Genomic DNA, 288,358 nt, shown 5'->3' on the forward strand with positions numbered 1-288,358 from the left:
ATTGGCCCGGGCTATATTAAGTGGGTAAAACTTTTATATATGAACCCTGTAGCAAGGGTGTCGGTAAACGGCTTCACCTCTACGGAATTCCCATTGTATAGGGGAACAAGACAGGGTTACCCTCTGTCACCAATCTTGTTTGCTATGGCTATTGAGCCTTTGGCATGTATGATTAGAGGTCACTCAAACATTTCCGGGTTTCAGCTGGGTCCTAGGGTAGATAAAATTGCATTGTATGCTGATGACATATTACTATTCATTTCGCGCTATGAGATCTCTATGCCCACGGTCCTTGAAATTATTGACTTATACGGGAAATACTCAGGTTTACAAATTAATTGGGACAAATCTTCTATCCTTCCATTCAGGGGAACCTGCCCCAAAAACCCTACTATAGTTCTTCCCCTGAAGTGGGTGGACTCGTTTAAATACTTAGGTATTTGGATATCCAATACACCGCAAAAATACTTATCTTTGAATGTACAACCGCAGATTGAATACCTTAGGTCCAGTGTCCCGGTATGGGGTAAATTGCCATTAACTCTAACGGGTAGAGTAAATATAGTCAAAATGGTCCTCCAACCTAAAATTCTGTATATTTTGAATCACTCTCCAGTATACATTCCCCAGAAATTTTTCAAACAGATTGATGGTCTATTGTCCTCACTACTTTGCGTCAGTAAGAGAGTTAGAATTAAATTAGACACTCTGACCAGATCCCGTGACAGTGGTGGCCTGGCATTACCCCTTTTTAAATTATACTACTATGCTGCACAACTTTCTCATATATGGGAATGGTTAAATGATAAAAAGTTCTGAATCCCTGCCTGCCCTTGTAATGGCACAGTCCAAAACAGGTTTAATGCCATTAAACCTACTACTGAGTGATAATATACATATAGTGGATATCCCTTTAGTTAGGCAGGCTATCACTATATGGAGACTTGTTTCACGTATAATGCAGGCAGAAGGCATAGATCCAGAAACCCCGCTGGCTCATGCTAAGTGCCTCAAGGAACTTCATGCTATCCAGGTTGGAGAGGCTTGGGGTCAGTGGAAGGTAGTATCTCTGGGACAGCTATTCCAGGCGGGGGTCTTAAAATCTTTTTACCAAATGCAGCTAGAGTTCGGGGTTCCTAACCATTTTTTCTATCGTTATCTACAGCTTCGGCATGCTATTAATGCCCAATTCTCTGAGGTTCCTTTATCCATGCAGGAATCTCCTATTAAAACTCTATTATTATCGGTCAGTTCTGGTCGCTTGATATCTGTGATTTATAATAACTTATTGAGCAAGCATCACAAGTCTGATTTGGTATCCATAAAACAACAATGGGAAAATTACATTGGGGTACTGTCGGAAGATGAATGGAGCATAGCCCCTGCCAGTCCTCGCCTTGCCACTATGTCTGTGAGGTATCAGCAGATACAATATTTTATATTGCATAGGGTATATATGACACCTGCCCGGTTATTGAGAATTGGGGGTAGAACGGACTCAAGGTGTCCCAAATGCAATTCCTCTGAGGGTACCTTCTGGCATATGTTATGGCTATGTCCTATAGTGAATTCGTTTTGGCAGAGTGTGATCAGAATTATTGTCTCTACAGGTGTGCCTCAGGACATTTTTACCCCTACGGCATGCGTTCTGGCCGTTTTAGATGTAGACATTATTGACAAGCCTGTTGTGAGATACACTAATAACCTTTGCATGCTTGCTAAAGTGTGTATAGCAAGAGAATGGATGGCATCCTCTGGACCTAGCCTTGAATCCTGGGTATCTTTGGTTGGAACTGTTGCCGCACATGAAAAATTTGTTTACACTGCTAGGGGTATAATACTGAAATATTATAAAGTATGGGATAGATGGTTGGACTCTCCATTTGGTCGGCCGGGTGTGGGTTCTCTTTGCTCACGATTTGGTTAGCTCCAAGAATTATATTAGTCGGTCAATACTTCAAATGCAGTGATGTATGTGTTGACATTATTATATGTGTTAGAGTCAGCTAAATTTGTGTCTTCCAAAGTTCATATGCGGAGAAATGTGTTGTATGTAATGCTATTGATACAGACAGAAGAGAAACCACACATGTATGTTAAGTATTTTAATTGTTTAAAAGCAATTCTGTAATGTTTACAATTGCTTCAATGTTGTAACTTTTCATGTACATAAAGAAAAAATAACAATAAAAATGTATTGGATTTAAAAAAAAGAAAGAAATAAATATTAGGAAAAAACCCACTAGCAGGTAATTACAACATACACGAATGTACATACAATATCTACATATTAACACGGTCATATTCACAATGTGATAAGTGACAACAGATATTCAGGACATTGGTGACACTCGTGATAGCACCTTACATGTCAAAACGCAGTGAGTTATTAGCCTCCTCTCCATTTATCTAGAAAAGTATCACTTACACGCCTCCATGTTAGTTGGTTATCAGAAACAATACATTAATGGCAGACTGTAACCAATGAGAAGACTTCTTCATAGCGATTGTTTCTGCTAGTTCTGGCAGGAGAAACACCTCAAGGGGATCGGACATATGAAACTACATAGAAGCCGGTAATGAGATACAGAGCCATAGAACCATCTGGTTGATTAACTGAACTGAGCTTTTTAGGAGACTGCTATAAGTTATGGCTGTTTGCTGCCTGCAATGAAAATTATACCATGCTCAAAATCAGGTATTTCACCCACCAAACCATCATCTTCCTCTACAAATTCATCGCTGAGTTTCTTCCACCAGGGCCAACGACTGCGTTTAAGCATCGTGCTGTGACACTGCTTGGATCTAAGGGAAACAGGAACCGATCTGCTGGTATATAAGTCAATGTCCTTCTCTGTGACATCTCTAAGACTCGGGGCACCTGCAAAACAAATCACTGCCCTGGTTAGAGTGAATGGATGGGTATAGTTAAGAGCCCTGCTGGTCAGAATGAATGAATGAATGAATGACTGTGTCAGAACACTCGCCAGAATTAATGGATGAGTATAGTTAAGAGCCCTGCTGGTCAGAATGAATGAATGAATGACTGTGTCAGAACACTCGCCAGAATTAATGGATGAGTATAGATCAGCACCCTAGTCAGAGTGGGTGGATATGGGTCAGCACTCTGGTCAGAGCGAATGGGTGGGTATGGGTCTGGGTCAGCGCCCTGTGTATGTATGGGTCAGCACCCTGCTAGCCAGACTGAATGACTGTCATCCATTAACTCTGGTGAGTATTCTGACAGTCATTCATTCAGTCTGGCCAGCAGAGTGCTGACCCATACCCATCCATACACAAAGACCAGGGTGCTGACCCAGACCCATACCCACTCATTCACTCTGACCAGTGTGATGACCCACACCCACTAATTAACTCTGACCAAAGTGGTGACCCATACCTAACCAATCATGCACTCACTCTTACCAGGGTACAGACCTGTATTCATCCATTCCCTGTGACTAGGGTGCTGATCCATACTCATCTATTAACTCTGGCGAGTGTTCTGAGTATGGATAAGCACCCTAGTCACATGGAATGAATGAATACAGGTCTGCACCCTGGTCAGAGTGAGTGCATGAATGGATGGGTATGGGTCAGCACTCTGGTCAGAGTAAATGGGTGGTTATGGGTCTGGGTCAGCACCCTGGTCAGTGTGCATGGATCAATGCATTGGACAGAATGAATGGATGGGTATGGGTCAGCACCCTGGTTAGGGTGAATGGGTTGGCACTGGTGCGACCCACTGGTCAGAGTAAATGGGTAGGTATAGGTCAGTACTTTGTTGGTCAGAACACTCGCCAGGTTTAATGGCAGAGTATGGAATAGCACCCTAATCAGAGGGAATGGGTGAATATGGGAAAGACCCTAGTCAGCATGAATGGATGAATGCTGGTCTACACCCAGCATTCAAGTCAGAGTGAATGGGTCATTATGGGTCAGCACCCTGGTCAGTGTGTATGGGTCAGTGCACTGGACAGAATGAATGCATAGTATGGGTCAGCACCCTGGTCAGAGTGAATGGGTTGGTATGGGTCAACACCCTGTAAAGAGTGAATGGATGGGTATGGGTCAGCAACATTTTCAGAACTAATTGGTTGGTTGAACTCTCAGTAGAGAGCAGGAATACCAAGGCCAGAAAATCCATAAGGCGGTACATGTGGCCACATAGGGCCTCCATGACAAGATGTTTTCCTTTTTGTTTTTGTCCAGGTCTAGGAGTAACAACGAGTTCTCCCTATCCCCAGAGCCGGATTATCGACAAAGCGCCGCCAGGACCTGAGATTCCAAGGGGCCCCGGCCACCCAGTCCCCCCCATACCAGTAGGTACTCCACAGTGGTGCAAGTATGGCGGCTTTCCGTATTCACCTACCACTTTATTTCCGGAAGGACACCGTTTCACCCGTTTCCATGTCTGACATGAAAATGGGACAATCTGCAGGGTACAAGCACTGGGAGGAGGCAGAGCCAGGACAGCTGCCGATGGGCGGCACGATAAAGTTTTTTTTGTGCAGATGCAGCGGCTGCTGGACACTGAAGAGAAGCTCAGATGCCTGTAAAGATCGAGCAGCAATCAGCATCCTCATCATGTACAGTAGCTGGAGGTAAGTGTGAACTGGGCAGACACAGGCCAGGGTTGGGGGCTGAAGATGAAGACAGGGGCTGCTGAGATAGAGGATGATGGGACCTGCCTGAGAGACACAGGGGAGACTGAGAGACACAGAATGAGGTGAAGACAGAGACACAGAGTGGGGTGAGGTTGTCTGTATACGTGTATGTCTCTCTATATGTAACCCTGTCTACAGTGCCTCCGGAAAATATTCACAAAGCTTCACTTTTTCCACATTTTGTTATGTTACAGCCTTATCCCAAAATGGAATAAATTCATTTTTGTCCTCAAAATTCTACACACAATACCCCATAATGACGTGTAAAGTTTTTTTGCGATTTTTGCAAATTCAATAAAGAAAAACAAACAAACTAAGAAATCAAACGTACATAAATATTCACAACCTTTGCTCAATACTTTGTTGATGCACCTTTGGCAGAAATTACAGCCTCAAGTCTTTTTGAATATGATTCCACTTTTGAATATGATGCCATTCCTCTTTGCGGAACCTCTCAAGCTCCATCAGGTTGAGTCCAGAGATGTTCAAATCGGATTCAAGTCTGGGCTCTGGCTGGGCCACTCAAGGACATTCACAGAGTTGTCCTGAAGCCACTCCTGTGATATCTTGGCTGTGTGCTTAGGGTCATTGTCCTGATGAAAGATGAACCGTCGCCCCAGTCTCAGGTCAACAGCGCTCTGGAGCAGGTTTTCATCCAGGATGTCTCTGTACATTGCTGCATTCATCTTTCCCTCTATCCTGACTAGACTCCCAGTTCCTGCCGCTGAAAACCATTCCCACAGCATGATGCTGCCACTACCATGCTTCACTGTAGGGATGGTATTGGCCTGGTGATGAGTGGTGCCTGGTTTGCTCTCAACATAAAGCCTGCCATTCACGCCAAAGAGTTCAATCTTTGTCTCATCAGACCAGAGAGTCCTTCAGGTGCATTTTGGCAAACTCCAGGTGGGCTGCCATGTGCTTTTTACTAAGGAGTGGCTTCCGTCTGGCCACTCTACCATACAGATCTGATTGGCGGATTGCTGCAGAGATGGTTGTCCTTCTGGAAGGTTCTCTCTCCACAGAGGAATGCTGTAGCTCTGACAGAGTGACCATCGGATTCTTGCTCACCTCGCTGACTAGAGCCCTTCTCCATCATCGTTCAGTTTCGATGGCCGGCCAACTCTAGGACGAGTCCTGGTGGTTCCGAACTTCTTCCATTTATGGATGATGGAGGCCACTGTGCTCATTGGGACCTTCAAAGCAGCAGATATTTTTTTGTACCCTTCCCCAGATTTGTGCCTCGAGACAATCCTGTCTCGGAGGTCTACAGACAATTCCTTGGACTTCATGCTTGGTTTGTGCTCTGACATGCACTGTCAAGTGTGGGACCTTATATAGAATATAGATAGGTGTATGCCTTTCAAAATCATGTCCAATCAACTTAATTTACCACAGATGGACTCCAATTAAGGCCCGTATTCAATTTGAGCCGAGCCGCAATAATTTAACGCGGCCCGGACTTAACGCTGCCTTCGCCTGTTTTGTAGGAGTTAAAGTATCGCGCGCGTGCCCGCGTATCCCCGAATTAAATTTCAAAGTACGCGTAAACGGCACCCGGCGATACTCTAACTAGCGGAAAGTACTGTCATTTTTGGAGAAATCAGCCTGTCACCCCCCAAATGATGCTCTGACATGGGGGTTCACTATGGTACCCCCCATTTGGCTTGCTGAAGGTATTTGGTGTTTTTAAATGGGTTCAATAGCTGCTAAATAGCGTTTTTATATACCTGATGCAGAATAGTATTTAGGGGTTTTTTTTCCAGGGAAAAAGTTATCCCAGCAAATTTGGGGTACTTGAAAATGGGGGTCAGCATATTTTAAAGTTGAAAAAGTGAACTTGAAAAAATCATAAAAAAATCTACCTGCTGCAAACATCTGCAATGAAATAAACACCTGGGGCATACTTGGGGACCCCCCCCCCCAGAGTCAAGTTCACTAGTTTTTAACTTTGTAGCCCAACATTTTTTTTTCGCCCCCTTTTTCAAAGTCAATTTTTGGGGTGTCCTTAAGTTTTTTAAATAAAATTTTTTGACACAGATTACCTTTGGGGGACTGTCTGAAGGCTGCACGGGGGTTCCAGAAACGTTGCACCCCAAAACCCCAATTCTGCACTTTTTTCCGCCTGCCACTCATAGGCGATACTTTACCGCCTATTACATTGCATTGATTTTTCCGCCTAGGCGGAAAGTCTTTCAAATTGAATACGGGGTAAAACCAAAACAGGCGATAATGACGTCATCGGCGGTAACTTAACGCGGATCCGGACTTCAAATTGAATACCTCCTTCATTGAGTGTGATTTGAGCCAGTGCTGCTTGTCTGTTACACTGGACAATTCTGGCCATACGCTGTAGGTCACGATCATAAAGCTTTCATGGTTGATCAGTGTGCTGTCCAGGGTGAGTGGTACCTTCTATGAGTTATTTCTGGTACACAAGTGACAACGTAGGATCGAGGAATGCTGAATGTCCGCACAACATCTGAAACGGAATGTCCCATTCATCAGGCACCCAATACCATGCCCCGTTCGAACTCCGATAATTCACGTAGCCTTGCCATGAGCAGCCTAGCCAGTGTTCAAGTGACTAACAAAATGTCCAGTCTTGCATCAGTTGTAATCTGACAATTCCAATATGTCACAGTACCATCATGTTTACATACTGCTATCCCATGACTTTTGGCACTTCAGTGTATGTATGTATGTATGTATGTATGTATGTATGTATGTATGATGACCCTGCATGTAAGTATGTATCCATGCATTCATCTACGCGTGACCCTACCTGTTTGGATTGAAAGATCTACAGTAAAAAGGTAGAAAATGTCTACATAGACAGCAGATGTTAGACAGTCAAAAGGTCGACGGGAACAAAAGGTCGACAGGGACAAAAGGTCGACACGTTAAAGGACGACATGTAAGAAGGTCGACATGTACAAATGGTCAAAAGGTTGACATTTTTTCTTTCTAACCCTAATCTTCACCCGAACCCTCCCCTTGGTGCCTAACCCTCCCTCCTGATGCCTAACCCTAACCATCGGGGTAGGTGCCTGACCTTAACCGTCCCATCTAGTGCCTAACCCTAACAGTCCGGTAAATGCCTAACCTTTTCCCAAAAGTTCCCAAACTTTATTGAATCATGGCGCCCTAGTGTATCAGAATTGTTTTCACGGCACCCCTAAGCCAAAAGTTTGTTATTGAGAAATTCCGAAAAAAAATATAGTAAATTGTGCTTACTTGTCATCCTTAGGTTAATTTATGTGGTGGGTGACAGGTTTACGCTTCTGTTTGTCAACATATTTACATTACATTGACCATAAATAATTTAATTTGGTGCTGGCCCACCAACCTGAGGCACTCCTGCAAATGTCCCGGATGCACCCCAGGGTGCCGCGGCACACAGTTTGGGAACCACTGGCCTAACCCTAACCCTCCCCCCTGGTGCTGAACTCTATCTGTAAGGGTAAGTGCCTAACCCTAACAAAACAAATCATGTGTCGACCATTTTCATGTGGACCTTTTGACCCTGTCGACCATTAGTACCTGTAGACCAGTGGTTCTCAAACTCGGTACTCAGGACCCCACACAGTTCATATTTTCCAGGTCACCTAGCAGGTGCACAGGTGTATTCATTACTCACTGACATATTTTAAAAGATCCACAGGTAGAGCTAATTATTACACTTGTGATCCTGTGAGGAGACCTGGAACACATGCACCGTTTTGGGTCCTGAGGACAGAGTTTGAGAACCTGTGCTGTAGACCTTCTTACACGTCCACCTTTAGTGTGTCGACCTTTTGTCCCTGTCGACCTATTAACTGTCTAACATCTGGTGTCTACCTTTTTACTGTAGATCTTTAGACCGGATCCCACCCTGCATGTATGACTCTGCTTGTATGTATGCCTCAATATGTATCCCTGCCTGTATGTGTGCCTCTATAAGTCACCCTGCCTGTATAAGTGTCTCTACATGTCACCGCGTGTCTATATATTACCCTGCCTGTATGTGTGGGTGTCCCTATATGTAAACCTGACTGTATATGTGTGGCTCCATATGTAACCTGGCCCATATATATATATCACATCTCTATATCCAACCCTGTAAAAGTGTGCCTATCTGTGTGACCATGCCTGCATATGTGCGATTCCTGGGGGTGCCACCAAGTGCCCTTCTAACCTCCCTCTGTCATTCCGAGCTGCAAGATCATGCCGCTGGGATAGGACAGCAAATGATCTGAATCAAGGTCTTTTCTGCCACATGCTTTGTCTATGGTTCATCTGCATTGACAAAATGCTGGCAGTTTCTATGCAGCAATGGTGGAAAATCGGGTAAGTAGAAGGGGCATTGAGGAGAAAATTGGGCAACATGAGGGAAAAACGGATACAGATGTGTCCACATACATCTATCCTCCATGCGCTACAAGTCGTGCTACACATAAGGCGGAAGCTCCTTGTGACTCAGTAGCGCAGAGCATCTTTTCGTGAGACTTTTTACCTTGAAATGAGTCTTATTCGCATAGTGCTGCACATGGTTAGCATTAAAATGATATGCAGCATGTCTATATTCTGGACTGCGGGTGTATCTGCATACGAAACGCTACGTTAGTGTTACAGCCGTTGAAACTGTAACATAGCGTTTCACATGTAGATACACCAGCAGTCGCTCACAGAATATAGGCATGCTGAATATCATTTTAATCAGCAGAAGCTGCTGGTGCTCACTGTGCGAATAAGACGCATTTCAAGGTAAAAAGTCGCCTGAAAAGACGCTCTGCACTACAGTCACACCACAGCATGGCGCGACTAGAAGGGCTGTTTAGAGCGTAAGGAGGCTAGATGTAGGAGGACACATCTGTAGGTAGGTAGAATGTCACATGTGAGGAAAAACGTGGTAGGCAGGGGGGCATGTAAGGAAAAACCAGTGAGCAAAAAGGCATTGGCGTGTAGGGGGTATGTGAGAAAGCAGGTGGGCACTGAGGCACATCAGGGAACAGCTGGTGGGCAGATGTGCATGTGAGCGATGAGCTAGTGGGGAGAGGGGCATGAGAGAAAAATTACTGTGGGCAGGGGCATATGAAGGATTAACTGGTGGGAAGAGAAGTATACAATAAAATCAAATCTAGTAAGCACATATAATAGGCTATGTACTGTGAACAGATTAGTATAATGGTAAAGGTCTGTTGGTTGCCATAGGAAATACATTTTGACATGGATGGATTGGAAGCAGAGGGGGCCCCAAAAAAGTACCTTGCCTGGGGCCCCTAAAAAGTCTTAATCTGGCTCTAGGTAATTGTAGCTGGTAAATTCAGACGACCAATTGGAGACTGAGATGATGCAAACAGGTTAGCTTTTTATTCCAGCCTTGAAAAGGCAGAGCCAGTGTAATGGCTTCTTACATAAGGCAAACAGAGTTTAGGAACAATAATACATCTTACAGGAGACAACAGTTCAAACAAGCAGAGTATTCCTAGCACAGTCATGGTTCAGATTGTCCAGCATAGGGAGAGCTGCTAAAGGTGCAATCTCTCCCTCACATTTCCACAGACTAACTAAACTTACCATGTTTTTATACCTTAGCTCAGTGGTTCCCAAACTGTGCGCCGTGGCACCCTGGGGTGCTTTGGGACACTTGCAGGGGGGCCTCAGGCTGGTTGTCCAGCACCAAATCAAATTATTTATGGTCAATGTAATGTAAATATGGGGACAAGAAGAAGCACAAACCTGTCCACCACTGTATAAACAAACCTAAGGATGACAGGTAAGCACGATTTACTTCTACTACTACTATATTACATTCTTTCAGAATTTCTCAATAACAAACTTTTGGCCTAGGGCGCCATGATTCAAAAAAGTTTGGGAATCACTGCCTTAGCTGGTCTTAATTGAGGTAAGGGTGTGCTTCCTCCCTAGCTACAGGGAGGTTAATCCTTTCCTCAGAGTGTGGAAGAGACCCACTCTGTCACAGTAATACATAGAGACTAAGATGTTCTACCCTAATCCCTATTATAATGAGACCACAGTCTGCCACAGAGAGATTCTGGTTCATATCCCAGTGCTTGAGCAATTAATTATAGAAGTATCCTGTACAGTGTGTGGTGCGTAATTTTAAGTATTCTAACAGGAACTATTATATGTACAAAAAACAAATGATGGTGGCCCAGTGCGCACTGCGCGTGCGTGAGCCCCAGAGTGAGCACAAAAAGCACTCGCTCCGGCACTAGCATCCAAAAGGGGCAGCTGTCGATGTTGATTGACAGCTTCCCCATTTGGGAGGCGGGGCGGGGGGGTGGCTGAGCAAACGGAGGAGTTCCTGCAGTAACGCCTCAGTTTGTGGGCGGCCCTAATGACATCACTAGTGATGTCAGTAGGTGGACTTCCTGCTCTAATAGTGCAGGAAGTCCACTGGGGCTTGCGGCAACGAGACCCTACCGCAAGGGTCTCGTCGCAAGCCCGATGGTCTTGACCATCGCGACCATCATCATGGCCGCTCGCATAAGCAGTGAGTGGTAACCCACAGCTATGCGAGCGGCCTAGAGGCCACAAAAAAAAAAAAAAAAAAACATGCCCTGATTCAGAGCAAGCGCTCGCTTTTTGCGAGCGGCTCTGAATCAGGCCCTTAGTCCCGTTCTGCTCTTAAATACTACCTACAACACCCAATATTCCCTGGTGGTCTCCCACCCAAGTACTAAACAAGTCCAATACTGTATAGCTTCCAAGATCAGATGAGATTGGGCATATTCAGTAAGGTATGGTTGTAGGACTATGGGCCTGATTCAGAGCCGGAAACAATTAGCGCTCGCTCGTCCAGAAAGTAGGGGTGGCTATTCAAATGAACCGTTCGCTGTTTGCGATCTGTTCACGCCTCTAGGTCTGAACGAGCGAACAAAACTTGCGGTCGTTTTTTGGGAAACTACGCCCCCTGGCCGCTCGCATCCTACGTCATGTCCGCTATTTATTAGATTAATCGAGTACATCGACCAGGGTATGAACAGCTCGCTATTCTTGTGGTTGGTTTTTGCTACCACAATTTTGCGAGCAGTTCTGGCTATTAAATAATCCAGTGACGTGGTCAATGACGCTGCTGTATTAATTATGCACACCCATAAAACGCCCGTTTTGACCTTTAAGCACGCCTGCGTTCGGTTCTCCACTGCCCGTTTTCAAGCACCTTCCCCTGTTACCACCCACATATGCCTCATTCTGTCACTCAAATTATCAGGCATTCGCTATTTTGCGAGCACATGAATTTCGGCCGCACTGACTGGTTCGCGCATGCGTATTACGATCCGTATGCACGCGCAGTTGGGCAAACATCGCACGGTGCGAACGAGCGGCCACTTACGAGTGGCTCTGAATCAGGCCCTATATAAACAGGAGATTGGGGGTCCTGGTGTAATATAGTTAAGGGCATTATGTAGGACTAACTCAGTATGAGAAGTCCGCTTTGATTAAACAATGGACATAAATTCCAAACAAAGTATTGCACCAGCATACTTTGACTAATGACTAAATTGGTTATGTTACCTAAAGTATGTATATCATATTCATATAGCCATATAAACAGATGATCTAAATGCAGGTATAAGTAATGTCAGTCTAATAGTGCCTGGGGATAATCATATCACATGTAAACGGCATTTATATAGTATTCATATGATTGTACATGGGTATGCAAATCCCATATGTTTCGGTAGGGATGGTGCTAATTTATATTCCCCTAGAGCACTTAGCAGACGCCATACATTTTAACCAAACAATACATAGCATAATTTGTATTATTAACATGAAATACGGTCACAACACACAGAGTGGTAATAAAAAAGAAAAAAAAGAGAGCGAAATGTATTGCTAGTGTCCGTTCCCCTAAATCACCGGGGCAGAGACTGGGCGCCAATCAAGTCCTCATATGGGGATTGTACTAATCTGTATTACCCTGGAACGTTTAATAGATAGCATACATTGTTGCCAAGTAATATAGTTGTACATAGTGTGTTTTGCTATATTTACAATGGATACAAGTGTGTCTCAAAATCATCACACAGTGATAGTAAAAAAAGAGCCAAATAAGTTATTCAAATCTATTCCCCTGAATAACGGGGGAAAGAAAGCTGGACATAAATCACGTCCTCATGTGTGCAATGAAAAAATAACCATGTGAAATAACATCAAATCTACCCCAACTAAAAACTGGGGAGTTTACAGCAGTACATCCACTGTGCTGCCACAATGGTCAGATCATAAATGATCCTGTGTAATCAGATGCCTGCAAGAAAGCATGAGCCATAGGACAGACAGGTCTCCAAATTATACTAGAAGAGATCAGAGTGCTGTATCTCTGTTCAAAGTAATGGGACTATCAACTCAAAAGCTATTTCATGGACAGGTGTGGGCTATTCCCTCGTTATTTCATTATCAATTAAGCAGGTAAAAGGTCTGGAGTTGATTCTAGGTGTGACATTTACATTTGGAATCAGTTGCTGTCGACTCTCAATATGAGATCCAAAGAGCTGTCACTATCAGTGAAGCAAGCCATCATTAGGCTGAAAAATCAAAACAAACCCATCAGAGAGATATCAAAAACATTAGGTGTGGCCAAATCAGGTGTTTGGTGCGTTCTCTCTTTTTAAGAATGTTCCAGAGACCCTGACAACAACGGAAAACTGCTGTGGTGGATGACAGAAGAATTATTTCCCTGGTGAAGAAAAACCCCTTCACAACAGTTGGACAAATCAAGAACACTCTCCAGGAGGGAGGTGTATATGTGTCAAAGTCAACAATCAAGAGAAGACTTCACAAGAGTGAATATAGAGGGTTCACCACAAGATGTAAACCATTGGTGAGCCACAAAAACAGGAAGACCAGATTAGAGTTTGCCAAACAACATCTAAAAAAGCCATTACAGTTCTGGAACAACATCCTATGGACAGATGAGACAAAGATCAACTTGTACCAGAGTGATGGGAAGAGAAGAGTATGGAGAAGGAAAGGAACTGCTCATGATCCAAAACATACCACCTCATCAGTGAAGCATGGTAGTGTCATGGCGTGGGCATGTATGGCTGCCAAAGGAACTGGTTCCCTTGTATTTATTGATGATGTGACTGCTGACAAAAGCAGCAGAATGAATTCTGAAGTGTTTTGGGCAATATTATATGCTCATATTCAGTCAAATGCATCAGAACTCATTGGACGGCGCTTCACAGTGCAGATGGACAATGACCCGAAGCATACTGCAAAAGCAACCAAAGCGTTTTTTAAGGCTAAAAAGTGGAATGTTATGCAATGGCTAAGTCAATCCCCTGACCTGAATCTGATTGAGCATGCATTTCACTTGCTGAAGACAAAACTGAAGGGAAAATGCCCCAAGAACAAGCAGGAACTGAAGACATTTGAAGTAGAGGCCTGGCAGAGCATCACCAGGGATGAAACCCAGCGTCTGGTGAGGTCTATGCGTTCCAGACTTCAGGCTGTAATTGCCTGCAAAGGATTTGCAACAAAGCATTAAAAAGTGAAAGTTAGATTTAGGATTGTTTAGTTTGTCCCATTACTTTTGACCCCTTAAAAAGTGGGAGGCACATATAGAAACCGTTGTAATTCCTACACCGTTTACCTGATTTGGATGTAATTAGCCTCAAATTAAATCTGAAAGTCTGCAGTTAAAGCACATCTTGTTTGTTTCATTTCAAAGCCATTGTGGTGGTAAATAGAGGCCAAAATATGAAAATTCTGTCAATGTCCCAATATTTATGCACCTGACTGTATAATATATCGGAGTTATGGTAGACTTACCATTGATAACTCTTTATCTTCAAAGTCCATAGGGTCCACAGGGATAATGTGGTTGGAGTGATCCAGGCACCAAACAGTCAAGCTTTCAGCTCCCAGGATGCCTCACAGTCCTCCTCCACATATACCCCGCCCTCAGCAACAAGCATTCAGTTCTGTAACAAGCACAGGCAGGAGAAGGAAAGAGGAGAAGGAAGAACAATCATACACCAGAAACACTTTCAGAAATGAAGGAATCCGTGACCGAAAGAAAAATTACCCAATGGTGCGTTAGGGTGGGTGCCATGTGGACCCTATGGAATTCAAAGAAAAATAATTATCAATGGTAAGTCTACCATAACTCTTATTTTCTTCTTCAGGGTCCATAGGGATCCACATGGATACCATGGGGATGTCCTAAAGCAGTTCCGCTAAGGGCGGAGGGGCGCTCCTTAGAAGAAAGGAGAACTCGTCGCCCAAAGGAAGCATCCTGAGAGGCAAAAGTATCGAAGGCATAAAACCTAAGAGAAGTGTGGACAGAAGGCCACGTGGCTGCCTTGCACGATTGTTCAGCAGAGGCACCGCAACTAAACGCCCACGATGGTCCCACAGACCGGGTAGAATGTGCTGTCGCTGTGTTTGGGACAGGGAGATCAGCCTATGTGTACACCTGAGAGATAGTCATATGTAACCATCGAGCCAGAGTCTGTTTGTTAGCTGGCCATCCTCATTTGTGAAAACCATATAGCAAAGCTGGAACCACAATGAAAACGGGACACTACCTTAAAAAAGGTAACCCTCCCCTTTGTACGGAGAAAAATCAAAAATGGGGAGCGACAAGAAAGCACTGCCAAATCAGAGACTCTGCGTGCAGAAGAGATATGGAGGAGAGAAAGTGTCTTCGCTGTCAATTATTTCAAATCAACAGAGTCCAGCGGTTCAAATGAAGGAGCTTGGAGCCCCTTGAGAGCCAAAGACAAATCCCACGGTGCTCTTTGGTGGGACAAAGGGTATCTGAACTCTGAGAACCCCCTGAAATAAAATTCTAACATCCGGCAAAGAAGCATTCTTTCTCTGGAACCAGGCTGACAGTGCAGAAACCTGCACTCTCAAGGTGGCCAGGCGGAGACCAAGGTCTAACTCAGCCTGGAGAAAAGAAAGTACCTGGGAAATCCTAAAAACCTTAGAGTCATACTTTCTGTGGGAACACCATTTACCAAAAAGGACTGAAAAACTCTGTAATAGATGCGGGCAGAAGAAGGTTTTTGAATCACAGAGCTGGAGAAACCTTTGGCTCTTAAGATGGAAGACTCAAGAGCTACGCCGTGAAAGACAGACTGAGTACGCCCGGATGTAGGCAGGGATCCTGCGCTAACAGTTCTGGCCATAGAGGAAGAGGAAACGGAATGTCTATGGATAGATTCCGTATGTCGGTGACCCAATGACGTCTTGGCCACGCAGGAGCCACTAGTATTACAGTACCGCCTTCCTGCTTGAATTTCCTGAGGACTCTTGGGAGAAGGGAAATCTGAGGAAAGAGATACGCCAGTTTGAAGTTCCATCTTACTGCCAGTGTGTCAACTAAGGCGGCTGATGGGTCTCTGCTTCTGGGCCCATACCTGGGGACCTTGTGGTTGTGACGTGATGCCGTGAGGTCTATGGGCCTGGTTCAGACCCGCTCGTAAGCGGGTTGATGGTGGCCCAGTGCGCGTGCACGAGCCCTGGAGCAAGCGCATAAAGCACTCGCATCCAAAATGGGCAGCTGTTGATGTTGATTGACAGCTGCCCCGTTTGGAAGGCGGGGAAGGGGGGTGGCTGAGCAAACGGAGGCGTTCCTGCAGGAACGCCTCCGTTTGTGGGCGGCTCTACTGACATCACTAGTGAGGTCAGTAGGTGGACTTCCTGCTCTAATAGTGCAGGAAGTCCACTGGGGCTTGCGGCAACGAGACTCTACCGCGACCATCATCATGGCCGCTCGCATAAGTTGTGGGTGGTAACCAACAGCTATGCAAGCGGCCAAGAGGCCGCAAAAAAAAAAAAAAAACGCCTTGATTCAGAGCGAGCGTTCGTTTTTGCGAGTAGCTCTGAATCATGCCCACTGTCCGGTAGGCCCCATCTGTTCACTAGGAGTTGAAAAACCCCCGGGTCAGGAGCCCACTCTCCGGTATGTATGTCCTGATGACTTAGGAAGTCCGCTTCCCAGTTGAAGACTCCCAGGATGAATATTGCAGATCAGAATGTTTTTCACTTCACTCATGGCTGCGTGACTTCGTGTGCCTCCCTGATGATTGAGATAGACTACTGTGGTCGTGTTGTAGGACTCAATCTGGACCGGCCTGCCTTGAAGCAGGTCCTGTGCCATGATGAGTGCTTTGTATACTGCTCGAAGCTGCAGAATGTTTATGGGAGATGACTTTCCTGATTTGTCAACGTTCCCTGAATGGTGTGATGACCTGTTACTGTCCCCCACCCATGAAGGCTGGCGTCCGTGGTGAGAAGCACCCAAATTGGAATCCAGAATGGGTGCCCTTCGTCTAGGGGGGGGGGGGGGGGGGAAGAGAGAGAGACACAGAGAGAGAGAGAGACAGACAACCTCCGGAGTGAGAAGGTTCCTCTAGGACTTTATCAGATGATACTGTCCGTTCCTCCGGGAGAGAATCAATTTTTGCAGAGGCCTGGAGAGGAACTGCGCATATTCCACCATGTTGAAAGGTGGATACCATTGACTCCAGAACCTGCATTGCTGATAGAGTGGATACCTTTCGATAGCGTAGCATTTTGCAAATTCGCAATGATAGGGCCGCAATCTTATCCTCTGGCAGAAATACCCTTTGTGCCAGAGAATCCAAAAATGCCCCAGAATTACTATCTGCTGTGTTGGAGAAAGAGGATTTCTTCTAATTGATGATCCAGCCGTGTGTCTGTAGACAGGCCAAGGTCAGTTGGAGATGGTGTTGTAGAACAGATGGAGACTGTGCCAATATCAGAAGGTCATCCAGATATGGTAGTATTTGGATTCCCTGACGTCTGAGGTAGGTCGTCATAACCGCCATTATTTTGGTGAAGACCTGAGGGGCTGTTGATAGACCAAAGGGCAGTGCCTGAAATTGGAAATGTTGTTGCAGGACAGCAAATCGTAAAAATTGTTGGTGGGATGGCTTAATAGGCTCATGTAGAAATGCATCCTGAATGTCCAGGGAAGCCATAAAATCCCCAGGTTCCATCGCCAAAATAAATGATCGAAGAGTCTCCATACGGAACGTGGGTACACGGATGAACTTGAGGGTTTTCAGATTTAGAATAGGATAAGACCCATTCGGTTTCTGAACCAAAAATAGATTGGAGTAATAACCCCTTCTTCGTTGACCCACAGGAACTGGGATCATCACCCCGGCCCGCAGCAGGGCCAAGGCCTTGGTAGAATCTGATGGGAGAGTTGTGCACTTCTGGGGAGGATGCCTCTGGAAAGTGAGGGCATACCCCTGAGAGACCACTTCTTGTTTGATGCCAGCAGTCCGCAAATTGAAGAAGTCGACCTCCCACCCTGGGATCTCCCAGGAGGAGGCCCGCCTCATCAGGCAGAGGGTTTGTTGCCCGGCTTAGAAGCTAGATGGCTAGCCGGCCAGGACTTTTTAGTTTGCTGCTTGGTTGTCCTGCGAGAACTAGACAGCCTGGAGGAGGACTGTTGTTTTGCTCGTCCCTGAGGACGAAAGGACCGAAAGGAAGACTGCCTGGACTTCAGTTGATGGCAGACCTGCAGATTTTGAAGCTGCCAAATCTTATCTAAATCTTCTCCAAAAGTATATTCCCCCAAAAAAAGGTAAGGATTCCAGAGCATTCTTTGACCCTGTATCTGCTTTCCAGGACCTAACCAAAGGGCCCTACGAGCAACAACTGAAGCTGCCGATGCTTTAAAAGCCAGGAGCCCAGCATCTATTGCAGCTTCTCCCAAATAGGAGGCCGCTTCCCGTATGTGGGATATAACAAGAGATATGGTAAGAACTTACCTTTGTTATCTCTGTTTCTACGAAGTCCATAGGGTCCACAGGGTGACCTTGGGGGTATAGCTGGATCCTGGATCCTCAGGCACCACGGAGTTAAAGCTTTTAGCTGCTCCCAGGATGCACTTGGGTCCAACCTCCCCTATACCCCGCCCCCGAGCCACAGGCACCTCAGTTGGTAAGCAGCCCAGGCCGGAGGAGGAGACGAAACAGAGAGAAGGAAGACTGGAACACACAAGAACCATACTCACAGAAAAGGGAGACGGAAAACCGGTGACCAGTCACAGAGCCCATATGAAGCCAGGTGCGTCAGGGCGGGTGCCCTGTGGACCCTATGGACTTCGTAGAAACAGAGATAACAAAGGTAAGTTCTTACCATATCTTTTGTTTTCTACTTCAGGGTCCATAGGGGTCCACAGGGTGACCTTGGGGATGTCCCAAAGCAGTCCAACTAAGGGCGGGGACGCTCCTGTGCTGATAGGAGAACCCGGCGCCCAAAGGATGCAACCTGAGAGGCAAAGGTGTCAAATGCATAGAACCTCAAAAGGTCTGAATGGAAGACCAGGTGGCCGCCTTACAGAGCTGAACAGCAGAGGCGCCACGGCTAGCAGCCCAAGAAGGGCCCACAGACCGAGTAGAATGAGCCTTAACAGAGGCTGGAACAGATAAACCCTCCTGCATATAAGCCTCAATAATAACAGAACAAAGCCAACGGGCTAGAGTCTGTTTGTTGGCAGGCCAACCCCTCTTGTGAAAACCAAAGAGGATAAACAAAGAATCCGACTTCCTCACAGAACTAGTCCGGTCCACATAAACCTGGAGTGCACGGACAACGTCTAAGGAAGCCTCCCCAGCCGAAAGATCAGGCGACTGAAAGGCTGGTACAACAATTTCCTGATTTATGTGGAACCTGGAAACCACCTTAGGCAGGAAATCAGGACGAGTGCGAAGCACCGCTCTGTCCTGATGAAAAATCAGAAAAGGAGGACGACAAGAAAGCGCCCCCAAATCTGAAACCCTCCTGGCAGAAGCAATTGCCAAGAGGAAAACAGTTTTAAAAGTTAGCCACTTGAGCTCCACTGACTCCAAGGGCTCAAAAGGCGGACCCTGTAAGGCCCGAAGAACCACCGCCAAATCCCACGGGGCCACAGGTGGCACAAAGGGAGGCTGGATTCTCAAAACTCCCTGGAAAAAGGTGTGTACGTCCGGCATAGCAGCGATCCTGCGCTGGAACCACACCGACAGAGCAGACACGTGCACCTTCAGCGAAGAAAGACGTAATCCTAAGTCAAAACCCGACTGAAGGAAAGCCAGAATACGCGAAACCCGGAACACCTGGGGATCATAGTTTCTGGCCTCGCACCACTGAAAGTAAGTGTGCCACACTCTGTGATAGATCGTCGCGGAAGCAGGCTTGCGCGCCCTCAGCATGGTGGTAATAACGGAGCTAGAAAAGCCCCGAGACCTCAGGACGGCTGTCTCAAGAGCCACGCCGTCAAAGATAGTCGACCCAGATCCGGGTGAAGACAGGGCCCCTGAGACAACAGGTCCCGCCGTTGAGGTAGGAGGTACGGAGCATCGATGGACAGGCTCCGCAGATCGGAGTACCACGGCCTTCTGGGCCACGCTGGGGCCACCAGGATCAGTGTGCCTCCGTCCTGTTTGAACTTGCGCAGGACCCGAGGCAGCAGAGATATCGGAGGGAACAAGTAAGCCAGTTGAAACAGCCATTTCACCGACAGCGCGTCCATCAGACTTGCGCCTGCTTCCCTTGTCCTTGACCCGTACACAGGCAGCTTGTGATTGTGACGTGACACCATCAGGTCCAGCTCTGGCAGCCCCCACTTGTCCACGAGTAGTTGGAATACCTCTGGATGAAGCGACCATTCCCCGGGATGCACGTCGTAACGGCTGAGGAAGTCTGTCTCCCAATTGAGGACGCCTGGGATGAAAACTGCCGAGAGAGCTGGAAGATAGCGCTCCGCCCAAGCCAGGACGTGGTACACCTCCTACATCGCAGCTCGACTGCGAGTCCCTCCCTGGTGATTGATGTACGCCACCGTGGTGGCGTTGTCTGACTGCACCTGAACGGCCCTTCCGTGAAGAGCGGTGCCGGACAACTGCAGGGCTCTGTATACTGCCCACAGTTCCAGGATGTTGATGGGAAGAATCGCTTCCTCCGCCGACCAACGACCCTGAAGTGACAAGGAGCCTGTCACCGCCCCCCAACCCCGGAGACTGGCATCTGTCGTGAGCAGAACCCATTCCGGGATCCAAAAGGGGCGCCCCTCTAGGAGATGAGCCGTCTGCAGCCACCAGGCTAGGGACAAACGCACCTCCGAGGACAACACCAGCATCTGAGAGCGGATCCTGTGTGGCAATCCGTTCCATTCCGAAAGAATCAGCCCCTGCAGGGGCCTGGAATGGAACTGGGCAAACTCCACCATGTCGAATGCTGACACCATGGACCCCAAAACTCTCATCGCTGAGTGCACCGACACTCTGCCACTGCTCAGACAACTGTGAATCCGCAGCTGTAATGAGGATACCTTCTCTGGAGTCAGAAAAATCCGTTGCTGACGAGAGTCCAGCAGGGCCCCCAAATGAACCATCCGCTGTGATGGGATGAGGGAGGACTTCTTCCAGTTGATCAACCAGCCGTGCGCCTGTAGACAAGCGACCGTCAGGTGGAGATGCTGGATCAGTACCTCCGGGGAGCTTGCCAGCAAGAGGAGGTCGTCTAGATACGGTAGCAACCGTATTCTCTGGCTCCGAAGATGAGCCGCCATGACCGCCATCACCTTGGTAAATACGTTTGGTGCCGTGGAGAGACCAAAGGGTAGAGCCCTGAATTGGTAGTGGTTGTGGAGAATAGCAAACCGCAGAAACCGTTGGTGCGATGTTGCTATAGGCACATGGAGGTAGGCGTCCTGGATATCCAGGGAGACCATATAGTCCACTGGTTCCATCGCCAGAATGATGGAACGCAAAGTTTCCATCCTGAATTTGGGAACCCTGAGAAACCTGTTCAGGGACTTCAAATTGAGGATGGGGCGATGAGAGCCATTGGGTTTCTGCACCAGAAACAGCGTAGAGTAATACCCCATCCCACGTTGAGACTGTGGTACGGGTATAATGACCCCCGCCGTCAGCAAGGCCTCTATGGCTTCCTGAACCTGCAAGGCCTTGGTTTTGTCCTGAGAAGGACTTGTGCAAAAAAACTGGCCAGGCGGCCTGTGCCGAAAAGACATGGCGTACCCCTGGGAGACCACTTCTCGCACCCAGGCATCCGTGGTGGTATTGTGCCAGCACTGGGCGAATTGAAGAAGTCGGCCTCCCACTCTGGGGTCCCCCAGGGGGAGGCCCGCCCCATCACGCAGAAGGCTTATCTTCTTGCTTGGAAGAAGGGCGCCTAGCACTCCAGGCTTGCTTCTTTTGCTTTGAGGCGGTCTTGGGTGCGGACTGCCTCGGGAAGGACTGACCCTTTGCCTTGCCCTGAACCCGAAAGGAACGAAAAGCCGAGCTCCGGACCTTAGCAGGTGTAGTAGCTGAAGGGAGGAAGGCTGACTTGGATTTTGCCAGGGTATCTACTATTTTGTCCAGGTCCGGACCAAATAGTAATTCTCCATTAAAAGGTAAGGCCTCCAAGCCTTTCTTTGAATCCGCGTCTGCTCTTCAAGACCGCAACCACAAGGATCTACGAGCAGACACTGCTGCCGCCGAAACCCTAGAGGTCAACAGGCTAGCATCCAACGATGCTTCTCCAATGTAGGAGGCGGCATCTCTCATCTGTCCTAACAATGCCCTCTGGACGTCCGGAGCTTCATCCGTAAACGTGTCCTCCAAGGCGTTGGCCCACCCCTCAATGGCCTTGGCCACCCAGGAGATGGCCATGGACGGCCGGGCTACAGCCCCTGAGAGAGAATAAATAGACTTTAGACAAGTTTCCACCTTCCTGTCCGTAGGATCCTTCAGCGAGGATATAGACGGCAATTGCAAAGTAGCACTCCTGATGAGGTGTGTTACATGGGAATCGACTGCAGGCGGAGTTTCCCATTTCTTACAATGCGCTTCCGGGAATGGATAATTGGACGCCAAGCGTTTCTGTGGCAGGAAACGCTTACTGGGTGTCTGCCAGGCCACCGCCATGTGATCAGTCAACTGATCAGACAAGGGGAATGCTGCAGAAGTAACCTTAGCTTTTTTAAAACTAGGATACCTCGACTTGGGAGCGGGTGCCTCATCCTCAATCAGAAGAATGGCCCGCACCGCCTTAACCAGAGCCCGCACATTGATGGAAGACTTAGCCTCAGATGCCTCAGTCCAGGAGGTAGATACTGAGTCATCCTGCACCTCACCATCATCCGAGGACCCCTCAGAATCCGAAAGATGCGCAGCCTGCGCCATGACTGAGCGTTTAGACGCCCTGGAGGGCACGTCACTGCGCAACATTGACTGAAAAGCCGAAGATGCTGCCGCCAAATCTTGGACAGTGTGGGAAAGCGCATCCACCCAGGGTGGAGGAGCTGCCACAGGAGCCTGAAACGGCACCACAGCCTGCTGTGCCACAGGGGTGGACTGAATATACATTGGCAACCCCGCATAGGGACCAACAGGCTGAGACCCCGGGGGAGTCTGCAATAATTGTGGGACACCCGGGGAATGGGGGATGGCAGGCTGGGGCAACGCCCTAGTAGGGGCGGCAGTCGGGACCGACAGACAGTCCGCAATGGACACCAGCACCTGGGAAAACATCGCCCATGGTGGCTCCTGCGACATGGGAGGTTTACACATACCAGGGAGCGCCTGGCACCGTCCGCACCGGCCGTCCTGTGACAAATCCTCCCTATCCACTCCTGCAGAACAGCGCCTGCAGGAGAACAATACCGGAGCCCTGGAGTGCTCAATCTCCTCCTCAGACATGACTTAGGAAGAAAACGTGCACACTCACCAGTGTGCTGAACAACAGCCCACAATATGGTACTGTGTAGCACACAACTGTATGTGACGGACCTCACAAATACGTGATTTATATAGGTGAGGTCTGTAGAAACACCCTTCCCCCGCACACCTGTAGGGCTTGTAGGAGAAGGAAAGGGATAGGTATAGACTGACAGTAAGTAGAAAAAAGACACAGACAGGCAGCACTAGCAAAAGTCACATACCATGCAGGAAGATATACTCACTGCACCTTTCCACTACAATCAACCTCCCAGATTCAGTGTCTGGGAGGGCTATAGTGCTGTGTACACTGTCCTTGTCGGGGTAGAGGTACACAGGGGGACCGGTCCGCCTGCTCCCTGAGAGTATCCACGCTGCCACTTGAAGAAAATGGCCGCTGGAGACCTCAGAGGAGGAGTGGCCGAGTAGCTGCAGCTCAGCGACGCCAGACTACGTGCTGAAAGGCGCGCTGAGCTGAGGGGAGGAGCCGCTAGACAGGGAAGGCTTCCTCCCCTGGCTAGCATATTTAACCCCCGGGTTGCTGGTATCCCGCTTGCCGCATAATTTACCCTGGTGGTCTAGTGGTCTGGCGGGGTATGCCTCAGCTGGAGGGGGGCCCGCCGCCACTGCTAGCGCCCCCGGTCTGTCCCCTAGACCGGGGGCATGGGACTGCATTTACAAGGAACCCGCGCACCGCCGCTAATCAGTGGTGTGCGGCTTACCTTAATCTCTCCGGCGTCTTCCGACAGCAGTCCCGGGGGAAACCAGAGTCCGGGTAGTACAGACTCTGGCTTCCCCCGCCGCGATCCCCAGTTCAGTGCTGGCGTCGCGGCGCAAGCAGGGAGAAGGAGCGGCAGCGTGGGAGTCTGTACAGACAGCCCATCGCTGCCGCTCTGGAGAAAAAAACTATAGTAAAAAAAATTAAACTAAGTTAAAATAAAAAGCTTTAGGGGGCTGCTCCTGCAGCCCCCCCCCCGCAGGGTGACCAGACTCCGGCCGGGCACCATCTTAAACTGAGGTGCCTGTGGCTCGGGGGCGGGGTATAGGGGAGGTTGGACCCAAGTGCATCCTGGGAGCAGCTAAAAGCTTTAACTCCATGGTGCCCGAGGATCCAGGATCCAGCTATACCTCCAAGGTCACCCTGTGGACCCTGAAGTAGAAATAGGTCAGCTGCTCTTTGGTCGCATATCTTCCAATGCCCCCATCCATTCTTCAACAACCTTGGCTACCCAAGCCCCAGCCATAGCTGGTTAAGTAACAACTCCAGATGATGAAAATACTACTTTAAGACATGTTTCAATTGTCCAATCTGTAGGATCTTTAATAGAAGATGAATAGGCAACGTAGCGTTCCTGACTAAATGTGTCACATGAGCTTCCATAGTAGGAGGGATTTACCACTTTGTACATTCAGTAGCTGGGAAAGGATACAAAGATGCTAATGTAACATGCAACCATTTATCCGGGTTACTCCATGTCTCTTCCATAAGTTCAGTGAGCTGTTCAGATTTAGGAAAGCTTTTATCACCTTCTGGTGTTAAACACTGGAGCCTTCTTTCAAGGAGCCGGTTCATCACCCTTGAATATTTAGGATTGATCTAACTGCCTTCAACATCAACTGTAGAAGAACGGTCCTCCTCTCCCGTGCTAGACCCTAGAGAAGAACCCGGCATATCATTTGATTTCTCATGATGCTTGGTAGGATATAGAGCACTATATACCTGACCCATGGGATACAGGGATACTGACCCAAAACCTCCGAGACCAACAGCTACAACAGCGCACCGATAGTGGACTGTGAGCTTCTCATATACACGAGGCGGGTAGGAGGAGCGACCCAGATGCGCAAAAACCTTTGAAGGAACTGCATCTTGATCGGGGGAGGAGCTGCCGGGAGAGTCTACCTCTGCTTCAACCACAAAGAAAAAAAACTGAAGAAAATAGCGATTACTTCGAAAGCTAATAAAAGAAATTGGCTGCGCTCAATTGAACACACTAGGATCTATTTGTTATGAAACACACTATAGTGTGAAGTAAAAAGTATTTAATATAACAATATTATACATGAGTATAAAAAATATTCAAGACCTATGTGGAACACATATATGTTCCTACCAGGAAATACATACATACATACATACACACACACAACATATAATTAATATCAGGAAAAAGAAAAAAACGAATGAACTAAGTAAAAACAATATTCCTAGTCATACATGCATACGTGCATACGTATGCACAACATATAATTAGTGTAGAAAAAACAAGTTAAATGAATATAGTCAGTGTTTCTGGTTAAATTGTTGCCAGAAAGAAAAAATATATAAAATAGAAAATGTGTCTTTGAAATATATGCGCTGTATCTGTGGCAAGTTATGAACTATTGCAGCAATTGGATATAATGTTGCTGTTAATGGCAACACGGAATAAGCTCACCCGATGCTGGTGGAAATGACAGTCTCTGATCTGCAGATCAGGAATCTCTGTAGCGCTGTATATATCCCAATGGTTGTCTGTCACTGGATATCGGAATATCTCCCTTTCACCACGGGAGCTCTCCGTGATAAGTGCTCCGTTCCAAGTGGTATATAGCTGCTGATAAAGCCGCCGGCCGGCCGGCTCGGCGTGTGATCACTTGGGAGCAGGTGCTTGTAGTTTCATAGCAAGGACATAACTTTCAATGGAGACTTCCTACCAGTTGGGAATGGAATCGGACTCTCCCCGTTGGAAGGAGTATCAGGTGTGAGTGTCCGCAGCAACAGTGGGGAAATGTGGCTCCCGATGCAAACCCCTTCACTGTTTGTGGATTGTTGGAGTCTCCCTGTTTGGAGAGGACATCGGACTGTGAGGTGATCTAGGTGCTGGGTCCTCTTGAAGAAAAAAAGGTAGCTGCTTGTAAAATCAGATGCCACAGAATCAGCTGTATGGGCTCAACGCGTTTCCGTGTGTCTACACACCTTCGTCAGGAGCAGCCGGGTACGCTGGCCTCATGGCAGCAGAAGTGTCTGCTGCCGATCCCCGGCATCAGACGATAAGGCCCCAATGGACTAGTGAGGGAGCGGACACCCTGGGCTGCAGCGGCTTCAGGTGCGTCTACGGAGGTAAGGACTGCTGCACGCGATTACCCGTAAGCGAGGAATAGTCTTACCTGACATCTCCGTGCGTCCGGTTGCAGTCCAAGCTGCAGTATTGCTGCTAGGAAGCTCTGCTGTAACCCGCCGTAATCACCAGAGAAGTTACTGGTGTTGCAGCCCGGTGGAGGTAGATGGAGTCGCAGTGCATGAGTCTTAATTCAGATGCACCGCGCTGCTAACTCAAAAATATAGAAATAAAATAAAACACAAAATAAAAGCTTGGGACTGCAAGTCCCCTGTTACAAAGGTGTGTCTGAATCCTGCCGCACCAAACAACTGAACGCCTGTGGCCAGGGTATATGTGGAGGAGGACTGAGGCATCCTGGAAGCTGAAAGCTTGACTGTTTGGTGCCTGGATCACTCCAACCACACTATCCCTATGGACCCTGAAGAAGAAAATATAATACACACACACAAAATATTATAATTATATATATATATATATATATATATATATATATATATATATATATATATATATATATATATACACACACATATATACACACACACATATATATATATATATCTCTATCTATCTATATAAAAATATATAAAACGGCCGATATGTCGGCCAGTGTGTACCCAGCCTTACGCTGCACTTCCTTTAGGTTTGCAATCACAAGATAATACCTCAATCCCTACCTTATCATCTTGTGTTCACAGACAGGTTCCACACTATAAGTATGGTTGGAAATCTGCGTAGGCATCGGACCTCACTGCGCATGTGCAGTACGGGTCCGGGTCCTACGTGATCGCACGCAGAGCTGCAGCAGACTGTCAATGTCTGTTGTTGTTTGAGGTTGGGGAGGGGGCGGCGGCGACGGCCTCAGTTTCCCAAAACGGAAGCGTGTTGCGTGCTGTTGGCAGGGGGTGGGGGGGGGGCGTTGGGGGGGGGGGGGGGGGAGTAACTCAGGCGGTCGATGGGATTATTATTCGGTGCTGCGTACTTGGACATAGCTCGGATAAGAAATACATGCAGGGGACGTGACGACTCCTGCTGCACTACCATAATGGTGCTATCGCAGCTGCTAACATGAATATTGTGCTGCTTCTTGCCAGTTCACCCATTTAAGATCAGATGCTAGAATGTGAACTGTCCCAACACTTGCTGCTGCTGAATGGCTTCTTCCTGCTGAGGAGAATTGATGTGTGCTTATATGCCTGTATGTATGTGTGAGTGGGGTGTTAATGGGTGAATAGGTTGATGGGTGCCCTGTAGGAAGATCTTTATGGGAGCTAATATGGTGGATGGAAGTGTTAATGGGTGCTGGGAGGGTGAAAATTCAACCAATGAAACTGAAACACAATTTGGTAACTTCTGCTATGAAACAGGGACTGGATGTGGTACTTATTGCTATAAAATGCTATTTCCAAAGTCATGTACCAAAGGGATTTGGAACAAATTGGCTGTTTGGATCTGGAAGTACTGTTTTACACCTAGCCAACAATCTGCAGCCTTCACTTTTTACATTGTCCTGGCCTATAACCCCATCCCATTGATCCTGAAAAGAACCCCACTGTTTGCTAACATGGTGTGGTATACTAAAGGGGGAGAAGTCATTTACACCTAGATAACAATGCAATTTAGGAGTAAATCCAAACAGTCAGAGAATACGCCTACCTGCAGTGTCAGAGGGGTATATCAGAAACAGAGTGACTTACAGGACAGAAATCAGTATAGTTTCCTAAATCACTGTGATTTCAGAAATCACTGCAGAACAGAAATCATTGCAGAGCAGAAATCTCTACCGACCAACATTAGAGACCATGGCATATGTGCTTGGAGGAAATTCATAACTGTCAGAGCAGTGCGATAGTTGATCCTCAGACTCACTACTCTTCCGTTGGAGCTCTGCTTACCCCCACTGGTACGGCCTGCGCCTTCAGATCTGTGCAGTTTTAGGTACTGGAAGACATTCTGCGCAAGCTTGCTTAAACCAAAATTTTAAATCAGAGACTCCACAGCCTACTTGGTGGGCACCATATAGACCTCTATGGCCCTGACAAACTTCGAACATAATGAAATAGGGGGGGAGCTAGATTGCACACTCTAATTTTAAACATAAGAGGTGCTACCATGCTGAGACTTTCAGTACTATGTAGCAAAAAGGAAAATGCAGGTGCACACTCAGCAGTATTCAATAAGAATACTGATAATCAAAAGAGTTATAATAAACTCAACAATTTTCATGGAGCAAATCTCCATGGCCCTGATTAACTTCAAACATAGCCAGAAACCTAATCACCATGCTAAATTTGGTGGAGCTAGGTACAAAACTCTGGCTGTGCATAAACACACACACACACACTTCTCATTTATTATATAGATATACCCGGAGTTGCTACCACAATTGACTAGACTTGCATTAATGAGATATAGATAACAATCCACCTTTTTTAGGTATTTATTCAAATTTCTATGGATTCATCCAAAAAATAATCTAGAGTATTCTGATGTTGAACACCAATCAGCTACAGCAAACATTGTCACTGCTAACTTTGTTGTTCATATGCAAAATTTCGGGGTTGGCAGATATCCCATCCCCTCCCTACCCCCTTTTGTAGCTGCTTATTTCTGTTCATTTTTGGTGTAGCGTCAATTGGAAAAATGTATATGCTTGTGTCATACTGAACGTGCAGAATGTCTCAAAATGAGTGACTGGTGTTGGTAATGTAATAGGATAGATTGATAAGGAAAACATACCCATCAGCATATTAATATCAGTGTTGATCTGGGCTAGCAATGCTTCTCTGCGTTGATCTCCTCTCTGTTCCTGCTTTCTCCTCAGCAGAAACTGTCCCAAATTTTCCTGTACTTTCACATACAGCTCCTGGCTTTCCTCTAGTGACATCTGCTGGACCTGAGAGGAATAAACAGTACTAAATCCCCAATGATATGCCATTGTCAAGTCAGTTCTGGCTCACAGAGGTGAAACATCTATATAGATCTTATAAAGTATCTATGATACACTTGTAACCGTGGAATATTTTTCATAGACTGCAATCTAATGTGCCAATTACAGACCCGCATTTGTTTGAGATTATGTTAATTAGTGGAATGAACATAGCAAATTACATAGAACATAAAGCAATACTCTTTGTGGGAATGGCACTATAATATGCATAGCAAACTACATTTCATTAAATGTTAATTTCCTCAGCAATGGAAAACAATTAAATTGCTGTCATTTTCCATCTATAAGAACCTGACCGGGTGTAGGTGGAGGAGAGTGTCCACTTTCTGCTGAAGCTGCAATCGTTGTCCATCGGTCAGATCTGAGTGTTTTTTCCATGGAGATAACGATTCCCGCATCTTTCTGCGTTTGTTTAAAAACCTCAACACCTGTATAAATGAGAATACAAACTCAGAAATACAGTTCTAAAGCACTCAATTTAAACCACAAATGCAAAGGAGTAAAAAAACAGAATGTAACTGGCTGCTGTGTCTAAAGGAAGCTTGGTATAAACAGTTTATTCTACTATATACAGCACACGCCATGTACATGATATGTAACAGAGAAAGGTCTGCTTCTCTATATGTTTGATACTGTAAGTTATATCCCTGTATAGAAAGGGATACTTGGTTATAGAATGCAACAGACAAATGAAAAGGGATTGGGCACCATTCATTTCTACATACAGGAAAATGTATAAAAAGTCTGTATTTTCCAGGGAGATTTGCTGCTGTCCCCTTTAGTCTAATATAGTGAGAGGTCACCACATTTACCTAAAGGCTTCCCATAAATAAACATACCTCCCAACATTACAGAATTACAATTCAGATCCAAAATTGTCACATTCTTCTATGTAACAGCGCATGTCCAGACCCATCTAAGCCATACTCCTATTTACAGAAACCACATCCCATAATCACTAAGCTCAACTATTTGCATGCCAAATATCAGTAATGTTAGGGGACAGGCATACAGTATAGCTTCAGCAACTGCGGCTGTGTAATGGATCCAGGAACCAAGCTTTAGAAGCTACGCAGAATACTTCCAGACAATATAAGAAATTACACTTGGGTACGAATACTGCCCTTGGTAATGACAGGCAACATATCATTTACTACCTAGACAAACAGAGAAAGACAGGAGCAGCACTGAGGAGCTTGGCGGGATGGTGTCTTGGTAAAAAGAAAATGGAAAGAAAATTATTTACACTGGTTTTCTCTGCAGTATTGACAAAAAAATCCTGTAAAAACAAAAATGTAATATTTAAAATTAGTTGGGTAACAGTGGTAACCACTGCGAGGTGTAAACACCAGAATAATCAAAATACTCGTAGGGGTCCTATAATAAATGACTAAATCCAATGATATGTATGCATTGGAAGACAGTGCGATTTTTAAGAAGAACCACAGAGCATTAAAAATAAAACAGAACACTGAACTGTGGTGATGGTGCAAATTACAAAAAATCATATACAGCTCTATATACAGGAACTGAATGGCACACAACACTCTTTACTAATGCTACATGAATGACTTTATACAGAGCCAGATTAAGGGGGGGGCAAAATAACCCCGGGCCCCCCTCTCACAAGGGGCCCCCCTGGACCTGTAGAAAACTTTGTGGTCAGGTCCAGCACTGCTGCTGCTGTGCGTTGAGCAGTACTCTATGCACTGTATGCAGTGTGCACTGCGGGGGCTGCGCTGCAGTAAAGAAGCCTCAGAGCCCTCCCGGCTGAGAAACCACCCCTTTGCCTCAGTATATTACTGCCATCTGGGTGGTGGGGTGGGGGTGCAGTAATATTATGGGGGTATATTACTGCCATCTGGTTGGTGGGGTGCAGTAATATTATGGGGGGTATATTACTGCCATCTGGGTGGTGCTGTAGTAATACTGGGCCTAATAGTGATTCAGAGGTGGATGGATCTGCAGCAGCAGCTGCGACAAAGTAATATTATGGGGGTATATTACTGCCATCTGGGTGGTGGGATGGGGGGGTGCAGTAATATTATGGGTGTATATTACTGCCATCTGGGTGGTGGGATGGGGGGGTGCAGTAATATTATGGGTGTATATTACTGCCATCTGGGTGGTGGGATGGGGGGGTGCAGTAATATTATGGGTGTATATTACTGCCATCTGGGTGGTGGGATGGGGGGGTGCAGTAATATTATGGGTGTATATTACTGCCATCTGGGTGGTGCTGTAGTAATACTGGGCCTAATAGTGATTCAGAGGTGGATGGATCTGCAGCAGCAGCTGCGACAAAGTAATATTATGGGGCTATATTACTGCCATCTGGGTGGTGGGATGGGGGGGTGCAGTAATATTATGGGTGTATATTACTGCCATCTGGGTGGTGGGGGTGCTGTAATATTATGGGCGGTATATTACTGCCATCTGGGTGGTGGGATGGGGGGGTGCAGTAATATTATGGGTGTATTTCACTGCCATCTGTGTGGTGGGATGGGGGTGCAGTAATATTATGGGGGTATATTACTGCCATCTGGGTGGTGGGATGGGGGGGTGCAGTAATATTATGGGTGTATATCACTGCCATCTGTGTGGTGGGATGGGGGTGCAGTAATATTATGGGGGTATATTACTGCCATCTGGGTGGTGGGGTGGGGGTGCAGTAATATTATGGGGGTATAAGTATAAGAGTTAGTTTTCATCTGCCCACCTCTGTAATAGGGCCCACCTGTATGAAGTGCCTCAGGCCCCCCTCATAGCATTAATCCAGCCTTGACTTTAAACTAAGATACTTCAGAACCCTGGCACCTGAATTGTAAGCATTTTTTCTTCTACAATAAATTCACTGCAAATATACATTAAAATCAATAAAAAAAAATTGAGGCTGTTCAGTAATGAAGGATGTGCTCAACACACATGAATCCATGCCATTTAACTGCTGAATGTTTGATGCTACTCTAAGAATGCAATTGTAAGAATTACTTTATATTGGGTATTTAAATGGGCTGTTAAACCATGGTTAAACCATGACTGCAGTTTACGAACTCTGGGCCTGATTCAGAGCCGGATGTTCTTTCAGAGCGCTCGCTCCGAATCAGGGCTGCATTTTTTTTTTTTGAACCGGCCTCCTGGCCGCTCGCTAAGCAAGCGGCCAAGTGATGGTCATGATGGTTGTCCATCGCAAGCCCCACTCTAATAGAGCCGGATGCTCACTACTGAGGCCGCCCCCAAACGGCAGGCGTTCCTTCGGGAAAGCCTCCGTTTGGCCAGCCACCCCCCCTACCCGCCTCCAAAACGGGGCGAGCTGTCAATCACAATCGACAGCCACCCCGTTTGGTGCGAGACCGTATAGCGACGGAGCGACTGTCGCTGGCTGGGCCTAGCGCATGCACAGTGGGGGACCATCGACCAGCTTGCGAGCGCTGTGCGCTCGCGAGCGGGTCTGAATCAGGCCCTCTATTTTACTAGAGCCTTGGAACATTGGAGTCCAGTGAGGTTCCACACATTATTCTTAGAGGTATATTGAATTACCACCAATGGATGTAAGGTGCCAGACCCTGGTGACCACCAACCTCGTACCTTATAGAGGTGCATAGAAAATCTGATATATTACGTACCATAAAGTGATGTGCACAACCGAACACCGCTGATAAATGAATAACACCATAACTATGCTAGAGGAATTATTGCTATTGTTATTGTGCTAGTTGGTCTATGTTACCTTATTTAGACATTTTTAAAATTGTTGTAACTATAAACACTGTGGCAATAAAGAGATCCAAATTATCCACTGTTCTACTACTATATATCAATTTTCTAAGTCTTTCTTTTTCCTTTTTAGCCCTTAGCAGCAAGAGTGGACCAAGGGTCCTGTAAGCATCTACATAATTTATCATTGAGGTGAATCTGGTATATTTTATGCTGTGTGCTGGCATTAGATGTATATTAAATTCTGTAAAACCATACACCTCACTTTTGCTCTTTATGGGACAAATCACGACCTATCCAAAGCTCTGTCAATTTGCAGCTTAAAGTGTTTATTAACAAAGTAACATATTGTTTTTAATAAATCAAGGATTTGAGAATGCAACATAAATTTTATCTTTATTGCAGCAGTTTATTTCTTTAATGGTATTCTGGGTAAGGTTACATGTGGGCAGTGGTGTAACTAGGGCATTTGGAACCCAGGGCAAGATGAAATACGGAGTCCTAGAAACCTCCCCCCTGCGCCATTGGTGCGCACCCGAAAAAGTGGGTATGGCTTCATGACACAAGGGGAGTGGCCACTGAAAAATGGAGTGTGTCAACATAAGACCACCATTTCTCGTCACTCTGGGAACATTGCTTTCCATTTCATATGCACCTTAATGCCCCCCCACTAGTAGTGCCCCTTATGCAATGCCCCCAGTAGCAGTGCCCCTTATGCAATGCCCCCTGTAGTAGCACTCCTTCGTCCCCGAGGCCATCCGTTCCTCCGGTCCTGCTCAGCACTATGGGAGAACTGGCGGTGTGTTTTAGTTTGCAGTGCCGCAGACTGCACTGCCCTGGACGGCGGACGGCTGCACCTCCCGTACCGCTGGGTCCTACAGCGCCCAGGGCACTTGCCCCGCACGACTCCCCCCCTAGATACGCCACTACATGTGGGAAAATCTTGCCTTTTGTCTTACAGTCCATCTTTGTGTTGGAAACCGGCATTTGCCACCACACTAATGTAGCAGCTATATTTACAATTTGTCCCTTCCTCCTCAGTCCCTGTCCCCTTCAAGCTGGGCCTTCTTTTGGAAGCTAGATAAAGCAACACTGTTACAATATTATGGGGGGAATCTAATTAGCAGCTGGGTTTGGCACGTGGGGAAAAGCTCTGGGTTTCATACGCAGATCTATTCAATAAATCTGCAGGTTACTTACGCACACCCATTGATTCTGTGGAAAAATGTTGAACCATTGTATTTCCCCATGTGTTATACCCCACCTGGTTCCTTTTATTACAGAATTTTCCTTGCAGCTCCACAGGGTAAACCCTGCCAATTGAATTGGCCGGCGTGGGTAATTAGCCGCAAGGCCGCTGGTCACAATCCCAACAACGGAATGCCGGCTAGGGATTTATAATAGACGTTGAAATAGAGATGCCTAACATAATCCAGACGCCGGAACGCCGAGGACGCCACCCCTGAACGAAGGTAAGTCTGGGGCGCATTTAGCATTAGCCGCTCTTTAGGATTAGGGAGTCTGAGTTAGGTTTGGGGGAATCGGTATGATATCCCGGCTGCCGCATGGCCGGGAGTTTGAATCACGGCAGCCCGACAAAACAGCAGAGCCCGGCAGTGCTGGAAATCCCGATCGTGGCAAGGCAAGTATCAACTAATCTAACCTAACCCCCCTAACCCTCCTTAGGGGTGCCTAACCCTAACCTCCCCCCTGTGCCTAACCCTAATCCCCCCTCTAAGTGTCTAACCCTAACCCCCCTTCCCCGCTGCCTAAACCTAAGTCCCCCGGGGGGGTGCCTAACCCTCAGTCCCCCCGGGGGTGCCCTAAACCTAACCCCCCCCGTGGCTGTCCGCTCGCGGCGCCCGGCGTTGGGGAAATGACAGGCGTCTAGATATAGATGCCGGTCATTTATCCCACGCCGGGATAAAGCAGTCAGGAAGCCAGCTGTCGGGAATCCGGCAGCCGGCTTCACGATTATATACCGGTTTTGGGGGGGGGAGGGATTAGGGTCAGACACCCCTAGGGGTGAGGGTTAGGCACCCTCAGGTAGAGGTTTGGCACCCCCCAGTAGGGTTAGGTATAGGGAGCGGTAAGGGGGGGGGGGGGGGGGGTTAGGCACTAAGAGGGGAGGGTTAGGGTACTTACCAGCCCCTGTCAGGATCTCGATCCTGTCGGGCATCCGCTGTCGGGTTTTGAACTGGCGGCTAAACACCTGCCGGCATCTCAATCCTATTCCCGATAGACATATGCACAACGATTTATGCCTACACTAGTTTTTGATAAGAAGGAGGAGAAAATGGAGTGTTTCAGCATTCACAGAGAGTTTCTCATCGCAAAGATAAAAGACACATAGAAATTTAAAATGTTTGAGAAGCTGTGTTTTGTGGCTAAAATGAACCACAACAGAAACCTTGCAATTGAAAAAGGAATAATACAAACAGTGGGTTACAGTGGCAAAATTGAAAGATATTGATGTAGACTCACCGCCCTCTGAACGATAACTGCAGCCTTGTACTGTTTAAGTGCTTGTTTCTGATGATGAAACTGCCTTCTAGCTTTGTATCCCTTCCAGTGTTTCTGTACTAATAGCGCAGCCTTCTCCTGTGACTCCTGGATGTGTTTGTCCATTTGTCCTGCAGAATACAGCTTATTTGTACATATGCATTATGTAAAAGAGTGCGTGCTGGAATTTGTAGTTCACCAACAGCAGTAGAGCCCAAGGTTGTTCATCTAATTTATACACTGTTACAAGGCATTTCTAAATGAAATACAAATTTCCTCTGTGTGTTTCCACTATCCCCAACATTTGGTAAACTGATCACAATACACAAATTTAGAAAACGTTAAGAAACGGATGCAGATTAAGACCCACTGGCAGACTCCCCCCTGTGTTTGTCGCTCTGCATTTTCAGCAAGTGTATTGCATTGGCTAAGGTGGATATACCATGGAAATTAGAAAGTTGTATCCAGATATCTGCCGTGACGAACACATTTTGCAGACGCATTTTGCGTATTTTTACCAGTGTGCACACCCCTCTGCCGAGTCCATGCATCTATGAGTGATTTGAGTTATAAGCATCTCTGTTATAAAAGAGTGGAATGGGCGATAAAATCACAGGGGATATATCCACCATAAAATTCACAACTTCATGTTCTAAACCTCTTTCCCAAAATTAATGGGATAAAATAAACAGGTGGAACGGGTAATCGTTATTAAATTTATTAAACATGTAAATTACGGGATATGAACAACAACAAATCCGAAACGCATCATACGAAGTTTAAGCTTGAAGGGATGATGGTCCTTAACCAGCACGTTTGGTTAAGGACCATCATCATATGCCTAATGTGGTGGTGCTGAGTTTTCCAGCATGGGACCCATTTGCTCTTTAACATAAGCCCACTGCAACTCCTGAATGGTGAAAAGCCGGGGGATCTCCCAATCCATTGCATTTCAGGAGCACTATTAAGTCATCTGAATTGTGTTCACTATTTAATTGCCAATTTTTGTTGTTCATGTCCTGTAAATTTTAGTAATTTACATGTGTTTAATGAATTTCATAACGGTTACCCGTTCCACCTGTTTATTTTATCACATTCATTTTAAGAAAGAGGTTTAGAACATGAAGTTGTGAATTTTATGGTGGATATTTTCCCTGTGATTTTAGCGCCTAAGCCACTCACACTTTTTCCCTTAGATCGGTATTTTATTGAAGTTGGTGTGTCTTCTAGTGAGGCGGTGGCAGCATATTTTCTCAGGTTTATTGCACATGTTGGGGTACCTTTCGCTCTTTTAAAGGGTATAATCAGCTCAGTTTTATTTTCACTTGTGGCTAAATGGATGCAGTTGGGCATCTGCAAGTAGGTTAAGTTTAGTGGGTCCCTATACACAGAATTGTTGGCTAGGATGAGATGTGCTGGTTCCTTTGCACTAAGGATAGGACTGGTGTAAGTATGCACAGATAATGATAACGGCTATGAAACAAATCATGTGGATAGGGGTATTGCCATCACGTAGATGCGTACAACTCAACATACGGGCCAATATCCGCATTTAGTGCCACGCACACAATGTGAGTAATTGTGGCTGGCTTGCGTGAAACTCTGAATTGACCCATAGGGCATTGTTTTTACCTGCATGGACAATTTCCAGGAGAGTGAGCTGCTTTTCCCGAAACTCCCTCATTGCTCGGAGTCTCTGCAGCTGCAGCTGTTCTCGCAGTTGTTCTTCCTCTCTCTGTCTCTTCTGCTGATTCACTTCTAGCTCTCGCTTAGCTCTAAATTTGATAGAAAGGTATCAATTTCAGAAACCATGGAAGGCGATATTTGATTACACATTTAATGAGTAGAGTGTGCTGGCACCTTTAAAAATCATTCTCAATTACCCTGCATTTGTTACCCGGATTTGCAGCATTATGGGTGGACTTCGTTCCCAAGCATTGAGAGCTGGCTCTCCAGTAATGTGGGGGAGCCAGGGGACACGCTTATCTACTGTTTGTTGAACACATATTAAATTATCGAAAACTCCATTAAAGTACTTGCATAAAATGATTCTATTCAATATTTAGTTTTTTCTTCTGTACAGGGTGAATAAAATGTTGGCAAAAGTGTTACTCTACAATCAAACTAAAGCAAGAAATGAATATTATTGATTATTTATAGTATCTGCTATTGAGACATCCCTTACTAGGGAAAATAATACATTCTATAGAGTTCTTTCTTATGAGCACTTTCAAGTCTGTATATTGGTTTGTTTATAATATAATGATTATACAATTTTGTGTGAAATATTTGCTATAAAAGGACATTCTGATATATAGTCAATATTTCATTTGACCTCAGCTGTATTGTAGATAATTAATCGCACATCCCAGCTAGTGTCTGCTGTTACTCACTAAATACATTTGGGTGTGATCTATATATGACCAGCAGGTGCACATGCTTTTCTATGCATGAAACTAGCTCTTCTACATATGAGAAGTTAGGAAGTTGCTGGTAATGTACTTATAATAACAATACTACATAGTTTCCAATTTTTTCCACAAAAAGTGAATTTACCTGCACTACTGAATTATATATTAGACCAGTGGTTCTCAAACCGTGCGCCGTGGCACCCCGGGGTGCCTCGGGACACTTGCAGGGGTGCCTCAGGTTAGTGGTCTAGCACCAAATCAAATTATTTATGGTCAATGTAATGTAAATATGTGGACAAAGAGAAGCAGAAACCCGTTTACCATCACATAACTGAACCTAAGTATGACAGGTAAGCACAGTTTACTTCACTTTACTACATTTATTTCTGAATTTCTCAATAACAAACTTTTGGCTTAGGGGTGCTGTGAAAACAATGCTGATACTCTAGGGTGCCGTGGTCCAAAAAAGTTTGGGAACCACTGGATTATACATTTGCAGATATTGAAAGGCAATAAACAACCATGATACAACTAGAAAACAGGAACATTGGGTATGGTCATAGTACTTTACATTAAAAAGCAAAAATTGTAAGCAACAATAGAACAAAGGGCCTGATTCAGAGCTGAACGCTCTGACCAGAGCGCTCGCTCTGAATCAGGGCCGTCCCAGCTAAATTTGGAGCGGCCTCCTGGCCGCTCGCATAGCTGTGGGTGACCACCCACAGCTTATGCGAGCGGCCAAAAAGATGGTCGCGATGGTCAAACACCATCGCGACCATCGGGCTTGCGACGAGACCCTGCGGTAGGGTCTCGCTTCCGCAAGCCCAGGAGTGATTTTGGCTCTATCAGAGCCAAAATCACTCCCACTGACATCATTACTGATGTCAGTGGAGCCGGACTCAGACGGTAGGCGTTCCCATGGGAATGCCTCCGTCTGGCAGTCACGCCCCCGGCACGCCCACCAAAGGGGGCGTGCTGTCAATCAACATCGACAGCACGTCCCCTTTGGTGCAAGACCCGGAGCGACGGAGAGCCCGTCGCTATCCGAGTCTCGCACATGCGCACGACGGAGCTCCCTCCGTCGTGCGTATGCGCAGTGGGGCAACATCGACCCGTTTGCGAGCGTCCTTTGCTCGCGAGCAGGTCTGAATGACACCCAAAATCCACTATCTACTTGTATTAAACCCTCTCCTCTTTGATTAAATAGATGGGGATGGCAAAGTAGTCAGCATTACTGCCTCACATCATGTGTTCAATTTTGAACAGGGTCCTGTCTGTATGGAGTTTAATTTAAAACAAGATTTTTGTACTTACCAGTAAAATACCTTTCTCCGATTCTATAGGGGACACGGGGTATAGATGGTAATGATTGGCACTTTAAATCTTCAATGATTTTAAATGGTCTCCTCCCCCTCTATACCCCACCTGACCCAGTTAAGTTTAATCAAGCCCAGAGGAGACAAAGGACAGAAGAAAAGTAACCCCTAACTATCAATCCAACAAAACAAGCATCCCAACAGGCACAACAGAAGGTGTGACAACATGCAACACACAACAGGCAACAACAAAACAGACAGCATAGGGATGAAGCAATGTATCAGGCAAAAATCCCATGGAATGGACATCAACTGAGAAGATCCAGGATCCAGAGTCCTGGTACAATACAGCAGAACTTTGTGGTTCAGCTGAGATGCCATCAGATCTACCAGGGCACAAAAGACATCCAAATACAGAGACCATTAGCCCTGGTGAAGATATTGACAGCTGAGGTACAGTAGCCTACTTCCCAAAGGTCGACCCCTGGAATGAACATGGACAATACAGTTGGCACTGCCGTTCGGCCCACCGCAGGATGGCGGCAGTCTCCCTCATCAACAGAGGAACTCTTTGTGCCCCCCTAGTGATTAAGATACGCCACCAATGTGGTTTTGTCCGACTGGACCTTTACTGGACACACCGGCAGATGGTCCTGAGCCGCCGTCAAGGCTCAGAACATAGCCCTGAGCTCCAGGACATTCATGGGCAAGAACCTCTCCCAGAAGGAAAAAACCCACTGGAACTGAAGAACTACAGCCCCGGAGACTGGCATGTGTGGTCACCAAAATCGATCCCAAACGACGAAGGGGAAACCTGCACTGAGAGGTCTGTAATCCCGCCACCAGAGGAGGGACAGATAGATGATCTGAGACCTGTGGATATGCGAGTCAACTCATTTGGACAACAGATCCAACTGAAGCTCCCTGGAATGGAATCATTCAAATTGAACCACTTCGGAGGAGGATACAAGTTTTCGCCAGATTCACATGCAAAGATGGATGGAAACTTCCCTCTTCTGTAGGATGGCCACAATCTTGTCCTGGGGCGGAAGGACCCGTTCTAGAGAGGTGTCTAACAGCATGCCTAGGAAAACCATCCTTTGTGATGGTACAAGGTTGGATTTTTTAAAATTGATAATCCATCCCTGTGAGATCATGAACTGATGTGCCAGCAGAATATGGGACTGAAGAATTTCTGAGAAAGGGGCCTTGAGGATAAGTGCCTCCAGATATGGAACAATGGTGACATATAGCGATCAGAAAAGACCTTCGGAAAGACCAGAAGAGCTGTTGAGAGGCCTGAAGGGTACAGCCCTAAACTGGTAATGAGGGTTTTGGAGATAAGCATCCCTGATATCCATGGACCGAGCGGAGAGACTCCATCTTGAAGTTTCGTATATGCAAATGAGCATTAAGGCACTTGAGAATGGGTCACACAGAGCTGTCAGGGTTTGGGACCACAAAGAGATTTGAATAAAAACCCGGTTGCTGTCGGTCTGCGGGTACCGGGATCACAACACCTGTGGAGAGAAGATTCTGCACAGCACCCCGTAAAGCAAGATGCTTTTGACGAAGCGCCGGCAACCCTGTGGTGAAAAATATCTGAGGAGTAAGGCTCAATAGACATATCCTGTAACCCACAGAGAGGACGCCTCTCACCCAGGAATCTGAAGATGTCCGAAACCAGGCATCCCAAAAACGAAGGGCATCCCCCCATAGGATTCCCCATGAGTGGGGGCTACCAGTCATGCGGAAGGTTTGTCTGAAGAACGGCCCTTAATTCTGCATCCAGACCATGTCGGCCCCGAGACGAGGAGAATTTTCCCCAGGAACTGCAAAAACGCGACTTACCATAGTGAAAAAAAGGACAAAAATAAATGTCCTGACAGACTCTTTGCCTGGGAAGCTGAAGAAGGAAAAAAATAGATATTGCCCCACGTGGCCAGGGCGATGATCTTGTCCATTTCTGGAGTAGAGAGGTTCTAGCACGGCGTGCCAGGACCTTAACCAGAAAGCCCGGCGAGTCGCAACTGCCGAAGCAGAGACTGTGGAACAGAACAAACCTGCATCTATCGCCGGCTCACCAAATAGGCAGATTCGCAGATGTACTTGACCAAAAGGAATCAGGTCAGAACACACAGAACAGGCTGGACTCTCTTGCCCAGTAGTTACACCCATTTTCCTTCTGCCTTGTGTACCAAAGCAGAGACCTAGATAGGGCGAAAAGAAGGCCCAGCTGCAATATAAAATGTTATTCAAAGCGTATTCCCAATTGCGATCAGATGTACCCCAAAGAGAAGAGGACTGCATAACTGAAATAGCCCTCTTTTTGGACAGTCTGGTAAGAAAGGTGCCTACCAGCAACTGGAATCTCTGCATCAGAGATCTGCAAAACATCTTGCACAGCCTTGACAAAAGCCTTTACACCCTGCATGTCTAAAGAATAAATCTCATTCTCCAAGGAAAGATCCACATCTGATTCTTCCAAAGGGTCGTCCTCCGCCTGAGAGGAAGCCTCAAAATCAGATCCCGCCCATATCTGAAGTATGCCTGGGATGCTACCCTTCTGCCAGTGGAGTGCGGCCCGAATATACCAGAAAGAAGGGTCCAGAAGTTTTTCTAAGAAGGATAAAAAAATTAAACCAAACCTTGGACCAAGCAAGCTAGGCCCTGTGCCCAAGGCGGTTCCACGGAGTGAGCATCCGTAGGTGGAGCACAAACCACCAAAGTCTGCATGAAGGAGGCACTACCAGAAACACTTGCAACAGACGCAGAAATGGTTAAGTCTGTCAGCGGCAAGCTGTTGTGACAATTCTGACCGCCCCCCTCTTTTTGGCGTGCATCTGCTTGCAATTTGACCGTGAAGCCGAACAGAGGGGGGAGGTCTAAAACTGAAACACCCCCTGAGCCGGCCAAACAATGAGGACAAGATGTGCCCGCGTCAGCCAATAGCAGGGACTATTATATTGACAGACATCACTAGCCCCGCTCCTTCCTAGTCGCCCTGTGAAATGGCAGTAAACTACAGGGACGGGGGCCAGCATGGCTTGACTGTAGGCACTGCTGGACAGACCCTACTTAGCTGCCACATTAAACCTGGAGGTGCCTACATTGCAGGCAGATTCCTGTATCCCGTCAGCAGCAGCAGGAAGAAAAAAAAAAAAAAAAAAGTGAAAAAACGTGGCAGGCACATCAGTACCTTGAAAAAATTTGCCTGGCTCCACCAGACGCTTAAACTAAACCGGGTCAGGTGTGGTATAGAGGGGGAGGAGTCCAGTCAAAATTAATGAAGACTTAAGGTGCCCGGCTCCACTCACCACCATCTATACCCCTGAGTTCCCAGTGTCTACCAGGAGCTGCAAGGAAAAGTCTGCAAGAAAAGGCACCCACGGGGGCTACCGCACAGGGAAAATGCTATTTAATTGAATAGCATTTGCCCGCGTGGTGCAGGTAACTAGCCGCAGGGTTTATTCCCCCCTTAGTGTGTAGGAGCACTATAAAAGGGGGCTTCTGACAAATCATTTCAAGGTGTACTTTTTTCTATTTCTAAGCATGCTATTTGTGACATTTGGGTCTAAGAAACCATTTGCACTATTTATATAAATAATTATGTGGTGCCATTATTCATCAAACCAAACAATATTACCCTATAATGTCTTACATTTTTTTTAAATATGATCTTCGTACGTTTCATCATGGCGGATGAGGAAGACGTGTCTGAGATTACGTCAGAGATGTGTGATTGAATTTTGTGTTAAACTTGGAAAAAGCGGAAATGAAACGCATGAAATGTTAGGGCAAGCATACGGTGGAGAAACAATTAGTTGTGCTGCAGTATTTCCGTGCTGGAAGCACTTCAAAGAGGGTAATACGCGAGTGACTGATGAAACGCGTTCTGGGAAACCATCCACCGCGGTTACAGATTTCAACACTGCCAAAGCTGCAGAAATGTTGCAAAATGACAGGTTAACTTTATGCGAACCTTCGGCTTCATTTGGCATCTCATTCTAACAGGTTCAGCAGATTGTGACAAATGAACGGAAAATGCATTGTGTGCGCGCCAGATGGCTACCCGGAAATCTCACAGAAGAGCAGATGCAACACAGAGTTGATTCGTGCAAGAACACCGTTCAAATGCCACTGCGATCGTGATGCGATCGCAGAGACTAAGCAGAGTGATTGACAGGAAGTGAGCGTTTGGGGGGTGGTGGTCGCGAAACGCAGGCGTTCCAGTGCGTTTGAACGCCGTTACAGGGCGTGCATAAATTAGCCACTGCTATGGCATACACAGCTTGTGCTATCACTGCGTGCAACGAAGTTATCAACTTCTGAGTAAGGTCAGGGCTGTAGTAATTCTGCATGAGGGACCGATAGTACACGATGTTACCGATGTTTGTGAAGGATTGCAAAGTATTACGGATGTGAGATAGCGGTAGTGGGAGGCAGTGGGCGTCTCTAGGCTGGCAGTGCAACGGCATTGAGATTGTATTAATTAGCATATTTTCCCAGCAGACCTGCGTGCAATTACGGAGAAATAGCGATCCTTACTGAACCAGGCCCATAGTCCATAGAAGCGGCACTCAAGATCCAAATAAAAACAGACAACAGCAGGTATAAGTTTCCGACGTTTCAATGCTTTATTGCAGGGATATTAACAAATAATGAACACTACTCACCTTATATCCCCAAACACCTCGTGCAATGGCACCATCTTCTGCTTGAAACCGGAAACTGGGTTGTTTGCACAAGGTGTTTGGAGATATAAGGTGAGTAGTGTTCATTATTTGTTTATATCCCTGAGGAAAATGCAGTACAGTATTGAAACGTCAGAAATTTATACCTGCTGTTGACTATTTTTATTTGTCCCTGAGTGCCACTTCTATGGACTAATATATTATATATAATTTTGTTGTTGGTGTCAATTGGTAATACTAGAATATTGTTGGGTAGTGACCTGTATATAGCAATGGGCAGAGAATGGTTACCCTCAGGCTCCCTTGCTATGCATCTATAAATCCTCAGAAGACCAGACACATTTTTCAGGACTGTTCTATGCAAGTGAATTACAGATATAATAATTATTAATGAAATGTTGATACTGTAATTATTTGTACCTAAAACTCCTCTGTAAAGATGTTATGGCCCTGGGCAGCTTCTTCAACCTTTTTCTTATCTGGAATCCCCTCCACACGGCCTGGATGACGCAGGCAGAATGGTGCAGCCTCTGCTCACAGAAAAAGAACATGTTACAGTTCAAACTAAATAACTCAAACAACAGTCCTAGTTCTGGTACAAGGTTTGGTCTCTGTACATCGCAGTTATTCCTCCAGAAACATACAAACCATACTATCATGTGGATGAGAAAATGGAAAAAATATTGTTTCTAATAAATGTTTTAAAGTATTTAATTTAATAAAGAAAAAGAACACCAAATACATTGGGACAGTATACCTTGGGTTTCACTGCATATGTAAAAAAAAGTGGAGGAAATGCTAATATTGCAAGGAGTAGAGCCCCCAAAAAGAGCAGAAGACCCAAGAATGATCAGATTAACATCAATGGAAACATTATTGGGCATGTTGGGAAATGCTGTCAGCAGATGGTCCCTATGGTCTTATGTTCGCGGTCTTTTTCCAACCACACTGGATATGTGCAATCTAGCAGTTCATGTGTATATATTTTTTTCAGACCCATCAATTCCTTTCATAGTTACCAAGAAATCTACAGTAAAGATCCTTAGCCATCAGAACAGTTGGCTAATATAAACAAAATATAATAACAGAGCATTCTATTCACTGCACAGTACTGTCCAGCCTAATTCTGTATACATTTTTTATGAAATTAGAGATTTTAAGAAGAGCGTTTCATCAGTCTCACAGCAAAATAACTCTGCTCAGGCAAAATTTGGTGCTGAAAATGCCAAAGTAGTGAGTGGCGCTCCCAAAGACGGACGCAAAGATAAATTCTTCAAACTCACTTAATAAAACCTTTATAGACGCTACAAAAAGGAGGTGCAGAGACTTAAACCCACAGCAAAGAGAGACAGAGGGGTATATTTACTAAAGGTCGATTCCAATCAATTTATAATTTAATCGATCAACAATGATGTTGTGTTTCTGGGGCTAAATCACACATTTACTAATATTTAAGAAAAAAAATTGTCTGTTAGTCAATGTGGGATTTAGCCTCAGAAACACAACATCAATGTTTAGGTCGATTTTAATCAATTTAAAAATCAATATAGTAAATATACCACAAATGCTCCCATTCAAAGCACAGAGGAAATGTAGCACAGACCACCTTGTGTGCATATTACCTGCAATTCCTCTTGCTGGAAAGAACTGGAGTACAACACCTCTAGAAGTCGACTGAGCTCTCGGCCGAAGCCTTTTCCAGTCCACTGCTTGCTTAACAGAGATCTGAGCCCTGCAGAGACATAACAGACTGAATGTTCACTAACCTGTGTCAGCGTCTTTAGGACACATAATAATAGCAATAAATATTCCATGAACAAAGCCAACAGTGGTATGTAATGAATTACAGCTTATTAATATCAGTTTTACTTTGAAGATTATCACTACTGCCCTAACTGTGTGGAGTTTGTATGTTCTCCCTGTTCTTGTGTGGGTTTCCTGTGGGTGCTCCGGTTTCCTCCTACATTACAAAAAATATACTGGTAGGTTAATTGGCTACTAACAAAAATTAACCCTAGTGTGTATGTGTGTGCGTGTACATGTGGTAGGGAATATAGACTAAGTTCAAGGGACCGGGGCAGGGACTGATGTGAATAGAGTAAGGCTCTGCCGTCGGCCAGTGTGTACAGACGATATGTCTTAACCGTGTCGTTCACAGACATATCGCATTGGCTGTGCTGCACAGCCGATGGACAGATATGTCCGCAGACATATCTGTCCATCGGGAAATGTGTACGGTGTCTGCAGACCACCCGTACACACACAGCGGCAGCCGTGGGGAGGGGGGCGGCTCCGCCCCACCTCCCTACCAGTGGGACCTGCGGCTGCCGGATAGATGATGGCCGTTCAGTGTGTATGAACGACCATCATCTAAAGATATATCTGCAGATCACTTTATTTGCAGATAGATCTTTCAGGTGTGTACCTACCTTTAGTCAGGGAATTTAGACCCTTCACATTCAAAGATAACAACACAAAAGGAGAATAAACTTGAAGTAGAGAACATCATAATGTGAAACATGGTATATAGAATTGCATAGCGTGTACCCGGGATCGGCTTCCCTAGTTGGCAGGACTGAAGCGCAGTTCGAAATTCCATAGTAATGTCCACCTTGAAGAATGCCAGAAGCGGTTTCATAGCCTAAACTGTGAGGGGCTACTCATCATCAATAGGAACCATCTTTGAGAGAGAGTGTAGGAGGTAGACGAGGACGCAACCACAGCTGAAACAGCATTCTTAGCACGATTACTGTGTGACAAGGAACCTGAAGCGCCCTGTGCCAGTGAGGTTTGTTTAAATGAGCTCATGCGGGTACAGAGTTGGAAGCTTTCCTAGGAGCCATTAGCAGAACTTGTTAAAGACAGGATATAAATCACAAGGCATTCCAAAGTCTTGACTTGATATCAAGGAATCCATGTGCAGAACTTAGCATCAGAACATACAGGAGTGGTGGGATAAAGTCATGAGAGCTTAATCATACGCCATATGCAGGGGTGCTGCAGGTAGCCAGGACTCCTATACCCTGTCCAAGATGAAAGTAGGAAACAGAGTGCAACCAAGCATCAGTCTCCAGACAGCAGCAGGCAGGTTCTCAGTATCACAGCAGGTAAGTCCTTCAATATGCCCTGGACAGTATATGTTGCCAACAGGTATAATACAGGCACAGACAAATAGCTAAATCAGTGTTCTGGGCAGCCACAGGGCAAATGAGGAGCAGCAGAGAAGGCAAACCAAATCTTCCCAGCAAAAGGCTGATGATGGTAGCGGGCTCCCAGCATCCCATATCCAAGGTGGGGCTCATCCATGGCAGCCTCACCAGGAGACCGTGGCTTGACCTGCCAAAGGTAGAGGGTGACCCGCAGGCACTGAGGCAAATGTAGTGGGGGTGGATGAAAACATTTAAAATGTACCTGGGAACGGCTGGATTGCTTGAGCTGCACCACCACATGTCCTTCTCGCTCAGCAGCTAGGTCAGGCCCTGGTTAACTTTATACTTTGAGCGCTAATGCTCCTCCCTACATCAACCCCTCTTCTGTTTCCAAGTTATATAGCCAAAAAGGACAGGGTAAGGAAAGAATACACTGAAATACTATCATCATTCGAACAATAAACAAATCTCTTCCAGAGGGAAAGGGTGGGAGCACCGTGCCATTTAGATGATTTGGAGATATGGATTTAAACAGCAAATAACCAGAAACCTCTTTTCTCCTTCATCATATCTGGGGGATACTGCTAACATGGGGACATTCCGAAGTCGCCCCAGGGGAGGGTACTTTGACTTTAACTGAATGTAAAGATAGCTAGCATCTCTGAATGTGAAAACATGAAAGGTTAAACCATGTGGGGACAGAGGGCCCAATTCAGAGATGTGCATAATGCCAATATTTCTGCAGTTGACTGATTATCAGTAACCTGCGCATGTGTCAAGGTACCGTAGTTGCTCGCAGCGACTTTTTACTTGCAGTGTGATTGAAAGTTAGGGATCGTTTAGCGAAGGTAACAGGGAGTAACAGCATAAAGTGCAGGCATGCCGTGACCATTTTCAGGATGGTTCGCAGCCTGCGACTGTGATCCAGTACACAGATAACATGGCGCTGGCATCTCAGTACACACAGCCATTCTGTGCGACCATAGGGCTACTCAGAAGTCCAATTTTAAAATGATCTGCAACCACGGCTATGTCCAATCGTTTAGATTTGTGAAGTCGCAGGTGGAAGTCCCAATATATATCCCGGCATCTGCGACATTTAAATATTTTCATACAGAAGCTGAGTACAAAGGCGCAACAGCGAGGGCATTAGTGTACATCTCTCAATCAGGTCCAGAGTACCAGGTGGCAGCCATTTAGAAAGGATGAATGTCTTTCTGAAACCAGGTGTCCCAAACCAGAATAAGCATATTGAAAAGGTTGACCTGATCCTCTACTTTGTTCCTGGCCAACATCTGTTTTGCGCATCACAGAGAATCAGCAAACTCCCTAAGTAGATCTTCTGAGCTTTAACAACATAGAAGGGCGAGATGTCCCTGTTTAACTTCAAGTCCTGTGAAAGACAGTATGATCATTTACTGATTATGGGGAGATTTGTTCCATTTATGATTAGTAGGACACTAGTGGGGTTTACGGTTGCTATGGCCAGGACACAGTACAAAGTCTGTCACTAGCACTGGCTGCTACAGCAGCGAGACAAGCTGCCGTTTCCACCACCACCTGCCAGTGTGTTACTCTGGCAAGGTTATTATTCTTAAGCTGTGGAAACCTGCATACCCAAAGACATAGCATTGGCTGCACAGAGCTGGAATCAGAACTCTCATCTACCCGTCAAGAAGCCAAAAACAGTACTGAATGGAAGTAGAAATAATCTCTCTATGGGAGATTGTGCAAGAATGGAATGACCACAACTTTCCCCTTCCTTTCTTAACAGTGCCGCCAGAACTGCAATAACCGTCATATTAGCCCAAGGTGACAGAAAGTCCTAAGGAAGAAGTCTGGAAAGCAAAACTGGAAGTCCTAGATTGTGCACCTCTGGATGCTTTGACATGTTAAAAGATGCGATGCTACAGACATCGGACTATATGTGACCTGCCACTTCTATGCATTAGACCTGCAGAACTCTCATTTGCTGCAGGTCTAGGATCTACACCTGATGAACAGAAGGGGGAAAGATATCCAATGGTCATGAAACATGGTTATTCATCACCGACAACTGGTGGAAAAACCACCTCTTACCATATGCTCCGTGGAACGAAGGCTAGCATTCTTAATAGCTAAACACCTCTAAAGATGTCCTAGGACAGGCAGAAAAGTAAGGAGAAAATCTCCAACTTTGTTCAGTTTGCATGCACTAAAAGAAAAGAGCCTGCCAGGATCTTGCAGCTTGCACTTACCTCAACTACTGTCAAGAGCAAAATTAAAAATGAATTTGTCTGTTAATACTTTTCTGGCCTAATGATGTAAGGCATAAGTCAAGGAGGAATCTCAGAAACAACCTCCCTGGTCACAAAATACCTGGGAAATGCATATCTCTGGTGTTTGGTGTTTTCACTCTGAGGAGGAGGCGCTAAAGGGAACTGAATAGAAATCTCTCTAGAGTGGAATTTCTATCTGATGATTCGTACACTCCACCTGGACTAGAAAAAAAACTTGGTAGAGTATGTAAATGTTAGTCTTACTTTTACAGACCTTACATTAGAATGAAACCAGACTTGGATAGAATATTAAGAACCTGACCACCTGCAAAGCAGATTGTCAGCGCTTAAGACAACATCTCGAACAGGGACTCACCTACTTCATGGGCTTAACTAAAAAACAAGGTGGGCCCCCAAATTATACTTACCTCTCCAATGTCATGCAAATCAGTGAGAAAATGGTGCAGCCACCATTTTCCCAAAGATCTGTCCATTTTCAGTAGAGTAATCATGGGAAACTTGGCGAGGATACCATGTTTCTGGTGACTTGCATATGTGCCAGAGTCTACTCAGCAACTGTGTCAGGGGAGCGGGGCACATAGAATGCACATGGGCCTCCTCCTCTCTAAAGTCATCGCAGGCCTACTCCAATAGTATATACGGGATCAAGCCTGCACTAAAGAGGTCTTTAGTTGCAGAAGATACTAAAGAGGTCTTTAGTTGCAGAAGATACCAATAATCTCATACTAGCATTGAATCTCCAACAGTCTCTCAAAACAGACTGCTGAAATACCGTACATTGTAGCGGAAAGCCCCAGGTGGTAAGCTTACAGCATATCCTATACATTGGAGAACATCTCCCATTCAATTAGTAGTTAGGTCACATCTTGCTTAGCTCACAAGATTAGTCAAGAACAGACTTGCTGAGGGTGGTTGAGCCATAGGCTATAATCTGGGTTCTGAAAGGTAGCAGAACAGAGAGGATTTAAACCTATACAATTACTGAGTAATGCTAGCGAGAACTCAGACTTATCCTAAGTCACAGCAGCAACTGCCCACTTACAGTCTGTGGAAGCTCTAACAAACAGAGTAAGCACAGTCATGGGTTAAAACCACAGATATGGCCCACTCTGTAAAGCCCTTTCAGCTGTATCTCACTCTACTAGACATGTGCCACCACAGACTATACGAAGCATACAGAACAATGGCATTCGGTTCCAGATGTCCACTGGTACTCTTTTGTATGCCAACTGGGACTGGCAAAAACACAAATTTCATAATTATTACTTTTTTTTACTGCAGATTAAGGTCTAAATGTAATACAGTGCGAGAGAGTAGAATACATGCGAGAATGCCCATTTTTTTTAAAACAGCAAGCATGATAAGGGCAAAACTAGCTTGATATTGTCTTTAACATGCTTGCCGTTTTAAAAAAATAAGATTTTTACTCACCGTAAAATCTCTTCCTTCGGAGTCCATCTGAGGGATGCCATTACCTCTGGGTTATGTATAGTGAGCTGTGGAGTCGGGCACTAATTAAGACTGGCTCCCACCCACTGTATAACCCCTCCCCTAAAAAAAACAAAAAACAAAACAGAAAACCAACAGGTAACTAGGGGTAAATTTACTAAAGTGAGAGTTTTCAGAAGTGAGTTTTAAAAGTGATGTTGCCCATAGCAACCAATCAGATTCTACTTAACATTTAACTAGCACTTTATAGAAGATAATAGCTAGAATCTGATTAGTTGCTATGGGCAACATCACTTTTAAAACTCACTTCTAAAAACTCTCACTTTAGTAAATTTACCCCTAGTATGAAACCAAACAAGCGAGAGATCCCAACATCCCCCAGGAAGAGATTTTAAGAGAGTAAAAATCAGATTTCCTTTATCATCCATCTGGGGATGCCATTGCCTCTGGGATCTACCAAAGCAAGCCAATTAAAGGGGGGGGGGGGGGCGTCGGAATCGGCCGCTCGAAGAATTTTTCGCCCAACATTAGCCACCCTCGCTCCAAATGTATGGAAGCTGTGAAATTTTATGAAGGTGTGTACGGATGGCCAGGTACCTGCTTTGCACAACTACTCTACCAAGGCACCATGCTGCACAGCACAAGAAGCCCCGACAGAATGAGTCAAGTCTGCCCGAATCGAAGCTGGAACAGTCACATGTGAAGACAAATATGCCTACCGGATGGCAGAAGTGACCCATCTAGCGATGGATCCTTTCGAGACTGGCCAGCCTCTTTTTGGTGCATCAAACAACAACAAAGAATCCATAAGCCTCAAAGACGCAGTGCGCTCAAAAGGAAGTGCATAACGCATGTAAAACATCCAACAGTGCTAAGGAAGAAGATTCAATAGTCACTGAAGCCTGGCTAAGGGCTGGAGGGACGATATCCTGGTTAATGTGAAAAGACGATACCACTTACGGGAGAAAGGAAGGTTTAGTGCGTAACATCACCCTATTCTCATGAAAAATAAGAAGCGGAGATTTACAAGAAAGAGATGCTAACTCAGAGTTTCTTTTGGCCATTGCCTTGGCCAGAAGAGTAACAACCTTCAAAGTGCTGTATCGCAAATCTACAGATTCCAATGGCTCAAAAAGGTGCCTTTTGAAGTATCTCTAAAACTAAGTTCAAGTCCCAAGGAGGAACCGACGGGACATAAGGAGGCTGTATGCGAAGAACCCTCTGCAAGAAGGTTTGAACTTCAGGAATGGTGGCCAATTTCTTTTGATACAGGATCGACAGGGACGCAATTTGTCCCTTAAGAGAGGACAATCGAAGACCCTTAACTAACCCATCTTGCAGAAAAGACAAAAGACGAGACACGTGGAACCTTCCAGGTTTAAACTTGTGTCGATCACACCAAGAAATATATATCTTCCATAGCCGATGATAATTCTTGGAAGTGACTGGTTTGCGAGCCTCTATCATGGTTTTTACAACAGATTCTGAAAACTCTTTGGCCCTCAAGATGTTGGACTAAAGAACCATACCGTCAAAATCAAGCGAGGCAAATTGAGGTGGCGGCATGGACCCTGAAAAAACAGATCTGGACGCAGGGGCAGACGATACAGGACTTCTGCCAACATGTTCTGAAGAATTGCGTACCAATGACAGCATGGCCAGTCTGGAGCCACCAGAATGACCGGCCATGCCACTGATCGAATCCACTGAAGTACTCTTGGTAACATTACTAGAGGTGGAAAGATGTATCCCAGCCGGAACACCAAGGGGGGTGTCATGGCATCCACCAGGGCTGCCTGAGATCCTGGGACCAAAATCCGTACCTTGGAAGTTTCCTGTTGAGACGGAAAGCCATTAGATCTATGTCTGGAGACCCCCATCTGGAAACTATTTCCGTAAACACTTCCTGGTGCCATTCCCATTCCCTTGGATGCACACTTTGGCGGATTAAGAAGTACGCCTCCCAGTTGTCCACCCCTGGAATTTAAACTGCTGAAATAGCTGGAACCCAACTTTCTGCCCAATGAAGGATGTGAAAACCTCCCTTATTGCTCGTCAGCTGCGTGTGCCACCCTGCTTGTTTATATAAGCAACTGCCGTGGCATTGTCTGATTGGATTCGCACTGGTAGGCTCCTTAGATGGGATTGAGCCTGAACCAATGCATACCGAAATCGCCCTTAATTCCAGTATATTGACGAAAAGAGAAACTTCCTGGACGGACCAAAGACCCTGTAGGTGCATGTCTAGAACCACCGCCCCCCCCCCAGCCTGTTAGGCCGACATCTGTGGTGACAATGATCCAGTTCATTACTGGCAACCCCTGTTAAGATTTGCATCCCGCAGCCACCATAGGATTGCAGACGGGTCTGCAGAGATAATCTAAACATCTGCCTGCTTAATCGAAGGTCTGACTTTACCCATCGATTAATCAATTGGTTTTGAAGTGGTTGGGCATGGAATCTGATGAAAGGAACGTCTTCGAAACAGGCCATCATATTTCCCAGTAACTGCATAGCCCTGAGGACTGAGATATGAGGCATCTGTAAAATGTTCCTTATTATGGATTGAAGATCTTGAATCTTTGCCTGCAGAAGAGAATTAGAGTTATGGTAGACTTACCTAGATAACTCCTTTTCTTCAAGGTCCATAAGGTCCACAGGGATGGGGATATTATGGTTGGAAGACCAGGCACCAAACTGTTAAAGCTTCTGCTCCCAGAATGTTCTGGGTCCTTCCCCTAGTCATAGGACTTCAGTTTAGTTAACAAGCCTTAAGGCAGAAGAAGGAAAAGAGAAGGAACAACAATCATACACCAGAAACTCTTACATTAGATGAGGGAATCTGTGACCGAAAGAATATAACCCAATGAAGCCAGGTGCATCAGGGTGGGTGCCCTGTGGACCTCGAAGAAAAAGGAGTTATCTAGGTAAATCTACCATAGCTCTAATTTTCTTCTTCAGGGTCCATAGGGATCCACAGGGATACCATGTGGACGTCCTAAAGCAGTTCCCCTAGGGTGGAAGACACTCCTAAGCAGAAATGAGAACTTGTCGCCCAAAGGAAGTATCCTGGGAAGCAAAAGTATCAAAGGCATAAAACCTAAGAAAAAAGTGTGGACAGAAGATCACATGGCAGCCTTGCACAATTGGTCAGCAGAGGCACCACGATTGAATGCCCACGATGGTCCTACAGACCTAGTAGAATGTGCTGTCATCGTGCTTAGGACAGGAAGATCAGCCTGTGTGTACACCTGAGAGATAGTCATGCGTAGCCATCTTGCCAGAGTCTGCTTATTAGCTGGCCATCCTCATTTGGAAAACCATATAATACAAAAAGAGCATCTGATTTTCTAACAGAGTTTGTACGCTCCACATAGATACAGAGAGTACGAACTACATCCAGTGAGGCTTCACCGACAGAAAGGTCTGGAGCCTGAAAAGCTGGAACAACAATTTCTTCATTCACATGAAAACGGGTCACTACCTTAGGAAGGTAACCCTCCCTTGTACGAAGAACAGCTTTATCCTGTTGAAAAATCAAAAATGGGGAGCAACAAGAGAGCGCTGCCAAACAAAAGACTCTGCGAGCAGAAGAAATAGCAAAAATTGTCTTTGCTGTTAACCACTTCAAATCCACATAGACCAAAGGTTCAAATGGGGAAGTTTGTAGTCCCTTAAGAACCAAAGACAAATCCCACGGTGCTACCGGTGGAACAAAAGGAGGCTGAACTCACAAAACTCCTTGGAAAAAAAAAAATTCTAACATCTGGTGATGAAGCAATCTTCTTCTGGAACCAGGCTGACAGTTTAGAAACCTGCACTCTCAAAGTGGCCAGGCATAGACCTTTGTCTAATCCTGTCTGAAGAAAAGCCAGTACCCTGGAAATCCTGACTATCTTAGGATCATAATTCCTACGGGACCACCACTGACCAAAAGAATACAAAACTCTGTAATACATGAGGGCAGAGGCAGGCTTCTGTGCCCTAATCATCTTTTGAATAACAGAACTGGAAAAACCTTTCGCTTTTAGGATGGAAGATTGAAAAGCCACACCGTCACAGCCAGACAAGGTAAGTCCGGATGTCGGGACCCTGAGTTACCAGATCCTGCCAGAGGAAGAGGGTATGGACGGTCTACGGACAAATTCTGATTGTCGTTGAACCAATGATGTCTGGGCCAAGCCAGAGCCATCAGTATTACGTTCCGCCTTACTGCTTGAATTTTCTGAGAACTCTTGGAAGTAGAGAAATCGGAGGAAAGAGATACGCCAGCTTGAAGTCCCATCTTACTGCCAGTGCGTCCATGAAGGCTGCTGATGGGTCTCTGGACCTGGGTGTCACGGTTGGAGTCTGAGAATTACCTGATTCAGGTGTTGAAGTGGATTCAGCGGAGACAGGCTTAACTGGAACCATGGTTGACGTAAATAGCTCTATTTGCAAAAGAATTGTATAGCAGTGAGAACTGCCTTTGGTGATAAATGACAGGAACATTAAACTTGTAACGTTGGAGTGGAACCAGTAGCAGACTTGGGAGGAACTGGACCGGGACCGGCAGGAAGATTTGCTGAACTGGACAGGATTTCAGTAGGTGACGGAGGAACCGGCAGGAAGATTAGCTGAATAGACTGAAGGAAAGAGTCTACCAATAATCGCTGAACCTGGAAAAGAAACTGTGGACTTGAAACTTAAGTGAACTGGTACTGGATCTCCAGACAGGAGTTTTGAACTTGAAGGATTTGGAACTTGACTCTGGACTGGAATAATGTGAATTGAACTGATGAACTTGGAATATCACTCCAGACTGGAGTATCGTGGAATAGACTTGGAATATCACTCCGGACTGGAGTATCGTGGAATGGACTTGGAATATCACTCCGGACTGGAGTATCATGGAATGGACTTGGAATATCACTCCAGACTGGAGTATTGTTCGCTATGCTGGGAAGGATTACTGATAGAACTAGTCTGGGAACCAGCAGGATCTCTGGACACGCCAGGTATAGCAATCAGCAGTAGCCTGGAATACACTAGTACATAGACGAAGCACAAACAATACACCACGAGAAGTAACGAGATTTTCAGACCCAGAATGCTATCAGAGGAGGATGTATATACCCTGGGTCTGGCAGGAATTGGTGGATATGGTCAGGTGGTCTGGTAGTAGCACTCTGAGTGGTGGAGGGCACAACATGCAGAGGGAGTAATCATCTCTGCAGTGCTGGGAGTCAGACCTACACTTGTGATTCCAATCAAGGCTAGCAGTGTTCACAGACAGTCGAGAGCTCAGGTGAACAATCACTATGGAAAGGAGAGCACAGTCCAACTGCATACACAGAAGTGCTGCAGCCAGCATGATCAGGACAGATCTCCCAGGCGGATTACACATACAGGGACAGCTGACAGGGGTAAGTCTCAAGGCAAAAGATGAAAAACTAGCCAGGGTCGTGACACTGGGGATCTTATGGTTCTGTTTACCAGGAGCTGAAACACTCCCGGATGGAGAGACCACTCTCCGGCGTATGTCCTGGCGACTTAGAAAGTCTGCTTTCCAATTGAGTACTCCCGGTATGAATATTGCCGAGATGGCTGGAAGAGGACGTTCTGCCCAACTCAGGACCTTTGTTACTTCCTTCATGGCTGCATAACTTCTTGTGCCTCATTGATGATTGAGGTAGGCCACTGTAGTCGCATTGTCAGACTGGATCTGGACCGGCCTGCCCTGGAGCAGGTCCTGTGCCATGACCAGAGCTCTTTATACTGCTCGCAGTTCCAGAATGTATGACTTTCTTGATTCGTCCATCTTCCCTGAAATGTGTGATGACCGGTCACTACCCTCCCATCCATGAAGGCTGGCTTCTGTGGTGAGAAGCGCCCTATGTTTAGATGATGCTTTCTCAGCCACCACAGGAGGAAGTGACAAACCTCTGGAGTGAGAAGGATCCTCTGAGACCTTATCAGATGATGCTGTCCGTTCCACCTGGAGAAAATCAATATTTGTAGAGGCCTGGAATGTAACCGAGCATACCCCACCATGTCGAAGGTGGATACCGTTGATCCCAGGACCTGAATTGCTAACAGAATGGATACCCTTTGCTTTCATATCAGCTTGCGTATTCGCAATACTAGATCTGCAATCTTGTCCTCTGGCAGAAATGGTCCCAGATGTACCATCTGCTGTGTTAGAGAAAGTGACGATTCTTCCAATTGATTATCCAGCTGTGTCTTTGTAGGAAGGCTATGGTCAAACGAAGATGGTTTTGTAAAATAACCGGAGTCTGTGCCACAATAAGAAGGTCGTCCAGATACGGCTGATGCCTGAGATAGGCCGTCATGACTGCCATTATTTGGGGAGTCGTAGATAGGCCAAAGGGTAGAGCCCGAAATTGGTAATGTTGCTGAAGGACAGCAAACCGTAAGAATTGCTGGTGGGATGGTATAATAAGAAAACGCAGTTATGCATCCTGAATGTCCAGGGAAGCCATGTAATCCCCTGGCTCCATTGCCAAAATATTTGACTGGAGAGTTTCCATATGAATCTTGGGTACATGGATAAACCTGTTGAGGCGCGATAAGCCTCATTCGGTTTCTGAACCAGAAACAGATTGGAATAATAACCCCTTCCTTGTTGAGACATAGGAACTGGGACTAGTACCCCTGCCTGTAGCAGGGAGTGAATGGCTCCCTGAAAAGCTAAGGCCTTGTGGGATGGGAGATCTGTGCAAAAAAAACTTCTGGGGAGGATCCCTCCTGAAAGTGAGGGCATACACCTGAGAGATCACTTCTCGGAGCCAGGCATCTGTAGTTGTTTGATGCCAATAATCCGCAGACTGAAGGAGTCTGCCTCCCACCCTGGGATCCCCTAGGACAGGGCTTGACACATTTTTCTAAAGTCTAGGAGCCAGGATGAAAGTGTAGGAGCCAGACCACCGTCCCCTCAAAAAAAATTACAGGAATGAGTGAGGAGCACAGCTCTGTGTGTTATGCAACTGTTATACGCACTATACTAGTCCACAAAATGGTCACAGTTGAATGGATACAGTAAAATGGAGGCCCCCTCACTGCTCTGCACAGCTCCCCTGCTCCACCCCCCACCCTCCAGTAATAACGGACCACATTTCACATAAAATAATGGTGCCAGAAAGTACAAAAAAAAAACCCTCCCCTCGTGGTCACACCACTATCCCTCTGAAGCCGCTCTGCAATCCCTGGCCACGCATAGACCCTACTACCGGAGAGATCTATGCAGCCGGAGATAGGAGACAGCCGAGACGTACAGGAGGATCAGCGTAGACTGGGACAGACAGCAGGGATCAGAGCAGGCCAGGATGGAGAGGAGTTGTCAGTGCAGGCCAGGATGGACAGAGGCACAGCAGTCACCGCAGGCGACACTACTGTGCATGATATGAACACAGCAATACTATAGGCACGAATCTCCGCCGGAGCTGATGAGGATCTGCTTCCTCCCTCACTGCAAAATCTAGTAGCCAGGAAGCAAAATCTGGTAGCCATGGCGACCTGGCCCCCGGGATTTGTCGAGCCCTGCCCTAGGAGGAGGCCCGCTTCATCAGGCTGAGGGCTTGTTGTCCGGCTTATAAGCTACACATCTTGCCGGGCCAGACCTCTTAGTTTGTCACTTAGTTGGCCTAAAGGAAGACAGTTCCTTTACGTCCTCAGGGACGTGCAAAGACTGAAAGGAAACCTACCTAAATTGAGTATTTAACTTAGATGGCAGACCTGCAGATTTTGAAGCCGCCATAGTGCTTATATTATCCAACTGTGCTCCAAAAAGTACCTTTCCATAGAAAGGTAAGACTTCCAGCACCCTCTTTGATCCTGTATCAGCTTTCCAAGATGTTAACCAAAGGTCCCTGCGTGCCACTATTGATGCTGCTGATGCCCTAGAACAGGGGTCAGGGAACTTTTTTACCTTTTACCCCAAAATATATTTAGATACGCCGACGTTACCCCCTTGATTTGAAAGGAAGGAAATCATATAGTAGTGCTCCCATAGTTATGCCCCTGTAGTAGTGCCCCCATAGTAATGCCCCTGTAGTAGTGCCCCCATAGTTATGCCCTGTAGTAGTGCCCCCATAGTTATGCCCTGTAGTAGTGCCCCCATAGTTATGCCCCTGTAGTAGTGCCGCTTGTACCAAAAAAAAAAAAAAAATACACTTCCCTTAATCCCCGCTCCTGCATCCGCCGCCGTCCTGTCCGCCTGGCTGCTCCTCCGAGCTATGGGAGAGACGTCATGTGAGAGCCAGAAGCTGGAGTTCAGAAGAGAACCAGCTAACGCGGCGCTGCAGGGAAGGAGCTGGGCGCCCACTGGTAATAACATCTCAGCGGGTGTCCGGCTTAGAGCCTCCCTGAGGCACAGCCGGGCATGCATATGAATCATTCTATATTATAGAATGATTCATATACATGCCCGGCTGTCCATCCATTACCCCCAGGAATTAAATTTTTACCCCATGTGGGGTAATTTACCCCTGTTCCTTGAACACTGCCCTAGAAGGTAAAATTCCAGCATCCACTGCAGCCCCTCCCAGATAGGAAGCTGCTTCCCGTATGTGGGAGATATTCATCATCTGTTCTCTGGTAGCATTTGGTAGTGAATCTTCCAGTGCCCCTATCCATTCTTCAACAAAACTTTGGCTACCCAAGCTCCAGCCATAGCGGGACGAGCTACCGCTCCAGATGATGAAAATATTGCTTTAAGACAGGCTTCAATCTTTTTATCTGTGGAATCCTTCAGCGAAGATGCTGATGGAATAGACAATGTAGCATTTCTGATTAAATGTGTTACATGAGCATCCACAGTAGGAGGTACCTCCCACTAAGTACATACAGAAAGAGGGAACGAATACAATGATGTCATTCTTTTATTCACATAAAATCGTATATATCAGGGTTACCCCATGCCTCCTCGGTAAGCTCTGTAAGCTGTTCAGATACAGGGAACTCTGTTTTGACCACCTTATGGTGGTGATAAAACATTGGAGCCTTCTTACTATGAGCTGGTTCATCATCCTGAATATCTAGGACTGATCTTTCCGCCCTCACCAAAGAAGGAACATCCACCATGGACGGATGATCCTCCTCCTCAGAACTAGATCCTGGAGAGGAACCCTGTGCATCATCTGATTCCCCTGATGAGGCTTCTGAAACCATATGTTGGGCAGACTGAGAGAAACATAACTTGCGCTTAGGTCATTACCGGTCTGTTATCAACATTAGATGGTGCCATAAACATCCTTCCATAAAAGGTGCAAACCTAGCATACTGTGGACACCCCATCCAAGGAGGCATCATGGGAGCAGCCATACACCGCATAACCTTCATCATAACCCGGGAAAAAAAAGAGGCAACCCAAGATATTGAGACAGGTAAACTGGACTGGTGAGATGGCTCTTTATAACAGACAACACACAAACCATCCTTTACCTCCTGAGAGGACACAAGTCGTACATGATTTACATGAAACCAGCATAGGCTGCTCCCCCTCCTGTTTCCCATGTTCAAAGTAAAGGAAATAATTGCAATGTTTTGTGACAGCCTTTACAAAATCTTAATGAATGTGAAGTACTCAGAAAGTAACCTCCACCCCAAGAGGATGAAGAGATCAACAGTGGTAGTTACAATTGACAGACTTAGAAATAAAAGACTGTGTCAAACAGTCCCATGCAATGCATATGTAATATAATTACAATCAGCTCTAAATCAACTACAGCAACGCAAAGGAATGATAGGACATAGAGCACCATATACCTTAACCATGGGAGAGGATACAGGAAGACTGACCCAGACCCTCCTGAGACCAACCGCTACAGGGTGCACTGAGCCTGAACCGTGAGCATCTCATACACGTGGAGGGTAGGCGGAGCAACTCAGATGTGCAAAACCCTTCGTAGGGACGTAGTCTGGATTGGGGGAGGAGCTGCCGGGGGTGCGCCTACCTCCCCTAAGCTGCTTTAACCAGCCGGGTAAGCTGACCTCGAGGCAACAGATAACGTCTGCTGGCGATCCCCGGCATCAGATAAGGCCCCGGCTGGTGTAGGGAGGACGCGGACAATCCCGGGCCCTGACAGCAGCGGCTTCTGGTGCATCTCTGACACCAAAAGCAAGGACTGCCGTGTGCGATTGCTCGTAAGCGAGGAATCACCTTATCTGACATTTCCATACATCCGGTGCAGTCCAGGTCGCAGCATTGCTGCTAGCTAAGCTCAGCCGCGACCCGCCAAAATCACCAGCACGACTACTGATGTTGCGGCCCGGCGGAGGTAGATGGAGCCGCAGTACATGTGTCTTAATTCAGACGCTTGGTACTGCCAACTGAGAGAAACATAAAATAAATGCTTAGGACTCGTCTAAGCAGTCCTCCGGTTACAAAAGTGCATCTTGATCCTGCTGCACTAAACAAACAACTGAAGTCCTATGGCTAGGGTCGAGGTATATATGGGGAAGGACCCGGAGCATTCAGGGAGCAGAAGCTTTAACTGTTTGGTGCCTGGTCTTCCACCCATAAGATCCCCCATGGCATCCCTGTGGATCCCTATGGACCCCAAAGAAGAAATACTCTGACACTGGGTGTCGAAGAGAATACCCAAAAATACCATCCTCTGAGATGGAATTAAATTTGACGATCCAGCCGAATCTCTGGAGCATGCCTAAGGTAATCAGAAGATGTTGTTGCAATAGGACTATTGAAGGTGCCCTTAGCAACAAATAGTCCAAACACATTGATGACCCCCCACCCCACTTCTAAGTAGTGATATCATGGTGCCCTAACCTTTGCAAATACTCTGGGAGCGGTGGCCAAACCGAATGGCAGAGCCTGGAACTGAAAATGCTGGTACCCCACTGCAAACTGCAGAAGATGTTGATGACCCCTCCATATGGAGGTAGACATCCTTGATATCTATGGAGGCCAGGAATTCCCCTTCCTCCATGGAACAAATGACTAACCTTACCGACTCCATCTTGAATTGTTCCAAGTGGAGATATAGATTTAACCCCTTGAGGTTGAGAATGGGACAAAACGACCAGTCTGGTTTATCTACTAAGTAAAGACTGGAGTAAAACCCCAGGCCTAGCTGTAGTACCGGAACAGGAATAATTACTTTGGAATCGGAGAGCGCAGAAATTGCTTGTATGAGAGCCGCCCTTCTGCAAGCATCCAGCAGGGAGAAGAGTGGGGAAAAAAAAAAAAAAATCTCTTTCTGGAACAGGACCCTCCAAATCTAAAGTGTAACCCCTGGTTACTATTCCACTTATCCAAAAATCCAGCCTAGATTGAATCCAAGTTTGCCGAGTAAGCGGCCTCCCACCAGAAGTCGGGTCCCAGTCCCGTAACGGTCATGTTGATTGACCTGCTGGCTTAGAAGCAGGGCGACTGGTGCCATGGACTCCACGCCCCCTGGAGGAACCTCTACTGGGACCCCAAGGCATACCCCGGAAGGCCTGAATGCTTCCCCTTCCTTGGGTCCAAAAAATAAGAGATTTTGGTTTTTGTGTTGATACAGGAAGGTAAGGACATTTACCTCCCATGACCTGCGAAAACAAGAGATATGGTAAGAACTTACCTTTGTTATCTCTGTTTATACAAAGTCATTAGGGTCCACAGGGATACCTTGGGGTATAGGCATGGGCACCACACAGTTAAAGCTGTCATCCCAGGATGCACAGGGCCTCGTCCTATACCCCGCCCCAGGCCAAGGCACCTCAGTTTTAGTAGCAAGCCATAGGCCGGAGGAGAAAAAGGAAGAAGAAAGTCTGGAATACAGAAGAATCACATTCTCACAGAAAAGGAGACAGAAACTGACGACCTACAGAAGTACAGGGGGGGCACCCTGTGGACCCTAAGGACTTCATAGAACAGTGTTGGCTAACCTTGACACTCCAGCTGTTATGGAACTACGTAACCCAGCATGCACTGCTACAGTTTTGCTATTAGGGCATGCCAAAACTGTGGCAGGGCATGCTGGGATATATAGTTCCACAACAGCTGGAGTGTCAAGGTTAGCCAACACGGTCATAGAAACAGAGATAACAAAAAGGTAAGTGCTTACCATATCTCTTGTTTTCTACTCCAGGGTCCTTAGGGATCCACAGGGATACTTTGGGGATTTCCGAAAGCAGTATCCTTCAAGGGTGGGGATGCTCCTGTGCAGAAAGGAGAACCCACCGCTCAGGAAGCATCCTGAGAAGCAAATGTGTCAAAGGCGTAATGCCTGACAAAAGTATGGACAGATGACCACGTAGCCACCTTGCAAAGCTGAACAGCAAGGCGCCACTGTGAGCTGCACACGAAGGACCCACAGACCTCGTAGAATGTGCCTTCACAGAGGATGGCACTGAAAGACCCTCATGAGCGTGAAAGCCATACAGGACAAAAAAAGTCCGTAAATAAGTGGTACGGTCCACATAAATCCGCAGCACCCGTACCACATCCAGTGAGGCCTCGCCAGCCAAGAGATCCGAGGAATTACAGGCCGGGACCACAATTTCCAAATTAATATGGAAACTAGAAAGTGTGTGTGTGTGTGTGTGTGTGTGTGTGGGGGGGGGCGACAGGAGAGAGCCCCCAAATCCGACACTCTTCTGGCCGGAGCAATGGCCAGAATGAAAGCCATTTCAAATCCACGGAGCCCAAAAGGTTTGAATGGAGGACCTTGGAGCACCCTCAGAACCACAGCCAAGCCACAAGAACCCACCGGAGGGACAAAGGGAGGCTGGATGCGAAGGACACCCTGCATAAAGGTGTGGATATCAGGCAGCGTAGCAATCCTACGCTGAAACCAAACCGACAGGGCAGAGACATGCACCTTCAGTGAGGCGAGGCGCAGACCTAGATCCGAGCCCGCCTGTAGGAAAGCCAGCACTCTGGATATCCAAAACACCTGAGGATCGTACCCTCTAGGGCGACACCACTCAAAATAAGTATGCCACACCCTGTGATAAATTCCAGCCAAAGCAGGTTTCCGAGCTCGGAGCATGGTATTCACCACAGATCTGGAGAAACCCTTAGACCTTGAAGATCTGAGTACAAATGCCATCTGGCCCACGCAGGAGCCACCAGCAGGATCTTGCCTCCTTCTTGCTTGACCTTTCAAAGTACTCGAGGCAGAAGGGAGAATGGAGGAAAACAGGTACACGAACTGGAAGGTCCACTGTACCGACAGAGCGTACACCAGGAGTGCCCCTGCGTCTCTTGTTCGGGATCCGTACGCCCACAGGTTGCGGTTGTGTCTGGAAGCCATGAGGTCGATTTCGGGAAGGCCCCACTTGTCCACTAGGAGTTGAAATACCTCCTGGTGAAGAGACCATTCCCCCGGATGTACATTGTGACGGCTGAGGAAGTCCGCTTCCCAGTTGAGCACTCCTGGAACGAACATCGTGAAATAGCTGGGAGATTGCCTTCCGCCCAAGTCAGAATGCAGGATACCTCCCTTAGAGCAGATTGACTTCGAGTTCCTCCATGACGGTTTATGTAAGCCACCGTGGTGGCATTGTCTGACTGAACTTGTACAGGTTTCCCACGTAGGAAGAGTCTTGCTTGTTGCACCGCTCTGAACACTGCCTGAAGTTCCAATATATTGATCGGCAAGACAGATTCCTCTGACGTCCGCCGGTCCTGGAAGATGTGTGGGCCAGTCACAGTGCCCCAGCCCTGAAGGCAGGCATCCGTTGTTAGAAGGACCCAATCCGAAATCCAAAACGGACATCCCCTGCTGAGATGGGACTTCTGTAACCACCAAGTCAGGGACAGGCGCACCTTGGGAGGGCGCATGATCATCTGTGTCTTTGTCCGACGGGGAATTCCGTCCCATCTGGAGAGGATCAACATCTGCAGAGGTCTGGAAGGGAACTGAGCATACTTCACCATGTCGAACGTTGACACCATGGAACCCAGTAACCTCACTGCCAAGTGAAGAGACACTCGGCGACTCTGTAGACAATTGCGCATCCTGGACTGCAAAGGGGCTATCTTTTCTTCAATCAAGAAGATCCTCTGCTGCTGAGAGTCCAACAATGCTCTGAGTGGACCATCCTCTGAAGGAATTAGAGAGGATTTCTTCCAGTTCACTTGCCATCCGTGAGCCTGCAACATTGATATTGTCAGTTGCAGATGGTTGCAAAAGGACCCGCGGCGACCCCACCAACAGAAAGTCGTCCAAATAAGGTAACAGGCGAACCCCCTGCAACCGCTGGAGTGCCGCCATGACCGCCATTACCTTTGTGAACACCCGAGGGGCCATGGAAATGCCAAACGGTAGAGCCTGAAACTGGTAATGGTGATCCGACACCGCAAATCTGAGGTAACGCTGATGAGCCCTGGCAATGGGGATATGCAGGTAGGCATCCTGAATATCCAGGGACACCATAAAATCCCCAAGCTGCATAGCTAAAACAATAGAACGCAGAGTCTCCATTCGGAACTGAGGGACCTTTAAAAACTTGTTCAGGGACTTGAGGTTGAGGATAGGTCGGTATGATCTATTTGGTTTTTGAACCAGAAAGAGGTTGGAGTAATATCCCATCCCCCTTAGGGGTAACGGAACAGGCATTATGACTCTCATATGGAGCAAAGAGCACACCATCTCCTGAATCGGTAGAGCCTTTGTTGGATCTGAAGGAAGGCCTGCTGCAAAGAACTGATGAGGAAGCTGTCTGCGGAAGGAGAGGGCATATCCCTGAGATGCCACTTCCCTTACCCAAGTGTCTGTGGTGGCCTGAAACCAGCACTGGGCGTATTGCAGAAGGCGGCCTCCCACCTTGGGGTCCCTCAAGGGGAAGCCCAGCCCGTCAGGCTGAGTGTTTGTCGTCCGGCTTGGCTGCCGGACGTCTTGTACTCGGTAGTCTTTTTCAGACCTGAAGGCCTCAGAAAGGACTGCACCTTAGATTTGCCCTGTGGGCGATGGGGTTGAAAGGACAGGTTCTTGCACTCCGACGGAGTCGGGGCCGAAGGCAGATTTGGCTGCCGCAAGCGTGTCCACAATTTTGTCCAAAACGGGCCCGAACAGAACCTGACCATTATAAGGTAAGCATTCCAAACCCTTTTTGGATTCAGCATCCGCCCTCCAAGAGCATAACCACAAGGAGCGGCGAGCGGACACAGACGCCGTGGAAATCCTAGAAGTCAGAAGACTAAAATCCAAGGCCGCTTCGTTAATGTACGTAGCAGAATCCCGTTATTACCCACTAACACAACCTGTTCACTGGTAACCTCCGAAACAAATGATGCTTCCAATGCTTCTGCCCATCTTTCAAAAGCCTGGGCCACCCAGCAGACTGCCATAGCTGGCCTGGATGCTCCTCCAGCGAAGGAATAGATAGATTTAAGGCACACTTCCACCTTACGGTCTGTAGCGTCCGTCAGAGAAGACGTTGATGGCACAGGTAGAATCGCACTCTGTACTAAGCGCATCACATGAGAATCCACCTGAGGGGGAAATTCCCATTTAGTGAAATAGTCCTCCGCAAAGGGGTATGCACGTGCCAGACGTTTTTTGAGGCTGAAACCTCTTACCCTGAGATTTCCACACCTCCTCCAAGTGATCCACTAGCTGACCAGATAGAGGAAAAACTGCTGCAGCACCTCTAACGTCTTTAATATAAGCATGTGTAAGTTTTGCAGGTAGGTTGTCGTCAGTAATCACCATGGCCGTACGGACCGCCTGTATATGGGCCTGGAATATATATTTTGAACTTAACCTCCACCCCTAATTAAGGAGTGTCAGTGTCAGACAAATACAGAATCTCGCCAATCATCAGAGGACCCGTCATCATCATCACACTGTGTAGATGGAAATGACAGTAGCAGTCTTTTAGCAGGTCTTGGATCCTGCTCTGTAATATTCTGCGCCGTAGCAGACACAGAATGTGCCCAAACAAGTTCTACCGGAGGAAGAACCTGCTGAGGGGGACACTGTGCCACCACCATCTGTCACGGAACCCCTAATACAGGGGAAGGGACAACCACCTGCTGTGCGAACCCTAATTGTGGAAACGCGGGGGGCTGTTAACCTATTCACAAGGATATTCAAGGCTTGTGCAAAGTAAGCCCATGGGGGTTCCTGTGAGGTACTGGATACAGCAGAGGTACCAGGAAGGGTCAAACATGTAGTACATATACCATCCTGAAGTACCACCCCCTCCCCCACACCTGCTTTACACCTAGAGCAGGAAAACAGGAGAGGTGCACCCATAGACACAGAGGGTCTCATTCAGACCCGGTCGCAAGCGCCGATGTGCTCGCAATCGGGTCGATGGTCCCCACAGAGCATGAGCTCCGTCGGAGCGAGACCAGGCTAGCGAAGGGTGCTCCGTCGCTAGGGGTCTCGTAGCAGACGGGGCTAGCTGTCGATGTTGAGTGACAGCTCGCCCCGTTTTCCGTTCCAGTCGGAGCGCTTGCCGTTTGGGGGCGGCCCCACTGACATCATTGATGATGTCAGTGGGTAACTTCCTGCTCAAACAGAGCAGGATGTTCCCTGGGGCTTACGAGTGCCCAGACCCAACCTTAGGGTCTGGTCGTAAGCCCCGATGGTCGCGATGGTGATGATCGCAAGCTAAGTTGTGGGTGGTAACCCACAGCTTAGCTTGCGACCTGGAGGCAGCACTTGAGTTAATTGCAGTTAAAGTCACTGCTGGTATGCCAAACATATACCAGTGGAGAAGGGAAAAGGCGTTTCAGTGAAGCACACCAGCAGGGACTTTAACCACAATTAATTCAGTTTGGGACTTTCCAAGAACACACGGCCTAAAGTTTTTACTAACCAGTACTTCTAAGCAGTTATTGAATATTACAATTTTTAAGAACTCTCACCCCACAAAACTACAAGGTGGATCACACCAGGACTTATACAAAAACCACACAACATACTATATACTTGTACATGATCAGGTACAAAACATGTTACAGCAAGTAGTTTAGACTTCCTTAAACTAGACCTCAAAGCGCTTACACTAACCCTTGTTGTATAACATATAATTTGCCTGAGCGTAACTTAATTCACCTATGGCCTCAGCCCTAGACGTGGCCCAATCAGGCATCAGACTGTTCTGCCGAACTTTCAGGTAATGAATCTCCCTATGGACAACCAGCACAGAGTGACCCTGGGTCCGTACAAAAAAAAAAAAACACCACTGACTCCTGAAGTCTAGTCACTTGCAAAAAAAACCCAAAGGCAAACAAAGAATCTTCAGTACAAAACAATGTATGTTACTGCCTAAATTCCGAAAGAAAGAGTGCAGTAAAGTTGCTTATATATAAATAACAATGTTATGAGACCACCATATATCACCAGGTTAATACCAAAAGTGATAATCCTAGTTTAACTTCTTATCTAATAAGACAGCCAACCCCCTGTAATTTGCAGTGAGTCTTAGCATAGCAGGGCTCCAGCAGCACTCAAACACCCACCAAAATAGTGTTTGGGGCATGTCTATGAAGCCCTGTGAGCCTGCTGTCACTCAAATGCATGGGGGAGTGACTGGCAGACGTCATCATAGGCGTTCCCTAGCCGCCGGTGCCTCCCTCCGGAGATCCACAGGGTTTGCCTGATGTACAGCGGCTCTTAGGGATGATGTCATAGACGGCACGCCTGAACATCTCATGGGAGCGTTGGCAACAGCCGCCCTCTCCAAAAAGCCAGCAGCATGCTATGTTCTGTAACACCTACAGCTGCTGCCACATGAGTAGTAACATGCCCAGATGCTCTGCTAAAGCAGCATACCAGGAAGCAGTAATAAGGTTTTTGAATGTAAAAATGTATCAAGCTTACCTTTTTGCCAGCGGCCCCCTCCGATGTGTGTCTAGTATGGAGAGAGTTCCAGGGACTACAGTATGTAGTTTGGTGACTCTCCCAGAGGCAGTCTTTACAGTGGGATACATGGTTCACACAAACCTCTATTTCTACCAAACTCCTACTCTGCTTGTGCTTGTTGCCTGTTGCCAGGAACTAAGCACCCAAACTAAAACCGGAAAAGAAATAAAATAAACCTAACTAAGAAAGCTAGGACCTATCTAGTGCCTTACTCCAAGGCACTAAAAACAAGACTGAGGTTCTAGTGGAAGGGGAGAAGCTATATAGGGGGTTGGGAGCCAGTCTTAGTGCCGGACTCCACAGTTCACTATACATAACCCAGAGGTAATGGCATCCCCCAGATGGATGATAAAGGAAACAGGAATACACGTATGTATTCCCGCAGCAGCGCCGGCTCACACTCTATTACATTTAGCCCTAAGGGGTCTATTTACTAATCAGTGTTAGGAGACAAGAGTGAAAAGTGATAAGAAAGTGATAAGGTGCCAGCCAATCAGCTCCCAACTGTCATTTTTCAAACAAAGCCTTGGAGAGGACAGTTGGGAGCTGATTGGCTGGCACCTTATCACTTTTCACTCTGTCGCCTAACACTGCTTAGTAAATAGACCCGTAAGGCCCGTATTCAATTTGAGCCGAGCCGCGTTAAGTTAATGTGGCCCGGACTTAACGCCGACTTCGCCTGTTCTGTAGACGTTAAAGTATCGCGCGCTTGCCCGTGTATCCCCGTATTCAATTTCAAAGTACGCGTAAACGACACCCGGCGATACTCTAACTAGCGGAAAGTACTGTCATTTTTGGGGAAATCAGCCTGTAACCCCCCAAATGATGCTCTGACATGGGGGTTCACTATGGTACCCCCCGATTTGGCTTGCTGAAGGTATTTGGTGTTTTTAAATGGGCTCAATAGCTGCTAAATAGCGTTTTTCTATACCTGATGCAGAATAGTATTCAGGAGTATTTTTCAAGAAAAAAAAGTTATCCCAGCAAATTTGGGATACTTGAAAATGGGGGGTCAGCATATTTTAAAGTTGAAAAAGTGAACTTGAAAAAATTGTGAAAAATCCACCTGCCGCAAACACCTGCAATCAAAAAAACACCTGGGGCATACTTGGGGAACCCCCCAGAGTCAAGTTCACTAGTTTTTAACTTTGTACCCCAACATTTTTTTTTTTTTTGCCCCCTTTTTCAAAGTAAATTTTTGGGGTGTCCTTAAGTTTATTTTTACTTTTTTTTTGACACATATTACCTTTGGGGGGCTGTCTGAAGGCTGCAGGGGGGTTCCCAAAACGTTGCACCCCAAAACCCCAATTCTGCACTTTTCTCCGCCTGCCATTCATAGGCGAAACTTTACCGCCTATTACATTGCATCGACTTTCCGCCTAGGCGGAAAATCTTTCAAATTGAACACGGAGGAAAACCAAAACAGGCGATAATGACGTCATCGGCGGTAACTTAACGCGGATTTGGACTTAACGCTTCAAATTGAATACGGGCCTAAAGCTGGCCACACACTAGACCAAATTACATCCAACCAGCCAACTTGTTGATTGGTTGGAATGAAAATCTGGTAAGGAATGAAAGCAAATGACAATCAGCAATTTGCTCCCAAACGCCGGAAAATGGACAAAAACTGTTGTTTGAACAAATTGTTTAGATCAAACATTTAACAAACTTGTCTGACGACCATTTTCATCTGTTTTCTGGCATTTAGGAGCAAATTGCTGATTGTCATTTACTCCCATACGTTACCAGATTTTCATTCCAACCAATCAACAAGTTGGCTGGTTGGATGTAAGTTGGTCTAGTGTGTGGCCAGCGTTACTCTTAGAACTGGTCCAATATACTGTGTGTGTGTGTATATATATATATATATATATATATATATATATATATATATATATTTCCTGACAGCGGTGATAGAAAAATAATAAGGCTATAAAATTTGTAGAATACCACTGTGAAGTGCAATCTGACCGAAATTGAGTGATTGTAGTGAAATTTATAAACATTTCTAGTCCACCCCTATAAACACAATCTTATAGAATAACCCAATAGTAGAGCACTGCTGTTAAGTACAATATTGACAAAACATTATAGACAGCTTAAACATTTATATTGCTAATGCTGGGCATACACTACCAGATAAAATGTCTGTCAGACCGACAGACATTTTATCTGGCCGGCTGCCAGCCGCAGATGTCGCCAGCATACACTGTGAGATTTCTCTCACAGTGTATTCGGCAGACATCTGCGCTACGCCCCCGGGGGAGGAGACATTTCCCTGTTCCTTCTGTAGGAAGGAACACAGGAAATGTCTGTCTGTCGGCTGCGCTGGGCATACACTGCCCGATGCGCCCGACAGTTTACCGGGAAATATCGCATCGGACGGGCATGCTGGACAATCCAGCATGCCCGACCGAGCAATATTTAACCCTCGGTCGCCCCCCCACACGCTACAATTATCGCAGCGATCCGCCGATATCGGGCGGATCGTCCCGATAATTGTAGCATGTATGGCCAGCATAGCAAACATCCATACAATCTGAAACCTTCTTTTTCACAGGAGACACCACATGACCTGCCCCTTCTTTATTATTAATAATGGGCTCACCCAAGACCCAGGGAAGATGCAAGGGTGGAGATCCTGCAAGCTGCACTGCTGCAATCTCTAATGCTCCAATGTAGGAGACCTAGTGGACATTGCTTGTAGACAGCAAAAAAAACACAACAAAAAAATAAAATAAAACAAAAAAACTAAATTAAGTCAAATTAAAAAGGAACAGTAAATTGAGGAAAATTACATGGCTGCCATAAGCATCCCTGTACAGAAGCACCCACTACTGTTTAAAGGAGAAAGCATTGAGAAAGGGCTGTAGACAAGAACAGTTTCAGTTTCTGTAGTAGATAATGAGAGATATGGTAAGAACTTATCCTTGTTATCTCTCTTTCTTTGAAGTCCATAGAGTCCACAGGATTGACCTTGGGGTATAGGTTGGGAACCAAATTCGGGCACCACGCAGTTAAAGCTTTTAGCTCCCAGGATGCACTGGGTCCACTCTCCCTATAACCCGCCCCCAAGCCAGAGGCACCTCAGTTTGTAAGTAGCCAAAGGCCGGAGGTGGAAAGAAAGAGAAGACTGGAACACTCAAGAACCATATTCACAGAGAAGGAGACGGGAAACCACTGACCAGTAACACAGCCCATATGAAGCCAGGTGCATCAGGGCGGGTGCCCTGTGGACCCTATGGACTTCGAAGAAAGAGAGATAACAAGGGTAAGTTCTTATCATCTCTCTTATTTTCTTCTTCAGGGTCCATAGGGGGTCCACAGGGTTGATCTTGGGGATGTCCCAAAGCAGTCCTTATCAGGGTGGCGATGCTCCTGTGATGAGGAGAGGAGAATCCGTCGCCCAATGAAAGCATCCTGAGAGGCAAAGGAATCCAATGCATAGATCCTTAGAAAGGTGTGGACAGAAGACCACGTGGCCACCTTGCAAGACAGAACAGCCGAGGCACCACAGCGAGCCGCCCACAGCCAGAGTAGAAGAAGCATCAACAAAAACAGAAAGGCCTTCCTATGTGTAGGCCCCTGAGATAGACATACAAAGCCATCTAGCCAATGTCTGTTTATCGGCCGGCCCTCCTTTCCTGTGAAATCCAGAGACTACAAATAAGGAGTCTGATTTCCTGAAGAAACTTGAACAGACCACGAAAATCCGGAGAGGCCGGACCATAGTCAATGAGGCCACCCCAGCCGAGTGGACTGGAGACTGAAATGTAGGTACAATAAGTTCCTGAATAAGATGGAACTTAAAAAACACTTTAGGAAGAAACACAGGGCAAGTGCGACTCACAACCCTGTCTTGGTGGAAAATCCAGAAGAGGGAGCCAGATGAGAATGCTCCCAATTTCGTCACTCTCCTGGCAGATGTAAACGCCATAAAACAGAGAGAGTCTAAGCCATAAACTACGTAAGGGCTATCAAAACTAGTAGTTCAAATGGAAGCCACAGGACGACACGAAGAACCACTGCCAAATCCCAAGGAGCCCCTAGGGGGGGATAAAGGGAGGTAGAATTTAGAAAACACCTTGAAGGAGGGTATGGATACCCGAGAGTGGCGCAATTCCACATCCGAACCATACTGACAGTGCAGAGACCTGCACTTTCAGGAAGGCCAGGCGGAGGGCGAGACCCAAACCAGCTGGAAGGAATGCTAGAACTTCTGGAAATCCTAAACACCTGAGAATCGTAGCTACAGGTACGATACCATAAGAATTATATATGCCACATTCTGTGGTAGAGCCCAGCAAAAGCTGGCCATCATGCTCTAAACATCCCGATGAAGACAGAGCCAGAGAAGCCTTAGGACCACAGTAGGGACGCAGTCAAAGACAAACGATCCAGGTCCAGGGAAAGGCAAGGACCCGTAGACAATAGGTCCGTATATTGAAGCAGCAGGAGCGGAGTGTCGATGGGAAGACTCCGAAAATCTAAGTACCAGTGACATCTGGGGCAATCTGGAGCCACCATCAGGAAAGCACATCCATCTCAATTGAAATTTCTGAAGACCTCGAGAAAGAAGAGAGACCAGAGGAAACAGGTACACAAAGTGGAAGGTCCCCTTTACTGACAACGTGTCACCGAAGGTTGCTTCAGTACCTCTAGTTCTGGACCCTAACACCGGCAGTGTGCGACAGAGTCAGAAGGCCATGAGGACCACCTCTGGGAGGCCCCCTCTGGTCACTAGGAGTTGAAACCTCTATTGGAGAAGAGACCAGTTCCCGGGATGCACGTCGTGACGGCTGAGGAAGTCCGCTTCCCAATGGAGAACTCACGGAATGAACACTGCAGAGAAGGCCGGGAGGAGACCCTTGGACTATGTCAGAATGTGTGACATTCCTGTCATTGCTGCCCAACTACGAGTGTCTACTAGATGTAAGCCACCGTTGTGACATTATCGGACTTAACCTTTACAGGTTTACCGTGAAGTAGGTGTTAGGCCAGAACAAGGGCCCAAGACAGCTTAACGTTCCAATAAGTTCATTGGCAGGGTGGAATCGCCAGACATCCAACTGCCCCGAAAGGAGTGCGAACCGGTCACTGCACCCCAGATACTGACGTCCGTTGTAAGGATTAGCCTAGATGAGATGGCCATAGCCACCCAGATAGAGACAGACACATCTCCGGAGAGAGCATCATCGTTTGAACCGTGATCCAATGGAGAAACTCGTTCCATCTGGAGAGGATTAGTTTGTGCAAAGGCCTGGAATGGAACTGAGTATATTCCACTCTTCCGAAGAGAAGACACCTTGGATTCCAGAACCCGCATTACAGAGTGTAATGACACTTGTCGATTGTGGAGACAACTGCGCACTCGTAGATGAAGAGTGGAGATCTCGTCTGACGTCAGTAGCATTCTCCGATTCTGAGAATCCAGCAGGGCTCCGAGATGAATCATACCCTGTGAGGGATTCAGGGAGGACTTTTTCCCAGTTGATTAACCATTTGTGCTTGTGAAGGAAAGCAATGGTTAACTTGAAATGGCTTCAAAGTACCTTGGTGATCCTGCTAAGAGCAGGAGGCAGTCTAGATACTGGAGCAGTCGGATCCACTGAACAGTGGGCTGTCATAAAATCCATAAATCTGGTAAACCCCCGGTGGGGCTGTGGACAGTTCAAAGGGCAGTGCCCGAAAATTGTAAGTGTTGCTGTGGCACAGCAAACCTGAGCTAACGCTGATGAGAGGGCTCTATAGGTACGTGTCCTGAATATTCAGTGATACAAGGTTCCAAATCTCGGATGATGGAGCGTAGGGGTTTCCTCCTGAGCCCAGGCACCTTTAGGAACTGGTTCAGGGATTTGAGACAGAGAATAGGCCAAAGAGGACCATTCGGCCACTGCACCAGAAAGAAAGTAGAATAACCAGTCCCTCGCTGAGATAGTGGCGCTGGCATAAATAGCTCTGCTTACCGCAAGGACTGTATAACTTTCTGGATTTGTAAGGCCCTGTTCGAGTCTGAAGAAGGGCCTGTGTAACAAAACATTTGAGGAGGCCGTCTGAGCAATGAGAGGGCGTACCCGTGAGAGACTATAACTCCTACCCAAGCATCCGTGGTGACTTGACACCAGCACTAGGCGAACTGAAAAAGTCTGTATCTCTCTCTGGAATTCCCCAGATGAAGACCTGTCCCGTCAGGCTGAAGATATATCCTTAGGTTTAGAAGCAGGGCGTCTGGATGCATAGGTCTGTTCGGTACCGGGTATGGCGGCCCTTGTGGAGGCCGACAGCCTAGGAAAAAAACAGGCCTTTAGGCTGACCCAGAGGACAAATAGACTTAACAGATTTAGTCCGAGGCCTTGTAAAGCTGAAGGTGGAAATCTTGCCGTTCGTGATGCTGCCAATGTTGCTACAATCTTGTCAAGGTCAGTACCAAACAAGATGTTCCCAATATATGGTATCTGCACCTCTGCTTTCCAAGAGCGCAGCCATAGGGTATGGCGGCTGATACAGTCGCAGCCGGAACCCTGAAGGGTAGGAGACTGGCATCCAACGTAGTTACTCCCACATATGTAAACTGCATATTTTATGTGAGCGACAAAAGACATTTGATCCCTAGAAGTGTTTGAGGGAAAAAGCTTTAGAAATGCATCAGCCCAGTATGCAACAGCATTAGCCAACCATGCGATAGCCATGGTAGGACGGGCAACAGCCCCTGAAAGCGAGTATGTTGATTTCAGGCAAAATGACCACCTACGGATCCGTAGAATCCGTCCGGGCAGGAATTGGAGGCGTAGTAACGCTCGTAATCAAACGAGTGACAAGAAAATCTACCCCAGGAGGTGATTCCCATTACTTATGTTTCCCATTCCCTGAGGGTCATCACGAGGCCAAACGCTTTTGTGATACCTCTTATCTGGCAATAGCCAGACTCCCGCCATGAGATCCACCCACTGGTCAGAGACGGGGAACACAGCCGAAGACACGTTAATGCTTTAACTGAGGGTGTTTGATTTAGGTGCAGGTTCGACATCCAATATAACTAGGATGGACCTGACTGGCAACACCAAAGCAGGGATAACAACAATACTTGATTTAGGCTCCCCCTCGTGTGAGAGGGAAGGAGCCCGATACATCATCCAGTTCACCCTATGTTAGACAGAGGAAACTGGGAAGTAACCACAGGGCGTTTATTACGCCATTTCGTAGAAACGACATCCCCCCAGGGAGGTAATCCCTGTAAGGGGAATGACAAACTGTTGTGGTACCAGAGGGAATTTCATGTACTGTGAAGTACCCCGGTAGGGAGGGATAGTCTGTGTCACAGGAGTAAACTAAGAAACTGCGAGATACTCTGAGACGAAAAGGCAGTATGTTGAAGTAACCCCAAGTGAGTTACAACAATCGGGGCCGCCAGGCGATCCGCAATGGAGGCCAGGATCCTAAGAAACAAACCGCCCAAGGGGGTCGTGTAAGGAGCCCGGCACTAGATGGCGTCACATACATAACCCTTTCCGAGTCAAATCCTCCGCACTAATACCTGTAGTGCATGACTTGCAGGATAGCATAAATGGGTGCAGTATCGTGCTCTATCTCCTGGTCAGACCTATCTGACTAACCATCTTCACGGAAATATTACGCAGCGCTATACTGGTCCTGACTGATGTTAAGATTAGCTGCAGGGACCCATTGTCAGCGTATGCAACAAACAGTTCCACCTAAAATATGGCAACGTGCAGGCCGCAACAGTATGTGACAAACCTCACAAATTTATTATATATATATATATATATATATATATATATATATATATATATATATATATATATGTGTGTGTGTGTGTGTGGTCTCAGAACCACCCTAAGTACACCTGCATTAGGGCAGATTGTAAAGAAAAGGGATAGATATACACTGACAGGTGAGAGAAAAAGCACAAGCAGTCAGCACTAGCATAAGTAACATACAATGCATAAATATATATACATAAACATTACATAAAATATACTGCAAATGGCACTACAATCAACTGCCCAGATTCAGTGTCTGGGAAGGCTATAGCGCTGTGTACACATACCCAAACAGTGAGGTATGCAGAGGGACTGGACCAACTGCTGTCCTAGGAGTTCGTTGCTGCACCATAGAAATAAAATGGCCGTCTGGAGACCTCAGAGGAAGCGTGTCACGTGGAGGAAGCAGCTCAGTGACGCCAGACTATAGCACTGAAAGGCGCGCTGAGCTGAGGGGCCGCTACAATAGGGCCCTGGCCGGCTATTAACCCCCGGGCGGCGATCTTCAAGTCCCTGGTGAACCAGTGGACACGCGGGGTATGGGGGGGCCGCCGCCACTGCCTGCACCTCCGGTCTGTCCCCAGAGACATCGGACTGCATTTTAAATGCGCAGATCACCGCAAGCAGTGACCCGCGACCTTATCTGTCCCCGTCGATCCAGCAGCAGTCCTGGGCGCCCGCAGAGTCCGGCTAGTTCAGACTCTGGGGTCCCACCGAGATCCCCAGATCTATACTGGCGTCTCATCGCCGGCAGGGTGATGGAGCGGCAGCTTGGAGGTCCTATGGACATCCAATGCTGCCGCTCTGAAGAGTCGAAAAGTAAATAAAAAAAAATAAAAAAAAACTTTAACTAAATAAAGCTATGTGGCTGCTAATCAGCCCCCCTGCGATAACGGTGACCCGACTCCAGCCAGGCACCAACTTAAAACTGAGGTGCCTCTGGCTTGGGGGCAGGGTTATAGGGAGAGTGGACCCAGTGCATCCTGGGAGCTAAAAGCTTTAACTGCGTGGTGCCCGGATTTGGTTCCCAACCTATACCCCAAGGTCAACCCTGTGGACTCCCTATGGACCCTGAAGAAGAAAAATCCTATGCACCCAACTCCTGAGAAGCCTCTACAACCCCATGGTAGCATTGTCCCCCATATTGAATGAAGGAAAAACATAGCCAGGCATCAGTATGTAAATCGGTGATATATGCACACAGTCTCTTCCACCCTTTGAAGAATGAGCGGATTATGAGACAAACAAAAAACTATACAGGAATAAAACTTCCCAACAGCTTTTACTGCTTTCAACATAAATTCATGACGGAATTCTAGCTACTTCTATGCAAGAACAAAAACATTTTTCCTTCATCCTATGGTGGACTCTGTGACCCTGGGTATAGTGGGAGCTACAGGAGTGTCCAGGTACCAAAGAGTTAACTTCTTTATCAGCAGTACACCCTCCTCCGCCTCTATACCCTGCCTGTATCCCCGGAGCCCAGTTTTTTTTTTTGGTGCCTCAAGGAAATGGCACGTGTTCTTTAAAGCTGCTGATGCTGCCCTGATTAAACTTCTTTATTTTATTTATTTTTTTCTTTCCTGAGCGGTCAGCGTTGAGTGTTGTAGCGCTATTGCTGACAGCTCCATCACCCCCTTCTGGCGGCTGGCTCACTGGCTGCCTGGTCAGTGTCACCAGCCAACTCCTGGGCACAAGGGAGCAGCCACGGCTGGACAGGGGGACAGGAAAGTGGCTCCATACTTGTGGGGAGCCGGGACTACTAGCGGATATTGGGGTGGCTGCTGCAGGCGGTGCATAGTCATCTCTGTGCTACAGCTAGACCACCAAGGACACTGACTGCAAACCTCACTGGTGGTGCCAGGTTTTTAGTAATCCCCTTCCAATCTATTGGTGCTGGTTGCTGGAAATATTGTGCCTGTTCTCTCTACAAGTATATATCTTTACAAAATTATATATGTATATAAATGTGAGCACTTGAACAGTATACTGGGTCTGTCTGTTGATACTTAACCTCCCAACAATGTATTATTTTTGTAACCTATCCACATACTTGCCGTTTTGCTAGTGCTGTGAGTGTGTATCTGTTTGATAGTCACTTAGCCAGCCTAAAAGCAGCATTATTTTTCTTACCTTTCAATATACTTGCAGTGTGCTAGTAAATTAATCTAGCCAGAGTTATTACTGTTTTTAGAATTAGTGTTGAATATTTTTAACAACACATTCTGGTATACATTTCACCTATAGGTACACATGCTATGCCATTGGTCTACATAATTTAGCTGAAAGTTAGTTATTGTTCTTGTGCCTACTTGTTTGTAATCAGTAGTCACTTTACTGTTTATGGGGCTTACAGGATTACTTAAATCCAGACCACTTATTCATTTATTTGTGGTCTCTCGGTTCAGTGCTCCTGCCCCCACACAAAACACTTATTTTCTTTACTGTGTGTTTTTATGCCTTTCCAGTTAAGCCATGTCTTCCAAGGGAACCTCTGCCAGGACCTCTCAGGAGAGGGATGCTCCTGTGCTGCCCGCCTATACTTGCAGAGCATGTAAAGAAAATTGATCCTGTTTAGCCCAAGATCACACTGGCTTTTGTGACCGTGGCTCCATGGAGGCACAGGACGAGTCCTTCTCTGAGGTAATCCCCCCCCACAGGAACCGACATGGGCAACTTCGCTGTTGCATGCCATGCGGGAAATAGCGTCTCAACTAGCAGCTTCCAGGCCCCCTCAGCCTTCTGCAGCGGTCAATGGGGGACCTTAACTTATCAATACTCAACCCACTCTCGGGAACTCACAGCACCCCCTTTTGGAGAGGGCTTGGGTTCAAGGGTTGTCCCAATCAGTCCAGGGCCTGGTACACATCTACTTTCTTACAACATGTGCTAGACCCTTCAGCTAAAAGCAAGGTTCCCAGAAAGGGGAATTCTATGCCTCTACATGCAGACTACGAGTCTCAGTCAGACGACTTCTCAGACCTTGACTAAGAACTGTCCCAGACTTCGGATGTCGACTCTTCCTCTGTTCAGGAGGACCATATGGCACAGATCGACGTTGACGCTTTGGTAAAGGCGGCGAGGTCTGTTTTACTTATCAAGGAATGCGGAGGCTCCCCTCTTCTAACGTAAAAAAAAAGGACCCATCAGTTTTTCCTCCTTCTGCTCAATTGGAGGATCTTTTGGCAGAGACTTGGTCACACCCTAACAAGAAGTTCTTGGTGTCAGATCTCAAAGACCGCCAAAACTTGGCAACGAATTGCACACCTCGGTCTGACACGATATCTTCTGAACACCTATGAAGACGGAAGATCTCTTTGACAAACAATCGAGATAGAACAGGAGCAGAAGGAAGACCACGAAGAGGAATAAAAATTTGCCATTTTAGAAAATCTGTCTACGATTACCCAAATAGTAGTGTATCCATCAGAACTGGGTAAGTCTGTAACAAAATCCACAAATATGTGGTTCCAAGGTCAAAGAGGAATTGGCAATGGTAGTAGTACGCCCGCAGAACCCAGTCGAGAGCTTTTATGTTGGGCACAGATGGATATAAATTGCTGGACATCTTGACGAAGTGAGGGCCACCAATAACTTCTGGAAATGAAGGTATACGTTTCACGTACCCCAGCATGTCCTGCATATTTAGTGCAAAGAGCCCATTGCTGGTCGAAGATCTTCTGCAACAAAAGTTTTACCAAGAGGTGGAGAATCTGCTGACTGCTATGCTGAGAGGATTAATGATGTGTTGTGGTTCAAGGGACACGGAAGTCTCTTCTTCCATCATAGAACGGGACAGAGCATCAGCTTTACAATTCTTGGTACCAGGCCGAAAAGTGACTCTTAAATCAAGACATGGTTTTAGACACGGTGTGTGTGTGTGGTTCCTTGTGCCTGTTAAATTAAACTGGTCTCCGGGGATACAGGCGGGGTATAGGGGAGGAGGAGCCTGTGCTGCCGACAAAGAAGTTAACTATTTGGTGCCTGGACTCCTGCAGCTACCACTATACACTATAAGGCGAGCTCAGGGAGGACAGAAACCTCCCGTGGAGCAGAAGGGCACAATGGATTCAGAAAAAAAGATTTTACAGGTAAGACAAAAATCCCTTTTCTAGAGAGTCATACAAGGGCCCCGAGTGTTTCTCTACATTTAGATATTCAGAATATACACAAAAACATTTTTCTCTAGAAAACAAGTTTGTACATCTCCATCAGTTTCATGTGTATCAGGCAATAATCACCAGATTACTACTAAAGGCAGCAAGTCAAACCATTTTGGTAACACATGTTATATGCGGTAACATAAAGGGTCCAATGTCTAAATAGATGAAAGATTTATTTCTAAATTCTTTCTTTCAGATATTGAATGAAGCGATTCTCAGGAAAGAAGCCTCCGCTATACTTTCTACCTCAATATACTGTATGTGGTGCAGAATTGCTTCGGATTGTATGTCTAAGGCTAAAACAAAGAGAGAAGCCTGCATTAGGACTTTACTGTCATTCTGATGTTTCCCAGTCACTGCTTGGTATCCCTGCCAGAGATGCATAACCCCCCACTTTTCTGGCTGGGAAACCTGTGTGTGACAAAACTAAATGTTCTCTGTCATTGGAAAGGAGACAAAATTGCAGTATATACATAAAACAATTTCCTTTACAAAGTTTCTCATTATGTAGCACCAGACTTTATCCACGAGCAATTACAGAAAAGTCAGGTCTCATTTATTATCCATCATATGGCATATAACCCGGAATGATTTTAATTACCTTTATATTGAGTGACCACTGTTTTTGCAACACTTGGGTTGGATTCCACCATTAAAAGTAACGATCGAGTAGCAGCATTCCCAGTGACGGGATTGGATGAAGCAGAAAGACTGTAAACAAGTTCATGCAATATTGGGTGCAGGGTCTCCTCTGGAACAGTGCTCAGAATCGCACTGCAGAATATAAGGACAACGTGTTATGTCAACTATGAAATGTGCATATTGGGCTTCATTTTCTGAATATAATTCACTTAAATATATTATTGAAAAAGGAACATGATCTATTTTTTTCATTAGTCATTAAAAAAATATAAATACTAAGTAGAATTTAACTAAATCACTCTGTAATAATAGCCAACGCATTAAAAAAATTTAAGTAATAAAAATACATCCCTAAATGGCCTATCTTATATAATGTCTGTTTCAATGGTTTATATAGTATGTTTGATATAACATGCTTATTATCTGGAAGTTTTCTACTTGTTGTGTCGTTATAGGTTTCTATTATTGGGTCCCTGGTGTGAAATACCCAGAATAAAAGGTGGTCAGGGGATCTAGTCTCCTATTCTGGTTTTCCTTTTGTGGGAGCGGCTGATTCCAGTTACTGAGTAATGGTTTGGTTTTAGCACAGAGACAGACCCAATTAAAAACACTGTACAAACAAACTTTGCCCAAAGTAGAAAAATGTTTTTATTAATAAACTCAGCCATCTCCTCTGAAATTCCCCATCATCAAAAACAGCCCCTGATGTAAAGAAACTTGTTAACTTTTATTCATCATCCATACACTTGCTGTTTAGCTTATTATTACTTGTTTTATTATAGAATGCTTGGTAATGTGCATTTTGTACACCTGAAGATGACAGCACTATAAAGTGTTATTCACTGTGTGACATGAATGAATCCTGTTACCTGTTGGCTCTCAGGATATTTTGCAGCACAGACATTACTACAGTGCCTGTCTCCACATCGTCAGTCACCAATAACTGCAAGAAATGCTTCTGCTTGAAAACTACAAATGATATAAAAGGTCATAATGAGCCTATTACAACCGCAGTTAGAAAATGCACAGTATTTACATTACCATTTTCTGCTAGCTGTACGTGACCACTAAATAACCGACATATGGAATCCATCACCAGTCTGAAATTGCGGAATAGTTCCCCTTTCTCTTCATCCTTTCATAGAAAGAGTTTTAGAGGGACATTATGCAGAGACAGCATTTTATAACCCAAGTCATACAGACCTATCAATATTACATCACATTCAAGATGCACTTTGTATGATTAAACCCTGAACTATACAGCAATAACTACCTTGACTGAGCGAACATATCGCGCTTGAATGCGTCTTCCCAGCACCAGCATATTCAGGACAGCATCAGGAAGTAGTTTTGTGTAAAACTCTTCTGCATCATTCTTAGGATCCAGTCCCAGACAGCAGATACTAATAGAAGATACAGTTTAAGCAAAAATGACAATCAACATCAAATATGTAATGAAATAGTTGTAATGTGTCTGCGCTTAACATGAGTGTTAACCCCTTGTTGACACTATGGTAATACTTCAACCACTAAGATGGTGTACCATATAATGATCTCACACGCGTAATAAGTAAGAAATGTTTATTTATTAATTTTAAAATTTAATGGAGTCACAGTGCTCCTGTAGGCGAGTGGTAATACTCAATTTATGTGATTGTATCCCTCTTATTACTGTCATTACGTGCAAGGGTACCTGATCAGTATTATCTGTCCCATATAAAAGGGAAAAAAAAATAATCCAGAAAAAAAATATTAAGTAGAGGGTGTATTAAGTAGATATTAATTAATATTAAGTAGACTCGCGACTACTGGAGATTAACAACAGGGACACGAGGAATGTGTAACAAGGGACACACTCTCCTACAGAGAAAGGAAACCGGCTACCAAAAAGTTACTGAGCAGCGCACAAAGACCGTGACACAAACACCTGAGGACATACCAGGGTAAGTTAACGGACTGGAGGGCATGGGACAGAGCGTTACACCCTCTAATTAATATTATTTTCTGGATTATCATTGTATACATATTTTCTATTTTTTTCCTTTTATAATGGGACAGATAATACTGATCAGGTACCCTTGCACGTACTGACAGTAATAAGGATACAATCACATAGACTGAGTATTACCACTCACCTACAGGAGCACTGTGACTCCATTAAATAAAAAATAAAAAAAATCTAATTTCTTACTTATTACGTGTGTGAGATTATTATATGGTAAACCACCTTAGTGATTGAGGTATTACCATAGTGTCAACAAGGGGTTAACACATGCTAAGCGCAGACACATTATAACTATTACATTGATATTATAAGAGTGTTGGATAAATCTCTTGGTGTCAGCAGCTAGCCAGTACATACACAAGAGGAAGCAGGGGTTCCCACACAGAAATTAAAGCATTAAATATTTGATAGTAGTAATCTAAGCAAATATGTGCCCGGCATGTTGAGCTTAATCGTGGTCTATAATTAGAATAACTAGAAAATGTACAAGCATGGCTTGAACAAACAATGGTTTTAATGAATGAGTCTTGTTTTGCAAAGTCCAATGATTGTTAATCAATTCTTGACCTTTGACTCAATATGTCAGATGTGTTATGGTGATCTTACTTTGTGGGGGGAGAGATTTCAGTGCCTCTATAACAATAAAAGTGTTGGTAATAACCAAATAAAAAAAAATGCTGACAAAACAAAAATATGGCAGATGACAGGAAAACAAGTTTGTGATAAATCATACATAGGCATGAGAAAGCTACTGGCTGAGTACATGAGTAAACGGTTTCCTCAGTTCCAGCTATATATCATTCGCAAACTTCACAACCAGGGCTTTCGCTGCCAGCATAGCTCAAATAAAACAGAAGATAATGTTGTGCTGGAGAAGACGGCATAGGACTAATCAACTATAACTGGAGAGCAAACAAACTTAACATGATACGTAACATACAGATGCGTCCTTGCTCAACTAGCCTCAATACGTCATGTAGCGCTATATGCCAGGCGTGAGTGAGATGCCAGGTCCCGTGCAACTTTTCTTTGCCGAAAATGCGTTTAAGTCGCAATGCGAGGCCACTAGGATGCATCAGGAGACTGTGTTGATTAATTTGAAATGTGACACTTGTATATTTTAGTGTTCACGCTAGGTCCGGTGCCTGGCAGGGGTGTCAGACCTAGAAAGGGGCACTCCTGCGCGCACGCCCGAAAAGCCCCACAAGCTCTACTGTCTCTGTGAATAGTTGCCATGCGCATGCGCCTGGCATCTATTCACCGGTGGTGATCACTGCACCATAATTTTTACCACCTGCGGCCCGCAGGTGGGGACGGTACCTGCCATGTTGTTTTAGTGGTCGAAACGCTATATTTGTGTGCAATGGAGTCTGTAGCACTTCACATGCCGACTGAGAGACTCAGTCACACACAGATATACAAGTGTCGCATATCAAATTAATCACCAGTCTCCTGTGCATCCTAGTTGCATTGCATCTGACGGATTTTTGGACAAAAAGACGACCAGCACTAGCAGAGTCTTACGGGACCAGGGGCGTCGAGCCAGGCTATTTGGTGCGTCTGCAGCTAAGACGAGGGAGGACACATCCGTATTACCAAACCGGAGTTTAAAAAATAAATAAATATATATATATAAATTTGTCAGCATGCTTTTGAATTGGGGAGTCTCCTTTAAGTGTTCTTTATTTGCACAACATATTACCTCAGAACATCAGTTAGATTAGCAGCTGTTACCCAGCCTCCTTCCACACGGCTGTAGTCTTGTTTCAGAACCAAAACACAATACTGGATAAGGCCATAATAATATAAATCCTCTTTAAGTTTCTGCAACTCTTTGCTTCTAACAGCCACACCTTTTAAAATCTCTGTGGACAAAGCAAATAATTATTAAGCAAACAGCACCCTAAGAAAGCCAAAGCAATATCTGTGAGAATTAATGAGCTTACCCTTTATGTTCAGTAACAAAACTGGCACAGATCCATTGCTGCTCTCAGTTAGTTTAGAGGCCAGTTCCAATATCCTGCGATCCACAGTTTCTGATGGTTTCTCACTCATATTTCTGCTGTGAAGCAACGAACATATGAATAGTGTTGTCCTAAGCTATATTCATTTCACATACTAACAGTTTTCTGCAGCTCTAATGTATGACATGATCACTTAATTCAGAATTTTCATAAAAATGCTCCTATAACTACATTGTGTTATTTTATTATAGGCTTAAAACAAAAGGTTTGCAAAGTGAAATACCACCGTCATTCTATACAGATATAAATTAGAATGGCCAAATAAAAGTTAACAATTTCTACAAATTACCCAAGAGTCATAAAAAAACTTGTAAATTGTCACGTTTAATTTACAATAGAACTTATCTATAAGCAGTCTTCTTGTTTTAAAACAGTAAAGCTGGATACACACTACACAATGCAGAAGACGTCAGCACAATGCTTTGTTCCAATCAGCATTTAGCAGTACGAAAGGCACGAAACGCGTTGGAGGCAGGAGGTGATTCAGATCCGGCATTGGAACACTCTGGCTGCATAGCCGCTCGCATTGTTTGCTACATCCCGCTGAAGTCATCACCCGCGGCCGCAATCGGCCAGACGCCAGTGGCACACGTGGAACAGGAGCCAAGGCCAGGCTCAGTTCCACCAACTACCATCTCAGCCCGGACTTGACCCGCAAGGAGTACCCTTCGGAGGGACAAGGTAGGGACAGTCAGGGCGATCAGTACTATAGCAAAAGCGATTTTAACCGGACTTCAGCTCATAAAACTTCTCCTAAAAGGAGCTATAAACATTTGTTTTACTAATTTAATAACATTTTCTTTACAGGTGCCACTAACCTATTATATATAAGCACTCATAACCCTCTTTAGTTTATGCTATTTATTCTAATGAGCAGCTAAAAAACATAGCGCAGTGATATACAATACTTTATAGCAACCAATTTAGCAGTATAGTGCTGATCATCGCATCTTCCCATCTGCTGTGCCCCTGGGACGATGCGATGAATGACCCACAGGCACACGGGATCGGGAGTACACACTATGTGATCCACACAATATATCGTGCAATGGATCGCATAGTGTGTACCCAGCTTTAGAATACACCTCTGTGAAAAGCTCATCATTGACACAAGCATTTTGAAAACTTTTTAAGAAATGTATTCATGTACAGGATCAAATGGTTATCAGGAGCTCTTATTATTTCCACTCATAAATTTACACTGTCTGAGACACTGATTCAATACTACAATGCATTCACTGACGTGCTTGACAATGCACCTTCATACACTCATTCCGCCAACAATACACTTTTACACACTCATCCACACCCCAAAAATACACCTTCACACACTCATCCACACCCAAGGAATGAATGTGCCTTCACACACTCATCCATAACCCAAGAATACATCTTCACACAAAGGCCCTGATTCAGACCCACTCGCGAGCGGCTGTCCGCTCGCAAGTGGGTCGATGTTCTGCACTGAGCATGCGCACGACGGAGGGAGCTCCGTCGTGCGCATGCGCCAGACGCGACGAGCGAAGGAAAGTCCTTCGCTCGTTGTGTCTGATCAAAGGGGGCGTGCTGTCGATGTTGATTGACAGCACGCCCCCTTTGGTGGGCGTGCCTCCCTGACGGGGGCGTTCCCACGGGAACGCCTCCCGTCAGAAGCCGGCCCACTGACATCACTAGTGATGTCAGTGGGAGTGATTTTGGCTCTGATAGAGCCAAAATCACTCCAGAGCTTGCGGTTGAAAACCTCAACCGCAGGCTCCGGCTCGCAGTTTCGATGGTCGCGATGGTCACGACCATCGCGGCCATCAAAATGCACGCTCGTATAGGCTGTGGGTGGTGACCCACAGCTATACGAGCGTCCAGGAGGACGCTCCATTTTTATGGAGGGCGGCCCTCATTCAGAGCGTACGGCTCTGGTGAGGGCCAAAGTCCTGATCTCACTACTGATAAATCTGTTATTAAGCTATCCACATTAAGACTCAATCTTGTCACAAGATGGTGTGTGCCTTTAAATATTCATAGCTTTAAATGTGAAATATTACTAAGACTTATTTCTGCTAAGCTATGAGCCAAAGAACCTTGGAATGTATAAACATGCAGATAACGTTATGAATAAGACTGTGTATCCTTACCCCCCTAATGCTGGCCATCCACTAGACGATTAAGTTGAGTGATTGAACGATAACGATCGTCAAATGTCTAAAACGACCAGCGATGTGCGTGCCCGCTGGTCGTTTAGACATCTATCATCGTGCAAACATGCTGCTCAACCTGACGATAACGTCAGGTTCAGCATGTTGCCAGATGATTGATGAGCCTGCACTGAACGACTGCTAGAGGATTGTAGAACCCACACAGAGCGGAGTTTGGTGAAACCCGCAAAACTGGGTTTAGGAAACCCACAGAAATGGGTAATGCGGACAGTAAACATCTGTCCAGCTGTCAAACCCCCATGGATATTATACGTACAGTGTCAGGTCCTGGGTCGACAGAAGGAATGGAAATGACATACTTGATCCGATTAAATTAAAACATATACGTAAGTTACATGGCTCCTGCCATGTAAAAGGCAAACTTTAAATTAGATAAAAGTGATAAACCAAATCTTGTTAAACAAAGATTCACAAAACAGGGAATAAGAAATTAATTGTATGTGCTTTAAAATAATCCTTAAAGTAACATCTGTAAGGACAGTAGGTCTAAATTGTTCAGTAAAGAATATTGCTAAAAATAAATAGCTATGCCCTGATATAGACTGTAAAGCATGTGATGATTTGGAATTGTGGTGCTATAAATTGTAGAGTTTGTAAACTGAAGGTATCAAATACTGATTCCAGAAATTAGAATAAGAAAAAAATACATAGAAATGTGAACATCCTCAATTAAATTGTGAAGAGTGCTAAATTGTTTAAATATAAAGATAAGTGCATGTAAAAATTGCAAAAGGTAGATTTCAATAATGTGTTAAAATATTTCAGTTTAATCCTACGTGTGTGGGGACGCCCATACAATGTAATGGTTACATTTTAAAAGAAATTGATTTTGAATCAGATGCTGATGTTTTGCTATTGTATGTCTGAGATCTGACAATCTCCCTTTAAGACATTCTGAAGGGAGGGGGAGTGAGTGTTCAGAAGTTTGTGCAGAAAATAGTAAGCTTGCAAAGGACCTTCAGAACGAAAATGTCTGATGATTTGCCAAAAAGTAAACAAAATGTTAAAGTCTATAAATGAAAATTAATGAGCTTAAGAAGTAGTGAACGTAGAAGATACATAAATTACGGTGTATATTCAATGACATTTAAATGTGATGTTAGTGAGATATTCAAAGATTTGAAAGTATGACATCATTGTTCACAAAAATCTCTGTGTATGCTGAGGTTTGTCATGCCACAGGCCAGCGAGCAAAATCACAATTGTTTTTATTTTATTATGTAGCCTTTGTTTTGTTGCAAAAAGTGTTTTTATTTTTTGCTATTGACATTTGTTTTAGTGATACTACATAAAAATGTATGAGTGTTGTATGGTCATGGTATTACGGGGACAATGTAAGTAATGCTGTCCAGTTTTACCTTAATCCTGTAAAAGGATTTATAAGGTTGTTATTTACATATATGTTACCCACAGTGAATAAGTTGGATTGAAGTTTTTACAACAAGTATTGAAATGTAACAATTATTGAGAAGGCAACATTAATAACATAAGGATTGTCCTCATCTTAGTAAACCTATGTGTATGTGTATTAGAATAGAACACACATAGCCAAACAATCATAGGAAGATACTGTAGCCCTCAGAATCATCTACCTCTCAATATGACCACTCATAGAGTCCTGCAATATATTGTATCTATCTGGGGCTGCTAAAAATGTTATTCAGTTCAAATTAATCTCACCAGAACATTTGACCTCCTCTGTAGTCCCGGCCACTGGCCTGGATGGTCAAATAGTGTATTTACAAAAAATAAATCCATTGCAGATTACTGTAAATAATGGTGTAATAGTCTCAGATGACTGCCTACCCTAATCTTTTACAGGCAGATCTATTGTCAGCATTAAATGCTACAATAACATACAAAGATGGGGAAGCGATTTTAGCTTCCAAGCTAAGACTTCTTAGAAGAATAGCCTTTGTTACACAAGTAACACGCATCAAGAGATCTCATTAATGTTGTTAACATTGAAAAGTCTATACTGAGATGAGAGGTTTGCTAGAGTCACTGATATGTTATAGGCACAGGGTAAAATAGATATAAGGCTACTGCACATTTAAATTAAACTTAAAGCTAAACAAGTGCGGCCAATTAAACAATACCCTTTCAGATCAGATCAAGTAACCAAATTGGTAGAAGGTTACAGGTTTAATACACTAATACCCCTTTTACAACGGAGCTAAAACCCGGGTTTTTGAAGGGTTAACCCAGGCAGCTCCCTGGTGTAAAAGGGGAGAGGGTTGGATCGCCGGGTCGAGTGACCTGGCAATCCAACCCAGGTAACTAGCAGGGTTTAACACGGGCACAGCCCATGAAACCCTGCTGTGAAAACAGTGCACTCCGGGTCACGATGACCTGGAGTGCACTGCTAGCCGGCCGATTGGTCCGGTTTCAGTGGCGCTTGGAGATGACATCATCTCCAAGCGACCACTTTCACTCCGCAAAAGCCGGGTCTATGCAGACCCGACTGCGGTGTGAGCGGCGCTGACTCGGGAATATCCCGAGTCGGCGCCAGCAAAATTCCGGGTCTGATCCGGATAGGAGCTTTATTCCAACTCAGAGTCAGACCCGGAATTTAGGCGGAAAAGGGGTATAACAGTACCTAATCTGCACACCTTGTTGAATGGCATACCACCCACTTCATAGCGTTTTACTGCCTTTGGTCTCTAACAAAAGCAGTATGTTTAGTGTAAACTGCCACAAGGGTGTGCTGCAAGTCTTAATGTTGAAGGGATTGGCTGTTTGCCAGTGCAATCATAATAGTTATGCGATATGTGGACGATTTAGTGTTAATTCAGAGCAAAATTGTTTGCATGAAATTAGGGATGTGCAGGCTCGGATTTACTTGGATCTCAAAACGGCATTTTAGTGGCTATCGCCTATCATGTGTTTTGGATAGCCAATATAATAAATCCGAACTTGCGGTAAAGTGGCGATAGGAACAGAGTAAATCCGAGTAAAACCGAGCCTGCACATCCCTACATGAAATAATAGTATTATTGAGTAATCTGCACAAGCAAACAAAATTCTAAAGTATTTAAAGATAAATTTCAATCCATGCAGACAAAAAAGTTGATATTTTTTTAAGCCATCGTATATCAGTGTAATTTAGAAAGCATATGTCCAAACAGCTTAAAGCCTTTTTGGGCTTATTTACATATTGTAGGGAATGAATACTTTATGTAAATAAATTGTAACTTTTGTATAATGCAAACAAGGGATTGATACAATAGGATCCCCTTGCATTAACATATAAATTAATTTAAATGTATTATGTTGTAAAACAAGTTATTATAAATGCATCAGCATTGGTTTTACCTGATTATAGTAAGCCGTTTATACAGTTTAGTCATGAGTCTAACTCACATGCTTAGGGGGTCATTGAACAATCACATGGAAACTCTTGTCACCTAGACACTGTTAAGTGCTGACATAGTGTTAGGACACCCCTTAACTCTTATAGTTCCATACACAAGATATGTTGGCTACGTCAGAGCACTGTCTACTGCATTCCAGTTATCCCAAAGGCTTGTAGTGATAAAAATGAAGGTACACTTGAGAGACTACACCTGAAGCTGAAGACAATAGACTGGTAGACCAGGCCGCACATGTTGGTGCCATAAGTCACTGCTCCCAAGGGCAACCCACTTATGTGGTAGATCCCACCCCCAAGATTCATCACAAGTGATGTCAGTGGGAATGCTTTCGGCTCTTATAGAACCAAAAGCACTCCAGAGCTTGCGGCAACGAGACCCTACCACAAGGGTCTCGTCGCAAGCCCGATGGTCGCGATGGTTTTGACCATCGCAACCATCTTCCTGGCCGCTCGCTATAGCTGTGGGTGGTCACCGACAGCTATACAAGCGGCCAGGAGGCCGCTCTAAAAATTCAGAAGGACAGCCCTGATTCAGAGCGAGCGCTCTGTCAGAGCATCCGGCTCTGAATCAGGGCCTCTGTCTCCTGAGGTCTCAGTAATGCAGGGGTCTGACATACTACATACATTAATGAACTTGGGCAGGTGATTCATTCAATAGATTGGTCCGGATTTATCACTACGAACACACACACACACACACACACACACTTTCATAAAGATTCACAGCTAACACTAGTCATGAACACATTTATTCATAGCCAGACTCACTCGTTGGGGACCGGTATGGTCTTACACATGGCTGTAGGGGATCACACTTTGCTAACAGAAATACGAATACCAGATGACCCTGAACACAACTTTACACATTTTAAGTCTGTCTAGCTTATGAAGTTAGTATTGTGGCTATTGACATTTTATACAGAACTGGGCAACATACAATGTTTCACCTCCTTTACCAGCACACCATAACAGTAGACCAGAGGTTCTCAAACTCGGTCCTCAGGACCCCACAGAGTTCATGTTTTCCATAGTTTTCCTAGTAGGTGCACAGGTATATTCATTGCTCACTGACACATTTTAAAAGTTACACTGGTGGAGCTAAATAATATACCGGTACTTGTGATTCTGTGAGACCTGGAAACCATGCACTGTTTGGGGTCCTGAGGAGAGCGTTTGGGAACCTGTGCAATAGACCATCATACAGGATATATAAACAGCCTTCACAACATCACCTATTTCAGTCAAGAGTGCCATGTTTATCTTCTGTTAATTAACTCTGAAATCAAAGTAATGCAAAGCCAATAAATTCTTCCCAATGCATTTCTGCCAACCAGTGTAGCAGTAATCTGGGTATCACTTAAGCTACATACACACACAACGATTTAGTAAATGAACAATTTTAGTAAACAATTTTCGTCAATTTTTTCAAGGGAAAAATGAACGAAAATCGTTTACTAAAATCGTTCAATTACTAAATGTAACAAACGATTTTTTTTTAACTACAAACGATTTTTGCATATTCCCTTACTGAAAATTGTTGACTTGGTCAGTCTGACTGAACTACAAACGTGAACGCACATGAATGATAATCATTCATTGTTTTAACTCAGAAAGTGAACGATTTTTTCCAACAATTAAATGATAAAAGATATCGTTGACGATAATCGTTCAAAAATATCGTTGTGTGTGTATGCACCTTTAGACTGGGTAAACACGTAAAGATTTTCTGTCCAACTAGTTCAGTGGTTCTCAAACTCGGTCCTCAGGACCCCACACCGGTCACATTTTCCAGGTCACCCAACAGGTGCACAGGTGTACTCACTACTCACTGACACATTTTAAAAGGTCAACTGGTGGAGCTAATTATTTCACTTGTGATTATGTGAGGAGACCTGCAAAACATGCACTGTTTGGGGTCCCGAGGACCAAGTTTGAGAACCTATGAACTAGTTGGTTGATTGCAATGAAAATCTGGTAACGTATGGGAGTAAATGATGATCAGCAATTTGCTCCTAAATGCCAGAAAACAGATAAAAATGGTCGTTCAGACAAGTTTATTTAATTGTTTGATCGAAACAATTTGTTCAAACAACAGTTTTTGTCCATTTTCCAGCATTTGGGAGCAAATTGCTGATTGTCACTTGCCTTCATACCTTACCAGATTTTCATTCCAACCAATCAACTAGTTGGATGGTTGAACAGCAAATCTTTACGTGCGTACCCAGCCTTACTTTATATCACCGTTACCTTTGGGTCTATTTTTTTAAAATTTGCTAGAATTTTAACATTTTTCACCATTATTATCATTCTGATATATCTGTTATTTACCAATTTCCACCTGATTGTGGCAGTTCTAGTGAAAAAAAAAAACATCTGTCCCAGCTAAGATTTACTGTGCTCTGTGCCACATCAAGCGAAAGATGTCGTCATGATGCCACAGGCATCATGGGCTGATGTATGAGGGGAGGAGGAAGCAGGAAGACTTCACTCTTTGCTGCCATTTCTTCTCATGGGTGACATGCAAGTTCACATAAAACCATCCACAGATTGGTTTTGTTTTTACCTTAATAAGTTGATTTACCCTGCCACGCTAATTGCGTGCTAAGAAGCGGTGCTATAAATGCATAAAAAGAAATCAGGGATTTCTTTGTGGTTTGGCAAATGGGAGATAGGCATTTAGTTTCACCAGACAAAAGGCGAAAGGAATGGGTTAGGAATACTTGTTAAACAGATCCCTTAACAGTTACTGAAACTACCACTGTTCACACATTGCTTCGGGAATGGACAAGGCTGCATCTACAGTGTTCTCCCCAGGCTGTTTTCTGCGGGCGCATTGCCAGGCAGAAACAGCCTGCCGCCCGGCACTTTTCCCCTCTGTGGAACACTGGCCTCTGAAGTGACCGGAGGCTAAAGAAGCCTCCGATCACTTCAGAGGCCAGCGTTCCCAGTGATGCAGTGCGCGGGTGATGGATGACGTCACCCGCGAACGTGAGGAGCCTGACCCGCGCGCCTGCTGGATCTAGTTAGATCCAGTCAGCGCGCAGCAGCAGCAGCGGCGAGCGGCCAGCAAGTAAAGGTAAGTGCTGGGGCCGGGACCAGGACCAGTCTGGTTGCACTATTTAAGTCTGGGGGCACTGCATAAAGGGGCCAGCCTGGGGGCACTATTTAGGCCTGGGGGCACTACATAAGGGACCAGTCTGCGGCACTACTTCAGCGAGGGGGCACTGCATAAGGGCAAAGCTAAACTACAGGGGGCAATGCATAAAGGGGAAAACTACAGGGGGCACTGTATAAAGGGCACAAATACAGGGGGCACTGCATAATTGGCACTTTTGACTGAGCGCCAGTGGGTGAGCAGCCTGAGACATGTCGGGCTGGATTGGTAACGGAGATACCCCTTTTCCCAGCGCGCATAATTGCGAAGGCCCCCACCCGGCTACTTTTGGATGCCACCCAGTGGGAAAAAATTTCTGGGGAGAACACTGAGCTACCCAATTATACTGTATGTCACATGAGGTGCTGCAGTCACAGTGCTTAACTGTCATATAATAATATAGCTGGGAAACAGCAGTGATCTCCTGGTGAGCAGAACCTGGGTCAAGGTTTCCCAAACAAACTCGGACATCAAGGCACAGGTTTTAAGGTTATCCATGATGAGCACGGGTGCATACCTCCCAACATGACCCTCTCCAGGAGGGACACAATGCTATGGTCCTGGACTTCCCTGGTAATTTAGGATTGGTGGCGGCTCCAGAGGTGAAGCTGTAGCGCAGTCCAAAATTCAAATAGGGGAGTCACACCAACTGCCAGTGAGTCCCAGCCAGTGATATTTGGCAGCGTGTGAGATGACAGTTGGTGTGGCTCCCCTATGAATTTTGAACTACGTTGCAGCCCCACCTCTTACCAGGGAAGTCCAGGACCAGAGAAATGTGTCCGTATGCGGCTGACAATTAGTACCTTGGTAATTTTGATTTACCTACCTGTGCTAAAGCATGGATATCCTGAAAACTTGGGGCTTTGGGGTGTAATGAGGACAGAGTTTGGGAAACAATGGGTACTGGGGACCATCGCCTGCTTCCAATCACCACGGGACATGAGGCAGATATTAATTCTGTCCGGGTAACCTCAACTGGAAAGTCAAGTGGGATAAGTAGGAGCAGAACACCGTGCCCTCCCTCTCAGCGTATACCTACCGCAGGACGCCCGAACCCTCGCTCTCTGTATGGCTGGGTGGCACAGGTCGCCGAGTCAGATTCGCGACGTCGCCTAGCAACCAATAACACAACTCTAGCCGGGACTGAGCATTTAGTACAGGCCTCAGCCGCTGTGCACGCCGGGACCCGGAGATTGGTGTCACTGCTATGTTAAGGATCATTGCAGGCACACAGACACTAGAGGTTGATATATTGCATCTTCCTGTCTCAAAAGTGAGAACCATTATAGCGAGGTCTTTACGGCCGATCTCAGTGTTCTGATAACTGTAATAATGGCCGCCGTGCTACTGTCACACGCCCAGCGCTGGAGACACACTTGGTATCGGGTTCTGCAGAAAACTTACCTCTGGAAACATAACTGACATACAGCTTCTTAGCCCAGTAACAGGCGGAGTGGGCGTATCAGCCACTGGCAAATCAGCGCGCCCATCTCCGTATAGCTGCCAATGAGCGAGTGATCGGCCGGCCCCGGGCACCTCCCCGCAGTAGGTGGCTTGTGGTGCTGACTGCTGGCGGAAGGCAGAGGTTCGGTGCTGGCGGTGGTTACAGGATGAATGGTGCAGCCTGTCCCCTGTTTGACACTAAGGAGCGGGTTCTGAAACTCGGGGAGAGCTTCGAGAGGCAGCCCCGGAGCGGGTTCCACACCATCCGATGTGAGGAGGGGTATAGGACGTGGTTATGGGGTTACAGCCAGAGTCTGTCCTGCACCGAGGATACTGTAAACTGAGGTGGAATAGTCTGGGTCTCTGATCTTTATTATTACCACCCAGGGGTGTTATGGAAGCTGTAGGGACATTGGCACAGTAGTGTTTGGGGGTGTTGTGGCTGGTTTGGGGGTGTTGTGGCTGTTGGAGCATTGGTTGTGGAGGGGACCCTGGGGAATTGTTTGGGGGAGGGGGGCACTGGGGCATTGGTTGAGGAAGTGGATAGATCACCTTCAGTTTTTGTACCCTGATGTCATTGGTCTGGGGGAGGGGGGCCCTGGGGTATTGATTGGTTGAGGCTGTCTGGGTGAGGGGGGGCCATGGGGCTGTCCGGGTGAGGGGGACGGGGGCACTGGTTGGTGGTAATCCGGCTGAGGGGGGTTGGGCCTCTGGGAAATTGGTTGAGGCTGTCTGGGGGATGGGGTGCCTGGGGCATTGGTTGGCGCTGTCTGGGGGATGGGGGTGTCTGGGCATTGGTTGGGCAAGAGTATAAAACCCCTTCAGTAGCTGTACCTGGAAGTGACGCGAGTGAGGGCGGGACTGGATGTTTTTGCCCCCACTTTCTAGGGAAATAAGAAATTCGGCCCCTTGTGGGCTCGCTTCGCTAGCCACGCTGCGGGCACGGTGGCTCGCTTTGGTCGCAACAGGAATATATTCCCTCTCTATGCTCACTTGGATGGTAGGGAATGACGTTGGACACTGGCTGATGATGTCATCGTACACAAACAGAAGGGGATCTATCTCATTCCCATTGGTTGGGGCTGTCCAGGGGCAGGGGCCCTGGGGCATTGGTTGGGGCTGTCTGGGGGAGGGGTCCCCTTTGGAACATAGAATTTGACGGCATATAAGAACCACTTGGCCCATCTAGTCTGCCCCATTTTTAGACATATTGTTACCTCAACCTTTATTGATCCTTACTTCTTTTGAAGGATATCCTTATATCTTTCCCATGCATGTTTAATTGCTCTGCTGTCTTAGCCTCTACTACCTCTGATGGGAGGCTATTCCACTTGTCCACTACCCTTTCTGTGAAGTAATTTTTCCTCAAATTTCCCCTGAACCTACTACCCTCCAATTTCAGAACATGTCCTCCTGTTTTAATACTTCTTTCTTTTGAAGAATCTCTCCTTCCGTTACCTTGTTAAAACCCTTTATATATTTGAACGTTTCTATCCTGTCCCCCCTTTCCCTTCTCTGCTCCAAACTATACGTATTAAGATCTTTTAGTCTTTCCTGGTATGTTTTGTGGTGTAGACCTTGCACCATTTTAGTTGTCCTTCTTTGTACAGTCTCTAATCTATTAATATCCTTCTGGAGATGAGGGGGACGGGGGTCCCCGGGATATTGGTTGGGGCTGTCCGGGGGATGGGGGTGCCAGGGGCATTGGTTGAGGCTGTCTGGGGGCCCTGTGGCATTAGTTGGGGCTGTCTAGCGGGGAGGTGGGGCCCTGGTGCATTGGTTGGGGCTGTCTGGGGCAGGGGTCCCTGTGGCATTGGTTGGGGCTGTCCGGTGGAGGGGTGACCTGGAGAATGAAGGAAGCACTGGTCACAGCTCTTCTGTTTCTCACAATAGACCCTTGATCATTTTCAATCCAAGTCCCATGCCTTAATCTGGCCCTGGCTGACATTGGTGTTTCTGGCCAAGGGGTATTTATGAATGCCAATAGTGCAGTTGAGAGAGGTGTGATGGGAGGGTGCATTTGTCTTGTGGACTTTCTTAAAAACCTCAATAATTATTTTTGCAGCACCGTAACCATTCGTATGTGGTTAACATACAAGCACAGTGGAACAGGAGACTGCTGTTTTCCAAGTGTATGTAAATGGTGCTAAATAAGTCACAGCCTTAAAAAAATGTCCACTGCTTTTTATTGAGCTGTTCTGTGAGATTACTTGTAATATAAGTAAGCATTTGTAATACAGGACTGTCTGGTCTCCAGCTAAACAATGTGCTGTTACTGTCAGCAGTCTGGTTGCAGGTGGCTGTCCTATATTACATTTCTGTTGTGATTGGTGACTTTTGTGGGATCTTAATGAAGAATTTGACTGTGAGAAGTTGGCCCGTGTTGGTTGAAGCTATAAGATGAGGTGTCAGTGTTTTCAGAACCGCACATGTTACTGCCAGGAAACAGCTGTGTGGCCTTAGTTTCTGGAGTGCTAAATTAGAAGTGCACACACTGCTGAATGTCCCCAAAATACCCTCATTGTAGAGAGTGCTTCAATCCAGGTTGATGCCAAAACAGTTCAGGGTAACACGCTATAGGCAGGCACATATTAATGCACTTTTATTGAAACACATGTTAAGTAATAAGAGCATGCTTTATATACTATAGTTTAGGTTTTTCTACTTCAGGGTCCATAGGGGGTCCACAGGGTTGACCTTGGGGTATAGCTGGATCTGGATCCACGGGCACCACGCAGTTAAAGCTTTGCTGCTCCCAGGATGCACTTGGGTCCGTCCTCCTCTATACCCCGCCCCGGCCACAGGCACCTCAGTTTTAGTTGGTGCCCGGCCGGAGTCGGGTCACCCTGTCGCAGTGGGGCTGCAGGAGCAGCCCCTAAGCTTTATTTTAAAGGAGAAATTTTTTATTTTTTTCTACTTTTTTTACACTGTTAGAGCGGCAGCATCAGACTGTCCTTTAGGACGTCCACGCTGCCGCTCCTTCTTCCCGCTGGCGCCGCGACGCCAGTACAGCTCTGGGGATCGCGGCGGGACCCCAGAGCCTGTACTAGCCGGGCTCTGGGGACTCCCTTGACTGCTGCCGGACGCGACGGGGATCAGGTAAGCCGCGGGTCGCCGCGTGCGGCGGGCCGCGGATACTTCAATGCAGTCAGGAGCCTCCGGTCTCTGGGGACAGACCGGAGGCGCTAGCGGCGGCGGCGGGCTCCCCCTCAATTGAGGAATACCCCGCGTGTACGCTAGACCACCAGGGTATCAGGCTGGTAGCGGGACCGGCAACCCGGGGGTTAATTGCTAGCCAGGGGAGGCAGCCTTCCCTGTCTAGTGGCTCCTCAGCTCAGCGCGCCTTTCAACTAGGAGTCTGGCGTCGCTGAGCTGCTCTTATCTCTCGGCCACTCCTCCTCTGAGGTCTCCGGCGGCCATCTTTACTGGCACATCGCAGACTCCCAGGCGGTATCAAGTGGACCGGTCCCCCTGTGTACCTCTCCCCTGCAAAAGGACAGTGTACACAGCGCTATAGCCCTCCCAGACACTGAATCTGGGTGGTTGATTGTAGCGGAAGGTGCAGTGAGTATAACTTTTCTGCATTGTATGTGACTATTGCTAGTGCTGCCTGTCTGTGACTTATTCTCCTTACTGTCAACTTATAACTATCCCTTTCCTTCTCCTACGGCCCGGCAGGTGTGTGGGGGAAGGGCGTTTTTCTGAGACCCTCACTTATATAAAACACGTATTTGTGGGGTCAGTCACATACTGTTGTGTGCTACACAGTACCATATCTGGGCTGTTGTGTCGCATACTGGTGAGTGCGCGGGTGTTAAAACCGTAATTCCTCTGGTGATACCTATTTCTTGTGATTTACGGTATCATGTCTGATGAGGAGACTGAGCGCTCTGTGGCTCCTGTGCTATTTTCCTGCAGACGCTGTGCTGCTGGAGTTGATGGGGAGGACTTATCTCAGGATGGTCTGTGCGGGCGGTGCCAGCTGGTACCGGGCCCCTCCAACCCCCCTGTATGACAGGACCCTCCTTGGGCGATGTTTTCACAGGTGCTGGCATCTATTGCGGACCGGTTATCGGTCCCATCAGCGGTCCCTTCTAGGGCGTTACCGCAGCCCACCATCCCCCATTCCCCGAGGGTTCCACAAATGTTGCGGTCTTCCCCCGGGGCCCAGACTGTGGGTCCTTACTCGGGACTGCCTGTGTATGTGCAGTCTTCCCCAGGGACGCGTCAGTCTGTAGTGCCTTTGCAGAGTTTTGCTCCGACGACTCCTCCGCCTTGGGTGGATGTTCTATCCAGCTCCGTACAGAGTCTGGCGGCTTCATCCTCGGCGTTTCAGTCCATGTTGCAAGGTGATGTGCCACCAAGGGTGTCTAAACGTCCGGTTGTGAGTTCACTAGCTGCGCAGTTGTCGGACTCGGAAGTGTCCTCAGATGATGGAGAAATCCATGAGGACTCTGACTCTGATGTCATGGGGCAGGAGGTGGAAGCTAAGTCCTCCATTATTGTTCCAGCCTTAGTTAGGGCGGTGCGGGCTATCCTACATGTTGAGGATGATGCGCCGGCTCCTAGGTCGAAGTTTCCTAATTTTAAAAAGGCCAAGGTGACCTCAACTGTGTTCCCCCTGTCTGATCAATTATCGGATCATATGGCGGCGGCCTGGCAATTACCTAGTAAGAGGTTCCATCCACAGAAGAGGTTGGCGGCGAACTATCCTTTTCCTGAAGCTCATTGCAGGAAATGGGAAACTCCGCCGGCGGTGGATTCCCACGTTACCCCCTTGATCAAAAGCGCGACGCTGCCATTGCCGTCTATCTCCTCTTTGAAGGATCCCACGGACAGGAAGGTGGAGACTTGTTTAAAGTCCATTTATTCTCTTTCCGGGGCGGTGGCTCGCCCGTCCATGGCTATCTCCTGGGTGGCTAAAGCCATTGAGGCATGGGTCAATGCCTTGGAGGATACCTTTCCTGATGAGGCTCCGGATATCCAGAGAGCGTTAGTGGGACAGATGCGGGATGCAGCTTCCTATATTGGGGAAGCGTCTTTGGATGCCAGCCTGCTCACTTCTAGGGTGTCGGCTGCAGCGGTGTCTGCTCGGCGCTCCCTGTGGCTGAGGTCCTGGAGGGCTGATGCAGATTCAAAAAAGGGTCTGGAGGCCTTGCCTTTTAATGGTGATTTACTATTTTGTCCGGATTTGGACAGAATAGTGGATACTTTGGCTAAGTCCAAGTCGGCTTTTCTCCCTTCGGCCTCTGCGCCGGCTAAAGTGGGGAGCTCTGCCTTTCGGTCCTTTCGGGTTCAGGGTAAGGCCAAGGGCCAGTCCTTCCCGAGACATTCGGCGACCAAGGCCGCACCCAAGCCCAAGAAGCAGGCATGGAGTGCTCGGCGCCCTTCTTCCAAGCAGGAGGATAAGCCTGCTGCCTGATGGGACGGGCCTCTCTCTGGGGGACCCCAGAGTGGGAGTCCGACTTCTCCAATTCGCCCAGTATTGGCACAATACCACCACGGATGCCTGGGTTCGAGAAGTAGTCTCTCAGGGGTACGCCCTGTCTTTTCGGTTCAGGCCGCCCCACCAGTTTTTCTGTACGAGTCCTTCTCTGGACAAGACCAAAGCTGGTCAGATTCAGGTAGCTATAGAATCCTTGCTACAAGCAGGGGTCATTGTTCCCGTTCCGCAGTCTCAGCGCGGGACGGGGTACTATTCTACTCTGTTTCTGGTACAGAAACCCAATGGTTCTCATCGCCCTATCCTGAATTTGAAGTCTCTGAACAGATACCTCAGAGTTCCCAGGTTCAGGATGGAAACGTTACGTTCCATCATTCTGGCGATGGAACCCGGGGATTATATGGTCTCCCTCGATATCCAGGACGCCTATCTCCATGTGCCCATAGCACCGGCACATCAGCGGTATCTGAGGTTTGCTATCCTGAACCATCACTACCAATTTCGGGCGTTGCCTTTTGACCTTTCCACGGCTCCGAGGGTGTTCACCAAGGTGATGGCGGTTATGGCTGCCCACCTTCGGGGTCAGGATCTACGTCTGTTGCCGTACCTGGACGATCTTCTGCTGCTGGCGAACTCCCCGGAGGTGCTTCTTCGACATCTCCACCTGACCATTGCTTGTCTTCAAGCACACGGGTGGTTGATAAACTGGAAGAAGTCCTCCCTGATTCCATCACAGTGGATGGCTCATTTGGGAGCCCTGCTGGATTCTCGTCAGCAGCGGATTTTCCTGACTCCAGAGAAGGTCTCCTCCCTGCAGCTGCGGATACACAGTTGCCTGAGCAGTTGCCGCCTGTCGGTCCATTCAGCTATGAGAGTTCTGGGGTCCATGGTGTCGACATTCGACATGGTGGAATTTGCCCAGTTCCATTCCCGGCCCCTGCAGGGGCTGATTCTATCGGAATGGAACGGGTTACCTCACCGGATCCGCTCTCAGATGCTGGTGTTGTCCGCGGAGGTTCGGCAGTCTTTGGCTTGGTGGCTTCAGACGGCGCATCTGGTCGAGGGGCGCCCCTTTTGGATCCCGGACTGGGTCCTGCTCACGACGGATGCCAGTCTTCGGGGTTGGGGGGCAGTGACCGGCTCATTATCGCTTCAGGGTCGTTGGTCCGCGGAAGAAGCACTTCTCCCCATCAACATCCTGGAACTGCGGGCTGTGTACAGGGCCCTGCAGTCGTCCGGCCCCGCTCTTCACGGAAGGGCGGTTCAGGTGCAGTCCGACAACGCCACCACGGTGGCGTACATCAACCACCAAGGGGGAACTCGCAGTCGGGCAGCAATGTCGGAGGTGTCTCGCATTCTTGCTTGGGCGGAGTGTCACGTTCCAGCCATCTCGGCAGTCTTCATTCCCGGAGTCCTCAATTGGGAGGCGGACTTCCTCAGCCGTCACGATGTGCATCCCGGGGAATGGTCGCTTCACCCAGAGGTGTTTCAGCTACTCGTGGACAGGTGGGGGCTGCCGGAGCTGGACTTGATGGCCTCCCGTCACAATCACAAGTTGCCCGTTTACGGGTCAAGGACAAGAGACGCAGGCACCTGTCTGGTAGACGCTCTGTCGGTGAAATGGACGTTTCACCTGGCGTATCTGTTTCCTCCGATATCCTTACTTCCTCGGGTTCTGCGGAAATTCAAGCAGGACGGCGGCACGCTCGTGCTGGTGGCTCCGGCGTGGCCCAGACGTCCTTGGTACTCCGATCTGAGGTGCCTCTCCATCGACGCTCCGTACCTTCTTCCTCAGCGTCGGGACCTGTTGTCTCAGGGGCCCTGTCTTTACCTGGATCTGGGTCGGCTGTCTTTGACGGCGTGGCTCTTGAGACAGCCGTCTTGAGGTCTAGGGGTTTCTCCAGTTCAGTGATTGGTACCATGCTTAGGGCACGCAAGCCTGCTTCCGCGCGGATTTACCACAGGGTGTGGCGCACTTATTTTCAGTGGTGTGAATCCAGAAACTATGATCCGCAGGTGTTCCGGGTTTCCAGAATCTTGGAATTTCTTCAATCGGGTTTGGACCTCGGCTTACGCCTGGCCTCTCTGAAGGTTCATGTGTCTGCTTTGTCCGTGTGGTTTCAGCGACGGATTGCTACACTGCCAGATGTTTACACCTTTTTCCAAGGTGTTCTCAGGATCCAGCCTCCCTTCGTGCCTCCGGTGGCTCCGTGGGACTTGACGGTGGTACTGAGGGTCTTGCAGGGTCCTCCTTTTGAGCCGCTTGAGTCGGTGGAGCTCAAGTGGCTGACGTTTAAGACCATTTTTCTCCTGGCAATTGCTTCGGCCAGGAGGGTTTCAGAATTGGGGGCGCTTTCCTGTCGCCCTCCTTTTCTGATTTTTCACCAGGACAGGGCAGTGCTCCGCACGCGTCCTGAGTTTTTGCCCAAAGTGGTTTCAAAGTTCCACATTAATCAGGAACTTGTTGTGCCAGCTTTTCAGTCACCTGATCTTTCTGCTGGTGAGGCTTCCTTGGATGTGGTCCGGGCACTTAGAATCTATGTGGACCGGACTGCTTCGGTTAGGAAGTCGGATTCTTTGTTTGTCCTCTTCGGTTTTCACAAGAGGGGTTGGCCTGCCAACAAGCAAACGTTAGCCCGTTGGCTTCGTTCAGTTATTTGTGAGGCTTATGCGCAGGAGGGTTTACCTGTGCCAGCCTCTGTTAAGGCTCATTCCACTCGTTCTGTGGGTCCCTCTTGGGCAGCTAGACGTGGCGCCTCCGCTGTTCAGCTGTGTAAGGCGGCTACTTGGTCTTCAATTCAGACGTTTTTGAGGTTTTATGCGTTTGACACCTTCGCCTCTCAGGATGCATCCTTTGGGCGCCGGGTACTCCTTTCAGCACAGGAGCGTCCCCGCCCTTAGTTGAACTGCTTTGGGACATCCCCAAGGTCAACCCTGTGGACCCCCTATGGACCCTGAAGTAGAAAACAAGAGATATGGTAAGAACTTACCTTTGTTATCTCTGTTTCTACGAAGTCCATAGGGTCCACAGGGCGCCCGCCCTGACGCACCTGGCTTCAAATGGGCTGTGTGGCTGGTCACCGGTTTTCCGTCTCCCATTTCTGTGAGTATGGTTTCTTGTGTGTTCCAGTCTTCCTTCTCTCTGTTTAGTCTCCTCCTCCGGCCTTAGCTGCTTACCAACTGAGGTGCCTGTGGCCGGGGCGGGGTATAGAGGAGGACGGACCCAAGTGCATCCTGGGAGCAGCAAAGCTTTAACTGCGTGGTGCCCGTGGATCCAGATCCAGCTATACCCCAAGGTCAACCCTGTGGACCCTATGGACTTCGTAGAAACAGAGATAACAAAGGTAAGTTCTTACCATATCTCTTGTTTTTTGTAGACGGATGAGTGAATTGTTCTGTTGCATGGATACTGCACTTTTAAAAAAAAAAAATTTGAGTACATTGGCCTGTAATTTACAGACTGAGAAAACAGCCATCTTGTGTGTACACATAAAATTCAGTTTACCCATTCAATAGGAACCAGTGACCTCATTGAGGTATAAATAATGATTCAGCCCATGAAATGTTAGTCTATGCCACAGGTTGTCAAACTCTGTCATCAGGACCTCATACAGTGCATGCTTTCCAGGTCTCCTCAGTCACAAATAAATGGCTCCACCTGTGGATCTTTTAAAATGTGTCAGTGAGTAATGAATACACCTGTGCACCTACTAGGTGACCTGGAAAACGTGAACTGTTTGGAGTCCTGATGACTGAGTTTGAGAACCACTGATCTACAGTGTACATGAAAGGTCCACTTTAATTGTACCTTGATGGACCAGGCAGCGACCTTCTAAAATAGGCTAACTATAGTCATGTTATATTTGTGCAATTGTAAACCTATGTAGACTGGTTAAAAACTCCCTTAGAAAGCTATGTTCTTTTCAGGTGGTCAGTGGCAGGTGCAAGTGGGATGCGGTGATATTACCGGCGGCTGGGATGCCAGCTGCCAGAATCCCGACCCGGGACTAAAGATAGGCGTTGAAATCCCGAAGCCTATCTTTAGCCCCACCAGAAATCCCGACAGCCGGCATCCTGAATGAAGGTAAGCAGGGAATGGGTCAGCGTTAGCTGTGGGAGGGAAGGTTAGGTTTAGCCATCCCCAGGGAGACTTCGGGTTAGGCACCCTCCGGGAGTGTTAGGGTTAGGATACACTGAAGAGTGGTTAGGGTTAGGCACCACCCCGGGAGTTTTAGGATTAGGCACCACCAAGTGAGGGTTGGGGTGGGGGGGAGGGAGAGGTTCCTTACTTACCACCTCCTGTCAGGATCTTGAGCTTCCAGCTTCAGTGAAAGAACAGACGACTATTCAGCCGTCTGTATTTCATACCTATTCCGTGCAAGTAGCGGATGATGATGGTTTCCAGCATTAGCGAATTGCTTGTAATTGGTGTTTGCAGATGCTACTACTATCAAGTGGTTTACGACATTAGCACAATCGTCTGTGACATGTGCCTGGTGTAAACTAGATGCGTACTGTGTAAACTAGTTTATCAAAGTAAACAACCCTATACCAACATACTATTGCAGACCGGGACACACAGCTTTTATTATTTTTTTTATATAGCATAATACATTTATAATTAAAACATAGATTAATTCTTAATATTTGATTGCATATTAATTTTTTCTGCAATTCTAGGGAAGCACCATTATTTCAGTTGATCAACAACTGTATCATATTAAACAATTTCTAATCATAATTATTTTATTCGTACAGTGATTATGAAGGATTATGCCATAGAACTAACACTTAGGGGTATATTTACTAAAGAGAGAGTTTTTAGAAATGGAGATGTTGCCCATAGCAACTAATCAGATTCTACTTAACATACAACTAGTGGCAAAACCAGTATACAGTACTGTTTTGGGTGCTCAATGTAAGGACTTAACGCACATTTCTGCTCGCCACCTTGGGGGGGGGGGGGGGGGGCTGTGAGCCAACTTGTGTGTAGCCGCGACTATTGAATTGCTCCGTCGGATAACCAATTGAAATAGCTTCATTAAAAACAATTTAATTGCCCACTAAGTCTGAGTTATTGTATATTTTGCCAATGCACCAACTTATATAAATGTAAAACTGTTAATTTTTTATATATTATATTTAATATTTTCTTTATAAATTGATGATAAAAAAAATGGTCAGATTGGTTGTTACTTTAAAATCCACTAAATGTAAGCATTCAATCTTCAAGCCTGACATCATTTTGAATTGCTGCTAGATATTAAAAGGGATGTAGTTAATATACCTACACCCGGCATCCCGGCTGACGAATTCCCGGTTCGGGAATGCCACTACTCAGCTAGAAGACCAGCACCGGAATACAGACAGTAGGTGACATACCGACGGCGGAATACCGACAGCTGGGATGCCGAACGTAAGTATAGTAGGGCTGGTCAGGACTTAGCCGCAAGGGGGTTAGGTTTAGCCGTTAGGGTTATGTACCCCCGGGGGTGGGTTAGGTTTAGGTATTAAATGGGCAGGGTTAGGTTTAGGGACTAACAGGGAGGGTTAGGGTGGGGTGAGGGTTAATGCCCTCACACACAGAGCGATATAGCGGCCGATCCGTCAGTTTTGGAAGATATGACCGCTATATTGTTCCGTGTGTGGGCATGATATCGTTTGCTGCGCGCTCCTGTGGGGTTGTCCGTCGCTCCTCCAGATCTTTCTGCATGTTCAATTGATCTGGCGGATCGACGAATGATCCCATGCAGCGCTGAGGGGGGTGCCGGCATATTGGGCGGTCGGCCACCGGATCGCTCCGTGTGTGGGGTCCGCCCAATATGTCGGCCATCCGATCGGCCATTGCATGGTGCATATCGGACTGTGTATGGGGCCCTTATGTGTTAGGGTGTAGAAACAGAGGGTTAGGGGTAGAAGGGTGGGAGGTTTACTATAATTACCCGACCTTTATCGGGATCCTGAGCATCAGGATGCTGCTGTCAGTATATTGACAGCAGGCATCCCGACTGCCGGGATTTCGAACCCATTCCGTATAAAAAACCACTCGCGAGTCACGATGCCTGCTCCAGAGAAATGCACAATTCAATTAGAAATGGTGATTTGCGGGCATCATAGATTTTTTTTTTTTTTTTACAGATAAAGCGACCTGGGTAAAGTGCATAAAAAACTGTTAAATCATCCTGAACCCCAAAAAAGTGTCAACTAAGATAGCAGGACACTGATTAGGATACTAACAACCTTCTATAAAGCATTGAATAATGGTATCATATAGTTAATTTTCACATTTTGTTTTAATTAATGGTGGGAAAATGATAGCCAGCAATTGTTTTTCAGCAAATTAAAGTTTATACTGTATGTTGGAGTACATTAAAATGTGTTTAAAGTGTTTTCATACAAGTTTGTAAAATATCAGAAAATCAAATTTGCAAGTTCATGAACTAATTTCCCAACAGTACAACACCTCAACATACATGTCCCACATAATTTAACTTTTTTTTTTTTTTTTTATTAGAAAATCGCGTAAAAAAATGGCATGTGAAATTATATTTTTTAAATCGCTCCAAGTGCATTAACATTATTTGGGGAAGGGGAGTATCAGAGGACTACATGGTGTCCCAACATTTCCATTAACTTTAAAAAACAATAAGAAGGATATTTTTGACTTTTTCACCTGCTCAGGGAGGTGCATACTGACAGTTTGTTCTTGAGATCTTAATCCTGGTTCTATGTAATCTATAGATTTGGCCTATGCTGTATTCAGATGCTTACTTTAAAAATGAGAACACACAAAAGAGAAAACATACAAGAGGTGGAGGTTGATTAACTTTACATCACAATGTTAGTTACAAGATATAGCACTTAAAATGTGTATATCTAAAGGGTGGAATTGTGAAAGCTTAGTTTATAAGAAACATTATATTTTACATAATTCCATATATACATATGCTTTATAGTGAATACAGCTCATGCAATTCAATATGGCTTTTGTACAGCCATTTTGCTTAGTAAAACTTAGCAATACTAAGTAAGAAGAGTTGAGATGTCTTTAAAGACCGCTCCCTATGAATGTGTTTATCTGAGGAATTGTAAAAGAACTTGTCCATTTACGTATAATTCTGGGCTAGAGGAAGATACGGACCAAATATAGTGATTGCCAAGCACAAAGGAGGCAACAAGAATAAACTGTTTAATCTGATGAATGTTATATTTGAATATGCCAGATGTCATTATATGCTTGCATAATGTGGAAAGATGTAGAATTTTCTAGGCGAATTATGTCAGTGGGTGTACGGGGGGGGTAGGGAGATGGTGTTAACTGAAGATTGTAATAGCAGGTATAAAAACTCTGTAATGAAGTCAATCATTGTTGTTCTTGCATTATAACCCTGGGGGATATGGGCTCCCAGTTAAGGGCTAGATCTATTTATTGACTTAATTAATAAAGGACAACTTCTATTATCTATTACTTTATGCAACAATGAAATACCTGGTAAAAGTTAGTTTTAAACAACAAAAAAACAAGTTTGCTGCGACAATGGATCCCAATTTTTGATTTTCAAATGAAAAATTCTGGTGCGATTTTTGAGGCAAAAACATTGCGGACCCACTTCGCTCCTAATTGGATGAGGCCCTTATATTGTTAATCATTGCAGACAATGATAATTGATCATTAAAGGTAAACTAATCATATTTTTCCCTTCCTATATGTCTAATCTACATATTGGGTAATGAAAGCGTATTAAAATATGGAACAGACTTTTATATTATATGAACCGTCCTTGATTGCAATTGTTTGTGTGTTTTGTCTCATAACCTAATTAGTTCCCATAACACTGACAGTATTCATGTGCAAGAATCTGCTTACAAAACAATAGTTTACATGTATCCACACTTTACCATTTTATTTCTGGTAGATTCATAACTAAACTTTTCACTTGTCCAAAGTCACCTATTCCATATAAATTATATAGTTTATTTATTCAATAGATGATTTCAAGCCAGCCTCCATTGATACGTCTTGTGAAGGGGACCTGGAAGTTGGTAAAGGAGAACAGGTGACAATCACACTACCTAATCTTGAGGTGAGTATTATGCCTCTAGTAGTCTTATCACTTTATGCCGTAATACATCACTTTATGCCGTAATACTTTTTCATTTAGTTCAGCAATCGGTCATATAGAATAGTGATCCTTTATTGCTCAGCAAAATTCCCCTGCCGCCTGACACTGTGATGTGGCCAAAAAGTTGCACTGCACTAACCTGTCGCATACAAATGTCAGTGCAGCATGTCCGTGTCGGGTAATGTCACAGTGTTGGGTGGCATTAGAGTGAAGTGCAGAGCAGATCCCTCCCCAGTATAAAAGGAAGGTTGAAAGTTGTTATTCAGTTTCTGTTGCAGTGAGTAGCTGTACCAGTGTGTTGTACTGCAAACGCATGTTCTACGACCCCACCTCCTGCAGCATCTGGAGGTCCACAAGGTATAGCATTTCCCATCACTGACTACAGTATCCCTCACTACCCGGTTGTTGTCTCTTTGAGATCCTCTGGTTTAGACCTATTGGTGAGAGTGTTCTCAAGCTGTATATGTGTCTGCTTTATGCCTTGTCTATTTTTACCAAGAAATCCCCCTTCCCTCCAATTTGGTTAAATTTCCTTTTGCATCCATGCTGGGGGACACTGGCAATTACTTTGGGTAGAGGGGCTGGTGCAAGAATGTTGGCACTAAAAAGTTAATATGAACTCTTTTCCCCCCTTTATCCCCTATAACCAGTCCCACCTCCACTAGACCTCAGTTTTTCTTTGGTGCCATAGGAATAAGGTACACTTTCTCTCTCTGCTTTTAGCTTTGTTTTATTTCTATATTTTCTGTTTTTACATTGTGAGCTCTTCAGTCCCTGTTCACAGGCGACTCAGTACTCTGGCAGAGCTGGAGTTAGTTAGTTTTAGAAGGCTAATGTGAGCCGTAGTCCTGCTCTGCTTACTGAATCAGCTGTGCTGATCTAGGGTCTCTACCCTGTCGGGACACTTTACCAAGAAGGCTCAGGTAAAAGCAGCCACAGGCTACCCTGGTAGCGCTGGACTGTGACCCTTTCATTGCTGGACCTGGTACATGGCACTGAATAAGTCTGTGATCACTCTGAGGTCCGGTAAGAAGCCACAGCTTACCACCGAGGTAGTGCTTGGCTGTGATCACTAATTTCTAGTTTGGTCACTGTATTACAGTGGGGCTGAAAGTTTTTTTTTTTTTTTTTCTAAGTGCAGTCAGCGTGAACAGTCCAGTGTGGTGTCTCAGCTGGTGCTGAGACACTGGTACTGATCCATGCCTCTCGGCGGGACTCAGGGGTCTTGACTAGCAGGGACCCCGGAGGATTCCTAGACTGCGGCTGGACGCTATGGGGTGCAGGTAAGTGTCAGGTGGTGCGTGCCAAGACGCAGTCTTTTTCCTCCAGGGTTGGGGGACACTCTGGGGATGACAGCAAGTGTGGCCAGGCATCCGCCCTAAGCCACTTGGGACTGGAGTTCTGCGGGACACTCCAGCGTCCCAGGGGTTAAACGCTGGCCCAGGGAGGCAGCCTTCCCTGTCTAACAGCCGGCTCCTCCCCGCTGCTGAACTCCTTTCCACTGTGGTCTGGCTTGATCTGTGACAGCTTCCTGTTTCCAGCTCCGCCTCCTCATGAGTTCTTTGGTCATTCTCCTGGCTGTGTGTCGCTGATCTCCACAGGCAGTGCATAGTATGGGTCCCCCTACATGCCTCGCCTCTGGTTGGTGGTCAGTATATGTAGCACTTCTGTCCTACTAGACGCCAAGGGGTAAATTTACTACAGTGAGAGTTTTTAGAAGTGAGTTTTAAAAGTAATGTTGCCCATAGCAACCAATAGAAGGTGCTAGTTAAATGTTAAGTAGAATCTGATTGGTTGCTATGGGCAACATCACTTTTAAAACTCACTTCAGAAAACTCTCACTTTAGTAAATTTACCCCCAAGTCTCTGTAGTTAACTTAAGGAAGTGCCATTAAGTGCAGGTATTATTGTTTTCTGCATTTGTTTGCGACTGTATGCTAGTACTGTCTGTCTGTTTTCTTTGCTAAAAACTATCATTCTTTTGTTGCTATACCTGTACCTATTCTGGGCTCCGTTCTTGGAGAGCTGATGCGAAATCCAAGAGGGGTTGGAATGTTTGCCTTATGACGGTAAAGTCTTGTTTGGCCCTGTTCTGGACAAGATTGTGAATACCTTAGCAGCAGGTAGGTCGGCTTGTCTGCCTTCTGCTCCGGCCTCTTTGGGGGTTCGAACTCCGTCCTCTTGGACCTATCTGGCCCCAGGTAAGGCTAGAACTCAGTCCTTTCCCAGACCATCCACCACCAAGAAATCTGCCAGGCCTAAGAAGCGGCCCTGCAGTACCAGACGTCCGGCTGCCAAGCCTGATGACAAGCCCTCCACTTGACGGGACGAGCTTCCTCCTGGGGGACCCCAGGGTGGGAGGCCGACTTCTTCAGTTCGCCCAGTACAGGTGTCAAACTACCATGGATTCCTGGGTGAAGGAAGTGGTCTCTCTGGGGTACGCCCTCTCCTTCCGCAGAAGGCCTCCCCCATCAATTCTTTTGTACAGGACTTCCGAAAAACGCAGACAAGGCTTTGGCTATTCAAGAGGTGGTACAATCCATGCTACAGACAGGAGTCATTGTACCGGTCCCGATGTCCCAAAGAGGGACAGGGTATTCCAGCCTTTTTCTAGTCCAGAAGCCAAACTGTTCTTACCGTCCTATTCTCAATCTCGGGTCCCTGAACAAATTCCTCAGGGTACCCAGGTTCAGAATGGAGACCCTACGCTCAGTTATACTGGCTATGGAACCTGGGGATTTTATGGTATCCCTGGATATTTAGGATGTATACCTGCATATTCCGATTGTTCAGCTCACCAATGTTTTTTCTCAGGTTCTCTATGTCACAACAACATTTCCAGTTTCAGGTTCTGCCGTTTGGCCTTGCAACTGCACCTCAGGTGTTTACAAAGGTCATGACGGTAATGGCAGCCCATCTGTGGCTGCATGGGAGACGCCTGTTACCATACCTGGACGACCTCTTGCTACTAGCAGGGTCCTCAGAGGTACTTCACCACCACCACCTGCAGCTAATTTGTGCTCCAGGTACCCGGGTGTTTGATAAATTGGAAAAAGTCCTCACTGAATCCATCTCAAAGGATGCTACATCTGGGAGCCCTGTTGGATTCCCAACAGCAAAGGATTTTTCTGACAGCAGAAAAGATCTCCACTTTGCAGACGCGTGTACACAGATGCCTTCACAATCGCCCAGTGTCAGTCCACTCAGCAATACAGTTACTTGGATCCATGGTGTCAACATTCGACATGGTGTAGTATGCCCAGTTTCATTCCCGGCCTCTGCAGCTATTGATACTCTCCAAGTGGGATATATTTCCCCATCATATTCAGACTCAAATGATAGTGCTCTCTCTGGAGGTACACCTGTCGCTAACCTGGTGGCTACAGACGGCTCACCTAACCAAGGGGCGTCCCTTTTGGATCTTGGACTGGGTCCTTCTGATGACTGATGCCAGTCTTCGGGGCTGGGGTGCAATAACTGGTCCACACTCCTTTCAGGAAAGGTGGACCGCAGAGGAATCTGCGCTTCCAATCAATATATTGGAACTACAGGCAGTCTTCAGGGCTCTGCAGCAAGCCAGGCTGTTTCTTCACAGAAAACCCGTGCAAGTACAGTCAGACAATGCCACGACAGTGGCTTATCTAAACCGTCAAGGAGGAACTCTAAGTCAGGCCGCAATGACAGAGGTGTCACACATTCTGACATGGGCGGAAGGCCATCTACCAGCCATATCGGCGGTGTTCGTTCCAGGAGTGCTGAATTGGAAAGCTGACATCCTCAACCGTCACGACTTGCACCCAGGGGAATGGTCTCTTCACCAAGAAGTGTTTCAACTCCTAGTGGACAGGTGGGGCCTTCCAGACGTGGACCTCATGGCCTCTCGACTAAATCACAAGCTGCTTCAGGACAAGAGACGCCAGTGCTGTCTTGGTGGACGCTCTGTCAGTCAAGTGGACTTTCCAGTTTGTGTACCTGTTTCCTCCAATCTCCCTCCTTCATCAAGTGATTTGGAAGTTTAAACAAGATGGAGGCATGGTCCTGCTGGTGGCTCCAGTGTGGCCCCGACGTCCATGTTGCCTCAACTTCCGGACCTGTTGTCTCAGGGTCCTTGCCTTTACCCAGATCTGGGTCGTCTGTCTTTGATGGCTTGGCTCTTGAGACATCCCTCCTAAGGTCCAAAGGTTTTTCCGGGTCTGTGGTTAACACCACGCTCAGAGCACGGAGACCTGCCTCTGCCAGGATCTACCACAAGGTCTGGCATACCTACTTTGAATGGTGTCGTCCCAGAGGTTATGACCCCAAGTATTTAGGATACCCAGAGTGTTGGCTTTCCTGCAAGCAGGTTTAGACCTTGGTTTCTGCCTTGCTACACTGAAGGTCCATATTTCGGCCCTTTCAGTGTGGTTCCAGCACTGGATATCAAATGGTTTACGGCAAGACTGTTTGTTTTTCTTCTGCCCATTGCTTCTGCCAGAAGAGTTTCTGATTTAGGGGCTCTCCTATTGGTTCCCATTTCTAGTTTTTCATAGGGACAGGGCAGTGCTTCAAACTCGCCCTGGGTTCCTTCCTAAAGTGGTCTCTCGTTTCCACATTAATGAAGAAATTATTGTGCCGGCCTTTAATTCCTCAGGCCTCTCGGCAGGGGAGGCCTCATTGGAGGTGTTACGTACCTTCAGGATTTATGTGGATCGTACCAGTTCTCTTTGGAAATCGGACTCCTTGTTTGTTCTTTATGGTTTCCACAAGAGAGGATGGAAAAACATGCACATTTTAAACAACAAAAAGTAGTTTTACCAGAGTTTCCTCACTCTGACCAGCTATCACATGATTGAAGCTTGGAATATGCCGGTAAAGGATTCAAATTCCAAAACTGTTCAGTACCTTTTTACCCTCTTCCCGCTACTGATTGTACTAAATGGGAAGTTCCCCCAGCAGTGGATGCTCATGTAACACGACTGGTTAAAAATGCCACATTGCCCATTCATATTGCAACCTCCTTGAAGGAGACTACAGATAGACGTATAGAAGCTTGTCATAGATCCATATCCTCTATTACAGGAGCTATTACTCGTCCTGCTAGGGCTACGGCCTGGGTAGCAAAAGCCATCGCGAGTTGGCCATTTCCCCCTGATGCTTCGAGGGCACAACTGTCCTACATATCTCACATTAGAGATGCAGCCTCCTACTTAGGTGAAACAGCTATGGATACGGCTCTCCTGGCCTCCAGGATATCTGCCACTTCAGTAGTTGTCCGCCGTATTGTTTGCCTATGTTCCTGGAAAGCAGATTCAGACTGAAAACGGGCTCTGGAGTCTCTGCCTTATTTTGGTGACATCCTATTTGATCCAGAATTGGATAAAATTGTGACTACCTTGGCAGCTTCCAAGACTACGTTCCTGCCCTCTGCATATAATATAAAGCTGCGGACGTCATCCGTTCGGACCTTTTGCCCTCAAAGAAAAGCCAAGGGCCAGTCCTTTCCACGACAGCAGACATCAGCCAAGGCCTCCAAGTCTAGGGCCAAACAGGCCTGGGCTACTAGACATCCACCTGCCAAGTTTGTGGACAAGCTTACAGTCTGGGTGAGAGGCCAACTTCAATTCGCCCCCAGGTTTGTTATCAAACCATGTCTGATGCCTGGGTAAGGAAAGTGGTCTCCCACGGATACGCCCTCTCATTCCTGCGGCGATTTCCCCCCCCCCCCAAGCAGTTCTTTTGCACAGGACCTGGGCCCTGCTACTCCAAAAAGCCATTCAGTCTTTACTGAATTCAGGAGTAGTTCAGGTCCCCTCCTCACAATTGGGTAAGGGCTGTTATTGTACCCTTTTCTTAGTTCAGAAGCCCAATGGGTCTCATCGGCCTATCCTCAAATCTCTGAACAAGTTTATCAGAGTGCCGAGGTTTTGTATGGAAACCCTCCGTTCCATTATCCTAGCTATGGAGCCTGGGGATTTTATGGTATCTCTAGACATTGTGGACGCTTACCTACATGCACCTATAGCGCCGTCTCATCAACATTGTCTCCGGTTTGCTATACTACAGCAACATTACTAATTTCAGACTCTGCCATTCGGCCTTACAACGGCCTCCAGGGTCTTTACCAAGATCATGGCAGTTATGGCGGCCTCTCTTCATTGTCATGGGATCAGACTGCTCCCATACTTGGACGAAATCTTGCTGTTGGCCAGGACCCAGAGACTCTTCACCTCCATCTGCAGGTAACCATTGCCTTTCTTCAAATGCACGGTTGGCTGATCAGCTGGGAAAAAAATCTTCCCTAACACCCTCTCAAAGGATGGTACATTTGGGAGCCCTCCTGGACTCTTGAGTTCAGAGAATCATCCAAACGGTGGACAAGATTTCAATAATCCAGCTCAAACTATGCAGACTGCTCCACAATCGCAGAGTGTCAATTCACTCAATGGTCAATGGTGTCCACCTTCGACATGGTGGAGTTTGCCCAGTTTCACTCCAGGCCCCTACAACACCTGATCCTTTCCAGGTGGAACGGGCTGCCCCATCTGCTCAAATCCCAGATGATGGGCCTCCCCCAAGAGGTTCGCCTGTCCCTAGCCTGTTGGCTACAGACTTCCCTTTTGAACAAGGGTCGTCCCTTTTGGATTCCGGACTGGGCTCTCCTCACCATGGACGCAAACCTTCGAGGGTGGGGCGCAGTAACCGGCCAGCACTTCTTCCAGGGCCGATGGTCCCCAGTCGAGGCAGGATTACCAATCAACATCCTGCAACTTTGAACCATCTACAAAGCTCTCACTCTGGCTCAGAATATTCAGAAAAACAGGCCAGTACAATTAGTCCGACAACGCCACGGCTGTGGCCTACCTCAATCACCAAGGGGGCACTCGAAGTCAGTCAGCAATGATAGAAGTGTCCCGCATTCTCACATGGGCCGAACGCAATCTTTCAGCCATCTCCGCAGTGTTCCTCCTGGGAATTCTCAATTGGGAAGTGGATTTCCTCAGCCGTCATGACGTGCATGCAGAAAAATGGTCTCTACATCCAGTAGTCTTTCAGCTTCTAGTGGACAAATGGGGTCTTCCGGAAGTCGATCTCGTGGCCTCAAGACACAACAACAAGCTTCCAATTTATGAAGCCAGAACAATGGACCCCGATGCGGCATTCTCGGTGAAATGAAACTTCCATTTGGCATATCTCTTCCCTCCAATATCCCTTCTTCCTCGAGTGTTTCGATAGTTCTGATAGGAGGGGAGCACAGTCTTGTTCATAGCTACGGCTTGGCCCAGACGTCATTGATACTCCGATCTTCAAAGGCTCTCCATAGACTTTCCTCTTCAACTTCCTCTGCGAGTAGACCTGTTATCTCAGGGTCCATGTCTACATCCGGATCTAGCCTGTCTGTCTTTAACACCTTGGCTCTTGAGACATCCCTCCTAACTGCTATGGGATTGTCCAGCTCTGTGGTCAAGATCATGCTCAGAGTACGTAAACCGGACTCAGCTAGGATTTACCAAAGAATTTGGCATACATATTTCCAATGGTGTGCTCCAAGAAACTATGACCCGCAAGTCTTTTAAGGTTTCTCAAATTCTTGCCTTCAGGCTGGATGGATCTAGGCCTCCAACTAGCATCTCTGAAAGTGCAGGTCTCCGCATTGTCTGTCTGGTTTCAGCGCAGAATTACTACTATACCGGATGTTCACACCTTCATGCAAGGTGTTCTATGGATACAACCTCCCATTGTCCCTCCTGTGGCTCCATGGGATTTGTCAGTGGTGCTTGAAGCACTTCAGGAACCTCCATTCGAACCGCTGGAATTAGTGGATGTCAAGTGGCTCACTGTGAATTCTGTTTCTTCTGGCAATGGCATCTGCCGGTAGGGTATCGGATTTAGGGGCGCTTTCATGTCTCCACCTTTTTAATATTTCATCAGGACAGGGCTGTTCTTTGAACATGCCTAGGCTTTTTTCCCAAGGTGGTTTCTCACTTCCACCTGAATGAGGAAATCGTAGTTCCGGCCTTGGTGAGGCCTCATTGGATGTGGTCCGTGCTCTGAAATTCTACGTGGACTTTTTCCATCAGAAAATTGGACTCCCTCTTTGTCCTATATGAATTCCGCAAGAAGGGATGGCCACCTGGTCTTCTGTCCACACACAGACTCTGGCCAGATGGATATGCATGACTATCTCACAGGCTTACACGCAGACTGGCCTTCCTGTGCCGGCTACAGTATCTGCTCATTCTACTCGCTCGGTGGGTCCCTCGTGGGCAGCCTGGCGTGGCGCCTCAGCTGAACTGCTATGCAAGGCGGCCACCTGGTCTTCTGTCCACACCTTTCTTAGGTTTTATGCCTTTTGATACATTTGCCTCTCAGGAGAACCCTACACCCGAAGGAAGCATCCTATCAGCTCAGGAGCGTTCCCGCCCTTGAACAACTGCTTTGGGACATCCCCAATGTCTCCCTGTGCAGCCCTATTGACCCTGAAGAAGAAATGGAGAGTTATGGTAAAACTTACCTTTAACTCTTTCTTCGAAGTCCATAGGCACCCGCCCTGACGCTCCTAACTTCTGCAGGTTGTTCACTTGTTTCCTTCTCTGTGAGAGTGTGATTTCCTCAGTGTACCAGTCTTCGTTCTTTCCTATCCTGCTCCTGCCTTAGGCTTGTTAACAAAACTCAAGTGCCCTGTGGACAGGGTATAGGGGGAAGTACCAGAGCATCCTGCGATTGAAAAAGCTTTGCTGTTGGTGTCCGGTCCTCCAGGTCCCACTTACACCCCAATGTCGCCCTATGGACTTTGAAGAAAGAGAGTTAACACAGGTAAGTTTTACCATAACTCTTATTGCACTCTCTTGTACACAGCACTGCTGAAGGGTGACTCGGGGACGCTGCCACTCTGCAGGAGACTACAGTTGTATTTGGTCACCGCAGGAAAGGAGTTTTAAGTGTTTCTGGTTCAATAATCTCCCTTCTCTCAGTGAGACATGGTGGTTGGCTCCGGCGCCATCTTCTAAGGCTGCAAGTATACAGCAGTAACTCGAGGACCTGTTTAGCTAGGGATACTGTCTCCTAGACACAGGTTACACGTGGTTGTAGAGGGAAGGGTTTGGTAAATAGTAAGACCTGCATGTTGGATATCTAGGTCCGGTGTCCTCACAAAAATAATACACTCCAGCAGACCAGGTGTGGCACTCAGGACATACAAAAAGACACTACAAACCGGCAGTTGCACTGATCAACGTTTCAGTGTTTAACCGATCCTGACGAAAGCAAAATTCTCAAGTCCTGCACTTAGAAAACCTGTTTGGGGGTTTGGCTAATTAGACTCAGATAGCATAGTATCTGTCATTTCAGAGCAGAAATGGGATGGTGTGTTATTTGTTAAGGTCTAGTCTTGTTTACCCTACTGCTAAATGTATAGAAATGTTAACCAACTGTGGCATATATGTGTAGTTATTCACCTGCTGAATATATGTGGGTTAATCCTACTGTTGATTGTTTGTGGGGATTACAAACTGATTAGTTTGTTAACCCAACTGCTGCACATATGAGTAAGCGTTACTGCTTAATGTTGTGGGGATTTTCAGCTGTCTATGTTAGTTGTAGCTCTAGTTTTTCTAAGCATTGCTACACCATTTCCTTGTGTTATTCCTGCACAATTCTTCTATAGATTAGGCAGGTTTATTTTTCTAAGCTTATGACTGTATATTCTCCTGCACTATTTCCGTTTAAATTTAGGCAGAATCTAGTTGTTTGGTCAGTTTCAGCCTAGCCGCCTGTGTTTCTATAATCATTGAGGTGGTATACTATATCAAATGTATAGTGTATTATACAGAATCTGTATGATATACCGGCGGACGGGATGCCAGTGGTCAGAAGACCGACAGCAGCATCCCGATGGTGAAGATCCTGACAGGGGCCGATAAGTAACCTAACCCTCAGCCTCTTCCCCCCCCCCCCCCCCCCTAACCTCCTCCTGGTGGTGCCTAACCCTAACCTCCCATTGGTGGTGCCTAACTAACCTCTGCAGTTCCCTAAACCTAACCCTCCACCAGCACCCCCATCCCCATTCTCCGGCTTAACCCGCATACTTACCTTCAGGATGCCAACGTCTGTATCTTGATCACTTCAGGATGCCGGCGTCTGCATACTGACGGGCGTTGGGATTCTGGTGTCGGTATCCTGACGTCCGTCATTTTCAGTGGATCCCTATTATACAACGTTTGAGTGACTAGACATCTGGTATAAGTTTCCTGCAGCCGCAGTCCTTCTGTCAGAAGGTACAGCCAGAAATAGAAGGCAGCCAAGTATATTAGCTGTTTATAAGACTGGCTGATGTACAGTATACGACTTAATTAAAATATGTTCAAAACGTTATCTATATAACGTTGATGATGCCCATTCACTCTGGAAGTAGAGATTGAGCATCTGGCCAGAATCTACTGTAGGATACAGGGTTGCATAAGACTGACAAGCTATGGTATACATCATATGTAAAACGCTGTTTATGTACGATCCCTCACCCTGAGTGGTTAGACATTTATCCTAAGTTTAGGCTCCATTGGTTACTATAGGTTTCTGACACCATGGAGTATCTTATACTGTAAGGGCCTGTCTCTGTTTAATGAGTATACATGCCTGAGTGTAGATTGTCCTGTGGTTTTGTAGAACCAGATGACCAGAGTGCAGCTTGCGTTGGAGATCCCAATTACCGGACTTCTGGAGCTTGTATAACTAGGGCAGAATCTGCCCTAGTTCTATAAGCTTACTTAAGTGACAGCAAGTTGGACGTCTGTGAGGTTGTCTTCCAGGTTTCCTCGCACCTTTTATAATCAACGTTTTACACTTGAGGGTGGTCAGGAATTTCCTGAAATAGCTCATCACATACTACAGAAAAAGCTTGCGTACAATTGGACTATGCCATTGCTATGGAATACACAAGCAGGGCGGAACAAGGTGTCGTCAGGAAATTACAGAGGTGTCTCACTCCCTTGTTTGGGCGGAACCTTGGGTTTCTTCCATCTTGGCCGTTCACTTTCCTGGGGTGGACTTCCACAGTCGCCACGCCGTTCACCTTGGGGGGATGGAAACCACACCAGGCAGTCTTCATATGAACCATGCCTTGAGGATTGTGGGGTGGGGGGGGGTGCCCGACATAGATTTCATGGTTTCCAGGTCGAACATGAGGCTTCCCTTATACGGTATCTTTGCACGGTCTTTGTGACCGCAACTATGGCGCCTTGGTCCTTCCACTTGGGGTAACGATTTCCACCTTTGTCCATTTTGGCCAAGTTACCTCACTGCATTCAACATGCGGGTCTCCCAGTCATACTCTTAGCTACAGACAGGCTTTGTCTGCCATGGTACACTCTCTTTCACGGAACGCAGACCGAGATTCTTTGCTGCTTTCTTCTTCAGCAGGACCTACTGAGTCAAGGCCCCTGTTTACACCCAGATTGGTGTAGACTGGCTTGACTGTTGGGTTCTTGAGACACAGATCTTAAGGGTTTGTGGCTTTTCCAGAATGGTCGTCCAGACCATCCTTTGGGCTTGTAAACTAGTCTCTTCAAGTATATATCAATTTATCTGGAGACTTTCCATTTGTATGGTGAGAATATTGGGGGTCACTCAACAGGTGTTTTAGACTACCGCGTATTTGTCCCTCTATGGCCAGGCCTTTGCCTTCTCTCAATGAGTCCTTTTTCAGAGATGTTTGGCCACCATTTCGGAGGCCTTCAAGGTGTACTTTGAATTAGGCTTCCGTACATATATCCACCTGGCTTACCGGTCTTCTGACAGGCCGGTTCAGGCTTTGCTCCAGGTTCAATCTGCTTGTGCTGTCGGTTCTCGGGTGGTTCGCCACTTGTCCTCTATACATACCTCTACCAAATTTTACTGGTTCCATACATTTGGTTCCAGTGACGCTAGTTTGGAAATCACTTTCTAAGCATGGATTTCCCAGAAAATACCGTCTTACCCCCCCCGGTGGGAAATGTTGTTATAGGGAATACGGAAAGGAGGGGGGAGCTGGCCTTGTATTAACCTTTTAGTGCCTATATTTCTGCAACAGCACCTCTACCCAATGCAATTGCCCAGTTTCCCCTTGATGGATTATAAGGAAGGGATTTTATGGGGGAGTACAAAAATCAATTTTTCAGTCCCAGTAAATTTCTTACCTCCTGGATTGCAGTCATGTGATGTTTTCAAATGTTCAGACGTGGTGTGATTGTCAAAGCCCTTCTTAGTATTTCCTATGTTTCCTATCCTGATTGTGAAACTTGTTGTGCATCTTCCACAGTTGAAGAACCATGTTGGTATATGGTTCTCTTTCATTGTGATTTGTGTGATGCCTCTGATTTTTTACAACTTGTCACAGGTCAGATATTTTCCTGAACACCACTAGGGGAATTCAATATGGAGCGAAAACTCAGTTTTTGCGTTAATATCGCACCTATGACATCATTATCGCAGGTTTTAGTTTTACACTGTATTCAATTTCAAACACTTTTCGCAGGTTCGAAAAGTCTTTGAAAAAAAATGGGGATAACTTTTCACCACTGAATAGGTGGGGAAAAAAAGTGCAGAATTGGGGTTTAGGGGTGCAGGCTTAAAAAAAAAATAGCCTACACCCCTGGGAATTACATTTTAAAAAGAACTGTGTCAAAAAAAAATAAAAAAAATAGGGACACCCCAAAAAATGTATTTAAAAATTGGGGTGAAAAAAAAAAATAGGAAAAAAGTGTTTAAAAAATAGGGAAATGGGTTCAGGGCTATTCTGCAAGTATGCGGCAGGTGTATTCTAGAATAGGCTATTAGCGGCAGGTGCATAGTTGCAGAATTTTTAAAAACTTATTTTAGGGACATAAAAATATGCTAGTACCCATTTTCATGTACCCCAAATTTGATGGGACCACTTAAAAAAACAAAAAAAATAACCTAAGTGCGTCTGCAACACTTCTTCAATGTCGGGAAAAAAAACACCTGCTGCGGCTATTTAAATACCCGACTTTCATTTGCAGGCTAAAACGGGGGTACCCATAGTGATCCCCCATGTTTTTACAACTTTAGGGGGGTCCTACAATTTTTTCAAGGAAAATTTCATAGTGTATCGCAAATCCCACTTCGCCAGGTCCCGTTTTCGTAGATTTTATTTTGAATACGGGGATAAAGCGGGCGCGCGCCCGATACTTTATCCCTGAAAAATCTCCGATGTGGAGCGAAAAGTCCAGCACGGACTTTTCGCTCCCATATTGAATACCCCTCCATGTCTGCTTTCTCTGGTAGGATTTTGTTCAGACTACTGTCCATATACAGAAGTGACCAATTTTTCATGAGAATGTTTGTTTGCTTTTTAGCTGATTTGGTGTAGTCTGTAATTAAGTACTTTCTCTTGCGCTCTCGCTCTTTCTCATGTTGTTTGACTTTGTATTCATGGAGATTGTCCCTGTGTTTTCATTATATGTTCTACTAGCTGATGTGCCTGCTTTCACCTGGGTAGACCTTACATATTTCCATTTCCTTCATCCCATTTTAACTTTTATGCTTAGTTAATTTTGTGCCTCAGTGGTAAAGGAGTGTGGTAGTAACCATTTAAATTGAGTTTTCAACCTTCTTTTTTTTTTTTTTTTTTTTTAACACTATGAATTGAAGGTGGGTTATAAGATGTATGTAAACCTTTTAGTTCCTTTGCGAGCGATGGGTGTTAGGTCCTTTTCATATCCTTTTCCCTTTGAGAGGTCCTGCGTGACGTGTAGCCTCACGGGGAAATGTTCAACTCCAAAATGCTCGTAGAGCTCACCATTGTGGTAACCTCCAAGACCAACTCGAACAGTTGCCCAGCTGCTACCATTTCGCATTAAGCACCATAAGCAAAAGGTTAGGTCGTGTTAAGGAGGTACTCAGCGGAGCTGATGTAGTTGTTCCCCTTGCTGTTGTGGGGCGTGATAAAGTCCTCCCAGTTGTCCACCACGTGCCTCCCAATTGGCTCACGCACCTCTCTAGCCATTAGCTGAGTGCCATACATGAGATAGGAGAGGGACCGGAAGAGGCAGGCTCAGGGCCTGATTTAGACCCGGTCGCTATGCTGCGCTCTCTCGCAGCAAAAAAGAGTCCGGGTATGCAAATATGCGATCGCACTGTCTGGCTGAAGGACGCCCTCTGTCTTACAGAGCGAACGCACGCTGTAGTATAAAGCCGCCCACCTTTCACTCGTAGCACACGTCATCTCCAGGAAGTGAGTTTTAATCGAGTACATCGAATAGCTTTACTGCTGCACGCAGCTCTTGTGGTAGACCTTACCCCACCGCAACAGTGCGATCAGTTTAGCCTGAAATACACCCAAGTCACGTGTACAATGATGCTACTTTGCTAATTATGCACTCCCATTAAACTCCAGTTTGACGGTCAGACACGCCTGCGTTCGCAGCACCACTCCCCTGTTCCCAAGCACCTTGCATAACGGTGGGTTTCGTTCTAATCGAAATGAATAGTACACACACGTGACCATTTGAGTGAGTACAAATGAACGCACTTTATTTACAAGTAACAAACAATTAACAAACAACATACAAAATATACAATATACTCAACTTTTGTCTATGTATTCAGATGACAGCCGGTAATTCATCTCCAACATAAGATGTACTTCATCTTCATCTGGGGAGCCCTCGTTTCAATAACACCCAGGTAGTTCAATTTACATTGCAGGCACCATATTCTGCAGTCTTAGGTCCATGCACGAGCTAAGACCCTTTGTCTAAATCTTGATTTATATACCCTAAAATGGGGTGGTGGCTTTCCGGATATTAAGCCCATATTAGTTACATACAGTACTAGGTATCAAGCACTGATTGGTACAGTGCCTTGCAAAAGTATTCACCCCTTGGCTTTTTCCCTTTTTTTGTTAAATAGATTACAGGTTGTGATGTATTTATTTTTTTAATCTGAATTTTATGTGATAGATCTGCACAAAATAGTCTAATTTGGTGAAGTGAAATGAGAAAAATATATATAAAAAATCTTTATAAATAAAATTCTGAAAATTGGCATGTGCATATGTAATCACCCCCTTTGCTATGAAGCCCCTCAAAAGTTCTGGTGCAACCAATTACCTTCAGAAGTCACATAATTAGTGAAATGAAGTCCACCTGTGTGAAATCTAAGAGGGGTATTCAATATGGGAGCGAAAAGTCCATGCTAGACTTTTCGCTCCACATAAGAGATTTTTCAGGGATAAAGTATCGGGCGCGCGCCCGCTTTATCCCCGTATTCAATATAAAATCTACGAAAACGGGACCTGGCGATGTGGGATTTGCGATAAACTATGAAATTTTCCTTTAAAAAATTGTAGGACCCCCCTAAAGTTGTAAAAACATGGGGGATCACTATGGGTACCTCTGTTTTAGCCTGCAAATGAAAGTCGGGGATTTAAATAGCCGCAGCAGGTGTTTTTTTCCCGACATTGATGAAGTGTTGCAGAAGAGCACTTAGGTTATATTTTTTGTTTTTTTAAGTGGCCCCATCAAATTTGGGGTACATGAAAATGGGTACTAGCATATTTTTATGTCCCTAAAATAAGTTTTTAAAAATTCTGCAACTATGCACCTGCCGCTAATAGCCTATTCTAGAATACACCTGCCTCATACTTGCAGAATGGCCCTGAATCTATTTCCCTATTTTTAAACACTTTTTTTTTTTTTCCTATTTTTTTTTTTTTCACCCCAATTTTTAAATTTTTTAGGGGTGTCCCTATTTTTTTTTTTTTTTTTTTTTTGACAGTTATTTTAAAAATGTCATTCCCAGGGGTGCAGGCTATTTTTTTTTTAAGCCTGCACCCCTGGGAATGACATTTTTAAAATAACTGTCAAAAAAAAAAAAATAGGGACACCCCAAAAAATTGTCACTAAACCCCAATTCTGCACTTTTTTTCGCCACCTATTCAGTGGTGAAAAGTTATCCCCGTGTTTTTTTTTTTCAAAGACTTTTTGAACCTGTGAAAAGTCTTTGAAATTGAATACAGTGTAAAACTAAAACCTGCGATAATGACGTCATAGGTGCGATATTAACGCAAAAATTAAGTTTTCGCTCCATATTGAATTCCCCTATAAGTGTCACATGATCTGTCAGTATAAACACACCTTTTCTGAAAGGTCCCAGAGGCTGCAACACCACTAAGCAAGAGGCATCACACCATGAAGACCAAACATGTCAGGGACAAAGTTATTGAGAAGTACAATTCTGAGTTGGGTTATAAAAAAATATCCAAATCTTTGATCCCCCGGAGCACCATCAAATGCATCATCATCAAACGGAAAGAACATGGTACCACACCAAACCTGCAAAGAGAGGGCCGTCCACCAAAACTCAGACCGGGCAAGGAGGGCCTTAATCAGAGAGGCAGCACAGAGACCAAAGGTAACCCTGAAGGAGCTGCAGAGTTCCACAGCAGAGACTGGTGTATCTGTGCATGTGACCACAATAAGCCGTACAATCCATAGAGCTGGGCTTTATAGAAGAGTGGCCAGAAAAAAGCCATTACTTTATTACTACAGTGATAAAAATAAGAAGACATGGTTTCAGTTTGCCAAAATGCATGTGGGCGACTCTCCAAATGTATGGAGGAAGGTGCTCTGGTCAGATGAGACTAAAACTTAGCGTTTTCCTTGGTGGCTGAAAAGTTATGTCTGGCGCAAACCCAACACATCCCATCACCCCAAGAACTCTATCCCCCAGCAGCAGGGACTAGGAAACTGATTTGAGTCGAGGGAAAGATGGATGGTGCTAAATACAGGGATATTATTAAGCAAAACCTATTTGTCTGCCTGTGATTTGAGACTGGGACGGAGGTTCACTTTCCAGCAGGACAATGACCCGAAGCATACTGCTAAAGCAAGACTCGAGTGGTTTAAGGGGAAACATTTAAATGTGTTGGAATGGTCTAGTCAAAGCCCAGATCTCAATCCAATTGAGAATCTGTGGTCAGACTTGAAGATTGCTGTTCACAAGCGGAAATCATCCAACTTGAAGGAGCTGGAGCAGTTTTGCCTTGAGGAATGGGCAAAAATGCCAAGGGCAAGATGTGGCAAGCTCATAGAGACTTATCCAAAGCGACTTGCAGCTGTAATTGTCGCAAAAGGTGGCTCGACAAAGTACTGACTTCAGGGGGGTGAATAGTTATGCACGCTGAAGTTTTCTGTTAAGTTGTCCTAAATGTTTGATTCACAATATAAAAAAAAAAAAACACAACTTCACAGTTGTAGGCATGTTCTGTGAATGAAATGATGCACACCTTCAAACAATCCATTTTAATTCCAGGTTGTGAGGCAACAAAACATGAAAAATGCAACTGGGGGTGAATACTTTTGCAATGCACTGTAGCATTGACCAAACTTATCTTTTCTGCACATGCTCTATAAGCACTAACATATACTCGGACAAAGGCATACAGTAATGATATATCCTAATGTCTGGAGATAAACTCTGTTTCAAGGCTCCTTTGTGTAGAGTTTGGACATCACTGTTAATTACCCATAATACTAGCATCTCTAAACATCTTATAATGGTCATCCCATTGGAATGTGGCTAACTACTGATAGTAATGGCAGGTACAAGCTAGGCCTCTCAATTTATGGCTTGTTTGACACCAAAGGTGAATCTTGGCAGTCTATGAAAACGCTAGAACTATAGTACATGAATACAGTCTCTTAAACCTCAGTGGGGCATCGCACAGGGTATATGTGTTCAAACTTGTATGCCTATGTAGAAATTAACTATTTAACCACTGGTTACACACCTTCCCCTGTCACCACCCACAAACGGCACATTCTGTCACTCAAAGTAGCGGCCCGTCTGCGGGCTACGAGCGATCGCTTGCCCATCGCAGTGACTGGTTCGCACACTGCGATGCATGTGCAGACGGGCGACCATCACTCAAAGCGAGCGAGCACCACGTAGCGACCGGGTCTGAATCAGGCCCTCAGTCTCCTGTAATGGGTACAGTGATGTGAGGTACCATCTCCCCATTAACATTCAAAAACTCAATTGCCATGTTTGAAATCCAAATTGCAAATCAAGTGAAGTCCCATATTACAAAGCTAATTAAGGTAAGCTTTCAATATCCAAATACAAATCAAGAAAATATTCTAAAAAGAAAAAAAACCTAGCTAAAGTGTTACCCCCTGGAGCAGCCATTGCTAATGAGTTATTTAAACATTGGACTGCGCTACAGACCCACATCTGGAGCCGCCACTCGTCCCAGATTTAAAGTCTTGCAGCACCTGGGCCATGTTGATTTGTCACTCAATCGCCTCGGTTGAGCGGAAACATTTTGACCCCTTTTCAGCCCCTTTAGGAGTCGAATTTTTAAAAATCCTTGCTTGGTGGGTGCTTAGGTCATGGAAGGAATATACTCCCCGAATTTCATGTTTTAATTTGTTTTTTTTACTGTTTATTTGCGCTTTTCACATTGAGTTATACACTGCTGTATTTCTGTACAGTTCCTTATTAGCCTGGTGGTATACTTGTTATCCAATTGAGTGTTTTTTTCTTCTAGCAAGAATATAGTTATTTCTACATCAGGGTCCATAGGGTATCCACAGGATACCTTGGGGTATAGGTGGTGACGTCAGGCATCGGGCACCATAGAGTTAACTTTTCAGCCTCCCAGGATGCATCAGGGTCCCCCTCCTATACCCCGCCCCCGAGCCAAGGCATCTCCGTTTTGTTGGTGCCCGGTTCTGAGTCGGAGCACCTGTGTAGAGGGGGGCTAAGAATAGCTCCTGAAGTTTCTTTCAAGGCAGCTGTGGCTGCACATCTGGGAATACAGCATGGACAGTCATTGCTGACGTCCATGTGGTCTCCCCTACACCCCGCCGGTACCAGAACGCCTATACTGATCAGGGGATGCTGGTAAGTGTCTGGGGTCACGGCTAGCGGTGACCCCAGATGCTTTGGACCATGGCCGGATCTAAGGGGAGCAGGTAAGCAGCAGGGGTCCCGCGGTGGGTCCCTCCTGAGAACATGGTCCACAGTTCCCAGGCAGGGGGCTCCCTGGGGACTGGTTGCAGCGTGGAGCCAGGTACTAACCTGCTCTTCCACTATCCCCCTGGGACAGCGGGCCGTAGCTGAGCGGCAAGCGCTGCGGCGTCCCAGGGGTTAGTTGCATGCCAGGGGAGCGCGCCTTCCCTGTATACAGCCGGCGCCTCCCCTGCTGCACACAGTCCTCTCTGCGCTGCTGATTGGTCCTGTGGCAGCGCTCCTACCCCAGGCCGGCCTCCTCTCTGCTCCTCTGTGGCCATCTTTGCAAAGCATGGTGAACGCTGCTGGAAGCTGCTGATCGGTGGCATTGCGGTCCGGGTCCCCCAGCATACCTCTCCTCCATTGGCTTAAGGTCAGTGTATGCAGCGCTGTGTCCTACCAGACTCTGGACCTCATTCAGAGTCGGTCGAAGCGGCCGTACGTTCGTATAGAAAAAGGGGCCGGATATGCAAATGATGCACACGCATGTTGCGTCCCTAAGGTCGGATCGTTAGCTGGCCGACCAAGGGGTGGATGCTGTCGGATCGCTAAAAATACGCCCACTTCTCGTATGCATAACACGTCATCTCCGGCTACATGGTCGTAGAGCTAAAGGTTGACCTGACCCTCTCTTAAGCTCTACGATCATGTCAGTGTAAAACCTCCCCTGTCACGTGTGCCATGACACTATTTTGTTAATTATGCACTCCCTTAAAACGCTGTTTGCATAATGAGGCACGCCTGCGTTCGGATCTCCACACCCCCGTTTTCAAGCACCTTCCCATGTTACCACCCACAAACGCCGCAATCTGTCACTCAAACTACCGACCTGGCGGTGTTCAAGGAGAGAGAAATTTCTGATCGTAGCCGCTAGTTTCCGCACACGCATGCGCAGATCAGCGAACATCGCCTGCGTACGACCGTGCGGCCGCTTCGACACTGATTGAAGTCCTCTGTGTCTGTGTAGTTGAGAAACAGCGCTGATAGTGCAGGGATTAATTTCTTCTGCATTGTATGTGACTTCTGCCAGCGTTGCTGCCTGTACTTTCACTTTCTACTGTCAGCCATTTTACTGTCCCTGCTCTTACTCTGTTAAAGCCCTTGCGGTGCGGTGATTGCAGGATGTTTCTCCCACTATACTAACAAGTATCAGTGAGAGGGGTCACATACTTACCATCATGTCTGAGAGTGAATTTCCTCTCCAGCTTATGTGTACTAAGTGCAATGTGCCAATGGGGGAGGGTAACGCGGAGGGGCTATGTCGGCATTGTTATTTATTGGCGCGGCCAATTACTGTCACGGCTCCGGTACAGGAACCTCCCTGGGCTTGTTTCGCTAAGGCGCTTACAACCCTAGTGGGCCAGTTAGCTCCGCCACCTGCGTTTTCCCAGATGGGATTGTCCCAGCAGTCAGTGGTGTCGTCACCCATGCAGGGTTTCCCGAGACAACTGATGGTACCCCACAGTCTCCCTATTTCCCCTCCCCAGGTTTCACAGGAGCCTGCGTGGGTTAATTCTCTGACAACTTCAGTACAGCATTTGTCGAATGTTTTACAAGGGGAGTCTGTGTTGCAGCCACATAAGCGGCCTGTGGCGTCTCTGGCTGCTCCTTTTGAGGATGACGACGTGACGTCCGATGATGGGGAGATTCTGGATCTATCTGACCAGGAACCTCTCCGTACTAAAGAGTCGGACGCTAAGTCAAAGATCTATATTCCTGGCCTTATTCGGGCAGTCCGCACGGCTTTAGTTATTGAGGAAGATGATCCTCCGGTGTCCAAATATGCCTTTTTCAAGGATATTAAGGGTGACTCCACAGTTTTTCCTCTTTCTGGTCAGTTAGTAGACCATTTAGAGGAGGCGTGGAAACATCCCGGAAAACGGTATCAGCCTCAGAGGCGCTTAGCCGTGGCTTATCAGTTTGCTGACGATTATTTTTGTAAGTGGGAATCCCCTCCGCAGGTGGATTCCCATGTGACACACCTATTCAGAAGTGCCACTTTGCCCATGCCTTCCATGTCTTCCTTGAAGGATGCTACGGACCGCAAGGTGGAAATCTGCCTAAAGTCCATTTATTCCCTTGCTGGGGGGGGGGGCGTCCAGACCGGCTATGGCCGTGTGTTGGGTAGCCAGGGCTATGGAGCGCTGGGCTGATAGTTTGGAGGCATATTTGGACTCTGACTGTTCGGCTGAACAGGCCGAGTTGGTAGGCAATATCCGGGACTCGGCCACTTACATCAATGAAGCGGCCTTGGATATTAGTATCCTCACCTCTAGGATTACTTCTGCAGCTGTTGCTGCTCGTCGCACCTTATGGTTGCAATCTTGGAAAGCGGACGCTGATTCCAAAAAGGGCTTAGAAGGTTTGCCTTTTAATGGAGAAGTCCTATTTGGTCTGGATCTGGACAAAATTGTAGCTACGCTGGCAGCAGCCAAATCTGCATGTCTCCCGTCTGCTACGGTCCCTTCAAGTTCTGGTACGTCGGCCTTACAGGGCCCAGGGTAGGCCTAAAGCACAGTCTTTTCCCCGACAGGCTGGGCCCAAGAAATCTGCCGAGCCCAGGAAACAGGCCTGGAGTACCAGACATCCGGCCCCTAAGTCAGATGACAAGCCTGCGGCCTGACTGTCTGGGCCTCCCTTTGGGGGATCCCAAAGTGGGAGGCCGCCTGCTTCAGTTCGCCCAGTGTTGGTCGATAACTACGACTGACACCTGGGTTCACGAGGTGGTTTCTCACGGTTCCTTTCGGCACAGGCATCCATCCCGGTTCTTCACCACAGGCCTTCCACTAGACCGGAACAAAGCCTCGGAACTGCGGAAGGTTTTGCACACTATGCTCCAGGCTGGAGTTATAGTGCCTGTTCCATTCTCCCAGAGGGGCCAGGGTTTCTATTCCAATCTATTTTTGGTGCAGAAACCCAATGGGTCTTACCGTCCAATACTCAACCTCAAGGCCCTCAACAAGTCCTTGAGGATGCCATGGTTTCGGATGGAGACCCTTCGGTCCATTATTCTGGCGCTGGAACCTGGGGATTACATGGTGTCATTGGACATTCAGGATGCTTACCTGCATGTCCCTGTTCTTTTGCGCCATCAGCAATACCTCAGGTTTGCAATCCGCAACGAACATTTCCAGTTCCGGGCGCTGCCTTTTGGACTGGCGACAGCTCTACGAGTGTTCACCAAGGTCATGGCGGTTCACCTGCGGACGCAGGGAGTCCAAATGTTACCGTATCTGGATGACCTTCTGTTGTTGGCAGGGTCTCCAGAGCTCCTTCTACGCCATCTGGACCTGACGATTGCAGTGCTGCAGCGTCACGGCTGGTTGATAAACTGGCAAAAGTCCACCCTGACCCCGTCTCAGAGGATCCTGCACCTCGGGGCTTGTTGGACTCCAGGCAGCAGCGGATCTTTGTGACGGAGGAAAAGATCTCTGCTTTGCAATTGAGGGTGCGCAGTTGTCTGCAGTGTCGCCGAGTGTCTGTGCACTCGGCGATGCGGTTGCTGGGCTCCATGGTGTCAGTATTCGACATGGTGGAATATGCCCAGTTTCACTCCAGACCTCTGCAGCAATTGATCCTGTCCAAATGGAATGGACTGCCTCCGAGTCTAAAGTCCTAGACGATGGTGCTCACTCCGGGGGTTCGCCTGTCTCTAGCCTGGTGGTTGCAGACGAACCACCTCAACAAAGGTCGCCCATTTTGGGTGGCGAACTGGGTCCTGTCAACAACTGACAACAGTCTCCAGGGCTGGGGAGCGGTCACGGGTCCACACTTGTTCCAGGGCAGGAGGACTTAGGCAGAAAAGGAGCTTCCAATAAACATCTTGGAACCCTGCGCGGTGTTCAATGCTCTCCAGCAGGCACATCGGGTTCTCCAAGGTCACCCCGTGCAGGTCCAGTCGGACAACGCCACCACCATGGCCTACATAAATCGACAAGGAGGAAACCGAAGTCGGGCGGCACTTGCAGAAGTGTCCCACATCCTGGTCTGGGCGGAGCGCAATCTCCCGGCTATATCAGCGATGTTCATCCCGGGAGTCCTCAACTGGAAAGCGGATTTTCTCAGCTGGCAGGACGTACATCCGGGAGAATGGTCTTTGTACCAGGACGTCTTTCAACTTCTGGTGGACAGGTGGGGTCTTCCAGAGATAGACCTCATGGCGTCCCGGCACAACAACAAGTTGCCGGTGTACGGGTCTCGAACAAGAGACAAAGGCGTCTCTGGTGGATGCTCTGTCCATCCAGTGGACGTTTCAGTTTCCCTCCCTCTTTCCTCAGTTTTCCCTTCATCCGCGGGTAATCTGGAAATTCAAACAGGAAGGAGGTACGCTCCTGTTGATAGCTCCCGAGTGGCCCAGGCGGCACTGGTTCTCGGACCTCCAGAGTCTGTCAGTGGACGTTCCTCTGCGGTTACCACAGGGTTTTTGTCTTCACCCGGACCTGACTCGGCTGTCTTTGACAACGTGGCTGTTGAGACGGCCATGTTAAGGTCCAGAGGGTTTTCTGGCTCTGTGGTGCAAACCATGCTAAGAGCTCGGAAGCCATCCTCTGCAAGAATATACCATCGTGTGTGGCATACATTCTAGTGGTGTCCACCTAGAGCAGTGTTGGCTAACCTTGACACTCCAGCTGTTATGGAACTACATAACCCAGCATGCACTGCTACAGTTTTGCTATTAGGGCATGCTAAAACTGTGTCAGGGCATGCTGGGATATATAGTTCCACAACAGCTGGAGTGTCAAGGTTAGCCAACACTGACCTAGAGGTTATGCCCCTCGGGAGTTCCGTGTCTCTAGAGTGTTGGCTTTCCTACAGGCTGGCCTAGACCATGGCCTTCGCCTTGCTTCCCTGAAGGTGCAGGTGTCTGCCCTGTCAGTCTGGTCCCATTGTAGGATTGCTGCACTCCTTGATGTGCGCACCTTTATGCAAGGTGTTCTTCGCATTCAGCCACCTTTTGTTCCACCGGTGGCTCCTTGGGATTTGACTGTGGTCCTGAGAGCTCTCCAGGGACCGCCATTCGAACCACTGGGCTCAGTGGACCTTAAATGGCTTACAGCTAAAACAATATTCCTTCTGGCCATTGCTTCGGCCAGACGTGTTTCTGACTTAGGGGCTCTCTCCTGTAGACCCCCTTTTCTGATTTTCCATAGGTACAGGATGGTGCTGCGCACTCATCCTGTATTCCTTCCTAAAGTGGTTTCAAGTTTCCACATCAACGAGGACATCGTTGTGTCGGCTTTTAATTCACCTGATCTTTCAGTGGGTGAGGCCACTTTGGATGTTGTGTGGATTTATGTTGACCGCACTTCTTCTTTTAGGAAGTCGGACGCCTTGTTTGTCCTCTATGGCTTCCGTAAAACAGGTTGGCCTGCTTCAAAGTAGGGATGTGCAGGCTCAGTTTTACTCGGATCTCAAAACGGCATTTTATTGGCTATCGCCTATCATGTGTTTTGGATAGCCAATATAATAAATCCGAATTTGCGGTAAAGTGACGATAAAAACCGAGTAAATCCAAGCCTGCACATCCCTACTTCAAAGCAAACTTTGGCAGGTTGGATTCGTATGTCAATTTCAGAAGATTATCTTCGTGAAGGCCTTCCGGTTCCATCCTCTGTGAAGGCTCATTCCACTAGGTCTGTGGGTCGTTCGTGGGCAGCTCGACGTGGTGCCTCTGCAGTCCAGATCTGAAAGGCTGCCACGTGGTCCTCTGTCCATACCTTTTGTGAGGTATTACGCTTTCGACACCTTTGCCTCTCAGGATGCTTCCCTCGGGCGTCGGATTCTCCTTTCAGCACAGGAGTGTCCCCACCCTTAAAGGATACTGCTTTGGGACATCCCCAAGGTATCCTGTGGATACCCTATGGACCCTGATGTAGAAAATATGAGATATGGTAAGAACTTACCTTTTGTTATCTATTTCTACGAAGTCCATAGGGTTCCACAGGACTCCCGCCCTGTCGCACCTGTGCTGCAGATGGGCTTTACTCTGTGTGTCCAGATCTATCTTCTCTCTCTTCCTTCTCCGGCCTATGGCTTGGTACGTAACTGAGATGCCTTGGCTCGGGGGCGGGGTATAGGAGGGGGACCCTGATGCATCCTGGGAGGCTGAAAAGTTAACTCTATGGTGCCCGATCCCTGACGTCATCACCTATACCTCAAGGTATCCTGTGGAACCCTATGGACTTCGTAGAAATAGAGATAACAAAGGTAAGTTCTTACCATATCTCATATTTTACGTCCAATTTTTTTTTTGTAATGTTTTTAGGTACTTGGTTTTTTTTTTGTATATTTTGTCATAAACTGCAACGTCGAATTGATTTATATGCTGTAAGAATTGGTCTAATGTTGCTTAGCACAAACTTTTAATGCTTGCGATGACCAATAAATATCTCTCATTGCAGGGATCCACCACTCCAGTCACTGTATTTAAAGGGTCGAAGAGACCATACCTGAGGGAATGTATACTTATTGTAAATCACGATACTGGCGAGTGCCGGCTGGAGAAGCTGAGTAGTAATATCAGTGTGAAAAAGACCAGGTATGTTGTGTAGCTCTTAGATTGCAGCAGGCTTGCTGTTGCCTTAAGATAATGGAGGGAGCCTTCTACCCTTACACTTTTTTTTTTACAGTTTGCCTTCTTGTTGGCAGTCATGAATATTTGTGAGCACCCCGTGTACTGGAAGGAGAATACTCGCTGTTCAGAGCCAATGTACTGAATGTTGTCAGCATTACTTATGAGAGTTTCCTAGAGCACTGTGAACACCTTAGTGTGAATTAAGTGATTCCCAAACTGGGTGCCTCATGGTTCTTACAGGGGTGCCTTGGGTTGGTGGTCCAGTACCAAATTAAACGTTTTTTTAGTCAGTGTGTTTGGGAGTCCCTAGCACTGATTTTGCCTATCAAAAATATGTGGATAAAAAGATGCGCAGCCCTGTCAACCACAACATAACTGAAGCTAAGAGTGATATATAAGCACATTTTACTTAATTTAATTCTTGCTGAATTTCTCAATAAGAAACTTTTGGCCCAGGGGTGCCGTGGAAAAAATGCTGATGCTCTAGGGTGCCGTGATTTGAAAAAGTTTGGGAACCACTGTCCTAGTTTATTCAATTTCTTATTTTCCCCTTCATTACAGAGCTGAAGGAAGCAGCAAGATACAGTCCCGCATTGAGCAGCAGCAACAACAGATGCGAAGTGCAACCAAGACTCCAACAAGTGGCAAAAACTCCTCACCGCTGGGAAAACTGTCTCCCACCTCCCCTATGGATGACATTGAGAAGGGTATGTTTTTATTTGCAGTAATCTCTTCTTTATTTTATAGCTGTGCCCATGGTTATTTAGCCAGACAATCAAGTTTCTTGTCTGTCTTTTGGATACAGACTTTTGTTGTCTTTGCTCTTACAGTAGACTTTGTCCCCTGGGACATCAAGGAGTGTATTCATTTGGGTTTGGTTTGCCTTCTCAATATTAAGAATGTTGACAAGCTAAAGGGGGACAGAAATATGTTAAACCAGACATGCTAGTACATCTATGTAAAGTATCGTAACCATCTCAACTTTAAACATGCTGGTAAGGCATCATGTTTAAAGTTGTAAAGCCATGATGGTAACAATGCTTTGTCATCCTTGTACTAGCATGTTGGATTCCATGCCACTTTCCCCCTTCTGCCTCTCGACCTTCTAAATATGAAGAAGATAACTACATCCCATACAATTCTGCATCATAGATGAGAAGCGTCTCCGGGGTGGTTGGACAAAGCCAGTTTGTAACCAATATCTTCCCTAAGCTGTGCTGCAAAATTGCTAAAGATTGTCTGTAATAGACATACAGTAATGTGCACGGCTGGACTTTGGTTTTTAGATTCTGGTGTTACCTATTATAAGTAGAATGTAGGTCCTTGTGTAGACGTTGCATTTCTTCTTACACTGTGCTGTACATGTTAGAATACAATTTATTTTATATGTTCATTAGATCACTGTGTATGTGCCATATAGAATACTATCCTGTTGCCTCGATTAAAACTTCATTTTGCACCATATCCTCCAAATCTAAGAACCAGACAGTGCTTTCTCTAGAAGTGGTCTGCAAGTAGTAATCTTTTGCAACACTGATCCATTGGTAACCAATTGTTTCTCTGCAGAGTTGATGGCGGAGGCCAGTGTCATTGACCAAATGAGCAGCTCAGACAGTTCATCTGAGTCAAAGAGCTCCTCATCTAGCAGCGCAGACAGCTCCAGCGAGTCTGAGGATGAGGGTAACAAATCTTCCCACCCACCATCCATGCCACAACTGCACCAGTCCTCTTCTAGCATTGAAAGTGGACACAACAAGACTCAGGATAATGGCGGCCAACTGATGAATACACTGAGTGAGTATTTTACCAGTAACCCTCGTGTTCTTTTTGTATCTACTGTTTATTTATTAGAAAATAAAGTTACATAAAATAGCCAATCAAAAAGCTCACACATGGGACTCTTAATTGTTGGAGGAACATAATGGAGCATCAAGGGGATCAACAACATTAAGAAATAGGACAAAGCAATGTCATTATACAGAGGTTCGCACACTCAGCCCTCAAGGCACCCTAACAGTCCAGGTTTTAAGGCTATCCAAGCTAGAGCTCAGCTGACTTAGGGCCTGATTCAGACCCACTCGCGAGCGGCTGTCCGCTCGCAAGTGGGTCGATGTTCTGCACTGAGCATGCGCACGACGGAGGGAGCTCCGTCGTGCGCATGCGCCATACGCGACTTGCGAAGGATTTTCCTTCGCTCGTAGTGTCTCTTCAAAGGGGGCGTGCTGTCGATGTTGACTGACAGCATGCCCCCTTTGGTGGGCGTGACGGGGGCGTGCCTCCCTGACGGGGGCGTTCCCACGGGAACGCCTCCCGTCAGAAGCCGGCCCACTGACATCACTAGTGATGTCAGTGGGAGTGATTTTGGCTCTGATAGAGCCAAAATCACTCCGGAGCTTGCGGTTGAAAACCTCAACCGCAGGCTCCGGCTCGCAGTTTCGATGGTCGCGATGGTCACGACCATCGCGGCCATCAAAATGCACGCTCGTATAGGCTGTGGGTGGTGACACACAGCTATACGAGCGTCCAGGAGGACGCTCCGTTTTTATGGAGGGCGGCCCTCATTCAGAGCGTGCGCTCTGCTCAGAGCGTACGGCTCTGAATGAGGGCCTTAATTAGTACCTCAGTCAATTTGATTTCACAGTCTGTGTGAAACCTTGGATATTCTAAAAACCAGGTCTGTAGTGGGAATCTCTGTCATAAGTTAATAAGAAAAGAGAGAGAAAGATATACAAAAAAAGTAACAGGAAGGGCAGGGGATCATAGCAAAGGGAAAAAGAGGGCGGGTTCTGCAGTCTGAGCCCCAACTATTTTATCTTACATCATAAGTCTGCCTATGCGGACCGGTATTTTGCTTTGTTTTATGTTTCATGAAAACGGCCTATAGGGTTTGTTCTTCAAGATAACTACATTAAAATTTCATTAGTTCTCCCAGATATAGGGGTGTGTTTTATTCTTTTAAGTTGACTTCTAAAAATGTCTTCTGCTTTGTCTGTCTCCAATATAATTTCAACTTTTATCAGTAATGGATTCAAGGCAAACTGGAATGCACAGTAATAATTGATGTTCAATCCATCTTGGCCTTGCATGGGATAACTGACACAAGTCTATTGTATTATACAAACAGAGGGCCTGATTCAGAGCCGTTCGCTATTTGTGGTCGTTCGTTCAAAAACAAGGGGTGGCTATTCAAATGATCCGTTCGCAAATTGCAGTCTGTTCCCACCTCTAAGTCTGAACGAGCGAGCAAAACATACGCTCGTTTATTTGATAAAAACGCCCCCTGGCCGCACGCACCATACGTCATGTCCGCTATTTATTAGATTAATCGAGTACATCGTACAGCGCATGAACTGCTCGCTATTCTTGTGGTTAGTGTTTTCAACCGCTATTTTGCGAGCAGTTCTGAGTTAAAAAAAACCAAGTGACGTGGTCAATGACGCTGCTGTATTAATTATGCACTCCCTTAAAACGCCCGTTTTGACCTTTAAGCACGCCTGCGTTCGGATCTCCACTCCCCGTTTTCAAGCACCTTCCCCTGTTACCACCCACATACGCCTCATTCTGTCACTCAAAATAGCAGGCCCTCGCTATATTGCGTACCAACGATTTTCGGCCGCACTGACTGGTTCGCGCATGCGTACTAAAAACCGTACGCATGCGCAGATGTGCGAACATCGCTCGGAACGAGCGTACTGCCGCTAGCGAGTGGCTCTGAATGAGGGCCAGAGTTCAGCTTTGGATGCTGTTTTAATCTTGGCCACATGATATTTACAAATAAAAATAAAAAAAAAGATTTTCAGGCTGCATCAAACAGCTGCCATTGACTATAATGGTCATAAAATGTTTGGGTCGCAGGTGCTTAATTCCTTTTTTCTTCTTCTTCGGGGTCCATAGGGATCCACAGGGATACCATGGGGATATTATGGTTGGAAGACCAGGCACCAAACCGTTAAAGCTTCTGCTCCCAGAATGCCCCAGGTCCTTCCCCATATATATCCTGCCCCTAGTCATAGGACTTCAGTTGTTCGTTTGGTGCGGCAGGATCAAGACGCACCTTTGTAACTGGACTGCTCTGGCAGTCATAAGCTTTTATTTTTGTTTTGTTTAATTTTTTTTATGTTTGAGTAAGCAGTACTCAGTGTCTGTATTCAGATGCAGATAATGCGACTCCATCTACCTCCGCCGGGCCGCAACATCAGTAATTGTGCTGGTGATTTTGGCAGGTCGTGGCTGGGCTTGGCTAGCAGCAGTGTTGCGACCTGAACTGTACCGGATGTTTGGAGATGTCAGGTAAGGCGATGCCACGCTTATGAGGATTCGCACGCGGTAGTCCTTGCTTCTGGTGTCAGAGACACACCAGAAGCTGCTGCTGTCAAGGCCCAGGATTATCCGCGTCCTCATTACACCAGTCGGGGCCTTATCGTGTGACGCCGGGGATCGTCAGCAGATGCTTCTGCTGCCACGAGGCCAGTGTACCCGGCTAGTTAACGCAGCTTAGGGGAGGTAGGCGCTCCCCCGACCCAGTCCCTACGAAATGTTTTGTGCGTCTGGGTTACTCCGCCTGTATATGAGACGCTCACGATCCACGCTCACTGCGCCCTGTAGCTGCGGTCTCAGGAGGGTCTGGGTCAGTCTCCCTGTATACCTCTCCCTTGGTTAAGGTATATGGTGCTCTATGGCCTACCATTCCTTTGCGGTGCTGTAGTTGATTTAGAGCCAATTGTAATTATATTACATATGCATTGTTTGTGACTGCTAGCGGCTGATTGACACTGTCTTTTATTTTTAAAATCTGTCAATTATAACTGTTTTCTCTCCATCCTCTTGGGGTGGAATTTTTGTTCTGAGTACTTTACATTCAATTGAGATTTTGTGAAAGCTGTCACATAACATTGCAATTATTGCCTTTATTGACCATGTCAAAAGATAAAGGTAAACGGGAGTGGGAGCAGCCTGTGCTGGTTCCATGTAAGACATGTATGACTTGTGTCCTCTCAGGATGTAAAGGATGCTTTGTGTGTCTGTTATATAAAGTCCCCTCACCAATCCAGTTTACCTGTCCCTGGACAAGAACCGTCCTCTTTGTCCCAGGTTATGATGAAGGTTGTGGATCGTATGGCTGCTCCAACGATGCCTCCTTGGATGGGGTGTCCACAGTATACTATGTTTGCACCTCCTATGCATCCTTCCTGGAAGGATGTTTATGGCCATTCTAGTCAGAGTATGGCACCATCTGATGTTGATAACAGACCGGCAGTGCACAAAGTGCCTAAACGCAAGTTCTCTGTCAGTCTGCCCAACATATGGATTCAGACACATCATCAGGAGAATTAGATGATGCACAGGGTTCCTCTCCTGGATCTAGCTCTGGGGAGGAGGATCATCCGTCCATAGTGGATGTTCTTTCTTTGGTAAGGGTGGTTATATCAGTCCTAGATATTCAGGATGATGAACAAGCTTGTAGTAAGAAGGCTCCAATGTTTAATCACCACCGGAAGGTGGTCAAAACTGAATTCCCTGTATCTGATCAGCTTGCAGAGCTTATAGAGGAGGCATGGGGTAACCTTGATATACGATTTTATGTGACTAAAAGAATATCATTGTATCAGTTTCCACCTTCTGTATGTACTAAATGGGAGGTACCTCCTACTTTGGATGCTCATGTAGCTCCTTTAATTAGAAATGCTACATTGCCTATTCTATCAGCACCTTCGCTGAAAGATTCCACAGATAAAAAGATTGAAGCCGGTCTTAAAGCAATATTTTCATCATCTGGAGCAGTTAGTCGTCCAGCTATGGCTGAGGCCTGGGTAACCAAAGCTGTTGAAGAATAGATAAGTGCATTGGAGGATTCACTACCAAATGCTACCAGAGAACAGATGATGAACATCTCCCACATACGGGAAGCAGCCTCCTATCTGGGAGGGGCTGCAGTGGATGCTGGAATTGTAGCTTCTAGGGCATCAGCAGCATCAATAGTGGCACACAGGGCCCTTTGGTTAAGATCTTGGAAAGCAGATACAGGATCAAAGAGGGTGCTGGAAGTCTTGCCTTTCTATGGAAAGGTACTTTTTGAAGAACCAGAGTTGGATAATATAACCACTACTCTTTTGGCTTCAAAATCTGCAGGTCTGCCTTCTAAGTCAAATACTCCAATTTAGGCAGGTTTCTTTTCTGTCCTTCCGTCCTCAGGGACAAGTAAAGGAACAGCCTTCCTCTAGGCCAACTAGTTTTCTCAAGTCTAAGTGACAAACTAAGAGGTCTGGCCCAGCAAGATGTTCAGCTTCTAAGCCAGATAACATGCCTTCAGCCTGATGGACCGGGCCTCCTTCTGGGGGATCCCAGGGTGGGAGGCCGACTTCTTCAGTTTGCGGATTATTGTCATCAGACAACCACAGATGCCTGGGTCCAAGAAGTGGTCTCTCAGGGGGGTATACCCTCACTTTCTGGAGATATCCCCACCAGAAGTTTTTTTTTTTTTTTTTTGCACAAATCTTTAATAGGATGCGTTCAAGGCCTTTGCCCTTCAAGAAGCCATTCACTCCCTGTTGCAGGCAGGGCTAATAATCCCAGTTCCAGTGTTTCAAAAGGGAAGGGGTTATTATTCCAATCTGTTTCTAGTTCAGAAACCGAATGGGGCTTATCGTCCTATACTAAATCTAAAAACGCTCAACAGGTTTGTCAATGTACTCAAGTTTCGTATGGAAACTCTCTGGTCAATTATTTTGGGAATGGAGCCGGGGGATTACATGGTTTCTCTGGACATTCAGGATGCATATCTGCATGTTCCTATTATACCATCCCACCAACAATTCTTATGGTTTGCATTACCAATTTCAGGCTCTACCCTTTGGCCTATCCACGGCTACCCGGGTCTTTACCAAAATAATGACTGCCTATCTCAGGCGTCAGGGAGTCAGAATTCTGCCATATCTGGACGACCTTCTGATATTGGCACATACTCTGGTTATGTTACAAAACCATCTTCAAATGACCATTACCTGCCTACAAGGGCATGGCTGGATAATCAATTGGAAGAAATCGGCGCTTTCTCCAACACAGCAGATGGTACATCTGGGAACGTTTCTGGATTCTCGAGCACAAAAAGTGTTTCTGCCAAAGGACAAGATTGTGGATCTATCATTGCGAATACGAGAAAGGTATCCATTCTGTTAGTAATACAGGTCCCTGGGATCAATGGTATCCACCTTCGACATGGTGGGGTAGGCTCTGTTCCGTTCCAGGCCTCTACAAAGATTATGCTGTCCGTTCCACCTGGAAAGAATCAATCTGATAAGGTCTCAGAGGATCCTTCTCACTCCACAGGTTCGTCACTCCCTCCAGTGTTGGCTGAGAAAGGATCATCTAAACAAAGGGCTTTAGTTCAGGATTCCTAATTGGGTGCTTCTCGCCACGAATGCCAGCCTTCGCAGATGGGGAGCAGTGACTGGTCATTACACCTTTCAGGGAAGTCATCTGCCAATAAACATTCTGGAACTACGAGCAGTATACAGAGCTCTTGTTATGGTACAGGACCTGCTCCAGGGCAGGCCGGTCCAGATCCAGTCTGACAATGCGACTACAGTGGCCTACCTCAATCATCAGGGAGGCACAAGAAGTTATGCAGCCATGAAGGAAGTGACACAGCTTCTGAGTTGGCAGAACGTCATCTTCCGGCCATCTCAGCAATATTCATACCGGGAGTACTCAATTGGGAAGCAGACTTCCTAAGTCACCAGGACATGCACGCCGGAGAGTGATGTCTCCATCCGGGAGTGTTTTTCAGCTCCTGGTAAACAAATGGGGTCTACCAGAGAGAGAGCTCATGGCATCACGCCACAACTACAAGGTCCCCAGGTACGGGTCCAGGTCCAGAGACCCATCAGCAGCCTTTGTGGTCGCACTGGCAGTGAGATGGGATTTCAAGCTGGCGTTTCTTTTTCCTCCGATTTTCTCTACTCCCAAGAGTTCTGAGAAAGTTCAAGCAGGAAGACGGAACAGTAATACTGGTATTTCTGGCTTGGCCCAGAGTTCTTTGGTTCACCGACATCCAGAATCTTTCCATACAGTCCCTCTATGGCAGGATCAGCTAACACAGGTTCCATGCCGACATCCGGACTTACCCCATCTGGCTTGGAGGACGTGGCTCTTGAATCTTCCATCCTAAGAGGGAAAGGTTTATCCAGTTCTGTAATTCAAACGATGATTAGGGCACGAAAGCCTGCCTCTGCCCGCATCTATTACAGAGTTTGGTATTCTTTTGGTCAGTGGTGTTCCCATAAGAAGTATGATCCTAAGATATTCAGGATTTCCAGAGTACTGGCTTTTCTTCAGGCAGGATTAGAGCAAGGTCTATGCCTGGCCACTTTGAGAGTGCACGGTCAGTCTGGTTTCAGAAGCTTAATGGTTTCATTACCAGATGTTAGAATTTTTTTTCCAAGGAGTTTTGCGAATTCAGCCTCCTTTTTTGTTCCACCGGTAGTACGGTGGGATTTGTCTTTTGGTTCTTAAGGGTCTACAAACTTCCCCATTTTGAACCTTTGGACTCTGTGGATTTGAAGTGGTTAACAGCAAAGACAATTTTTCTGCTTTCTATTTCTTCTGCTCGCAGAGTCTCTGATTTTGGCAGCACTATCTTGTTGCTCCCCATTTTTGATTTTTCACCAGGATAGAGCTGTTCTTCATACAATTGAGAGTTACCTTCCTAAGGTAGTGTCCCGTTTTCACATGAATGAAGAAATTGTTGTTCCTGCTTTTGAGGCTTCAGACCTTTCTGTAGGTGAAGCCTCCCTGGATGTAGTTTGTGCTTTCCGTATCTAGAAAATCTGATGCTCTTTTTGTATTTTATGGTTTTCACAAACGAGGATGGCCAGCTAATAAGCAGACGCTGGCGAGATGGCTACGCATGACTATCTCTCAGGTGTACACACAGGCTGATCTTTCTGTCCCAAGCACGGTGACCGCACATTCTACTCAGTCTGTAGGGCCATCGTGGGCATTTAGTCGTGGTGCCTCCGCTGAACAGTTGTGCAAGGCAGCGACGTGGTCTTCTGGCCAAACATTTCTTATGCTGGCCATACACTCTGCAATTATCGGGACGATCCGCCCGATATCGGCGGATCGCCGCGATAATTGCAGCGTGTATGCGGGCGACCGAGGGTTAAATATTGCTCGGTCGGGCATGCTGGATTGTCCAGCATGCCCGTCCGATGCGATATTTACCCGGGAAACTGTAGGCCGCATCGGGCAGTGTATGCCCATCGCGGCCAACAGACAGACATTTCCTGTGTTCCTTCCTACGGAAGGAACAGGGAAATGTCTCCGCCCCCGGGGGCGGAGCGCGGATGTCGGGCTATACACTGTGAGATTTCTCTCACAGTGTATGCCGCGGACATCTGCGGCTGGCAGCCAGCCAGATAAAATGTCTGTCGGTCTGACAGACATTTTATTTGGCAGTGTATGCCCAGCATTAGGTTTTTATGCCTTTTTGATACTTTTGCCTCTCAGGATGCTTCCTTTTGGGCGACGAATTCTCCTTACTGCTCAGGAGCGTCTCCCACCCTAGGGGAACTGCTTTAGGACATCCCCATGGTATCCCTGTGGATCCCTATGGACCCTGAAGAAGAAAATTAGAGTTATGGTAGACTTACCTAGATAAATCTTTTCTTCGAGGTCCACAGGGTACCCACCCTGGCGCACCTGGCTTCATTTAGGTTCTATTCTTTCGGTCACAGATTCCCTCATCTAATGTAAGTGTTTTTGGTGTACAATTGTTCTTCCTTCTCCTCTTTCATTCTCCTGCCTTGAGGCTTGTTAACTAAACTGAAGTCCTATGGCTAGGGGTGGGGTACATATTGGGAAGGACCCAGGGCATTCTGGGAGCAGAAGCTTTAACTGTTTGGTGCCTGGTCTTCCAACCATAATATCCCCATGGTATCCCTGTGGACCTCAAAGAAAAGGAGTTATCTAGGTAAGTCTACCATAACTCTAATTTTCTTCTCATTTAAAATCTGAATCATCACAGGCAGCTCTGTATTAAGTACAAATATTTACAATTTCCTCTTATGCTTTAATATGTGTATCAGACTGTGACAACAGACAGATGTGCTGAAACCATGTTGAGAAGTTTATCTCTTGCTACAGCTGAGCCCTTAGCTGGTTTGGTCTTACTCTCAAGGTCGCGAACAAAGCTGGAATGACTGCACCCATTTATGTATCTAGTTCAGTTGTGGTGTTTTATGGTGGTCAGTGGGACAGGTTGCAGAAACTTGTTTCGAAATGTCTACAGTATGTAACTTGCCTTAGTAAGCTTTATATGATGTATGTAATGTTAGGAGCAAGGTTACCTGTGTGTAATTGTCAGGAGTACTTACAAAAATGTTGAAACTGGGGAGCTAACATTTTGCTTTGCAAACTAGTCTGCGCTACTGAGTACTAAACCTAAAAGAAACTACTATTCATACATGTAACTGCAAGCCCTGGAGTTCAACTACTTTTATTTCTGTATTTCCTCAAATGAATAAACATTGGCACCCTTCTCTGTATGTTTATATAGGCAGTTTTTGCCTTGCGATTTGCTCTATTCCTTTTTTGCACTCTAAATCCAATTTGCTTACTTGTCAGACAGATATGCTCTCTACCACTTGCCTTGGAATGCCCTCTAGGCTACCTATTGCCCCTAACCCTTTGGAGCCTTTAATTGGGTTGTTGTTAGGATTTGGAGCCAGGTCCCATCACCAATAGTCATACTATTCCTTCTAGAAGGAAAAACCCCCCTCCTACCAGTCTCCAATCCAGTGATGGTCATTTTCAAATCATAGGTGTCTCCAAAGCTGATGGACAACAGTCTTATGAGGGGCATCCACTAGACGATTTTAGCAGGCGATTGAACAATATCGTTATCGTTCAATAGTATAAAAATCGTTTGCAAATCGTGCAGTAATTGTTTCTAACGATGTGCGCTCCCGCTGCTCGTTTGATCGTCTCCTTCATCGACTGAAAATGCAGGTCAATTTCACTTGATCGCTTTCATATCGCTTGGAGATCACTTACTAATCGTTTACACATCGTTCACGCTGAACGATCAAACTATGAACCCGTCTAAAATATTATCTGCCCACTATAGCTGAAAGCTGTCAATCACAGATTGAAACGACATCGTTTAGTGTTTGAATGATTTGCAAACGTTTTGCAAACGATCTGAGTGGAAGATCAAATTTCAAGGAAAAATTCAAGGGAAAATCGTTTAGAGGTTGGACAGGGTCTCGCGCATGACGGAGCCGGCTCCGTCGTGCGCATGCCCAGTGGGAAAACATCGACCCGGTTGCGAGCGCTCAGTGCTTGCGATCGGGTCTGAATCAGGCCCAAAGTGTGCAGTACAGGACAGTAATGTAAATACAGAGACATGTGCTCTGTGTGCAGGCTGGTCAGCTGACTGGAAAAAGCCAATCACCACTATTTTCTCAGACCTGGGTCGAATATCCCGGGACTGTACCATTTAAGAGCCAAATAACCCAGGTCCGACCCATGTTTAACCCTTCTTTTAACCCAGGTTGAAATACCGGGTTGGTCGACCAGGGTTATTCATTTTGGTGCATTTTAAAATCATGTCGACCCGGCAACAACGAGGGAATAACCTGGGTTATTTTGGCGATGTGAAAGGGGTATAAATTGTGCATGTTTGTTTAGAGGTCTATGGTCTTCATTTTGTGATTTTAGTTTTTGCTTCAGTATAAGACCTTTATTTGTTCAGCCAGTGAATTGTTTAACTTTGCCCTTTTTTTTTCTTTTTTTTAAGTTTTACTACTTATAGAAGTTAGGTCTTTTTGTTTAGGACAATGGTAAAGTTATGTACAATTTTTAAAGTTGAAGATTCCTCACATTGTCTTGTCTCCTTGTTAATTTTATTCTCCACATATAAATTTATTTTAATTTGCTGTGGGGAGATGTCCCTTTAGTTTTATATATTGTTTCTCTTCACACTTGTATTAGACTGTATTTATTATATGTTTTGTTTTTATACTTTCAGGGAATGATCTACAGTTGAGTGAATCTGGCAGTGACAGTGACGACTAAGTCCTGGAGGAACATGTTTTCCACGTTCTATTAATTCAGTATTTGCTTTGCACTAGATCTCCTTATTGACTGAGGTGAATGACTTGCTAAAAGATTTGATCTATGATCTGATTAACATATCGGCGCAGTCATTGCCCCTTTACCCGCTGCCTTGAACAGTTACTGCCTTTCTTCTTGGACTTTCAGGATGACCATGTTGCTACATTTATCTTTATTTTTTGACTTTCATTGACCATTCTAAAACAATGCAATTTTATCAGAATAAAATGCACATCACATAGTACAGTTGATATGCTGAGTCATTCCAGTTAGGAAAGAGATTAGTATATTTTGTGAAGAATTTTGTGAAGCTCATACTGTCGGAGATAAAGAAAACTGTTGGTTTTCTATCCAACTCCTGTAGACCTTCAGAAATATACCAAGCTAACGTCTCTAAATATACTTGTCCTTCTGTCAGTGGCTGGTATTAATGAATTTAAGCCAAACCTGTATTCTAGGGATCTCCGGTTGGGGGATTCTGCTGCTTATCCGTATAGGACAAAACGTATCCAGATCAAAATACCCTGTGCCTGCATCGGCCTGATGTAGGGTGTTCTTGTTTTAAACACCGAGGTCAACTAAATGATTATAATTGAGCAAGACTTCGGTGTCCACATAGAGGTCAGGTCCTATGAGAACTAATAAACTCTGAATAACGTTGGCTTATTTTATTATTATTATGCCACAATCATCCTGGTCATTTGTTATAAGCTCAGGTATATTAATCAAAATGAATGACTTTTATTTTAGCATTAGATGGTTTGAATCTCTGGTTAGTGCGTTTCAACAGAACAAAAGTGTCATATCACCCTTGAAGGTGTGTTGAAAATCAGACACTGGGGATGTTCAAAGAAAACAGTGTAAATGTTACAGAATTTTTTTCTTCCTTTTACAAAACCACCACTGGTTCCAGGATGAAGAAATGTGAGATGCTGACATTTCAGGTGGCTTCCAGGATGCAGCCTATGACCAAATCTACACTTGTAATTTGGTTACATACAATATGTGAGACTTCATAATATTACAACAGGAAAGTATTTCTATCTATGGGACGATGCCTTTAATTCTTATATATTACTTTAATGGCCAATGGTAGGTTGTGTGAACGGTTGAGTATAAATATTTTTATGACTGGAAGCTTTTTTTTTTTTTTTGACCTTAAACACTGACATTAACCATTGTCTGAGTTGAATTATGGTTTGTGATGTTTATGGAACATTTGAGTATGAAGCAAATCTACAATATGAAATATTTGTATTTTTACCGAAAGATACAAAATGTTGATTACTGAAAACACAAATCTGAATGTAAATAGTCAAAGGTTGGATCATTTGCTTTATCTCTGGTTTCTGGAGATCTTATTTAATTCAACATGTTATTCCCTTAGCAATCTGTGTCTAACAGTTACTCCTGTCCCTACAGTACATTGCGTTTCCCCCACTTCCCTCTCAGGTCTGTGTGGACTATTAGATTTCTTCACACTTGTTTGGATACTCTTGTTGCAATTGTATACTTATTTACAAGCAGACCAACATTTTCTGCACAGCTGTTCAGTGTGTAACCCACCCAGGGCACTGTGACAATTACAGGAGCTAACCAGAAAAAATAACCCAGCTTAATGAGCGTGCTATCAGACGTGTGTCTTATCCATGTAACAATCTGCTGCAGGACATGCTAACATTTCAAGTGTGGACATAAATACAATAAGGTTTACAAGTTACACTCTGGGTTTATACGAGAAATATTGTGCTGTGTTGTATAAAATGTCACAACATACTGACTGCTAAAAGACATTTATATATGTGATTTTATTTTAACAAATGTTTTCTTGTCTGAAAATGTACTCGACCGGTGATCACCTAATTCAGTATGTTCACTAATGCCTATAACCAGTTAGAGCAAGCGGCAACCTGTCCATTTATTTCTTTTTTGTTTGCTGGGGGAAATGTCATTGGTGGATGAATAAATGAACTCCTGTAGGCAGTAATGTGTAGGCTTTACAGTGTCACTTGTTTGTTTTTTATGCCAAAATTCAGCAGTTTTCTTTAAATTTTCATGTTCTACATATATTCTGTCCATCAAACATTATACCTATTAATGGGCCTGATTCAGCAGAATACCCAATGCCGATGTTTACTCAGTTCGAGCAAGTATTTGCCACTGCGCATGCGTGTAAGCCGCATTGCGGTTATGCATGCACAAAGTACACACTTGCTAAGTGAGTGACAGTCAGCATTTGTAGGGGGGTGGCTAGAAAAACATGGGCGTGTCTGAGTTTAAACGCTGTTTAATTGGCGTGCATAAATTGGGCATTGCGATCTCTCTAGCAACATGAGAGCTCACTGCTTGTCAGGAGAGCTGCCAAGTCTGCGACTGGTCAGACCTGCCACATATGGAGCATGGCTGCCTGTAGTGCGTCATTGGTTTATGCTGTTGCACGTCGTGGTATGGATATGAGAAGGCAGCAGTTGGCGACCCTATGCACCGATGTGTTTTGGAAAGCATTAGCATATTTTAGCAACTGCAATGCTTTAGCGATTGTATTTGTGTCCGCTGCTGAATCAGGCCCAATGTATATGAGCTTGTATAGTAAACCCTTTATTTAATGTTTGCCCATTACTACTGGTATGTATTGCTTGTTTCATCACATCCTGACAGCAGGTCGCAGTCAGCAGAATCTGAGTTGTATAGTTGATGGAATTTGAATACATTACTTCTGATATAGCTGATTTGGCATGAAAGGAAATCTGTCCATATGTTTTCTCCATAAAAAGCAAAGAGCGCATGTCCTGTCCTACATTTGACACTAAGCCGATCACATTTGGAAAAGCTGTCTTGATGATTTTTGGTACAGATTTCATGTTACAGCAGTTGTGTGAACACCAGGAATTTGACTTTTAGTGCAGTATCAGAAGTTGCCTTAACCAAGAAAAATTTTATAAATTGACTCATTACAGCTGCAGAATTGCATGATTAAAATAGAAACATTTGGTGTTAACTTTTTATTTTCACGTTATTACACTTCGCCCAAATATGTTTGCTTAGACTTTTGCATACTAGTTATTTGATGCAGAATGTAGTCAGCATCCCGACAGTCAGGATTCCGATGGTCACAATACAGACAGCGGTTTCCCGACTGTCAGAATACTGATTTCGGAGGTAAGTATTAGGGTTAGGGGGAGAATTAGTGTTAGGCAGCGGTACGGGAGGGTTATAATACTTACAAAAATTCTGACTGTCTGTGTGCCGCTGTTGGTATTCTGACCGTTGGGATCCCTTTACACAAAACTTGGATGCTTCAGCAATATTCTCCCAATGTTCCTTTTTGTCTTAACATTGGCTGGTTTAAAGGTTTTTAAATATTAATCGGGGCCTAATTCAGAGATTAACGCAATGCAGATCTACAAAGACCGGAACCCATGTTGCGCCTTATATAAAAGATAATTTCTTCTACGATCCCCCTTGCCAGCCATTACAATGGGATAATCTCCCTCTCCCATAGTTTAGACAGAATGTTTTCTAGGGACTGCCCACCTGCTGGTATATAGCTTCACTCCTCCCCTTCCTCTGTCTTTTTCTCCCGTCTCCTAGTAGTTTACATAGCGTTTTAGAGAGTGATAGAGCTTTGGGGGATGCAGAGTGTTAAGAGGTCTAGATCTCAAACTAGCCTAAATTATGATGGAGCAGTTTATGTGGTATTTCTAGTGAAGAGTGGTGAGATAAGGGAAGAAACTAGAATGTTTATTTAATATTGACTTGGTTGAAAGTATGCTAAAGAATATCTATAAAACCATGAATAATAAGGAAATTGGAACCTTCAGAGGATCGAGATCTGTTGTTTGAAGATGGGACAAAAAAGGGTAGCTGCTTCCCTGTTCACAGTGATGAAAGAATTTCAAGAGTGGCAAAATTTGGATAACAGACCAGGAAAACTCTTGTATAGACCGTATTTATCCTATTAGAGAAGTACAATTCCTTAATTGGGTGTAGTACCGAAGATGGATTCAGCTGTGGCAGAATTCGCTTCTAGAACTAAGAGACCCTGGGAAAATGTTGCATCATTTTGTGGTTCTATGGCTAGGAGAATAATTTTCTATTTTGGAATAATGCATATTTCTTCTGCTGTGTCTTTGAAATCTGGAGTGGGTATAGCCTCGGTAGCTAGGCCCTTAGGCTGTGGAGTTCTAGTATGCATACGGATCTAAAAGAGAAGATTTCTAAACATTATATAATGAGATATTTGGATATTATGCAAAAGGCCATAGAATTCTTATGTGAAGCATCTTTGGATGTGGTATCTTTTTCAGCAAGATCAATAGCATCGGATGTAACAGCAAGAAGAGCTTTATGGCTACAAGTTTGGGCTGCAGACATCCATTCCAAGAATAGCCTGGCAACACTACCGTTTGAAGGTACCTTACTGTTTGGCGCCAAACTTGATGCTATGATTCAAGGATTATCCTGTGTAAAATCAGTCAGGCTGCCGCAAGATAAAGGGAATAGATTTTCTTTACCTATATCTTCCAGGCAACAATTCAGAGAAGTTAAGTTATAGACCTGGCAGATAGTATGACAGAAGATATGCCTCTGTAGTATCTAGGCAATCCTTTCATCAGTCGTATAGAAGAACTAATACAAAGTAATGACTGCAGAAGTTCCGCCTCTGTGGGGACAAGAATTTTACGCTTTGCCAAAAGGTGGAAGATTTCTGTTCAGGACAAATAGGTGACCAATCTGGTTGCCAACGGTTATCACACAAAATTTCTGAAGGTTCCAAAGCAAAACAGATTTGTGATCTCGAGACTACCAAGAATGAATATACAAGTCAAAGCGTTGGAGAAGAGTTGAGACAATTGTTAGCTTCCCAGGTAGTGGAGCCTGTAACTAATACAGAGAAGAAAAGGTTTCTACTCTCATTTATTTCGGGTAAATAAAAGTACAGACGGTTTCGGAACTATCCTAGATCTTAGAGACTTCAACAGTTTTGTACATGTAAAACCGTTCCACATTAAGACATTGAAATCAGTCATTGCAGGCATAAAAAGGGAAGATTTTGTGGCATAAATCAACCTAAAAGACGCATATTATCATGTACCCGTCAGTCAAGAAAGTCGAAAGTATCTAAGATTTTGTATTTGGAACAAACACTTCCAGTTTACCTGTCTTCCATTTGGCCTAGCAACATCACAAAGAACATTGACAAAGGTCCTCATAACATTGATGGCTTGTCTGAGGACACAGGACATAGAGATTTGGCCATATCTCAATGGCATTTTAATATCTGGCAAATCGGAGGAAGTAGTAAGGAAGAACTTGGATTATACAATAGTATCTACAGTTCCACGGATGGATTGTGAATTGGGAAAAGTCACTTGACCCCCAGTAGAGAGGATTCAGTTCTTAGGGCTACAAGTAGATACCAGGAGGTTCAATGTCACTCTTTCAGAAGAGAGATGCACAAAGATTCAAACTTTGGCTACATACATGATAGAAAGCAACAGTTTCCCTTTAAGATCAGAACTTTGCTTGTTTGGGATGATGGCATCCGCCATAGGTAAAGTTCTTTGGGCCCAATGGAGAATGAGGTGTCTTCAATGGAATATACTCCAGTACAGTTGAAGAAATTATCCTTTAGAATTGCTGGTAAAATTGAATCAGATGACAAGAAGATCCCTGTCTTGGTGGATAGACGAATTCAGAAACAGAGCGATGGTCATGAATTTCCTAATGATGCATCCGTTTGCTACAAGAAATACACATTTTCCAAGTCAGAAAATTTAAAGGGAAAAATGTTGTAGAGGTTCAATCACTTCAGCTAGGAGAGTAAGTGAGCTGCAAGCTTTGTGGGCAAAACAGCCCTCTTTAAATGTTATGACTTGATAGGTTGGGTTTGTCCTCAACACCACCTTTTCTGCCTAAGGTGGTAACTTCTTTTCAGTTAAATCAAGAAATCAGATTACCCTTATTTTATCCTGAGCCATAAGAATGAAAGAGAGGAAAAATGGCATACGTTGTCAGAGGAATTTCTATCTTGAAAGAATGACGGATATTAGAAAATTTGAACACTTGTTTGTTATTCCAGAAGGAATAAAAAAAAAAAAAAAATAGGCTGTGCTCCTACGAAACAAGGTGAATTGGGGAGCTTTATGTTCGTGTACAAGAATGAAGGTCGAAATGTTCCAGTTGTGATTTAAAGCACACTCCACTAAGGCAATGGCTACTTCATGGGCAAGGAAGGCTTAAGCTTTGGTGACAGATATTTGTGAAGCACCTACATGGTCTTCAATTCATACATTCTCTAAACATGCTGTGAATGTTTTTATCGCCAACTTTGGGGGTCATGTTTTGCAAGGGCCACTTGCAGAATAAATTAGCATGATAGCATATCTCGTTGTTTTTATTGTCCCTACCCCTTATTCTGCTTTGTTATATCCATTGTAATGGCTGCCATAAGGATTGTAGAAGAAAGCTAATTATTCTTGCTGATAATTTCCATTTCTTCATAGAGACCCCATGGCAGCCTTCAGAATACCCTCCCCTTGTAGTGTTTTCCAGGGACTGATTACATGGAGACACTCGAAAGACACAGAGGAAGGGGAGGAGTGAGGCTATATACCAGCAGGTGGGTGATCCCTAGAAATCATCCTGTCTAAACTAGGGGGATGCTGTAGTGGCTGTCATTGGGTCTCTTTGAAGAAATGCAATTATCATTGAGTATAATTTGCAACTTTTTGTTCTAATCCTTTAAGCCCCAAGAACAAAGGTCTCTGTAGAAAACAATATCAAACAATTTTGTTATGCCTTAAATAAAAATACTTTCAGCTTGAACATATCCTAATGTTGCTATATCTGTTCCTATTTTTATGCTTGCCATAGATTATGATTCCTTTTAGAGCGACTTCAGGCTCAATCTAGCAAGCTGCTGTGTAGCGTTGTATGTACAATCTTCTGCATATTGCATTTACAATTGTGCCATCTGGTGGTAAAGTCTGTTTAATGCATGCAATATAAGTAACATGTTGCATTTGGAATCTGTATGATATGCCGACAGCTGAAATCCCGACACTGGAAGCCCGCATGGTGCAGAATCCCGACAGCGGTAGGTAAGTACCCTAACCCTCCAACCTTCCTTGGGGGAGCCTAACCCTCCCGGGGGATGCCTAACTCCCCCCCCTGTGGTGCTTAAGCCCCCCTTCCCCTACCCTAATCTCCCCTCGGGGGGTGCATTTCAAAGCATCTGACTTATTACTGGTCAGACTGTCTGAAAATTGATGCAAAGGCCCTATTTTCAAAATCGCCACAATACAAATAGCCATCCCAAATAAATATATATAATCGTAAGAAAGCACTACAGGAAAAAAAGATGGTGGTTGCAGAGGAGCTCACACAGGGCCTGATTCTGAGTGTGATGTAATGCCGATATTCACGCAAGAGAATCAATGTTTTTCAACTGCGTATTTGTCAGTCGTACAACGCATGCCTCCAGCATTGTGAGATCTCGGAAATGTATTGGGCAGTGACTGGGAGGTGGCTATTCACACAATCTGAGAAATACTGTCTTATGAGTGTGTTATGGGAGTGTCCCAGGATTGGTTTGCAAACGCAGATACTTAATCGCCTACATTGGAAGCAATACTCTACAGAGAAGCTGCACCTAGCATGGGGTAAGTGCAAGTTTGGATGGGGCATTTATTGGTTGCATCTAAAGATGCACAAAGTGGACGCCTCAATACTTGCACATTCAGATGCAAAGACATTCACCACGGAAGGGCTTATAAAAGTACTTGGCATAAACAACTGGCGTATTTGCTTCAAAACTGTCGGACATCCCCGTTTATGATTCACTCCGCCCACCCAAAATATGCTTGAATGCAATCAAACACGATGAACACTGGAAACACTTTCTATTGTTTTCCCATTATTAGAAAGCATCACATGTAACTCATAACAAGATTCGTGTATATATACGCCCCAAACCGATCTGAACGCGTGCATTGTAGTGGATTTCTGTATTAGGGCTTGGCACTGATTTAGTTAGGAGAGAAGCATATTGGCAAAGCTTGTTGTAAGTGATCTGGTGTATTTAATTATTGTTGGGGTTTTTGTCTACTTTGTTTAACTTTGTCTCGTCACTATGTGTGCCTGGGGTTTGTGTGGTGTTTTCTGTTAGTTCTGATTTTTGTTTCTTTTTTTTTCCTTCATGGAGGGGGGAAAAGGAGCATACCCAGGGCTTACGAGGTACAGGGAGAGTGTGAGGTAGAGGAGGTTGTTATGCAGGATCCACTTGAGGAATCTGATGTGGAGACTGATGTATTCACCCAGCGGCGGAAGACCAGAACTGGGCGGAATGTCGAGTATCGTGAGTAACTATTTGGACGACCGCCATTTAGGATGGGGTCGTGTGGCTGTGAATGCTGAGGGCCATGTCCTGTGTAGTGAGGAGAACTGGGAAAAAAAGGTTTTCTGATATTAAAAGGAAGGTGAAAGTGAAATGGCCAAGGAGTCCAGGGTAGACTCCTTTCAACACTCATGGTTTTCATATTTGCATTACTAACCACCTGCATGTTGGTAGAATGGGCATGAGGATGATTGAGGAAAATATGCACCCTTGCTCTAGGTGGTCTTATGTGTAGGCAAGAGCACAGACATTTGGTATACCTGCGATGCTAAAAAAAAAAAAAGCTACCTTAACTGCATGCCACTGTGGGTCCTGGCTAGGGAAGCCGATAAAAGTGTTGTTCAGAGGTGTGAATGCTAACAGGACCTGGGTCATGTAGCGTGAGAAGGTTGCCTGTGAGATTCCAAGGACTCTGACTGAAAATTGACAAAGTGCAACACTCCCGGCAGTTTATGCAGGCCTGAGACAGAGCGTGAGCATGCTGTCTTGGGGTCTAGGTCCGTTTTGACAAAGTCCTACAGATGGAGTAAGTTGATCCGGTTCAGCCGGAACATCTCTGACCTTTCCATCAGACAATGCGTTCAGGTTCAAACTACCCTACAGAAGAGTCCTGCAGAGCCTCTCTGGTACCGTACCTGCATAATTTACTGAGTGTGTTCAGTTTCTTGCTCCTGGGTCCTTTTTTTAGTCTGGTGGTAGAGTCTCAGGTATCCTACACATGTGCTCTGGAGAGCTACTGTAGTAAATTCAGCCATGTTTGAGTCAGACAAATTAATGCAGCTTTGGCCCCTTTTTATAGGCAACATGACTGTGTCACATTCATTTTTATTCCAAACACATACAAACGCACTGCTGAGGAGGTTGTCTATTGATTTTTCTATTTTGTCCCGAGCTTTCTGTCTGTTCGATTGTGTTTGGAAACATGATTCTCATTAAAGCCATGAGTTGAATTCCATCCAGATAAAAGAAAGTACTTGCGAGTTGGTTTAATGGTCTGTTGACTTCTATTTGCATGTTGGACTGTCTTTTCTGTTCAATTCGTGTTTTTATGCTCATTTGGATTTAGTAAATCGGAGTTCTAAAAAACAGGTCAAACTCGTGCGAGATTGCAATCTCGACCAGGCACGATTCTCAGTAAATTTACCCCAAGGCGTTCTGTTTGAAAGTCGAGGGACTTGTGCATGTCACACCTGGACTGAAAGATCGTGTCTGACCACTATGACTTACTAAGGTATTTATACAAATGATTCAAATAAGTACATAATTTTCTAGGTTTTTAGAATGACTGGGAAACCATCAAACTAAATGAATGGCTATAAGTTAGAATTCACATTTTCAAACAAGTTGGGCCAATCACCAGTCCTGCAGCTCACTGCCTTCTCCAAGCCACAGTAAGCGTATGAACTGGTACCTTCACTTAATCTATTCTCACATGATGAGGACTGTCCAGTGGGTTCAACACTACAGTCCAAATCCTATTTCCCTTTGGTAAAGTATAACAATGTTCTAATCAATACATATCCAAGGGCAAATGTAAAGTTGCACACAGTAAATAAAGCCTTAGATCCCTATATAGTGATTAATTGACCACTAGAAGAACAGCAGTACCTGTAATCCTGACACTGATTTTGAACACTGGAAGTACTAAAAATGCATCATGATCTATCTGGTGTTTGAGGTTAGCACCGCACTGCATTCCTATGGAGCAGAGTACTGCTTTGAAGTCTGCCCATTAATTATCTGTAAGGTGAATGCAGAGCAAAGCATCAGACTCTGAGGTCTCATATGTACCTTGCTTCAAACACATGCATATGGCAAAATTTCCCACCTTTATCGATATAGCAGTGTGTACCATGTCTTGTGGACTCAGGGCCTGATTCAGAATTTTACACAAAGCAGATGTTTTTCTACTTCAGGGTCCATAGGGTATCCACAGGATACCTTGGGGGTATAGGTGTGACGTCAGTCGCAGGGCACCAAAGAGTTAAGCTTTCAGCCTCCCAGGATGCACTAGGTCCCCCTCCTATACCCCGCCCCCGGGCCAAGGCACCTCAGTTTAGTTTGGTGCCCGGCCGGAGTCGGGTGCACCTGTTGGAGTGGGGGCTAGAAGAGCCCCTGAAGCTTTTTCTTCATGCAGCTGTGGCTGCACATCTGGATGAACAGCATGGACAGTCAGTCCTGACGTCCATGCTGTCTTCCCTACACCCCGCCGGTACCAGAACGCCGGTACTGATCCGGGGATGCTGGTGGGCGTCTGGGGTCACAGCTAGCGGTGACCCCAGATGCTCCAGACCATGGCCGGATTCAAGGGGGACAGAGGTAAGCAGCGGGGTCCCGCGGTGGGTCCACGCTGATCACATGGTCCTAAGTCCCCAGGCAGGGGGCTCCCTGGGGACTGGCTGCAGCGTGGAGCCAGGCGACCAACCTGCGCTTCCACTACCCCCTGGGACAGCGGACCGCAGCAGAGCAGTAGCGCTGCGGCGTCCCAGGGGTTAAATGCATGCCAGGGGAGCGCGCCTTCCCTGTCTCACAGCCGGCGCCTCCCCCGCTGCACACAGCCCTCTCTGCACTGTGCTGACTGGTCCTGTGTCAGCGCTCCTCCCCCAGGCCAGCTTCTCTCTGCTCCTCGGCGGCCATCTTCTCTGCAACGCATGGTGAACGCTGCTGGAAGTCTGGAAGGAAGCATCGTGGTCTGGGTCCCCCCGCAAACCTCTCCTCCGCTGTGGCTCAGGTCTGTGTATGCAGCGCTGTGTCCTACCAGGCCCTGTGTCTGTGTAGTTGAGTGATCAGCGCTGTTAGTGCAGGAATTGTTATTTCTCTGCATTGTATGTGACTGTGCTAGCGCTGCCTGTAACTTTTCTTCTCTAAACTGTCAGCTTTATTACTGTCCCTGTTCTTTCTGCTAAAGCCCTTGCGGTGCGGTGCTGCAGGGTGGTCTCTCGCCTATTTAATACTTAATTGGTGAGAGAGGTCACATACGTGGTGCCATCATGTCTGAAAGTGATTTTCCCCTCCGGCTACAGTGTACCACGTGCAAAGTACCGTTAGCGGAGGGGGAGGGTAGCGCGGAGGGCCTTTGCCGGCAGTGTTTGTCCATGGCGCGGCCTATTACGGTTACAGCACCGGTACAGGAGCCGCCCTGGGCTTGTTTCGCTCAGGCGTTAACAGCTTTAGTGGGCCAGTTAGCTCCGCAGCCCGCGTTTACTCCGATGGGTTTGTCCCAGCAGTCTGTGGTGTCGTCACCCATGCAGGGGTTCCCACGACAATTGGTGGTACCCCACAGTCTCCCTCTTTCCCCGCTCCCGGGTTCTCAGGAGCCAGCGTGGGTTAACTCCCTGAGGAGTTCTGTACAGCACTTGTCGGATGTGTTGCAAGGGGAGTCTGTGATGCGGCCTCATAAAAGGCCGGTGGCGTCTCTGTCCGCTCCTTATGAGGATGACGAAGGGACGTCTGATGATGGGGAGATTCTGGATCCTTACGATCAGGAACCTCTCCATACTAAGGACGCTGATGCTAAGTCCAAAGTATATATTCCTGGACTTATTCGGGCGGTCCGCACAGCCTTGGTGATTGAGGACGAAGTTCCCCCAGCGGCTAAATCTAAGTATGCCTTTTTCAAAGATGTGAAGGGCGATGCCACAGTCTTTCCTCTTTCGGGTCAGTTGGTGGACCATTTAGAGGAGGCGTGGAAACAGCCTGGCAAGCGATACCAGCCGCAGAGACGCCTGGCGGTGGCTTATCCGTTCGCGGATAATTATTTTGCTAAGTGGGAATCCCCTCTACAGGTGGATTCTCACGTGACCCGTCTTGTCCGTAGTGCCACATTGCCGATGCCATCCATGTCCTCCCTTAAGGATGCTACGGACCGCAAGGTAGAAATCTGCCTGAAGTCCGCTTATTCCCTTGCAGGGGGGGCAGCACGGCCGGCTATGGCCATTTGCTGGGTTGCCAGAGCGATGGTGCGCTGGGCGGATTCATTAGAGGCTTCTTTTGAATCCGACTGTCCGGCCGAACAGGCAGAGTTGATTGGCAATCTCCGTGATTCGGCCACCTACATCAACGAGGCGGCTCTAGACATTAGTACTCTGGTGTCTAGAATTTCTTCAGCAGCGGTAGCTGCTCGTCGTACCTTGTGGCTGCGATCCTGGAAGGCGGACGCAGATTCCAAGAAAGGTCTGGAAGCGTTGCCGTTTACCGGAGAAGTTCTCTTCGGTCCGGATCTGGATAAGATTGTGGCCACGCTGGCGGCAGCCAAATCTGCTTGTCTCCCGTCGGCCGCTGCTCCTTCTGGTTCTGGACCATCGTCCTTTCGGTCATCTAGGGCCCAGGGCAGGCCCAAACCACAGTCGTTTCCTCGACAGGCTGGCCCTAAGAAATCTGTCAAGCCCCGGAAGCAGGCATGGAGTACCAGACGTCCGGCCCCCAAGCCAGATGACAAGCCTGCGGCCTGACGGTCCGGGCCTCCCTTTAGTGGGAGGCCGCCTGCTGCAGTTCTCCCGGTGTTGGTCGTTCACTACGACAGACACTTGGGTTCTGGAGGTGGTCTCCCACGGGTACGCACTCTCCTTCCGGCACAGACCCCCGGCTCGATTCTTCACCACGGGTCTACCATCAGACCGGAACAAGGCTACGGAGCTGCGGAAGGTATTGCACACTATGCTCCAGGCTGGAGTTATAGTGCCTGTTCCATTCTCCCAGAGGGGCCAGGGTTTCTATTCAAATCTATTTTTGGTACAGAAACCCAATGGGTCATATCGTCCGATTCTCAACCTCAAAGCACTCAACAAGTCTTTGCGGGTCCCGAAGGTTCGGATGGAGACCCTACGGTCCATCATTCTGGCGCTGGAACCTGGGGACTACATGGTGTCATTAGACATACAGGACGCTTACCTGCATGTCCCTATTCTTTTGCGCCATCAAGAGTTCCTTCGGTTTGCAATCCGCAGCAACCACTTCCAGTTTCGGGCGTTACCTTTTGGCCTGGCGACAGCACCACGTGTTTTCACCAAGGTGATGGCGGTCATGGCGGCTTCTCTGCGGCTGCAAGGAGTCCGCATGTTGCCGTACTTGGACGACCTGTTATTGGTGGCAGGATCTCCAGAGCTCCTGTTACACCACTTGGACCTGACCATTGCACTGCTGCAACGGCACGGCTGGCTAATCAACTGGCAGAAGTCCACTATAATCCCGTCTCGGAGGATTCTGCATCTTGGAGCCTTATTGGACTCGGGACAGCAAACGATCTTCGTGACGGAGGACAAGATCTCTGCTTTACAGTCAAGGGTGCGCAGTTGTCTGCACAGCCGCCGGGTGTCCTTACACTCGGCGATGAGGTTACTGGGCTCCATGGTGTCGGTGTTCGACATGGTGGAATACGCCCAGTTTCACTCCAGACCTCTGCAGCACCTGATCCTGTCCAAGTGGAACGGGCTGCCTCAGTCTCTGAAGTCCCAGACGATTGTGCTCACCCCGGAGGTTCGCCTGTCCCTTGCGTGGTGGTTAAAGACGACCCACCTCAACAAGGGACGTCCGTTCTGGGTTCCAAATTGGGTCCTGTTGACAACGGACGCCAGTCTTCGGGGCTGGGGAGCAGTTTCGGGTCCACACTTGTTCCAGGGCAGGTGGACGCCGACAGAAGCGGAGCTTCCAATAAATATCTTTGAACTCCGTGCGGTCTTCAATGCTCTCCTGCAGGCACAGCGGTTTCTCCAGGGTCACCCGGTGCAGGTCCAGTCGGACAATGCTACCACCGTGGCCTACATAAACAGGCAAGGAGGAACTCTCAGTCGGGCGGCTCTCGTAGAGGTCTCTCGGATCCTGGTTTGGGCGGAGCGCAATCTTCCGGCCATATCAGCGGTCTTCATCCCGGGAGTGCTAAATTGGGAGGCGGACTTTCTAAGTCGCCAGGACGTTCATCCAGGGGAATGGTCCCTGCACCCGGACGTTTTTCAACTACTGGTGGATGCTCTGTCCGTCCGGTGGACGTTCAGGTTCGCATACCTGTTCCCTCCGGTCTCCCTTCTTCCACGGGTAATCCGGAAATTCAAACAGGAAGGAGGGACGCTCCTGTTGATAGCTCCCGCGTGGCCCAGACGGCACTGGTTCTCAGACCTTCAGGGTCTGTCCGTGGACAGTCCTCTGCGGTTGCCGCTACGACCGGACCTTCTGTCTCAGGGTCCTTGTCTTCACCCGGACCTGACTCGGCTGTCGTTGGCGGCGTGGCTGTTGAGACGGCCATGCTGAGGTCCCGGGGGTTTTCCAGCTCTGTGGTGCGTACCATGTTACGAGCTCGGAAACCGTCTTCCGCGAGGATATACCATCACGTGTGGCATACGTTCTTCCAGTGGTGTCGACCGAGAGGTTATGCACCGCGGGAGTTTCCTGCAAGCGGGACTAGATCATGGGCTTCGCCTTGCTTCTTTGAAGGTACAGGTTTCGGCCCTATCTGTCTGGTTTCACCGTAGGATTGCTACAATCCCGGATGTGCGCACCTTTATGCAAGGTGTTCTCCGTATTCAGCCGCCCTTTGTTCCACCTGTGGCGCCTTGGGATTTGGCTGTGGTCCTGAGGGCTCTCCAAGGACCGCCGTTTGACCCACTGGGCTCAGTGGATATTAAATGGCTAACAGCTAAGACTGTTTTCCTTCTGGCCGTTGCTTCGGCCAGACGTGTTTCTGAGTTAGGGGCTCTTTCTTGTAGACCCCCTTTCTTGGTTTTTCATGGGAACAGGGCAGTGCTCCGCACTCGGCCCGAGTTTCTTCCCAAAGTTGTTTCCCAGTTTTCATGTTAACGAGGAAATAGTTGTTCCGGCCTTTAACTCACCGGGTCCTTCCGTGGGTGAGGCCTCTTTGGATGTTGTGTGGGCCTTAAGGACTTATGTTGACCGCACTTCTTCGTTTAGGAAGTCGGACGCTTTGTTGTCCTCTATGGCTTCTGTAAAAAGGGTTGGCCTGCTTCAAAGCAAACTTTGGCAGTCTGGATCCGTATGGCTATTTCTGAAGCTTATCTTCATGAAGGCCTACCGGTCCCTCCTTCTCTGAAGGCTCATTTCACTAGGTCTGTGGGTCCTTCGTGGGCAGCTCAACGTGGTGCCTCGGCAGTTCAGATCTGCAAGGCTGCTACGTGGTCTTCTGTCCATACCTTCGTGAGGTATTACAGGTTTGACACCTTCGCCTCTCAGGATGCTTCCTTCGGGCGGCGGATTCTCCTTTCTGCACAGGAGCGTCCCCACCCTTAAAGGATACTGCTTTGGGACATCCCCAAGGTATCCTGTGGATACCCTATGGACCCTGAAGTAGAAAATATGAGATATGGTAAGAACTTACCCTTGTTATCTCTATTTCTACGAAGTCCATAGGGTTCCACAGGACTCCCGCCCTGTCGCACCTGTGCTGCAGATGGGCTTTGCTCTGGTCACCGGTTTTCCGTCTCCCTCTGGTGAGAATGTGATTCTTGTATGTGTCCAGATCTTTGTTCTCTCTCTTCCTTCTCCTCCTCCGGCCTATGGCTTGGTAACTAACTGAGGTGCCTTGGCCCGGGGGCGGGGTATAGGAGGGGGACCTAGTGCATCCTGGGAGGCTGAAAGCTTAACTCTTTGGTGCCCGATGACTGACGCCACACCTATACCCCCAAGGTATCCTGTGGAACCCTATGGACTTCGTAGAAATAGAGATAACAAGGGTAAGTTCTTACCATATCTCATATTTTTACAGATGAAGCGATTGTTTGCTAATACACATGCCCGGGCGCTGCACTGCATTTGCGACTATGTTTATATAGAGGAATCATTCGCAAACTTAGTGATAGGTAGTCAGCGTTTAGGGGTGGTTAGAAGAACGCAGGTGTCTGACCATTTAAATATTTTGTGGGCGTGCATAAATTAGTCATTGCAATCTCCTGTGCACCATGAGAGCTCTTGGCGTGTCAGAGCTGTAGTTTTTGTGGTGGGTCAAACTTGTGGCATATGCAGCATTGCTGCCCGATGTGCATCGATGGTACCGATGTTTATGCTAGGCTTGCTGACTTTCAGGCTGCCCCCTCTGGCGCTGCAGGGGGCCTATCAGCGCAATCACGCCCCCTGCTATGCAATGCCAAAATTTCCAGCATTGTAGATCGAGACGGGCCTACGATTTGAAATTCAGCGCAAATCACGTAATCTACACCCTCTGCACTGCTCACATTTGCCAGGTAAGTTGGGGGTGAAGAGGGGGTTGGTGGCCACATCGAGAGACTTGCCCTCTCTTGCGGGAGTCTCCCGGCCATTGTGGGAAAGACTGCAAGTGTGGTTTACTCACTTGCATGTACAGATATGAGAAGGCAGCACTGGGCGTTTCTATGCTAGGCTGTGCTTTGGAGGGCATTAGCATATTTTAGCACAGGGTTCTGCATTACTATGTAAATTCCATGAGACTCTGCAGTGGGGTGAGGGGAGCATGTTCTGATCTCTGATTTAAGGAGCCTATCACATGCTCCTCTGATCTGTCGATCAGCAGTGGCAGCCTCATGGTGGGATATTTACAGTGAGAACAGAAGAGCAACAGGTAAGTGGAGCTGGGGGGATTGGATGGAGGGAGTTTTAGTTATTGTTGAGGAAAATTTATAGTATAAGGGAGCATGGGGTGTGTGTGTGTGTGTTTTATTATGAGGGTCAGTTATGATGAAGAGGCCCTTATATTGAGGCTAAATCAAATAAACCGAATTCCATAATTTTCTGAGGGGGAGAATGGTGTTTCAGGGGCTACACATGAAAAGTTATTAAATGTACTGGGCTGAAATTTGGCATGGTCAAGTAGAACAGTCTTGGTGCGTGCCAAATTTCAGGTTTAGAAGATGAGAAATTTGGAATAATCTAAAGTTGCAAATGTCACTTTTTTTTTCTTACTTCCTGTGGACCCTATGGATCCTGAAGAAACTTGGGGTATAAGGTTGGAGTGATCCAGGTACCAAACAGTGAAGCTGTGCATCCCAGAATGCGCTGGTCCTCCTCCCTAAATACTCCGGCCACAGGCAAGTCCGTTTTCCGTTTGGTGCGCAGGGTTCAGATGCACCTTTTTTAGACGGGGACTGCTCAGGTAGTCCCAAGCTTTTTGTTTTTTTTATTTTTCAGAGCAAACAGTGTTAGGCGTCCGAATGGACACCCGTGCTACTGCTCCATCTGCCGACAACGCAACACCAGTGAGGGAACTGGTGATTTTGGTGGGCACTAGCGGAGTTTTGACTAACGATGACGCTGGGACTGCAGCCAGAAGACGTGGGGACGCAGGTAAAGTGGTACTCCACGTAAAAGTCTGTACCTCCAGCGGTGGAGACCTGCCGGAGGTTGCTGTTGTGAGGAACCGGTGCTGACCGCTTCCCCACTAGACCATCGGGGCATATAAATCTGGTGCTGCGGACATTGGAGATGGACAACCCAGGAAAGTCACCTGTCCATAAACATCCTGGAACTTCATGCAGTATACAAGGTGCTCAATCTGGCACAAGACCTACCTCAAGGCAGGCTGGTCCAGATCCAGTCCGACAACGCGACCGCAATATCCCACCTCAACCTTCAGGGAGGTTGCAAAATCAGGCAGCCATAAGGAAAGTGACAAACATTCTGGTCTGGGCAGAATGTCATCTTCCAGCAATCTCTGCAGTATTCTTCCCATGAGTCCAACTGGGAAGTGGATTGACCCTGGAGAATGGGTTCTCCACCTGGATGTCTTTCAGCTCTTGGTGGACAAATGGGGACTACCAGAAGTAGACCTTATGGCCTCTGGTCACAACCAAAGGGTCCCCAGGTACGGGTCCAGGAGCAGAGATCTCTCAGCCGACTTCATGGACGCTCTGGCAGTGAAGTGGGACTTCAAACTAGCGTACCTCTTTCCTCCGATCTCCCTCCTCCCAAGGGTCCTCAGAAAATTTAAGCAAGAAGGCGGCACAGTAATACTAATAGCTCCTGTTTGGCCCAGGCGCCATTGGTTCACCCACTTACGGAGTCTATCAATAGACACTCAGTTTCCACTTTCTCTACAGCCTGATCTGTTAGCGCAGGGTCCCTGTCTGAACCCGGACTTATCTTTTCTGTCTTTGATGGTGTGACTCTTGAGTCTTCCATCTTAATAGCCAGAGGTTTAAATAGCTCTGTAATTCAGACGATGTTTAGGGCACGAAAGCCTTCCTCTGCCCACATTTTTTTTTTCAATTTTTATTTCAATGTTCCCACAGAAAATTTGACCCTACGGTTTTAGGGTTTCCCGGGTTCTTGCTTTTCTCCAGGCGGAGTTAGACCTCTGTCTCCGCCTGGCCACCCTGAGAGGTCAGGTGTCTACCCTGTCAGTTTGGTTCCAGCATAGGATTGCTCCACTGCCGGACGTTAAAACTTTTTTTTGCAGGGGGTTCTCCACCTTCAACCACCTTGTTGTCACTCCGGTGGCACCGTGGGATTTGTCATTGGTTCTCAGGGCTCTACAGGCTCCCTCCTTTGAACCACTGGACACAGTGGACCTCAAGTGGTTAACAGCAAAGACAATTTTTCTCCTCGCTATCTCTGCAGCTCGCAGTCTCTTTGATTTGGTGGTGCTCCCATGTAGCTCCCCATTTTGATTTTTCACCAGGATAGAGCAGTCCTTCGTACATAGGCAAGTTACCTTCCTAAGGTATTATCCCGTTTTTCATGTGAATGAAGAGATTGTGGTTCCAGCCTTCAGACCTTTCTGCAGGTGAAGCCTCCCTGGATGTGGTTCATGCCCTCCGTTTCTTCGTGGATCGTACCAACTCGGACTCTGGCTGGATGGCTTCGTATGACTCTCTCAGGCATATATACGCAGGCTGATGTCCCTGTTCCAAACAGGGTGACAGCACATTCTACTCTGTCTGTGGAACCATCATGGGCATTTAGACAAGATCGGTATGAAATACCGCTGGATGCATGTTACATATTCAAGTGAGTCTGGGGGCTGTTTTGTGGTTGGTGGGGGCACATCGTCACTGTAATTAGCCCTGGCACCTCTCACATTAAATGGTTTAATCGCCAACTGGCTGTTAACCATCAATGTTTTTTTAAAGATATTGATGGCCATCCCTACTGTATAGCAGCCATATGTCACACGCTCTTACTACTGATGCTAGCCAGATTACCCGGGGATGCCATTGTCACTGCTTTGGTGCTTGGGGGCATCATTGATGAGGAATGACCTGGAGTCAGACTTTAGGGACTAGGGTGACGGGGATCCTGAGGGACAGGCACCTGAAACACCAACCAGGACGCCCCAGTCCTCTTTCAGGTTCACCGATGCTGCATTCCTCTTCCAGGTCTTTCAAAGAAGCAGTCCTCTTCCAGGTTCTCCAATACTGCAGTCCTCTTGATACGCCAATGCAACATGTCCTCTTCCAGGTCTGCCAGTGCAACATCACTTTGCTGGAAAGTCACCCACATCAGCAAAGTGATGGGGTGGATGTTGGGGGGTGACTGTCGAGCAGAGTGATGTAGAGGAATGTACAGTCACCCCCCCCAGGCATCCCTGTACACTACTCTGTTCAACAGTCATCCCTCAACATCCTCTACATCACTCTGCTCGACAGTCACCCCCCAATACTCTGCTGGACAGTAACACCCACCCCTGCAACATCACTCTGCTGGACAGTCACCCCCCCCAAATTCTCCATACATCACACTTCCAGACAGTCACCCCCAACATACCTATACATCACTCTGCTTGACAGTCACCCCCAACACTCCACCATATATACTACTTTTCCTGACTGACCTATCCAAAATCGCTCTGTATCACTCTGCTGGGCAGTTACCCCCAACATACCCCCATGTATACTACCCTTCTAGACTGTCTGTCACCTCCAACGTTCATCTATATCACTTTGCTGTGCTATAGCACCCAATATCCCTGCTTGTAGACTGAGAGCTCCAATATTCCTCTATATCACTCTGCTGTGCTATAACCCCTAACATCCTTCCATGTTTACTACTTTTCCAGACTGACATCTCCAATATTCATCCATCTAACCCAGTCTCATCCCAGCCTGTCTTCTATCTACATTACAAAACTTAAATATTCGCATTCTGGACCCTAACATCCAACAACAGTATTTTCTAATATGGACGCTTACCCACAAGATCCCTGTATCTGCATTGCCCTGCTGGATGCTCTCCTCCAACTTTCTACTTTTGTATATTTCACTTTGAAATTTCTCCCCAGCACTCCTCTCTTTATATTGTACCACTAGACACTCTGTAACCCTCACGTGGTAACATACTGTGGACCTTAACCTGGACATCCCTCCATCTATATTACCAGGCTGGACCCTGACTTCTTAGATCATCTATATTACTCAGCTTGATCTTTAACACAACCTTCATATTTTCTGGTGTGGCCAACATATCCCTTTTATCTAAAATATAAATAACACACAGCTGCACCCTCAATCTTTTTTCATGTTTGTCATTCTCATCCTCCATCTGTCTATTTAATGTTTGTGTGTTTTTGTTACCCCATCTCTTGATATACTAGTTCAGTGGTCTGGGAACAGAGGTAAATTACCCCACATGGGGTAAAAATGAAAATTCTGGGGGAATTGGACGGACAGCCGGGCATGCATATGAATAATTCTATCATATAAAATGATTCATGTGCATGCCCGGCTGTGCCACAGGGAGGCTCTAAGCCGGACGCCCGCTGAGATGTTATTACCAGCAGACGCCCGGCTCCTTCCCTGCAGCGCTAGTTTAGCCGGAGGCTGGAGTTCTCTTCTGAACTCCGGCTCTCTCCATGCGCACTATGGGAGAGACGTCATGACGTCTCTCCCATAGTTCCGTGGAGTAGCCGGGCGGACAGGAAGGCGGCGGATGCAGGAGCGGGGATTAAGGTAAGTGCTTTTTTTTTTTTGTACAAGCGGCACTACAGGGGCACTACTATATGATTTCCTTCCTTTCAAATCAAGGGGTAACGTCTGCGTATCTAAATATATTTTGGGGTTAAAGGTAAAGTTCCCTGACCCCTGTCCTAGTTTATGCATTTACACCTCCATATCAACTTTAATCATCTTACTGGCTTTCATGCACATAAAATCCTGGACCCTAAAGTCTCACCCCACCTACTTATAGGACTGCTGGCCATCTCATTCATGAAACTGATGTACCGTAACGTCTCTCTGTATAACCTTGCTGGACCCTTACACCTGACAGTCAACACTGACTGGTCTAAATCATTTCTCCATATAATATGGTGCCATATCATCTCTGTATAACAGTACTGGACCTTCACAACTATCTCATTCCTATTTCCACAGTTGGACTTTCCCATCCTTTCAAATAACAATGCTGTATTCCATCTCTGCAAATAAAATTACTGACATTTCATACAGTATCTTTCCATAGAAACTAGCTGTACATTTAAACCGCCATATAAAATACTGGACTTTTTATTTATTTTTTTCTCTTTTCGTTTTCCTTTAGTAGTTCCATTTATATTGCACTCCTTTACTTGCGGGAACCCCACAACTATTTGTCTGCCTGCTTATATGCCCATTTATCATAGGTAAAATCTTGCAGTTGCAGCTAATTTATTCCTAGGAAGGAGTTAACACATGGATGTAGTTCTAGCCTATAGATGAGCAGCTTTGGTTATAATTATTTGTTTTAATTTCTAGAAAGGAATTAACCTTTGTGCTGTTGCTCATTGTCTTGGGTATTGTTCAGCAAATTATCTTTCAGCTCATCTTAATTGCACCAAACGCCACTTACGGAGCCCTGTGTCTTGTATTTATAAATTTGTATTCTGTTTGCTCATGAAGCAGTCCACGGATTTATATACAAGGGTTAATGGATCGTGTATAGTGGATTACAACAGTCATATTCATCATCAGGAAACGCAGATATGTTATAGCTAGAGCAAGCTTGGACTATACGTGTCTTTATGGCTAGACAGACTCCCCAACTCTCCCTTAGGGGTGCCTAACCCGCCTACTAGTGCCCAAACCTAACCCCCCTCCCCGCACCCTGAACTATTGATTCCTACCTATCTATACACTCTCTAAATGTCGCTCTTTAGCATTATAAGTCGCACAAGAAATAATTGCTTTCCAGACTTTGATTGTGTTTCCAAAGCACAAAAAGATGATATTCAGGGGCGTGGCTTGGCATCCATTGTGGAGGAGACGCGTTCTGAAGCGGCTCCTACAATAAGTGACATCTAGGGCCTGCTTCGATCACCCTCCCCTAGTCCCAGTGCCCCCTGTGGGCTTCCTGTAAGTGCCCGGCACCTGTGAGATCCCGGTGGTAGCGGTCACTCAGCCGGAGAGGGTCTCCTACCCTCTTGCAGGCTGTGGCCTACCACCCCCCTTGACTCCGGGGCCTCGATTTTCGCGGCGGATTGCGGCCGTGCGGTGACGCGCCTGTCTGATGCTCAGATACCCTACTGACTTACCGCCAGATCTTGCATTGCAGCCTGGAGGCTGCTTGGGCCTGCGGAGGAGGAGCTCCCGCCATCTTGGTCCACCCGGTTCAGCCTGGAGGAGGTAGGGGAGCTGAGGAGTGCTTCGGTGAGCAGTGATTGCAATCACTGCTAAACATATTCCCCCTGCTGCTGCTACTACCTCTTAGCCTGAGGCTTCCTGGCTGTCCTCACTCCCTTCACCTGCAGAGCGGTTGTTCTCCTATCTACAGGCAGGCAGTATATTTAACCCTTGCAATACAAAGCCAGTGGGAAGATTCCATTTACTGAGCTGTTATTCTGAAGCAAACTTCAGGTTAATGTCACAGATATCTACAGGGTAGTGCCAACTGAATTATATGTCCTTGCATAGGGGCTGCATTGTGATCAATCACTATACCTATATTACTGAACAGCAGTTTCTCAGATTATTCTATATTTTTACCTTACTAATCCATAAATACAGCTCCTCTGGCTTCCTCTGGTGGTGGCTTGTTGGAGATTCATCATAATTTAGTCATTTTCATTAAATAATCATTCCGAGACTGTCGCTTTTAGTTTCAGGTACATTTCCCAAATATAAGGAGGGTTTGAGGCATGTAGACAACCTTATTGATTTTTTTCGCTTTGTTCTGACACGAGATTACGTCAAGCTCTGTCCGCTGATTTGATGTGACGACATTCCCGATGGCTGCCTAGGTCCATAGGAGGGACGTTACCTAAAGATGGCCCTAGTTTTCTTCTAACTGGTTGAATAAACGAGAATTGTACACAGTTTGCTTTTCACGATACATACTGCACGTCTTAAATCCAGAATGGGGAAGGATAAGAAACAAAGGTCCAAGTTGGAAGTCGGTAGTAGATCCGACAGTGGATCTCATCAAGATATGCGTCAGTTCCTAAAATCCGCTGGTACAAATACATCAGGCGCTACTTCAGTGCCATCCTCCCCTACTATATCTTCCTCCCCAGATAGATTATCACCGGAAGATACTCAGCCTACCAATGCTCCAGCTTCTACAATACGGGATGAGATCAGTGAAATCCTTTCTCATGTCAGATCATTGCCTACGAAACAGGACTTTAAAATCTCTGGAGACCAGACTACAGGCCACTATCCGCCAAGAAGTGGCTACCATTCTCGGATATGGCTGAACTGGTGAATAGGATAGACGATCTGGAAGATCATAAAGAGGAGTCCAGGGATGCTCTTCTGCAATTCACAGATGTTTTTTCTCATCAACAATCCGAGATTCATTCTCTTAAATCACGTATGGATGACTTAGATAATCGTGGTAGACGCAACAATATCAGTACAAGGCCTTCCTGAGGATGTTACTCAGCCCAATCTTACGGAAGCACTTACAAAGATCTTTGGAGAGATTCTGGGCCTAGACCCTAATAGTGAGATCCTGTTTCATAGAGCGCATCATGCTCTCCGTCCTAGAGGTCTACCTACCGACAAACCCCGCAGTGTCATTTGTCGCCTTCATTATCACACCCAAAAAGAAGCCATCTTGCAGAAAGTTCGCCAACTTGAAGAGGTTGATTTTAATGGAGATAAGATTCAGCTGTTTCCGGATCAATAATGGCATACCTTGCAACAAAGGAAAACCATGAGACCACTAACTGAACAGCTTCGCAAGCATTCCCTGAGATATCACTGGGGTTTTCCGTTCAATTTACAAGTCACCCACAATGGGAAAAGTATCGTTCTCCATTCACCAACAGATCTCCCCTCTTAAGTACACAGAAAAGCTCTAGATTGAGGCTAAACAAGAAATTCCCTACTTGGGGCACACTTATAAAACATGAATAATGAAATGGTAGTATAATTAAAACTTAACCTTTACTATAGTTATATAAATAGAATCTATAGGGTATATTAGAGACTTAAATTATTGACCATATGTATCGGTCTCCCCTAATTAAATGTAACATTCAATAATTATGCTTAATCAGGCGAAAAAATATATATTCTTATAAGTAGCACTCTATAGATAGAAAAATCTCTGGGGATTCAATCCTCCCTTGCAGGAGTGTGCTTCCATAGCACTCAGTAATAATTTAATGTAGGTGGATATAGGCTACATGAAGTTTAGAAAAATGAATTAATATTAGCCATAATAAATCGAAATTAAGCCCATATCATCCACCTAGGTTAATTAGTATGAATATTGCACTTAGCCCATTAGACTGCTATATATATATATATATATATATATATATAAAAACTGCGTGCAGTCTTAATACCCAGGGTATCTCAACAATTAATTTCTAAATAGTCAAATAATTTATTGCACTTGGCCCAATACATATGTAATGAAATCATAAAACCTAGAACTGGTGCAAAAAAAGGGGGGAAAAATACATTAACAATAATCAGATAGATGATGGACCCATCAGTTAATATGTAATAATTGCACTTTGCCCAGATACAGTTGTCATTAGATTATATACACCTGTTGTGCAGATCTCATATCAAAGTGTGCACAGACAGGATAAATCCTGAGAACATGAGACTGGTACCTCACAATTAATTGAATACTATAGGTATCCAACAACTTGTAAATAAAACTAAATAATTGCACTTCGTCCCAATACATATTCCATACACATGCTGTGTGAGATTTCATATCAGAATATACATAAACAGGGTAAATCCTGAAAGCACCGTGCTAGGGCCTAGAAGAGCCACATATGTCTGCTTAAATTGCACCTTGTCCGGTATAAAAATAGTAAAAGCAGGTTTAAACAAGGCAAATCCTGAAAACTTGCAATTAATGCAAAAGACTAAAGAACAATTTCATTCTCTTTAGATAAATTATTGCACTTTGCCCAAATATCACAAACAAACATCACAGGCTGCACATATATGGTACAATACCCATCACTTATCTATGTAGAAATGTCAGCTTAGAATCAGAAAAAAATGGTAAATAGGGCAAAATACGGCACTAATGCCCCGATCACCTTCTACTGTCTGAGGTCTTCCCTGAGCGGACCTCAAATGAGAGAGGGATCCCGGACAGTGCCGATAGAGAAAGAGAAAGGCAAGTGGGAGGACACTGTCTTGTGTGCGGTGTTAGGCCGTCCTTGTTGCCTTGGCAGTGCAAGGACAGGATTCGCCACCGAGAAAGTCACTACCCACCGGAGAAATACCTGAGTAAAGAAGATGTCAGACCAAGTTGCAGGAGTGGGCTGCCACGTGTTGCTCCCCGCTGTGACGGAGAGTGAGTGCCGGACGCGCATTTCGCCCTGCGGGCTTGTTCACCATGAGCCTGATGTGGCCTCCGGATGCTGTCATCTTACCATCATATACAGCTAATCATTGTGGATTTTACATAACAGACAGATCCACCGGCCAATGATATTGCCAGTTTCTATTTCACATCTTTATTCTAGTAGTGCATAATACACTAATGGGTTATTTTAACCCTCACTTTGCTGGTATCATATTGTCTTAGAAATCCAGTGTTATAGTATTATTCATATTGCCATATATCATATATTATTTTAAAGAAATTATATATATATATATATGAAAATTAAATAGAAATAAAATAAAAATAAATAGAAATGAAAATAAAAATGTGTCCATATAGAAATATATATTTGTATAATACTCCTAAGATAAAAATAGAAGTAGTAGGATATTAATAATCAAAAAACCACCAAGTGAAAATATATCAATAATTAACATGGCAGAAAATGGTTATAAAACATAACTTATAAAAATAAATAAAATTAAATTAAAAATAAAATAAATTAAAGTAAAAGAGACCGTTGTGTCTTTTACATAAGAAGATAGTTCCACAACGAATGGTCTTAGATGAGTGTCCACAAATACACTTGCTTTTTCAGATAGACTACCAATCCCTGACACTATTGGCCTCCCTGGGGGATTGGTTAAGTTCTTATGTACTTTAGGGAGCATGTAAAATGTGGGTGTTTTTGGATTCTCCACCTTAAGGAATTGATGTTCATGTTCCGTGATTATCCCATTACGGGCCGCTTGATCTATGATGTTATAGTAAAGCTCCTTATAGTTCTCTGTGGTATTCAGTATGAGTTATTGATAACATTTGGGATCATTAAGTTGTTTTAAGGCTTCTCTTATATACATTTCTTTGGGCCATAATACTGTGTTACCACCTTTATCTGAAGGTTTAATGATTATATCGTCCCAGGTCTTAATTTCTTTTATAGCTTTCTCCTCCATGATAGTTAAATTGCGGGGTATCTTGCAATATTTCGTCTTTTTATGTAGATCATCAAATCCTTGAGATACCATGTTTGTGAATACCCTTATTTCTGGTGAGATATTTTCAGGTGGGAAGAAAGTGGAATTATTCTTACATATAGGTCTTTGAGTTGATCCTTCATTTCTCACATTTTCCCCTGATAGTTCTTCCAATATTCCAATTGCTTCCCCTCTTCTCAACTCTGGGTATTGATCCTGTGCCACTCCCCGATTGGGAGGCCTTGCACAGCCCCTTGGTGATTGCTTCCATACCCTCAGAAGGAGACCGTTGGCAACGAGTATCCAATACAAAGCGGAAGACAAGGAATCTGTCTCTACTAGCACATTTGGAAGAGACTTGATCATCTCGTCTCGTATTAGAGATTGGTGAGACTGTTCCGATCTTTCCCTGATAAGGATTTAGATCCTAATCCTATATTTAAATGTTTTGATGACATTACTTATTTTGTTGCTCTTCATACATTTCTATATTCCTATATTTCTAAATAATCATAGTAATTCCTGTGATGTTTTTATATCATTTGTCTTGTCAGTTTTATGTATGTACGATTCTCTTTGATATTTACGTAATAGGAGTTAATTTCACCTTATATAACATTATTATGTTTAATGGGTTGTTTCTGTTACCGTCCCTCCGAACCCCTCTGTGCTGCATTCCACAATATCCTGGATATGGAGCAGATTTTGTCTCCTGGTTATCCAGATGCAGCATTCCGATGTTTCATTTTCCATATATATATTTACTGTTTAAGATATGTATTTTCTATTCACGATTATGTGTTTTGTTTTTTTTCTTTTCGTTTCCTGTTTTTACCATTCCCTTTTTCCTTCCCTTTTCCCTTATCCCATACCTTTGTGCCCCCAAGGGAGACTTGTGTAGGTGGGTGACTATTAATATGTTTAGGTGGACTATATGTTACGCTACTTGCACATTGACAAAGTATGTCTAGTTGAAAGCCTAGGTTAAAAATGTTCTATTAACGCTAAAGGTTTGAATATCCTGGAAAAAAGATCCCAAATGCTTTGGCCTTTTCGTGCGGATAAGGTAGATATAGCTCTTATACAAGAAACGCACTTTAAAAATGGCCATGCCCCTCCCTTAAAGAACTGTTATTACCCACATGCATTTACTAGCGATAATTCAGACGGCAAAACATTAGGTGTTGCTATTTTGTTTGCTTGCCATCTACTGATCTCTGAGGTCTCCATACATAGACTTGTGGAGGGTAGAGGTCTTCTGGTTAAATGCACAATTCATCACCAGCGTTTTTCTTTATTAAATCTTTACACGCCCAATTCTGGGCAGCCTTCCATTATTGCTTCAGTTTTGGATAAAGCCGGTTCTTTTTTTTTATTTTTTAGAAGGGATTATAATTGTTGGAGGCGATTTAACTGGTCCCTTGATCCCTTTCGAGACACCTCTAATAAAGCATCACATAGGCCGGGGAAGGAGTTCAGATGGGTGAGACGCACCCTATACGACCACCAGCTGGCTGATTCCTGGCGAATAACCCACCCAGCTGAATCCAATTTCACCTTTTTCTCCCGCCCACACGTCACTTATTCAAGAATTGATTATTTTTAAGTCATCGACACTTACACCTCATATCTGATACTTCAATAGGATCAATAACATGGTCTGACCATGCACCAGTTTTTCTTACTCTCCCTCCCCCAACACTCGCTCAACCCTTGGTCATGGCGTTTCAATGATCTTCTCTTACAAGATGCTTATTGTAAATCCTAGATTGAATCCTCTTTGGATTCTTATATCGAACAAAATGACCAAGATGACATTTCCAAGGTAACTGTCTGGGAGGCACACAAATGTGTTCTGCAGGGTAAATGTATACAATTAGGTTCTTATCTTAAAAAAACAGAAAACACAACAAAGAGATACCCTTCTCGCTGAGATCAAATCCCTAGAAACATCACACAAAGCCTCTTTGTCTCCTCATTACTATTGTAAATTGGAGGAAGCTAGAGCTGCCCTCCATAGACTTTCCATGGATGAAATTAAGTTCTCATACCGAAAATCTCGCTATCGCTTCTATCAATGGGGAAATAAACTGGGGAGGATGTTGGCTAAGGCATTGCGTGAGCAAAGTGCAATCACATTCATACAAGCCATAAAAAACGAAAATGGTCAGACCCACAACGAGACTAAAAAAAATTGCTGAGGCCTTCCGCTCCTATTATACTAAACTTTACAATTTAAAAAACGCAGGCCATAACTCTGATACTTTCAATCGCCAAGAAGCAATAGCATCGTACCTCCATTCACTTAATTATCCCACGCTATCTGAAGAAGAGGTTGATACACTTGATTCACCCTTTCTTGTTGAGGAAGTTGACCAGGCGATTTCCTCTTCCCCGGCTGGTAAAAGCCCGGTCCAGATGGATTCTCTTCAGCCTACTATAAGGCTTTTAAGGATAGACTGACTCCCATCCTAACTCGTGCTTTTTAACTCCATTTCAGATAGGACCCGTTTTTCTAAACAATCGCTTGAGGCACATATCACTGTCCTGCCTAAAGAAGGTAAGGACCCCCCTTTATGCCCTAGTTACAGGCCTATCTCACTCCTCAACATAGAATTGAAGATTTTTGCTAAACTCTTAGCCAACCGGTTGAAACTCCTGCCCAAATTGATTCACGATGACCAGGTGGGTTTTGTCCTAGGCCACGAGGCTAGAGATAATACAACTAAAGTTATTAATTTAATACATCATGCCTCTTTCCTCCTCACAGTCTATTATATTATCGACTGATGCAGAGAAGGCTTTCGACAGGGTTGACTGGAAGTTTATATTGGGCCTTCTGCACCACTTGGGTTTGGGGTCGGCCTGTTTGCATAGAATTTTATCTCTTATGATGCCCCATTGGCTAAAATAAGAGTAAACTGGTCTCTCTCTGATTTGTTCAACATATCAAATGGCACGAGGCAGGGGTGTCCACTCTCCCCTCTTTTATTTGTCCTCTGTATGGAGGCTCTGGCGAGGGCCATTCGACTTAATGAGAACATCTCTGGCATAAACATAGGTGGACAGGAACATAAACTAGCCCTCTTCGCAGACGACCTCCTTGCATTGATTACTAATCCAATTACTTATCTCCCGAACCTATTACTAGAATTCCAGAAATTTGGTATGCTTTCAAATTTTAAAATTAATCAATCTAAATCTGTGGCTATGAACCTGACTGCACCTCCATCCCTAGTAAACTGTTTGAAACAGTCCTTCTCTTTTGTCTGGCACCCTACTAGACTCAAATATTTGGGTGTCTATCTGACTAAAGATCTTTCTCAATTGTTCTCGAATAATTTTACGCCATTATTACAAGTTATTCGTAATGATTATACTAGATGGTGCACCACACGTCTATCCTGGATAAGTAGAATCAATGTGGTGAAAATGAACTCCTTACCCAAAATTCTATATCTTATGCAAACCCTTCCAATTCATATCCCCCCATCTTGGTTTGCGGAAGTGGAGCGTCTCATCTGTAGGTTTGTTTGGAACAGTTCCACACCACGTTTTAAGCATGCTATACTATACCGCCGCAAACGTGAAGGTGGCTTGCAGCTTCCTCACATTATTAGTTATTATCATGCTTAACCGTGTGCTGCAATGGTCTAGAGCAAAAGGTTCCAAGCAGTGGATTATGATGGAGGAGAGCAGTCTGGGTCAGGCTACAGAAATTGTCCCTTGGCTCCCCAAACTGCCAACCATTACACATCCTACCATTACACCCACTTTACGTTGCTGGAAGAAACTCCGTTGTCCCCCCCAGATTTCATCCATTACTTCCCCTCTCACGTCCTTTCTATAGGCAACCATGACTTTTCCCCTGGATTCCACATACTATCCTTAAAAACTGGTTGACTAAAGGGCTCTTTCGAATGGGTCAGATGGTTGGTTTGTCGGGGGTGCGTCCTTTCACAGAACTCCAAGAGTCTTGTGACTTGCCCCGGTCCGAATTTTGGAAATATCTTCAAGTAAGACACTTTATTACCTCCTCATGCAAACTTACTGATCTCAATAGGTCCCCCACTTTATTTGAATCTTTAGGTTTAGCCTCTCAAACTCAGTCTCATACTATATCTACATTATATTCAGTAATTCTTGGAAATTTGTTTAAAATGCCCCCATTATTCACAAAAGTATGGGAAAAAGAACTTCAAGATTCAGTTCAGGATATCGATTGGGGGGTGGTTTTTAACAATACATTTGCTAGTTCTTCCTGTGTAGCTACTTTGCAAAGTTCTATCACGCTGGCATAGATAGTCCCATTTTGGAGGAATGTGTTTGAATGTTCTAAATCAATTCTTGGAGGAGAGGTCCCCAGAGACCCTGGGTTTTGGCTTTTGAACATAACCTCCTCTTCCACGGCCTCATATAAGAATTCCCTATTAAGTCATCTAAATAATGCGGCTAAAGCCGTCATCCCTGTTTTATGGAAATCTACTTCTCCTCCCTCCATTAAAGACTGGTTTAAGAGAATAGATTATTATATGGATATGGAGGATATTGTGTTTTTTTCTCTAAAGGTAGACCTACCGACTTTACTGCCATTTGGCTACCTTGGTTGATGTTTAAAGACTCCATATTATAAAATAATTTCAATGGTGTACTTACTACATCTGTTTCTGCAACATCCTAACTTCTATTGGTTTAAGTTTGGGAACACTTTTAAGTATATACATTAACTTTAGACCGGACAACGTTAAATTGCCCCCTGTAATACCCTCCTATTTGTCTCCCGCTCAATCCCTTCTGACTATCCTTCCATTAACTCCCCTCCCTTCTTGTTTATTAATTTATTTATTAATTTTTATTTATATTATTTTTATTTTTTGGGATTATTGATTGATATATTTTGTATTTTTGAAGCGATTTTTTTCATATTGATTTTTATGTATTACTCAAAATGGAATAAGTAATGGTTTATGTGTATACACTTTATGTGTATTTCATTTGGAATTGCTTGGTCCTTTTTCAATAAAAACAGTTTGCATAAAAAAAGATAACTACACGCTGTGATCTAAATAAAATTAGAGCAAACAGATTATACAATCAATATGTACACTCTAATACATACGCATGCACTCTGAATCCAGATTCCCGGCATCAACTATGAAACCTCTGTCAACAGCAAAGAAAAGATGACTGACTAGCAGATTCAGGGTGCTTGCATATATATCCTTGCAGAGATAGGCAATACAATAGAACAAGTTGGCATAATCCCAGTGGTGGTTTTTCCTGGTTCTCCTGTTACGATGCAGTTCATAGGTCAGTTTGTATTGTAATATTTCAGCCTCCAACAGCTTCTTTGTGTCTGTTTTCCCGCCGAAGAACAAGTCTAAACTGGCTAATTACATTACATGAACAGAGTACATTTCAATGCCTATCCCTCTATGATCCATAATTCCCAGATGCATGTTGCAATTTCCTTGCCGATGGAACCGGAAATCTGCAAATAAACAGTGGTTCAGAATAGCCCCAAACACTGTATCATGTACTAAACCTGAGATCATAAATACAATCGCTTTATTACATAATTAATAATGAATATAACCTTGGATATTAACCTTAATGCTGGGGAACCTTTCTATGTAAGTGTGCAATGTGTAAGGATATTAAGGAAAGACGCTAGTTAGCGTTGTGCGACTACGTATTTGTGGAGTACACCGTGGTACGTGTTTTGCAGGATTGGTCATATTATGTTTTAGCAAATGTATGTATTTATATAATGAGTTCTATTGTGTGGGAATCGCACAACGATAAATAATAGCATCGCCGTATGTACTGATATTGTGGGATTCGCTAAAATGGCGTTGTGCGGTCATTCAAAAATGGCGTCTTGTTACCATTCACAAAATGGCGTCTTGCAGATTTTAATTTTAACAGATTCTGTCTCAGCCAATTATCCGGCTTCGACAAAACCTAATCCTCCCAGGAAGAGGGGTGCCTGAACCTAATCTCCGCAGGGGGAGCCTGATCCTAACTCTCCCGGGAGGGTATCTAACCTTATGACCCCCTGGGAGTCCCTAACCCTCCACTCACCCCACCCCCTTCTGTGGCTATCACCTCCCAATGCCTGGCTGACCTAGGTTGGGTATGCCGGGCTTTGGGATCTTGTCGTGGGGCTACTGATAAAAACACCTAACATCACATAATTTGGGCCTGTTTTTGTTCCTACAGTATTATTAACCTTAACAATTATTTGTAGGCATTCCAGTCAATTTTAACCACCTCACAACTCACAATATTGTTTTCACTGATATGGCCAAAGGCTGCAGCAAGCTGGCTGGCAGCACAACCGCACGGCAGTTAAAAAAAAAATAAAAAATAGGACATCTATGAAGCATTACCACACAGCGGTGGCAGACAGGATTGCCATTTAATAAACTATAAAAATGTCAGTCAGCAATACCCCATCAGCGCATAATGCAAGAAAAGCGTGCAAGATGGAATTGTCCTTGGGCCCTCTCACCCACTCTTATGTTGGATATTAAAGAGGACATGCACAGTTTAACAAACCAAGCACTTCTGCCACAAAAGTGTCAGTCCTTGTCGCTAAAGTGATTGGTTTGTTTGGGCCCCCACAAAACAATTTTTTGGAAGGACTGCCTCCAATTATTAAGGAGAAGCTTGATGATGAGGGTGTTGGCGGTGGAGATTGCATGTGCTGGTCCAAAATGCTAGTAGCTGGACTGCTTGTTATTAATTTACAAATTATTAGAATTTTGTTATGTCATTTGCAGAGAGTTCATGCAATTTATTTATCAGGGAAGAGGTGCCTAGCTGGTTGTCATCCATACCTCTACTAACTTTGGCTTCAAAAATGGTACAGATGCCTTCACAACTGTTTGTCAGGATTTGGGTTAAAATAATTCCACACCCAAGACGTGGCTTTTCTGGTCTTATGCCCAAGCATGACAATGGCTTCCTTTTTATCATGAGCAAGAACTGCTGCCACTCGTGGCTGATTTACACAAACAACATCATCAACATCCTGATTAGCGTCAGATAGTACCTCTCCCCCCCCCCTCATCCTCCTTTTGCACTTCCTCCACACTATCATCCTCATTTTCTATTATTTCACCAAAAATACTAGCACAGCCGTCATGGCGACAGTGATCTGCTGGGTGACCACTGTCATACTTGCTTCCTCTATCAAAGAATTGTTTAACAGTCAATTGTTTAATTTTTTAAACTTCTACTAGTAGTAGTCTTGGTGCCTTTCTTGGATGAAGATCCACCCCAGCAGCAGCAGGCCTAATGCTCAATGAGTCTTTTGAGGAATCCTGGATAAGGGAGGAGTCATCTAGCCTTATCCTGGATGCAGAACTACCTCTGATCATTAGTGAGGATGTTGATGATGGTGTTGGGGGTGAAGATTGCAGGTGCAGGGATCTAGCTGAGGGAAGGGCGCTAACTGATGGTGGAGTATCTGTTATTTTTTTTAGCACCAGTTTCTGATTTTCCATAAAACGTTCCATGAACTCACTGAAAATAATGTAACAGGGTTGGAGGTTCCTAGATGGTTAAGGTCCCTACCTCTACTTACTGTGGCTTTGCAAAAGCTACAAATGACTTGACAATTTTTTGGATTTTGGTAGAAATAATTCCACACGTAAGAAGTGGATTTGCCTAGGCATGACAATGGGCTTTTCTTATCATGGGCAACAACTGTTTCCACTGGTGCCTGATTTACTCAAACAAAATCCTCATCAACATCCTTAATAGCGTGAACTACACAAATATCCTCCTCATCCTGGTGCACTTCCACAGCAGCATCCTCAATTTCTATGTCAGCATGTTGACTTGTACTGCTCATCCCCACATTTGCAGAGGGTTCACAAATGGTGGAAGGAGGCTTCTCTTTGAGTACTGTATTGGAAGGGTCAGATTCACACATGGCACCCGTGGACATACTTAGACTCTCCACAGGGATTTGTGACGTCTTTGAGCACACCTTTGGTTCCTGTGCCTTAACAATTAAAATTTTCTTCTACAGAGAGAAGGGCTTATATCATCATAAGAGGCAGAACCATCAGTCATTTAGCCTTTCCTTGCCACTTTGTGTGGTAAATGTCATATTGCCAATTTTATGTCATTCTGCAGCTAACTTTCCCTTTTGATTTTTTTCTTTACCACTGTAAAATATTGGTTCTTTGATTTTTTAGATGCCCTGACTTAAGCCCTCTGTCCTTCGGCAATGGCTTTAGTAGATGACGTTGAGGGAATAGTATCGTCATGCCTGGTGGAAGCAGGTCCAGCACTAGTATGTGGTTCCTGCTTTCCCTCTCAACTCTCTCAACTGATCGTTCTCCAAATCAGCAAACACGAATGAAGTGGGGTACAGAACACACCACAATTTGTCCCAAAAACTTAATTTTAACTTTATTTTAAACTTTGTTCACAAATTGACACTGCGGAGTCACACCGCTTATGTGCATGCACTGGGGTACGACCTACAGCATCACAATACTTGTATGAATATTACACTGTGGTACAGATAGTAGTGTCACAAAACACTCCGGTACGGATGGCAACATCGCAATACCTGTATGAATATTACACTGTGTTATGAATGACCTATTGTGCCACAATACTTTTATGAATATTACACTACAGTACGGCCAGCAGCATCACGGTGCTTGGATACACTGGGGTACAGCACAACATTTTTATTTTTCATGTTATTATTATTATATATACTTTTATTTAATTATTTTTTTACAGCCCATGGACTGACAGCACACCCCTGGATTGGACACACAGCCCCCCTGGAGTGGACCGAGCTCTGCACACCCCTGGATGGGCAACACAGCCCCCTGGACAGAGTGCAGCACACCCCTGTTTTGGACAAGAGCCCCATGGACAGAGCAGAGTGACACCACATCCCTGGATTGGGCAACAGTCCCTGGATACACAGCTCCTCCTGGAGTGGACAGAGCACAGCCCGGGACCCGGCAGCGAAATGGCACTGATCACCGTGGGGAGGGACTTGTATAAAATCCAAAACCCGCAAGAATTCGACAGCGGGAGGATGACTTTTTGCCTTGTTTTGGATTCCGAGTAAGGCGGGAAAACCTGAGCCTGACTCTGATCCTACTCGAAGCCCCTATGTGCGGGTGGGACCCGCTTCTCTCTAATTATATGGATGTGCTCTGGTTTAGATGTAATTTTAGAGCTCATTGTTTTAAATTATGTTTATACCACTGACATCAGGCATTTGATGGGGGCGATGTAAAGGGTAAATGCAGATTTTAGTCCATCTTTTCTTTCTCTAGCAGTTTTGCCAATGTATTCCTCACACTTTCTGTAGGTTTAGTGAGATTAAAGACACCTGTGCTCAGATGCTTAATCAGACCTTATAATACCAACATACTGTACACAAAGTTTATTATGTTTCATTGTACATATATACTAAATGTCAGCATCTCTTTTAGCAAGCATGTGCCTCACGTAACACAGGAAACAGATCTCCTGTTTGGAGATTCTCTACCATATCAGTTTTTGTTTATGAATTAGAATCCATGTGAAAAAGATCTTTATGTATATACCAAAGAGGTTTTGTTTCAAATAGTTAGCCAGTTAGATAAAAAAGGTTTCTTTATATAAACAATGTATCCTTGCATAATTGCATGTAATACACAGTGTATCCAACCAGGACCGACGAGATGCAGTAAGCAGTCTCTGCAATGCCAGGGAGACACCCCGGGCTGGATAGGCGCTGCAGCCACCTTCTCCATTTGCCTTGCGTCCGCTGAGATTTTATTACCAGCGAGCGCCCAGCATCTCATTCATTGCAACCGGAGGCTGGAGCTCACCTTTCCGGCTCCCACAGTGTCTCTCCCATAGTGAGGAGCTGTCGGGCAGCAGCGGGGGCAGGAGTGTGGATTCAGGTAAGAACAGTGCTGTTCCTGTGTGTAAGGTGCATTAATGTGAGCATAAGGTGCACTACTGTGGACATTATGGGGTACATTTACTAAGAATCGTGTTTGTCCGAGACTGCATTTACGGGTGTGTTTTGCCATTTTTTTTAAAACTCGGAAATTTACTAAAGGCAAACTGGTGCGATTTCATGATTCTTTCTGCAAAACACTGGTTACTCACAAATAGAGATAAATACACTATGGCCACACTCGCAAGTACTTTCAAGTGTTGAAATGAAAATAAAGTGTAGTGAGGAAGTCACTGACAGGTTGTGGAGGTGGGGAAATGCATTATTGCCATTATACTAAACCAGCTGGGTATTTCTTTTGGTGCCCTGAAAGTCTGCTATATTTGGCGACCTGCCTCACCCCTGCCTCCCAAGGATGGCTGCATTTTATTATTTCATAAACAGCCGGGAGGTACACAGTCAGGATACCGCAGATACTCCACCTGAGAAGGATGTGGTAGAGTAACCATTGCTAATATTCCTAACCAGACTGAAATTATTTATATTAACCCATAATCTCCTGGGCAGGATGAGATAAAAAAAAATAACTCTGCAAGTTAGTGAAGCAGGCTTAATGTAGATTAATTAACAGTTTGACTGTAATAAGAGACTTCATGCTGCTTCACTAACAAAATTGACCATTACCTGTGCTTGGACATTCCTAGGGCTGCTAATGCTAACTATGGGGCTGATTCAGCAGCGCACGATCATTGTGAAACTGAGCGTGCTCAGGATCAGTTATGCACATGTGCAAAACTGGCCCTCTGTCATCGCAGCAGACTGTTGGTCATTGACATTCTGCAGCCATTAGTGGGGGGGGAGGTGTGTCACCACCATTGGGAGGGAGGGAAGAGAGGACAGGATCTACGTCGGCAGATGGAGACTTCCTGGCCTCTTTTGGGCATCTGCGATGGCTAACTGCATGACCCCATGGTCACTCAACCGGCCTGTATGATTATTATTTTAGATTTAATGTTTTTTTTGTTTTCTTTTTTACCCTGAATGTGCTTAAGACAATAATGCTGATTGCTAGCGTTCCTTACTTTGGGCTGTATTCAATTGCAGACGAAAAGTTTTTGCCGAAGACGACATTTCGCCTGTCGGAAACTTTCCACCCAATTCGATTGCAATAACTTTTCGCCTAAGCGGAAAGTCAATGCATTCAGATAGGCGGAAAAGATTCGCCTCTGAATGGAGGTGGAAAAAAGTACAGTTTTGGGGTGCAAAGTTGCAGGAACCCCCGTGCAGTGCTAGGACAGTCCCCCAAAGGTAAACTGCATAAAAAAAAAAGTAAAACAAAACCCATTAGAACACAACCGAAAAAGTACTTTCGTTTTGGGGGTGAAAAAGTGTAAAGTTGGGAGAACAAACATAAAAGCTAGTGAAATAGATTCCAGGGGGGTCCCCAAGTATGCCCCAGGTGTGTTTTTCTTTGCAGGTGTTTGCGGCAGGTGGTTTTTCTATGATTATTAAAACTTCACTTTAGCAACTTTTAAATATGTTAGCCCCCATTTTCAGGTACCCCAAATTTGCTGGGACTAGTTATTTTGATGGAAAAATATTGCTAAATGCTATTCTTCACCCCATATACAAATACGCTAAATAGCACCTATTGAGACCATTTAAGTACCCCAAATACCTTCAGCAGGGCTACTCGAGGGTATCCATAGTAATCTCCCATGTCAGTGCATCTTTTGGGGCGGTGTCAGGCTGATTTCCCCAAATCTGCCAGGACTTTTCACCGTTCTAAGTTTCACCGGGACGCGTTCTAGCGTCATTTGCAATTGAATAGGGTGATTCGCCATGACGAGCGCAATACTTTTCCGAAGGCACAACTGGCAATGATGGCGAAAAGTCCGTGACTTTTCGCCGACAATTGAATATGGGCCTTTGTTTTATATAATTTTTTTGGAAAGGGTTGCGTAATCCCTAACTTTGAAGGCAGCAGGCAACCTATCACTTGTATTGATTTAAATTGGCACCAGGTGCTATACCTTTTGTATTTCTTTGGTTTAATGCACATTATTTTTTTTTTTTATGTAAATATCAAAAAATAGACAACCGAGTCAAAGGGGTAAATTTACTAAGGTGAGAGTTTTTAGAAGTGGAGATGTTGCCCATAGCAACCAATCAGATTCTACTTAACATTTAACTAGCACATTCCAGAAGATAATAGCTAGAATCTGGTTGCTATGGGTAACATCTCCACTTCTAAAAACTCACTTTTTTTTTTTTTAAATCTGTTTATTGAACAGCAAAAGAAAATGTACATTATACATTTTAAAGAGTTAAACGCAATACAACATTTGAACACTAAACTGTGCTGCTTCGTGAAATGAGAGAAACATAGAATGCTTACTTTTTTTAAATTATATAATGTGGGTGAATATAAGAAATCCATCAAAAACTACCGAAAAATGAAAACCATAAATTCCACAGGGCAGATATGAATTAAACACATTTCAAATTACATATAAAATATGTGTAGTTAGATACACTAAAATACTGGAACAACAATGATTATATGCAACATGTAAAAAATAACATAATGCAATATATCATATCATGGAACTCACAATGCATAACCTACTATACTATATTATATATTCTACATGACCAGCATAGCTACAGGAGTTTATGGAAAAAAGGAATAATCCTGATAATCAAAACAAAATCAATAGAAAAACATAGAGAGAAAGACGGGGTATTATCTTAAGTAATCTGTAGTAATAGGAACCATTCCGTATGTTAAAAGACCCTCCAAATGTTAGTCTAGGTTTCAGTAGGTAAACATTCTATATAAGGTTCCCATTTTTTAGAAAACGCTAATACTCCTTATTTTATGTTAAGAATAGCCATACAATAAATCACTTCCAACATTGCAGCCTTCCATTCATTTAGTGTAGGTGATGATTGTAGAATCCAATGTTTGAGAATTAATTGCTTGGCTACTGTTACCATAACCCTCAAAGAAGGCCTCCATAAATCTAAAGAGGATTCCATCTTCCATACAGAAAAGTCAGCAAAGATGAAAGCTACAGCATTCTTAGACAGTTTGAGTTTTTGTGAGGAGTTTAGATAGTACAAAATGTTATTATAGAACCTACTAATTTTCCCACAAAACCATAGAGTATGAGAAAGAGAAGCATTTGAACGATCGCACTTAATACAGTTCCCCGTGCCAAGTGGCACAAAATGTTTCCTATGAGCGGGAGATATATAAGTACGGTATAATATTCTGAGATGAATCTCTTGTAATCGTGCTGATTTAAGATAAGGTAAATCAAACTTCAAATTTGCAATAATCACCTCAACATCAGGTAATTCTGGTATTTCCATGTGCCATGCCTGTGAGATGGCAGACCAAGCTTGCGAGGTCAAATTAAATGACCATAAAGGTGGTGTATTCTAAATTTGGTCAAGCAAGATAAAAAGGGGGAAATTGAGTTTGATTATCTGAGACAAACTAGGGGTTATCTAATGATTGAACATAGTGACGTGTCTGCAAAAACATAAAAAACTGAGAATGGGGGAGACCATATTTGTCTTGTAGCTGTATAAATGGGAATATGCCACCTGGGTCAAATACATCTTTGACGGACATACAGTAATACCATTTTGGCTCCAGTACTTGTAGAAGGGATTGCTAAGAGAGGGAAGAAAGGTTGGATTGCCCCATAAAGGAATATAAGGAGACAAAAATATTTTTTTCTTCTTTAAATGCTATTGATTTTTAACCATGCGTTGTAGGTATCCCAGAACAAAATATTGGAACGGAAAATCAAAGGAAGTTGTGCCTTTGGCGTATGTAACAAAGCTGCTGGAGCATATGGGTGAAATAAGGCTTCCTCCAGAGCGGGATTAGTGAAATGGTCAGTATGTAGCAACCAGTCAGTTATATATCTATATAAGGCAGAATTCGCAAATGCAGTCACACTAGGAGCACTGAGCCCTCCCTTGATTTTTGGTAGGTAAGCTAGAGAGCGCGTCATCCTAGGCTTCTGGTATTTTCAGATGAATTTTAAAATAAATTGCGTGTAATGTAATGCATCAGCCTTCGTCAGTGTAATAGGCAATGTCTGCAAAAGATACGCTAGTTTCGGAAATATGCTTTTAATCACTGTAACTCGGCCAAGGAAAGAGATTAGGATTCTTCCAGTTTAAAAACTGAGACTGTAATTTCTTTAATAATGGAGAAAAATTGACAGCATAGAGAGAAAATATCTGGGCTGCTTTATAAATACCTAAATACTTGAATTTATGTGTCGTAACAGTAAAAAGAGCAGTTATATGAGGATGTGAGGATAGAAAATTGGATGCATTAATAGGAAGTAGTTCAGATTTATCCACATTAATGCGATATCCCACAAAAGAACTAAACTGGGAGATTGTATCTAAAATTGCAGGAATGGAACATAAAGGATCTGAGATAAAAAGCATCATATCATCCGCAAATGAAGATAATTTACATTCCTGGTATCTAAATATTAATACCCTTAAAAGCAGAATTTTGTCGTAACACAGTGGTTCGAGTGCAACTGCAAATAAAAGCGGGCATACCATTCTCATCACTCTTTGGATGCACAGTGGTGACATGTATCTGTTGGGGAGCATCCGAGTAATGGGAGAAGAATATAAAGAGCGTCTGAGCTCCGTGAAAGGAGGGGGGGTTTGCCACAGCGATGCAGTGACTCAAACAGATGATCCCAGGTTACCAAATCAAAAGCTTTTTCAGCATCCACAGACAGTAGAAACCTGGGATCATCCATCACCGAATCCCAGAAGGATTGTAGCATGGCTAAAACCTTCCTGATGTTAGTGACTGAGCTTCGGCCCCATATAAAATTTAAATCTAGTTTGGTCATGATGGATAATTGACAGAAAGATCACCTTAAGCCGCTCTGCTAATATTTTTGTCAACAATTTGTAATCTACATTAAGTAGAGAGATAGGTTTGTACGAATAAGGCAAAAGGGGACCCCTGCCTGGTTTCGGAAGAACTTTTACAGTGGCTGAGTTGAAGTGTAAAGGAAGGGCCTCATCATCCAATATGGAATTAAATACATTTGTTAGAGATTCTACTATGTGGGGGCATAAGATTTTGAATTAAGTAATTTTTATTGATTTTCAGAGAAAATAAATCGAATAATAAAAGTGAAAAAAAAAGGAATATACAAATAACAAATCAGTTGATGTCATATTACAATGGACAAAAATGGCTAGCATATAACCATTATTTATAACAATAATCATACATATACATTGAGAACACTTCACTATAAATATGCAGAAACAAATGTTACAAATAAAAAATGCACATACTAACAAGTAGTTGTGTATAATTATATCCCCCCCAAGGGCTGCTACATATCCGATCTAGATGTAGAATTATTGACAGATAGCAACTCATGTGAAGTCTGAGCAAAGGTGGAGTTAAGCCATTTGGCCCATATGCAGTCAAATTTAGATTAAGCATTTCTAGCCATATAAGTATATTTCTCATGCACAATTGTGGTGGAAATTAGGGACAACCAATCATAATACTCCGACTCCGTAGATGCCATCCAGGAGCGGCCAAAACAAACTTTGGCCAGCATACAGACATTCAGTACATATTGACGAGTGTGTCTGTCAAGCAAGTGTTCATCTATATAGTTCCAAGCGTGCAAACAATAGGAGTAAGAACAGCCCGTGGGACTCCTGTAGAGGATTTTTGCCCAAAATGACATAATTCTAGGGCATTCCCAGAGCAAATGCCAAAAGTTGGCTAAAGGGGCATTGCATTTAGGACAATTGGAATCTGAACGTCCCCCAAACTTGACCAGGCATCCAGGGGTCAAATAAACTCAATGCAACAGAAATAACTGGTTTTGTTGGAAGCGAAATGAGGTGGTATCCAATCGCGGACATACCAGTGCATCCTGCCATGATTCCTCCTGTATTACACCCAAGTTAACCTCCCATTTAGCTCTGAGAGCTGGCATATCATCATGGTGGTGAACTTGCATTACAAAGGAATAAGCACAAGAAATAAAACGACGAGATCCGCTTATAGATATAATTTTTTTTTTAACATGGGAATCCTGAATATTCAGGGGAGCTTCAGGGTACTGGGTCGCTAATGCATGTCTGAGAAGCAAATATCTGAAGAAATGTGACTGTGGGAGGCCAAATTCAAGTTGTAACTGACTAAAGGATTTAAGTGCACCTGCAGTGTACAGCTGACCCAAGGAGACCACTCCCCAACTGCCCCAAATCTTCCTGGTCTGCAGCATTGAAAGCTCATGCAAGGCTCGAGAACACCATAAGGGAATTGCCGGATCTATGCCCTGTGTCTTAAGAAGTTTTGAGACAGATTCCCATATTCGGACAGCTTGATTAAGTAATGCCTGTAGAGGAGTATGACCCGGGGCGACCTGCGAAATCATAAGAGCATGCAGGGACTGAGGATCGGAATCATTGATCCAGTGCCACAAATGTGCCAGTTGAGATGCAAAATAATACATGCGAAAATGGGGAAGTGCTAGACCCCCTTGTGCACGAGACCTAGTAAGCACATTCAGTTGAATGCGAGCTCAGCAATCCACCCAGACCACAGAGGAAATCAGGCTATTTATTTGACTAAAAGTTTCTGGGGAAGGAAAATCAGAGCATTATGAAATACATATAGCAGTTTAGGTTGCAGCACCATTTTGATTAAGTTAACCCGCCCAGTGAGCGAAAGCGGAAGTTTACTCCAAATCTTCGCCCGAGTCCGTAGATATTCCACCTGAGGCACCACATTTAAGGTCACATAGTCTCTGGGAACATTGGATATCCATATACCAATATATTTAAAGGAATTGACCCACTTCAGTGGAAGTATGATACCTGGTTTCACAGGGCATGGTCCTCTAAGAGGGAGAATACAGGATTTATTCCAATTTATCATAAGTCCCGAGAAACTACCAAACCGAGTAATGAGATCAAGAACATGAGGCATGGAACTGGAATAGTCAGAAACAAAGCGCAACATGTCATCAGCATATAACGCCACCTTGTCTACCCTGGCCCCCAGCTCCAGGCCTCCGATACCCCTATGTGCCCGAATGAGACATGCCAAAGGTTCTATTGCTATAGCAAAAAGAGCAGGAGACAAGGAGCATCCCTGTCTCGTTCCACATGACAAAGGAAAAGAGGAGGAGATAAAGCCATTAACAGATACCCTAGCTGTTGGAGCTGAACCCACTTTACAAACCCAGGGCCAATCCCAAAACAATGCATGGTCTCCCATAGGAAGGGCCACTCCACAGAATCAAAAGCTTTTGCTGCATCCAGCGAGACAACAACTGAAGAGGACTCCTGCCCATGAGAGACCTGCAAGTGAGTGAAGAGACGACATAGGTTGATGGATGTGGATTTGCTGGGCATAAAGCCCATCTGGTCTGGGTGGATAATCGATAAAATCACCCTACAGTACTTAAACGAGTAGCTAGCAATTTGGCTAAAATCTTAACGTCAGTAGGAGAAGGGATATGGGCCGATAAGGATCAGAAAGCCTTGGATCCTTCCCCGGCTTAGGCAAGACTACAATAAGAGACTCTGACCTAGATTGTGGGAGAGCAGTGCCCTCATATAGCTGATTAAACAGGTTGAGGAGGCGTGGGACATAAAATTGATTGAGTTTTTTGTATAGCTCAATAGGAACTCCATCTAGCCCGGGTGCCTTACCACCAGGGAAGGAGCGAACAGCCTCAACTACCTCCTCCAGGGTCAGGGGAGAGTCTAAATAATCCATCTTCCGTGGACAGAGTGGGCAGTAGTATATCTGCTAGATAGGATTGTGCAGGTCAATCTTGAAGTATACAAAGCCTTATAGAAGTGTACAAAGACTGCAATAATATCTGGGGTCTGTATCCGGGCCGTCCCGGCAGAATCAAGAATTTCATCTACAGCTACAGGGGACCTCTCTGCACATGCCAGATGAGCAAGGTAACTTCCTGGTCTGTCAGCTAAGGCATATTGGGAATGTGCAGCAAACAACAGCCTGTACTGAGTCTTAGCCAATAATAGGTCATTCCATTCCTTCTGAGTGGCAAGCCAAGCAAGTGGAAGAGTCTCGCTCATCAGAGAGATAACCGCTGTTTCCAAAGCTCTGCAGGAGGATTCTAACTCTTTCTCCTGGTGCTTTATAGAAAGATTTTAATTCAGACACTCGTCCAATCAGGGTACCCCTTAAGAAGGATTTAAAGGCATCCCAAATGACCATAATGGTGGCTGAGCCATGATTATTAGAGAAAAATTAACCCCATGTAGCTACTAGTTTTGACCCCGCTCCCATACCAGTTAACCAGAAGGGGTTGAGCTCCCAAAAGGAATGCCCGCGTTGGTTAGCCAGTTCCAATCCAAGTATAAGTGGGGAGTGATCCGAAATCCCTCTGGGTTCGAATATAACTGATTGAAGTTTAGGCAACAAATTGGGGGAGATCAGGGCAAGGTCAATCCTGGAGAACGAGTGATAGGTGTGAGAAAAACAAGAGTATTGTTTCTCTGTGGGATGCCTCACCCTCCAGGCATCTACCAAACCTAGCTCTGCCACAGGGGCCCCGAAACGACCACTACTGGAATAAGAGGCACCAGAACCATTGCTCTGCCTATCAAGAACAGGGTCAATTACATTGTTAAAATCCCCCACGCAAACTACAGGTGTATCCGGAAATCTAGCCATAAATTCTGCTGCTTTTTTCATAACCTCGGGGGAGTACAGTGGCGGGATATATATAGCCATTAAAATAATGGGGACAGCATTTTTCGACATTGTATGAAAATATACCTTCCCCAGGGGTCACTTTGCAGGGAAACAAGCTCAAAACCAAGTGATCTACGTATAAGGATCGAGACACCCCTGGATGATGAAGTATGATAGGCCCAGCCAACCCACAACTTTTTCAGCGACATTAATCTACCCCCCAATAAATGTGTTTCAGTGAGGCATGCAATGTCAGAGCCATATTGTCAGAGTTGCCAGAGGACTAAGGATCTTTTAATTTTATTGTTAAGCCCTCGAACATTCCATGACACAATTTTTAATGAAACAGCCATCATCACAGACTAAAAAAAAAACCCACGAATATCTGTAACAATAAACACCAGAGAGCCCGCAGGGGGGCATTAGAATGTGCGAGATGGCCAGATAAACAAAATATAAATGCCACTGTATATGTATAAGAAAAAGAAGTGTTGCGAAGCAAAAATAAAAAATAAACATGACATCACTATAGAAAAATCCATTAAAAAAAATAATAAAAGTTCCAACCCCTATTACCTCCCCGTATACTTAACCCCAACTTCGGCATACCTAAATCCTGAACCATACTACCAAACAACTATTCCAATACAATAGCCCCCCTAAAGATTGCGGAGCAAAGAATTTAAATAACCCCTAGACATGAGGGAGCTCTCCAACCGAGTGTGCCCTCAGTGCGCCTAAACAAAACAACAAAGTGCACATAACCAAACAAAGTAGGTAAAATAGAACAAATGACATAAATTTATATAGTGCATTAAGACTACAATACAGTAACTAAATAGAAAATTATACATTAGTGTTCGCAATTATTGTTGAATATGAAAATAGTGAGCTCATCTTTCTAGCAGAATATCTGACGACAGACAGACATTAACTAAGAGAGCACAGCAAAACAGAAATAGAGAACACCTGTCATACATGAAATCAGTAGACTGTAACCAGAATGAAAGCATAGGTACGTGAGTCCAAGACAGATTATGATGGAACTTAATCAATCTTCAGCCACATGTCTGCGACCCGACCTAGTGCGGTCAAGCCATAGGGCAGCCTCTTTCGGAGAAGTAAAGAAATTAGTTTCCCGGTCAGCAATGGAAGATTTAAGTCTCACAGGCATCTCTTAATTGGCATAAATTGAGCCCTCTCCTTTTGCACATCAATAGAAAAATCAAGAAACACTGAAATCCGGCAGCCATTCCTCTCCATAGGGCCTTTGATGCGAGCAAGCCTAAGAACTGCGTCGCGGTCTTGATAATGCAAAAATTTGGCTATAAACATGCGGGGAGGTGCTCCAGGAGGAGGTGCTCGAGTAGGGATGCTGTGGGCCCTTTCTACCACAAAATGAGTAGTAAAAGCATCGCTACCATAGACCTCCAGAAGCCATTTTTCTATAAATTCTTCATTTGGCCCCCTCTTCCTCCGGTAAACCCACGAAATGGACATTGTTGCGGCTTAGTCATCACTCCATATCAGACAACTTGCGTTGCACGGCTGCCATCTGAGAATTCAATGTAGTAACTCGTACTTTAAGCCGGGAGAACGAGTCCTCGAAGGTTGGAGAGGTGAAGTCCTCTCCAACCCTCTCATGCACACACTGTAAATCTTGATGAATAATGGACAAATCAGATTGTACAGAGCCAATTTGGTCAGCCAGACGCTTCTTACTGGTAGTTACAGCATCCAACACCTGTTGTAGGGTGATATCCGGAGCCTGTGTCTCATGAGGAGCTGCAGGTGAAGTCGGCAATTGTTCAGGCGGCGCCGCGGAAACTTCCATCGGCAGTGTATTAGACACAGAATTCCGAAAAAAGCGCTCCAATTTAGCAGCAGCAATTGCATGTTGTGTTCCCTCCATAGCTGAAGGGCAGCACCAGCTAATGATATATGAGGAGAGTTACTGCAGTTAGGGAGTTGAGGGGTTAACTTTTTTTTCTTTTCTTTTTTTAGATAAAATGGCCACCACCAGATAGTCAGGATGCAATTTCACAGCCCCAGAGACCAGCGCAGATCAGTTTGCAACCTCACAGACCCTGATATTCAGAGAGATGAGCGCTAAGCAGGGTACAGATTTACAGCTCCAAAGTTACCAATGCTAACCAGTATGCAGCTTTCCAGCCCCAGTGAGGTCAGCGCTGAACAGCAGGGGGAATGGTAGACCAGCACCGCGATCTGGAAGTCCGGAGGCAGCAAGGAGGGTGTCAGGCACTCAAGTTCAATTGCTGTGGGTCCCACAGCTAACTTCGGCGCCTGCAGGTTCCCTCAGCGGCAGACGCGACACAGGTCACTCCTGACAGCAACCGGACAGGAGAAGGCAGCAGGAGACGGAGCCACATGGAGGGATGGGAAGCGGCAGAGGACGGAGCCGCGCGGATGGTGAGGAGGAAGCTGGAGACGGCTCAGATTGCTTCCACAGCAACTGTACACCTTTCCACAGCAGACAGGCATAGTGGGCACTGCAGGGCAGAGGGCAGGATAGTGAATCCGGATATTGCGGCTAGAGAGCTCAGCAAGGTACCAGCTACTCCATGTCTGCCGTGGCCACACCCCGGGGGCATAAGATTTTAAAGAATTCACCTCTAAGGCCATCAGGGCCTGGAGCTTTAAATGTTTTGAGAGACTTAATGGCTTGATCAACCTCGACATTAGTAATTTTACCAACAAGACTCTCTTCCTGTGTAGACAAAATTTGTGGTAGAGTGAGCATACCCAAAAAAATCTGTTTATGTTGGGTTGCAAATGGTTCCTGCGAGTACAGGTTTTGGTAATAAAGAAAAAAAATACCTGCTATCTCTTCCCCCTTTATAATGTATAGTAGAATGTTCGTACCCGACTGAATATATTTATCATCCATTTGAGTAATAATTTGATGAAAATGGAGTCTACATTCATTATATGTAGCTCTGGTTGACGGTGAAGGTGAAACTTTCAAGACTTGAAAAGCTCGATAAGCGGCATCTTGCTCGGTTTTATATTTTTTTCATTAAGGAAATATCCCCCCTTATCACTGCTTTAGCAGTTTGTCAAAATAAACATGGGTTATCTTTATGTGCTTGATTATTTGTTTCATGAGTAGCCCAAGCAGCTTCCAATTTTATTTAAGCCATGAAGTTTTGCTGGGAATCGCCATTCGGAGAAAGACCCACAAAAGAAACTTTCCCTGTATATCCACACACACACTGGGACATGATGCGATATGGATATGGGCTCAATATTCAGATCTAGAATCATTGGGGACAATTAATTAGATAAATAATTGTAGTCAAGTCTAGAAAATGCATTATGAGTAGCCGATTAATACATGTACTCTAATTCAATCGGATGTCTTACCCTCTACACGTCCAACAGATCCAGTTCAGTGGCAATATAATTCAGCCCTATTTTAGGTTGTTTAGGAGGAGAATTAGAGAAATTTTTCATATCTAGAACTGGAGAAGCATCCAAATTAAAATCTCCTAATATAATTTGTTAATCAGTCCCAGAAAAAAAATCCTATCGTAAACATTAGGACCATAAACATTACACAGACAATATCTAATACCATCTAAAGTGGCATCTATGATAATATAACAACCACATGGGTCTACATCAGTATAAAGGATAGCATATTGAATACCCCTGCAAAGTTATTTTGCCACGCCACGGGCCGTGGAGCGTATTCAGTTTAGCATGTTCAGTGGGGGTCAAATGGGTTTCCTGTAAATAAGTAACATCTGCTTTGATTTTATTAAGATAAGTCTTCTTTTCACCGGGGTATGAATCCCCCCTAACAGTCCATGTACAAAATCTAAGGAGGGAGGTCATAACATAAATCTAACACTAACGTACAAAGTAGTAAACTACAAAGTACTTAGTAACGACCTCTTCAGAGGACCAGTAAACATTAAATATAATCACAGCAATACGGGTACCAAGACATTGGAAACAACAAATGAACATTGTGAATTAAAAATCTGGATATTCACACATTGCCAATATGTAGAAGTAAGAAGTGAATGATGGTGACAATAAAAACATGTAAGAAAACACATTAAGAAAAAAAATAACATAATAAAAGAGTGTATAAGACTAACCACAGCCATCTCGATAATTGGTACATCAGCTACTTCCGTGAAATCTTTAGCTCCCTGAGGGGTATAAATGTGAAGTCTAGCTGGATATATGAGAGCAAAGCGAGTTCCTGATTTGGTAAGTTTTGAACAAACGGGAGACCTATTCCTGCGCGCTCTAGCAACCTCCGCTGAATAGTCGTGAAATAAAAAAATACAGATGTGCCCACATACATCTATCCTCCAGGCACTACAAGTCGCCACACAACACAGGAGCTCAGTGTGACTCGGTAGCGCCGAGCGTATTTTGAAGGTAAAAAAACGCATGAAACGAGGATTATTCCTACAACGATGTGAATAGGCCACACAAGCGGCTTCTGCTGATTAATATGATATGCAGCATGTCTATGTTCTGTGAGCGAGCGCTGGTTGTATCTGCATGTGAAATGCTACATTACAGTGTTAGCAGCTGTAACACTGTAACGTAGCATTTTGCATGAAGATACACCCGCAGATGCACAGAGAACACAGTCATGCTGCATATCATTTTAATCAGCAGAAGCTGCTTGTGCGTCCTATTTGCATCGTTTTGTTGTGCGATTAAAATGCATTTCACGGTAAAAAGATGCACGAAAAGACGCTCGGCGCTGAGTTACGCCACGGCATGGTGCAAATAGAAGGGCTGTTTTACGCGCCAGGAGGCTAGATGTATGTGGACCTATCTGTATGTTGGCCATCCCATTGAATTGGGCCCTTTTGATGTGCGGTCGACCATATAAGATCTTTGTGACGAAAATTCAGGCATTTGAATATGACAGCCCTGCGACATGTATTACTAGAGTCTCGGAAGGGACCTAGACGATGGGCACATTCAATTTCTAGGGTGCTTAATTCTGCCGAAATGCCAAGTAGCTCTGGAAGTTCTGATTGAAGGAATCTAGTGTCTTTAACTGCTTCTTTGAGGCCCAGAAGTCGCAGGTTGTTGTCCCTAGATCTATTTTCTAGATCATCCACTTTAGATAACTGTAGCTGATTGGATGTCAAGGAGGAGACCTGCTGTTTTAGTTCCGAGAGAGCATGAAAATTAGCACCATGCCTATTCTCATTCTCAGACACCTGGTGGGAGATGGATGCCATTTGTGTCTTTAAATCAGCCAGTGTCCCCATACATTTATCTGCTTGTTTTTGCAGGAGTGGCTCTACTGTCTCTTATAGCTCTAACAATCTCTGTATATGAGAGTGGAGCAGGTGCTGGCCCTACAGCAGTATTGGTGTCCGTGGAAGCAAGTACAGGTGGAGGATGCATGTCATCCACATTATCTGTGGTTTGGTCCACTTGTTTATTGCCTCCCCGGGCACATTGTGTCTTGGGAGTAGGTGGTGGGGCCATGAATTTATCCAGGTATGAAATAGTTGTAAACTGTACTGGAAAAACTATTTGCAGTCTGCACAATATTGCTTAGAAATGGCTGTGATCACATGTTTAAAGCTTTACATCTCAACTGAAAAAGGTGTTCAGAAAAAGAAGTGGGAGCACAACCTTGTGGAAAAATCTAATATTACAGCAAATCTTCTGCAAACTTGCCTTGCAATGATGAGGAGGTACAACACAATACCTGACACTGTAGGGGGAGACTTGCAAGGAATGGCTGCAAGATGGCGCCGGCAGCTTGTAGGAGCGTGTCCCTGAAAGGTAAACTCTCCGTGTCAATGTGGGGACCTGACCTGCAGCGTCCCCACGTGTTCCAGCAGGTGGCAACAGCCTCTCCGGTGGTTTGGGAGAGTCTGGGATCCCAGGTTAAGCCGCGCCTGCAATAGGCCGCGGACTGCTGATCCTCTATAACCGGAGGTCAAAGGGCCCGTCAGACGTCCGGAACCCCCGTCCGTGGGGCTAAGATGTTAGATGTGTGGCAGGGCAGTGTCGAAGCCGGATAACTGGCTGAGACAGAATCTGTTAAAATTAAAATCTGCATGACGCAATTTTGCGAATGGCCGCCCAACGCCCTTTTAGTGAATCTCACACTATCAGTACATACGGCGATGTTATTATTTAGCATCGTGCGATTCCCACGCAATGGAACAATGTTAGAAGTCCTCATTATATAAATACATATATTTAATAAAACATATAATATGAACAATCCTGAAAAACACATACCACGGTGTACTCAACAAACACGTAGATGCACAACGCTAACTAGCGTCTTTTCTTAATATCCTTACACTTACACATTGCACACTTACATAGAAAGGTTCCCTAGCATTAAGGTTAATATTCAAGGTTTTATTAATTATGTAATAAAGTGACTGTATTTAAGACCTCAGGTTTAGTACATGATAAGCAGACCGTGTTTGGTGCTATTCTAAACCACTGTTTATTTGCAGACTTCCGGTTCCATCGGCGAGGAAATCGCAACATGCGTCTGCAATTATGGATCATAGAGAGTTAAGCATTGAAATGTACTCTGTAATATAGCCAGTTTACACTTGTTCTTCGGCGGGAAAACGGACACAAAGAACTGTTGGAGGCTGTACTATTACAATACAAACTGACTTATGAACTGCATTGTAACAGAAGAACCAGGAAGAAGAACCAATGGGATTATGCCAACTTGTTCTTTTGTATTGCCTATCTCTGCAGGGGTTTATATGCAAGTACCCTGGATCTGGTATTTAGTCATCTTTTCTTTGCTGTTGACGGAGGTTTCATAGTTGATGCCGGGAATCTGGACCCAGAGCCCATGCGTATGTATTCGACTGTACCTTGTGATTGTATAATTTGTTTGAGCTAATTGTATTTAGATCACATCGTTTACCTATCTGGTTTTTGGTGAATAATATCTTTTTGTGCTTTGGAACCACAATCCAAGTGTGGAAAGCAATTATTTTGTGTGCGACTTATAACGCTAAATAGCGACATTTAGGGTGTATAGATCATTAGGTATTCATAGCAGCTTCACATACTCGGTGCAGTATGGCGGGGAATGGTGTATCGGGGCTAGGTATAGTGGAGCTCCGACACCATGCTGCCTTCTTCTTCAGCGTCCAAGCCACGCCCCAAAAAACTCACTTTAGTAAATTTACCCCTAAGTGTTAGTCACATCAGTAAGGCACACAAATGATAAACAGCAATAACATAATATAAACAGGAAAATGCCAAAAATAAGAATAATAACCCCAAAAACTGGGTAGTTATAAAATATAATAATTAAATCTGGGAGATCGTATTTCTTTGGTTTATATACTGTGCACTTGGACAAAGTTATCTGCTGGATATTATATATACATATGACACTAAAACAATATTTTCTATTAGTTTTTCGGCTAGATATTATAGTTAACAGCTCAAAAGTACACATTAGATTATATTAATATAGGTGCATACACACACAACAATTTTTTGAACGATTATTGTTAACAATATCATTCAATCGTTTGTAGTTCAGTCAGACTGACCAACTCAACGATTTTCATTAAGTTAATATGCAAAAATCGTTCATTACATTTAGTATATGAACAATTTTAGTCAACTATTTCCCTTGAAAAAATGAACGAAAATCGTTTACTAAAATCGTTCATTAACTAAATCGTTGTGTGTGTATGCATCTTTAGTAGTATAATCCTTTGGGTTTCTTTTATATTCTTATATTTCAAGACACTGGAGATTTTCTCACTATTTGGTGTCTGTAAGATAGTGGTGTTAATTAGTAACTCTTATAGTGGATACATAGGCCCTGATACAGAGCCGGACGCTCTGACAGAGCGCTACGACGGTACCGCCGGCCACGGTACCGGCCCGCCCGCCCTAGTTATTCAGTGTAGCGCCGACCGCAATGAGTGCGGTCAGCGCTACACATTTACACAGGATCGGTGCTAGGCTTCCAGCGCCGGTCCTGTGCTGCACACCTGAGCCCGCTCCCTCCCCCTGACCGCTTGCCCAATAGCGCTAGGAAGCGGGCTCAGGCTGTGCATAACACACGCATCGCCGCCAGCGCTGGCGGCGATGCGTGTGTTAAACAGCAGCCAATGAGAGTCAGATAGACTCTCATTGACTGCTGCAGCACCCACTTCCGTCCGGCTCTTGCAGTGGGTAATGGGACAGATGTCATGACGTCATGACGTCTGTCCCATAATGCTGAGCGCGCCAGCCCGGGAGGACTGGCAGGCGGGAGCGGCGTCGCGGACCGGAGCAGCAGCAGCGTGGATTCAGGTAAGTATATTTTTATACATATATTTTTTTTAACCTATCTGCACAACGGGGGAGGGGTGGCTACTACTGGGGGCACCATAATTGGGAGGACCTCTACTGGGGGGGCTACTACTGGGGGCACTTAATCGGGAGGGGGAACCTCTACTGGGGACTACTACTTGGGGGGGAACTACCACTGGGGGCATTATAAAAGGGGCCTACTACTAGAGGCACTGCACTCGGGGGACCACTACTGGGGGCACTGCATTGTGGAGACTGCTACTGGGGGCACTGCATAAGGGGGAACACTACATGGGGCACTGCATTTGGGGGGGCCACTACTGGAGGTACTGAGTAAGGGGAACTAATTGGGGGCTGTATAAAGGGGACCACTACTGGGGATACCGTATAAGGGGCACTACTATGGGCCTGCATAAGAGGGATCCAACTGCATACTGGGGGTACTGTATAAGGGGTACTACTGGGGTTAAGGTGCATATGGATAGGAATGGTCAGTGTGAAAATAAAGGGGTGTGTCATGTTGACACGCCCCATTTTTTAAGTGACCATGCCCATTTATTTATTTAGGTTTTTTTTTTTGGGGGGGGTCCCTTTTCAAATTTGCCCTGGGCTCCAAATACCCTAGTTACGCCACTGGTTGTAGATGCCGTAAATTCTATAGGCATTGTCAAGTGAACAAACTACAGTGCCTAAAGCGCTTCTCCGAAATACGTCGACTGGTGAAAGCAAAAATGGCCTAGGAAAGGCGTTCTTCCAGCGGCACTGGAAGTGGATTACCTGAGGACATACAATACAATGAATATAAGGAGCAAATAAAAGCTATAATGCTGCTGGAACTGGTGGCTGGGGTCAATGTGCATGACACTGATGCACCACCATGTCGGCCTGTGCCTGATGAGTCATTTGATAACTCCCTGCATACACCAATACAAACATATGTGACACGTACATTTTTATTTGGTTACATATGTATTTGTAGCATACATTTTAGAAGTAATGTTGTGAAAATACACAATACAAGTTAACAGACAATATATTTGTGTTTTGTGTACCTATAAGTAAATGTAACTGATCTTTTTAGCACAACCCAGAAGTGCACCTGCAGCTACCCAAGACCCACAACTTGAGGAAGAATGTGCTGGTAATTAAGGAAATCAGTTGTTGTGTACTGAAACAAATAAATAAAAAATCACTCCCATTTTCCACAGCTACATTAAAAAATACTGTGTAATTACGCACACTATGAAATTCAGATTAGAAACAAATATTTATGGCTTCTGGATTTCCCCTTACTACTGGCAAATAATAATGCAATCACTTGCACCTGCTTGAATTTATATTTATTTAGCGCACACCGTTTTTTGGATTACAAAGTAATAAATATGTGCAATGTTGGTGTTTACAAACAAAAAATTCTAACATCATTTTTTACATAAATAGATCTATCTGGTGCCTGGATTCCAACGTGCTCTGGTGACGTGGCAACATAAAATGTTCACACCGATAATGTTCTCTTCACACCACCACATTTGCCATCATCTATGTTTTATGTGGTTCTTTTAAGCTTTCTAAAAAACACAACTTAGTAGAGTCATGGTTTTAGGGTGGTAGAAAACATTTCTGTGTAAATAAAAAAAAATTACTTCAAAAATCATTAATTAAACTTTGTCACTGAACTTCCTGTATGCAGATTTTGATCTTTCAAAGTTGGACGACTTTCTCCCAGGCAAGGCACGAAAATGTTGAGGAAGAAACTTTTACTCTGCAGTTACAGGCACTGTCCCCGAACCTCCAGAAGTCGAACAAGCTGCACCACCGCATGAAAAGAGACAGTGGTTCAGATTTTCTAGGAGCCACTTATGCTTTTGAGCGTACTTGGGTGGAGTTTATGAACATACAGATGCAACACAATGCAGTCCAAAATAAGCTCCTTAAAGTGCATACACAAGTTTTTTTAAGCAATTTGCCCGATTCTGACTGATTGGAATGACAAACCGCCCCTCGTATTTTCAGGTCGCCCCTACATGCAGCTCAGTCGGACAATCTCGTTAACGATTTACAGCAAATCATGTAGTGTGTACTCTCTACCAAACAACAAACGATATTTTGTTCCGACCTGGCCAATGTGGACGTCACCTGAGAGGCACTCCCTGAACACTCCTGTCCTCCATTTTGTTCCAGATCATCGGAGTGATCTGCAGCAGCATCAGGATCCATTCTGTGCATCGGTATGTATTCATGCCTGCACCCCTCTATTCTCTGTGTACTGCTGCTGACCACCAATGTTACCCCATGATGTCCTTACTTATAATACACCTGTTCTTGTTTTCAACTTTGCAGTTCGCTTTTGGCGTTATTCAAGGGGATTCACAATCGGGATCCATTCCTAGGTATGTAATGTCCATGCCTGCACCCCTCTATTATGCTACTGGCCACTAATGTAGTGATGTACATACGTTTATTGCAACCCTTATTCTACCATGTGCTGATGACCATCTATGTTATGCTAATAACCACCAATGTTACGCTACACTGCTGATTACCTGTTATGCTGCTGATCACCAATGATGCTGCTGACCACCCATATTATACTACGCTGCTGACTACCTGTTATTCTGCTGATCACCAATGATGCTGCTGACCACCTATATTACACTACGCTGCTGACTACCTGTTATGCTGCTGATCACCAATGATGCTGCTGACCACCCATATTATACTACGCTGCTGACTACCTGTTATTCTGCTGATCACCAATGATGCGGCTGACCACCTATATTATACTACGCTGCTGACTACCTGTTACGCTGCTGACCACCAATGTTACGCTACACTGCTGACTACCTGTTATGCTGCTGATCACCAATGATGCGGCTGACCACCTATATTATACAACACTGCTGACTACCTGTTATGCTGCTGATCACCAATGATGCTGCTGACCACCCATATTATACTACGCGGCTGACTACCTGTTATTCTGCTGATCACCAATGATGCTGCTGACCACCCATATTATACTACGCTGCTGACTACCTGTTATTCTGCTGATCACCAATGATGCTGCTGACCACCCATATTATACTACGCTGCTGACTACCTGTTATTCTGCTGATCACCAATGATGCGGCTGACCACCTATATTATACTATGCTGCTGACTACCTGTTATGCTGCTGACCACCAATGTTACGCTACACTGCTGACTACCTGTTATGCTGCTGATCACCAATGATGCGGCTGACCACCTATATTATACAACACTGCTGACTACCTGTTATGCTGCTGATCACCAATGATGCGGCTGACCACCCATATTATACTACGCTGCTACCTGTTATGCTGCTGATCACCAATGATGCGGCTGACCACCTATATTATACAACACTGCTGACTACCTGTTATGCTGCTGATCACCAATGATGCAGCTGACCACCCATATTATACTACGCTGCTACCTGTTATGCTGCTGATCACCAATGATGCTGCTGACCACCTATATTATACTATGCTGCTGACTACCTGTTATGCTGCTGATCACCAATGATGCTGCTGACCACCCATATTATACTACACTGCTGACTACCTGTTATGCTGCTGATCACCAATGATGCTGCTGACCACCCATATTATACCTCGCTGCTGACTACCTGTTATTCTGCTGATCACCAATGATGCTGCTGGCCACCTATATTACACTACGCTGCTGACTACCTGTTATGCTGCTGATCACCAATGATGCTGCTGACCACCCATATTATACTACGCTGCTGACTACCTGTTATTCTGCTGATCACCAATGATGCGGCTGACCACCTATATTATACTACGCTGCTGACTACCTGTTACGCTGCTGACCACCAATGTTACGCTACACTGCTGACTACCTGTTATGCTGCTGATCACCAATGATGCGGCTGACCACCTATATTATACAACACTGCTGACTACCTGTTATGCTGCTGATCACCAATGATGCTGCTGACCACCCATATTATACTACGCGGCTGACTACCTGTTATTCTGCTGATCACCAATGATGCTGCTGACCACCCATATTATACTACGCTGCTGACTACCTGTTATTCTGCTGATCACCAATGATGCTGCTGACCACCCATATTATACTACGCTGCTGACTACCTGTTATTCTGCTGATCACCAATGATGCGGCTGACCACCTATATTATACTATGCTGCTGACTACCTGTTATGCTGCTGACCACCAATGTTACGCTACACTGCTGACTACCTGTTATGCTGCTGATCACCAATGATGCGGCTGACCACCTATATTATACAACACTGCTGACTACCTGTTATGCTGCTGATCACCAATGATGCGGCTGACCACCCATATTATACTACGCTGCTACCTGTTATGCTGCTGATCACCAATGATGCTGCTGACCACCTATATTATACTACGCTGCTGACTACCTGTTATGCTGCTGATCACCAATGATGCTGCTGACCACCCATATTATACTACACTGCTCACTACCTGTTATGCTGCTGACCACCAATGTTACGCTACGCTGCTGACTACCTATACTATGCTGCTGACCACCAATGTTACGCTTTTGACCACCTGTGTCACCCCGTGATGTCCATACTTAAAATACACCCGTTTTTCTATTCAATTTTACAGTTCGCATTTGGCGTTGTTGTTCCCATATTGTGAATAATTGAAAAGGCAACCTCTCTGGTATGCTATGTCCATGCATGCACCCCTATTCAACCTTGTTTAAGTTGACTAAAGTTTCATTGACACACGTTTTTATTTTTTATTTATTCTGGCTTACTTTGAACTTAAAAAAAAAGACCTTTGTTTGAATTACTCTTATGTTAAAATAGTGTATATTAGGCTAAAAATTGTTTATTTTTTTTACTTAAAAAAGCAAAAACTAAATCGTATGAATATTAAAAATTGTACACACACTGCTAAAGAATAAAAAATGTGTTATATAGTCGTTAATGTTCTCTTATTTCTTCTTCAGGGTCCATAGGTATATACAGGGATACCATGGAGTAATGTGGTTGGAGAGATCCAGGCACCAAACAGTTAAAGCTTTCAGCTCCCAGGATGCCTCAGGTCCTACTCTACATATACCCCACCCCCAGCCACAGGCTTTCATTTGTTCGTTTGGTGCGGCAGGATTCAGACGCACCTTTTGTAGCAGGGGAACTGGCAGGCAGTCCTAAGCTTTTATTTTCTGTTTATGTTATTTTCTTATATTTTTGGGTTGGCAGTACAGAGCATCCACCGGGCCGCAACACCAGTAACGGGGCTCGTGATTCCGGCGGGTATCTGAGCTTGCTAGAAGCGATGCTGGTACCGGGACTGCAACTGGACACACAGAGATGTCAGGTAAGGCGATTCCTCATTTACGGGGAATCGCGCATGGCAGTCCTTGCTTCTGGCATAGGAGACGCACTGGAAGCCGCTGCAGTCAGGGCCGGGAACGTCTGCGTCCTCACTAGACTGCCGGAGCCTTATCGTCTAACGCTGGGGATCGGCAGCAGACACTTCTGCTGCCACGAGGCCAGTGTACCCGGCCGATTAATGCAGCTTAGGGGAGGTAGGCGCTCCCCCGGCAGCCCCTCCCCTGACCCAGGCGTGGGCCCATCAAAGGTTTTCACGCATCTGGGTCGCTCCTCCTACCCGCCTCGTGTATATGAGACGATCACAGTCCACTATCGGTGTGCTGTTGGTCTCAGGAGGGGGTCAGTCTCTCTGTATACCTCTCCTATGGGTCAGGTATATAGGGCCTGATTCAGAGCCGCTCGCTAAATGTGATCGCTCGCACGATCTGTATGCAAATTGCGTAGGCAGTGCTATCGCATAGCAATGCATTAGCACGCCCAGTATTTCTTAGAGAGCGATCACATAGTGTATGCAGACACCCACCAGCCTGTTTTAAGACGCCCACTTGTGCACGTCATGTCCAGGAAGTGTATGCAACCATCGGTACATCATATGTGATCGCAGCACTTGAGGCTGACCATACCCTGCCGCAAGCACTGCGAGCACTTCAGTGTAAAAACAAACCAGGTGACATGTACTATGATGCTGTCTTTTAATTATGCACACCTCTAAAACGCCATTGAGATGCACCTGCGTTTGCACCTCCACTCCCCCATTTTTAATGGCCAGCCCCTGTTACCACCTACAAACGGCTTCCCTTGTCACTCACTCTGCTGGGCTGTCTATGCGCAGCGAGCGAATGCATTGTGAACTTTCGCTAAGGTATGCGCACACGCACTGCGATGCATATGTATGCGCACAATGCATAACATCGGCAGTAGCGAGAGTTTGCATCTTAGCGAGCGGGTCTGCATGAGCTCCATAGTGCTCTATGGGCCTGATTCAGACCCGCTCGCGAGCACTGAGCGCTCGCAAGCGGGTCGATGGTGCCCTAGTGTGCATGCGCACGACGGAGGGAGCTCCATCCTACCGCAGGGTCTCGTCGCAAGCCCAATGGTCGCGATGGTCTTGACCATCGCGACCATCTTTTTGGCCACTCGCATATGCTGTGGGTGGTCACCCACAGCTATGCGAGTGGCCAGGAGGCCGCTCCAATTTTAGGTAGGAGGGCCCTGATTCAGAGCGAGCTCTCTTGTCAGAGCGTCCGGCTCTGAATCAGGCCCTATATTCTACCAAGCATTGTGTTTTTGAGTAGTTGATTCAGAGTCCATTGCAACTAAATGGCATATGCATTGTATGTGACAGTTTGCTAGCTGCTGTGTTGATACTGCCTTTTATTTCTGACTGTCAGTTAGAAGAACTATCACTGTTTGTTTCCTCATTCCATTGTTGCAGGTGTGTGGGGTTTTGCTTTATACTGCACATTTAATTGTTTTTTGTGAAGGTTGTTACATTACATTGTTATCTTTACAATTGATATGTCAAAAAGTAAAGGCAATCAGGACGGGGAGGCCCCTGTGCTCGTTTCATGTAAAGCCTGTTTAGCGAGCTTGACCTCTCAGGACTTGATAAAGGATGGTTTGTGTGTTGTCTGTTATAAAGAGCCTCACCAGACCTCACCAGTCCAGTATACCAGTCCCTGTACAAGAGCCATCTTGGATGTCGTCCTTGTCTCAGGTTATGAAGCAGTTTGTGGATCATATGGCTACTCCCATAATGCCTCCTTGTATGGGGTACCCACAGCATGCTATGTTTACATCCTTCCTGGATGGATGCTTATGCTAACTCAAGTCAGAGTATGGCTCAGTCAGCTGTTGCAAGCAGACCGGTAGTTACTAAGGCACCTAAGCGAAGGATATCTTTTTATCAGTCTGCTCAGCATATGGATTCAGACGCATTATCCGAAGAATCGGATGATGCGCAGGGTTCTTCTCCATGATCTAGCTTGGGAGAGGAGGACCATTCATACTCAGTGGATCTTCCTTCTTTGGTGAGGGTGGTTAAATTGATCCTAGATATTCAGAATGATGAACCAGCCCCTAATAAGAAGGCTTCAGTGTTTAAACACCGCAAAGTGGTCAAAACGGAATTTCCTAAATCCGAGCAGCTCACTGAGCTTATGGAAAAGGCATGGGGTATCCAGGATAAACGGTTTTATGTGCATGAAAAATTAACATTGTTGTATCCTTTCCCAGCTTCTGAATGTACTAAGTGGGAGGTACCTCCTACTATGGATGCTCACGTAATGCACATAGCAGCTCATTCAGAGCTAGTCGCTAGCAAGCAGCCGCTCATTGCAGACGATGTTTACTAATGTGCATGCGTGTAGATCACAGTGCTCGTACACAAACTAGTATGAGCGTTCGGAAATTTCTCGCTCGCTCTGCAAACACAGCCCAGTGGAATTATTGACAGTAGAGGCTGTTTGTGGGTGGTAACAGGGGCAGGCCAGTAGTAACGGGGGAGTGGAGTTGCGGACGCAGGCGTGCCAGAGTGTTTTCATGCCATTTCAGAGGCATGCATAATTAACAGGCAACATCATATTACACGTCACCTGGTTGATTTTTACACTGAAGTGCTCGCAATGCTTGTGGTAGGGTACAGACAACCGCAAGCGCTGCGGTCAGATTCGATGGAACCCGATGTACCGATGGTTGTATATACTACCTGGAGATGACGTACGCAAGTGGGCGGCTAAAGACAGGCTGGTGGGCGTCTATAAACACCATACGCTGGGAGCGAGCGGCCACAACTAGGGAACGGGTCTGTATCAGGTTCTTAGTCAGAAATGCTATGTTGCCTATTCCGTCAGCATCTTCTCTGAAGGATTCCACAGATAAGAATATTGAAACATATCTTAAGGCAATATTCTCACTCCAGAGGTTCATCTCTCCCTCCAGTGGTGGCTGAGAAAGGATCATCTGGACAAAGGGCGCCCATTCTGGATTCCAAATCGGGTGCTTCTCACCACAGATGTCAGTCTTCACAGATGGGGGGCAGTGACGGGTCATCACACTTTTCAGGGAAGATGGACAAATCATGAAAGTCATCTGCCAATAAATATTCTGGAACTGCGAGCAGTATGCAGAGCACTTATGATAGCGCAGGACCTGCTCCAGGGCAGGCCAGTCCAGATCCAGTCCAACAACGCGACTACAATGGCCTATCTCAATCATCAGGGAGGCACACAGTCATGCAGCAATGAAGGAAGTGACAAAGGTTCTGATTTGGGCAGAATGTCATATTCTGGCCATCTCTGCAATATTCATACTGGGAGTCCTCAATTGGGAAGCAGACTTCCTAAGTCATCAGGACATACATGCCGGAGAGTGGTCTCTCCACCCGGGAGTGTTTCAGCTCTTGGTGAACAAATGGGGTCTACCTGACATAGATCTCATGACATCATGTCACAACCACAAGGTCCCCAGGTACGGGTCCAGGTGCAGAAATCCATCAGCAGCATTCATGGACAGTAAGATGGGGATTTCAAGCTGATGAACCTCTTTCCTCCAATTTCCCTCATATATATATATATATATATATATATATACATATCTATATATCGGGATATTCTGCTGTTACCCTCTTCTACCAGACAGATAAGCTGTTTATATTTTTTATTGACGTACGAGTCCTTATTTATTAATTAGACTTTGTGTGTTTTAAATGTAATGCACTATGGAGGCTTTCCTTATTCTCTTATATATCGTCCTGTGCGGAGGTGTTATACTTATGGATATGAAGGAAGTCCAGGATAATCAAAGAATTTGATATATGCTAAGTTACAAAGACAGAAAGTCGGTACGAGTCTTTGATATCATTGGTGCGGAAAAAACTGGCCTGTTTTAAGCACGTTTGAAGTGCTTTTTCACTGAGTGTATTTTCACCATTTCCAGTGTGATTGAGCACTGCTTACATATATCTATTACTAGCTACACTATGTTTTTTTTTTTTTCTTTTCTCTTTTTTGAGTCACATATCAAGAAGGTCGTAATGTGAGAACATCTCAGGAATTATCCCATAGGATCCTGTGACCTAACAATCCTCTATGAACATTGTCCAACTGACTGGTACACTGAAGGCGCCTGTCTTCCACAAACTTTCTCATATTTACAGTTTGATGGTTTTCTGATTTAACTATCCTAGGGAAGTTATCGGCTGCCACCTTAATTTGGGAGTGTCTAAACTTTTGGATTTATATATATATATATATATATATATATATGGCAGGCAGGGTAGGTGTCACTCTCTGGACTTGAAGCAAAGAAAACTGAAGTCATGAAGTCAATGTTTCGAGTTTATTAACTCGTCATCAGGACATACAAATATTAACAGAGTTCTTACCTTATATACCCATAGCCCCACCAGGTGTGTCTGGACGCCACGTGGTTCAGCATCCGGCTGTCGCTCCATCCTCGGCGCATGCCGGTGACGTCACTGAGAGCCGACGTGTCACCTAGGCAACAAGGCACACTGAACACTCGTGTAATAATAATAAACTTAGCTTCAGCTTGGCCCAGACGTCATTGGTTCACCGACATACAGAATCTATCCATAGACAGTCCGTATCCTCTTCCTCTATGGCAGGATCTGTTAACACATGGTCCCTGCCGGCATCGGGACTTACCGCATCTGGCTTTGATGGCGTGGCTCTTGAATCTTCCCTCTTAAAAGCCAAAGGTTTTTCCAGTTCTGTGATTCAAATGATGCTTAGAGCATGAAAGCCTGCCTCTGCCCATATTTATTACAGGGTTTGGCATTCTTTTAGTCAGTGGTGTTCCCACAGGAAGTATGACCCTAAAGTGTTTAGGGTTTCCCGGGTACTGGCTTTTCTCCAGGCTGATTTAGATCTTGGTCTCTGCCTAGCCACTTTGAGAGTGCAGGTGGAGTTGCATAAAGGTGGGTTTCGTTCTGATCGAAATGAATAGTACACACACGTGACCCTTTGAGTGAGTACAAATGAACACCCTTTATTTACACGTAACAAACAAACAATTGACATACAAAGTATACAGTATATTCAACTTTTGTCTAGGTATTCAGATGACCCCAGTAGTTCATCTTCAAAATAAGATGTACTTCATCTTTATCTGAGGAGCCTTCATTTCAACAATGCCCAGGTAGTTCAATTTACATTGCGGCAACCTTCTGCAGTCTCAGGTCCATGCACGAGCCAAAAAGCCTTTGTCTAGATCCTTGATTTATATACCCTAATCTGGGGTGTTGGCTTTCCGGATATTAAGCCCATATTAGTAACAAACTGGGTATCAAGCACTGATTGGTACAACATAGCATGAACCATACTTATCTCTTGCTCATGCTCTGTAAGCACTAACATATACTACCAGACAAAGAAATACAGTAATGACGTATCCTAATGTCTGGAGATAAACTCTCAAAGCCCCATTGTTTAGAGAATATGGACATCACTATCAGTTACCCATAATGCTTAGCATCTCTACACATTTTACAATGGTCACCCCACTGGAATGTGGCTCACTGTCTACTGATAACACCATATTAGCTGTAAATGGCTCATTATACATCTACTAATAGTGACAGGTACAAGTTGGCCCCTCAAGTTATGGCTTGTTTGATCTCAAAAGGTTATCTGACCAGTGTGTGCAGACTGCAGGAATACAAACTCTTTTCAAACCTCAATGGGGCCTAGCACAGGTTGTGTGTTACAACTTATATGCCTATGTAGAAATTAATTATTTAACCCACTGGTTACAGCAGGTTTCTGCATTGACAGTCTGATACCAGAGAAAGATTGCTTCATTACCAGATGTTAGAATTTTTTTTCAGGCAGTTCTGCGAGTTCAGCCTCCTTTTGTCCCACCAGTAGGACCATGGGATCTATCTTTGGTTCTTAAGTGGCTACAAGCTCCCCCATTTGAACCTATGGACTCTGTGGATTTGAAATAGTTGACAGCGAAGACACTTTTTCTTCTCGCTATCTCTTCTGCTCGCAGAGTCTCTGATTTGGCAGCGCTTTCTTTTCACTCTACATTTTTGATTTTTCACCGGAATAAAGCTGTTCTTCATACAAAGAAGGGTTACCTTCCTAAGGTAGTGTCCTGTTTTCATGTAAATTAAGAAATTGTAGTTCCAGCTTTTCAGGCTCCAGATCTTTCTGTAGGTGCAGCCTCCCTGGATGTAGTTTGTGCTTTCCGTATCTATATGGAGTGCACAAACTCTGTTAAAAAATCAGATGCTCTTTTTGTATTATATGGTTTTCACAAGCAAGGATGGCCAGCCAATAAGCAGACTATGGTGAGATGGCTACGCATGACTATCTCTCAGGCGCACACACAGGTTGATCTCCCTGTCCCAAACATAGTGACAGCACAGTCTACTCAGTCTGTAGGGCCATCGTGGGCAGTTAGTCATGGTGCCTCTGTTGAGCAATTGTGCAAGGCAGCCACGTGGTCTTCTGTCCACACTTTTTTTTGTTACTTTTGCCTCTCAGGATGCTTCCTTTGGGTGGCGAGTTCTCCTTTCTGCTCAGGAGCATCCCCCACCCTTGGGGAACTGCTTTAGGACATCCCCATGGTATCCTTGTGGATCCCTATGGACTCTGAAGAAGAAAATTAGAGTTATGGTAGATTTACCTAGATAACTCCTTTTCTTTGAGGTCCATAGGGTCCACAGGGCACCCACCCTGTTGCACCTGGCTGCATGGGTACATTTTTCTTTTGGGCACAGATTCCCTCATTTTGTGTAAGAGTGTTTCTGGTGTACGATTGCTCTTCCTTCTCCTCTTTCCTTCTCCTGCCTTGAGGCTTGTTAACTAAACTGAAGTCCTATGGCTAGGGGTGGGGTATATATGGAGGAGTACCCCAGGCATCCTGGGAGCTGAAGCTTTAAATGTTTGGTGGCTGGTCTCCAACCATAATATTCCCCATGGTATCCCTATGGACCTCGAAGAAAAGGAATTATGTAGGTAAGTCTACCATATCTCTCATTTTTCACTGACTTGTGGATGTATGTAATGCGAAGTGGGTGGCTTTTTGAGCTGGGGGCGTCTTGGTAAAGTGCTGTGATCGCAGTGCAATCGCATTCATTTGTATAATTTCTCTATGCGCGAGTGTGTGTGATTGCAGACTTGCAATCCATGCTGAATCAGGCCCCAAGTTCCATTAGCAGCACCCTGGCACCAAGTTTAGAACCAACTACACCACCAAGCTGTGAGCTATGAACCGGTGGTGGAATAACACGCATGAGTACAGATCCTCCTCCCCCCTGCAAAATACCATAAATGTAAGAGATACTTTATTTTTGAGTGATGAAAGTATACTTACCTACTATTTATTTTTGGCTTCAATGAATTCTGAAGAGGTTTAGAAAAAACAAGGTTATTTGTTGGTTTATACAGCAAAATTAATATTGTTGGCAGTAACCAAGCCTTAAATTATTACTATCTTCAATTTTACATTGTTAATGTTAATAACAAGTAAGGTGTTGATGTATGAAGATATGTAAATGGTTTCAAATATTCATTTTGTGAAGTCTAGCAATAGGAAATGTATAAATTACAGCTGTTGTCAAATATATGATAACTTAGTTGTGTTTTTTTTAAAAGAAGGATAATGAAATTAACAATTTTAACATTCAAACCTCTTTTACACTGTTTTATACATTTTCCCCTAACTATACAAGATAATGAATGGTTATGTTAAAAGTAGGGGTGAGCGGGTTCGGATTTCTGAAATCCGAACCCCCCCGAGCCCCCCCGATCCGAGTCCGATCCGAGTCAGGCTCGACTTTTCCCGCCTGACTCGGATCTGAAATCGAGGCAAAACGTCATCATCCCGCCTTCCGAGTCTCGCGGGTTTTGGATCCTATATAAGGTACCCGCGTCGGCGCCATTTTCTCACTCGGCTGTGGACAGTGAAGAGGGAGGGTGGGAGTTAGGGCTGTGTAGTGTAGTGTAGTGTAGTGCTGCTGTTGTCCACTACTTCAAAGTCCATAGGGGCTGGCTGTGTTGTGCTGTGCTGCTGTTGTTAATAGGGGCTGTGTCCACTACTTCAAAGTCCATAGGGGCTGGCTGGACTGTGTTGTGCAGTCAGTTGTCCATAGGGGCTGTGTCCACTCCAAAGTCCTGTGCAGTGTCCCAGTCCTAAAGGGGTGCTGTAGTGTTGTCCAGGGGGTGCTCTGTCCATCAGGGGTGCTCCCCCCAAGTGCTAAAAAAATAATATATTTTCTGTGTTTGTGAATTGTGTGCGCAGTAGCCGCACGTGCATCAACAAAGTAATGCCAAGCGTGCGCCTGTGTCATAAGTAAAGGGCCGGCTGGCTTGACCGTTAAAGGGTGCTGTAACCCCCAAAGTACATTCCAGTCCAAACCACAAGAAAAATTATTTTCTGTGTTTGTGAATTGTGTGCGCAGTAGCCGCACGTGCATCAACAAAGTAGAGCCAAGCGTGCGCCTGTGTCATAAGTAAAGGGCCGGCTGGCTTGACCGTTAAAGGGTGCTGTAACCCCCAAAGTACACTCCAGTCCAAACCAAAAAAAAAATTATTTTCTGTGTTTGTGAATTGTGTGCGCAGTAGCCGCACGTGCATCAACAAAGTAGTGCCAAGCGTGCGCCTGTGTCATAAGTAAAGGGCCGGCTGGCTTGACCGTTAAGGGTGCTGTAACCCCCGAAAGTACACTCCAGTCCAAACCAAAAAAAAAATTATTTCCTGTGTTTGTGAATTGTGTGCGCAGTAGCCGCACGTGCATCAACAAAGTAGTGCCAAGCGTGCGCCTGTGTCATAAGTAAAGGGCCAGCTGGCTTGACCGTTAAAAGGTGCTGTAACCCCCAAAGTACACTCCAGTCCAAACCAAAAAAAAAATTATTTTCTGTGTATGTGAATTGTATGCGCAGTAGCCGCACGTGCATCAACAAAGTAGTGCCAAGCGTGCGCCTGTGTCATAAGTAAAGGGCCGGCTGGCTTGATCGTTAAAGGGTTCTGTAACCCCCAAAGTACACTCCAAAACAAAAAAATATATATTTTCTGTGTTTGTGACTTGTGTGCACTGTGGCTGCACGTGCATCAACAAAGGAGCAGCGCCAAGCGTGCGCCTGTGTCCCATAAGTAAAGAGCCGGCTGGCTCATTTCTTAAAGGGTGGTGTAACCCACAAAGTGCACTACTCTCCAGCAAAAATAAAAAAATATTTTCTGTGTTTGTGTGCGCTTTAGCCGCACGTATATATCAATATAACATAAATGGAGGACCAAACTTTCTCCGATAAAAATAAAATAGGGAAAGATCAAGAACCACTTCCTCCTAGTGCTGTTGCTGCTGCTGGGAGTTGTTCATCATCCCAGAGAGGAAGTAGGAATATCACTACTTTTACTAAACAATTGACCCTCCAACAGTCCCTAGCGATGAGGATGAAGTACGACAGCAGTCATCCTGAAGCAAAACGTATAACTGAGGCCTTGACTGCTATGTTGGTGTTAGACGTGCATCCGGTATCCGCCATTAGTGCATTGGCATTTAGACAATTGATGGAGGTAGTGTGTCCTCGGTTCCAAATCCCGTCTAGATTCCACCTGCATCCTCAAAGCAGCAGCGACAAGCATGCGTCTGTCTGTTAAAGGGTGGTGACACCCTCAAAGTGTGCTACACAAACAATAAAAATATTCTTCTTTTTTCTGTCTTTGTGAATTATGTGGGCTGTAGCCGCACCTGCATCCTTAAAGCAGCAGCGACAAGCGTGCGTCTGTCTGTTAAAGGGTGGTGACACCCTCAAAGTGTGCTACACAAACAATTAAAATATTGTTCTTTTTTTTTCTGTCTTTGTGAATTGTGTGGGCTGTAGCCGCACTTGCATCCTCAAAGCAGCAGCGACAAGCGTGCGTCTGTCTGTTAAAGGGTGTTGTAACTCTCAAAGTGCTCCAAAAAATAAAAATTTTTTTTTAATGTGTTTGTGACTTGTGTGCGATGTAGCCGCACTTGCATCCTCAAAGCAGCAGCGACAAGCGTGCGTCTGTCTGTTAAAGGGTGGTGACACCCTCAAAGTGTGCTACACAAACAATAAAAATATTCTTCTTCTTTTTTCTGTCTTTGTGAAATGTGTGGGCTGTAGCCGCACCTGCATCCTTAAAGCAGCAGCGACAAGCGTGTGTCTGTCTGTTAAAGGGTGGTGTAACTCTCAAAGTGCTCCAAAAAATAAAAAACTATTTTTTTAATGTGTTTGTGACTTGTGTGCGATGTAGCCGCACTTGCATCCTCAAAGCAGCAGCGACAAGCGTGCGTCTGTCTGTTAAAGGGTGGTGACACCCTCAAAGTGTGCTACACAAACAGTAAAAATATTCTTCTTTTTTCTGTCTTTGTGAATTGTGTGGGCTGTAGCCGCACCTGCATCCTTAAAGCAGCAGCGACAAGCGTTCGTCTGTCTGTTAAAGGGTGGTGACACCCTCAAAGTGTGCTACACAAACAATTAAAATATTGTTCTTTTTTTTTCGGTCTTTGTGAAATGTGTGGGCTGTAGCCGCACCTGCATCCTTAAAGCAGCAGCGACAAGCGTGCGCCTGTCTGTTAAAGGGTGGTGACACCCTCAAAGTGTGCTACACAAACAATAAAAATATTCTTCTTCTTTTTTCTGTCTTTGTGAATTGTGTGGGCTGTAGCCGCACTTGCATCCTCAAAGCAGCAGCGACAAGCATGCGTCTGTCTGTTAAAGGGTGGTGACACCCTCAAAGTGTGCTACACAAACAATAAAAATATTCTTCTTTTTTCTGTCTTTGTGAATTATGTGGGCTGTAGCCGCACCTGCATCCTTAAAGCAGCAGCGACAAGCGTGCGTCTGTCTGTTAAAGGGTGGTGACACCCTCAAAGTGTGCTACACAAACAATTAAAATATTGTTCTTTTTTTTTCTGTCTTTGTGAATTGTGTGGGCTGTAGCCGCACTTGCATCCTCAAAGCAGCAGCGACAAGCGTGCGTCTGTCTGTTAAAGGGTGTTGTAACTCTCAAAGTGCTCCAAAAAATAAATTTTTTTTTTTAATGTGTTTGTGACTTGTGTGCGATGTAGCCGCACTTGCATCCTCAAAGCAGCAGCGACAAGCGTGCGTCTGTCTGTTAAAGGGTGGTGACACCCTCAAAGTGTGCTACACAAACAGTAAAAATATTCTTCTTCTTTTTTCTGTCTTTGTGAATTGTGTGGGCTGTAGCCGCACCTGCATCCTTAAAGCAGCAGCGACAAGCGTGCGTCTGTCTGTTAAAGGGTGGTGACACCCTCAAAGTGTGCTACACAAACAATTAAAATATTGTTCTTTTTTTTTCGGTCTTTGTGAAATGTGTGGGCTGTAGCCGCACCTGCATCCTTAAAGCAGCAGCGACAAGCGTGCGTCTGTCTGTTAAAGGGTGGTGACACCCTCAAAGTGTGCTACACAAACAATAAAAATATTCTTCTTCTTTTTTCTGTCTTTGTGAATTGTGTGGGCTGTAGCCGCACTTGCATCCTCAAAGCAGCAGCGACAAGCGTGCGTCTGTCTGTTAAAGGGTGGTGTAACCCTCAAAGTGCGCTCCACAAACAATAAAAATATTCTTTTTTTTTTCTGTCTTTGTGAATTGTGTGGGCTGTAGCCGCACTTGCATCCTCAAAGCAGCAGCAACAAGCGTGCGTCTGTCTGTTAAAGGATTACATCGGTGACAGCATCCAAGTAGGCATGTCAGACAGTCCGTACCTGTACTGGCAGGAAAAAGAAGCAATTTGGAGGTCCCTGTACAAACTGGCTCTATTTTACCTGAGTTGCCCCCCCTCCAGTGTGTACTCCGAAAGAGTGTTTAGTGCAGCCGGGAATCTTGTCAGCAAAAGGCGTAGGAGGTTGCTTCCACAAAATGTGGAGAAGATGATGTTCATAAAATGAATTATCAACTCTTCCAGGGAGACCAGCCTCCAGAACGTACAGAGGGACCTGTGGTTCCAGCAGGGACGAATTAATACTCTGTGAGGATGAGGATGTACACACTGAAGAGGGTGAGGAATCGGTGGATGAGGAGGATGAGGATGACATCTTGCCTCCGTAGAGCCAGTTTGTGCAGGGACAGATTAATTGCCAGCTTGTTTTGTAGGGGCCCAAACGAACCAATCATTTCAGCCACAGTTGTGTGGCAGACCCTGGCGCTGAAATGATTGGTTTGTTAAAGTGTGCATGTCCTGTTTATACAACATAAGGGTGGGTGGGAGGGCCCAAGGACAATTCCATCTTGCACCTCTTTTTTTTCTTTGCATTATGTACAGTTTGGGGCCTAGTTTTTCAAACTGCCATCCTGTCTGCCACTGCAGTTTCACGCCTAGATGGGTCACGTGTTTGTGCCGCCCACTCGTGTCGCTTAGCATGGTCATCCAGCTACCTCGGTGCAACCTTTTGGACATAAAAACACTATTGTGAGGTGTGAGGTGTTCAGAATAGACTGGAAATGAGTGGAAATTAAGGTTATTGAGGTTAATAATAGCATAGGAGCAGAAAAACCTACAAATTCTGTGATTTTAGCTGTTTTTATGCTTTTTAAAAAAAAATACAGATCCAAAACACAAAACCCAGAACCCAAAACACGGAAGGGTGGTTTTGGCAAAACCAATCCAGATCCAAAACACGAAGAAAGATCCAGATCCAAAACCAAAACACAAAACACGAAAAGTGGCCGGTGCACACCCCTAGTTAAAAGTTCCACACAAATATTATGCAAATATACTGTACTTACACCTGAAATAGTTGTTAATAAGTGAATCTGCCTTCCACTTTCTGTGCTCATTTGATGGTGACAACACCCTTGCTTGCTCACTGTCTTTTGCATAATCTGGGGGAGTGGTTGATTTATGCAATAGGCAGCTGCCGAGCACAATATCAGACTCTGCCTCCCGATTTATCAATACACCTGAGCCTAGTTTTTAATAGCCCAAAGGTGCGTTCTATCATGGATTGAATGACTATATGTGCCTCATTATTCTTATGCTCGGAAGGATTATACTGATATGACAGTGGAATCAGAGGCCAGGAGGTACAGCCATAGCCTAAATCACCTCATGTACCAAGCAACCATCCCTCTGGCATTTGTCCCGCCTCAAACTTTGCAGAGAGAGACAAATTACTGAGGATGTTAGCAGCATGACACGAACCAGAATAGCCAGTTACAACACTCGTGATTTTTTGTTTTGCATCACAGACCACCTGCACATTCATAGAATATGCATGATGACGATTAATGTAGAGGTGTGCATTATCCCGAGTGGTCTCAGCCCAATGTGTATGCAATCTATAGCTCTTAGGACATTAGGCATGCCTGCAAGACTATAGAAGGCTTCCCTAACTTCATGCCACTGCCACACCTGGCTGGGAAAGTAGATTTAGGTGGTGCTGATGGGGTCCACAGCAGCCACAACTTGTGCAAAGTGGGGTAGGCTGAGATATACCTAGCACTCTACCAGACACTGACTGAAAGGAGCTAGTGGCTAGTGGCTAAAGGTAGGCTGAGATATACCTAGCACTCTACCAGACACTGACTGAAAGGAGCTAGTGGCAAAAAAAATGCAGAGCACATAGCAGTTTGGGCAGGCCTGATATGGCACATAATCGTACAGTGTCTGGCTCAAACTTGAGTCTTGACAAGGTCATACAGCATCATAAGGTTGGAAGTGTGAGGTGGAACATCTGTATGACCTCACCAGCAGATAATGCATAGAGGTTTAAATGCCCATGGAAGAACCTAGGCCTGCGTAGGCTCTGTGGTACCTCAATAAGCTGCTGCTATTCTCTGCTTCAGGCTCCTGGGTCCTCTGAGTCAGATGGTGATTTGCGTACTGCTGGACAGTGTCCAGCATTGAATTGCCTGAATTAGCCACTCTTCCTACAGCCAGAGGGCAGCACATGCTTCTGTCCACTTTTATAAGAATCACAATGAAGTTTCAACCTACAATGTTTTCTATCTCAAATCGTCTGTCTGTAATGAATCTATTATTTTGGTGATTTTGAGTTTGATTTGTGTTCAGTTTTAAAATCTAAATTTAGTAAATCAAGGGAGCCTATGTTGGTTGTAAAAGTACTGATGTTTAGACTATATTCAATTTTGAAGGGGGTTTAGTTTTACATTGGATTTCACATTCGATTTTGACTTTAGTAAATCTCTGATGCTCAAAATCAAATGCAAAATCACCAGAAATGTAAAAATGAACAAATTCGATATCTGATAAATATACCCCTTAATTACAACGCATAGGATGTTAGCATGTCTATCGAACACAGATATAAATTAATCTGTGTCAGAGTCAGCATTTCCAGGAATCAAGGAGATGGATTGGGAACACAAATTCTTCTTCTAATTAGAGTAGATACCATCCATCAAAATAACACATTTATTTTAGAGGCACAAACACTTTTGAAAAAGGGAATTTAACAATTCTAACAAATACAGGTATGAATCTAAAACTTGTATCTGGGTCAGCATATTTGAAAACCCAAGTGGGATTAAAACCGCAACACATCAATTGTGCTCAATGGTAGAGACATGACGCCGACGAGTGTTTAGCTGTGAGCTTAATCAAGGCTCACCAGAGCCTAGGGACTCCGAGTTTTATTTGGCTTCATAGGAAATCGATCAAAATTTGCCACATCAGCATTGTGTCATCAAAGAGGAATGAAGAGATGTCGCTGAATGTTAGACCCATGTGGAAAATATCAGGTGAGCCGGGTGATGGTCTCTCTCTATTGGCTGCCTGATTCTATGGGATTGTCAAGCAATTGCATCATGTCAGTTCCAGGTAGAAATGTAATCAATTGCCAAGTATGCACTGTATATATCCTATTGGATATGGATTGATTTGATACTATAATTCATTCATTCATCCTTAACCTAGATGGATTAAGTGCACAATTATATGTTAAGTTCCCTTTCCAATAAGAGGCATATATGTATCCTAGTTTTGAAATAAATATAAAAATAAGGTCTTTCGGTGGGCGGTCTTAAATGTGTGGCCGCATTCTTCTGGAGCTCCCCACGTATGGTGCAGCTGCGGAAGTCTCGCTGGCAGTGCAGTGGAGGTTTTCTGCTCCCTGCCAGTCTAAGCCCTGGAATCTGGCCCTGAAGTGCAGGGTGCTACCACAGCCACCATCTTGGATGCACCCAGGCATCCCTATTGCAGCTCCTCTGTCTGCTGCACTCCCCTATTCCCTCTGGATGGTGGTTTGCTGCAGGTCAGTGAGGCTCCTACCACCAGCAGGCCAGTGATCTTTGTCAAAAGGCTGGCTGGCCGGCCATAACACAGCCTGCTCTCCTGCTGCCTCCTTTCTACATTCTCCCTCACCTTGCCTGCCCAGTGGATCCTGGTACAAAGGTGGTGCAGATTAGACTGATGCACAGCCCTATACGTCCTCCTCACCGTCTGCTGCCACTCTTCTGCAACTCTCATCAGGCGTAACCCATCCTCGCTCCTGCTCTCTGTTATGAGCCATCATAGAGAAGTTTCTAGCTAAATAACCCAAGGGCCCTAGAGGTAGCCAGGCTGGAAGAGGGAGAGGAAAAGAGCCCCTGTTACAGACACTCCATCCTCGCCCACGTCTGGGATTGGCAGCAGCCGTCAGGGACTAGCATTGAGCCTCTTCTCCCTAGACTGTTTCACCACCTCCTTCAAGACCCAGGAGATAACCAATTATTTTATTATTCCTGCTGGACCAGAAGTTGGCCTCTTTGAAGGATTCATTGGACTTTGCTCTCACTCAATTTAATCAACACTCACAACTGCCCAGATTGATCAACGAGTGAATTCTTGTTATTGTTACCAATCTTAAATGGTGCTCCAACCAATCAGCTCCTAACTGTCATTTTTCAAACACATGACAGTAGGAGCTGATTGGATGGAGCACCATTTAACATTCACAACGAGTGATAACAAGAATATCACTCGTTGATAAGTTTGGGTGGGCTGAGCAGAGGATTTCATAGTTAGAAGATGATCTCACTGCAACCCAAACAGCCTTGCATACTCAGGAGGCCACAGTCACTTCTATGCAGGATAAACTAGAGGACCTCGAGAACAGAAATAGAAGGAATATTGTCTGCCTCATAGGTATTGGAGAAACCATCAAACCCAAGAACCTTACTCATTTGGTCCACTACTGCTGGCTCACCCTCGAATTGGGCTGTACTCCACCCACTGAGTACCTACTAATGTAATGAGTTCATCATATAGGCCCGTATTGTCCAAATCCTGTAATCATGAGGATCCTTAACTACGATGACAGGGATCTGCTTCTGGAGGCATCCCGGGAACATCCGGGACTTTCCTATTACGGGAATCTGCTTCTTTTATTTCAAGACTTTTCATATACGGTGGCGATGAAACGGTGAGAATTCTCACTGATTTGCAAACTTCTTTTCGAACTGGGTCTTCACTTTGCTCCACTGTATCCAGCTAAACTGCAGGTTTCCCATGCTAGACAGACTATTTCTTTGACATCTTTCTTGCAGCCAAGAACTTTCAGGATTCTCTCCCTGAGGTGTCCTCTAAACAAATGGATGATGTGAAATGAATGACAACGGTTGTTACTGGTTCTTCGACTGCTGTGTGATCCATATTCTGGTCTCCTGTAATATCTATATTATTGTTTATTGTAGTATTTCTCTAGTTTTTGTTCTATTTATTGATGTCCATAGTTTTCCATTTACTGTTTGTGAAAGAAAATGATAACATCTTAATAATGTATTGCTATGTTTTTCTTCTTTCCCCTGTCCCTATCCCCCCTTCCCTGTTTTTCCTTGCTGTGCATCTTGCCGTCCGCCATACTTTCCCTTCCCTGTTTCTTCTCTAACCAATTTTTTTTGTTATGGGTTTATTGGTGGCTTTATTGGCTGCCCGATTTGGTTCTTAAAACCTACATGCTTTGCTGACTTTTATGTCCATCTGCAGTGCAGGTTGGAGGGGGACATAATTCTAGGTGAATATTTCAACGTTGTGTAATCCCCTGACCTGGAAAGTTTGACAAGACTGGGTTGGGGTCAAGCAGAGCCGTAACTAGACATTTTGGTACCCTGTGCCAGAAAGAGACTTGGTACCCCCTATTTTTCCAATGGGACAAAATGCACCCCAAAAAGGGCCACGGCCTCATGGGGAAGGGCTAGGGAAAAGATGGGGAGGCCAGGAGATGCTGGGGATAAAATAAGAGGAAACTACAAATGAGAATGATTATAAACAGAAAATTGAAAGGCTCGAACAGCACCCCCTGCCCTGCGGTGCCATATGCGGTGCCACAGGTCGCACTACCCTAGTTACGGCCCTGGGGTCGAGGGGCACCACCCTCTTTGAGCTTATTGACTAATTCCATACAGCTGTGTGACCCTTGGAGATGTCAACAGCCTACATCCTGAGGCAACACAATTTACTCTCATCCCCACTGTAGCTCCTCTCGCATTGATTTTTGGTTGGTTTCTGATGCGCTGCTTCAATGGGTAGTAACCTCTTCCATTTCTGATCATGCCCCCCATATGGTTTACTCTTGTTATACATTCCCCACTCCTGACATTTTGTAATTGGAGGTTTCCAGCTTATCTGGAAAAGTCGGCAGACTTTTGGGCTAACCTGGACAGGGCGTTTTTCAACTATGCTGATGATAATTTTGAACTCATTGATGATATCAACCTGTTTTGGGTGGCTTCCAAGTCAGTGATAAAGGGTCAAATGTAATATGTGTCCAGGAAACACAAAACTTTGACGGCTGGGGTTGAGGAACTTAGCATGTCTCTATCAAAAGCCTATGAGGTACTTCTCCTGCAGGATTCTCCAAATGCTATACAGGCCTATATAGATGCTAAAAACCTGTATGACACATTATGCACTGAGCGTGCCCAACTAAGTATTGATCATCAACATAATCAATATTTTCGGTGTTGCAACAAATCTGGTAGATTATTGGCTAAGTTAGCGAGATCCTCTTCCGACCCCTCTCTTATCTTGAAGCTGAACTTTAAATCATCTTTATGCATTACTGAAACATCAGATATTTCTAATGAATTCCTTAAGTATTCCCAAGCTTAATATAAGGCCCCACCTGATGCTCCATTGCTAGGTATGAGGTTTCTGAGAGATGCTGCGCTGCCTATCCTCACAGATGATGATAGAGTATCCCTGATTCCACCTGTCAGTTTCTATCTTTAATTAAAACACTTAAAAAAGGGAACCCTCTCGGGCCGGATGGTTTTGGAGCTGAATATCATCAGCTTTTAGCTCCAAATCTTTTGCTACATCTGACCTCCCTATTTAACTGTATTATAGAGGGAGGGGATCTTCCATCCAATCTTCATGCAGCTAGAATAATTGTTTTTAAACCTGGGGAAACACTCTTCTCTTGTACAATCCTATATGACCATATTGTTCATAAATCATGATTTAAGACTTACTGCAGAACAAGTGTATATGTATGCATGTATGTACTGTATGTATGTGTTTATACATTATATTAATATAAATATTTAATGTGTAGAGTGAATTACTTTTGATAGTTAATGGTTATACAAGGTGGTTATAGAGAAGATCAATATATTCTATCATAGTGAATAAGTGCTTAAATAAATGGTATAATGTTGTGAGTGTGAATCTATATTGGTATCAAAGTATAACGGTTTAGCTTAGGACTATATATTATATAAACACCTATTTTCTTTCTATTGAGGATCTCAACTTCATAAAGAACATATATTGGATACTTTAATTTGTTAATTTCCAATCGTAGGTTTATTGTGTAATTGAGTTATTTTATGGCTTTAATATATTTGTGGCTCATGTGGTCCACTTGTAGGTATTTAAAATTTATTTTAGTTTTCAATTATTTATTGATGTTTAGTATTCTCATTATTTTAATTTGTTTTAAAAAATTTTACAAAAACTGTATGGGAAATTGTATATAATTTCTAAAAAGTCATATCACTTTGTATTTCGTCCATGTGGATATTTTATCGGCAGATTCCTGAAGAGAGACTATCTCTAATAGAGAGGATAGTTGTGTAAATAATAGGAAAGGTAGATAGTTGTTGTTTTCATTCAACTCATTTGGTGTCATACCCGGCAATAAAAAATGTTTTTCCTTTTAATAATTCTCTGTCTGTCACCTCCACTAATGCCCAAGTTTACTTTCTCCACTGCAAACATTTCCCACCGCTCCAGGGGTGCTGGGGATAACCTTAGGCTATCAGCCTAGGCCTGGAGTGCCCTGGAGAGAGGGACCGCTTTATTGGGGGGGTCCCCAATTCCCCAGAGATCCCTGGCCTGGGCTGACTAGTGGTCAGGGGTAATGCTTTGGCTGGGGGACCCGGTGAACGGGTTCCCTTGGCTGTGGCATTACCCTCCCGCTAGAAAAAGTTTGGTGCTGGTCATGGCAAATACAGGGGACCCCTACGTTGTTTGTCCCATTATTTAGTACAACCAGTACTGGGTCTCCAAAGCCCGGGGCTGGTTGTGCTTTGAGGGGGGGGCATGCCATTTTTTTGTACTTTTTAACTGTTTTTCATTTTTTTAACAAAGAAACACAGATGGTTCCGTCCGTGCATCTGTGTCATTGATTTTATTTTTTAAATATACTGTACTGTAGATGCATGTAGTACGGATCTCCCTGATCCGTGCATGCATCTGTCTGCTATCGCACACGATCTGATGAATATGCAGATCAGTAAATCGTGCACAATAGATCTGGTGTACATCATGCAGCTTCTGCTGCACATCATCCACTGGAGCTGCCGGGGAGAGTTCAAGGGAGATCGTTAACGAGATTGGATCGTTAACTACATCGTACCGTGTGTACCCACCTTCAGGCTACTCAGTATGTCTGTTGGAACTAAGGGGGTCATTCAGACCCGTTCGTGAGTGGCAGTACGCTCGCAGGTGGGTCGATGTTCCCACTGCGCATGCGCACGACAGAGGGAGCTCCGTCGTGCGCATGCGCGAGACCCGGAGAGCGGCGGGCTCTCCATCGCTCCGGGTCTCGCACCAAAGGGGGCGTGCTGTCGATGTTGATTGACAGCACGGCCCCTTTGGTGGGTGTGCCGGGGGCGTGGCGGCCAGACGGAGGCGTTCCCATGGGAACGCCTACCGTCTGGGCCTGGCCCCACTGACATCACTAGTGATGTCAGTGGGAGTGATTTTGGCTCTGATAGAGCCAAAATCACTCGAGGGCTTGTGGCAGGGAGACCCTACCGCAGGATCTCTGTCGCAAGTCCGATGGTCGCGATGGTCAAGACCATCGCGACCATCATCATGGACCCTCGCATATGCTGTGGGTGGTCACCCACAGCGATGCGAGCGTCCAAGAGGACGCTTCATTTTCAGGGAGGAGGGCCCTGATTCAGGGCGAGCGCTCTGGTCAGAGCATTCAGCTCTGAATCAGGCCCTAAGCCGCCAAGCAGTGGCAAACGCAGGATTTCCAGAGGGGGGTTTCCAAAGTCTTAATTTTAGAGCGAGTGTGGCCTGTCAATGAAAAGGGCAGAATTAGTACAGTACTTAACCAGCTTTAATAAGCGTCATACAAAGTGTATTGTGTATATTAATTCCAGCATATACCGGACCAGTGATCACAGTAACCCATTAGATGTGCCAGTAGGCCATCCTGCCTGAGCTGAACGTACAGTCAGGTACATAAATATTGGGACATTGGCAGAATTTTCATATTTTGGCCTCTATTCACCACCACAATGGCTTTGAAATGAAACAAACAAGATGTGCTTTAACTGCAGACTTTCAGATTTAATTTGAGGGTAATTACATCCAAATCAGGTGAACGGTGTAGGAATTACAACAGTTTCTATATGTGCCTCCCACTTTTTAAGGGGCCAAAAGTAATGGGACTATCAACTCAAAAGCTATTTCATGGACAGGTGTGGGCTATTCCCTCGTTATTTCATTATCAATTAAGCAGGTAAAAGGTCTGGAGTTGATTCTAGGTGTGACACTTGCATTTGGAATCAGTTGCTGTCGACTCTCAATATGAGATCCAAAGAGCCGTCACTATCAGTGAAGCAAGCCATCATTAGGCTGAAAAATCAAAACAAACCCATCAGAGAGATAGCAAAAACATTAGGTGTGGCCAAATCAACTGTTTGGAACATTCTTAAAAAGAAAGAATGCACCAGAGAGATCAGCAACACCAAAAGACCCGGAAGACCACGGAAAACAACTGTGGTGGATGACAGAAGAATTATTTCCCTGGTGAAGAAAAACTCCTTCACAACAGTTGGCCAAATCAAGAACACTCTCCAGGACATAGGTGTATATGTGTCAAAGTCAACAAACAAGAGAAGACTTCACAAGAGTGAATATAGAGGGTTCACCACAAGATGTAAACCATTGGTGAGCCTCAAAAACAGGAAGACCAGATTAGAGTTTGCCAAACAACATCTAAAAAAGCCATTACAGTTCTGGAACAACATCCTATGGACAGATGAGACAAAGATCAACTTGTACCAGAGTGATTGGAAGAGAAGAGTATGGAGAAGGAAAGGAACTGCTCATGATCCAAAACATACCACCTCATCAGTGAAGCATGGTGGTGGTAGTGTAATGGCGTGGGCATGTATGGCTGCCAATGGATCTGGTTCCCTTGTATTTATTGATGATGTGATTGCTGACAAAAGCAGCAGAATGAATTCGGAAGTGTTTTGGACAATATTATATGCTCATAATCAGTCAAATGCTTCAGAACTCATTGGACGGCGCTTCACAGTGCAGATGGACAATGACCCAAAGCATACTGCAAAAGCAACCAAAGAGTTTTTTAAGGCTAAAAAGTGGAATGTTATGCAATGGCCAAGTCAATCCCCTGACCTGAATCCGATTGAGCATGCATTTCACTTGATGAAAACAAAACTGAAGGGAAAATGCCCCAAGAACAAACACGAACTGAAGACATTTGCAGTAGAAGCCTGGCAGAGCATCACCAGGGATGAAACCCAGCGTCTGGTGATGTCTATGCATTCCAGACTTCAGGCTGTAATTGCCTGCAAAGGATTTGCAACAAAGTATTAAATAGTGAAAGTTAGATTTAGGATTGTTTAGTTTGTCCCATTACTTTTGGCCCCTTAAAAAGTGGGAGGCACATATAGAAACCGTTGTAATTCCTACACCGTTCATCTGATTTGGATGTAATTACCCTCAAATGAAATCTGAAAGTCTGCATTTAAAGCACATCTTGTTTGTTTCATTTCAAAGCCATTGTGGTGGTGATTAGAGGCCAAAATATGAAAATTCTGTCAATGTCCCAATATTTATGCACCTGACTGTATTTATTTTAGATGTGGGCACCATTCCAGACTATTGGAGCAAGTCCGGGAGCCTGGAGGAGCAGCAGAAGAACCTAGCACTGCCCTGGACATACTGTATATATACATATTGGGCTCTATAGCAGTGCATCTCTAACAGTGCATGTTTTCCAGATCTTCTAGTTGGTGCACAGGTTATTTATTACTGGCTGATACTTGTTAAAAGATCCACAGATGGTGCTAATTATTTCATTTGTGATACTGAGAAAAACATGCAGCACTAGTAACAATCTATTATATTACTATTTCTATTGTGGTCATGGTGTGGGCTGGGGAGGGGGGTTTCCAGGTAGATGGAAATTCCCCCTGCGTTTGCCTATGCCAAAGCCTGTGAAACTGCGTACAAAGACGTAACTGATGGCTGTGACACACCCACAAAAATGCTTGCAACAAGACAGCACCCCGTTACCTCTTATAAATGCTCACCATTGCAACACATGCGCAATGTGATTTGACAAATGCGCAGTATAAAGAAAAATGGCCAAATGCGCAAACTTTGGCATAGTGTCCAGTTCTGATTCAGGCCTAAAGTTATTACCTAGTGAAAGCAACCAGTCTTCTCTTTGTGATGCCACTAGGGGCAGTGTTCTACTGAAATCAAATTCCTGATGAGACAAATTGCAGGCACAAAAACAGACAAATCTCAGGTGGACAACTCCAAATTATTAATAATATATAAATGCAATACAATTTTGCAATCAATAGAGGTTTTTAGCATAATCTTGGCCAAGGTTATGGGCCTACCCACCATATCCAGGTAACCTCTGTAGGGTAGGTCCCTAACATACTACGATTCAAATCCAGAGCGCAGGACACCCCCAAACTAGCCCAGCTAAGCCACCCCAGGGCACCGCCATAGTAAGAAAAGTGCAGTGTGAAAGAGATAGTTAGGAGCAGCTACTGCTGCATATAAAGAATGAAAATAAAAAGTGAGGTACATATATAATAAACAAACAGTGAAGGGTTAAAATGTGTTATAAAAGAAAAATGTGTTATAATGCGGTGCCCTGAAACAGATCAACAAAGGCAATCCAGGGGGACCCACGCCCCAAAAATGAACCAAAGTTGCACTACAGTATATAAAACTTGTAGGACTTACCTAGAATTGTGCATATTACTTGTGTGCATATTCATTACAAGACTCCATGCTTTTAAACCAATAAGGTAGGGGTGCTAATCCAGACTGAGGGCGTCTCCTTTCCCTCAGGTGTGCAATAAAGCACATTAAATAGAGTATATGGGAAAGATTTCTGGACTGCACACCCTGAATATATATATAATGGGAGGTGCTACCTGATGAGACAAATTGCAGGCACAAAAACAGACAAATCTCAGGTGGACAACTCCAAATTATTAATAATATATAAATGCAATACAATTTTGCAATCAATAGAGGTTTTTAGCATAATCTTGGCCAAGGTTATGGGCCTACCCACCATATCCAGGTAACCTTGGCCAAGATTATGCTAAAAACCTCTATTGATTGCAAAATTGTATTGCATTTATATATTATTAATAATTTGGAGTTGTCCACCTGAGATTTGTCTGTTTTTGTGCCTGCAATTTGTCTCATCAGGTAGCACCTCCCATTATATATATATTCAGGGTGTGCAGTCCAGAAATCTTTCCCATATACTCTATTTAATGTGCTTTATTGCACACCTGAGGGAAAGGAGACGCCCTCAGTCTGGATTAGCACCCCTACCTTATTGGTTTAAAAGCATGGAGTCTTGTAATGAATATGCACACAAGTAATATGCACAATTCTAGGTAAGTCCTACAAGTTTTATATACTGTAGTGCAACTTTGGTTCATTTTTGGGGCGTGGGTCCCCCTGGATTGCCTTTGTTGATCTGTTTCAGGGCACCGCATTATAACACATTTTTCTTTTATAACACATTTTAACCCTTCACTGTTTGTTTATTATATATGTACCTCACTTTTTATTTTCATTCTTTATATGCAGCAGTAGCTGCTCCTAACTATCTCTTTCACACTGCACTTTTCTTACTATGGCGGTGCCCTGGGGTGGCTTAGCTGGGCTAGTTTGGGGGTGTCCTGCACTCTGGATTTGAATCGTAGTATGTTAGGGACCTACCCTACAGAGGTTACCTGGATATGGTGGGTAGGCCCATAACCTTGGCCAAGATTATGCTAAAAACCTCTATTGATTGCAAAATTGTATTGCATTTATATATTATTAATAATTTGGAGTTGTCCACCTGAGATTTGTCTGTTTTTGTGCCTGAAATCAAATTCCCTCAGATGCCTCACTGAACACAGATGCCAAAACCGGTGCAAGATCCGACATAAAGATTTATAAAAATTAGATGGGTACCCGTCTGGCCTAGGGGCCTTATCAAGGGGTAAAGAGTCTATAGCTGCCTCCACCTCCTCTCTTGACCAGGGGGAGCCCAGTGACAAGCATGACTCAAGGAGGGCAAATCCAAATCTCCCAGAAAAGCATCAATGGCTTCCAGGGTAGGTTGGAGGGTATCAATATCACTGTTCAGATTATAAAGCTTTGCATAATACTCCGCAAACGTATTTGCAATTTCCTTTGGATCAAAATCCTTGGCCCCTTTAGAATTATAAACTTGTTGTATTTGCTCCTTAGCCCGCCGTCCCCTCAGCTTATGCGCCAACAAGCAGCCTGCCCTATTGTCAAGTACATAAAAGTTTTGATTGAGCCGCGCAATGTTTCGCTGAACCTACTGCAATGAAAATGTATTCGATTTTTCCCTTGCGCTGAGTAATTCCTTGAAAAGCTTCTTGTTAGCAGGGTCCTTCTTATGTGCAGCTTCTAATCTGGCCACTTCTGTATCGACCATGTCACGGTTTTGTTTATATAAACGCTTAAGTCTTGCATCCGCCTGAATTGCAGAACCCCACACCACTGCTTTTAATGAGCACCAAAAATTATACACTTAGGTATCTTCAAACTTATTAGTGTCTAAAAACATGGAAAGAGATTGCTGAAGAGCTAGTTTAGTCTCTGGGTTCGACAGTGCGTATTTACCCAGTCTCCAGGGAGCCAGAGACACCCATCTAGCCCCTAAATCCCATTGTACAAAAAGGGGGGAATAATCCGACCAGGAAATTGGCAAAATATAAATTTTACTAATTGAAGGTAAATACCACGTGTCAGATAAAAACTAGGTCAATCCTAGAATAGGAACAATGTACATGGGAATAAAAGGAGAAATCACGATCTGAAGGGTGTTTAGTTCTCCATACATCATACTCGGCCAGGAGTCGTAGAAAACTTTTGGCAAAATCTAGGGGTTGATGGGAGCAGGGAAGTTTAGTACTAGATCTATCCAATAAAGGGTCAAGGATCATATTAAAATCCCCCATAATCATCACGGCCCCCTTACAATGTGACTGAAGAGTTGATCAGAACTTCCTACAAAAAGAAAGTTGTCGGGTGCATATATGGAAACTAAGGTAACCTTGACCTCATCTAGTAAACCTACCAGAATTAAATACCGCCCATGAGGGTCTGCATATTGTTCCGTCAATTTGAAAGAGCAATTTTGAGAGATCAAGATAGCAACTCCAGCCTTCGTAGTAGGGCCATTACCTGTATAACAATAGGGGAATTTATAATTGGTGAAAGCTGGGGGAGCAGACTGTTTAAAGTGGGTCTCTTGAACCGATACTATATGGGCTTTCAGCCTCTGAAAATGTTTCAAGGCTATTCTCCTTTTCTGAGGAGCATTAAGGCCCTTAGCATTTATAGACCCCAAATTCACCATTTAGAAACAGAATTTAAATGGAATATTTGCCACATACCATAACCATCATGCAAAATGCTAAAATATTCTATGTAATACTGAGAAAAAAATAAAAAGGGGGAAGGGGTGGGGGAAGGAATGGGAGAAGGGAAAATGAGGGAAAACAAATAATGTAAATTATAGACAACATAGAAAAATAATAAACCAAGCAAAATGACCTCTCTTGAGGTCAGAGATAGCTGCCAAACCGCGGCAGCACTATAGCAGAAGTGGGGGTTAGAGGCCAGCCCCCCATCACCCAAATCAATAAACTTAATAATAATTAAACATATTTATGGTAAATCCACTCATAGCCCTGCTAAAAGCTATTCGATAGCTAATACGAGCTTAAAATTTTTGAGCCAGTTATTAGGGCGGAGCAGAATATAATGATGCATAAGTAAATTAAAAATAAACTCGAACTAGTAATATAATAAATGACCTTAAGAAGGGAAAAAAGAAAAACTCCTCAAAGACCCATTAGCAACCCTGAGCAAGCGACACCAAAATAACAATAGTAATGTCGCCTAAATATAGACATATATACACAGTTATAACCTCACAGAAATGTTATGCAAAGTAAACTAACTTGTATGTATAACAACAAAAACCTATAGAGAAAAACGTGATGAAACAGAAAAATACCAATCAAACTAGAAGTTCAGGATCATTATTGAGACAATGGGCCCATCGTGGACCAGTCCTGCTGAATGCCTCTGTCAGGAGAGGATCTAGAAGGAGACTCAATAATAGTCCACTCCCCGAGAGTCCTTATGTCCTCCTCAGGGGATGTGATAGGAACCAAGGAGCCGTTGCGTGACACGAGCAGCTTGGTTGGAAACCCCCAGAGGTATAGGATATTAGCCTTCCGTAGAGCGCTGGTAACTTGGTGAAAGGAATGTCTTTTAGCCAAGGTGGCCTGGGAAAGGTCGCCAAACAACTGCAGATGACCTATGATCTCTGCCGACTCTTCAGAAGGCCGAGCAGCCTTCAACAATGCCTCCTTGATATGGAAATAGTGAATTCTCATAAGGACATCCGTCGGCACACCCTCCGGAGCATTTCTAGCTTTGGGAAGTCTGTGTATACGATCCATTAAAATATCAGAGGATTGGATTGTAGGAAGGAGTTTCCGGAAGAGAGCTACAGCATAATCATGGAGGCTGCTGTTGGAGACCGTCTCAGGTACTCCCCGTAGTTTCAAATTGTTAAGGCGTGATCTGTCCTCTAAGTCACATACTTTATCCCAAAGAGCGTCTACCTCTGTCTGAAGGGCCTCGTATGACACTACAAGGTCATTATGTGAAATGAGGCCGCGGCTTGCACTGAGCGAGTAGGCCGGGATATCCCGGGTCCACGGAAAAACTCCCCGAGACCCGCAAATGAAAGAGGGTGACCGCGGGGACTCCACTGGGTGCTGAAATCGCCACCAAAGTGACACTAACTTCCGGAGCTGCAGAAGTCACGTCTATGCAGCTTGCCAGTCAGGCCCAGCCCCCTGAGGACCCTTTTTAAAACTCTTTTTTTTTTTTCATGCATATATTTTTTTTGCTATAAACTTCCAAAAATGGCAGTTTTTGGAGGTTTTACTGCATTATTAACATTGATTCATCCTGCCCATAGTATAGGAGCAGGTTTATCAAACCTTCTAAGTGGAGGTGTTGCCCATAGTAACCAATGAGCTTCTAGCTTACCTTTTATAGAATACACTAGATAAATGATAGCTAGAATCTGAGAGGTCTGATAAATCTCCCCCTAAATTATGGATGGACTCGGGGCCTGATTCAGCTTCAGACGGAATAGCTAAGCTGCTCACAAGCAGCTTAGCTTTTTCGTCTGTGCTGATCTGGTAATGCAGCAGGAGGCATCACGCCTCCTGCTGCATTACGTATCCAAGCTGCGTTGTCCAATGCAGCATCGGATACTCTGCGGACCATCGGCTGGCTAAGGTGACCCATGGGGTCACGCAGCCGGCCATCGCAACTGCGAGGGAGAGGCCTGGAAGTCTCCAACAGCCGTCAGAGATCCTGGTTCCCCAATGGCGGCAACATGCCATCGCCGCCACCTCCCAACCACAAAACGATAGCACACTTTCAATCACTGACAGTCTGCTGCCAGTTTACGTGTGGGCTCGCAGACCCATTCTGAACATGCGCAGAATGGGTCTGGAACTTGCGCAGATTCCAGAACACTGCTGAATTAGGCCCTCTGTGCGCAACAGGCTACATGATAAATCTGGCGTCCAACATTTGTATTGTGATTACAGTGATCTATGAATGACTATTTGCAGAAACATCCACGAAGAATGTCTTTTAGTGCAGTAGTTCCAAAACTGGATGCTGCTGGGCTCTTGTATGGAAGCCAGAAGTTGGTGGTCCAGGACCAATTCAAATTATATATGGTCAATGTAATAGACCAAACAACTGCCAATCATATAATATGTGGACAAACAGAAGTGCAACTCTGGCGTGCGGGATGCCGACGGTCAAAATATTCTGACTGTCGGGATGCCGCTGTCTGTATTCTGACCGGCGACATCCTGAGTGCCGGGCTCCCATACCCAACCCCCCTGTCCACCACCACATACTGTAATTGCTCCTAAGGATGATGGGTATGTACAGTTTACTTAATTCATTTTTTTTTTTTTACTGATTTTATCTGTAAGAAACTTTTGGCCGAGGAGTGCCATGAAAAAAATGCTCATACTCTAGGGAGTTGTGATTCAAGAAAGTTTGGGAACCATTGACTTACTGAAGGATTCTGCAACTACCAATGAGTAAGTGACCTGAAGCATTAAATAACATCACAAAGAATCACTTATGTTATCTATGAAACCTATTGCCTAAAAAGAATTGTCTCCTTTTCCAAAAATCACAGGATCTGGAGCCATTGAAACCATTGTGATCTTCAGCAACTGTCATTGTCTTTATAGCATTCAGTTCCAAGCTCAAACTATTTCAGGATCATCAATGACCAATGATGGGCCTGCTTCTGAATCGGATGGATCTCTATGCATGGACGCAAATGGCAAGTTTTTTCATACAGCACATGCGCAGTGAAGTTACACATCTTTGCATATGTTGTCCTGTTCTGAGTCAGAGAGAACTTGGTCTTGTGTGTCTGTGAAATTGGCCGGTTTGGGGCAGGGTCTGGGCGGCGACAATGTGATTGCAAAGAACTGCCCTGACTTGTGGGAATGTCATGGGCTTCATGCGAGTCTAGTGAAGCCTATTTCTGACAGATATCTTCCACCTAGAATGGGCCTGGTGGAAGTGACAATGCTAATGATGACAGTTGTATAAAATCAGTGGGTGGCATCACCCGTGCACGCAGGGGGGGTTTCCAAGTACCTACAACCCCCCCCCTGGCCGCCGCTCTATTAACGGGCAGCTGAGCAACATTTTTTTTCCAAAGAGAAGGAGCAGCCGGCTTTTTACGCTGGCTGGACTGGGCTGGGCTGGCTGATTGAAGGGGGAGCTGCAGCTGCAGTGCGCAGCTCCTCCCAGGCTGTTCCGACGATGGTGCATTGTGAGAGGCTGAATGATGAACTGCCGCCCAGTGACTGACTGACTGTCCGTGGCGCTTTCCCCCGGAGCCCCACAGGTGTGTGTATTACATGTGGGGATATGCGGCAGAGGAAAGGAGGTGCCAGCGGGGATGTCTATGTGGTGTCTTGCCAGCGCGGGGTGGTTGCCGAGTGAGGGGACGGGGCTTGTTGGCGGGGGAGGTGGGAATCTTTAATAAATTATGCTGTATTTATTTACCTGCATTAACTTTTTAAATGAAAGAGGTGTGTGTAGTCTTTGTCAGTTTGAGTGTGTCTGTATGTGTGTGTGTGTGTGACAGTGTGTAGACTTTGGCCCTCATTCAGACCCGGACGCAAGTGGCCGTTCGTACGTTCGGCGTACGTACACACATATGTAAATTCCAGCACTCGCTCGTATTTTCGTTCGCAGCCAAACATCCTACCCAAACTCAACCGACCCCTCCTCTAACTAACGAGCGTGCCAAATAGCGAGCGTACATCCCCGAAGTGGCTTGAAGGGAACGCACGCACAAGTACAAACCTGAAGTGGGACTGTCAGATTCCGATTACCTGCTCCTTTATTCTGCCTACCTCCCTCAATCGTATCATGCCAATCAATATATCAATTAGCTTAATTGGTTTTTTGTTTTTTTTTGGACAATGCAATAAACTTTAATCTTGTCCGTGTTTGTGTTTACCCGCAGAATACGTATGGCTTAAACATTCGCTTTTCTTTGTCAAAATACATGTTAGAGCCAATTAAACATTTGTTTTATTTGTTTTTAACCACGCATATTTTCCTGGGTTCATTTCTTTATTTAAATTTGCTTACGCATGTCACTGCATCAAGCCTATCATAACTCTCAAGAGATTTGTGGCCCTGTCGAACACATGACTCATACACTAACCAATAGAATTGGTCCTGTTAATTACCCAAATACATTAGCCAATCAAATGTATTTTCGGGTCTTTATCAAAAATTATTTTTAGAAAATACACCATTGCCATCATGAGAGCCTCGGCATTCACCAGGCGCGAGCTGCTGGTGTTAACCGAGGTGATGGACAGGCGGATCACCAGCCAGCCTCCACCCATCACAAATAGAGAAAAAGCGTTCCGCATATGCGTAGGTACGTGGCTGCCTGCGTTCCTTCGGCTCACGCCGCCAGATCGGCCAGCTGGAGCGCAGGTGGTCCGACCTGCAACGGCGGACGCCCCGCTTGCTGGCATGCTTTCGCATGCAGATCGCGGAAAGTAAGTTTTTGTGACTGTGGTTTTCATGTTTATCTTTGTGGCCCTAACTGCGTGTGCATGTTTTCATGTATGTCCTATTTATTCTTTGTACTCATATGTGCATGGCCATGTTTTCATGTATGGCCTATTTATTCTTTGTATTCATATCTGCATGGCCATGTTTTCATGTATGGCCTATTTATTCATTGTACTCATATCTGCATGGGCATGTTTTCATGTATGGCCTATTTATTCATTGTACTCATATCTGCATGGCCATGTTTACCTATTTGTGTTGTCAAAAATTAGTGTTTAACTAGGTCTGGGTTGAAAATAACCACAATTTGTTTCCCATCTTTTAGGGGCAGAGCGAAGACTACGGCGTCATCGGCGTCAAAGACGGCGCTCACGGCCCCTCTCCCCAACCCCCAGCCAAACCTCAACACCCCAAAATTCCCGTATTTCCCCCTCCTCCCCAGCCTGCACAGACCCTGTGGAGGATGTTTCGGGGCTCCTTCCCCTCCATCCCAATTCCCCCTCTCCTCCAACCACCCCTCTTGTAACTACCCCCTCCCCTGAATCCCAAATCACCCCGCCAACCTCGTTGGGGAATGTAGGCACCTCCGAGGAGGACGAGGGAGTGGCTTCTGGAGCAGGCGTTATTGTGAACGGTATGTTTTTTTGTATTTTTAGTTTTTAGAAAAAACTGTTTGTATGTAATCCTGTGTCTGTGCCTTTTTTTGTGTGGTTTGTGAGAATTTGTTGTAGATTTCTGTTTGTCTTTACCTTTTACTGCTGATTTCCCCATACACATATCACACCTGTCAGAATCTGATTTTTTTACTTGTAATTTTTGTGGGGACCATTTTTGGGGCCTTGGTATTTTTGAGGTAATTCTGCTTTTGGTCACAATATTGTCATTTTTGGTTAGCTTTGTTTGGCTTGTTTTTTAATGTGGTTTCATTATTGATGTATTAAGCCCCACACTTTTCTAACCCACAGAGGAACAGAGGCGTATGGCGGAATTAGCAGGATGTGTTGAACGGATGCGTGCCTACGTCATCGGGCTGCTGGTGGTCCTTGACCATATGTCGGTCATCCTGCGTCCCTAATTTTTTGTTTTCAGTTAAAAATAGTTTTCTAAATTAAAAAATTAATCTTAACATTCTGTCTCATTCCTTGTTTCAAAATCCGAGATTGTTTACACTGACATACGTAGACTCTTCCAGCAAGTATTTGCAATTATTGTCACTAAGATTGTGTGTTGTATGTTGTAGGAAAACAGGCACAAGAAACACCTAACAGTAACAATCTGATTGCCCTTTTTTTGTGTTTGACAATTTATATATTACTACATTTTACAGGTTCCAATTTGGGGGGCAACCTGCTTAGGCCGAGATTACAAAGCCAACAGATTGTACAGGATTCCTTTTGGTGTTGGTTTAGACCCAGAAAACATCTTAAATTTTTGCTCAACTTGCGTCATTACAGGATTACCCCTTAGTAAATTTTAACGTGGGTGAACCTGGTTACACTTGCTTGTAATGGGCAATAAAATGACCAAAATTACACTCTCAAAACATTTATTCACAACATAACTAAAATAACAAAGTGTTCACTCACAAACAATACACACAGTGCTAAACAAAAATACAACCCATACAACAACATTTGAAAATAAAAAATAAAAATCAAGAACTGGTTGACGAAGGACCATGCCAACATGATTCCACAAATGTTGCGTTGCAATATGGGTTCCAGAATATATTTCCAATGTGTCCCCATGAAGGAGTTTTTAGGGTAGCAGGAAGTAGTCATCGTTGGAGTCCCAAAGATTATGAAATCAAACAGAAGATGGTGAAAAAAAAAGAAAATAATTAGATGTTCTCAAAAAATCATTACCACATTGTGTCTAAACACTGTTGTGTTGCCAATAATTACCTAAAATATCTGGCCACCACATCATCGTGTATGGCCCCCCCACATACTGACCTCCGACCAACCTCGGGGGGGCCATCCTCAGGTAAGGCATCCTCTGGCTGAATTGGGACACCACTCCTTATGGCGATGTTGTGAAATATCCCACACAGGACCACAATTTTCGAAACCATATCCGGCAAATACATGAGCTCGCCACCAGAGCGGTGGAGGCATCCGAATCGGCCTTTTAAAAGGCCGATACAGCGCTCCACCACTTGCCTGGTGGCTGTAAGTGCAGCATTAAAATTACTTTGTGGCCCTGGTGTGGGAGCCAAATAAGGAGTGAGCAGCCAGGGCATGCAAGGGTAGCCACTGTCTCCTGTGAAAAAGAAGTGACAACATCAGGATCACTGTGTATCAAGCTTAACATTGTTATGTACTAAAGGCCTCCACTTACCCAGAAGCCATGCATCACCAGCTTGTAGGTTGTTTAATTTGTGCCATATCCCTGATTGCCGGATGACGAATGAGTCATGTGCACTTCCGGGTAATTTTGCATTCAGGGACAGGATCTGGAGGGAGGCATCACATACCACCATTACATTCAGGGAGTGATAGTGTTTACAGTTGCAAAATATGGCCTCCAGACGTGCTGGAGGCTGAAGTGGTATGTGAGTACCATCCACAACCCCTATGATGTGTGGGAAGCCAGCTATTTGGTAAAAATTGGCCTTGGCCACACTAAGGGCACCCATATCCAAAGGCATTTTAATAAAATGATGGAGGTGCTTGAAAAGTGCCTCCATCACTGCCCTCAGGATCCAGGAAAAAGGAGGATTGGGAGATTCCCGCCACTATTCCCACCGTTGTTTGAAACGATCCTGAGGCACAGAAATGTAACACCGCCATAAATTGCGTAAGTGGTGGTATTGCTCTAGGACTGTCAATTTGCCGCTCAAGATCACTCTCTATTAATGAGAGAGTGTCTGTGATGATTTTGGGCGTAATACGGTAGCGTCTTAACACCTCATCATCGGGCATTCCAAAAAGGGTGACACGTGTTCGATATATCTGGGGCCTTGCACACCTACGATGCCTACGCCTGGGACGAGATTGAGGTTGGTCGGCTTCCGGGAGCATGGCCCGAACAATCCGACCAAGATCAACCTGAAATGGCAAGATTTGAATGTAAGGCTTTTTTCTCCCCCCAAAAAAGGAATTTTACTTAGCTTGATGATACAATCCATTGATGCTTACATGCCGGGGTATTGTCATGATTGGCCCAAACTATAAATAATAACAATATAAAAATGCAACAATTTAGGGTGGGCATTTTGGATTCTAAATTGGGTGCAAGACAAAACATAAAAGGGGAGAAACACACATTTGGGCAAATAGCAAAACGACAGTGCGCAGACTACCTCAATTTGGGCCCAAATGTATTAAACAAATGCTAAAGGGAAAACAAAACCAACTTAATGGGTCTAACTAAGCATTTAAAAATGCGCTAATTAGTTCGCAAATACAAGTCACAATAGAAACAGATAAAAATGCGCTAATTAGTTCGCAAATACAAGTCACAATAGAAACAGTTAAAAATGCGCTAATTAGTTCGCAAATACAAGTCACAATAGAAACAGATAAAAATGCGCTAATTAGTTTGCAAATACAAGTCACAATAGAAACAGATAAAAATGCGCTAATTAGTTCGCAAATACAAGTCACAATAGAAACAGTTAAAAATGCGATAATTAGTTCGCAAATACAAGTCCAAAAATATGCAGATATAAAAACACGAATTATTTCAAACATTTCTGACTAACAAAACCAAAGGTTAAAAGTGTCAGGTCAAATACAGTTGCGTAAATACAAACATGAACATTTAATAACCAAGTGAAATAAAAAACTTACCAATAGATAATATATAAGTCTCCGGATCAAAAGGTCGTTGGGGCAGAGCCAAAAGAAACCTAACAAAGGCGAAAATTGGAAACATTAACGAGCCAAAATTCAGGAAAAGAAGGAGACACAAATTGAACAAAAGTTAGACGGGCAAAAACTTACCAAATAAATACACGCCCAAAAAAAAAACCACCAGAAAAAAAGCGAAAGGAAAAAAAATAAAGAAAAAGACAAACCAAAAACAACTCCCACCAACGCCAAATCCAAAACCCGCCAACAATCCACTCCGACCAACGTAACCTCCAACAATCAACAACCGCCACCTCGACTCGAGAAGCCCCAAACCATAAATAGTGTTTAGTTTCCCGCACAAATTAAGGAGGGATCATAGGAACGCACAATCAATGATGCGGCCGAAAAATAAGGACGCATGTATAAATACGTCACGAGCCAACAAAAAAGTTCTGGTGTATTTCTTGTTTGGAGATAAGACATGGCTACAGACCAGGGAAACAATGGGCAACAGTCTGCCGGTAAGTATTTCGGGCATTTCAAAACAATGATTAATTTGAAACATAATATAGTGCAAGTTGTGAAGCTTAAAATTCTCAACATTTAAACAAATAGGTGAGGAGGATGACATGGAAGAGGCTGCTGGGCCCAGTATTCCGGCCAAAGCTGGCAAAAAGAAAAGGCAGCCACAATTCACAAGAAAGGAGATGGAGGTTTTGGTTCAGAAGAGTGTGGACATCCTGCCACAGGCAGACAGGAATATGAGTGCAAGCCAGAAGTGGAGAATGTGGGAGGAGGTAGCCGTTGCTGTCAATAGGGTGGGTGATTATGTCTGTCTAGCCCGGGATGTCAAACGGCGGTAAGTAAAAACTTGACCCCCCCTAAAACCAAAACCCATTTAAATCAAAAGGATAATGGTTCCAATTTCACCCACAGATGGGCCGACTTCAAATATCGCCTAAAGCAAAAACTGGCGGACAGGGTTAGGCATGCAAGGGGGACAGGTGGGGGTCCCACCCCTGTGTCATTGGAGTTGAATGATTTAGAAGAGCTGGCACAGGGGTATGTGCAGGCTGTGGAGGTGTTTGGTGTGTCCAACATGGATACGGACATGCCAGACTTTGCGGCTCCTCATGTTGTCCAAGGTAAATATTGTGATGTCACCAACTCTGAAATGTTATTGTGCCAATATGTAGATTCTAATGTGACTCTTTTCTCATTTTTCCAACAGAGACACAGGCGGATGAGTCTGCTCCAGAGGGGAGCCTTGGCCGCAGAATTTCTGCTGGCTCTGCAGGGGAGGAACCAGTACATCCGGCTGAGGACCCTGCAGAAGCCAGTCCAGGGCAATCCCCCTTGCAGGCAGTGTCCCTCCTCACAGAACTCAATTTTAAATCGGATTTCCATACGGAGATTCTGCAGAGGATGGACGCCAGTCTGGTATGGGTGACTGAGGCCCTGGAGCAAAATGCTGCGGCCAACGTGACCATTGGTCAGGCCCTGGCGGAAAATACCAGGGCCAACATCCGCATCGCCAATGCCCTGGAGCAGCTCGTTCGCCAGCACATGGTGGAGCCGACCTCCCTTCCTGCCGGAACATCAGGATCCTCCACCTCTGGCACAACATCAGCCAATCCTCCAAATGTGCCTAGCCCTGTGCCTAGTCCAGAGGCCACAACATCTGCCTCTGGACGGGCCAGCCCGATGACATCCCGGACCCGGTCTGGCGCCCTCCCTCCCCCTGCCAAACGGGGGAAAAAACGTTGACAGCACTGGCTACTTTTCCCACACTCCTTCTGTGCTTGCCCCATATTCCTTTCTGGCCAAAACTTCCCTCTCCTTTCTTGTGAATTGTTTTTAATTTTTAGCTTTACGTTTCCATACCTTTTATGTTTGCACAATTATAAAAATTTTTGGGAAGAACACTGCAAAAAATGTTTGGGCCAAAAATGTGCATGAAAATGTTTTTATTTGCCAATAAATTTGAAAAAAATGTTTGACATTGTATTCTGACATTATTGTAGAAATGGTTTACATTTAATCCTGGCCCACAAGGCAAAAACGAGCTCCCCCAAAATTTTACCAGAAAAAAAAAAAGGCTCTTTAAGGAACGTTTTAAAATTTACATAAGGATGCAAATTCTCCAGGCAAAAGCAAAATTGAAAAAAACACACAAACATGATGACATTATTGTTACAATAGCCCAAAAACCAAATATCAATCCAAAACAAAACACCCACAAATGTATGCTAATTGATTGTGTAATCCTGACATTAGCAGCTATGATTTACACCTGCATACGGTTTTGTGCTAACACAAAAAACTGATTTCAAAACACATTCCAAGCCGGTTTTCAATACAACACTAATTGTTTTTCTGACAAGCCGTGATTAATCGATGCAACATCGTGGAGTGCCGGGACGGAGGAGAAGGCCATCGCCAATGTGGTTGAGTAATCCAGACCCTAAGCTGTGCGAGCATTTTGAACGGAAAGAGGATCATCTTAGTGACGTATGAGTTGGTATGAACACATTTGACATTCGCATCTGATAATGTATGTACGCCCCAAAAACGCCTCGCCACGCCTGCGTTTTTCCATCTCCACCCCCGTCAACGCCCAAAAACGCCCTGTTCTGTCAATCACATTTGACATGTCACTTCCTGTACGCTATTTGACCAACGAGACAAAAAAGCTCGCAATATGCCGTACGCACATGCGCAGTGTTACACCGTCGCATGCGCAGTTTCTCAACATCGGAACGCAACGAGCGTACTGCTGTTAACGAGCGGCTCTGAATCAGGCCCTTTGTCAGCTTGTGTGTCACTGTGTGTGTGTGTCAGTATGTAGTCTTTGTCAGTGTGTGTGCATGTCTGTGCAATGCTGAACTGTCTATAAAAATATATATATATTAGGGGTGAGCGGGTTCGGATTTCTGAAATCTGAACCCCCCCGAGCCCCCCCGATCCGAGGCCGATCCGAGTCAGGCTCGACTTTTCCCGCCTGACTCGGGTCTGAAATCGAGGCAAAACGTCATCATCCCGCCTTCCGGGTCTCGCGGGTTTTGGATCCTATATAAGGTACCCGCGTCGGCACCATTTTCTCACTCGGCTGTGGACAGTGAAGAGGGAGGGTGGGAGTTAGGGCTGGCTGGGCTGTGTAGTGTAGTGCAGTGTAGTGTTGTGCTGTGCTGCGCTGTGCTGCTGTTGTCCATAGGGGCTGTGTCCACTCCTCCAAAGTCCATAGGGGCTGGCTGGACTGTGTTGTGCAGTCAGTTGTCCATAAAGGCTGTGTCCACTCCAAAGTCCTGTGCAGTGTCCCAGTCCTAAAGGGGTGCTGTAGTGTTGTCCAGGGGGTGCTCTGTCCATCAGGGGTGCTCCCCCCAAGTGCAAAAAAAATAAATATTTTTTCTGTGTTTGTGAATTGTGTGCACTGTGGCTGCACGTGCATCAACAAATGAGCAGCGCCAAGTGTGCGCCTGTGTCCCATTAGTAAAGGGCCGGCTGGCTGGTCCGTTAAAGGGTGCTGTAACCCCCAAAGTACATGCCAAACAAAATAAAAAAATATTTTCTGTGTTTGTGAATCGTGTGCACTGTGGCTGCACGTGCATCAACAAAGGAGCAGCGCCAAGTGTGCGCCTGTGACCCATAACTAAAGGGCCAGCTGGCTTGTCCGTTAAAGGGTGCTGTAACCCCCAAAGTACACTCCAAACACAATAAAAAAATATTTTCTGTGTTTGTGAATTGTGTGCACTGTAGCTGCACGTGCATCAACAAAGGAGCAGCGCCAAGCGTGCGCCTGTGACCCATAACTAAAGGGCCAGCTGGCTTGTCCGTTAAAGGGTGCTGTAACCCCCAAAGTACACTCCAAACAAAATAAAAAAATATTTTCTTTGTTTGTGAATTGTGTGCACTGTAGCTGCACGTGCATCAACAAAGGAGCAGCGCCAAGCGTGCGCCTGTATCCCATAAGTAAAGAGCCGGCTGGCTCATTTCTTAAAGGGTGGTGTAACCCACAAAGTGCACTAGTCTCCAACAAAAATAAAAAATTATTTTCTGTGTTTGTGTGCGCCTTAGCCGCACGTATATTATCAATATAACATAAATGGAGGACCAAACTTTCTCCGATAAAAATAAAATAGGGAAAGATCAAGAACCACTTCCTCCTAGTGCTGATGCTGCTGCCACTAGTCATGACATAGACAATAACATGCCATCAACGTCGTCTGCCAAGGCCGATGCCCAATGTCATAGTAGAGGGCACATACAATCCCAAATGACAAAGTTCAGGAAAATGACCTTAAAAAAAACATTTAAATCATCTGAAGAGAAACGTAAACTTGCCAATATGCCATTTACGACACGGAGTGGCAAGGAACGGCTAAGGTCTTTCCCTATGTTTATGACTAGTGGTTCAGCTTCACATGACGATGGAAGCCCTCCTCCCGCTAAAAAAATCAAACGAGTTAAGCTGGCAAAAGCACAGTGAAGAACTGTGCGTTCGAAGAAGATATCACAAATCCCCAAGGAGAGTCCAAGTGTGGTGGCGGATGCGATGCCTGACCTTCCCAGCACTGGACGAGAAGAGGTGGCTCTTTCCACCATATGCACGCCCCCTGCAAGTGCTGAAAGGAGCACTCACAGTCCACTTGCTGATATGCAAATTGAAGATGTCACTGTTGAAGTACAACAGGATGAGGATACTGGTGTAGCTGGCGCTGAGGAGGAAGTTGGCGAGGAGGATTCTGATGGTGATGTGGTTTGTTTAAATCAGGCTCCGGGGGAGACAGTTGTGGTCCGTGGGATGAAAAAACCCATCACGGTCATGCCTGGGCAGAAGACCAAACATTCCACCTCTTTGGTCTGGCAATATTTCTATCCGAATCCGGACAACAACTGTCTTGCCATATGTACCATATGTAAAGGTGAAATAAGTAGGGGTAGGGACGTTAACCACCTAGGAACATCCTCCCTTATACGGCACCTGCAGCATGTTCATAAAAAGTTACTGTCAAGTTCAGAAACTTTGGCTAAGACCGTAAGCAGTCCAGGGACACCTAAATCCTGTTGTCCTGTTGTATCCAAGCGCCTGCAAACCACACCGTCAACTCCCTCCTTGTCAATTTCCTCCTTAGTCAGGATCGGAAGTAGTCCTGCAGGCCATGTCACTGGCATGACTGACTCTCCTATCTGGGATTCCTCCGGAGGATCCTGCATTGCTACGCCTACTGCTGCCGCTGCTGCTGTTGCTTCTGCTGGGAGTCGCTCATCATCCCAGAGAGAAAGTAGGAACACCACTACTTTTACTAAACAATTGACCCTCCAACAGTCCTTAGCGAGGAGGATGAAGTACGACAGCAGTCATCCTGAAGCAAAACGTATAACTGAGGCCTTGACTGCTATGTTGGTGTTAGACATGTATCCGGTATCCGCCATTAGTGCAGTGGGATTTAGACAATTGATGGAGGTAGTGTGTCCCCGGTTGTACCCAATGTCCACTTAACCACGGACATTTGGACAAGTGGAACAGGGCAGACTAAGGACTATATGACTGTGACAGCCCACTGGGTAGATGTGTCTCCTTACGCAGCAACAGCAGCAGCGTCACCAGTAGCAGCATCTCAGAAACGTCAGCTCGTTTCAAGGCAGGCTACGTTGTGTATCACCGGTTTCAGTAAGAGGCACACCACCGACAACCTCTTAGAGAAACTGAGGGAAATCATCACCCAGTGGCTTACCCCACTTAGACTCTCCTGGGGATTTGTGATATCTGACAACGCCACCAATATTGTGCGGGCATTACATCTTGGCAAATTCCAGCACATCCCATGTTTTGCTCACACAATAAACTTGGTGGTGCAGAATTTTCTGAAAAGCGACAGGGGCGTGCAGGAGACGCTTTGGGTGGGCCGAAAAATTTCTGGCCACTTTTGCCATTCAGCGACTGCGTGCTGAAGACTGGAGCGCCAGCAAACACTCTTGAACCTGCCCCGCCATCACCTGAAGCAAGAGGTTGTGACGAGGTGGAGCTCAACCCTCTATATATGCTTCAGAGGATGGAGGAGCAGCAAAAGGCCATTCAAGCTTATACATCCACCTATGACATAGGCAAAGGAGGGGGTATGCACCTGACTCAAGTGCAGTGGAGAATGATTTCCGTGTTGTGCAAGGTTCTCCAGCCCTTCGAACTTGCCACACGTGAAGGCAGTTCAGACACTGCCAGCTTGAGTCAGGTCATTCTCCTCATCAGGCTTTTGCAGAAGCAGCTGGAGAAAGTGAAGGAGGAGCTAAGATGGAGTGATTCCGCTCGGCATGTGGGACTTGTGGATGAAGCCCTTCATTCGCTTTGCCAGGATTCCAGGGTGGTCAATCTGTTGAAATCAGACCACTACATTTTGGCCACCATGCTCGATCCTAGGTTTAAAGCCTATGTGGTGTCTCTCTTTCCGGCCGACACAAGCTTGCAGAGGTGCAAAGACCTGCTGGTGAAAACACTGTCAGCTGAAGTGGAACGTGACACGTCAACAGCTCCTTCTTCATTTTCTCCCGCAACTGGGGCTGCCAGGAAAAAACTTAGGTATCCTAAGCAACCCGCTGGCGGTGATGCAGGGCAGGCAGGACCAAGTTTGGACATCTGGTCCGGACTGAAGGACCTGCCAACAATTTCTGACATGTCTACTGTCACTACATATGATACTGTCACCATTGACAGAATGGTGGAGGATTACATCGGTGACAGCATCCAAGTAGGCATGTCAGACAGTCCGTACCTGTACTGGCAGGAAAAAGAGGCAATTTGGAGGCCCCTGTACAAACTGGCTCTATTTTACCTGAGTTGCCCCCCCCTCCAGTGTGTACTCCGAAAGAGTTTTTAGTGCAGCCGGGAACCTTGTCAGCGAAAGGCGTAGGAGGTTGCTTCCACAAAATGTGGTGAAGATGATATTCATAAAAATGAATAATCAACTCTTCCAGGGAGACCAGCCTCCAGAACGTACAGAGGGACCTGTGGTGGTGGATTCCAGCGGGGACGAGTTAATACTCTGTGAGGATGAGGATGTACACAACACTGAAGAGGGTGAGGAATCGGTGGATGAGAATGACATCTTGCCTCCGTAGAGCCAGTTTGTGCAGGGACAGATTAATTGCCAGCTTGTTTTGTGGAGGCCCAAATGAACCAATCATTTCAGCCACAGTTGTGTGGCAGACCCTGGTGCTGAAATGATTGGTTTGTTAAAGTGTGCATGTCCTGTTTATACAACATAAGGGTGGGTGGGAGGTCCCAAGGACAATTCCATCTTGCACCTTTTTTTTTTTCTTTGCATTATGTACAGTTTGGGGCCTAGTTTTTCAAACTGCCATCCTGTCTGCCACTGCAGTGTCACTCCTAGATGGGTCCCGCGTTTGTGCTGCCCACTCGTGTCGCTTATCATAGTCATCCAGCTACCTCGGTGCAACCTTTTGGACATAAAAACACTATTGTGAGGTGTGAGGTGTTCAGAATAGACTGGAAATTAGTGGAAATTAAGGTTATTGAGGTTAATAATAGCATAGGAGCAGAAAAACCCACAAATTCTGTGATTTTAGATGTTTTTATGCTTTTTAAAAAAAAAATACAGATCCAAAACACAAAACCCAGAACCCAAAACACGGAAGAGTGGTTTTGGCAAAACCAATCCAGATCCAAAACACGAAGAAAGATCCAGATCCAAAACCAAAACACGAAAAGTGGCCGGTGCACACCCCTAATATATATATATATATATATATATATATATATATATAAAAATATATATAGATATATATATGTGTGTACTCGTATACTTTACGGACTCATTACCTTATTATATAGAACTTTTGGTGAAAGTTGTCCCCTCGGGCTCGCTACGCTTGCCACGCTGTGGCCTCGGTGGCTCGCTACACTCGCCACATGGTTATATTCCCTCTCTATGCCCACTTGGATGGTAGGGAGTGACGCTGGACACTTAATAAAGGTAATGAGTCCGTAAAATTCAAAAGTACCATATATATATATATATATATATATATAGATATAAATATCTCAGTCAGTTTGGAAACCCCCCTTTCAAAATCCTGCGTTTGCCACTGGGTGGCATGGCTTCCCGTTTGCAGATGCCATATCCCCACGTTAGCTCAATGGAATCTCACATTAGCATAAGTAAATCTGGCTTACACGGCTACCTGCAACTGCAGCCACTTTCCGTGCGAATCAGAATAAGCCAAAATATCTTTATTTCAGAATTAGATTTTGATGTTAACGGTGTTTTTTTCTCAGCCCCTCTCTGCTGCAATTGGAAAATACTGTGGGCTCTATTTACTACAATCCGCATAATGAATGCGGATTGTAGTGTGATATTACCGAGTGAATTCGCATTGCGAATTCAGGCAATATCACAGGGATTTACTATAAATCCCTTGCAGGGACAGAGCTTGCGATAAAGCACTGTCCCTGCGGATCCCATCCGCACTCTAGTCGCGGTATTTTCAGAAAAAATACAGCGACTAGGAGCCCGCGCATGCGCTGACCCACCGTCGCTTTTACCCCCCACCGACGCTAAGCCCCGCCCCCCGCGATCGCGGACCCCCGCGACCCCCCCTCCCTTCATTACACTTACCTGCATCCTCCTGGCCTCCGGTGATCTTCTCAGGGCTTCCCGATCAGGTGATCTCCCATACTGCACTGGGGCCCGATCACCTGATGACCGGGCAGCAGTGCACTGTGGGAGACCAGCTGACCGGAGAGGAGCCATCACCGGAGGCCCGATCACCGGTCCCTGGATTCAGGTAAGTAAAAAAAAAATGTTTCATTTTTTTTTTCTTTTTTTTACAGCAATCAGCTTGTGGTCTATTTAGACCACATAGCTGATTACTGGTACCGGCTCCCGCCTCTGCTTTCCCCGTTAGAGCAGAGTGGGAGCCCGGTAACCGGGGGAGACCCTGGATAACGTGGCGTTATTATCACAGGGCTTCCCCCGCTATTTTTTTACAATTTATTTTTAGTAACTATGGTCGGATCACATTTCCCATTACAATTATGGGAAATGCGATCTGCTTTACTAAAAATAAGTGATAATTAGGGGTTGGAGTAGAATTTTACTAATTCTACTCCAATTGCCCTGTAATAACTATAGGTGAAACTAAAATAATGTGAAAAGGGTGTGAAAACACCCTTTTTCACTTTATTTTAGTAAAAATAATGTTAATAAATAGAGCCCATAGTGGTAAAACCATGAGCACATTGTTGCGTCTACAGGGAAATAAATACAGCTCATGATTAGATTGGGATACACACATGCTTTCCAAACCTTCATTCCTAAAATCTTGCTTTGGACTATGTCACAATAAGGTAAAATACCTTTGGTACTATATTATAAAAAATAATCATCTTATATTCTGTACCATTTCTACCTTTCTACAAGCGTTATTAAAAGTAGCTTAGTCAGACTAGGGATAAGAAATACTGTTTGTGGGCAGCAGGGGGTAGTATTTGCCTCCTTATACTCTATCTGCAGCTTGTGCTATAAAACATCCATGTTCATTACTGGATTTAATTAATTGTCTGTACAATAAGTTCATCTTTGTAAAATTCTTCCTCATTTTCATGTTCATGGGAGTCATTAAAATGAGGACAATCTCCTTTCTATTAAGGTTTGTTTTAACTAGAGACAGATGGTCACTTGCATGAAACTGTACAATATTATAGATTTTTTTTAACAGAAGCAGCGGTAAGAAACATGAAAAGTAAATTGAACTCTGGGGTATGCTACAATTTTATGCTGTGAGCCAGTAATTTACTACCGACGTGGAAGCTAAGATCTGACTAGATTTTCGCCCGGTAATGTTGCGGTATATTCATTTGTATTCTATTGTAGAATATTGTGTCCTTATCTCTGCATAAGGCAACAGTATAGATGATTTGAAATTACCAAGAGTATCGCCTGGTTGGAAATTTTTCCAGTTTATGTTTTCCATTGTTTTGCAGGCTGCATCACCTGCTAGTCCTCTGGTTCTTTGGACCTGAAATTGATATAAGCTCAGCCCTGTGGGATTCATAGGTGTGTGGCGGAACCAGCTGGCACCCCGGAATATAGGCTTATTTATTTTTTTATATTCATGGCATAAGTTTAGTATGTAAAAATTGGGAATGAATGACAAAGTGAATGGATCTGTCCAATTTGGTGACATACTTTACATGTGACCAAGCAATGAGCAGTTTGAGTGTGTGTTCAGTCCATCTGGAGGTATATTTGTAGACTGCAAGAACAAACTTACTTTCCCTTTAAACTAGAGATGTGCACTGACCCTCATGTTATGGTTTTGGATCTGTATTAACTTTTGTGTTTTGGTTCTGGTTTCGCAAAACCACCCTCGTGTTTTGGATCTGTACTTTTTCAAATAAATTATAAAAACTTCACATAATTTGGGCCTGTTTTTGTACCTACAGTATTAGCCTTAATAACATTAGTCCCCAGTCATTACTAGTCAATTTTGACCACCTCACAGCTGACAATATTGTTTTTACTACTTTTCACCAATATACTGTAGGCCAAAGGCTGCAGCAAGCTGGCTGGCTAAGGTAAGCGACAGATTAGCGGCACAAACGCACGGCAGTTTAAAAATAAATATGAAATATGAAACATTAGCACGCAGCAGTGGCAGACAGGATGGCAGTTTAATAAACTATAAAAATGTCAGTCAGCAATGCCCCAAACAGCGCATAATGCAAAGAAAAGTGGTGCAAGATGTAATTGTCCTTGGGCCCTCCCACCACCCTTATGTTGTTTAAACAGGACTTGCACAGATTAACAAACCAATCACTTCAGCAACAGGGACATCCACTTGTTACTGAAGTGATTGGTTTGTTTGGGCCCCCACAAAACAAACTACCAATAGGCAGCTATCAGTGCGGGCAATGATCTCTATGTACATACTGGCTCTACGGAGGCGGATGTCGTCGTCCTTGCCCTCATCAATGTATACATCATCTTCACACAATATTAATTCTTCCCCACTGGAATCCACCATTACAGGTGCCTCTGGACTTTGACATAATTGACGGTAAAGGTCAACATTATCTTTTCCACATTTTGTGCAAGTAGCCTCCTATGCCAATCGCTGACAAAGTTCCCAGCTGTGCTGAAAGCACTTTCTGAGTACACACTGGAGGGTGGACAACTTAAGTACAGCAAGTTTGTGCAAGTGCCTCCAAATTGCATTTTTTTCTGACAGTTGTCAAACAGACTGTCTAACATGTTAATTTGGACGCTATACTTATGGGAATAATGAACACAGTGGGGTACAGTCTGCAGAGTCACAGTACTTATGTGAACACAGTGGACTATGGTCTGTGGAGTCACAGTACTTAAGTAAACAGAGTGGGATACGGCCTGCGCGTAGACTAACAGTTCTTATGTGAACACAGTGGGGATTCACAATACTCATGTAAAGGCATGCCCAACAACTCAATTTTGTTAACTCTTTTTTTCAATTTTTGTTAACTTTTTTCTAGGGATGTGTGCTGACCCCCGTGTCTTGGTTTTGGATCTGTATCTTCTTGTGTTTTGGATCTGGATTTGGTTTAGCCAAAACCACCCCTTGCGTGTTTTGGTTTTGGATCTGTATTTTCTATTTTTTTAAAAAAATTGATAATAACAGCTAAAATCACATAATTTGGGAGTATTTTTTTGTTCCTACAGTATTATTAACCTCAATAACATTAATTTCCACTCATTTCCAGTCAATTTTGACCACCTCACAATATTGTTTTAATCTGGTTTAGGTCCAAAATTTGCACCAAGCTAGCTGGCTGACTAAGCTAAGCGGCAGCAGTGGGTGGCACAAACACGTGGCTGTTCAACTTCCAACATGGCACATAAGGAAACATATGTTTGTATTATTCAAGAGGCCTGAAGGAGTTGGAGAATGTATGTAGTTGAAGGCAGGGAAAGGAAGATTTGATTATTAGAAAATTTTATTGAATTTCTTGATTCCGAAGCAAATTTATGGAGGAGGAGTGGCGGCATTTACAAAAAATATTTTACTCATTCACATCAGTTCTTGCCCCAGAAGAATATTTGAGCGCTATGCCTACTGCTGCTGCTGGGAGTGGATTTTCATATTTTCATCCCAGAAGGGGACCATGAAGACTACTAATAGTGCTTTAAAAAAAATAGACTGTTAAACAATCCTTTGCAAGGGGAAGCAAGTATGACAGCAGTCACCCAGTTGTTTAGTGGATCACTGATGCCATAACATCTATGCTGGTATTAGATGTGCGTCCATTATCCGCCAAAAATTTAGTGGGTTTTAGACCATTAATTGTGGCCCTGTGTGCCTGCTACAAAATCCCATTAAGATTCCACTTCACTAGAAAAGCAATTCCCAACCTGTATAGGGGCATTTAAAAAAACTTAATTAGTGGCCTCCAAAATGACAGTGGCAGGTGGGGAGTTTGACTGGGGCGGAACACCTGTCAAACCATAACGCAGGTGTCCTAAGGCGAGCTCAGGGAGGACAGAAACCTCCCGCGGAGCAGAAGGGCAAGATATGTGGACAAGCTGAACAGAGCAAATGCAAGAATTAAGATATAAGGTTTAAGTCATACGTTGTGTTCTTCTTCCCAACGGACACAGATCTGAAGAGATGCAAAGAGCTGTTAGTAAGCAAATTGTCAGCTCTATTGGCACGTGATGCAGCTTCTCCTTCAGTTTCTCCAGCAAGTGCATCTGCCGAGAAAAAACTAAACTTTCCCAAAAGACCCACTGGTGATGCAGATGAGTCAACACAAAACACAAAAACTTTTTGGATGGATGCGCTGCACATGACATAACAGGGAAGAGATTCTTAGATGGTTAAGGTTCCTACCTCTACTTACTCTGGCTTTACAAAGGGTACAATTGTTGTCCAGATTTGATTAGAAATAATTCCACACATAAGAAGTGGATTTTTTTGTCTTGTGCCTGGGCATGACAATGGGCTTTTCCTTATCATGGCAACAACTGTTTATTCTACTGGTGCCTGATTTACACAAACAACATCCTCATCATCAACATTCTTATTAGTGTCAGCTACACAAATATCCTGCTCATCCTGGTGCACTTCCACAGAAGCATCCTCGTTTTCTATGTCAGCATGTTCACTTGTGCTTACATCATCATAATTGGCAGAACCACCAGTCATAAATAAAGGCCAAGGCCTTAGCCTTTCCTTGCCACTGCATGTGGTGAAAGACATATTGACAACTTTGTCTTTCTGCAGCTAACTTTCCCTTTGATGTTTTCTTCTTTACCACTGTAAAAGATTGGTTCTTGATTATAGATGCACTGACTGAAGCCCTGTATGCCCTTGGGCATCGGCTTTAGTACATGATGTAGATGAATTAGTATCGTCATGACTAGTGGCACTGGCAGCAGCCCCAGCACTAGTATGTGGTTCCTGCTCTCCTATCAACTGATCATTCTCCATATCAACAAATACGAAAGAAATGGGGTACAGCACACACATAAATTTGTACCAATTTTAAATATTACACTGCAGTATCAATGACCTACAGTGTCACAAGATTTTTATGAATAAGAAAAGATTAACACACTGCGCTGCCACTTACAGTGATGTCATTATGTTTTATATATAACGCATGTTATTTAGTACTTTGTTGTGGTCTTGTAGTCGACGTGTAGACTAATTATTTATTCACTATTGAGGAAAGAAGTGAAAAGTTGAATATTAGACTACCACTTACAGTGTCACAAGATTTTTTATGAGTAAAACACTGCGCTACCACTTAGTGTTACAATATTTTTTATGAATAAGAATAACACACTGCGCTACAACTTATAGTGTCACAATACGTGGACAATAAACTGCGGTCTGGCCGGCAGTGTCACCAAACAATAATAGCTCAGCTAAGTTGCTAATGCACACACACAAAATAAAAAGCACTTTTATTTTTTTGGACTAATCATTTATTCATTATTGAGGAAAGAAGTGAAAAGTTGATTATTAGACTGCGCTACCACTTACAGCAGTGTTTTTCAACCACTGTGCCGTGGCACACCAGTGTGCCGTGAGCGGTTGTCAAGTGTGCCGCGGTGGTCAGCTCAGCTCATTTGTACTGTAGTGTGTTTTATTCCTGAGGAGGCCAATGTAGTGTGTTTTATTCCTGAGGAGGCCAATGTAGTGTGTTTTATTCCTGTGGAGGCCAATGTAGTGTGTTTTATTCCTGTGGAGGCCAATGTAGTGTGTTTTATTCCTGTGGAGGCCAATATGTGTGTATATTTTTATGTGGGAGCCAATGTTTATGTTTTTTCATTGGTCACACACACCACATAGCCGGATAGTGTGCCTTGGCAAATTTTAAAATCTTGTGTGGTGTGCCTCCAGTTGAAAAGGTTGAAAATCACTGACTTACAGTGTCACAAGATTTTTTATGGGTAAAACACTGCGCTACCACTTAGTGACAATATTTTTTATGAATAAGAATAACACACTGCGCTACAACTTATAGTGTCAGAATACGTAGACAATAAACTGCGGTCTGGCCGGCAGTGTCACCAAACAATAATAGCGCAGCTAAGTTGCTAACGCACACACACACAAAAAAAGCACTTTTATTTTTTTGGACACTGGGGAAGAGCACCCCTGAATGAGGCAGCAGCCCCTTTATGAACAACACAGAAATAACCCGTTTTTTATGGACAACAAAGCACCCCTGCCGAGTGCAGACAGACCACCTGCAGAGTCACAAATACGTGGATGATAAACTGCGGCAGTGTCACCGAACAATAATAGCGCAGCTAAGTTGCTAATGCACACACACAAAAAAGAAAAATAGTTTTGTTTTTTTTACATTGGGGAAGAGCACCCCTAATTGACAGAGAACCCTCCTGGACCTGGACAACACAGCACCCCTTTATGGACTGCAGCCCTAGCCTGATGGACAAGACAACAACACAGCAGCAGCCACAGTTAATTGAATGGACAAGTGACAGCAGATGCAGCACCCACTGAAGGAAACCCCCCTTTGTATACTGTAGCCTAAGCCCCTTTATGGACAACACAGCAGCAGCCTTCAGGCCAAGAGCCCGACTGGCCATGCACACTGAGTGACTGACTACATCTGCTAGCTTCTCTCTCAACAGCCAGAGTGAAAATGGCGCCGATCGCGGGGACCTTTATATAATCCCAAACCCGTGAGAATCCGACAGCGGGAGGATGACGCATTTTGCCTCATTTTCGGATCCTAGTCAGGCGGGAAAACTCAAGCCGGACTCGGATCTCGCCTCGGAACACAAAGTTCGGGTGGGTCCGGTTCTCGGAGAACTGGACCCGCTCAGACAGCACAGCAAAGTGGACAGGACGAAACCCAGACCAGCAGCCATCCCAGCACAGTGTGAAATGGCGCTCAAATCACAGCCGCAGGGATTTAAATAGAATCCAATACTCGCGATAATCCGATGCCGGATGATTCCCTCAGATTGGAAAAGTTTGGGTGGGCTCGTTTCTCTGAGAACTGAGCCTGCTTATCTCTACTTTTAAACCTGACATACAGTAGTAAAACACATCTAAACTCCAAACAAGCTTTTGATGCAACCTTAGGAGGTTACGTTACACTATAAAGTCTCTAAGGGGACTATTTATGAAGATATTTTTTTTGCTGTCAACCTCTAAAAATAGCTGTTTTCAGAGGACTGCTGCTATATTTAACACTAGAAGGAAGGTATCATAATGCTCTTTACCTTCATTGTTTGAATTTATCCAGTTTTTTTTTTACTTCCTCCAAATATTGTAATTTTTCCTTGTTTTTTTTCCTTTTTACGATGATGTATTGCAATCTACTGTACAAAATGTTTGTGTTTATGGACATTTTGACGCACCCCCACCATAAGAAATTCATTAAAAACTTCCAAATTCGACTTAAATGAGAACTTTATTTTAGTTTTCATTATTTTCTGGAACTTATAAATTCAAATATTTTGCTTGATAGTGTGATACTTTTAGATTGCCGACTTGAATACAAAAAGTGGTGCATGTTGGGTCCTGTGCAAGTTCAAACTTGTCAGAGTTTACTCTCATTGTATTTACCTCATCATTTAGTCAGCGTTCTTTGCTCATGACGGACATCTTTAATCATGTTGCGTCAGCTTGGCCTTTTATAGTGATGAGATCTTGTGTATTCTAGAGAATTCGAATGTTGAATCAGAATGTAACATTTCTGATTCAGACAGTAATTTTGTGCCAGAGACAAGTGAGGATGAAGATCGTAAAATGAGTGAGGAGTTGTCAACGGGGAGGATGCGAGTGCTGACCTACCTCAACCATCTCTGCAGGCTCAGTCAAATAGTTCATCAGTGAAGATGGTAGCCAGAGATAAAACCAAAAGGGAGATCACCAACTCATCGTCATTTGGAAGAAGGGCTGTTGTGAATGTTCTGAAGGAGTGAGGAGGTTCCACTACATACTTCTACCACCGAGTGCATGACTTTCATCAGTACTTTATGAGAAATCAATACTTCTCATGAAATTGCACATATAATCAAATAGAATCATGAAATTGCACATAGAATCAAATAGAATCATGAAATTGCACATAGAATCATCAGTGAAGATGGTAGCCAGAGATAAAACCAAAAGGGAGATCACCAACTCATCGTCATTTGGAAGAAGGGCTGTTGTGAATGTTCTGAAGAGGTGAGGAGGTTCCACTACATACTTCTACCACCGAGTGCATGAATTTCATCAGTGCTTTTTGAGAAATCAATAATTCTCATGAAATTGCACATAGAATCAAATGCTTGGAGATAACTAAAGAACAACATTTAGATTGTTTAACTTGAAGAGTTGGTGACATTGCCATCATGTACACCCAGGGTGTTCATAGGAAAGGTATCTCTGTGGATGATCCTTGGTTGTTTTCTTGCAAGTTTACCTAATGTATGCCAAACAAGCCCAATAAATACAGGCTCAAATTCTGTATTGCTGAAGATGTAGCGGCAAAGTATATTTGCAATGCCTTCCCATACATCAGTAAGGAGGACGTCCATCCAGTCAAGCAGCTACCAGGATAGTACATTGTTCTCCTCCTCATGGAGCCATTTCTAAACCAAGAAACATGACAACAGACAACTTCTTCCCAGCCTCTCTGCATCACTGCACCCTCCCCCAGTATCTTTCATCCGGCAGCTGCAGAGAGGAACAGCCGCTGTTGAAATGTAAATGAACAGCCCTCAGCCCCCTAGAGTATATGCAGCGTCTGCATAGAGGAGCATCTGCCGGGGTAATGTGAAGTTCAGTGTCATAAATTCATCCAAGATGACCGGAGGCAAGTTATAATCTGGTGCGCCCCTCTACCCCCCTCATCACAGTCACTGACACTGGACAGATAGGTCAGCTCAGCACTGGAGTGGATGGACACTGGACAGATAGAACAGCTCAGCACTGGAGTGGATGGACACTGGACATATAGGACAGCTCAGCACTGGAGTGGATGGACACTGGACTGCTGAGAGGAGCATCCACCGGGGTAATGTAAATAAAGGTGCTCCGATATATATTACCGGTCTGTATTTTAACAAATCAATATAAATATATTTCAAAAACTTTTTTTTTCTACTAAAATCATGTTGGATAAGTTTAAAACAGATCTTCTTGACCCAATTCAACCATTAAAATAAACTTTACAATCCATGAGCAGTTTTTGGAAAAAAATCCCCCCCTATGCATTGCCCCCAGATGTAGTCCCATGCAGTGGCCCCAGTAGTAATACCATCTATGCATTGCCCCCAGTAGTAGGCCCATGCAGTGGCCCCAATCGTAAACCCCATATGCATTGCCCCCAGTAGTAATCCCCCCTATGCATTGCCCCCAGTAGTAGGCCCATACAGTGTCCCCAGTAGTAATCCCCCATATGCATTGCCCCCAGTAGTAATCCCCCCTATGTATTGCCCCCAGTAGTAGTCCCATGCAGTGGCGCCAGTAGTAATACCCCCTATGCATTGCCCCCAGTAATAGTCCCATGCAGTGTCCCCAGTAGAAATCCCCCCTATGCATTTCCCACAGTTGTAATCCCCCATGCATTGTCTCAGTAGTAATCCCCCTATGCAGTGCCCCCAATAGTAATCCCCCTATGCATTGCCCCCAGTAGTAGTCCCATGCAGTGGCCCCAGTAGTAATCCCCCCTATGCATTGCCCCCAGTAGTAGGCCCATGCAGTGGCCCCAGAAGTAATCCCCCCATGCATTGCCCCCAGTAGTAATCCCCCCTATGCATTGCCCCCAGTAGTAGGCCCATGCAGTGGCCCCAGTAGTAATCCCCCGTATGCATTGCCCCCAGTAGTAGGCCCATGCAATGGCCCGAGTAGTAATCATCTCTATGCATTGCCCCAGTAGTAATCCACCCTATGCATTGCCCCCAGTAGTAGGCCTATGCAGTGGCCCCAGTAGTAATCCCCCCCTCTGCATTGCCCCCAGTAGTAATCCCCTCTATGCATTGCCCCAGTAGTAATCCCCCTATGCATTGCCCCAGTAATAATCCCTCTATGCATTGCCCCAGTAGTAATCCCTCTATGCATTGCCCCAGTTGTAAACCCCCTATGCAGTGCCCCAGAAGTAAACCCCCATATGCATTACCCCCAGTAGTAGTCCCATGCAGTGGCCCCAGTAGTAATCCTCCCATGCACTGCCCCCAGTAGTAATCCCCCTATGCAGTGCCCCCAGTAGCAATCCCCCCTATGCATTGCCCCCAGTAGTAGGCCCATGCAGTGGCCCCAGTAGTAATCCCCCCAATGCATTGCTCCCATTAGTAATCCCCCATGCATTGCCTCAGTAGTTATCCCCCTATGCAGTGCCCCCAGTAGTAATCCCCCCTATGCATTGCCTCCAGTAGTAGTCCCATGCAGTGGCCCCAGTAGTAATCCTCCCTATGCATTGCCCCCAGTAGTAGGCCCATGCAGTGGCCCCAGTAGAAACCCCCCCTATGCATTGCCCCCAGTAGTAGTAGGCCCAAGCAGTGGCCCCAGTAGTAATCCCCCCTATGCATTGCCCCAGTAGTAATCCCCCTATGCATTGCCCCAAGCAGTAGGCCCATGCAGTGGCGCCAGTTGTAATCCCCCCTATGCAATGCCCCCAGTAGCAATCCCCCCTATGCATTTCACCCAGTAGTAGGCCCATGCAGTGGCCCCAGTAGTAATCCCCCCTATGCATTGCCCCCAGTAGTAATCCCCTCTATGCTACCCCAGTAGTAATCTGCCTATATAGTGCCCCCAGTAGTAATCCCCCCTATGCATTGCCCCCAGTAGAAGTCCCATGCAGTGGCCCCAGTAGTAATCCCCCCTATGCATTGCCCTCAGTGGTTGGCCCATGCAGTACCCCTAGTAGTAATCCACTCTATGCATTCCCCAGTAGTATTCCCCTCTATGCATTTCCCACAGTAGTAATCCTCCATGCATTGTCTCAGTAGTAATCCCCCTATGCAGTGCCCCCAATAGTAATCCCCCCTATGTATTGCCCCCAGTAGTAGTCCCATGCAGTGTCCGCAGTAGTAATCACCCTATGCAGTGCCACAATAGTAATACCCCGATGCAGTGCCCCCAGTAGTAATCCCCCCCTATGCATTGCCCACAGTAGTAATCCCCCCTATGCCAGTAGTGGCCCAGTAGTAATCCCCCCAAGGCTTTGCCCCCAGTAGTAATCCCCTCTATGCACTGCCCCAGTAGTAATCCCCTCTATGCATTGCCTCAGTAGTAATCCCTCTATGCATTGCCCCAGTAATAATCCCCCTATGCAGTGCCCCCAGTAGTATTCCCCCTATGCATTGCCCCAATAATAATCCCCCTATGCATGTCCCCAGTAGTAATCCCCCCTATGCATTGCCCCCAGTATTAGGCCAAGGTAGTGGCCCAAGTTGTAATCCCCCCTATGCATTACCCCCAGTAGCAATCCCCCTATGCATTGCCCCCAGTAGTAGGCCCATGCAGTTGCCCCAGTAGTAATCCCCCCTATGCAATGCCCCCAGTAGTAATCCCCTCTATGCATTGCCCCAGTAGTAATCTGCCTATTTAGTGCCCCCAGTAGTAATCCCCCCAATGCATTGCCCCCAGTAGTAGTCCCATGCAGTGGCCCCTGTAGGAATCCCCCCTATGCGTTGCCCCCAGTAGTTGGCCCATGCAGTACACCTAGAAGTAATCACCCTATGCAGTGCCCCCAGTAGTAATCCCCTCTATGCATTGCCCCAGTAGTAATCCCCCCTATGCATTGCCCTCAGTGGTTGGCCCATGCAGTACCCCTAGTAGTAATCCACTCTATGCATTCCCCAGTAGTATTCCCCTCTATGCATTTCCCACAGTAGTAATCCTCCATGCATTGTCTCATAGTAATCCCCCTATGCAGTGCCCCCAATAGTAATCCCCCCTATGTATTGCCCCCAGTAGTAGTCCCATGCAGTGTCCGCAGTAGTAATCCCCCTATGCAGTGCCACAATAGTAATACCCCGATGCAGTGCCCCCAGTAGTAATCCCCCCCTATGCATTGCCCACAGTAGTAATCCCCCCTATGCCAGAAGTGGCCCAGTAGTAATCCCCCCTAGGCTTTGCCCCCAGTAGTAATCCCCTCTATGCACTGCCCCAGTAGTAATCCCCTCTATGCATTGCCTCAGTAGTAATCCCTCTATGCATTGCCCCAGTAATAATCCCCCTATGCAGTGCCCCCAGTAGTATTCCCCCTATGCAGTGCCCCAATAATAATCCCCCTATGCATGTCCACAGGAGTAATCCCCCCTATGCATTGCCCCCAGTAGTAGTCCCATGCAGTGGCCCCAGTAGTAATCCTCCCATGCAGTGCCCCCAGAAGTAATCCCCCCTATGCAGTGCCCCCAGTAGTAGTCCCCCCTATGCTTTGCCCCAGTAGTAGGCCATTGCAGTGGCCACAGTAGTAACCCCCCTATGCATTGCCCCCAGTAGTAATCCCCCAAGCATTGCCCCAGTAGTAATCCCCCTATGCAGTACTCGCAGTAGTCGTCCCATGCAGTGGCCCCAGTAGTAATCCCCCCTATGCATTGCCCCCAGTAGTAGGCCCATGCAGTGGCCCCAGTAGTAATCCCCTTATGCAATGCCTCCAGTAGTAATCCCCCCTATGCATTGCCCCCAGTATTAGGCTAAGGTAGTGGCCCAAGTTGTAATCCCCCCTATGCATTGCCCCCAGTAGCAATCCCCCTATGCATTGCCCCCAGTAGTAGGCCCATGCAGTTGCCCCAATAGTAATCCCCCCTATGCACTGCCCCCAGTAGTAATCCCCTCTATGCATTGCCCCAGTAGTAATCTGCCTATTTAGTGCCCCCAGTAGTAATCCCCCCTATGCGTTGCCCCCAGTAGTTGGCCCATGCAGTACACCTAGTAGTAATCACCCTATGCAGTGCCCCCTGTAGTAATCCCCTCTATGCATTGCCCCAGTAGTAATCCCCTCTATGCATACCGCACAGTAGTAATTCCTCATGCATTGTCTCAGTAGTAATCCCCCATATGCATTGCCCCGAGTAGTAGTCCCATGCAGTGTCCCCAGTAGTAATCCCCCTTATGCATTGCCCCCAGTAGGAATATCCCCCTATGCATTGCCCCCAGTAGTAGTCCCATGCAGTGGCCCCAGTAGTAATCCCCCCTATGCATTGACCCCAGTAGTAGGCCTATGCAGTTGTTCCAGTAATAATCCCCCCTATGCATGCCACAGTAGTAATCCCCCTATGCAATGCCCCCAGTAGTAATCCCCCCTTATGCATTGCCCCCAGTAGTAATCCACCGTATGCATTGTCTCCAGTAGTAGTCCCATGCAGTAGCCTCAGTGGTAGTCCCCCATATACATTGCCCCCAGTAGTAGTCCCATGCAGTGGCCCCAGTAGTAATCCCCCCTATGCATTAACCCCAGAAGTAGGCCCATGCAGTGGCCCCGGTAGTAATCCCCCGTATACATTGACCCCAGTAGTAGGCCTATGCAGTGGTCCCAGTACTAATCCCCCCTATGCATTGCCACAGTAGTAATCCCCAATGCAGTGACTCCAGTAGTAATCCCCCCTATGCATTGCCCCCAGTAGTAGGCCCATGCAGTGGCCCCAGTAGTACCAGTAGTAATCCCCCGTATGCATTGCCACAGTAGTAATCCCCCTATGCAGTGCCCCCAGTAGTAATCCCCCCATGCATTGCCTCCAGTAGTAATCCCCCCTATGCAGTGCCTCCAGTAGTAATCCCCCCTATACATTGTCCTCAGTAGTAGTCCCATGCAGTGGCCGCAGTAGTAATCCCCCCTATGCATTGCCCCCTGTAGTCGGCCCATGCAGTGGCTCCAGTAGTAATCCCCTCTATGCATTTCCCTAGTAGTAATCCACCCTATGCATTGTCCCCAGTAGTAGGCCCATGCAGTGGCCCCAGTAGTAATCCCCCCTATGCATTGCCCACAGTTGTAATCCGCTCTATACATTGCCCCAGCAGTAATATCTCAATGCATTGCCCCAGTAGTAATCCCCATATGCAGTGCCCCCAGTAGTATTCCCCCTATGCATTGCACCAGTAGTAATCCCCCTATGCAGTGCCACAGTAGAAATCCCCCCTATGCATTGCCCCAAGTAGTAGGCCCATGCAGTGGTCCGAGTAGTAAATCCCCCCTATGCATTACCCCAGTAGTAGGCCCATGCAGTGGCCCCAGTAGTAAACCCCCCTATGCATTGCCCCCCGTAGTAATCCCACCTAGGCATTGCCCCCAGTAGTAATCCCCCTATGCATTGCACCAAGTAGTAGTCCCATGCAGTGTCCCCAGTAGTAATCCCCTCCTTTGCATTGCCCCTAGTAGTAGGCCCCCTATGCAGTGCCCCCAGTAGTAATCCCCCCTATATATTGCCCCCAGTAGTAATCCACCCTATGCATTGCCCCCAGCAGTAGTCCCATGCAGTGGCCCCATTAGTAATCCCCCTATGCATTGCCCCTAGTAGTAGTCCCATGCAGAGGCCCCAATAGTAATCCCCCCTATGCATTTCCCACAGATGTAATCCCCCTATGCAGTGCCCCCAGTTGTAACACCCCTATGCATTGCCCACAGTAATAATCCACCCTATGCACTGCCTCCACTAGTAGTCCCATGCAGTGGCCGCAGTAGTAATCCCCCATATGCATTGCCCCCAATAGCAGGCCCATGCAGTGGCCCCAGTAGTAATCCAATCTATGCATTGCCGAAGTAGTAATCCCCCCTATGCATTGACCCCAGTAGCAGGTCCATGCAGTGGCCCCAGTAGTAATCCCCCCTATGCATTGCCACAGTATTAATCCCCCTATACAGTGCACCAAGTAGTATTCCCTCCTATGCATTGCCCACAGTAGTAATCCCCCCTATGCATTGCCCCAGTAGTAATCCCCTCTATGCTTTCCCCCAGCCCATGCAGTGGCCCCAGTAGTAATCCTCTCTATCCATTGCCCCAGTAGTAATCCACCCTATGCATTGTCCCCAGTAGAAGGCCCATGCAATGGCCCCATTAGTAATCCCCCCTATGCATTGCCCCCAGTAGTAATCCCCTCTATGCATTGCCCCAGTAGTAATCCCCCTATGCAGTTCCCCCTAGTAATATTCCCCCTATAGTTTGCCCCAGTAGTAATCCCCTTATGCAGTAGCCCCAGTAGTAATCCACCCTATGCATTGCCCCCAATAGTAGTCCCATGCAGTAGCCCTAGTAGTAATCCTCACATGCAGTGCCCCCAGTTGTAATCCCCCTATGCAGTGCCCCTAGCAGTATTCCCCCCTATGCATTGCCCCCAGTAGTAGGCCACTGTAGTGGCCCCAGTAGTAATCCCCCTATGCATTGCCCCCAGTAGTAGTCCCCCCATGCATTGCCCCAGTAGTAATCCCCCTATGCAGTGCCCCCAGTAGTAGTCCCATGCAGTGGCCACAGTTGTAATCCCCCCTATGCATTGCCCCCAGTAGCAATCCCCCCTATGAATTGCCACCAGTAGTAGGCCCATGCAGTGGGCCCAGTAGTATTCACCCCTATGCATTGCCCCTAGTAGTAGGCCCATGCAGTGGCCCCAGTTGTAATCCCCCCTATGCAGTACCCCCAGTAGCAATCCCCCATGCATTGCCTCAGTAGTTATCCCCCCTATGCATTTCCCCCAGTAGTAATCCCCCTATGCATTGCCTCCAGTAGTAGTCCCATGCAGTGGCCCCAGTAGTAATCCCCCCTATGCATTGCCCCCAGTAGTAGGCCCAAGCAGTGGCCCCAGTAGTAATCCCCCCTATGCATTGCCCCCAGTAGTAATCCCCCCTATGCATTGCCCCCAGTAGGAGGCCCATGCAGTGTCCCCAGTAGTAATCCCCCTTATGCATTGCCCCCTGTAGTAATTTCCCCCTATGCATTGCACCCAGTAGTAGTCCCATGCAGTGGCCCCAGTAGTAAACCCCTCTATGCATTGACTCCCAGTAGAAGGCCTATGCAGTGGTTCCAGTAATAATCCCCCCTTTGCATGCCACAGTAGTAATCCCCCTATGCAATGCCCCCAGTAGTAATCTCCCCCCTATGCACCGCCCCCAGTTGTAATCCCCCGTATGCTTTGCCTCCAGTAGTAGTCCCATGCAGTGGCCCCAGTGGTAATCCCCCATATGCGGTGCCCCCAGTAGTAGTCCCATGCAGTGGCCCCAGTAGTAATCCCCCCTAAGCATTAACCCCAGAATTAGGCCCATGCAGTGGCCCCAGTAGTAATCCCCTGTATGCATTGACCCCAGTAGTAGGCCTATGCAGTGGTCCCAGTAGTAATCCCCCCTATGCATTGCCCCCTGTAGTAATCCCCTCTATACATTGCCCCCAGTAGTAGGCCTATGCAGTGGCCCCAGTAGTAATCCCCCCTATGCATTGCCCCCTGTAGTAATCCCCTCTATACATTGCCCCAGCAGAAATATCTCAATGCATTGCCCCGGTAGTAATCCCCATATGCAGTGCCCCTAGTAGTATTCCCCCTATGCATTGCCCCAGTAGTAATCCCCCTATGCAGTGCCTACAGTAGTAATCCCCCCTATGCATTGCCCCCAGCAGTAATCCCCTCTAAACATTGCCCCCAGTAGTAGTCCCATGCAGTGGCCACAGTAGTAATCCCCCCTGTGCATTGCCCCCTGTAGTCTACCCATGCAGTGGCTCCAGTAGTAATCCCCTCTATGCATTTCCCCAGTATTAATCCACCCTATGCATTGCCCCAGTAGTAGGCCCATGCAGTGGCCCCAGTAGTAATCCCCCCTATGCATTGCCCCCTGTAGTAATCCCCTCTATACATTGCCCCAGCAGAAATATCTCAATGCATTGCCCCGGTAGTAATCCCCATATGCAGTGCCCCCAGTAGTATTCCCCCTATGCATTGCCCCAGTAGTAATCCCCCTATGCAGTCCCACAGTAGTAATCCCCCCTTTGCATTGCACCAAGTAGTAGTCCCATGCAGTGTCCCCAGTAGTAATCCCCCCCTATGCATTCCCCTAGTTGAAGGCCCCCTATGCAGTGCCCCTAGTAGTAATCCCCCCAATGTATTGCCCCCAGTAGTAAACCACCCTATGCATTGCCCCCAGTTGTAGTCCCATGCAGTGGCCCCATTAGTAATCCCCCCTATGCATTACCTGCAGTAGTAGTCCCATGCAGAGGCCCCAGTAGTAATCCCCCCTATGCATTTCCCACAGTTGTAATCCCCCTATGCAGTGCCCCCAGTAGCAATACCCCTATGTATTGCCCCCAGTAATAATCCACCCTATGCACTGCCTCCACAAGTAGTCCCATGCAGTGGTCCCAGTAGTAATCCCCCATATGCACTGCCCCCAATAGTAGTCCCATGCAGTGGCCCAAGAGTAATCCCCCCTATGCATTGCCCCCAATAACAGGCCCATGCAGTGGCCCCAGTAGTAATCCAATCTATGCATTGCCGAAATAGTAATCCCCCCTATGCAGTGCCCCCAGTAGTAGTCCCCCCTATGCATTGCCCACAGTAGTAATCCCCCCTATGCATTGCCCCCAGTAGTAGTCCCATGCAGTGGTCCGAGTAGTAATCCCCCCTATGCATTGCACCCAGTAGTAATCCCCCCTATGCATTACCCCAGTAGTAGGCCCATGCAGTGGCCCCAGTAGTAAACCCCCCTATGCATTGCCCCCAGTAGTAAAGCCCCGTATGGATTGCCCCCAGTAGTAATCCCCCTATGCATTGCACCAAGTAGTAGTCCCATGCTGTGTCCCCAGTAGTAATCCCCCCCTATGCATTGCCCCTAGTTGAAGTCCCCCTATGCAGTGCCCCTAGTAGTAATCCCCCCAATGTATTGCCCCCAGTAGTAAACCACCCTATGCATTGCCCCCAGTTGTAGTCCCATGCAGTGGCCCCATTAGTAATCCCCCCTATGCATTGCCCGCAGTAGTAGTCCCATGCAGAGGCCCCAGTAGTAATCCCCGCTATGCATTTCCCACAGTTGTAATCCCCCTATGCAGTGCCCCCAGTACTAATACCCCTATGTATTGCCCCCATTAATAATCCACCCTATGCACTGCCTCCACAAGTAGTCCCATGCAGTGGTCCCAGTAGTAATCCCCCATATGCACTGCCCCCAATAGTAGTCCCATGCAGTGGCCCCAGTAGTAATCCCCCCTATGCATTGCCCCCAATAGCAGGCCCATGCAGTGGCCCCAGTAGTAAAACAATCTATGCATTGCCGAAGTAGTAATCCCCCCTATGCAGTGCCCCCAGTAGTAGTCCCCCCTATGCAATGCCCACAGTAGTAATCCCCCCTATGCATTGCCCCCAGTAGTAGTCCCATGCAGTGGCCCCAGTAGTAATCCTCCCTATGCTTTGCCCCCAGTAGTAGGCCCATGCAGTGTTCCCTGTAGTAATCCCCTCTATCCATTGCCCCAGTAGTAATCCACCCTATGCATTGCCCCCAGTAGTAGGCCCATGTAGTGGCCCCATTAGTAATCCCCCCTATGCATTGCCCCCAGTAGAAATCCCCTCTATGCATTGCCCCAGTAGTAATCCACTCTATGCAATGCCCCAGTAGTAATCCCTCTATGCATTTCCCCAGTAGTAATCCCCCTATGCAGTGCCCCCAGTAGTATTCCCCCTATAGATTGCCCCAGTAATAATCCCCTTATGCAGTGGCCCCAGTAGTAATCCACCCTATGCATTGCCCCCAGTAGTAGTCCCATGCAGTAGCCCCAGTAGTAATCCTCACATGCAGTTCCCCCAGTAGTATTCCCCCTATGCAGTGCCCCTAGCAGTAGTCCCCCCTATGCATTGCCCCCAGTAGTAGGCCATTCAGTGGCCCCAGTAGTAATCCCCCTATGTATTGCCCCCAGTAGTAGTCCCCCCAATGCATTGCCCCAATAGTAATCCACCTATGCAGTGCCCCCAGTAGTAGTCCCATGCAGTCGCCACAGTTGTAATCCCCCCTATGCATTGCCCCCAGTAGCAATACCCCCTATGAATTGCCACAAGTAGTAGGCCCATGCAGTGGGCCCAGTAGTAATCACCCCTATGCATTGCCCCTAGTAGTAGGCCCATGCAGTGGCCCCAGTTGTAATCCCCCCTATGCATTACCCCCAGTAGCAATCCCCCCTATGCATTGCCCTCAGTATTAGGTCCATGCAGTGGCCGCAGTAGTGATCCCCCATATGCATTGCCCCCAGTAGTAATCCCTCCCTATTCCTTGCCCCCAGTGGTAGGCCCATGCAGTGGCCCAGTTGTAATCCCCCCTTTGCATTGCCCCCAGTAGCAATCCCCCCTATGCATTGTCTCAGTAGTAATCCCCCTATGCAGTGCCCCCAATAGTAATCCCCTCTATGCATTGCCCCAGTAGTAATCCCTCTATGCATTGCCCCAGTTGTAATCCCCCTATGCAGTGCCCCCAGAAGTATTCCCATTATGCATTGCCCCTGTAGTAATCCCCTTTTGCAGTGGCCCCAGTAGTAATCCCCCCTATACATTGTCCCCAGTAGTAGTCCCATGCAGTCGCCCCAGAAGTAATCCTCCCATGCAGTGCCCCCAGTAGTAATCCCCCTATGCAGTGCCCCTAGTAGTCCCCCCTATGCATTGCCCCCAGTAGTAGGCTATTGCAGTGGCCCCAGTAGTAATCCCCCTATGCATTGCCCCCAGTAGTAATCCCCCTATGGAGTGCCACCAGTAGTAGTCCCATGCAGTGGCCCCAGTTGTAATCCCCCCTATGCATTGCCCCCAGTAGCAATCCCCCCTATGCTTTGCCCCCAGTAGTAGGCCCATGCAGTGGCCCCAGTAGTAATCCCCCCTATGCATTGTCCCCAGTAGTATGCCCATGCAGTGGCCCCAGTTGTAATCCCCCCTATGCATTGCCCCCAGTAGCAATCCCCCCTAAGCATTGGCCCCAGTAGTAGGTCCATGCAGTGGCCCCAGTAGTAATCCCCCCAATGCATTGCCCCCAGTAGTAATCCCTTCTATGCTGCCCAGTAGTAATCTGCCTATATAGTGCCCCCATTAGTAATCCCCCCTATGCATTGCCCCCAGTAGTAGTCCCATGCAGAGGCCCCAGTAGTATCCCCCCTATGCATTGCCCCCAGTAGTTGGCCCATGCAGTACCCTTAGTAGTAATTCCCCCTATGCAGGGCCCCCAGTAGTAATCCACTCTATGCATTGCCCCAGTAGTAATCCCCTCTATGCATTTCCCACAGTATTAATCCCCCATGGATTGTCTATGTAGTAATCCCCCTATGCAGTGCCCCCAATAGTAAGCCCCTCTATGCATTTTCCCCCGCAGTAATCCCATGTAGTGTCCCCAGTAGTAATCCCCCTTATGCATTGCTCCCAGTAGTAATTTCCCCCTATGCATTGACCCCTGTAGTAGGCCTATGCAGTGGTCCCAGTAGTAATCTCCCTATTCATTGACACAGTAGTAATCCCCCTATGCAGTGCCCCCAGTAGTAATCCCCCCCTATGCATTGCCCCCAGTAGTAATCCCCCCTATGCATTGCTTCCAGCAGTGGCCCCAGTAGTAACACACTCTATGCAATGCCCCCAGTAGTAATCCTCTTTATGCATTGCCCCAGTAGAAATCCCCTCTATGCATTGCCCCAGGAGTATTTCCCCTATGCATTGCCCGAATAATAATCACCATATGCAGTGCCCCTGTAGTAATCCCCCCTATGCATTGCCCCCAGTAGTAGTCCCATGCAGTGGCCCCATTAGTAATTCTCCCATGCAGTGCCCCCAGTATTAATCCCCCTATGCAGTGCCCCCACTAGTAGTCCCCCATTGCATTGCCCCCAGTAGTAGGCCCAGGTAGTGGCCCCAGTTGTAATCCCCCCTGTGCATTGCCCCCAGTAGCAATCCCCTTATGCATTGCCCCCTGTAGTAGGCCCATGCAGTGGCCCCAGTAGTAATACCCCCTATGCATTGCCCCAGTGGTAGTCCCATGCAGTGGCACCAGTAGTAATCCCCCCTATGCAGTGCCCCAGTAGTAATCCCCTCTATGCATTGCCCCAGTAGTAATCCCCTCTATGCATTTCCCACAGTAGTAATCCCTCATGCATTGTCTCAGTAGTAATCCCCCTATGCAGTGCCCCCAATAGTAATCCCCCCTATGCATTGCCCCCAGTAGTAGTCGCATGCAGAGGCCCCAGTTGTAATCCCAGCTATGCATTGCCCCCAGTAGTAATCCACCCTATGCATTGCCCGCAGTAGTAGTCCCATGCAGTGGCCCCATTAGTAACCCCCCCTATGCATTGCCCCAAGTAGGATTCCCATGCAGTGGCCCCAGTAGTAATCCCCCTATGCATTTCCCACAGTTGTAATCCCCCTATGCAGTTCCCCCAGTAGTACTACCCCTATGCATTGCCCCCAGTAGTAATCCCCCCTATGCACTCCCTCCATTAGTAGTCCTATGCAGTGGCCCCAGTAGTAATCCGCCATATGCATTGCCCCCAATAGTAGTCCCATGCAGTGGCCCCAGTAGTAATCCAATCTATTCATTGCCCAAGTAGTAATCCCCCCTATGCATTGACCCCAGTAGTAGGTCCAAGCAGTGGCCCCAGCAGTAATCCCCCCTATGCATTGCCACAGTAGTAATCCCCCTATGCAGTGCCCACAGTAGTAATCCCCCCTATGCATTGACCCCAGTAGTAGGTCCAAGCAGTGGCCCCAGTAGTAATCCCCCCTATGCATTGCCACAGTAGTAATCCCCCTATGCAGCGCCCCCAGTAGTAATCCCCCCTATGCATTGCCCACAGTATTAATCCCCCCTATTCATTTCCCCCAGTAGTAGTCCCATGCAGTGGCCCCAGTAGTGATCCTCCCTATGCATTGCCCCCAGTAGTAGGCCCATGCAGTGGCCCCAGTAGAAATCCCCCCTATGCATTGCCCCCAGTAGTAATCCCCTCTATGAATTGCCCCAATAGTAATCCCCTCTATGCATTGCCCCAGTAGTAATCACCCTATGCATTGCCCCAAGTAGTAACCACCCTATGCAGTGCCACCAGTAGTATTCCCCCTATGCATTGCCCCAGTAGGAATTCCCTTATGCAGTAACCTCAGTAGTAATCCCCCCTATGCCTTGCCCCCAGTAGTAGTCCCAAGCAGTAGCCCCAGTTGTAATCCTCCCACGAAGTAACCCCAGTAGTAATCCCCCCTATGCCTTGCCCCCAGTAGTAGTCCCATGCAGTAGCCCCAGTTGTAATCCTCCCATGAAGTGCCCCCAGTAGTAATCCCCCTATGCAGTGCCCCTAGTAATAGTCCCCCCTATGCATTGCCCCCAGTAGTAGGCCATTGCAGTGGCCCCAGTAGTAATCCCCCTATGCATTGCCCCCAGTAGTAATCCCCCATGCATTGTCCCAGTAGTAATCCCCCTATGCATTGCCCCCAGTACTAGGCCCATGCAGTGGCCCCAGTTGTAATCCCCCCTATGCATTGCCCCCAGTAGTTGGTCCATGCAGTGGCCCCAGTAGTAATCCCCCCTATGCTGCCCCGTAGAAATCTGCCTATATTGTGCCCCCATTAGTAATCCGCCCTATGCATTGCCCCCAGTAGTAGTCTCATGCAGAGGCCCCAGTAGTAATCCCCCCTATGCATTGCCCCCAGTAGTTGGCCCATGCAGTACCCCTAGTAGTAATCCCCCCTATGCAGTGCCCCCAGTAGTAATCCACTCTATGCATTGCCCCAGTAGTAATCCCCTCTATGCATTTCCCACAGTATTAATCCCCCATGCATTGTCTCAGTAGTAATCCCTCTATGCAGTGCCCCCAATAGTAATCCCCTCTATGCATTGCCCCCAGTAGTATTCCCATGCAGTGTCCCCAGTAGTAATCCCCCTTATGCATTGCCCCCAGTAGTAATTTCCCCCTATGCACTGACCCCTGTAGTAGGCCTATGCAGTGGTCGCAGTAGTAATCCCCCCTATGCATTGCCACAGTAGTAATCCCCCTATGCATTGCCCCCAGTAGTAATCTCCCCTATGCATTGCCCCCAGTAGCAATCCCCCCTATGCATTTCCTCCAGTAGTGGCCCCACTAGTATGCATTTCCCCCAGTAGTAATCCCCTCTATGCATTGCCCTAGTAGTAATTCCTCTATGCATTGCCCCAGTAGTAATCCCCCTATACAATGCCCCTAGTAGTATTCCCCCTATGCATTGCCCCAGTAGTAATCTCCCTATGCAGTGCCCCCAGTAGTAATCTCCCCTATGCATTGCCCCCTTTAGTAATCCCCCCTATGCATTGCCTCCAGTAGTGGCCCCACTAGTAATCCCCCCTATGCATTTCCCCCAGTAGTAATCCCCTCTATGCATTGCCCTAGTAGTAATTCCTCTATGCATTGCCCCAGTAGTAATCCCCCTATACAATGCCCCTAGTAGTATTCCCCCTATGCATTGCCCCAGTAGTAATCCCCCTGTGCAGTGACCCAGTAGTAATCCCCCCTATGCATTGCCCCCAGTAGTAGGCCCATGCTGTGGTCCCAGTAGTAATCCCCCCTATGCATTACCACAGTAGTAATCCCCATATGCAGTGCCCCCAGTAGTAATCCCCCCCTATGCTTTGTCCCCAGTAATAATCCCCCCTATGCATTGCCCCCAGTAGTAGTCCCGTGCAGTGGCCCAGTAGCAATCCCCCTATGCATTGCCCCCAGTAGTAGTCCCATGCAGTGGCCCCAGGAGTAATCCCCCTATGAAAGTGCCCCCAGTAGTAATCCCCCTATGCAGTGCCCCCAGTAGTAGTCCCCCCTATGCATTGCCCCCAGTAGTAGGCCCATACAGTGGTCCCAGTAGTAATCCCCCTATGCTTTGCCCCAGTAGTAATCCCCCATGCACTGCTCCAGTTGTAATCCACCTATGCAGTGCCCCCAGTTGTAATCCCCCTATGCAGTGCCCCCAATGGTATTCCCCCTATGCATTGCCCCAGTAGTAATTCCCCTATGCAGTGCCCCAGTTGTAATCCCCCCTATGCATTGCCCCCAGTAGTAGTCCCATGCATTGCCCCCAGTAGTAATCCCCCATGCATTGCCCCAAGTAGTAACCACCCTATGCAGTGCCCCCAGTAGTATTCCCCCTATGCATTGCCCCAGTAGGAATTCCCTTTTGCAGTAACCCCAGTAGTAATCCCTCTATGCATTGCCCCAGTAGTAATCCCCCTATGCAGTGCCCCCAGTGTTATTCCCCCTATGGATTGCCCCAGCAGTAATCCCCGTATGCAGTGGCCCCAGTAATAATCCCCCTTATGCATTGCCCCTAGTAGTAGTCCCATGCAGTGGCCCCAGTAGTAATCGTCCCATGCAGTGCCCCCAGTAGTAATCCCCCTATACAGAGCCCCCAGTAGTAGACCCCCTATGCATTGCCCCCAGTAGTAGGCCCATACAGTGGCCCCAGTAGTAATCCCCCTATTCATTGCCCCCAGTAGTAATCCCCCATGCAGTGGACCCAGTAGTAATTCCCCCTATGTATTTCCCCCAGTAGTAGGCCCATGCAGTGGCCGCAGTATTAATCCCCCCTATGCATTGCCCCCAGTAGTAGGCCCATGCAGTGGCCCCAGTTGTATTCCCCCTATGTATTGCCCCCTGTTGTAATCCCCCCTATGCATTGCCCCCAATAGTAGGCCCATGCAGTGGCCCCATTAGTAATCCCCCTTATGCATTGCCCCCAGTAGTAAACCCCTCTATGCATTGCCCCAGTAGAAATCCACCTATATAGTGCCCCCAGTAGTAATACCCCCTATGCATTGCCCCAAGTAGTAATCCCATGCAGTGGCCCCAGTAGTAATCCCCCCTATGCATTGTCCCCAGTAGTTGGCCCATGCAGTACCCCTATTAGTAATCCCCCCTATGCAGTGCCCCCAGTAGTAATCCCATCTATGCATTGCCCCAGTAGTAATCCCCTCTATGCAATGCCCCAGTAGTGATCCCTCTTTGCATTGCCCCAGTAGAAATCCCTCTATGCATTGCCCCAGTAATAATCCCCCATGCATTGCCCCAGTAGTAATCCCGCTATGCAGTGCCCCCAGTAGTAATCCCCCATGCATTTGCCCAGTAGTAATCCCCCTATGCAGTGCTCCCAGTAGTATTCCCCCCTATGCAGTGCCCCCAGTAGTAACCCCTCCTATGCAGTGCCCCAGTAGTAATCCCCCTATGCATTGCCCCAGTAGTAATCCCCCTATGCAGGGCCCCCAATAGTACTCCCCCCTATGCATTGCCCCCAGTAGTTGTCCCATGCAGTGGCCCCAGTAGTAATCCCCCCTATGGTGGGCCCCCAGTAGTAGGCCCATGCAGTGGCCCAAGTAGTAATCCCCCCTATGCATTGACCCCAGTAGTAGGCCTATGCAGTGGTGCCAGTAGTAATCCGCTTCATGCATTGCCACAGTAGTAATCCCACTATGCAGTGCTCCCAGTAGTAATCCCCCCCTATGCATTGCCCCCAGTAGTAAACCCCCCTATGCATTGCCCCCAGTAGTAGTCCCATGCAGTGGCCCCAGTAGTAATCCCCCCTATGCATTGCCCCCTGTGCTAGGCCCATGCAGTGGCCCCAGTAGTTATCCCCTCTATGCATTGCCCCAGTAGTAATCCCCCCTATGCATTGCCCAGGTAGTAATCCCCCTATGCAGTGCCCCAGTAGTATTCTCCCTATGCATTGCCCCAGTTGTAATCCCCCCTATGCATTGCCCCCAGTAGTAGGCCCATGCAGTGGTCCCAGTAGTAATCCCCCCTATGCATGCCACAGTAGTAATCCCTCTATGCAGTGCCCCCAGTAGTAATCCCCCCTATGCTTTGCCCCCAGTAGTAATCCCCCCTATACATTGCCCCCAGTAGTAGTCCCATGCAGTGGCCCCAGTAGTAATCCCCCCTATACATCGCTCCCAGTAGTAGACCCATGCAGTGGCCCCAGTAGTAATCCCCTCTATGCATTGCCCCAATAGTAATCCACCCTATGCATTGCCCCCAGTAGTAGGCCCATGCAGTGGCCCCAGTAGTAATCCCCCCTATGCATTGCCCCCAGTAGTAATCCCCTCTATGCATTGCCCCAGTAGTAATCCCTCTATGCATTGCCCCAGTAGTAATCCCCCTATGCAGTGCCCCCAGTGGTATTCCCCTTATGCATTGCCCCTGTAGTAATCCTCATATGCAGTGCTCCAGTAGTAATCCCCCCTATGCATTGTCCCCAGTTGTAGTCCCATGCAGTGGCCCCAGTAGTAATACTCCCATGCAGTGCCCCTAGTAGTAATCCCCCCTATGCATTGCCTCCAGTAGTAGGCCCATGCAGTTGCCCCAGTTGGGAACCCCCCTATGCATTGCCCCCAGTAGTAATCCCCCCTATGCATTGCCCCAATAGTAGGCCCTTGCAGTTGCCCCAGTAGTAATCCCCCCTATGCATTGCCCCCAGTAGTAATCCCGTCTATGCATTGCCCCAGTAGTAACCCGCCTATATATTGCCCCCAGTAGTAATCCCCCCCTATGCATTGCCCGGAGTAGGAGTCCCATGGAGTGGCCCCAGTAGTAATCCACCATATGCATTGCCCCCAATAGTAGGCCCATGCAGTTGCCCCAGTAGTAATCCCCCCTATGCATTGCCCCCAGTAGTAATCCCGTCTATGCATTGCCCCAGTAGTAACCCGCCTATATAATGCCCCCAGTAGTAATGCATTGCCCCCCTATGCATTGCCCGGAGTAGTAGTCCCATGGAGTGGCCCCAGTAGTAATCCCCCCTATGCATTGCCCCCAGTAGTTGGCCCATGCAGTACCCCTAGTAGTAATCCCTTTATGCCGTGCCCCCAGTAGTAATCCCCTCTATGCTTTGCCCCAGTAGTAATCCCCTCTATGCAATGCCCCAGTAGTGATCCCTCTTTGCATTGCCCCACTAGTAATCCCTCTATGCATTGCCCCAGTAGTAATCCCCCATGCATTGACCAGTAGTAATCCCCCTATGCATTGCCCCAGTAGTAATCCCTCTATGCATTGCCCCAGTAGTAATCCCCCTATGCAGTGCCCCCAGTGGTATTCCCCTTATGCATTGCCCCTGTAGTAATCCCCCTATGCAGTGCTGCAGTAGTAATCCCCCCTATGCATTGCCCCCAGTTGTAGTCCCATGCAATGGCCCCTCTAGTAATACTCCAATGCAGTGCCCCTAGTAGTAATCCCCCCTATGCATTGCCTCCAGTAGTAGGCCCATGCAGTGGCCCCAGTTGGAAACCCCCCTATGCATTGCCCCCAGTAGTAATCCCCCCTATGCCTTGCCCCCAGTAGTAGTCCCAAGCAGTAGCCCCAGTTGTAATCCTCCCACGAAGTAACCCCAGTAGTAATCCCCCCTATGCCTTGCCCCCAGTAGTAGTCCCATGCAGTAGCCCCAGTTGTAATCCTCCCATGAAGTGCCCCCAGTAGTAATCCCCCTATGCAGTGCCCCTAGTAATAGTCCCCCCTATGCATTGCCCCCAGTAGTAGGCCATTGCAGTGGCCCCAGTAGTAATCCCCCTATGCATTGCCCCCAGTAGTAATCCCCCATGCATTGTCCCAGTAGTAATCCCCCTATGCATTGCCCCCAGTACTAGGCCCATGCAGTGGCCCCAGTTGTAATCCCCCCTATGCATTGCCCCCAGTAGTTGGTCCATGCAGTGGCCCCAGTAGTAATCCCCCCTATGCTGCCCCGTAGAAATCTGCCTATATTGTGCCCCCATTAGTAATCCGCCCTATGCATTGCCCCCAGTAGTAGTCTCATGCAGAGGCCCCAGTAGTAATCCCCCCTATGCATTGCCCCCAGTAGTTGGCCCATGCAGTACCCCTAGTAGTAATCCCCCCTATGCAGTGCCCCCAGTAGTAATCCACTCTATGCATTGCCCCAGTAGTAATCCCCTCTATGCATTTCCCACAGTATTAATCCCCCATGCATTGTCTCAGTAGTAATCCCTCTATGCAGTGCCCCCAATAGTAATCCCCTCTATGCATTGCCCCCAGTAGTATTCCCATGCAGTGTCCCCAGTAGTAATCCCCCTTATGCATTGCCCCCAGTAGTAATTTCCCCCTATGCACTGACCCCTGTAGTAGGCCTATGCAGTGGTCGCAGTAGTAATCCCCCCTATGCATTGCCACAGTAGTAATCCCCCTATGCATTGCCCCCAGTAGTAATCTCCCCTATGCATTGCCCCCAGTAGCAATCCCCCCTATGCATTTCCTCCAGTAGTGGCCCCACTAGTATGCATTTCCCCCAGTAGTAATCCCCTCTATGCATTGCCCTAGTAGTAATTCCTCTATGCATTGCCCCAGTAGTAATCCCCCTATACAATGCCCCTAGTAGTATTCCCCCTATGCATTGCCCCAGTAGTAATCTCCCTATGCAGTGCCCCCAGTAGTAATCTCCCCTATGCATTGCCCCCTTTAGTAATCCCCCCTATGCATTGCCTCCAGTAGTGGCCCCACTAGTAATCCCCCCTATGCATTTCCCCCAGTAGTAATCCCCTCTATGCATTGCCCTAGTAGTAATTCCTCTATGCATTGCCCCAGTAGTAATCCCCCTATACAATGCCCCTAGTAGTATTCCCCCTATGCATTGCCCCAGTAGTAATCCCCCTGTGCAGTGACCCAGTAGTAATCCCCCCTATGCATTGCCCCCAGTAGTAGGCCCATGCTGTGGTCCCAGTAGTAATCCCCCCTATGCATTACCACAGTAGTAATCCCCATATGCAGTGCCCCCAGTAGTAATCCCCCCCTATGCTTTGTCCCCAGTAATAATCCCCCCTATGCATTGCCCCCAGTAGTAGTCCCGTGCAGTGGCCCAGTAGCAATCCCCCTATGCATTGCCCCCAGTAGTAGTCCCATGCAGTGGCCCCAGGAGTAATCCCCCTATGAAAGTGCCCCCAGTAGTAATCCCCCTATGCAGTGCCCCCAGTAGTAGTCCCCCCTATGCATTGCCCCCAGTAGTAGGCCCATACAGTGGTCCCAGTAGTAATCCCCCTATGCTTTGCCCCAGTAGTAATCCCCCATGCACTGCTCCAGTTGTAATCCACCTATGCAGTGCCCCCAGTTGTAATCCCCCTATGCAGTGCCCCCAATGGTATTCCCCCTATGCATTGCCCCAGTAGTAATTCCCCTATGCAGTGCCCCAGTTGTAATCCCCCCTATGCATTGCCCCCAGTAGTAGTCCCATGCATTGCCCCCAGTAGTAATCCCCCATGCATTGCCCCAAGTAGTAACCACCCTATGCAGTGCCCCCAGTAGTATTCCCCCTATGCATTGCCCCAGTAGGAATTCCCTTTTGCAGTAACCCCAGTAGTAATCCCTCTATGCATTGCCCCAGTAGTAATCCCCCTATGCAGTGCCCCCAGTGTTATTCCCCCTATGGATTGCCCCAGCAGTAATCCCCGTATGCAGTGGCCCCAGTAATAATCCCCCTTATGCATTGCCCCTAGTAGTAGTCCCATGCAGTGGCCCCAGTAGTAATCGTCCCATGCAGTGCCCCCAGTAGTAATCCCCCTATACAGAGCCCCCAGTAGTAGACCCCCTATGCATTGCCCCCAGTAGTAGGCCCATACAGTGGCCCCAGTAGTAATCCCCCTATTCATTGCCCCCAGTAGTAATCCCCCATGCAGTGGACCCAGTAGTAATTCCCCCTATGTATTTCCCCCAGTAGTAGGCCCATGCAGTGGCCGCAGTATTAATCCCCCCTATGCATTGCCCCCAGTAGTAGGCCCATGCAGTGGCCCCAGTTGTATTCCCCCTATGTATTGCCCCCTGTTGTAATCCCCCCTATGCATTGCCCCCAATAGTAGGCCCATGCAGTGGCCCCATTAGTAATCCCCCTTATGCATTGCCCCCAGTAGTAAACCCCTCTATGCATTGCCCCAGTAGAAATCCACCTATATAGTGCCCCCAGTAGTAATACCCCCTATGCATTGCCCCAAGTAGTAATCCCATGCAGTGGTCCCAGTAGTAATCCCCCCTATGCATTGTCCCCAGTAGTTGGCCCATGCAGTACCCCTATTAGTAATCCCCCCTATGCAGTGCCCCCAGTAGTAATCCCATCTATGCATTGCCCCAGTAGTAATCCCCTCTATGCAATGCCCCAGTAGTGATCCCTCTTTGCATTGCCCCAGTAGAAATCCCTCTATGCATTGCCCCAGTAATAATCCCCCATGCATTGCCCCAGTAGTAATCCCGCTATGCAGTGCCCCCAGTAGTAATCCCCCATGCATTTGCCCAGTAGTAATCCCCCTATGCAGTGCTCCCAGTAGTATTCCCCCCTATGCAGTGCCCCCAGTAGTAACCCCTCCTATGCAGTGCCCCAGTAGTAATCCCCCTATGCATTGCCCCAGTAGTAATCCCCCTATGCAGGGCCCCCAATAGTACTCCCCCCTATGCATTGCCCCCAGTAGTTGTCCCATGCAGTGGCCCCAGTAGTAATCCCCCCTATGGTGGGCCCCCAGTAGTAGGCCCATGCAGTGGCCCAAGTAGTAATCCCCCCTATGCATTGACCCCAGTAGTAGGCCTATGCAGTGGTGCCAGTAGTAATCCGCTTCATGCATTGCCACAGTAGTAATCCCCCTATGCAGTGCTCCCAGTAGTAATCCCCCCCTATGCATTGCCCCCAGTAGTAAACCCCCCTATGCATTGCCCCCAGTAGTAGTCCCATGCAGTGGCCCCAGTAGTAATCCCCCCTATGCATTGCCCCCTGTGCTAGGCCCATGCAGTGGCCCCAGTAGTTATCCCCTCTATGCATTGCCCCAGTAGTAATCCCCCCTATGCATTGCCCAGGTAGTAATCCCCCTATGCAGTGCCCCAGTAGTATTCTCCCTATGCATTGCCCCAGTTGTAATCCCCCCTATGCATTGCCCCCAGTAGTAGGCCCATGCAGTGGTCCCAGTAGTAATCCCCCCTATGCATGCCACAGTAGTAATCCCTCTATGCAGTGCCCCCAGTAGTAATCCCCCCTATGCTTTGCCCCCAGTAGTAATCCCCCCTATACATTGCCCCCAGTAGTAGTCCCATGCAGTGGCCCCAGTAGTAATCCCCCCTATACATCGCTCCCAGTAGTAGACCCATGCAGTGGCCCCAGTAGTAATCCCCTCTATGCATTGCCCCAATAGTAATCCACCCTATGCATTGCCCCCAGTAGTAGGCCCATGCAGTGGCCCCAGTAGTAATCCCCCCTATGCATTGCCCCCAGTAGTAATCCCCTCTATGCATTGCCCCAGTAGTAATCCCTCTATGCATTGCCCCAGTAGTAATCCCCCTATGCAGTGCCCCCAGTGGTATTCCCCTTATGCATTGCCCCTGTAGTAATCCTCATATGCAGTGCTCCAGTAGTAATCCCCCCTATGCATTGTCCCCAGTTGTAGTCCCATGCAGTGGCCCCAGTAGTAATACTCCCATGCAGTGCCCCTAGTAGTAATCCCCCCTATGCATTGCCTCCAGTAGTAGGCCCATGCAGTTGCCCCAGTTGGGAACCCCCCTATGCATTGCCCCCAGTAGTAATCCCCCCTATGCATTGCCCCAATAGTAGGCCCTTGCAGTTGCCCCAGTAGTAATCCCCCCTATGCATTGCCCCCAGTAGTAATCCCGTCTATGCATTGCCCCAGTAGTAACCCGCCTATATATTGCCCCCAGTAGTAATCCCCCCCTATGCATTGCCCGGAGTAGGAGTCCCATGGAGTGGCCCCAGTAGTAATCCACCATATGCATTGCCCCCAATAGTAGGCCCATGCAGTTGCCCCAGTAGTAATCCCCCCTATGCATTGCCCCCAGTAGTAATCCCGTCTATGCATTGCCCCAGTAGTAACCCGCCTATATAATGCCCCCAGTAGTAATGCATTGCCCCCCTATGCATTGCCCGGAGTAGTAGTCCCATGGAGTGGCCCCAGTAGTAATCCCCCCTATGCATTGCCCCCAGTAGTTGGCCCATGCAGTACCCCTAGTAGTAATCCCTTTATGCCGTGCCCCCAGTAGTAATCCCCTCTATGCTTTGCCCCAGTAGTAATCCCCTCTATGCAATGCCCCAGTAGTGATCCCTCTTTGCATTGCCCCACTAGTAATCCCTCTATGCATTGCCCCAGTAGTAATCCCCCATGCATTGACCAGTAGTAATCCCCCTATGCATTGCCCCAGTAGTAATCCCTCTATGCATTGCCCCAGTAGTAATCCCCCTATGCAGTGCCCCCAGTGGTATTCCCCTTATGCATTGCCCCTGTAGTAATCCCCCTATGCAGTGCTGCAGTAGTAATCCCCCCTATGCATTGCCCCCAGTTGTAGTCCCATGCAATGGCCCCTCTAGTAATACTCCAATGCAGTGCCCCTAGTAGTAATCCCCCCTATGCATTGCCTCCAGTAGTAGGCCCATGCAGTGGCCCCAGTTGGAAACCCCCCTATGCATTGCCCCCAGTAGTAATCCCCCCTATGCATTGCCCCCAATAGTAGGCCCTTGCAGTTGCCCCAGTAGTAATCCCCCCTATGCATTGCCCCAGTAGTAATCCCCTTATACAGTGCCCCCAGTAGTAATCCCCCCTATGCAGTGCCCCAAACAGTAATTCCCCTATGCATTGCCCCAGTACAAAGGCATACACAAAAGAATAAGATCTCGCACCAACATGTATCTATAATCCTTGTTACTACAGAGATAGAATTATATAATTTTGTACCCTAAAACTGCATGAACTTTGTCTCAAATGATAATATATTATATATGAAGGTGTTACCTGACAATCCTATAATGATTCAACAAAAATGGAGAAAAAGATTGATTATAGTCTGGTGCACTAAAGGGATCACTATGGTTCTAATCAATTTCTCTGTTATGATAGTAAAATATAGCTTTTATTTATATTAATTAAAAGGTAGTATCAGGTCCAAAATTATTGAAAGGCGAAATAAGTTAAAATAGATAGAGTAGAATATGTGATATCTATATATATATATATATATATATATATATATATAGGAAACAAAAAGAGGTGATTAAAATATCATCTGTCGTCGGTCTATTGTAAGCATAAATATTTTCGTTCTGGATTAAATTAGTGTACTGTTGATTTAGTATATTCTTTAATAATTCTGTGTTTCTTCAGTACAATTTAATATTGTGGGAAATATACTCCCTGATACTGTCAATATCAAAGTAAAATTTCCCCAGTATTGGGTGAGCTGATAGCTTTTTATTAGTGAAATCTCAAATAAACTTGATTAATATCCACTGAGTGTTTGCTTAGTTCACAATGTAGCAGTTATTTCTTCTCCACTTGCTGCTAGAAGACTAGACTTGTTATGTTTAGGATACAATTGTATCAGCGTAGTAATAGTCTATAGTTGTATCAGCGTCTATAGTTGTCTCCTGCTTGCATTATATATATATATATATATATATATATATATATATATCACATATTCTACTCTATCTATTTTAACTTATTTCGCCTTTCAATAATTTTGGACCTGATACTAACTTTTAATTATTATAGATAAAAGCTATATTTTACTATAACAGAGAAATTGATTTGAACCATAGTGATCCCTTTAGTGCATTGCCCCAGTAGCTGTCCCATGCAGTGCCCCAGTAGTAATCCCCCCTATGCAGTGCCCCCAGTAGCTGCTCCTCTATACAGTGCACCCAGTAGCGCCTCCCCATATACAGTGCAGCAAAGAGGCGGCCACCATCTCCATATAGTGTCCCCAGTAGCGCCCCCCATATGCTGTGCCCCCTTACACACAAACACACGCACAAAAAAACCCCTGCAACTAATCTGTTCCCCGCTCCTGCTGACAACTGCTGCTGTCCGCTCCTCCGTGCAGGCTCTCGCTCTGCACCATGGGATGGGAGAGACATCATGACGTTTCTCCCATCACCATCACCCGCTGCGGAGGGAGCCGGAAGGCGGAGCTCATGAATGAGCTCCAGCCGGCTCCTTCCATAGACGACGCAGCAGCCAATGAGAGTCTGGCTGACTCTAATCGGCTACTATTACAAACACACAGCTGCCACCCGTTCGGGCTGTGAGGCCACGCCTCCTGCTCACAAGACCACACCCCTTTTTTGTAGGCGCAAGGCACACAGCGTTCCTCCCCGCGCCGGGTGACACCGTGGGAGGGATACCACTGGCAGCATACAGTAACTTACTGTATTGCTTGTTTATAAATCACAGTAATAATAAACCATCTGAGCTTCTCTGGTGTCATACATTTTGTATACAGCAAACAAAGCCATCTGCTTTTATTAAGGACTGACCCCCTATTGATAAAAAACACTCTGTAGAGCTGACACATACATAGGTATCTATTGCCTTCTTACAATTTCTGAGTTATACAAAAATGCAGTTTCAAAATAAATAGTTTCAGGTTTTTTTTCCTGTTTAGTTTCAGTTTAGGGGGCATATTTATCACAATCCACATTTTCAATTCAGATGTGATAAATATATCTATTTGCAACATGAAAATTAATATTTTCATGCAAAATGTACTCTGTCTCCAATAGGCGCCCATCCTGGCGAAGAGCTGGAAGCAGTATGATAGCATAAAGCTCTCACACTGCTTCCTGATTCGGGACCTATTTGCGCACTGCGCATGCACAGCCGTTGAGGCATTACTAAGGGCCAACGGCTCTGTAAAGATTTGCAAAATAGTAATCCATAGGCCATCTGGAGACAATGTTACCTATCGAGGCCAAGCCCCAGAATGCTTCGCATTCCATAGCTTGGTAAATCCGGCAGCATAGCAGCCCCGATAGAAAGCTATGGGGGCTGCATTTGCAGACAAAAATGGAGAGACTGTGGCAGATATCGGAAATATCTGCCTTGATCCTTCCATAGTACATCTGGGGGATCCTTAATATTAGCGGGTACTGAATATCCCGCAAATATTTAATGATAAATAGGACCCTAAATAAGTATCAGTCACCTCACAGCTTAAATACAGCTTTATATGCAGTACATGTTCTTAATAATAAAGAACAGCAAAATCTCAATATTAGTAACATTGCTACAAGCCTAAGAACAGGAAGGTTTCTCTTAGCAGCTATAGATTGCACATTGATCGCCATGCAAAATGCTCCTGACTCAGATCCACACATTAAATACGACTGAATCACACACTGCACAGGACAAGGACACAATCATTTATACATACAGTAAATCTGCATATTAACCCTGCAGCACATAAGAGCTTTGTTCCCAGTATCTGTTATTATGTATTATGATTGTCCTCTGTCCTCCATCCTCAGTGTATTATGAAGCTTATTTGGCAAAGATTGTTAATATTGTTTAACAAAGTGATAATTTCTTAATGAGACCACGTGATGAGTGGCAGCGTCCTGTACGCTAATTAGGGAAGATGCCATAGAAAGATCAGACTGACATTGCTGAAATTAATGGCCTGGGGCAGCAGAAATGTATCTGGAGTTAATGGAAAGCCATTAATTGTAATATTCATTGGATTAATGCTCACAGAGGAGATTATCTATGAAAGTCCTGGATGTGTACCTTGGGTATCAGCCGAAAATAAGACATTATCCAAAAAAATAGAAATGCGATCTGGGCGCAATGTTATCAGCCAAGATCACATTGCAGGCTGTGATTTTACTGGTGACATGTATTAATCGTCACCCGCAGGGACTGAGGTTCTGAGTGCTGCTGGGGCTACTGTGTATGCTCAGTCCCGCTGATCACACATGCAAGGCCGCCACTGCTGGCAAGGGTTCCGGAGGAATCCTCCGCCAGATAAATCTGCGATGATGAACCCATAGGCTACAGCGGGTACCACCATCTGGTGGTAGATGGCGGTAGCTAATCTCTAGATTGCATCGCATTCCGGAAATTGGTAAATCTGGCAGCATCACATCCCCCATAGAAACTGCAGGGGCTGCGGCTGCAGACGGGAATGGGGGGATTGCAGCAAATAGTGGAGATAACTGCTGCAGTCCCTCTGTCATACATTTGGAGGATACTAATTTTTTGCGGTTACCCCCTGATAAAGGTGTTTTCGGGGAATAAACCACAAATATTTATTGATAAATGAGCCTCTGTGTCCGTTCTTTCCATTGTTACCACTTACCTGGCACTCTCACGGTGAGAACATATGGTGCCAGTATCGGGAAGAGTCAAATGTGCCTGACTGAAAAATCCTGAAATAACCTCTACCTTAAATACAGCATAATTCACCATTTTTACTGATAGATTTTAGATTTATATGTATATTGTGTAAGTAACAAGTCCCTCTCTCAATTTTGACAGGCACATCCAAGGGCATATCATATTATATTATTATATATTGTGCAGCATTGATGTGCAATGGCCCTAATATGTTATAACAGCATTCCAGGTACTAGAATTGGAATGGGCATTGAAAAAGCCAGAAAAGTAAAAGGCTGGCAGCATATACAGGAACAACTATCGGACATGGCGATTGCCCTATTTACAAAATGCTGCCCTGGAGGCTCTCCAGGTGATGTGGGGTTAGTTGGATGCAGATTGTGGGCTTCAGTTCCCAGATACTCCTGAGAACCTCGTGTGGTGGGGAAAGCAGATCACAAGGCATAATAATTGAGAGGAGACCGCAGTGACTTGTAGCATGCCAGGCTCCAGTCTGTTTTTGTTCCAGTAGAAGCTGGTTGCCTTGTACAAGGGTGTTATGTGCCAAGGTAGTCTTAGAGGGGCTTTGTTTCCTTTGTTGCATGGTAGGCAGAGTACAATACAGAGCTTTCTAAATAGTTATAAACTTAAGGTAGTTTTACCCGCGACCATTTAATTGTGAAAAATAAAACTGTCACCACTTTTTGCCCAAAATGTCTCTGCTACATTTATGATTATCGTGATGTAGCGGGGCACCAGGTGATTGATCTATGAGGCTTAAAGGAGTGAAGGTGCTGCAGGGGAGCCATAGCAGGAAGTTGGACAGCATGTAGCCCTAGTACCAACAGTGCAAAATGAAAGGTAGACAATTAGGTAAACCTGTCCACCTCTCTTCGCCACAGCAGATTTGCTAATTATTTAACTCCAGCTGGGCAAAAACGGGTGTAAAAGGATTCAATTTAATTATGTAATTCTGTTAGTGCTATCTCAGTAAAGCAGAATGGCAGCCTCCATAGCAATAATCTTCCAGTGATACTCAGTTATATGGGTAACAATTACACACGGGTAACCAGTGTAGGGTTGAAGCATGAAGGGCCCATCAGGGAATGCAGTGGTAGGAGCCCAAGCTTAAGGAGTGTGACCAGCCATCAGAGGGGGTGTGGTCAGCCCCCACAGAGGAACTTGGTCAACCATTAGAGAGGCCATGGAAAGAACAGGACCCCTTTATAATAGATGGGTCAGGATTGTGTCGGGACCACCCACTTTGAATGCCAGAAGGGCTAATCTTGGATTGGACATATAAACAAACAAAGCACCCAGGCTCATCCATGATCGTGCTCCACCAAGTTACTCACCCCTAAAGGAGAGGGTGGGGTTCTCAGGCAGCGGGGCCCAATGGGATTTCCTCTGTACACCCAGATTTCCTGGGCCAGACAAAACTGCGGGTAACATATAATTAATAGGAATGAAAATATAGTTATTTTTTCACATTTTGATAGAAAGTCCCCAACATTTTGATAAATATTTTAAAATTCCCACATTTTTGCAGCTACCATCTTGGGAGTGATTCCTGTCTACAGACAGGACCCTATTTCTGGAGTGGAATACCCTTCCCTCACTATTCCCATGTGATAAATATGTATCCAGATGTATCTGCAATAACATTCATTACTTCTGAGTCATTTGGCTTCCATAACAAAGCAAAGGACAGAATTTCAAGTCATGATGCTTGAAACAACAAGTCACAGCCTGTTTCTAGCTATCAGGAAAGGTTATTGAAAGATGTAAGAAGTATTATACAACATACTTTATTCCAGGATACAGAAATAAATGACATATTTGTGTTTTATATATATATCTACAGGTGAGACAATTGAGACATTTAAAACATCCTTTCTTTTGTCTTAAAAAGTGCCGCTCTTCATTTCTATTATGGCCCCTCTTGATGTCAGTTTTTACGACCCAATCTTGGATGTTCTTACCACGCATGTAACATGACATAATCATGCTATTGAAAAGGTTCAGGTCAGGATCATTTTGTAAAATGGGCCAATGTTGCTTAGATATTGTACCTATCATGGGGCTAAAAGTGTTGTAATGATTCACCCAGGGCATACGAGTACCCTGTATGGGTTTGATTTTGGAACACAGTAGTTCTTCCCGAGATGCCAACATCGCTTTATCTTTGGCAACCAATAAGGAATTCCTATCATACCCCCGTTCCAAAAATTTGTTTTTGGCCAGTAGGTTTTCATTGATCGCTGATTTATTGTCATTTGAATATTAATATGTATTTGTATAATGGTCTCATATTGAATAGCCTTCTTGTTTATGTTTTTTTTCACATGGTAGCGGTGGTAACGGGTCGCGCGGGTGACGTAATCTGTGGGCGCCCCCAGGCCAGACCCGGAAACCGCAGCAGAGCACATGGGAGTGGTGTTGGTACAAGTAAGTGTGTGTTACTGTCATATTTTATCCTGATGACGATGTAATAACATCGAAACGTTGATATTTTGCCTGCTGGTTTGAGTCTTTTCATATACAGAGTGACGCCGGTGTGTATGTATATTGGAGCCCCTGCTGTGGAGCTTCTCCGGAGGGCACCTGGAGCATTATTTGCAGTACATGGGAGTGCCACCTATACTGACATATATATATATTTATATTCATATATATATAGGTTACAGCTTAATTGGGGTATTCTATAAAATGTACAAATTTAACATTTTAACCTATTTAGTTCTTAAAAACTACTTTTGCCCAATGATGTATTTACAAATAGCCGTTATTATTGTTCTTCTCGATCCTCTTTACATTAATTTCTTTCTTTTTAATGTGTGGTTCTATGA

At 45.7% G+C, this 288,358-nt stretch overlaps 2 protein-coding genes and 1 pseudogene across 3 annotated transcripts; 1 reads left to right on the forward strand and 2 right to left on the reverse strand.

Annotated features, from left to right (window-relative positions):
* Positions 1-2,115: 2,115 nt before the first annotated feature.
* IQCB1 (IQ motif containing B1) lies at positions 2,116-95,504 on the reverse strand. 2 transcript variants are annotated; one of them, XM_088473672.1, is made up of 14 exons: positions 95,162-95,504; positions 85,308-85,420; positions 85,064-85,226; positions 82,630-82,759; positions 82,398-82,491; positions 82,226-82,325; positions 81,316-81,488; positions 45,691-45,800; positions 44,489-44,598; positions 37,280-37,422; positions 35,630-35,778; positions 29,725-29,856; positions 29,218-29,374; positions 2,116-2,881 (listed from the first exon to the last, which is right to left on the reverse strand). In XM_088473672.1, the coding sequence occupies exons 1-14, from the start codon at positions 95,404-95,406 to the stop codon at positions 2,649-2,651; spliced, it is 2,052 nt and encodes a 683-aa protein (XP_088329798.1). In that variant the 5' UTR covers positions 95,407-95,504; the 3' UTR covers positions 2,116-2,648. The 2 variants fall into 2 exon arrangements, with proteins under 2 accessions (XP_088329798.1, XP_088329797.1); XM_088473671.1 differs by having other exon boundaries at positions 85,308-85,423.
* On the reverse strand, positions 11,309-11,427 carry LOC148522857 (5S ribosomal RNA; annotated as a pseudogene).
* A 114-nt stretch (positions 95,505-95,618) lies between the features above and the next one.
* Positions 95,619-147,050, forward strand: EAF2 (ELL associated factor 2). The gene is made up of 6 exons (XM_088473673.1): positions 95,619-95,835; positions 108,998-109,092; positions 134,520-134,656; positions 135,254-135,399; positions 136,259-136,486; positions 146,721-147,050. Exons 1-6 carry the CDS (start codon positions 95,733-95,735, stop codon positions 146,765-146,767), a joined length of 756 nt encoding a protein of 251 aa, XP_088329799.1. The 5' UTR covers positions 95,619-95,732; the 3' UTR covers positions 146,768-147,050.
* Positions 147,051-288,358: the final 141,308 nt, after the last annotated feature.

This window comes from Taudactylus pleione, unplaced genomic scaffold (assembly GCF_031769625.1).
Source record: "Taudactylus pleione unplaced genomic scaffold, aTauple2 ptg000138l, whole genome shotgun sequence".
Classification (NCBI taxonomy): Eukaryota; Metazoa; Chordata; class Amphibia; order Anura; family Myobatrachidae; genus Taudactylus; species Taudactylus pleione.

Coding starts and splice junctions, on each gene's coding strand:
- EAF2 (XM_088473673.1), top strand. CDS start 95,733: ATGAATGGTGCAGCCTGTCCCCTGTTTGACACTAAGGAGCGGGTTCTG. Junction 135,400..136,258: donor TATGGATGACATTGAGAAGG/GTATGTTTTTAT, acceptor GTTTCTCTGCAG/AGTTGATGGCGGAGGCCAGT. Junction 136,487..146,720: donor CCAACTGATGAATACACTGA/GTGAGTATTTTA, acceptor TTATACTTTCAG/GGAATGATCTACAGTTGAGT.
- IQCB1 (XM_088473671.1), bottom strand. CDS start 95,406: ATGGTTCTCACTTTTGAGACAGGAAGATGCAATATATCAACCTCTAGT. Junction 82,492..82,629: donor GATATGTTCGCTCAGTCAAG/GTAGTTATTGCT, acceptor TTTCTATGAAAG/GATGAAGAGAAAGGGGAACT. Junction 2,882..29,217: donor TGATATTAATATGCTGATGG/GTATGTTTTCCT, acceptor TTTGTTTTGCAG/GTGCCCCGAGTCTTAGAGAT.